This window comes from Numenius arquata, chromosome 19 (assembly GCF_964106895.1).
Source record: "Numenius arquata chromosome 19, bNumArq3.hap1.1, whole genome shotgun sequence".
In the NCBI taxonomy this organism is placed as follows: domain Eukaryota; kingdom Metazoa; phylum Chordata; class Aves; order Charadriiformes; family Scolopacidae; genus Numenius; species Numenius arquata.
The window spans coordinates 9,935,266-10,151,268 of NC_133594.1; the positions used below are offsets into that span (position 1 = coordinate 9,935,266).

Genomic DNA, 216,003 nt, shown 5'->3' on the forward strand with positions numbered 1-216,003 from the left:
AAACAATTCACGAGTGCCATTTCCATCTGGGGATTCAGCTGGTAAAACACCACACGTCTGTGCCAGTAAAAGTAGCTACAGCCAAAGTAGCTTGAGGCCCTTGACATGATTGTCTCTCTCTTGGCCAACGCTTCCCTCTGCTCTACGGGTCTCAGCCACCTTTTCTCTGAAAACACCCAACTGACCAACATGACCAAGTTAAGCTCAAAGCAACTGTGTGCGAGGTTGTGAGTTCTCTTCCTGCCCTGAAGAAGGGCTCACAAGCCTAAAAATTTGCCTGGATTTTTTCAGCTTTATTAGTCGACTCAAAAAAAATATTATCTTTCCCTACAAACCTTGTCCTTGATTATTTAGACGCTCGTAGCTACAGAAGCACTATGACTCTTTGCCAACCAAGCCATTAAACACGGAACAACCGCTCCTGACTTGGCTCACTAAAATTCTTTAATTTTTCTGCATCATTTGATTTGGTCCAGGCCAAAAAAAAACCCACTTTGGCTCTTCATTTCTGCAACAGAAATGATTTGCTGGATTAGAGAACTCTTGATATCGCTCTGATTCCAGCTTCTTTACTGGTCAAGTGTCATCCATTTCCTTATCAAGACTTTTTTGTGGCCGAAGGTCTTGGAGATGAAAATCAGGAGCCTGTTCCAGGAACACCAGAGCCGGGAGCGGAGCCCCGTGTTTGGAAAGCGCGGCGGCTCCGTGCATTCCTCATGGACGCGGTAATGCTCCAGCAGCGCCTCCTGCGCCTCCCCACGGGGGGAGTTCACTCTTGTTCAAGCCCTTTCAGAGGAAAGGGCATATTCCAACAAAGGTATGGCTGTAATTAGAATCAGTCGTTAAATCTGACATTCGGCTGTTTTATGCCAGCTGTGCCTTTAAGAGGAAGAGCATTCAGGCATTGGGTTTCGTCTCTTTTTATTGTTTATTTAGCATGAATTTAATCCATACCCATTTTTTTTTTAACTTAACTTTCTTTGCGTGCCTCTATGCAATTGCATAAGACATGAAGAGCTTGTAAGTGTTCTTACAGCTGTGCAAGCTTTATATTAATGGAGCCCTTACATAATTTTGACAGAGATATGTTATGTACACGTCTGCAGTTCCTGAGCACGGCTCAGAAAAGACATTCCCCAAAGAAAGGAGAAAGAGAGAGAGAGAGAGAGAAAGAAAGAGAGGAAGGAAGGAAGGAAGGAAGGAAGAAAGGAAGGAAGGAAGGAAGGAAGGAAAGAAGGGAGAGAAATAGAAAACCCTGTTTTGTTCCTGAGGAAAAGTGAAAAATGGAGAGTGAAGGTCAGTATTTACTGGGGGATGTTTGCACTGACCCAGCTACAAAACTGCAATAAGCAAATGGCTGTTAGTGCAACTGTAATTACCGGTGTTCAAGAAGAATTTGGGCAGTGTCTACGCAGTGCAAAGCTGTGCAGACAGGGACCCCCAGTGCCACCAGACCCCTGAGTCCAGGGCATGGCCCCACGGGCGGCTCTGGTAGCCCCTCGCTTGCCTTGGGGGATTTTGCTCCCCTTTTCCTTAGGGTGTCCCCAAGCCACACCCCAGCCTGCAGCGCAGCAACGACAGGCTCCAACTCTTCCCTTTTGCTCTCGGGGTCCCACGACGAGCCCCAGAACCAGCCCACGATGCTCCCTCAACTGCTCCTCCAGCCCACGATGCTCTATCAGGGCACCATCCCCTGTGGCTCCAGGGTGCCTGGCTGCTGTGTGAGGCCTCGAGTAATCTCAAGACTCTTCCATTAACTGCACACACACAGAGCCCACGATCAACGTGCCGCTTTCACAAGTCTCACAGCAGTCCGACTGGCCTCTGTGACCTGCTGTAAACGAGCAACGCTTCATCTACGTCCTGTCCCGGGGAGAGTTTTACACCAACGAGCTGTTGGCCCCACAAGCACAGCCAGTAATTCATGTCCTCCCTTTGCAGACATTTGCCATCCAGGCCTGAGTCATCCCAAAAGCTGGCTCCGTGCGATGCTCCCCCGGTGATTTCATACTGAAGCGTCAGAGGCACCTCCGCCCCAGCCCCGCGCTGCGGGACCATGAGCACAGCGTCCTGTGAACCTTGCAGCCCTGTGGCTTTCCTCCCGGGATCCTTTCCTTCAGGGATTTCCCAGTGGCTGGAAAGAAAATGGGAACTAAAGGACTTCCGATAAACTTTTATAATGGATTTTTACCAAGTGGGTCCCTTCTTCTGTCGTCAGCCCCGTCCTCCCAGGAGGCTCCCCCCTGCAGAAGGGAGATGCTGAGTGAGGTCTCCAGCCCATTCCATCCTGACATCCAGGGCAGGTCGGGCCCAGGCTGGTACCGCTCACACCAGGATGGAGGCAGCATCCTTTCTCCAGGGGATTTACTGGGCCAGTGTGGAGGCTTCTGATTCCTCACAGCTTGTCCTGCTTCTGCGTGATCCAACCTCCCGCCTGCAGCCACCCCGAGCTCCTGCCACCGGTGAAGTCCTGGATTTTAAGGAAATCAGTGTAATTGTTCCTGGTAGAATCACTCCAGAGAAAAGCACGTCCCCGCTGGCTGTACCTCTCACCCCGCACAGACACACACACACACACACGTTTGTGCTCCCCTCGATGCAGACACACGCCCATAAATACTCTCTCCCGCGCACACACATTCCCTTCTTCTCTCCCACACGCTTTCTCTCTTTCCCCAGCTCTCACCCACACATGGTTTCACTCATTTTCTCCCACCTTCTCTCTCTCTCTGTCTCTCACACACAAGGAAAACCCTCCTAATTATTTTGAAGAAATAACAGCTCTACGTGGAAAAGGATTTGGCACCAAAAAAAAGTAAGAGCGGAGCAAAGAGGCAGCCAAGCTGCCCCGGGAAGTCAATGCCCACTATGATAAAAGCAGCTAATTAAAAAAAACATGGAAAAGCTCCATGACCATGGAAAGCTCACACAGGCCTGGAGCAACTCCCACCCCCCTGGCACCCGGACAGAGCCCACCACTACCTTAATCTGCGGTAATTCTCTTCAAATCAGCCGCCACCTCCCACTCTCCCGCTCTGGCTGCAGTGGCCAGAAACAGCCCTAGAAAGAAGCTGGTGGTGCCAGACCGTGCCATCATCTACTGTGCTGGGGGGGTGAAGCCACAGGGGTCGGAGTTGTACCACCCTTCACTCAGTTTTCCATGTCAAACCCCCGTATATCGGGTGCTGTGTCTTCCAAACACCAACTTCCAGGGGCAATGACAGGGTGACCCTACCATTACAGCACCCACCAGAGGGATGCTGCAGGGCTCCTTCCCAAAGTTCCCGTGGATTTCCTGCGGGACACAGGCGAGGCGTCACCCCGAGCACCCCGGCTGAGCGCAGCATCGTCACCCCCTCGGGGCAGGGTGGTTGTCTGGGGGGGCAGCAGCACCCAGCACAGCCTGGCCCCACGCTGCTGAACTGCCGGCTGCTCCTACGGCAGAGATGAGCGAGTTCAGCTCAGCTGCTTCTACACCAAACCACAGGTCGCTCAATTGTCTATTTTACAGTGAAAATAACATACAAACTTTTTTTTTTTTTAAGTTAGTGAGCTTTATTTAGGAAATAAATAAAATCGTAAGATAATAGGAATGATTGTAATAAATACAGCACTTGTCAAAATTACACAGCCATGAAAAGCAGAATATTTTTAGGCATGTTACTCCAGTGTGGTTACAGGGCCTGGCACGTTACTGGAAAAATAAATTTCTGTCCCTGAAAGAACATTTTAAACATGGAAGAGAGAAAAAGAAAGAGAGAGAGAGAGAGTGTTTGTGTGTGATGGCAAAGAATATCCAGTTCTCTCCCAAGCAAGCTTGGGTAGATGTTTGTTTACGAGGTGGATTTTTCTGAAATGTGATACTTCATCACAACTAATTATTTTTAAAGGATGCTGTCAAGATAGAAAGGAGAGATTTGCAGCATCTCCTGCAGTCGGGCTGGGCGTTACTCACAGCACGTGACATTTCACCAGCTCTGCTGGACGGCGGCCGTTTCCATGGTTTGCAAAATATAAGTGGACAAACAGTTTCTCCTCTCCCTTCTCACACAGCGGGCACAATATTGTCTGTCGGCTTTCAGCTGAGCCATGGGAAATATTGCAGAGGGAAAACGAATAAAGCAATTGTGGAAAGGTCTTTAAATTGTGTAAAGGTCTTTAAATACACACCTGCCCTCTCTCTGCAAGATGAGGCCCTGGGTTTGCGCGCTGCAGCCGCGGAACAGCCCGGGACACACAGCCTGTTCTGCGGTGAGTTTGCTGGAAATTCAGAAACTGCTGCACCAAACCCCAGCTCAGCCCCAGCGATTCTGCCAAACGGCTGTTAAGCAGGGAATGAAGAGGGGAAGGCTCGCTGCTTGTTGGGGGTAAGGTGGGGCATTTGCACTTTGCACACATCCAGACATTTCTAAGCTTGACTTGTTTATAAAAAAAAAAAGATAAAATCATTCCTTACCTCTAGTAAAAAAAAAAAAAAAAAGACAAAACCATTTATAGCTGTTACATCCATTTTAGAGTGTGAAAAGACTCAAACATCAGAGCACATAACAAGAATTAAGCAAGAAAAAAAAAAGGTCAATACTTTCTAATAAGTCACTTGCCTTGAAGGTTCAGGGAGTGACTGAACACTTTAAAACAAAGGTACTGAGGGGTCCTTCCCACTCCTTGGACTGGCAGCTCCGGAATTCCCGGGGTTAACCACCCTCAGAGCTCCAGGTCTGAAATGGGAAAGTCCAGTGACTCCTTTGGAAATACAAGAGGTGATTTCCCCAAGGCACAGTGTAACGTGGTCACCGATTGCCCATGCAACAGCACATCTCTTTACAGAGCACATAAATACAGATCTAAAATAAATAGCAAGAAATAAAACATCCGGTATAAGGAATTCAAGCTACAAATGCTCCCCACAACTCACTGCTCTCAAGGTCATCAATAAGCACAAACAGAGACACCCGATCGGTGCCTCCGGGGAAGGAATCTGTCCTTGTCCCCGGCGGAGGAACAGCCAAAATCCCTGTCAGGGCTGTCAGCCAGCGTCGTCCGAGCAGGGCTCGCTCCGCACCTCCCAGGAACAGGCACTGCACACCCCGCAGCGCCGCTGGAGGCTGAGGAAAGCTGGGCTTCACTCCTTGCACCCCAAAAACCCACGAACCCAAGGGTGCTAGGGCGCTGCCAGACCCGCTGGCAGAACGGCACCGATGCCTGGGCTGGGGGTGAGGAAGAGCAGCATCTGCGGGGGGGTGACCATAACCTGCATCCAAACCAGGAATATCGTGTGTTTTCATGAAATAACCACAGTCCCCATTTGCACTAACACACTGGTGGGGCACGGGCAGAGCACGCTCGGCAGCAGGAAGATCTCAGCTGATGGGAATTGATTCAGGGAGCACAGGCTCAGGCTCCCTGCATTTTGTGTGCACATAAAAACCAATACAAGCTCTCAAACCGATGGTTTTTTCCTTGTAAACTAATGAAACTCAGTGGGTGGTTTACCAGACATTCCTATTTCAAGATGTACTAATTTGTTTCTATAATGCATTTAAGGAAAAGCGTGTCTTCCTTCACATAGGCATACTTAGGTGACTGTAGTTTGGACAAAGGGAGGAACATGGGGCAGCCGCTTGCAATATTCATATCGTTCACTGGTCTCTGAAACGAAGCAGAAGTCAAGTCTGGGCGAAACGCATCAATAATGTGTTCCCTGTTATTTTGGTCAAGCAACATAAATGTCACCTGAAAAACAGAATGTGGCAACCATGAGTTACTGAACTGAAAAATAAACCAGAAAATATCAGAGACAGAAGCGCAAATATCCTGCAGAAGCTGCTGGAGGTTCTATCGATAACTAAGTACAAACTAGAATGATTGTTTCGCAACCTGCAAGTTCAGTTCACCTGAAAAGGGAGATCGTAACAGTTCCCAGATGAAGTATTTAAAACTTTGCCACCCATAAAATAAAATGAAATGAAACAAAGTAAGGAATTATTTCATGGTAGAGAACTGTCCAAAGGCTTTTTTTCCTCTCTCTCCTGACAACTTACACAAACGCCGTGTTTGGTTACAGTCATTACATTCATTCTGTTACTGTGGTTTGGAATCAAAAGAAACAGCCCGGTTGCCTGTACGCAAATATTTAAAAGACACAACCTAAATATCAGTATAGAATCTCTCCATCTCATCACCACTTTTATTAACTCACTGTTCTTTAGCTTTAAACATGAAATTTATGTAATAATTTTTAATACAGTGAGGACTGGGGACTTTGATTTCTATTTTTTTTGGCTGTAAAATGGTAGTAAGGCTATTTATATGAAAGGCTTACGGAATTATTACCACACAGAGGCAAGTGCTAGAACGGTGATCAGAACCCTGTGCACACTTCCCCTGCTTTTCTAACCATTGTTGCCATTATCAGATTGCACTTATAAAATGAAAAAAAAATAAGATCAGGATCACATAAGGCATCTACGGCACATTTGTAAGCAGAACTCTAACCTCGCATTTCTGACACCCGTAATTCAGACAGCAAATCATAATTCCCTCATGAACTGATATTATCTATGTATAGCAAGAGCCAGGAAAAAATGTGTCTCTGGCTTTAGCCCAGGCGGACACAGGTTGGGAGGTATCAAACAGCAATATTCTGCTGCTTGAAAATCCTACCGGGCAAAGGAAGAGCAGCTTTCGCTGGGTGTAAAATCACTCCATTCAGAGACAAATTATTACCAAAGATGGCCAATAGCCAGCAGAGAGGAAAATAGGAAAACACTCCAACTTCCACTAAATTCCAGAGAAAAAGTCCCCGTGTGTTCAGTGGGAGAAGCAGGGGGTTTGTGCCGGGATCAGATACAGAAAGGTTGTCCTTCTTACCTTGTGTCTGAAAGGCCACGGGAGCAGAGCATCGTAGTCTCCTTTCATGACAACAAAGAATAGGGACACGTGGGTTCCTTTTCCTGACCCATCCCCGTTCAGATAAACCCTCAGACAGACCTTGTAGCCGTACTTCGCGGTGTAGAAAGCTGAAAATCAGAACTCTTCATTAGTAAGGCCTCCTTCGAAAAAAAAAGACATAATGAGTGTTCTGACATATGGGAAAAAGATAGTGTATGATGTGTTTTGCTACCACAGAGATGAGAACAGACAAGCCAGTACACCCTGGAGATTACAAGCAATGAAAATCCAGGGGTTGGAATATCTTTATTGCCTCACGCCTCAGTGACAATTACCTGTTATTAGCCACGCAAGCATAAATATATATATTTATAAAATACCTAATCAAATTCTTTCCCACATAGGAGACAACTGCGGCAGAAAGCCATTCAGTACCGCAGGCACCAAGGCGTGGGTTAGACGAGGCAGATCCAGCAGATGTCACTGCAAGTAGCTGAGGCGGAGGGCAAATTGCAAAAGAAAAGCCCAGAACAGAACACAACTCCGTGGAAGAGCACACCACAGCTGCCCCAAAGTACAGGCAGGAGAGCATCAGGTCTTTGCATAAGCAGCATCTTAGTTTAAGGAGCTATTTTGAAGGACCTCCCGTCCACATGAGCATTGTTCTAGATAATCAGTAGGTTTCCTAAAGGACTGGGTTTCACTAACACACGTGTATATCTTGTTTTACCTGGTGAATACAAACTGACTGTTCTTCCAGTCACAGAGTCTTGTAACTTCCTGCCAACATCTGTTATTTTCCACAGAAAGACCCCATCATAGGAAGCTTGCTCAGAGAACAGAAGGGTCTTGTGAAGACTGCTCAGGCCTGCGTCTTTCTGCGTCAGGCACCGGTGCAACTCTGCAATCTAGAAAAAACAAAGCAGTTTTCAATCAAACCCCCTCTCCAGGCTGTTGTGCTGCAGAAATAGAATCGTTCTGGAGAGCTCATGTTCTGGAGAGTCTCCTTTGATTTCTTTTTAAGTGACAGTTATGTATCAACACATAAGGCAAACAACTGGAGAGATCGTTGGTTGCTCCTCGAGGCGTAACGCTGCTTTAAGAGGATCTGTCAATTAAACAACTGTCTCTTGTTCACAGCCTGATCGTGGCAAATTCTGAACATTCAAAACTCTCAGGAATATCTAGGTACCTAAACACAGATTCAGACAACAAATATTAGAGACCCCATTTATCCAAAACAACAAAAGGATCCTGTGGATGTGTCCAGAACTTAACACTTCACAGTTCAAATTCCTGTGCCCGTCCCTGTCCTGATCTCTACACCACCTCTCTCTGATATGTGTAAATATTTATCCATAGAAACAAGCACACAGACAATGCTTATCATAACTATTTACCTTCAGTTCAAGGCCTCGTATTACATTTTGATCAAGTTCACTCTGTCTCCGAAAGGCTGTGATTTCCAGATTAGAGGTCTCCACCTCTTTATTGAGCACTGCCATGATATTCTCAAACACATGCAGCTTATTTTCTAGCTCAGAAATCACTTTCTCCCTCATAAGTTGTTGCATAACAGATTCATCTTCAGAAACAGAAGATCCAGGAAAACAGTCTACTTCCAGATCCCCATTGATTTCCAGCCCCCCAGGGATCTGCAGATCAAAGATGCTTTTTCCCGCACCATTCACGTTCAGCTCTGACCGTGGGATGAAGCCGTTTGCAGATTTGGCAGCAGCGCACACGCTAGCCTTCAGCTGCTTTATGTGCTGCAGGAGAAGCAGCATGTGGGCCCCAACTGCAGTGTTTTCATGCTCCTTGATCTTCTCTTTGCTTCCCTGGAAGAAGAAGACACTGTCAATGCACTCTCCATACAACTACATTATGGGCCTGGGGCCAAATCAGGCAACGTTCCCTTCAACTTCTTGGGAGAGACAGAGATGGAAGAGCCGTGAGATACAGGTCCAGCTCCAGCAGCCGACTCTCAGGGGAGACATGGAGAGAGGAAAACCAACAAGCCCTCCAACGATGGGTTTAAGCTGTCTATTCACATGTCTACACACGCTATATAAAACAATTGTCTACAATTTTGGTATTAAACAAGATGCCTAGCAAGATTCTCAAATAAGCCAATATTTAATACAACAGACAAAGCAACAGCTGCCAACTAAAGTGCAAAGAAGCCCCATTACTGATTTAAGAGGCATCACTCTGAAGGGAATATCCAAAACACAGCAGAACAGCACATCTGATAAACCAGCAGAGTTATAATAAACATCTATTTTTATCTGACTTGAATGCACAGTGCGAGATAAAGAGCATCACAGGCTGAACTGCACCTTACACATGCTGCGTAACCATGGCAGTTCCAACATCACCTCTGCTGATCTACTAGAAGTGGGCAGACTTTCTCTCTTTTCTTAAAGATATATTTAAATCAAGGCCCACTACCTTGCACACAAAGGCTGGCTAAACCAAGGGCACCGTGCGGAGTTGTACACCATCTGAGACCTTCCTGAAGGCAGCTGTTTTACTCACCCTAAACGAACAGCCGACTTCAGAAAAACGACATCCATCCTTGTTGATTAAGGGTGTAGAGTGGTTCTGCTGGGGAAAAAAAAAAGAAAAGAAAATAATCAAGTACCAATTGAAATGGATTCTTTTATTTATCTACAAGCAACTAGGCCACAATCCCAGCAGCTATAAATCAGGTTAATTCAAGTCAAAGCATTACCACAGCTTACAGTGTCCAACTAGCTTTGAAAATTCATTAGTAAATCAATCAAGAGTGTGGTTGATTGCAAGTTTCTTGCACCCAGCCTGGCAGTTAAGTGTCCATCTAACAGACTCCATAATGATTTAACAAACCACAGTGATCCCCAAGTAACAACCTCCCATAAAAAAGATGCCAAGAAGAAAAGTGGGCCACCGCAGTGGCTACCACCATGCACACAGCCACCCCGACCCTCTTCCTGCTCTTAGAGAGCCCACAGAAAAGCTGGGTCCTACACCACGTCCTGGGAATGACCGGATCTGACAGATCAAACGCTCTGAGTGATGTTCAGATTTAGTCCTCTTCACAACCAAAAGCAAGTCTTCAAATATACTGCTCTACAGCATCATCTTCTTTCGCTCGTGTGGGTCTCCATAATATTTGAAAGGAAAAAACATTTCCACATTTTTGTAAGATTAAATTGAGAAGATAATTTAATAAAGTTAATTGTGGGAAGAGAAGGTAGTCAGCAGAGCTATTTTTGGATGCAAAAAGCGCCCAGATACACTGCCCTATGTGAAGGTGTTCTCTGATGTTCATTTAGTCTAAACGACCAAGTGATACTTTTATGAATTGAAATAAAGCTGTATTGCATTCACTCATCTCTTACCCACCTTTTCTTTTGATGGTGTTTCTGTTTGCACATGTTTTTGTTCCTTACATAAATTGCCTTCACATGAATGTTCCTGTCATTAAAACAAGAAGAAAAGAATTCAGTACATTATTAAAATCATTGAGCATCTTTATTTAGAAGTCTTCGAAACAAAGCTCATGTTTGAGAATGCTTTTCCCATTTTACAGAAATGGGGATTTGGGAGGCTTTTCTGCAAGAAATTCTGTGTTATGGAAGAAAAAGTTTACAGTAAGTTTCCTGCTTTTGTCCTGGAAGGTGTGGATTTAAGGAAGAGATTCTCCAGATGCAATACCTGTTAAGTGAAAGTACAAAGTGTGATCTCTGGCTTATGAGGCCCAAAGCTCTTGGAAACTACTTACAGATGCTTTGTGAGGTCACCCTGGGAAATGTGATATAAGATTGGCAATGTACTAGTCTTGCCCACTTCAAACCATAGTTACGTGCACACATATGCGTTCATGCACACATATATATATGCATTGACATGCAGGTGGATTACAGAACAGAAAGCAAATATACAGGAAACCCGAATATAAACTCTTCTTGCACTGACTTCATATAGTTTCCTTAATGTGCAGACCCTTCTAGCATCCTGCTTATTAACATTTTGAAGGCTGGAATCCAAATTTTCCATGGTGATGTGCTAATGCAAAATGCATTACCGCTAACACGGGACTTCCTGCCATTTCTGGCTCCAGAAGGGTAAAGCAATCCTCCTGCCATTGGTTCACACAGCTGTAATATGTGTATTTAACACAGCAACTGTCAGCTTTCAATTCATACTGTTCAGGGGAGCCGTCTTTAACCTTTACAAACACTTTTGCATGGCAGTACATTTCCTATAGCAGTCTAGAAATTTTTTGATAAAGCCACTGCAGCAACCCTCAAGTCTCCCCTGCAAAGAGTCCGAAGGTTTCTCTTTCCACCCTCAGAAATACAGCCACACGTTTTTCTCACTCTCTGACTCATTTCTAATACTCTGTACCTTAGCTATTGCACAAAGTGTGCCTTTATTTTCTTCCTTTCTGCTATTTGACTACTTTAGATTGCTGATTTCTTGAGGGGGGAGAGGGGCCGGTAAGAAGTGTCTTTAAAATATAGAAATGCAAAAATCACATGACCAGTAACTGATTGGCTCAGAGGGAGAGAGCAAGAGCAGTGCCCCAAACTCACTATTTGCTCCCAGAGGATTGTGGATACATGGAATACACACAAATAATCAAAATTTTTATGCCACGTAACTGCAAATTTAATAAAGCAGATCATGTAACCAGCAAAACTTCAATTTTACAAATCCTAACTAAGGCAGGCAGAGAAAGATCAACATCGCAAGGCCAATCCCCTGCTTGGTTGCCAAGGTTTCCTAACCAAAAAATTAATTAGATGATAGCTAGCTGGAATGCGTGGGAGGAAAACAGTTCTTTATTGCAGGAAAATGAAGCTCGCTGAGGTGGATCTGCCTCTGAAAAGAGAAAGGTGCTCAGGGAAGGCTCCTGCAGCTCAGGTTCCTCCTCCCGGCTGCTGCTGCACTTACACAAGGCTGAGAGGGATTAAGTGTTGCCACCTTCTGGTATTTACGGTCTCTCTGAAACACACACTGGATTTAGCACTGGTAAAATGTGCCTGGGTCCAGATATTCTTCTCGCTCTCTGTGTAAGAGTCAGTAAGGTATGAAGAGCACATGCAAAAGCTTCCCAAGAAACGTGTTTTAGCAAGAGCGCTTTGTTCTTACTCCAGAGGGACTGTCACCCCCACGTTGAGTAACTCTTACAGCGCAGTATTTGGAAAGGCATAAACTTGTGACAGTTGTGACATGCAAAGCTATCCACTGCTAGCCACTCCAGGCTACGTTTTTGAGATACAACCCTCCTGCCATGTAGGTCTTATATCACTATGCCCCATTCCAGGACAAAACTCCAAGGCTGGCAATTATTCTCTTTAAATCACCTGGAATGAACAATACTCATTAGGCTACACCCCAAAAGAGTGTCGCCCCAGCAACCTTTTTTGTGATAACAGAGCCCACGGGGTCAGAAATTAGGTGGGTTTGGGATGAGAAGTTTTTCAGAGCTTTCAAATCCAAACACGCAGAGCAGCATTAGCAGATGTGGGGCAGCTCTCACTCATGCTGCTATTGCTTTGCTCCAGGAGTTTTTAATTACAAAATGACCTAAACCACAGACGATGCAGTTCCACCACGAGGCAAAGCAGTGTGCCACTGAAGCTCTATCTTTGGCGATCTCTTCATATAAGAACATAATTATCTATCACTTCTCATCTGCCCCACCACACCATTTCCTCCTTCAGCAACACAGCAGAGTTTCTACCAGCTCACTTCATGCCCTCAGACCACTCCCAGAACCTGTACCATGCTGCATCTACAGAAATGGGTAAAAATCCAGAGCACCTTTCATTTAAGTTAAATTGAATGTATAAAGGTACTTAAAATCTGCAAGTTGGTAACACATAACGTTGCCCTGCCACCGTAACTTTGAGCATCGACTGAGAGTGTCATTACTTTCAAGAAAGAATGCAATAGGTTTAGTAACACAAATTTAAAAGTTTCATGATCAACTACATTCTTGTGCTAAAAAAGTTGTTTTAAAGGGGATTTTGAGCAAATGCTGGGGACAGAGTAGTGTTAGCCTGTACAGGTACACACACAGGGTGTGTACACATATGTTTTGCAAGTCTTGTCACAACAGTGGGAAAGACAACTTAAACATAAAAAAATATAAATTAAATATGTTTAAATAGTCCCTGAGAAGTTTCTGGCAGATTCAGAGTATGTTCTTCCTGGTCTACATGAACGCTGCTGCTAATTTGGAGAGTTATACCTGATCATATCTATCTGACAAAAGCCTGCCTTACAAATCCGTGGGCAGTTTTAGTTTGAATAAAACTTCAGCCGCTTTCAAGATCTCTTCCCTGCCGCTGTCTGTGCTCTTCTGCTTCTTACCTACCTCGTACTGGGACACACACTTTGAGACAGGAGCTAGAACACGGGCTGCCCAAGGCCTGGGTGAGCACACAGGTATTTCCCTCTCTGTAACGTCACAAGCAGACTATCAAAATACAGCTCATTTTCCCCTCCAACACAAGCAAGGAAAAATTAGCAAACTCAGGAAAATTAAATACTCTCCAAGTGCACTAGCATTCCTGAAATCGGGATGAAAAACGTCACGATAGATTATTTAAGCCATTAATATAAAGCCCTCATTTGAAACAGAGAAATGTTCTTACTTGGTATTCGCTGCTGGATAAGCTCCGCTTACACTTCTGACACATTGTCACGTTATTAACACATCCATTTTCTAAATGATCTGCAAGTTTCCTTCTCATCACCATGTGTCCACAGCCAGTGTGACAGGGGATTAAAGCGTATTCACATAAACTCTGATGCTCCTGGAAGTAAAAAGTTACAAACCACCATGTAAAGTGCAGATACACATTTATCTATAAAGGTTCTCCATTCTGCCAGCCTAGATCTTCACTTTGCATTTCTTCTAAGCTCCAGTGGAGTCCCAGTCCCCAGCGTTACCGAGATTACTGGTGAAAAATTCACCAACTTTACTGGGGCTTTTTTGTTAACTCTTAACTTAAAAAAACCCCAACAACAAACAACTTTTGATAAATCTAAACATGAGGTCTCCCTTGAACTGTTTCTAATGCTTTTGTTTGAAAACAACATGATCCTGGTCCCAGCTTTTTTCCTTGTCCTACAGGATGCGTAACTTTTAGCCTGGGGGTTTTGGGGATGGGTTTTTTTTGTTTGTTTTTGTCTTTTTTTGTGGGGTTCTGGGTTGGGGTTTTTGACCCCCGGGACCATCCTGCTCTGGCTGGTAGGATGAATGTGGTTCGTCTGCTGCCACAGCATAAAAGAGTGGACATCTGACACCTCCTACGCAACAATTAGGACAGAACCCTTACTTATATGCAAAAATAACTTTAAAAATGTTTCCTTTTCATTATTTGCATCCTCTCAACAAGCAAAAATATCAGCATTACTTCTTTCGTAACTACACCTAACGGGTCTATTTTCTGATTCTTAAATACACAGTATTTCAATAAAAACTATTTACACTGACCTCTTTTACCGAAGCTTCTGTAGGCGCTGTGTCACAAGTGATTTTGTCTTTAAAGGGAGATGACTGTCGCCTACAGAACAGGCTCAGAAATGCCAATTTGAATCACATGCCTAACTCTCAAATCAATTTTGCCATGAATTCATGCTGAGAGGGGCTCCAATTCTCAAAACTACGAAGCCAAGCAAACTGGGTAGATTTTTTTCCTTAAGGAGGAATGAACTCAAATAGAAAATTTGCGCAAAATTAGCAAAGAAAAGGCAGCAGCACCTCAGATGCTTATTGGATACACAGTCACACAAGGTCCACAGCAGACTCCCTGTCATAAACGCAGAAAGACGCCGGTTTCTACACCAGGGGACCAAAGTAGAGCTGCTTTAATATCAGAATTATCTGCGTTTTTTCATTATTCTAATTTGCATGGCAGATGCACAGATCTTGCCCATTTAAACATTTGACCTGGGACACTTGACATCAGTTTGCAATTATGAGGAACACATTGAATCAACAGGAGTAACTGACGTGGGGGCAAATTATTTCTCCTATAAAAACATACTAAGGATATTGCCCATAACAAAGTCCTGGAGACTGAACTATTCTGGTCTGTCGAAACCTACTTGCATTTAAGTAATAAGTAAACCCACTGGAAAAAAAAATCATAGTTGATGTAAATTTATGCAACGAATTTCACAGTCATTCAGGATGTTCTGGATTTGCTCAAAGCCCTACTAAAGGTAATGGCATGTTTTTAGACAGTCTGTTGGTATAAATCACAACACTTTTGCTGATTCTGATGTTACATTAATTTGTGTTTGCTGAGAACCTACTTTCATTGTCTTTCTGTCCCCATTCAAGTAAGAGCGCATGTTAATTTAAATAAACTGCCTTTAAACGTACTTCAAAATTCTTCATGATACCAGACCAACTGCATCCAAGGGTCACGCAGTGTACTTTGAGTTCAGAAATCTCTTTATTAATGGCAGCATCACCAAAAGCCTGGAAAGTAAACACAGTAAGGAAAAAACACTGGTCAGAAAGTACTCCAGCATTTTTGACATAGGAATAAGGTGACTGTCAGATCTTGATAAATCCCTTAATTTTTTTAAATTTACTGTATTTCCATAAGACTCTAACCTAGCAAGTTAATCCTAGTGTAGAAGAAGCCCAAATAATTATTAAATAATTTCTTTCTTATGGTTCAAAAATAAACTATTCGATGTGACATAAATTCACTGAAAATATGCCTAGCCAACTACAGCTATTATTTTAAGTTTCTTTTCACAGAAGCCTGAAATATGTCCCATGCAATGAATGTGCTGACAGGACCCGAACTATAGGGTGCTGCCATGTGCCACTCTTAATGAATGCCTTTCATTATTGGGGTCATTAACACCTCCTAAACGTGCTGCAGAGAGGACTTGAGACTGTTCTGCAGTGAGAGTGCATTTCGCAGACTGTAGCTGTTTCCATTTAGTAGGGCACTGTGTGCTAAAGAAATGTAAACCATATGTGAGTGGGGTTTTTTTTTGCAGTACATAGATTTTTTTATTAAGTTGACCATGAAAAATTGTATAATTATTATTATAATACTGAAACACTACACACTTTTAAGATTACATCTTGCACGATCAAAATAGGTACACTGACACAAGAACAAGCCCTCCTAAAGGTAATGGCATGTTTTTAGCTACTCTGGTGGTAAGTACCCGACACAGAGGACTGCAGATTTCCCCTGTGACACCACAGAGCAAGGCAAGAGCTGGGGGGGTGGAAGCTTTACAAAGAGAGGGAAATATTTACAAATGATGCCCACATTTCAATAGAGTCACTGAGATTCTACACAACGAGCTAAAAAAAAAAAGCAAACAAAATTATCAGAATCAACATTCCTCACTGTTTTTTTTTCTAATCTAGATACAAGATGTTTGTACTTACCTACATTTGTCATATTAGATCACACAAAAGAAGCACAGTCAATTCTATGAATGGGAACAGTGAGATACATTTCTATATGCAGAGTCTCACAGAAATTCATTTCCTATTCTCAGCCTGCAAAGTCCAGAACTTTGCACACAAATTGCAAACAACTCCACAAACAAGGAATTAAAAAATAATCATGTAGGTTGTACAAAACCATGTACGGCTCCATCTGTGGATATGGTTGAGTGTATGTAATGGGAAAGTGTATGTAATGTATATGGAATATGTATATGTATGTATATGGAAGAGTGTATGTAATAAATTTGCAATCAATGTCCAATTAGTGAAAGCATACCAGCCCCATCCTCTAAAACATTCTAGTCTAATTTATGAGTAAAATCAAAGAAAAGAAATTCAAGTTATCAGGCACATGGTGGCTTTTTCCCCCTGTGTCATAAGAGAAAAACTCCAGGAATTTCCTGACATTACAAAACAGATCATTTAAAATATATTTAACTACAGGGACAGTCCCAGCAGTGCATGGGTTTCTTACTGCTGTGTGCATTCCCTGTGCTTTTTGTTTCACACTTGTAGTTGCTTAATCATTATGGACACTACTCAGTAAAAGACAAGGCAGGAAATCTTCATCTCTCCTTTTATCCACGGAGGTCACCGCTTCAAAACACTCACCTGAGCCTCTGCCCTCTTATCTGGGACCTCGAGTTTGCACAGAACTTCTTTAGGGACCTGAGTCAGACCCTCATACAGTAAATGGGGTAACTCTCACGGACATAAAAGTGCTCTGGGACAAACAGAAGGAAACAGAAAATATTTCTCTCTAATTTCGTAAATTGTAGCTGCACATCTCCCCTCTGCCATTTTAGCTATTTCAAAGGAAGATGTTGGTGGAGGGGCCGCTGCCGTTGATCACAGGTGGTTGTTGTGGCACACACACCTGCCCAGTCCTGCCTGTCCCAGAGTTGCCTGTGACACAGTGGAGGTCCCCTGCCATGTCCCATCCAAGAACCGCTGCCAGAATCCCTGACCCACACAATGTGTATCTTAACGGCCTCTCGCTAAGGGAGGACTCTGGTCTACAGCTCATGTGGTCGGGAAGACCAGCTGAGAGCAACAAGTTTAACAAACGGATCTATCTGACCAAAAGCTTTCCAGGATAAATCTAGTGGTCTGGCTAAGGTTGGCCAGCAAGGGGAGAGCCCCAAGTGATTCCTGCTCAGTTCAGAGTAGAGCACTGTCCCCTGAGCCAGCCCCATGAATGGCAGCAGATTGGGTGTGAGCAGAGGCTGGGGAGGATGCCCCCACTCCTCTGACTGATTTCAGTGACAGATGTAGATGCCCAGAAACTGATACTGATGAACAGCATCACGGTACGACTTGAGGTATATGTCGTATAGGAAGAGATCATAAATTAATAAAGTGTAATAGGGAAGGGATGGGAGTTAACACAGAAATAGATCTTGGGATAAGCTGAGGCAAATACACATCCTGATAGGGCCTCGCTTTTCCTTGTGTAGGTATCCTATTTAAAGTATAAGCACGTAAACAGACAGCATAGGAAATAAACATTAAGCAAAACCACCACAAATGTAAAGCAGAGATTATCAGGAATAGATACAAAGAATAAACCGGCTAAATAATCGTCATTATTCATGTTGTTTACAAACTCCGACGGTTTATTGTAAGTTGATCTATACAGGCAGATCCTCATGCCTTCGAGGTGACTGACTTCATCTGGACTCTCACCAGGCACAAGAACCTGCCCAGGCAGATCAGCCGGCAAAAGCGGGGCCCCGTTCACAACCACCCACCCACAGATTTTGCAGAAAGTCCCGGCAGACTTAGTGAGAATCCCACAGCAGAGAAATCCCAAAGTTAGAAGAGAACTGACAGTCAACATAGAATAAGAAGTTCATAAGGCTTTAGTTGTACCTATTTGTGGTTACATGATACATGAAATTCTGTTACTGGGAAATTGCAGAATTGAGGATTTTTTCTGAGATATTACCAAGTTCAGCATCAACTGCAGATTCATTATTTTGCTGCAGCCGCTTTCTAAACTTCACCTTTTACCTCGCTGCCTGTTGGATTTCAGTTTTCCTTAACAAATTTAGACAGAATGTGTGTCTCTTTACATTTCTGCATGTAGTCAAAAAGGAGGGAAAAAGACAAACTGGGACTGAGCCTCATGATCCAGTTTTGCATTCGGGATACAGAACTGTGCAGTGCTCTGCCTGGAAAATCACACAACAGCAAAAGAGATCTGCACTGTTAAATTACAGCTGAAACATTTGCCAGTGCGTAGTTTCTATCCACTATTATGTTCAGCTCTATCTTTTCCATTATTTCCTCCAGATAACCCTGGCTGTCAAAATACTTTGTAGGCGATTCCGCTGGCCAGCTGGCCGACACTCTTTTTTTTCGTTAAGTATTTCTTCTTAGGGATGCTCCACCTGTAAGTTTGGTAACATTTGGAAGGGTACAGAGAACCATGAGATTTGAAAATCCATTAGGATACCTACTGAGGATAGTAAGTAACAGCTAAGACAAATTATTACAAGTAGGAAAGCACCAGTTACTTTGAGACAATAAAAAGATCATTAGAAGGAAGAGTGTGAGATTTTATCTTGCAGAACCTGACAGACTTATATAATCCTAAGGCTGCCGTTATACTTTCTTAAATCAAAAACTGTGGGAAATCCAAATGACTAAAGAATAAATTGGAATGTGTAACTATCACTTGCCATCATGTTTTATATTATTCTCACCCAAACTGTAGTCCAGTGATGATTATAGAGGTGCCCAGAGAATGGTTAATGATAAATTTATGAACCGTGAACTACAACTTACCCTTTCTTCTGCCAACAGGCTTCCCTCACTTAAAGTGCTGGGATCTTCCTCTTTACATTTCTGGCAAATCGCATTTTTGTTGGTTCTGGCAAAAAGAAAGAAGAATGAAATGACAGTCAGTTGGTGTATTGTAATTTAGGATCTCTTTGTATAGACCCCGACACAAATAAAAACATGGAAATTGTAATTTTTACTCAGAATCCATAGTCCTTGTTCGTCAAAGGGCCAGTTCTTGAACACACTGACGTCAAAGAACTCCTGCTGTTCTGTTCTTCAAGACTAGGACTAGGCCCATAAATCTTACCTGTATCGCAGCAAAATAAGAGCAGCCTGGATCATAAAAAAGAATAAAGCTGGGAACCTATTTATCTCATGAATTATGCAAAAAAGAAAAAAAACCCAAACATGTAGGAAAGGTAACAGGAGAACTAAAGTCTTTTAAAACACAGAAAATGCCCATTTTCCCAAGACAGATATATAGACTTCAAATTACAAAGATCTAGTACAACCAGTGCAGAATTGCGTTCTAGAGAGCTAACATCCCACTGCACCTAAAAAAGGTTTTGATCTACTCTCAAAACAATTAGCATAGAGTTTTATATAGGAAAAGTGAAAAATAAAACTTTACTAGAGGTGTTATTTCATTCCCTGTGCTGTTTAGCATCCAGGCAAATAATGAACTAACACAGACCGAGAAGCTCATCAGAAAATCATTCATCTGACCAGAGCACAACTGATTTCAAACTGTACTAATTAGCTTGTTTGAGTCAGTTTCCCATTTGTGCTGTTAGACTCCAGTGGGAAGATGTAACAATTCCGGTTATGTTCTGCTGACAGTTTTCTGAATTTATGGTTTATGCAGCTTCATTAAGGGGCTTTTTTCTCGATTTACAGTAATGGATTTATGTGAGTTGGTCAAATACATTAATTTCAATACATTTTTACATTATTATACATCGATATTCAAATCACAAATGGTCAGTGCATTGACTCAGCTTTTTGGGTGCCCCACACTGATCAGAGCAGGGATGAACTGGCACACACAAACTAGCTTACTGACAGCACCCACGAGAAAGCACAGTAGCAGGCTTTAGACTTACTTAGCCAGTACTAAAGCCCAGTCACTGAGTCTTGACAGCTGCAGTTTTCCAAAACATCAAACCTAAGTCAGCTCATATTCATGGCACTGTACTGCAATTTCACCTCTTGACCTGCAGGCATACACTGTCTGCAGACATAACCTTTTCCAAAAGGCTCTGGATGAAGGCATAATTGTTGGAAGAAAAGGTGGGATAGAAGCAGCTAATCAATCAAAGCAAATTCCAGCCTTAGCCCTTGGTTTTCATGTTCTCCAGGACAATGGCTGTCATTAGTGACATTGTCACTAATGGCAGCAGCACCTTAACATGTAGTGACCCAGCTGAGTTATTAAAAATAGAACTCTAAGATAATGTTCATTTAAATCCTGTAACATCACTTATCGCTTCTTCCAGTGTTGTTAACATACACATAGAAAAACTGTCATCTGTCAAGCTCAGTAACAAGAAGGAAGTGGAGAGTAGCCCACAGTCCACCGCAGGTAAGTGCTACCGACGGTAAAGTGACAGTGGTCCAGTGGCAGGCAGCCACAGACCCATGTACGGAGCACAGTGGCATGATGCAGCTCTCGGGAGCGCTCGTAGCCACAGAACACACCACGGCGGTGTGACCCGCTGTAGCAAGGACCTACCGTACAATCCAGGAGAGGCAGGCGGAGCAGTACCTGTGCCCACAGAGCGTTTGCAGGGCCTTCTTCAGAATGTTATTGCAGTTGCTGCACAGGTACTTCTGATCAGGCACATCCTCACAGATGTTAGCGGGATATCCAAAAGGAAACTCGTTTTCATCAGGAGAAGAGCTGGGGCCATTCTGCGGGTCTCTGGTTGTTTTCTCAGCCATCTGAAGTAAATGACTGTCGGAGATAAAGAAAAAAAAAAAGTGTTCAAATAAGCAGGCACACGCTGACTTTAATGTGAGAGAATATATCAGGCATCAAAGGCCACAAGCAGCTCCCAACCTGAGCAGTAATCTAGTGATCTGTTTGAGTCTGTAGCTGACATGCCTGACTAAATGTCACAGTGGGGTTTGACTAGGTACCAGCAGGAAATTACTGTACAGATTTAAAATTTCCCTCAAACACAACATGAAAATGGACATTATATTATAATGAAGGGCTGGGGTTTTCTTTCCAGAGTTTTTTAGCTTGTAGAAAGATGAAGTAAATACTGCCATCATCTTACAGCTACAATCCCAGCGGTCCACACCACACAGAAGTGTTTCCTGTAGAGTAAATCCCCAACCACCTTCAATTCCCAGCAGCCAAACTTCGTGATTACGCTTCATAGACACAGAAACCGAACAACCGATACGTTTACAGTGACTTTCCTGAAGTCACAAAACCAGTGGCGAAATGAAAAAGGAAAACTCAAGTCCACAAAAAGCTTAACACTTGTGCTCTAACCAGATACCCCCTGAGCCACACACGCCAAGGTGTCGCGCACGTTCGGTATTGGGTTTGGTTAACAGGAGCTGTGCAGTTGAGTATTTTTTGGAAATACAACCCAAACTGATGCAGGTGTCTCCACAGCCGCTTGGAAAGTTCAAGAAAAGTTTTCACCCAGGGACCTGGCACAGTTTGATTGTAACAATGCCTTTATAAATGTATTTTTTTCCCAATATAAATGTATTGACACACAATAACCTATCTCAGTATTACCAAAAGAAATGCTGACTGAGAAGTCTCTCAAAAACTGAAGCCAGGCTGCCCGGGCAGGGGGACAGTGGTGTGACTGCCATGGGGGGCACGGGGCACCCCCTGCATTTCCAACACTCCTCTTTGAACAAACAGCCTGTCTGAGGCGATCCCCTTGGTTTCTCCAGGCATTTGACGGGGAGCTTAGCAACAAACGCAAGGGCCGCTCAGCCTGCCAAGAACCATAAATTAAAATCTAATGTACGCTAAAGGGGAACCCGCCGGTTAACGAAGCTGCCTCAGAGGTGTCGTGGGCCGGTACCCAGGTGAGGATGGGGCAAAGGAGAAACCACCCGGTGTCTGCCGGAGCTCTGGCCGCGCTGACAGGGCCCGTCGCTCCCGTGGGGCTGGACGCCCACCCCCGCGGGTGTTTTACCCCCATAACGCCCGGTAAAACCGCCGCCCTGGGGCAGGGAGCGGGTGCGTCGGGCCCCGGCTGGGCTGGCACCCTCCATCCCCGGCTCGGCAGGGCGGAGAGCCGGCGGGCGGGCAGGCAGTAGCGTCCCCGGGGGCGGGCACCCCCCCTGCCCTCCGGCTGCTCCCCGGGCCGCGCTGCGGAGGCCGGGCCCCTGCCCCCGGTGAGGCCGAGAGGGGCCGCGGGCGGTGTCCCCTCAGCGGGCGGAAGGCGCCCGGGCCGCGGGCGGGGCCCGCTCTCCCTCCCGCTCCTCTTACCTGAGCCCGGGGGCGGCCCAGGCCGCGCCGGGCCCCGCGGCGCGGAGCGGAGGGAGGGTGAAGGGTGAGCGGGGCGGTGCCGGGTGTCGAGGCCGCCCGTGCCGCCGGCAGAGGAAACGCGACCGGGCGGCTCGTCTGAATCTCGGCGACTGCTGCCTCGCTCAGGCCGGGAGGAGCGGGAGACCCGAAACGCGCCTCCGGGGCCGGGGGAGCGCGGCCCGGCTCCAGGCCGTCGCCCCGGGCTGTCCCCAGCTCCCGGGGAGGGGTGGCCAGCACCGCGGGGACAGGGATGGGGAACTGACTAAGGAAAGGCCCGAAAGAGCAAATTCCCCTCACTCCAGGGCAGCTGAAATGGAGAATGTGCGTGGCTGGTTCCTGAAAGCGGTGTGGTTATGGCTCTCCGAGCCGGCGACCCGGGTTTGTCACTCAGACAGAAACTCCTGTCTGTCCGGAGAAAAATGCCCTCTCCACACCTCTGCCCGCTCGGGGAAACCCACCGCCCCGGGGTGGCTGGATTCTCCTTCTGAACCCTACAGGAACCCTCCGGGGAGCCTCCGCCTCCCCCTCCGGCTGCCCTCAGCCGCAGATCATATTTACAACACAAGGCTAAAAGTTAAGTAATGTATGCAAATCCTTTTAAGATGCTCGCAGTGCAGTAAAGATTTCTACAGAGTAAAGTTTCACTATCAGAAGAAGGTCCTCTTTTCCCCTGAGAAATTCACTGTGAAATCACATGCTGCGACCCCATCTGCTAGGATTCGGTCAGAAGAGAGAAAGTTGCAGATGCAAATCTGTTTAGCTCTTCCTTGCGAAAGAAAATTGGGGAATACCACTGGGGGCGAGTCCTAGCCGAAAACTAAAAATAAAAAGCGGAGGTGGTTCCCTCGATGCTTCACTTGGCGTGTTACTCTGCTGCATTTCCAAGAGCTCACATGCAGGCACCTTGTGAGTGCATGAAAAATTTTGGTGATGAAATTGTGGAAGAGGAAAAGGATGTCACTCCTATTAAATTTATTATTTAAAAATTATTATTTTATTCACCACTAAGGGTGGTGAAACCCTGGCCCAGGTTGCCCAGGGAGGTGGCGAATGTCCCGTCCCCGGAAACATTCCAGACCAGGTTGGACGGGGCCCTGAGCAACCTGCTCTGGTTGAAGATGTCCCCGCTCATGGCAGGGGGGTTGGGGAGCTCCTTCCCACCCAAACTATTCTATGATTACTAAAGTTATTTTTAAAGCTTCCAGTTTAAATGCCAACATCTACCTGTGTGAGTGGGAAGACTTTCCCTACTAATACTTGCAGAATCACACGTAATCACTTCGTTTCCACTTCATTCTCTCTACTTCTCTGAGCCGTAAATGGTTTTGTAGATGATCTAAGTGCAGAGTCATCAGGGCCACGTATGAACTCAAGTGAAAAGTCTATGGGGAAATTGTGACACAGTCCGAGTAGTCCTGACAGCCTGAAACATTTGCTTTCAGTGTTTTGTGATCAGGGTTGTTAAAATTCATGGCAAGTTAATCTGGCACAAGCGGTTTCCGCCAAGATGTGAGTTAGATCCTGAAAAAGTTTTAAAAATATTTCTGGATATGGCTTTTTAAGCTTTTGGAATACAAAGATGTGTAAGATATAATTTCAGAAAGATGAGTGTTACACCAATGGGTTGGTTTCTGTTCTGCATTTATATGCCTCCTCCTTTCTCTGCTGCTGTCTTGCTCCTTTCCTTTTGCTTTGAGACTTCTCGAAAGTATTACACCTCTGTCTTAAAAGGTGCTGAATTACACAAAGAAACTAAAGATAAGTTTTTGGTACTTTCCAAACTAGAGATATTTCCTCTGGTAAATTTCCCCCCCCATGAGATCAGTTAACTGAAAACAGGATGTGGCTCAGAAAGAGATTAAAATTTGAAGCTTAACTTTATTGTAGAGCCATTTCCCCGGCGCTGAGCGTTGCAGTGCACTCTGTTACTATTTAAGGTGAACGATCATTTTTACATCCACGAAGAAAAAGCTTATAAGGGAATACATGTATATTTTTAAAATAATCCAAGGTCTTGAGATTTTTAATGAAACAGATTTCTTAGTACATTTAAATATGGAATTCAGGGTCAGATGCTAAGTGTTTAAAAGACTGTAGTCAAAGTGCAAGTAGTATTTCCACGGCTGAGAATCTCATTTCTGAGAGATGCTGGAGATAGGGATGTCTCATTCTATGAAAACATAATTTTCAGTTAATGTAAGTTATCTGGAAAAGTGCACATGTTCCTAGGAAACCCTGAAAAATTGGTAAAACACAGGAAGGAAAACTTGTCAGTAAAAGATCCAGTCCCCAGGAGATGCAGTACTTCTAGGAACTGGAGCCGAGTGCTCCAAGTCAAGATTCATGGCTGTTCATAGCTCTGATATTAAGTAGTTCTTTAACCTCTAGGCTATAACTTCTTTTCTGACTGAAGCTCCGCACGAAGTAGGAGTACAACAGGGTAGCTGTGACATTTCATCAGTTCATATTCAAGATTAAAAAAAAACAACATGAAGAATTGTGAAATTTGATATATTGTTATCCTCAGCAAACTGGACAGCTTTGCCTCAATTCAATCTCTCATCTACAATAAAATCTTTTAAAAGGTTTTTGTAATATCTGCCTGTGCCTACTACCCATGGTAGCTCTGCTTTGGTATGGTGATATCCTGAGGACCCAGCCCAACTCGTATTACAGGAGATGGAAAGTTTCCCGCTGAATTCCCTAAGAGTCAGACTGTAATCCTTAAAGAGACATCAGGAATCAATTTTTTTTTTTCTCCCAGCTCTGCCTCAAGATTTTTGCCAGATCATGTTTCTCTGTGACATAGCATTATCTTCAGCTTCCTAGTGATTAATTTATTTATTTTCCAAATAATAGATGTTCTGAAGCACCTCTTCAGCATTTGTCAGAAAAAAAGCATCCATAAAATGGACACTATATACCATTTATCTTATTTCAGTCACTCACTGCAGCAGTTTCCACAGTACAAGCCAAGGAATCACTCTGGAGAGAAGAGGCTACGGAAAACTGAAGTGTTTCTCTCTGTCACAGTGGCCTTGATGGTTTCCTATAAGCAATTCTACTCCAGAATAAAATATCGTTAAGAGATTACTGAGCCTGCCTGCGATTTTAGGCAGCCTAACCAGGCAGACCTTTCCATTAAGCAGCTTCTTGGTGACATACCTGTCTCTGTCCCTATGTCTCCGTGTCAGGACAAACATGGGGTACAGCCGTGTAAAGCCAACATGGACCAGTTTGTGACAGTTTCACCAGATTAAGCTCTTTCTGTTGCAGCCTGTCTCCATCAAGGGCTTATGCTGGTACTTGTGGTTATGCTTCTGTTTCTCTTAACGTACGTACGCAGAGCCTGAGCTAAACTGGAAAATTCTTCGCTGCTTATTTCCATTCTTAATGCTTTGGAGAGAACTCTGGGAACGGGAGCTGTGCCCAGCGGGAAACCTGCCAAAACTTTTCCAAAGCTCTGGATGTAACATGAAAAAACAACTTCAGATTCAACATCTTTTGACTATAAAACAGCTGGCAAAATATGGATATTCTATCGATAACTCAGGTCACTCCTACAGTCTGCTATAGAAGCCTATACAATTATCTATAGAAACCTATACGGTTATCAGAAAACTCAGCATATTTGAGTAGGACTAATTAGTGGAAACAGAAAAAGGAAACAACAGGTTTCTTTAATAGTATCTTCATTAATTCTTATGAATGACAAGAATTGAAGGGAGAGTGAAGGCTACAGTAAATTTCCACTAACCTTTCACAAGTTACTCATTTTACTAATAAAAGCAAAAAAAAAAAAAGAGATGCTTAGATATTTCTTTTATATGTGACAGAATCGGAAAGAGACTGACTCTGCACTAACTTGCATCTCTTTTCCACTGAGACCATAATTCACTTCGCTGTTGTAGAGTGATAATAGCATTGGGCTTATCTTTCCAGTAGTATTTTTCAGTATGGTTCATAAACCTGAATAATTTCCACAACGACACTCACAATGTCTATTTGTACCTGTATTTTATGGGCGACAAACTCGGGGAACGCAGAAATTCCGAGCGTTATCCAAGGTTTCACAGGAGGAAAATGATACTGTGAAGAAAACCAAAGCCCCCATCGAAACACTGCCACAGAAAGAAAACTCCTGAGTGTTCACAAACCAAGATGTTTTTAAGGAGAAATCTGAAGGAGAAAGGAAAATGTATTTTAAACATAGGAGAAGCCTGTATGAAAAGGATGTGGGAGAAAGCAGGCATAGAGAAAGCCGGGTCTATGTTCTGAACAGAGGCAAGCAGACTTCGTGTTTAAATTCCCGAGTAGAAAGTCTTCTCACGAGGCCAAGTATCTTGGCAGCTTTGCCAGTGATGGGACTCCAAAAGCCCATCATCACATACAAATTCCCAGCAGCGTCCTTGGAATTCGGCCAAGAAAACGAACCTTGCGACTCCATGTTGAACATCTGCATCACAAATTGGATGTCGAAAGCCCAAAGCAAGTGAATGGGGCACAAAGAGCTCAGGAAATGAATGCTCCCATCTGTCCAGGTTCAGTAACGATAGGTCATCCTGGAAGAAATCAAAACACAGATTGGCTTCGTAGCGCAACAGTTCAGAATTGTGGCAAGTTTTCACAAGCTAAGGTTGTATTTTCTTTGTGGAAAGAAATGCGCAGGAAGGAAATTCAGCATTTTTTAATCCGGTTATCTAAAATCACATCTAACATTTTCCCTTATCATTAATATTTTGCTTCAAAGCCCAGGACTGGCAGGTAGGGCCCTAGGAAACTTTTCTGGGCTACTGCCCTCTGCCGCGACTCGCCCCAGAGCTGTTTGGAACTGGGCATGGAGATTGGCGGGACCACTGCGGACATGAGGCCAGTGGACACAGACAGGGGATACACAGGAACGTGGCTTCCTAAGAATTTGCCTTGAACTCATGTGGGTTTAGATACATTCCCCCAACTTCTCTTATGAATCCAGGGAATCCTGTTAAATTACATCACAGATTAATTAGACTCCTCATGTTTCCATGGGAGGCTTCTCATCCTTGGTTTTGAGATTCCTGACCAAAACAGAAGCTTGGCTGATCCTGCCAGGTTCCTTCAGTGTCACGTGGGAACTGCGAAACGGTGAGGTTATTTAGCTTTGATAGGAAGCCACAAATGACACCAGGGACACAAAGAAGATTCCCCTGACAGCCTGGGCTGAGTAATTGTGCGTAACCACAAGCTGGGCAAGTTTCATGGAGCTTGAAGTTTTAGAGTGAAAATATATCTTTGACTACGTGTAGGTACTTGGTACAGAAAAAAAAAACCCATGTGCTGCCTCTTCAGTCACTGCATACATCCCAGGAACCAAAATCTCTGCCACAAATGTATCTCCAGACTTCTCTGTCAATGGGAGCACAGACTTTTACAAGAGTCCTTGTGCTCTGTTCTAAATTTCACCAAGTTAATGTTTTTTATTGCCTGCTTTGAAAGCTCTTATCCGACAGCAAACCCTGAACTCTGGGGATTGATGCTGTGAGTATCACCCAAGGTGGTTCTCCCCAAACCGTTGTTGAACATGGCAGGAAGAGGAAAGTTTAGTGAAAATCGGGACCAAAACACACCTCCTGACTTCCACTTCTGTTTTATAACTGTATCTCTGGATCACCCCCTTTGCACCAAAAGCAACTGTAAACATTATTTAAAACAATTATTCAATACATACTATTCAAACGTATCCCACCTGACTGGGCCTAGAACCAAAACACCTTTTAATATTGGGTAGACTGGTGACTCCAAATTTTTGGAATTACACTAATGGTGGAAACTAATACCTATTTGTACCTCATCATCAGAGCCTGGGGCTGAATATTCCCTAGGATCTTAGAGCAGTAGGCTTTTATGGAAAATTTTATGATTTGGGCAGTGAAAATGACATTTTTATGGCATATTGCTTTTTATAAATAATGAAGGAACACTGGCTAATCAGACTCTGGCAGAGACAGACAATGCAGGCACGTAGTGAGTGCGAGTCTGCAGTTACAGCTGCAGTTTATGCCCAGCCTGTCACCAACACTAGCATTTATGTCTATATATTGTAAATCACGTTTCACCAGGTATAAACCGGCACAGTGAGATGTGAATCTCCTTGTGCGTGGATGTGTGAGATGTTTATAAAATATTTTCTCTTTGGAAAGAAATTTCAATATTTACTTTTTGTGATTCAGTTAAAGAAATGCCATATCTACAGATCTCGATACCAAGTATAAAAAGTATCACTCCTCCACTGTAATTGCAACAATGCTGATTTGCATTAGCTGAGGATGTGCTCCGTGGCCTCCCAGTATAAACTGCAGAGAACATATAATATCACAGTGGAAAGAATGCACAGTTGAGGTTACTCTTGCAAAGCCAAATTAGACAATGCAAGTCCATGACAGGGCTCCTTGAAACCAGCTCACAGTGTACGAAACCCAGACTCGGAACCTCTTGCTGTTTCTTTTGGAGCACTTCTAACCGGCGCCACTGGGGCTGCTCTCATTAAGAAAAAAAATGATTTTCCATTGTAAACCCCAATTTTTGTGGTTTAGTATCTCAGCTGATTCAAAGTGCATCAAATACAACTTTTTGTTTGCTTTACTTGCGAAAGAAATTGCCATTTTAGTTGTCAAGTAGCAAATAAGTAAAGGAAATACAGCGTGAACCACAGCACCTTAGGAATAATCATGACTTCTAGCTATGAACATGGGTAAACATAACTATTTTATAAATAACCACCTGTGTGTAACAGATATTTCTTGGGTTAGAAAAGAAAGGGTTGAATATAGATATCTTTTGTTTTCTAAACTTGAATATTCTCTTTATGACAGTTGTGGCATTTAATTCAGTTTAGTATTTTCCAGGAAATCAGTTGCTGCTTAAATACGTATCCGAATTCCAAGTTCATTCAGAACTTGAAAAGCAAAATTTAGCACGAAGAATGGAATTTTGTAACGACCCAGCAATTGGCAAACCCAAACTCTTAGTTCCCAGGAGAATGAAAGAGCCAAACCCAGATATTTCTCCTAATTAGAGGTGAAAACATTATTACATATCTTAAAGATTGAAAGCATATGTAACTCCTATAAGGTGGTTTTTTACTGGAAAATAACTGATGGCCGTGCCAAATTTCAGTGTGTTCTGATGTAAGAATTCAGCAGGAGATTAAGAACACATTTTGCTGGGAGACATGCATAAACATTAACATTTACATAGACTGAAAATAAGTCTCTGTAGGTAGGGTCAAGTGAGACAATTCCTGATGGACGAACACCAAACTGGCAGCTCTCAGAGAGAGTGTGATTTTTTTAAATTACAAAATAATATTCACTCAAAAAAAATAATGGATTTCCTTCGTATGTTTTCACTCATCTCTCCCACAATCCTACTGCAAGTGAATCTACTGACCCCTGCCAGTAGATTCCACAACTCTTTGTTTGTGGAAATGAGAGTTTGATATTATTTACGAAAAAAAAAGATTTCTGAACTTGAAAGAAATCTTACTAAGGATTCAATTCTAGGATTTTGTGTTGCTCCACCCAGTGCAGGGTCCCACCTGCTGACTCAGAAGTGGCTGTGCCTGGATTGAACATTTTCATCACTACACAAAGATAGAAAATGATTTTGGTGTGATATTCTGGGGTTACATTCCCCAAATACACTGAACAAACAAGTCGGCGTGAAGAAGTAGATATTTCTCTGTTTCCAGATGACTTCAGATTCTGAGTGTACCATCAAAACAAAATAAAAATTGTGTGGTAACTGGGACTTGCATTTGCATCCCACTAGCTCATGTAGGCAAACCTGGTATTTAATACAATATAGTTTCAGGTCAGCCAAGATAGAATTATGACAGTGACTTAAAGGTATGGATGTATTAAAAAAGCAAGAATTTTAATCTGCTACAGGGATTTAACGTTCCTCTTCTAAAATTGTAGGGTATTCCTAATTAAAAAAAAAAAATAAAAAAAAATGACAGAGCACTTGTGTGGCTGAGGCTCCTTAGAGCTTGTGGCACATCCTGAGAGATTATATACACAAAGCATTTCTGCGCTGCCGGTAAAGCGATGGCCAGATAATGGCAGCGTTTGGCTCTCTTCCTGAAATCGTCACAGTAGTCGGACCTGGCACAGCGGCTTTCACAACCAGACCAAAGGAGCGCGGGTTTCATGTGTCACTACGCATAATAGGGTGGAATTAGGTCTATTCAAGTCCCTTACTAGCTTGGATCAATAGATCCATTTCTGGTTGCAATGAAATGAAGAGAGAAATCAGTTTTTGTGACACTTGGCTATCTAAAAATCAGTAAAATGCAAATGGAAACTTACAGAAATTAATATTTTAAAAAATAACTAAGGCTTTCATAGTGTTAACCCTTGGAATTCGTCGTTATCTCAGGAATCCAACCAATTCAAGTCTTACACACCTGCCAAGAATATTCAGGGAGAATCACATTAGTATAGCATCTGGTGAATTTTCTTATTCAAAGGCTGGAGTACTGTGTCCAGCTTTGGAGTCCTCAACACAGGAGGGACATGGAGCTGTTGGAACGGGTCTAGCGGAGGGCCACAAAAATGAGCAGAGGGCTGGAGCACCTCTGCTGTGAAGACAGGCTGAGAGACCTGGGGGTGTTCAGCCTGGAGAAAAGATGGCTCCAGGGAGACCTTATAACAGCCTTCCAGTACCTGAAGGGGGCTACAGGAGAGATGGGGAGGGACTCTTGATCAGGGAGCGTAGCGATGAGGGGTGATGGTATTAAATTGAAAGAGGTGAGATTTAGATTAGATACTAGAAATAAATTCTTCACTGTGAGGGTGGTGAGACACTGGCTCAGGTTGCCCAGGGAAGTTGTGACTGCCTCATCCCTGGAGGGGTTCAAGGCCAGGTTGGACGGGGCTTTGAGCAACCTGGTCTGGTGGGAGGTGTCCCTGCCCAGGGCAGGGGGTTGGAATGAGATGATCTTTAAGGTCCCTTCCAACTCTAACCATTCTGTGATCTGGGAAATATATTAAAAAGGAATCAAAGTATGATGACCAAACTCGGTTATTTGACTATAGCGGGTCCAGCTTTCAGAGGTTATCTGTGCATATCACTAGGAGCAGCTCTGAAGTTCACCTCGGAGACTAGTTTGATCATGATATGCTGTTATGTCAATAAATGACAATAAAAATCCTGTTCATACATGGCCCTTGGCATCTTGCCAGAACTGACAGACGAGGCCGAGTCAGCTCTGTTCTAGGAGACGCAAGAATAAATTTGGAGTAAATTACACAGCTTTCTGGGCAAGTGCAGGAATACGGAGGCAGCCCAGTGATGCCGCATAGAGGGGCTGGCTGGCCTTTGGGTAGACTGAAAAAGTGTAGCAGTCAAATACATGTTTTTCTGGAACCACTAAAGCTATTACCCTGTGATTCAGAGCCTGGAACATTTGGAGACTTGCACACCATGTATATAAACAACCAAGGAATAGAAAAACACTGTGTACAATTCAGATATAAAAGGACCTTTCTGATGTCCAGGATCCCCAGTAAGCATGGAAGTACAGAATGTGTTTTGAAATAATTACCATTTCATAACACAGATGAGTCATCTAAACTGTGATTATTCCGAGAATTTCCATTTTTGCTGGGATTAATCCTGTGAGTTGCTTAGTACCTCAGAACTCTCTGACTATAAGTCACTAAGGTCAGTATGGTAGTTGATTCTAAAATGAATCTCACATCATTGCCATCTTCTCTTCTCTTACTAAGTAGACCTGCTGGAAATCTGCCAACGTAATTTGCACGTGTGAAACAGATGCAGACATGGAGGTACCTTTCCCTCACATGGTTTTCGTATGAAAGTCGTGCCATGCCACATGAGGAAGGTAAATCTTCCTACATTGGTATATGACACACATCCATACCACACAGGGCTAAAGATCTATAAAAATATACACATATAAAATACATATATTTAAAATATTTTAATGATCTCAGTGATATATTGGATAGATAATTCTGCATAGAAACAGACACACAACAAATAAGATTAAAGACATTATTTTAACTAATGACTGCCAATTTGATACTTAAGTGCAGCATTTTTATACATAATTTTTAAGTTAGGTTCCTAGGTCTTCAGGAACAATACAGCCTTTTTGTACTTGTCTCACCAAAAATCAACAGAACAAGTTTCACAAGTCATCTGCGAAAATGAGACATGCCCCTTGGCATTTCAAGTTTTTAAAGCGTAATTTACATTTCAAAAATTACACTTCTGAATAAGCCAACAGGACCCAAGGTTTGTTTTGCACAAGCCATGAAGACCATATCTGTCTTTGTGATTTCATCTACTTTAAGACTGCTTGATAAAGTCAGCATTCTTTCAGATGTCTCTGTTTTGTCATTAGCAGTTAATAGGCAAATGTATTTGGCCCTGCTATACGTACATTGATTAGGGTTAAGGGATACGGCTGTAACAGAGTTATTTCCCTGGAGATTATTTCTTTGTAACCCATTCATATGAAATAGTATTTCCTACATTGTTCTCCTAGATGTTAACTGTGACTTACCTAATATGGATCCGATTGACTTGAATGAAGAAAATTCTTGTTCATATGCTTGGCTATAATTTTTTCAATCTCTTTGCTCTTGGTTTCATCTGGTTTTACCTAGCACATAGCGTGGATACAAAATTGGTAAACAGATTAATACAAATCTCGTAAACAGTAGTGACTACAAGCCAGAGCAAGGGTATATTAAGGATATAGACAGAGTTTAAATTAAAGCTCTTCAAAGCCACTTTAGCTACTCCATGCAATAAGAATGGGAATTATTTTAACTAACTGATATCTTAGAAGTGTGACCCGTGGTTATGACATCTGAATAGAATTAAACCTTTTTCATACAATGACATCATTGTGCTTTAAAGAAATCTTCAGGTTCCACCTTACTAGGGACAGTTGAATCAGTATCTCTGTGATTATAATTAGATGTGAAAAACAGGAGTTTATGAGAAGATATATCACCCTTGAGAGATAATTAGGTCTCATAACACAGTTACCCTCACAACAGTATTGTGCAGTTCAGAAGCAGAAATGGTTAAAGGTGGATGGCCAGACAACCTCACTAAGCATTAAATGTACTCTCTGCAGTTTGAGTTTATATCCAGCTATTGGATACAGCATTATCTTCTTATGCCTCTTAGAAAAGTTTGGAGGATTAAAAAAACCAAACAACTCATGGAGCCAAAATTAAAAATTGCATCATCTGTGACTATCTTCTTTCCACACACTAAACACACTGGATCAAGGATATTCCTAAGAGAGAAGGAAAACAGTAATTTTAAAGTTCTTGGATGTGCTGCTTTTGGGCAACCACTCAATAAAAATAAAAGTGTGTGCAACTGTACTTTCTATCAAACTCCCTTCTCAGTTTACTGGGAACCAAGCTGATTTGTGCCAGGAGCTGTGAGAAGGAAATCTGGCCCTTCATCGGCCACTTCCTGGAGGGAAGGCAGGCATTTTAACTGTCCATTTCAGTCATGAAATGCTAAAGTAACATTTGTTGTAAATCTACCTAAGTTACAGTAGACATTGATTCAGTCCACTGTTTCTTAAAATACAAATAATGAATGGCACGCATATTATTTAGGACTTTTCTTTTTTTAAACAAGAAAGCAGAGCATAAAAATAGCATACTAATAGCATACTTAAATGCAGATCAAAAATTTGAAGGACTGCAGTAAGGATTTACCTAACCAAACCAGTGAGGAAGCTGGAAAAATACTGCCTTGTTCATTCCCAAAGCATACACATTTAAATTGTGAAGACATGAACTGAATTAAGAGTAAAGATGAAAAAAAAGCAATAATTGGTATTCTCGAATAGGCATCATTCCATATGTTGCCTAAAAATAGAGCCTCTGGGGACCTGGCTCAGAAATCTTGTTCTGTAAATCCTCTGGTGCTGCAGGTTTACAGGAACAGAGACTTCAGGAGAGGAATGAGGCTGAAGGAGCGTAAGAGTGAGAAGACGGCATTGCAAACCGAAGACTACTATGGTGTCAGCTCTTCTGAATTTAGAAACAAGTTGCCCTTCTATGGTTCTAGATTTTGTTTTATTGGTTTTCACTTCCCTAATTTCTGTTCCTCATACTTATTTCATACAGGTTTTGTTAGTTTACGTGTTGTTTCTCTGGGCTGCTACTGCACATATTTTGCTACTGATACTTTTTAGCATCACAAGATTTCTTCATGCAAATGATTTACATTAAGCATCCCCACTTATGCTTCTAGATCAAAGTCTTTTACTGCGAGACTAACAATTTTGAGAAACTCGCAATGTAATTATCAGCACAACATACAGAGTGGTAAGAAGTTTTTGAAATGAGCTGACAGTACAAAATTAAACCCCCCAGTAACCTCATCTGCTGAATACCCTCCATGCTAAAATCACAAACTTCAGGAAATTCTAAAATTAAAACATCTCCTGTTTCATATAATGTTTTAACTTGTTGCTTGTCACTCTCTACACGCTACCAGGTACATGATACACTTGCTAGAAAACACACAGGTTAATTCAAGAAAAGGAGGTCTTTGTTAGGCTGAATTTCCTTATTTCTGTGGTTTTAAGCTGCATTTAGACTACATTATCTCTGTAAAAGGCAGGAAGCAGCACTGAGGTACATTTCCCATTCTGAGTTCTCAAATATTACATTTCTCCACTGGAGAAAATGGGGTAACTGTGTGATTCTTAAAAGGAGTAGTGCACGCTGACCTGTTGGTTGTACAACTGTTTGCAGCCTCTCTTGTGCCCAGGACTCCACACTCACCAGGAAAGACTTTGCATCCTCTGACTGCTCTTTATCACACAGCCCTGACACCGGCGCCATCTCTGGTAAGCCTAGTATTTGTCCAAGAATCTCAGAGGTTGTGGGGTGGTTAATCTCTCACAGGCAAATTTCTTTGACAAATAATTTGGGTGACATGAAGAAAAAAATTTTGCCAGCAGACATGAAATTAATATTATGGCACCACACATGAAAATAAATACATACTTTTTTCCATCCACTAGGAAATGACTGCATCGTTCTCAGTTGCTGAACTTTTGAAAAATGTCTTTTAAAATATTGGGGGCAGGGGAGGGCAAGCAAAGTGCTAATATTTATAGGACCTTTATGAAAATGATGTCCTTGTGCTCCCTCTGCTGTTTCTGTCACAGCGGAAAACTGGGAGTGTTTCAAGAGCTGTGTATATTCCTTCAGAGACAGTACAAAATACTTATGCCTAAATAAAAAAGGGAGTTATATTTCTTCTGGCAAAAGACTTTTCAAAAATAAAGAAGCGTGGTGTAAAAATTGAGGATAAAAAGCCATTATCTATCTGGAAAGCAAGCTTTTATGCATGATACAATGCCATGGACATACCTGGGCTTTCTTTAAACTAACATTAAAATTTGTTCCATTAAGAATAACAGCAAAATATTATTCCACGTGAGTTCTGAATATCATTGTAATTTAACTTACGCTATTGTTATTTACTATCACAATTGTTCAAACAATTTTTACCAAGACTGGAGGGTTAAGAGCCAAAATATGGTCTTCCTAAAATACAAGCAGTGAGAAACACACTGCTAGTTTTAAACTAGTCTATTTTCTGTACACAGATGGACGACACACCAACACTATCTATCAGAAGTAACACCAAATGCAAGAACATTAGATGTATTAAAAATTGGTTGAATTATCTCATATAAGAAATAATAATTAACAATGCTTGGAAAGAGGACTTACCAAACTGGTTAACAACTGAAATTCTTAGCACATCATCAATGAGCAAGGGGAAACACTAGGTTTACTCTCTCTCACAGTGGGGTTCCCCTGTATCACATGCTTGATTTTTCATCGTGGTAGCATGACTATTTTCTTTTTAATACTTAGTCTAACGCTGCCTTCTTTTAACCTTAGACTAACATTTACATTAGTGCGATGGGACTTTTCTCATATTATTTAGAGACTGAATCAGCAGCAAGAGGGTATAATTTTTACTTTTGAAATCTAAAAATCAAGAAAAGATGACATTTTCTTGATAATGTTTTTGCATAGAAAATACAACACAGGCAGCTCCACCTTTGTGAACATGCAAATTACAAAATAGTTATTGCATTCTGAATATTAACTTAAAAATACCTTTTATAAAGCAGAAGCACATTAATTTTTTTCATCACAACAGGCCTGATTTGAAGATGACATATAGGCAAAACAAAGAGCACTCCTCTCTAACATAAGCAAGGAAGACAAGGTAGCAGACCGCCCGACTTGTTTTAATATACATATAACAGATTTTGCAAAAATGAATTGAATGTTTTACTTATCTGAAGAACTTTCCATGCCAAAATGCTCTGCAAAGGAGAGTATCTTCAACACATATTAGCATCACTGAAATTTCACCAAGTATACCTAATGGTTTTTAACTTTTTTTTTTTTTGAAGGGTTATGTTTCAATAAGACATCAGATCTTAATGCTTCTAAGTGTTATTCCAGTACAAGACAGTATTTTATGTGTTTGTTTTTGCAGTCAATTCACTTCATCTGACTTCAAATCTCTTCGCAGTATTCTCCCATCCAAGCTTAAAAATCATAATTTGAACATTACTATGTTATTAGAATATGTCTATGAAATACAAGCAAAGACCATTTTTCAAGATGAACTATTAATGAAAGTTTAGTTGTGGAAAAAATTACTAAACAGGTGAGGCTTTTTTTTTTTTTTACATATATGAGATTTGTTCTATATTTTTAATTTAAAAATTCTCCAAGTAAATCAACAGCCACTGATGATGAGATCTTCAGCAAAATCTTCCATTGTATTTAAAAACTCCCGACAAAATGTACATGCTGTATTTGAAGGCCACCACTCAATCCAAGTGCTGGAGTCCAAAGGGTACTGGAATCTAAGAAGACAAAAGAAAATGATCATTTGGTGCTAAGATTTGGAGAGGAAAATGTCAAACAGAAAAAAAAAATTACAATATGAAATTGCTTGCTTTGTGTTCATAATCCTGTTTTAAATGTACGCATCTGAAGACACGTGTGTAACTATTGGTTGAACTAATACTTGAAAAATTAAATCAATTATATATTAGATAAGACTTATTACATATAAACACTTGCCACTTCACAGCACACATTAAGATTAAATCTCTGCACATTCTGATGGTAAGTTACTTACTTGAAATTGTAACCGATGCTTATCTTTAAGGCTTCTTTTCCCATGACCAAATACTGCTCTCCCGGGCTCAATTCAACATCTGTACAGGTCTTCTTTTTAACAAAGGTTATTTCATCATTTTTTTGAGCGAAAGCCTGCCCTGAAGTAGAATGTCAAGAATTGGAAAATTTCACAAAGAGAATTTCCAGTCACTCATATATGAGACAGAAAACACCAAAATGTTCTGCAGTACAGCACAGCGAAGGGATCTATTTGCCACTAGTTCTATAACAGGAAAAATTGATGATATAAAATGTACTTCTTGTAAAAGATTTTTTAAATTAAATCTGAATGGTAAATAAGCCTCATGCACATTAAACAATTTTATATTATAGTAATTATAAGGATATATTAGGTGCTTAAACTCAGAGGAAAAATGAGTGAATATCAGCTTCAGTTCCCCAGGACCTATGAGCAGTCACCTCTCCCAGCAGTAAGACAATGAGTACCCAAGAACATTCTAAAGTTCTTTCTCCCCAAAACAGAAACATGCCCAACCTTCAAAAAGCTGAGCAAAGTTAAGGCAAGGCATATCCTTGCACAGTGCCCCACTTCAGTTATTGTCTGTACAGTAAGGGAGGGCATTCTGTGGAATGAGAGATACTTAACAGCTCACAACTGTATTAACTGATTATGGAATACGTTCACCTTCTTTTGTCACATAAAAGACATTTAATGGCTTACAGTTTAGGTTTGTTAGCAGCAGCTATAACACAGAAAAGCTGTTTAAAAAACATCAAAGACCGTCCTTCTCAGGGCACAAAAGAATTCTCAAAGGCTGTATTTGAGACTACAGTTTTCTACCCTCATGAAATGACTAGGCTTGACTGCTGATTTTTGTCAGCTGCTTCAGTGGTCTCAACCAGACAGCTTTTACTCTAAATAAATGGCTGAATGGATTAAGAACAGGACACTCACCTCTTTTATAGAGGTCCAGAAGAGTCGCAGAATACTTTACAAAATAACCTTCTTCACTGCGAGATAAGATGTTCACTTTATAAACTGCAGAACAACACAAACCAAACTTTTTGTTATTCCTTGTTCCTGCAATGGGTACTAAATGACTTACAGATGCTCAGGTGGAGAATATAATGTCCCTTTACAATACTTAGTTCTGGGAAAACGATGGCTGTAGCCATACAATGTAGGGTGAAGAAACATTAACAAGTCCTACCCATGCTCTCATCTGATGCCCCACAACTTCCTCTGACCCCAAAGCCACATGATCACGTTAGAATGGTACCAAGTAAGAGAAATGCAGCGCTTATTAGCGGAACCCATCAGAGCAGGTTCATGGGGCAGCACTTACTCTTCTCTGCTCCAATATGTCACCATTATCTACTGTATGCCACTGCCAAGCCTGCTGAATTTTAATCACTAAAGATCTAACTGGAAGAAAATGTTTTGCAGCAGTAGTAAACAATTAAACATTTCAGTCAAAGTGCGTGAAACAGGTAATAACAATTCAAATATTACCATATGCAATATCTTTCTGGCATGCAGCTTCTCTCCTGGCATCTGCAGTTACAGACTGATCTAGTCTCTCCTGTGCTTTACTACACTCAGCTACATTGAGAAAGAAAAAAAATACAGTGTTAAGAAAATGTCATCACATGTCCTCAAATAAAACATCATGAACCTCGACTTGTTTGGGATAGTCTACTGTAACTAAGAAACACCGTAATTATGGGATTGCATGCTGGAACAATGAATATTTAAAATACAAAATAACACCCTCTGTCACCTGAACTTAATCCAGTCAGACATCCATGACCATATTGCATCCATTTTTTAAAATGTACCATTTTGAGAGGACAACAGCTGTGTTCTTACGAGGATTTTTTCCTTGTATTTGGTGTGGGTTTGTCCAAAGCACTACACTGCATTTTTCCACCAAGTGAAATGGCAAAACATCTTAAAAAAAGTTTACCTTCCATGCATTTGCATTCATCTCCTTCACACAATCTCACAAGCTTTTCATTTCCATAGGGGTTATAATATACAGTACACCTTTTATCTGGAAGATCCAAAAAGAAATAACAAACACACACAGAAAATCGAAATCCAAGAAGTCAGCACTGAAACTTCATGAGACAAAAGTTACTTAGCTTAAAATAACATGGATTAAAAAGCTGTTGAAGAAGGAAAAATGTACTCTTTAGGGAGGAATAAAGAGTTAAAAGACATGGAAGACATACCTGGTGCATGATATTCATATACGGTGAATGTGGCAGGATTTAGCATTCCAACCTGGAAAAGCTCACCTATTCGGAACTCGACACAGAGAAAATTATCAGCTGGCACCTATTAGAAAGACACATGAATTAAGGAGCTCTGTCGGAAACAAAATTATTCCAAAGAGTTAAAGTAGTGCTTACAGTTATGAAAAGAGTAACGTACAGAATCTATCTGCAGAATAACATGCCCATCTTTTATCTCATAATCTGCTATCAACTGATCAACTCCACTTGCAAGCTGTAGGGGAGAAAAACAGAGAAAAGTCTTTTATACAAGTTAAACATTTTTTGATGATCTTGAAGGCTTTGTAATCAGTAGCTTTAACATAATTCTGAGATGTAAAAAAGCCTTATTTCAGGGTTGCCTCTTTATAATGCTCATACTCTCACTTGGTTTTTTGGTTTTCTTTTAAGGAAATTATCCTTTTACTCATTTCATTAAGATAATAAAGAATTAAAGAGCTAATTATCTTCAAAATTATACTTGAGTCCATGTATAGCATCCTACTTAAATACTATAACTCTTAACTCTGATTGCCTTTAACTAAAAATCACATGCGTGTCAATGGGAGCTGGATGAACACAAGCACTACAGTCAAGATTCAGTTCACAAACTACAGCCAACCAATCATCAGGTGTGTACACCAACAGCATTCCTTTGTAGCTGGCAGAGACAGCATCTCCAGAGGCTGATGCGCACTCCCCTAACACAGATGACAACCACTCTCTGTCCACTCATCTTTCCAGTAACAACAGAGGGAGCCAAGATGTCAAACTTTAACTAGACACCTAGCTTTTGACGCTATCAAAATCCATACACAGACTTAAGTAGATTATTCTCATTAGTATTAGAAGTGTTTAGAAGCAATGAGGATGTAATGATATAAATCTGCACTACTGCTCTAACAGAAAAAGACGTACAGTAAATATTATAGTTCTGTCAAGAAAACTGCAGTAAAAGAAAAAAGTTCACTAAGACTTACAGTAGATAAATCTTCTGTATTTGCTTCCAATCCGCTAACCAAACCGATGTCCATCACAGCATGAGCAGACCCTGACTGCGGTTCTCTCATGCTGGGCCTGTACCTGAAATAGATTGAAAATAGTATCAGTTAAACATAACTGAAATTAAAAAGAAATCTTCAAGTGTGATCCCAGAAAAACCTAAGGAAAATTCTACCAACATTTAGACCACAGTAAACCTATAATGAAGCAAAATAGTCTAGATGAATCATTTCAGATTTATGCCAATATCATGCATAAAGAAGCTTTTCTTAATGCTTATGTTCCAGGAGAACCCACATATAAATTAAAGAAAAGCTCCCTCCCAAAAAGATCAAGACCTTTGGCTCTAAATCTGTTTACACACATATGTAAAAGGGAAGAAACTGGAAGAAAAGTAGATCAGAAGACCAGGTATAATTATTAACAAAAACATTTTAATCTCTTAAAAAAATAAAATAAACAATATAAATATGTCAGCTAATGTAATAACTAAAACAGTAACTAAAAAACCCAAAAGACCAGAAAGCCTTTGTAACATTCTTAGATTAATTTCATAATGTAGACACACAGGGCATTTGCTTTTTGCACAGCTCCAATTTCTTAACACGTCAGCTGGCAACTCCACCTTTGGAGTGTTGAATGTTAGGAAATCCAGGACATTTAGAACCAGCATTTAGTTAAATGAAACCTTTACACGCAAAACATTGGCTCGATCAGTGGAGAAAGAAAAGGAACAACCAACCAAACAAAAACCCCATCAGCTGTACTTACTTTGCACAAGCCTCTAAGCGCCCAAGTGGCTCCCCATCTCCTCTTCTGTAACCTTTTCACATCAAGTAGAGTCAAATAAGTAATTTTATAACTCTTCGGAAGCAGCAATCCAAAATTCTATAAAGACTTTTCATAACTGCAAGATAATTCTTTTAATTGTTTTGGTGGCTATTTTTTATAGGAATTCATTGTCCAGCCACAAACACTTAACATTACACTTCTTTTGTAATTTTTGTAATTCAGGTGAAATTACACCTTTAATGCTTTATGTGCTTTTTGTGTACTTGTGTTATTAAAACAACTTCATGGCAAAAGCCTAGAATGTGGTTATATACCCTGCTGTAACTGGACTAGAGCTCTCAAGTACCTTATAGAACTGACTGTAAATCACCCCATCCCCCATCATATTTCTTTCTTCTGCTAGATGTTTGCATTCTTCACTCCCTTAACTGCAAAATCTCTTCCATAAATGAGTAAAAATACACCCAACAGAAATACATTAAAAATTAATTCTATTCACAAAAAGGCAATAGTTTCAAGAAAGGCTAAGAAAGGCTTCTAGCCATTTCTTTTCCAGTTTTGTGTTCAGAAAGTAGCAGAATTTATTACAGTTTCATTCTCAGTAAGAAACACTTTGTTAAACAAAGTAAGGTTTTTTTTCCTTCTTCCCTTGCATTGACCTAAGTAGTAATATTTAAAACCATATTAACCCCTTACCGTCAACTCTCTTTGGAACAATCTTCAATTCAAAGTTACAGGACTCTTCAGAAGTACCGATTGTGTTATACACTGTCCTGACCTACACATGTACAAATGAATGAGACAAAACAGAAGCAGAAAACGATCCTCAAAACTGGGATAAAACTGTGAAAACTCATAATATGGAGAGTATAATACTAGCAAAACCAAGTCTGTACAGCATCATTAGTTCTGATGGACAAAAAGTAGAGTAAATAAATGGTCAGCACAGAAAGAAATGGGGAATTCTTGAGCAAAACCACACCACTCTTGCTGGTCGTATTTACAAGACTAAAAATATTATCATAGAATCATAGAATGGTTAGAGTTGGAAGGGACCTTAAAGATCATCCAGTTCCAACCCCCCTGCCCTGGGCAGGGACACCTCCCACTAGAGCAGGTTGCTCAAAGCCCCGTCCAGCCTGGCCTTAAACACTTCCAGGGATCGGGCAGCCACAACTTCCCTGGGCAACCTGTTCCAGTGTCTCACCCCCCTCACAGGAAAGCACAACTCCTGATATTTTGTGAATATAAATACTAGTAGACAAGAATATGTACTTTTCACACGTTACTAAGTTTGATACTAGAAGAGGTTATGAAAGATAAGAAGAAAATAAATCATGGCAACAGCTTAATATTTAGGCAGACAAAAATTATTCCTTTAAATATTGCAAGAAAACAGTTTCTCAATGGCATTGCTTAATTAACTAAGAGTAAACACCAGAATAACAGAGAATTGAGCAATTTCTCAGAAATGATCACTAAGTTGGGTTTTTTCCTGTTTGGCTGTCTAAGCAGAGACATAACAACTGATGAGCATTAGAACTAAGTTGATCATCCATTTGGATTTCTGGAACAGAAAACCTCCAATGGAAAGGAAGAAACTTCACAACTTCTCTCTCATTAGCCATAAGTCATACCTTGGCTTGTACTTAATCTAATATCTAGCCATAATGACATCCATCACCTCAGTCTAAAGGTAAGGGAAGCAAATGGAATCGTTTATGAGAAATTTCAGTTTCTTTTTCAATGTTGATGTTAACAAAACAGAGATTCCATTTAAAAAAAGCTGGTTGCACGCTTACATTTACTGTAGCTATGCCAGTGCTGCTGCCGGTGCTTACGTATATGTCATCATCCAAAGGTACCTAAAGGATTGGTGTTAAACAAAAAGTTATAAATTAGTAATAAAGACAGTGCTATTAGTAACAATTCAGGTCAGATAATCTGCTTGTCTTTCTACATTTTATATACATATTAAGGCCTGATGCCACAAACAGATTCTGCAAAAAACTTCATAGGAACAAGCAGAGATACTAAATTTAAATAAATATTCAAATGCATTAAATTTAGCAGATGAACAAAGTTCTTAAACATTTGCTATACCAAATTACTACAAGTTTACTAAAAGAAAAAGCTTTAGTAGCAATTTCAAAGTTCAAATAATTATTTAACAAGTTGCTAAGAATTCTGCTTTCACTTTTCAAAAGCAATAATATTCACTCACTGTCAGAGTTCTTCCCACAAAATTATCTTCTGTCAGTTTAAATAGATTCAGGTCTCCGTAGTTCTTGTATGCCACCTTAACACTCATGTCCAAATCAAGCCGTTTGACAAGAAGGGAATATTCAGTCAAGGCCTCAAGAGCATTAACTGTGTCCTGCCAGAAATCAATTTCAAATAATTTAATAAGAAGTGAAAATGTATTATGAAGCAATTTATTTTCTGCCACTTAAACACGATTACAAATAATGGCAACCATTACTAGCTAAACAGCTTAGCATTGTCTCAGCAGTACACTTAACATGGTGATAACATATTTAATGCTATACTCATAGACATATTTGCGCAATTTAAAGAAAATACATGCAAATACTAAAAAGGAAGCAAGCAAACAGCAATAAAAACCCCACAGCACTCATCAGTTTCTTCATGGATTTTTAATAATTTAAAAAAAGGGAGGTTGCATGAATTGGAATATTCTGTATAGTATGACTAGTTGGTAGTGTATTAGAAATCCAGGAACTTTCACTTCACTTTTGGTCTATTTGTGCATACTAACATAGTTTTCACAATGAAAACATGCGTACTGTCTATTTTTGTGGAAAACAAGAACAAAAATCATGTCATGAAATTAAATATTCTTTTTTATAACAAACTTGGGAAAACAGTTTTCCTCCTGTGATTCTTTTCATTCAGCAGATCTGAAGTCAGTGGAATCATCTTGCAAATTTCTATTTGTAAAAGGCTTTATGAAAAGAAGATGTATTACCCAAAGACAAAGAATATCATGGCAACAGGGTCATTTGATACTAATCCCATACGTAGGACACTGAAGTTGTCAATGTGGTCATCTAATGATATTACCCTCTTAAGACATCTCAGATTTTGGTACTTGAAGGATGAGAACAAAATATTTAAAAGCTCACCTGAGTTGAATAAAACCCCCCTCCATATCTTTGTTCTTCAGACAACCACTTGATGATTGGATTAGCATAGTTTTTGTCCCCTCTTAGCAAAGCAGTAAGCAAGGCATATGCTGTGGTTTCAATCATTTGTGCAGTAACAGAGCTGGGAGTGTGATGGTCTGCTGTTTTGAAAGTATCTTTCCAAAAACGATAAATAGGAGGGTCACCTTCAAAAGTATAAAAGGGAAGTTTCAGATCGAAACATAGCATTAGCTCTCTCCAGAACACAAAGTGAACTCCTGCCAACTCAGGTCAAGGAGAAAAGGAGGAAATCACTCTGCATTGAAGAGGAGATGAAGATATAATTCTCTTACAGTAGTAAATCTGATGTTTATACTAGAAACTGACAATAAACAAACGTGATGCAAAGCATCTGATGCTTATCTGAATATTGCTGGTCCCAAACAGTGATAGAGTGGCCAAAGAAATAGAATACAGATTTTAGGTATTTTTTTTTTAAGACACTTTCAGCAGACAGAACAAAGGTTTTCTATTCCAATAGAAATTGTTACTTGGCAGAGAACAGTCCGAGTCCCTTACCTGTGACAGAAATACACTAAAAAGGAACAGTGTTCACAAGAGACTACACAGTCCCTCATCGACCAGTGAGAAATTAAGAAAACCTAACACAACAAAAGTGAGGGCAGCGGCAGATATCGTGAAAAAATTCCACTTTGAGCCAAGGAAGAGAGCAGATACATCATAGGGATGAGGCAGCAGACAGAAGTAATCCATACAGACACCTGCATAAAAGGGAAGCCTATAGATAGAACAAACGTGACCCAACAGGGCATGACAGAGGCCTGGCTGACTCGCACACTGCTAATGAAATGGCACTGCTGAAAGGCTGAAAGCAGGATTCAATCTAGCGAAAATCCTAGGCCACACAAGACTAAAAACTCACTTATGCCAAAGCAAGTATCACTGAAATTCACTCTCCAAGTAGTGCCATCACGTTAGAGAATTTAAAAATATCAAAAGAACAGCCTGAGAGCCAACTACAGTACAGACTCTGACAGAATCTAATAATACCTATGACAGATGCTTCCTTCTTCAGTGCAGAGAACGCCGACCGTGCGGAGGGATGGTTCAAATCCACAAGGGCCAAAGCATACGAAGTTATCGCCATAGTAAAGGGGCTTTGAGCAGCCTGCACATTTTTCATCAAATAATCTCCTGCTTTATTTTTAGCATCATGGATTTTCTGAAAAGATGAAGAGGCTACAGCTTACATCCATTAGATTTATTTTTATGCAAACACATCTATCAAGACAATGTAGGTATATGTAGTATCTTCTACAATATATCTTATAATAAAGTGATCCAGAATTTCATTATTGTTCTTTTACTGATTTTGAAAGACAAAGACTAACAAAGTAAATAAGTCTTAAACTTTGAAATTGAAAAAGCCTCTTGACTTCCTTGAACACATGTGTTAAAGAAAATGGAAGACATTAGAATCCCATAAATAAAAATACTATTTACCTCAGTAGGACATATTTCAATTGACTTTTTAATTCCAATAACAGAAAATGCTGTGAGATACAAAGATTTTTCTTTAGCTTCTTTGGGTAATGTACCCTACAAAATCAAATACGTAAATATAATTAAATAGAAACAACAGTTAATTTAAATAAACTGAACTTTTTACACTTTAGGTAAGGAAACAAATAGAAATTCCTGTAAGAAATATCAGTTTGTTTTAACCTGAAAATATGTTGACTCTTTCGAAGGTAGTAGCATATTTGTAAAAAAGAGACAAAATTATATAAAGTTATTGGCAAGCCTGGACTATTATACTGTAAAATCAATCTACTTTTTTTTTTCTAAATATTAAGAAGTGGCAAGCAGCTACTTTTAGTGGGAAAACAGAAAGGCTTGCAAGCTTGTGCTGTTGTTTAAATGAATTTAGAAAAATACAAATTTAGCAAAATTGTCTTGAATAGGTGTTCTGGTGAAATGCAGCCTAAAACACCTGACATCCCTAAAACACGTTACCTCCCAGCAACTTCAGCTTTTACTGTAATCGCACAGAAAACATTTGGTTTTCATACCTGTAGTTTCACTGGTCGGTAATTTGCAAATTCACTGAATGACCCATCTGGCATTTGACAGTTCTCAATCAACCACAGAAGTGAATTACAAATAGAAATTTCATTAAGATTTATATATCGATTAACTTGTCCAAGAATCCTTAAAGCAAAAGCTGTCAACCTGCCAAGGAAATCAAACAAATCATATTTGTTTTGATTACCAGGTATTACCACATTACTAGATGCTGGACACAAATTTGCACTATTTATGATTTAGGTATGATACACACCCCCACAGTTCCAAGAAATACTGCAGATTAATGTTGAACTTAACAAATGGGCAATGATTACCCATTTTAAATTAGGATCAAATTCCATGTTTCAGGATATTAACTCATTGCATCCTCAAAAGATCACTTTTTCTTACGCACAAAACTTACGTAAGATGCTTTTGAAGCATCTTATTCCTTCCTTCTATAAGGAACTGCATTTGCCATTGCTAAGGGCAGGACACTGACGAAGTAATTTTCCCAATTTGCAATGGTAGATTCTGTTCTCCATAAACAGTACTATCCTCCTGTTTGATAGCCTTTAAATACCATATTTGTGCGAACAAAAGGTGTGACTATTTTGCCCTTGCTCGTGTCTACTTAGCTTTCCTTCTTCAAAGTTGGGGCACAACCTTTGCCTGAGCTTATGATTCTGCAGGGAACCAAGGTCTACATAGTCCTTTTGTAAAATTCAAAGCCCAAAGAAGAGGTTTCAGAACTAAACAAAATCCTTCAAATTATGTCAGGTATATCTGCTCTTAACCATTGGCCCAACTTGGTTGCAATGGTGTGGACTACAGACACAAATAGAAGATTTAACAAGTGAAAACTAGGAATGAAAAGATATTATACAAAATTGTAAGCACCATTTAAATCCACCATCAGGTTTACCTCTCATGCTTACTAGAAAGCATTACCCTTAAAAAAAATTGGTTAAAATATTAAAGGAGTGAAACAAGCCTTTTCCATCCATTCTAATTGAAAGACCTTTTTAACTCACCAGGTGCTCGCTTGCCCATCCTTCCACATGCTATATGAGAAGTCAGAATTTCTGAATGACAAGATGCTTACAATTCCTAAGGGATATAGTAGGGAGAAAGCAAGTTATGACATGAGATTCATATTAAAATTGCATTTGCTCACTCAGACATATTATCTTTCTCATTCAGCAAAGTTTATGCACCACTACAACTCTGAAGCAAGAGAAGCAGCTATATTTTTCTACCTTCTTTCATCTTCCTTCTCATTTGAGTTCTTGCAGTTAAGGTTTCAGGACCCAGTAAATGCCAGCTATCTGACTCTTCCAAGTAGCGAAACACATAAAATACTGGGGCAATACTCATAAACTCTGCCTCTGCACTGCCCTTCGGCAGACTAGTAAGAGCACTAATACCACTAGGACTGAGGACTGTGCCAATCGCTTCACCCATAAGATGTCCTGTGGAAAGGAAAAAAAAATTTTTTAAATAAGAGATCATGAAAGTGAAAGACCATATATACAGAAAGTACACACGCAGTAGACTAAAAGTTTCAATACAGTTTACCTTTTACACTGACACTTCTATCAACTTTTGTTTTAGGGACCAGATTTAGTGGGACTTTATATCGAAATTCTTGTCGCCTCTTGATTGAACCTGTAATTGAAAATGTATATATATCACACTGCACAATCTAAATCAACAGGTCACAACTATCTGAGAATTCAACAACAAAAACACTTACAACAATAATGAAAACTAGAAATATGCCCAAATGCACATGCAAATAACAACCTTTGAAAAAGAACAGATGCAAACACTTTAATCTTTCTTTTGCCTTTTTTTATTAAGAAAAAGATCTGATCTGGACCTAAACTTTGTAGCTTCAGAGCTCTGGTTAAATGAGAATATATTCTATTTTTATTAATAAAACACTTGCTAACTCGTTTTCAAGCTCACTGAAAAAAAACTTAGTATTATATCACAGTAAGAGATACATATAAAGCCTCATTTAAGAAACGAATCCAAGTATTTTTTTGAAAGACTGGTTATTTTGAGAAGGATTTGTTAGTCAATGAAAGGACAGGAAATCCCTGTAAGGGACATATGAAGAATATTTCAGGAAGGAGAAATGCCAATTTTTTCACAATACTGAAAACTTGATCATCATGAATCAAGAACATGAAAATATAAACAAAGTAAAGACATAGATGATCATTTCTCTTACCATAAACACCCTGTGGATCCAAAGTGAAACCTGCATGAATTTCTTTCTTAATGCCTTCTGGCTGAAATCATTAAAAGGAAAGAAGGAGAAAATGAAAACATTTTTTCTTAATCAAATATATTAGCTGAAACAACAGTTTAAAATCATAATATTTTTGCCTTCTACATCCTTCTCTGTAGTTGAGCTTGACTGAACTGTTCTACATCTATTCTACATACATTTAAGCTAGTGTTTTATCTCCCAAAATTCTTGAGAAAATATAACAAAAAAATTAAATAAAAGCTTAGGAAAATATAAAATTACAAAAAAGTGTCTTTCAATGAAGCATGCAGTTGAAAATCCAAGCCAGCTTGGAACGCAGCACTCTCCTTGCTTACTACGTTATAATCTGTCTATTGATCTAATCTTTCTGACAATCCTTACATGCAAGGTTTAAAAATGCACACTCAAATAGTCAGTCATGCATTTTTCCACTGCATACACCTCAGTGAATTCAATGATATCACATGATATTTTTGATTCTGATATTAAAATAAAGCAATATTTATATATTGATTTAAAATATTTTTATTTCTTGTGACTGAATCAATATGAAATTCAAACCCACTACAAACATTTAAAAATGTTTTTCTTACCATTACACGTAATGTTTTAACTACAGTTTCACTGTTCTTGGCTGTCAGCAACGTAAAGTTGATAGTGTGAAGACCTAATTCCAGAGGAAGTATTCTGAATGTCACTGGTGACAAAGAACTGCCACCTAGATTCTTAAAATTACAACCGTACTTCCTCGATCCAGAAGTTGCAGAATCTCCAAATGCGCAGATTCCATTTCCAGCTGCTATTTTAACACAGAACTGAAATGTTGAAAGATTTTAAATGTTTCACTTCTGTGACCGGTACAACACCAGAGAAATATTAAAGCCACTGAAATACTATAATGAGCATTCTATTATTGTAATAGTACTTTTCAGTTTACAATGAGGAAGCGTTACTACCTTTGGAATTACTATTACTTCCACTAGAGACACACCAACAAATGTTCATTAGCAACACCAGGGAACCACTCTACTCTGCTTCATACACATACTTTTGCATACTTTTCTTGAATCTTTTCAATAATAATTTTGTGCTTCTGTTTGAATGTAATTCCTTAAAAATAGTCCTTTTATATTAAATCTTTAGACAGTGTGATCTGTGAGCTCTGGAGCAGGTCATTGAAAAAAATCCCATCGGTTTTTGACACTGGGTCCAATTGGAATAGAAATTGTATTTTGACCTTCATGAGGCAAAGTTGCTGGGCAAGAGAGTGACAACATTGTCATCAGTGGGATGGCTGGAAATGAAACAATGATTGGATTTCATTGTTACATAGTTACGCAGAGCACACATAACACTAACTGAAGGACTGGAGAAACCTGATCCAAGGCTCTGTTTATACTGGATACTCCCAGGGGAAATGTTTGGGGTTTAGTTTATTATGTTAATCTTTCCGTAGAACTCACTAAGAACACAAATCACCTTTATTGCAGAAGCTCCGTAGTTATAAACTGATCCTTTTAACTCAATTTGTTCTCCTCGCACCACAGAATAAGGAACATAAACGCTCAGGAAGATATCTTTTACAACTTGCATTTCCAACGGCGCAGCAACACAGATACCTATGAAAATTAAAAACATAAAAGCAGATTATTTTATCTACCCGTCTGATAAATGCGTTTGAAAAAAGTCTTCACGTACTTGCCACCTTTAAAGATGACTTGTCATTTTTCAACATGTACTTTGAAATTGTCCAAGCTTTTTTAAGAGTGACGAGGCTCTTGCTTCCTGTTCCCAGTTGCTGTTTCCCGCTCTCCACACATACTTGCCGACATACCAGTCCTTTGGGCTTCTTCTTCTTCCCAAAGCAAGAAACACATTTTCTGTTCGGGCCACCATATCTATCGGCAAATTTGTTTCTTCCTCTTCTCAAGTCCCTGAGCTATCGATAGCAGGACACTGTAAAGCTATGCCAGGGAGGAGTCACTGACTATTTGTTCTAATGTTCCTCTTAGCCATTTATTATAGGCCTCTGTCAAACACAAGACAGGTCAGACAGACCTTTGTTTTCCTAGCCACTTACATTCATAACAAGAAATGAAGTAATTTCCTTTCCCTTTAATACATATTTTGATGGGGTTTTTTCCTGTTTATCCACCAGAAAATGAACGGTTTAGAACATGTGTCAACTGCAACGAGAGGTTCTGCAAAATCCAAACAGAAAAGCTCCCTAATTCTTTAGCTACAATCTAATTAGGATGGGGTACCTACCTTTATCAGAAATGCCAACACCTTGTACTTCCCAGGTAGTCAGCGAGTCAGGCAAGGTGATAGACAGAGTCTTTGACCTGTGTTTAGAAGTCTTAGTACATTTATGTTATCAATAGCCATCTGTTAATACCAACAGCGAATCAACACAAAGACCGTGTGTGCCCAGCGCAACTCCTCTGTCTGAGAGAGACTCAGGTAGGACAAGATAACAGAGCATATTTAGAAAACAGGACTTTTGTTTGAATAAACTAGGTTTTAGCTGACTTTACAAAAGCTGGCATCTAGCGAGGTCGAAAGTGAAAGGAAAGGTAACTCAACAATCTGGGCACCAGACAGTGTATCCTGCATGGAGGGAAACATGGCAGGAAGAGTTTGTATAGGACTGCGTTTTAGCACACATCTCAGGTACAACTAAGACCACCCAGCTTACCTCACGTTTAGTATTTAGTCATCAGCTTTATAGAAAGTAAGTCAAATGTTGGTAACTGATTTGAGAAACGTAGTACCTTGGAGAAACTTGGTGAACTTCCCATAACCAGCTTTCAGGGAAGTAGCTACGAACTTGTGCCTCATCCAGTTCCAAGAAAGCCTCAAAATCTGAGGAACATAAATAAAGCAAGTAAAAAAATAAAATCATAAACCAAACCACCTGCCAACAGCCTTCCACTGAAGGCTGCAAAATCATTATCTTTTTCTTTTGCGATACAGTATTCTACTTACTTACCTTTTGTCTTGTATCGGGACTAACCTGAGTCATCTGAATAACCTCAATCACAAGTCTGTATTAATCCCACCTCATCTACCTACACACGTGCATACCTGTCCAATGTCCAGACCGATTAACTTGTTAACAAGCAACGATAGGGAGAGAGTGGGAGACACTGGTCTTTCCTGGGATGTTACCCATTGGCTGTTTTGGGCCTGGGTAAAGGATTAAAATTTAGCATTCAAGTTCAGCATTGCCTTCACAGGCAGCGATGCTCTCTTCTTGCAGTTCTGCTTGTTCTAAGGATGGGTGAATAGAGCTCTTAACAGAATAAAGAATTGCTCCCCTACTCCTCTTTAGGGGTATACAACCAATGTCTTTGGAGACTAGTAAAGTTCTTTCTGGAATAAGCCTGACAGGTAATGGGGAAGGGTGAATAGATTAACAAAGCTGCCACCTCTATATTTACCCATATTCTCATGGAAGTGTTTCACCACACATCCACAGGAGAGTTAAAGCTCTTGTACTTACGCATTCTTGCCAATATTAGAAGTTTATTAGGCTCTTCCTCCCGCAGTCTGTTTGCAAATTCACAGCAATCTTTGAAGGCAGAAACGCAGGCCTTATCTTTCTGAATTCGCTGAGCTCTATCACTGCAAGTCTCAGTGACTGGATATGCTCTTACTCCAGCCATACAGCACTTCCGAATTTCTGGATTTGCATATCTGGATGCTGAAATAACAATAAATTTTTCCCTTCCTTAAGATGAAATTTTAGTTTCCAAACACATCTTAACTCTTTATACTGAACGTATTTTTAACATTTGCAGAATTTCAGAGAAGGCACAGATTTGAGGGTGAACACAAACTTGTCATTTTTCAAAAGCTAGTAACATGCACATAACCACTACTATTCTGAATTTAAAATATACATTAGATAAGAGTAGCTGTATTACATTTTAACATTTAACAGTTAAATGTTAAATTACAGACAGACTTGGTCCCTGGCAGGTGGTCACTGGGAGAGATTGCCATATGGGAGTACTGTGACTTTTTAGGCTACGTCTCTTCAAAAAAAGAAAATATCTTAAACATATGCTGTACTTTCAAATTGTACTTAAATCTTGCTGACTTCAAATTCAGCATATGACTAAGGGCATTTATAAATGGGGTCCTCTCTAAAGTAATTTTCCATATTTTTCAGTCTTGCTCCACTACATTAAATTAATGACAGTAATTAAAAATAGTAAGCAAACCCTCAGATTCTTGACACCTAATGGATGGGATTTTTTTTCATAATTATATACTTTAAAAGATTTATTTTTTTTTTAATACCTTCTTTGAGTATCCGCTCCTTGAAGTTGGACCGTTTGGTTCTTAAAACTTCATTGCAAGTTTCATCTGTTCAAAAACCAAATAAGCAAAAACAAAAGACGACCTTTTCTGTAATAGTGTAGCCCACTTAAAAATAATTCCATTAAATAACATTCAAAATTTGGGAGACTCTTCTGGTTACTATTTTAATTACATAAAAGTATTTTCATCTCAGTTACAATAACTGATCCACTAATCATAATGTTTTCCTCCCTCAAAACTCATTAGTATATGCATCCCTAATAACAGAGTCACAATAGAATATTTCAGAAAAGAAAACCCACAATGTCATGCTTAAAACAAAGGAATATACCTGCTTCATTTGAATCATCAGCATTTGCATTGGTTAAAAACGTAAGCCCAGCCATTCGGAATACATCAACGTTGTTCCGTCCCCCTCCAGCACCACACCCAAGGTCACTCTTTTCCAAATGTAGCATTACCTGAGGAAAAAACACATCAGCAAGTAACTAAAATGTGGAATATATCATAATGAATTAGAGAGTTAGACTTGCAGAAAGGCCACTTAAATCTGGAGATGTCCTCACAACACACTGAAGAACACCATTTAGCGATATTTGAGCTAATTCAAGCATCAGCACCAATACAGCCACATTCTTGTAGCCCACATCAGAGCTAGAATTATGCAGACAAATCAAGGTGGAATGATTCAAATGATTCAAAGCTGATGTTTTGTATCTGACTGTTTTGAAGTATTAAAAATCCACTATGTTTTTTTATAGGAATGGAATTCTTTCAGTCACAGATGATAAGTAGGTTTTACTTACATACACATGTATCTAAAATTCTACAAGGACCAAAAACCTCTGTAATCCACAGTGAGATATTTTGAACTGTCAGATTTAAACCAGCAACTTTTATCCTGAGTTGAATTCCTCTTCTGCCTGAATTCTTCTTTACTGAATGCATGACACATAATAGCTAGCTGAAAATGAACATGAAACAAATAGCAACTTGTTTTTCCTTTGTGGCTACTACTTAACTTTTTCCATCGCTCTCTTTCCTCTTCCTGCGACTCCATACACTGCCTTGTCAATAGATGACAAAGCCACAAAGGAATTGAATTGTGTTTTCATGTTAAGCGATACAACTTGTGCTGGATTCAGTATCTCTTTGCTTGATTGTAGCTTAATCTATTAATTGAAAACAAATATTGGTAATTTTAAAGGCACAATGCTCCCCCCCCAAAAAAAAAAGGCATTTGAAGGCAGACATTTTAATAAATTGAGAAAGTGTTAAAGAACTTGTGTTATTCCAAGTTAAAATCTGACCACAAAATGAATTCACACCCACAAATTTTAGTGCTTATTTTACTACTCACATCAAGACTATTCCCACATTTCTGTTCCACGTTCAGCCAAACTGAATCAGCTACTAACTCAGCAGTTTCTTCTCCCATGACTATGTAGTAAACAACAAGACGCGCTGAAGGAACCATTTCTTGGGTTATCTGAAAAGTTAGATGTTCGTATTCCAAATCCTTAATTCTCTTCTGAGTTCCAAAGCTTACTATCTTCCCTTTTGATGTGATCTATAATAGAAAATGATGGAGAATAAAATATTAACATTTTATATTTAATATATTTCTTAGGTGTAATAATTACTTGCATTTAGATATAATCCAACAGAGAAAAAAATGCAGTTGAGAGCAGTGGGTCTAGCTCAAGGGAAGGTAGCGCTCTCTGTCATCCCCTAAAAAGAAGTGCTATCTCTGTGCATCTTGCTTCCCCTCTCTATTTCAGCTCCTGACTAGCACTACTTGTTCTTAACTCCAGACTATGTCAGATGAGAATTCAAAACAATGGAAATTTAATATCGGATTGAAACATGAGGCTGTTGTTAATTTTTTACTGGAAGGCTGACAAATAGTGTACAGAAGGAGCAGTTGCCTGAGCTGCACGTATCCTGTGCTGAGGATAATTCTTGATTGTTGAGGTTTTTCATCTAGGACCATATTTTGAATCACAATTCAGTATTTTATGTGGAAACACCTGTTACTTACCAAATAGCTGTAGTGATGTATTTTATGAATATAGGGACTATGTGGATATACATTAATATTTATGAAATCCCCTACTTCTAGTATTTTGTGGTTTGAAGCCCAGTCAATATATAGATAACTCTGACTTAATGATGAATAAGCTCTTGCTTCATAGGTTTTACTTGCTTGGTTTTCATCTGAAAGACGTGGATCTGCAGTTTTCACCTGAAAAGATAATAAAATATCTGAAAAATTTCTTAGTAAAGCAGGAAACAGAACCCATGTGTTCTGACTTCTGAACAGTTTAAGTACAGAATTATACTTAATAAAAGCATTCTGCAACATATTATTCAGGGGTATCAATAAACTAAAAGCCAACTAAAAACTTTCATGTTTTCTTTCATAAAAAGATCTATAAATATCAAGTTAAATACAAAATGGTAGTGTAGAAGCACATACATAAACAGAGCAGAAAAGGTTAATGATATCCTTCCCTACATAGGGAGGGCAGCACTCTCAGAGATTTGTTTTAACACAATTCATTTAGAATTTTTGTTTAATAATTATTATGAAATAAATATGTGACAAATTAGGATATTTTGTTTCATAACAATTTAATAAAGAATTTAAAGAGAAGTAACGTTTCATGCACTGAAATTTCATAACTGATTATTCGTAATCGTCTAAGTTTTATAACCTCTTAACTTTTTAAGTGTAAAATCTTCCCATTAGTGCTGTACGTTTGCAAAAGTACAGAATTAAACGCTTGAAGAAATAAATTAATAGAATTATTTAACTCACTTGAAACTCCAACATTTTGCTATTAGATGGGATATTAACAACAAACAAAGCAGTTCCATCATTCATGCTTGTTTTTCTTCTCCCAGATTCCGAACCCTCTGATATCAACTCAGTCTCATCCATTTGCTCACTCATTGATTTCGCGGTGACAGTTACAGGGATATTTCCAACAAAGTCATCTACTGTATCTTTCACCTGCACCTGTTCATCAGAGCAGATAACATCTCTTATAGGAATGGTGACACTTTTCAAAGAGAAGACTTTCAAGCTGCTAAACAACTTCTACAACAGCAAGCTAAAAAAATGTAAGAGGTCAATGGAAATTAAAAGCATGTTAAGACCTTGAGTAATATATACAATAAAGAATAAGGCTTCTGCATCATGGGTTTTTTGTTGCAACATGTGACAGAACTGTTTATATTAACTAACCTTAATGAAGAACGGAAGTCCAGGCTTCACAAAGAGAGGAGTAGCAACCAAATTCAATTTGTAAGGAGATACAGCAAATCTGACTCCAGCAAATTCTGCTTCACTACTGAGGCCACCTAACAAAATATTATGCCTCTTTTAATAATCATATCCTAGAGCCTGTGTTTTCTCCACTTGCCTTCAAAGGGCAGCACAACCTTTCTGTTATTGTGAAGTCCTTGCATCTAAAGAGTCAACTCCTAGCACTGTTGTGAAAATAAATACCAAAAAAAAAAAGAGTTTAATCTCTACACATTTTTGCAGTGACAGATGGGCTGTTCTTCCTTATAAGTTTTTGGAAGAAGGATTTCTAAATACTAAAGAAAGTCTGATACTAGGGAAGTTATCCGTACAGTTTTATTTTCTAGTTCTGTTTACATTTGCAGATATGTTCAAAATACAAAATTGATTAAAAAGCAGCTTACCTGTAGACTCCAACACTGATGCCACAATATATAAATATGACCCATCCAGTTCTTCTAGACTTTGAAACCCTATAAAACTCACTGCTTTCTTACAGTTAAAATTGATCTCAGCAACTCCATTTTCAATCTGGAAATGAAATATAAATCATTACTTAATACTCAATAGTTTAGAAATAATGTATAGATACACTATACACAAATTCTAAATTCAACATGTTTCTGTTCATTGCCTATTTTCAGAGGAAATCAAAGGTGGAGACATTTTAATGAAGAATTCTTTATTCTCTAAAATTATTGATAATTAATGAACCAATGGCACATATCGCAAAGTCTGCATGCAGGCCCCAAATAGGTAGCAATAACATAGAGTCATCTTCACTAAATGAGGAAAGATAATGCCTTTTGTCATTTCTCAATGACTAAAAAAGGGCAGACAAAGTGAGGGAGGGATCACTGGTGGAGAACTGACTCCCCATAGCACATCAATGCAATTCTGATCTATTTGTCTCCCATCAGGATTTGGTATTACCACATCAATCCTGTATTTTATTTCTTTTTCTTTATTCTGTAATAGATAGCATAAAAGTTATTTCATAGAAATTTCAACCACACACTTTGCTCAAGTGGGTAATTGAACCAGACTGAAATTACATTGTGTCTCAGATGCTGCCTCTGAGTTTCATTTTAAAGTGCATGTCTATGACCCCAATGATAGGATTACATGGGAAAAGTTGACACAATCACTGTCAATGCAAACAAGGAGTTGGAACCTATTTTCGTCAAATTTAATGGGAAAACCTGAGTGGAATCGGATCAAACCTGAACCAAGCGTATGAAATCTACACAAACTAGATCGGCTTGCTTCTTCTTACCCTAGTTACATGCATTGCACGAGGCATCATTCTTTTTTCAGCTGCTTCAATTATTCCAAAACGAAGAAAAACATCAGCACTTGCAAGCTTTTTATTATAAAAATAGCTGAGAACAAAACAACAATACAAACTCTTTTAAGATTACCTTAATGGCTGCAACAAAGCATTTGTTTTTGAAAAAGAGTAATTTCATAGGCAAGAGATATAAAACATGTCTGTGCAGCTTTAAACACTTCTGTTGAAAAATAATCACTTTGAAAGAATTTTTAAAGAGTTCAAAATTCTCTTACAGAGCAGAAAGGATTGTGATGATAGGGTTTCTTGAGGAAGTAAAAAAGGAAACTTCTGGACACGAGAGAATCATTCTTCAGGTAAGAGAAGAGGACATGCATACATATTTGGAAATCGAAGCCAAATTTTCTTACCTAGCTTTTACGACAATCCTGAAGTTCTCAAATTTATCAGAGCTAATAAAGTTACTTTCTGGCTGTATGATGATGGAAAAGCTTGGCAATGCTGAAAATGGAGTAGAAAAGAAAGCCACTCAGATGTGCTTCTATATGTTAAGCCACAGGTACTCAGAAAGATGCCTCTGTAGCCATCAAAGAATCATGTTGGTTTCATGTGAATTGAATTACATTATAGCCATAAAATACAGCTGTCAGCTTGTCCACAGTGAAGTACAACTTACAAAGCCCTAAGTGATCTGCAGTTGCCCTGGCTCCACATTTTGCATCAGGGCACTATATCAAGATGACCCAGCACACTAAAGAAAAACTCTATTTAGAGGCCAGTTGTACCAATACAGTCTTATACCAATGTGACTGATTAGCTTGAATGGACATTGCCACTTGGCACTCCACTGCATCCCATTGCTGTGTTTAAGAAGGCCAATGTTACCTCAAGCATTTCTGCGTTTCCTACTCTGTGTTGTAAAGTTGTCCTCTATAAATTTCTCGGAAAAAACATATAAAAATGAAGGTTCACAGTTCACACCTTACCATATTCCTTAACTTCAAATTTTGCAACAGCTGAGGTTACGAAATTCTTCTTATACTTGGCTTCAATCTTCCAAATGCCATACCTACAAAACGACAATGATCATTTTTTAAGATGAAAATTAATGTCAAAGACAAAAAATAATATTACTACTTAACAATATTTAATGCAAATAGAGAGAAAAATTCTGCACCAAGTTTTTGCACTTGTTCAGTGCTTACTTTGAGAAGATTCTGCTTTGATATTTTAATAATTATATGAAACTTATTTTAAAGCATTGAAATAAATTGCAAAAGAATATGCCATTACTTATATTATGACTATTGTCAGAATTTTTTGTTTTATAGTTACAAGCAGAGACACATTTTGAAGACTGCAAATGTAATTAGGGTCATCAAGACGTCATTTTCTACCTTCTTTCACTTGCCAATTACCACCCCTGAGGTTAGACAAATGCCTGTTTGAGGCTACAAATCTGTTTCAGTGCAGTCAGCAGGATGAGTATGTACCACCACCTACCTGATTTACCAGAATTTGGATGATTTTTCTTTGCCACCAGATGTGCTCAAAAGGCATTTGCTTCATTTGAAATTGTTTTACTTAAACCCACAGAACTTGTACATACATAGCACATCTAAATGTATATATCTTCCTATCTTACCATTCGAAGAAATTTGGTCCAGTTTGCTTTAGTTTACATACTACATCCATTTCATCTTTCCCAGTTTTGTAACGTAGCTAAATCCGCTCAATATAAGTGAAAAATGCAGTCTTTTCCACTAATAATAGAAACAGGCTGGGGGTATGACCAATTATCAATTCTTTCATTAAAGGCAAACTCAATACTCTTAGCCCATTTATAGGGTTATAAAGCACAATAATAAAGAATTCAGAAAACCCACAAAAAAGCAAGTAAGTTTGTTATAAGGAAACATTTAAAGTTCAAGTTGGATCAAGGAATGAACAATAATTTTACATATACATACTATAAAAAGGGATTAAGCATGTTAGTTTACTTCTTGCACAGACAATCTAAGTTGTAGTTCTAACATGCAGTATCTTGTACTTAAAAAAGAGAGTTCTTCAGTGCGTCACCATCTTAAATGATGTCAAATAAACCAATAAAGCTCCACTAACAAATCTTTGTACTATGGCCAAAAGCAGGTGGTTCACAGTGATTGGATCTATCAGAAGGGTCATCTTGAATGAAGACCTACAAGGCAATCAGATCGTGACTGAGAATGGGTGTGTGGGTATTTACACTGAAAAATGGAGATTTTGGCCAAGAAAACGCACCTAAGGACTCATGCAGACTTCACTTAGAGTCCTTCTCTCTCTTATTAGAGCACTGAGGCATAATTCCAATTTACATAATAATTTATAGGAAATCAGTTCCTACAACCTTTTGGCTGTACTGCACCTTCTACCAGCTCAGTGAATCTTCAGCACCCTCTCAAGACTAAAAGGAGAACTGAAGAGGTATTTATTTTATATGCTGTTGTTTCTGGAAAGATGCTGATGATTTCTATGAATATATGTATGAAATATGAACGCTTGCCCTCCTTGGGGAAGGAAAAATGAATACATCTTTCAGTTTCTATCTCTACAGTAGAAAGTTTTAGATTTTTTCATGCTCAATTGAAAATGAAGATTAAGAAACCTACCACTAACTGTTTTTTAATTCCAGTTTTATCACCAGTATTTTCACTCGCTACATCTCCTCACTTTCTCTTATTACACTGATCACATCATCTATTTGAAAACACAGCGAGTAAGCTTCCTACTTGGCTTTAGGAGACAAATGTTAGTTTGGAAGTCAACTGAAAAGAATACTTGGTGATAAGTGCCTTACTTATACCATGGTTACACACTATGTGAAATGTTAGAAAACTCCAAGTTTCAAGTCACGCACACTCTGTGTGTCAAGCAAAAGACACTCTGACAGTAATTAAGAAAAGTCAGTATTATGTTAATAATTCTCAGAAAGGATTAAATAAATCTACTTAGGATTAGGAGGAATCTTGAAGTCAGGAAAAGAAACTATTCCAGTAAAATCATCTTCTTCTTCAATATCCACTTTTACTCCTTCAGGATCCTTTAAAGTATAACAGGAAAGAATAAGCAGTTACAGATCATTCTTGTCAAGAGGACAATCTTCATTCTGTGATTTCAGTGGGAACCTGGCCGTAATGTATTTTTCTGAGAGTTTTGCCATGTTCACAGCATGAAAACACAGTTTTAGAAACAACTCAGACTGAAATCCTGATAAAATATTTTACTGTGGTTCATGCAATCAAAAGCTCTTACTACACAATGCTTAAAATTACTAAAAAGTTACTGTAATAACAAGCCTATTGTTATAGGCAAAAAAAAAAATAGTATAGGAGACACTATTTTTATGTCTTAAATGAAATAAACAACAGTATGAAAACCATATAGTATTAAATTTCCCTCAAAAACCCTTTCCCCAGATATTAAAGATAATTCATATTTTTTCTTTTTTTTCCATCCTGTAACAACTTCAGAGCTGGGACTTGAAAACCTCTATCCAACTGTGCAAAGTCTTTTTTAGATCTTTTAAAGATGTCTGGCTACCTGCAAAAACATCTAACAGTTTGATTAAATATTCATTGCAATCTGATCTACCATCTAACTGTATTTATTGGTTTTGTGATCTACAGAATGGTAATATTAAATTCAATTACAACTTACCACAAATGTTAGGACAGTTTCTCGCCGAGCTGGCTGCAGTTCTTCATTCAGGGAGTAAACCCTGACTTTCACTGTAAGAATTATTCCAATAAATCTCAAAGACATACCATTATAGAGATTTATAAAATAAACAAGAAAACAAAAACCCCCTCAATTCCTTGGCAAAGCCAACAGACCTTAAAAATTAAATAAAAGCCAAGAGAAATAAGCATTATTTACCTGACTGATCAGGAGTATAAATTGGTTTGTCTGTATGAATAAAAAGAAACCCATTCTCATAGGAAACAGGAATTTTTTTTAATCTTGTAAAATGCGGAGAAACGGCTTCCAAATACACATACTTGACTGAATTATCTGTTCTTGGTAAATCCGTTGGCTGAAGCTGGGGGAGATGAAATAAAGATTTTTAAATAATATTAAAATATTTTTCAAGTATATTTTCCTACAGGTTTGGAGGTTTTGGTTGGGGTTTTTTTGTTGTTGTGGGTTTTTTGTTTTTTTGAGAAGAGTATGAGAATAGCAATTATTACCCTGTTGTGGTTGGTAGTTTGGTGAAATAGCTGTTTTGGCTGAAAAGGAAAACTGGGTGAGAAGAATCTCCTGGGATGCATTCCCCCAAGTAAAACCTTTCGGTCACCAGCTTTCAGTAAAAATCTGTTTAGCTTCCTGCCCTCTTTGCTTCATGCAAATTAGTTAAATAAAGCTTTATGGTGAAATCTGGGCCCCTTTGGAGCTTGTCACTGACAAACAAGACCAACTTTTGAACCTCGGTTCAGTCAGCATTTTGGCTTACTCTGAACACTCAGTTGACACATTTTGTCCACGTTCAACACTTCTCCATTCTCTCCCTTTTTATTTTTTAAAGGTATGGGACTATAATGTTTCTAAAATGGTTTGATTATACATTTAACTTTGGTGTCACTCCTTTACACTAATTTTATTCAATGTCATTTCAATTTCAGGCAAACTAAAATGAAATAAACTACATGTGGCAAATTCAGAAATGGAGGCAATAAACCTCCCTTCCCAGTTTAAACAACTGAAAAACTTACCATGATCTTTTTTTAACACTTATAACTAAATGTCACAATACAAACACCACAAGAAAAGTCTGAATTCCTTACTGTTAAAGTTACAGCATCTTGGAATTTGTTGGCTGGAGTTAAAGAAACATGGCCAGAAGAATAAACAGCAAGCTTATCTGGAAAGCTTCTTATGGCAATATTGACTGGAAATTCCTTCTCATAACCAAAAGCTTGCACTACAACTTTCTCAGATGCCCCAACTCGGAAGATCTTTGGTGCTGTAAGGACATAGCTGTATATGGAATACAAAACCATAAAAGGGTAATGGAACTCTTATTTCTTTCAGATTTCTTACTTCCGTTTGTAATCCACTTAAGTACACACCTTTAAAGCAAACAAGCTAATCAGGCTGTTCTTATAAGACACCAGTTAAACACAGTAGAGCCCCAGTCGGAATAATTTTTATGAAAACTGTTATGTAACATTACCAAATAACAGTTTAGGATTAAACATAAACAGCTTATGGATTTGATTGTGCAGACACACAAAAGCATATCTACTAAAACGCACTATTTACGTGGAAATAATTATTCCTTTTGCCAAATTAAACCCTGAAATACTAATCTTCCAAATAGCGTACTCATGTAGTTTTCACACCAGTAAAGTTCTTCCTGAAATAAGTGGTGCAACTTACAGTAAAGGCAAATGCAAATAAACTCTTGCAGGAATACTTTAATTTCTTCAGTGCTTTATGAACTAAAGCATGCATCATTCCACAAAAGCACAACCAGGCTTTAGTACCTGACCACATAATGTATCTAAAGTGCCATTGAAAGGAACATTTGATATGTGCATCTTCTTTTTCTGAAATGCCAAAAGCACTTAGGTTGGCTGCTTTCTACACACCATTAATAGATACAAGAATCAAAAAAACCACTAAGTACAATTGGAAAATACACAGTTAAGTAAGAACTTTCAGCAAACCTGTAATGAAGTATCTGTCTTCAGGCACTATAAAAAAAGCTAATGAACACCCGCTTTATTTCTTAACTTTTTGGCATGTTTATCTTGCAGCACATAAGATGACTCTACCTCTTTCTTTGGCAGCAAATACAGTAATTCCAGAACCATCAGTCCTTTTTCTAGCATTCTAGTCCCACATGCACCCGTGAGAATTCTGCATGTGAAAACACATCAATTTGGATAGTGCCTTTTGTACTGGCTCTACTTAAATCCTGTGTCTACTTACCTAAAATAGTGTGTAACAATCAAGTAACATTTCCTGTAAATTCTATATTTGCTTTACTTACGTTTTCTCTTGGCTAAAAGTTGTTCCAGAAAATAGCAAAACAAAAAAATATATTAAAATTGTCATAGTGTCTGTGACAACAAACGGCAAACCATAGATGCTAACGATTCTCGATTAAACTCTGTTTGGCTTCTGCTGTAGATGAACAGAAATATCAACAATTTCACTCATAGTTAATAATTAATTGCAGATGCTGTTTTACTAAAATGGTATTGCCCCCTCCCACAAAAAAGCCAGAACAGCTAAACTTAGGAATTTTTTAATTTAGGATTTCCATCTTTGAATATGCGCAGAGCAATCCTGTGTCAGTACTAACTTTCTCTCTGTTTGGTGGCTACATAAAAAAACCCACATGATTTTCCGATGTAGTAAAAAAAAACCTCTACATACAAAAAATTAGAATCAGTTTGTCCTCAAGAAAATAATTTTTATTTAAATCTGGGTGATTTTAAATTTGCATCTGAAGAAAAAAAGCATTTGAATTATATCAAACATAATGTGCTGATCGGCTTAGAACAGAAGTTTCCTTTTTTTGTTTTGTAATAGTTCTTTGCTTGCAAATTTCTTTTAATAATTTGTATTCCTGATTATGCCAAATTTCTGAGTACTTCCATTACAAATAAAACTGCAAAATGAAAAAAAATTAGGGCACAACACATCTAGAACATGTACTATTTTAAACAGCATTTGCTAAAAAAATATTAGCGACAAAACCTTTGCGTGCTCAATACCTAAGCATAGGACCTTGTTTAGGAAAAGTTAAACTAAAGTTGCGCAAGACTTCTCGAGTTTAAATAAATATCGTGGTCAACTATTACGGGAAAGACATTTACAAAACTATTTCTGATCAATAGAAAATTAAATTACAAGAAGGCCAACTTGGGCTTCTCAACAGATGTAATGAACTGCAAGGGAAGCAACAATATATAGAATAAAATCTTCCATAAATGTAAGGTGCTTAATATTATTAAAAATAACAGCCCAAATTACTTATTTACCAAACAATGAGAATTCATACAGTAAGTTTACATGGGTGGTATATAAACTTTAAGGAGCAAACAGTAAAGAACACTGGAAAACGTTTGAAAAGCCTAACAATATTCTGAAATTATATTTAAATCTAATTACGTTCCTTCCCTACATTCTTTTCCAGCTTTGGCCTAATCATTTCTCAACCCTGTATTTCACCCCCTAGTCACATAAATTCCAAAGTAACACACACAGTCCAAAACCATTACAAGAGATTTATTTCAACACTTCTGTGAAAACTGTGGGAATTTAGGCCTACCACGCTGAGTTACCATGATCAAACAGAGCAAGTATTTCCAAGGTGACATACAACGTTCCTGAGTAAAACCCATCTAAAGACCATTTTACACTGCACACACACTCACAAAAACAACAAAGAAAACCCAGAAACCCCCAAAAAACCCTATCACCAGACTAGGCTTTGCTATTTATACAGTGACTTGGGCGTTAATTAGAACAAAACCTCTCAGACTCCACCCTCCGCCTGCTGAGAGCTGGTCAAAGGCGAAGCGGCCGCCGCTGAGGCAACGCGGCCGTTGGCGCACGCGCCGGGGGCCCCCTCAGCGGCGGGAAAGCCGCGCCGGCGAGAGGCGCGGCCTCGCGAGGGCCTGCCCCACCCCCGGGCCCGTTCACCCAACGACCAGACAAAATGGCGTCGGCTCGGCTCCTTACTCTGGGCTCTTAAAGGAACCGCAGCACCTTGGGCCTGGGCTGGTAGAAACGACGAACGGTTGCCGGAGGAAGCGAGGCGGGAGAGAGGTGTGCTGAGAGCCGCTGCCTTCACGCCGGGTCGCCCGGAGGCTGCCCTGCCCGCCACTGCCCCGGCGGCGACGAGCGGGAAGCGGTGAAACAGCGTTACCATGTCAACGCAGGTAATCAAAGCGGAGGCCTGAGGGGAACCGCCCTCGGCGGGAACTGGCGTCCCCCTTCAGCGAGCACCCCCGCTCCCCGGCCGCCTCGCTGCCGTGCTGCCCCACAGCCCGGCCCCGCGGGCGGGAGCTCGGCCCGGGGCTCAGCCGGCAGCGCCGTGTCCCGCCGGGTGGTCGCCATCCTGTCAGGTTGGGCCGGCTGTGGCGGGAGGGCGGGGAGAGGCCGGGGGCTCGGCTGTGGCGGCGGTGGATGGAGCGGGTGCGCTGCCGTTAACCGGGGAGGGAAGGGGGAAGGAAGCAGCCGCACCGAGGGCCCCTCAGCTCCCCGCCGGGTCGCGGGGTTCTCCCGGGACGGACTGCCCCGGCCGGGTCAGCTCAGCGCTCCCCCCTTACCCGCCTGTTCCAATGCGTGAGTTTTGTCCTGGGTTTCATTGCAAGAGCACAACCTGTTCTCAAGAAACTGCAGTAAAACGTCTTAACTGCTCTCCTTAAAACACGAACGGACTTCCCCAAGTAGCTTTTCAGTAGCTCACCACCGCCTTTCCCCCGCTCCTGCCTCAGCTTGCTGGCCCTGAATGAGCTGTGCCTCCGAGTATTGAACAGAGCGGCTCGCTCTTTCTTCCTTTCTTTTTGAAGATTCAGGAAAAAAACCATCCATTTTAACAAAAAAAAAAAATCTTCTCAAGGTACAATGTAATCACTCGCATACCTCTAAGTTCCTTTAAAAGCGTACATTTCTATCATAAAGAACATCTTAAAATGTGCTTTTTGTTTACTGGGTCTAGATTTTAGTAAAAACCTGGCCCTTGAAGGTGGTTGCTACATGCACAGAACACGTACATGACAGCTTCTTACACTAACCCCTAGGGAAATATATTCCTCACTGGGGGAAGTTTCTGTTAACATTCTCCGGAATTTCCCAGGCAGTCACGGAATAACTTGTTTGTAGAAACGGGAATACTGAAGGAATGCCAGTGCTAGATGGATTTTAATTTTAATTTTTTTTTCTGCTGCGGTCTCTTTTTGCTTGTATTTGCTGTTCTATTTGTAAAGTGTGTGATTTCCAGCTTTGGTAAAAACAATTGGGACCTAGTCGTCTCTTTCTGTCCTCTGCCAACTATGTTAGGCTGAGTTGAGAGTATCCCCAGACCTGACAGACTTTGTGTAAGCCATACATTGCAGGACAGTTACCAAGATGAGTTGCAAAACGGAAAGCAGTTCAGCCAGTTCCTGGTGTTGTGCTGTAGAATGGTGTAAGGAAACAGGTATACCATTCCTCCCAGTACGTGTTAGCCCGTGAAAATTGGAAGCTGTCACCTATTGGAGAATTGGCTTATATATGGGTTTTTGGCACCGTATCATTGCTGGAAATAATTTCTTATGCTAAAAAGACAATTTTGTTGGCATGCAAACCATTAAGATTTAGACTTATGTACAGACTGATGTTTATTTCTGTTCTTCTAGATGCTAGTCTCATGATATTCTGTGGTTTTGGCAATGAAGAAAGGCTCAGTAAGAAAAGCATTATGTAGAAAAACACAGATGTCGGCTTCTCAGACACCTAGTCCAATGTCTCCTGTCAGTTCAAATACCAGATCACCATCTCCTCTCAGCCAACAGACATCTCCATCTCCTTGCAAAAGCACGGAACGGAGGCACCAACAACCTGATATTACAGCAGAAAATGTAGAAGCTGCTTTTGAGTATAAGTTTCATAAAGGTATTGTATAAATAACTGCTGGTATAAAAGTACTTACTAAAAGCATAAGAAGCCAATATTCTGTGGACTGTATGATTAAAGATGTATGATTTGTTGGAAAGAACTCTGAAAAATTTGCTTTCATCTTTTGGTATTCAAATGTGGAAATAATAGTAATGAAAGCTGTGTAGAATAATGAGACACTCCTTACATTCTGTGCCGGGGGGAAGAAAGGAGATGCATTCTGTGCTTTTTTCAAAAGCCTACCCGTTTACTCTGGCGTGTCATTTCCTGTAAATGCTTCTGGTGTGCTGTTTCTTCTCATCCTTGGTGGGGGGGGGATAATTTTCAATGTCTTCCCAGTATTCAGTGTGAAGTAAAAGACTTAATATAAAAAGCACCAATTGTTTCACTACTGAAGGTAGTCTCTTTGTTTAATTTCAGATGAAAATGGTGTTAGCGCAGGAGTTAGGTACATCACTGAATCCCTTATAAAAGGTCTGTCGAAACAGGAAAATTTGGCATTTATAAGCTCACTGAATCTTTCTTCCCCAAAGGATGGGGATAAGAAATTTAAGGTAAGTAATTGAAAATAACTGGTAATTAAACAAAGTTAAAAATTCATTTTGCTTTCTGTTTTAGTAAAGGTCTATTTTTAAGTGGATGTAAACAGCTAGTTGAGACTGGTCCACTGTAAATTTAAAATTTAGTTTTCCTCTTCCAACACCATAGAAGACTATACCTAAAGCAAGGTTTTAGAATGGAACAGTGAAACTGTGATGAATAAAATGTTACAATACTTTGTATTTTTGAATGAATAGGTGGTTGTTAAGAATAGAAATCTGTCTTTCTCAAAAAAAAAAAAAAGCTGAAATGCTAATGGATTAATTTTCTGTTCTATAGTACATAGAAAACTTGGAAAAGTGCTCTAAACTAGAGACACTAAATCTTAGTAACAATCAAATAGAGAAGATTGAGAAGTTGGATAAACTGATGAAGTTGCGTGAACTCAATTTGTCTTGCAACAAAATCAGGTAAGAGAAACACTGTTTGTTAAATCCAGATACAATAAAGCTGACATTCTTGCTTGAGGTCTCACAGGTGTGAACAGTTAAGGTGAATTTCCCATCAGTTGTATGTCAAGACTAACAGGCTTTAGTGAGATCTTCTTAAAAGCAGGAGCTCTTATGTATTTGAAGGATAAATAGTTTGGTGGAGGTGCTCTTAGTGTCCCATGGCTGCAGTTAAACTTGTTTCCCTGGGAAACCAAGCCAGAAATAGAGGTTTCCAGATACCATAATGAGGAGTGTATAATAACTCAATTAGATGCATTAAAAATTTAATTAAACTTTTACTGTGTATCATTATAGGTAAATAAAGGAAATTTTCTTTTAGGAGAGGAAGCCAGATAGACTTCATCAGACAGGCTGTAAACTCACTAAATTGCTTTTTCCCTTTCACTTTTTTGAGTGTCTGGTGTCTTTTCTGCGTGGTATAAAAATGTTGAAGGGCGCTGGTTCAGGCAATAGCAAAATTCCTTGTTTAATTTGTCTTTTAGTGAATTATGATCTTTACGTGAGACTGACTTTGCAGTAGAGAAGCTGTGATTTCAGTAGAGAAGGCAACAATAGGAAGTAAGAAAGACACTGGCATTTCTACACGTTGCATTCACGCAACTTCCTCTCACAACAGGAATTGAAAAGGTCAGAGTAGCTTTTAGCTACTGCTGTATCTTTTCAGACTTGAGTTATATACAGTTGGTTTCTATTCAAAAAATAGCGCAGTCACAAGAGCCCATTCTACTGTACTTTTACTGTGCTGTTATAATACTCATATTTTTAGATAAATGCCCAAGTAAACTAAAACTTACTATGTTTTCCTTATTAGCTATATAGTGTTTTAATGAAAACACTAACAAATGGAGTTTGTATGCTCTCAGTTTACAGTTGATCTTCCCTTTGTATGGAAAAGAAAAACCAACATGTCTTTATTTTGGTTCATCTGTGTCCCATAACGTTCTCTGGAGGGGAAAAAACCAAATTTTGCATATTAAAATGGAATTACTACACATTAAAATAATTTTAATGTTAAAATTAAGATATGTAAAAGTAAAGGTTTTGCCACAGTGAGCAATAAAGTCTTGCAGTGATTTTTTTTTTTTTTTTTTTTTAATGTAGTACTTGGAAGTAAACTGGTCTAATTTAATTTGAATTGTGAGTCTGTGGCAGTAAACAACTGGTTTTGCTGCTCTCTTGGATAATTATTTGAGACAGATTTTTGCTGTAGTTTATCCATAATGCCTCATTTACACTGTAAATTTGCTATGGTTCATGGTAAGTTATGATTTTCTTATTTTTTTTTTCAGTAAAATTGAAGGTATAGAACATATGCAGAATCTACAAAAGCTGAACCTTGCACGGAATGAGATTGAGCATATTCCAATGTGGGTAGGGAAGAAACTGAGATCCCTGCGCATCCTTAATTTGAAACAGAATAAAGTATCATCAGTAAGTGATTAGAGTTAGGAACAATAATTGTTCAGAATCTTTTCGTGGTTTTTCATGATTTTCATGCTACATTTACATGGATTGACTTACCCTGAGTAAGTGCTGTATGCCTTTCCACAAAGTCTGTTGTGAAACACAGTCGCTGGGAGCCTAATAAAGTTGTTTATCAGAAAATCTCTCCTGCTGTGCCAGGTATTCAAAGCATAAACCTGTATTATGTTGTTCAGGAAATCAGAAGTTGTTGAAATCTTAGGAAAAACTTGGTTATAATGCGAAGAGTTTTGCATGTGACTGGTGGTGTCCCTTACGATAAGTTAATTATATGGTTTTGGAGACCTGTAAATAAGCTACTTGCTTATATTTTGTATTTAGGACATGACTAGATTTACTTCTGTGGTCCAGGTTAATTTCCATGTTGTGCGCCTACAAAAGGGTGTCTATGAAATGAAGTCACTTAATAAAATTCCTGAAGGAGTCATGCTGCTTAGGAGGAGAGATGAACCAGCTTTGTTTGAGTATTCCTCGTGATAAAAATATCTCTTTTCTTAGGAGTAAGTCTGGGGGAATGGAAGGTTATATATATCCACAGGCCTTGATATTTTGAAAATTCCAAGGTCAAGCTTGATGAAATTTGTCCTCTTCACAGTGGTATTTTTTCATAGAAGAAACAATTTGATTTTAGGAAGTTACTTCAGTCATAGTACTGTGTGTTTTGGTAGGTTTTAAGAGATTCCACTTTAGCATAAATTTTAAAAAAGAGCCTTTGAGATGAACCAAACAAAATGTTCTATACAGTCAGAATGGGGGTTTAATTGTTTTTGGAAGGATGTCTAATCGTTGTTCCATTTGTTTTTGCTTTAGCTCCATGATATAGCTAAACTAAAGCCTCTACAGGATTTGACTTCTCTATTCCTTGCTGGGAATCCAGTTGTGAGTCTGCCTCACTATCGCTTGTACACCATATTCCACTTGCGAGCACTGGAAAACTTGGATGGACAGCCAGTGACAAACCATGACAGGCAGGAAGCTCTAGAGAGGTTTAATTTAGGTAATATATGTGTTAGAACTAAACCAATAATATGTTAGAACAAAAGTGCACGACACAACACTTAAATTTAGAAGGAGAAGCTTTTGTATTTGAATTTTTCTATTATTTTGTTTTTTCAGAAGAGATAGAAAAATTAGAGAGAGAGTTGGAAAAGACAGTAAAGGAGATGGAGAACCTTAAACTTAACCAGTCCAAAGTGCTTGAACAACTTTGCCATCAAGATGAGGTCAACAAATCATTGAAAGAAAAGACTTTGCAACAGAAACAAAGCTATGAAAACCTACAAAGGGACCTGGGCACCAAAAATGAATTGGTAAGATAATCACTTTCACTAAGTGAAAAGTGACTTGGAACAGTTTTGTCCTCAGAAACAAAGCAGTCAGTGTGAGAGTTCGAATGGCTGGAGATTTATGTTTAAAATCAAGACACTTAGGCATTTCAACTTTTAGCGATCAGTTCTTCAGTATTCTTTCTGTGGAAAAAGTAAGTATATTGAGCCAGTAATCTGTATCACTCTTGTCAGAGCTCATAGTAACTTATTTGTTTGTCTCTAGTAATTTTTGTTGTTGTTTAAAATTTTGTCAGTTGATGAAAGGTTAAGGATCCTCCAGCTGCTAAATTGCCAATGTACTGAGTCTCCTCTGTTGTTTGGACTTTAAAATGCTGCTGCAATAAGGGGAAAGATAAAATGCTTTTCCAAACCCAAGGTGGAGTGTGTCAGTAATACCCCTTGATTATTATTTTGGGTAATGTCCATTAGTTCATTTGTACTTTATTCACCTCATTCTGAGAGCTTAGGTGTGACAGGTATCTTTCATTGGTAGCTATAAAATGGAAGAAAAGTCCCATTGACTTGAGAGTGCTTGGTTGTGAATGACGTGATTGGAAATTAAAATATGGCTTTTATCATACTTGTTAGACTTGTCCTCTAAAATTCTGTCCTTCAAAATCTCTATAGCTAATACTTCTATAGCTGTTTCTTCTGTGAATACACGCTAAACCAGCAGCCTATTTCTAAGACGTAGTTTTCAGTATAGTGAGATTTAGCAGCATATATTTTGCAGTTTAACCCACTCTTATCCTTTGGATGACAAACTTTGCTTGCTTTCTTCCTTCCTTTAGCTGGTGTATTGGTTTGTCACAGTTCCCTTTCCGCAGAGCCTTTATTCCTCACTAAAGGTAGCCCCACCATGCTCCTGGGTTGCATGCTTATTTTTATTTCTAGGATTTATTTGCATGTCTACTGGAGTGGGAGCATTTGTATAGCGTGTTCCAGTGAGGTTTTATATTCACTGTGGATTTCGGATACAGCTTTCTTGGTTTGCTTTTTTTTTTTTTCTTCTTTTCTCTGAAACACAGTTAATTTTTGCTTGCCATATATCAGGTTTTAAAATCTTCCTTTAAGCCTTTCCTTTATTCCAGTCTGTTCTATTTCTTTTCCTCCATTAGTTCTGCTTTCCACTGTGTGTTGGAGTTTTGCTGCATGTTCTCCCTCAGGTATTCAGCGTGAAAAGTTGATTTAAACAGAAATCACATGATGGACTTTTATTTAAAAAAAAAAAAAAAAAACAAACACAAAAAAACCCCAAAACAAAACCTCCAAACGTAATTAGCACAAGGTTAAGCTACAGTGAAATGCATAGACTCTATAACACTTGACAACTGAGATGTTTTGTTTCTTTTACAGACAAGAAGTGTTACTAGTTCTCACTGCTCATTAGTAGCAGTAAATACATTTGTTATTTGGCGTTGATTTTGCTAAAGGATTGTACCCAAATTATTTTTTTTATCCTAAGTTGGTGTGACAAATCTATTTTCAAACCTTTGATGCCTGTAAACTTAAAAGGCCTTTCATGTGATCCTTTGTGTTATGTTAATTGTGGGGCTCTTGCCTACTCTTAGTCATCATATTGTATCTTGTAATAAAGTTGCGCTTTGTGATATTCTGATCCAAAATACACCATCTTTTTTCTGCTGTGAGCTTTGTTTCAAAGTTAATGTCCTTGCCCTGCTCTCTGCTGAGTTGAAATGTGTGTGATGGTGATGATACTTGAATGAATGCAACTTACTTTGTTTACTGGTTTATTAGTTAAAGCAGAAGACAGCAGAGCTAACCCGAGCTTGCCAGAAGCAGTATGAACTGGAGCAGGAGCTGGCATTTTATAAGATTGATGCAAAATTTGAGCCGTTAAATTATTTTCCATCAGAGGTAATAATTTTAAAAATAGTGGATCTTTTTATTGCTGTTTCTCTTGCTTTTCAACTTGGAAAACAGAAAACTTCATAGTTTTTCTGTAGTTGTAACAGATACTGCTTTATTAAATTGGTTACAGAATATAAAAGTGTAATTTTAAAATCATAAGTTACAAGATTTGAACTGAATCTGAGTGACATTTAATGTGTTGAATATTAGTATACATACCTATATGTGTATGGTTTACCTAAGTAGAGTCAATGAATGAACATCTATATTATTAAATCTAATATATTACTAGTATATACTATATTACTAGTCTAAAATATTACAAAAAATACCTCCAGTTAAATATGAACTTGCATTACCCACTTGCAACAAACTGATCATACCCTAATTGGGTTTGTTTTTAATTCCATTATAAAATAACAAGAATGTTCAAGGCCAAACAAGTCAAGTGTAGTCTGTTTTTTTTCTAATTATTCTAATTTCACGACCATATTTCTGAAATAAAGACAACTTGCTTCATACATTTCAGGATGTTGAACTTGATAACGTACCTGGTGAAAGCCCATACATTGGTAAAGCCAGGTATAAAAGAAATATGTTTATAGGAGAAGGCTACATTATGAGCAAAGCTCAGCAGATGCAGATTGGAAAAGTGCAGCTGGATGAAAATGACTCCTGTAGGAAACCCGAGATGAAATTGCGGCTCCAAAATCTAGATGAACTACTAGAGGGTAAAGAAAAAAAGATTCACGCAGGTAAAATCTTAATTTTTATCAAATAAAAGTTAAAATATATATATCAATGTAATTTATTCCACTGATTAAATTCTTGACACATACTTGACATAAGAATAGAGATAGTGTGTTAAAAGCTGTCAGCGCTGTAACTTCTAAACACTGTACTTGATGCATTTTGGGTCAAAACTGTTACAATTTCTTTTTGTTATTATTTTAACGTAACTCAGGATGAAAGGATTAAATATTATTAAAAAGACACTGCTAAGGAGGTTTCATATTTGATGCATTAATTTAATTGTGTAAGATCCATTAAAAAAAACCTTAGATGAACTTTTCGAGAAACCAGAATGTATTAGCTCTGATTATCAGTTTTAAGAAAATGCATTCTTATTAACATGTTAAAAGAAAATATGCTTATCGGTGTTATACAGAATATTATAATGTATTTTGTGGAGTTATGGGTTGGTTTTGGTTTTTTTTGTCTGCAGCACAAAGAAGATTAGAAGAACTGCAAAGTGCAATAGCAAACGCAGAGCAACAGGTTTTGAAAGTAACAGGGGAACTGCAACAACTGGAGGATGCTCTGGCTCAGAAAAAAGTATGCAAAATAAAGTAAATAGCAAGGGAAAGTGGAGCGGTGTTGATGTAGAAAATATAACTGGTTTTCTCCCCATCCTTTTTTAAAAGGGCCATTGGACATATGTAAATCCATTTGTCATGCATCAAAAAAATCTTACAGGTTTTAGACAGCTTGTTTATAAATAAGCTGTCAGAGTTGTAGTGCAATTAATTGCATCTAAATGTGTTCCATGTGCTGCTGCTGCTTGTTAATTTTCCCTAGAATGCTTTGGAAGAACATAAACACAGATTTGAGTAAGTGGACAGTTAAGGGTCACTGCTTTATGTGGAGAGAGACTTAAATTCAAATTCAAATTTATCTTCTTGCTTCCAATAACCAGAAGTTTATCGCTCCTGAGAGGCTTAGCAGACAGAGCAGAAAGTAACAGAGAATGTCACATGACAAGCAGTGCTGGTGACGTGACGCGCGCATTCATGAGAGAGGAAGTTTTACCTGAATCTCTCAATATAATTGTGTGAATTAAATATATCGCAATTTATCAGAAAAGGCGTTTCGGGAAGGACTGTAACTGTGTAGGTTTAGTTATGCAGCCAATTATAAGCAATGTAGCTACATAATTGACAGCAATAATTAAATATTTATAGGCATTAAACGGAAACTGTATCTTCAATTTCTTCAACAACTGTCATAAATTATTGCTATTTTTAGTCTTTAAACTTGCCTTAAAATCAATGACCAGGATCTTCCATATTTTACTTAAGAAGCCATAGATGTGGGAGAGGGGAAAAAAGACATTGCAGATAGACTTCTTAAAACGGCAAGAAGGAATGATACAAGAGACTTTTGAAGTCTTGTTTGAAAACAAAACCGTTTGGCTGATAGTCAAAATGAGGGTTCTGACGTTTCCCGGGGTGGTATCAAACATGACGAATTTCTAGTTGCCATAAGCAAACTGTTCTTTTTATTTTTCTAATTCCTTTTGAGAAAATGCTATGAGTTTTTGTTATAAGATTCAAAACCATGAATAGGTCATTTTTAGGCAACCTGTTAGGCTAAGCTAGCACTCCGATTTAACTTCCAAAAATGTTCTTTATCAGCTGTGTGCTGATGAAGCTGTGTGCTGATAATGCCATATCCAGATCTCACAGGCCAACCGGGAAGGTCTGGAACAGCAGTTGAGTGAAAAGATACAACTCCTGCATCGTCTCCGCCAGGAGGCTTTAGAAGTGGAAAACCAAATGGAGAAACAGAAAAGAGAAATAGGGAAAAAACAGAAAGAGCTTGAAGACTTGCAGAGTTCTCTTGCTGCTGTAAATCCCAAAGATCCAAGACATGTAAGTAAAACGGAAATCTTACTATGTTCTGTGTATGGTCATGTCCTGAAAAATGTGGTAAAGGCTATTTTAACTGCTTACCATTCAGTTGCACCTCTTTTGTGAAATACATATTCTTTAGCTATTTATAAATTTCCTCAGGTGTTGTTACCATTTGAAAAACATAGAACTCCTCATAACTTAAACAAACAAAACCCCACAAAAACTAGCTTTGGTAAAGCACTCGGGCATCTAATTTTCAATGCAGTTGCTGTGCAGCACGTAAAGAACTAGATCTTTATGCTTTGCAAAAACAGGGCTGTGCAGAGCCTCGGAGACAGCTCCTGTGTACAAAATCCTTAATGTATCTCTTTGTAGAATCTGGCCTTAAAGATTTTTCAAGGTCTGTATCAGTGCTACAGACCTGTAGCTGAAGCCCTGCTTTGCCAGAGCTCTTGCATTGGCACAAAGGTCTGTTTGCAAGAGGGCAGCCTAGAAAAGCTGTTGGGAGCAGCAGATGTGACTGATCTGGCACAACTGGTGATAATTTATATTAATATTCCAGCCTGCAGACAGCTGAAGGCAGCAGCAGCTTTGGCTTTCTCTGCTAGTCCAGCATCCTAAAACTAGAATCACTCTTCCATAAATCTTTTCAGAATTAGAACTATTTATACTGCCTTTTTGGTGGGGACTAATGCCCTTTCTCTGCTGGCACATACGGTGCTGTCATTACTGATTGATGCAATGGGGTCTCTGAGGTCCCATGTCACAGGGTTGGATGCACCAAGAGGAGCTTGAGCCTGAGAGTTTCTTTTATTTATTTATTTATTTATTTTTATCTCCAGGGAAGCAAGACCTTTGATTTTTGAGTTATTAACTGTGTTCGGGTACAGCAAACATTTATAGAAATTTAAAATTAAAATGAAATGGAGTTACTTTTTTAATGGTGTTTTAAAAAAAACTTTTGAAATGTGAGCTTTTCAGGCCAGCGTTGATGCATGCAAAGAAAGAGTTTTTCTGCTTGGTTCGGGTTTTCAGCTGAGGCCTGCAAACGCTTTTAAAAAATGCGATTTTTTAAATTTTTTTTTATATATATATATATTATTTTATTTATTTATTTCGGATCAGTTAAGTAAGAGCAGGGCTGTGCGCGTTTGGGGCAGGATCCCTGAACTCGGGGCCCGGCCCCTCGCCGGGAGCGAGCCCGGCCCTTCCCGCTTCAAATCACAACACAGGAAGCGCCGGCCGCGGCCAACGGCCCGGGGAAGGGGAACGGGAACGGCCCGGGGAACCGCCCGGGGGGCGCCGGCTGCTGCCGGGGCGGAGGCGCTCGGAGGGGATGGGAGACTCCGCTTAACTGCTGTCTAACCTGGAAATACCGGTTCTTTAGTCGAATGAATTCTAGATCGGGGGTGGGGCGTTTTGCATACGGTACCGGAGGAAGACAAGACAAAGGCAAAGCTGTAAGTGTTCGGTTTATTTAAACAGCCCCCTTGTGACATTCAGCAGCTGCAGCAAAATGACTCAGCGGCAGCGCCTCTGCCTGGGTTTGACTTGTTGAAATTTCACTTTTACAACGCCGAATGGGAGTTTGGCTTTAACAAGGTGACAAGTTGAATTGTACTAATGGGAATGTTAAAAATATCTGCAAGTTTAATACATTAAAAACACAGAAAGCTATGCTTTTACCCATTACTTTTGTTACAGAAGCAACTTCATATATTTTTCTGTGAAATTGTATTTAAAATTTCTACTGCTTGCTTGATGTGTTTTTTGAGTAGTAAGAAAAAAGATGGTGCTTATCATGACAGTGTAATTCTGTGTTTTTCTAAGTTTTCTGGCATTTGAATTATTTGTGAGTAATTTCTTAAAAGTGAGAAACAGCACTACAGTGTGTTGATAACCTAGTCTTGTATGCGGCTGAAACATTCAGATAAACTCATACTTAATGCATGAAGTCCTGACCAAAATCTGTGTGAGCTGCAGGTATGGTGTGTTTCCCATAAATATTTAAAAAAAAAAAAATAAATTTCTTTAAGTAAATCTTTGCTATAAAGTTGGCCTGACTTGCTGGCTGTTCAGAGTATTTTCCTTTGGGTGGTGACCTGACATGTTCTAAAGCATCCTCTGCTGTGAAGGCAATGCAGGATGACAGGATTAAAGCTTCTGGAGGAAATCATGTTTCTTCTTGACTGAAAGAGGAAATTGTATAACAGAAAGTAAAGGCAGAAAGAAAGGTAGTAGCCATGAGTAATAATTTATAAATGCAGGCCTTATTCATCATGCCCGGGCAAGGGGGAGACTACTAACAATGCTGCTAGTCACAGAGATTGCTTCCCTATCTGGGATTCTTTGTGGGGCAGTAACGAAGGAAAAACAAACAAACAAAAAAAAAAACCCCAAGCACCACAACAACTCAACATACTTGTGACTTCTAGCGCTGGTAGTAAGACACTGCGGAACTGAGCTAAAATACTGATTTGACTTTTTAAATCTGTATTGACACTCCCCCGCTTTACCTTTCCAACAGGCTCACATGAAAGCTCAAAAAGCAAGTAAGGAACAGCAGTTTGATGTAATGAACAAACATTACAAACAGCTTGAGAGTCGCCTGGATGAAATGCTCTCTAGGATTGCGAAGGAAACTGAGGAAATCAAGGACTTGGAGCAGCAGCTCACTGATGGTAAATTTTTCTTTTTGTCTTACGGTATTCCTTGTATTTAGGTTAATGTGACAATTGAATTAAGGACTCAGTTTTGAAACACAGAATGTATAGGAAGAGGTTGAAAAACTATTCTTAAGTGATCTAAAAGGATTTTAGATTTTTTTTTTTATTTTAATAAATATTTATTTATTATATATATCTATCTAAAAATAGATATTTTAATATTTTTTTTATGTTTTATGATGTTCCTCACTTGTACATGGTTGGGGGAAGGAATTTTGCAGAGAGGTGTGTTGGTTTCCTTATTTGTTTTTTCTCTTAAGGTGGGAGGAAGTTTTGGAAACTGACTTAATAAAGTCAATGAACTAAACTTACGTTTACATTTACTATATACCTAGTTTATGTAGCTTAACTAAATATTCCAGAAAATAATATGAATATGAAAACCGAAACAAAATTGATTTAGGTGTAAAGGTAGCAAATGCTAGCTTAGGGTTGGGGGCAGAGTGCACAGAGAACTGTAGTTTCTTTTTAACTCTTCCAGTGGCCGGGTTAATAGGGTAATGTGGGAACTCCTAGCCTTTAAAACAGCACAGGCATTTTCTGGTTGAGTTCTAGTTCCTTGTTTCTACATATTCCAATAGGTGACCATCTTAAAGAAGATTAAGAAAGGCAGGTTTTCTTGTTTTGTAAAGAAATGTGGCTTCTTAACTATCTAAATAACTAATCTAGCTAACTAAATTTGTTTTGCATTTCCGCAGGTCAAATAGCAACAAATGAAGCACTGAAAAGAGATTTAGAAAGTATTATCACTGGACTACAGGAATACCTGGAAAGCGTTAAGTGTCAGGCGAAACAGGCCAATGATGAATGTAAGGAGTTGCAGAAGGATAAAGAATCTTTGCTACAAAGATTGGCAGATATAGAAAAGGAAAGAAACAACCTGGAAATAGTTGCCATGGATGCAGAAAATATGAGACAAGTAAGGCTTAGTACTATGTTTCTTCCCAAATTCAGATAGTGAAGAATAAATGTTTAAAAAAAAAATAAAAATAAGCAAATGGCAAAATTTGGAATAGCAAAGCACAGTTTCTTGGATAAAATGATTTTTTTTATATGGTCACTTCAATTAGTTATGCCCATGCACATTTAGAACAGAATTTTCCTTTCAAACCAGTTGCAAGAGACATACAGTAAATCTGTACTTACGGGAGACGTCTCAGAAATGCAAGCTTTACCTTTCAGACATTCCTAAAAATGGATTTGCAGTCGATATCGTAGTGAATTGCATCAGTGAGAACTGGCTGGACACTCGCCGAGGATGCGTGTATCATTAGCTTGTGTCTGTCCTGTCAAGCAGTTACTCGGAGAGCTGTCTTAGCATCCTGATAAGCTTTATGTAAACCTTAATACCCAGGACAAATGTGTATCGCTTCACACTATGCCTTTCTAACTTGAGTGTAGATTTTTGTACAGTCTGTCACAGTAGCATCACTGACCTGACCTTTGAATGTAGTAGTGCCACCTAGCTTTACCTTTTAGTGTTTAGGGTTAGTTACTTTGATCTGTCTTCTGTCACGTTGATAGTGAGTTCCAGAGTAACAGAGGAAGAGAGGCAATGTCCTCTAAGAAGTCCTGGCTCTCCTGTGTACATATTTCTAAAAGGAATGTAAAAATTCCAGGAAATCAAAATGTTGGAAGGTGCGCTCCAAGAGCAGCGAGAAATAAACGAATCACTTAGAGATGCACAAGGGGATATCAGCGCCTACGAGGCTGAGCTGGAAGCCCAGCTGAGAGACAGAGACGCTGAAGCCAATCAGCAAAAACAAGAATTGGAAAGACTGAAACAACTTAGCCAGGTAAGAACAGAGCTCTTGAGCTGCCGAAGGCATAATATACCCTGGGACAAGGGACAACCAAACTTTCCTCCTTAGCACGTCTCCAGCGTTGACTTGCAAATAATTGTTGGTTTAAGTGTGTCCCCAAATGGAAGGTGGTATCAGTTTGTTAGGATTTGTAACTGCATTGAAGGTACAGATCATCTGGGGACCCTGTAGAGAGTATTCACCATATGTAAAGGGAAAACAACAATCTGCATCTTTTTGGAAAGAGAAAACTATGCACATATCAAAGAAATGTCACTAAAGCAGTCCCGTGAAAAGCAGCAGGTGAAAGACAAAGGTTGCATTGCTCTTTGTAATTGAAATTGAGGTTTATATCAATTTTTTTAAATAATTTAAAATTTATAAAGTAGTAGCTTTCTGCTGTGATGTGAAAGATGAATGTGGTGATGATGAAGATGAAGTTTTAGGAGATAAACCTGTTACCTATATATGGTGATGGGTTAATTTGACATGGTTGGGGTTGTTTTCTAGGGTTTGGTGGTGGTTTTTTTTTTTTGGTTTTAGGAGGTGTTGTCATATTGTTATAAGAAATACAGCTGTGGTGTATTTGGGTGACAGGGTGGGGTTGGGAGCAGGGATATTAATGTGAAGGGGTTTTGTGTTTGTAGATGGAACTGTCAGCCCTGCAAGCTGAACTTGAAAAAGAAAGGCAAGCCTTAGAGAATGCTCTGACCAAAGCACAACTGGCAGAAGAGAAGGAACAACAAAATTGCAAGCTCCTTTCTCAGTTCAAACAACTGCAGGTGAAGTATTTGTTGCCTTTATAAAGTTACCTGATGCACAGTATGTTTCCCTACTCCCCCAAGGGGAAAGTCGTTAGAATTTTAAATGATTCTGTATGAATCTTGTTTTGAAGTTCAGTAGTATTTATGACTTCCTGACTTCAATTTTCTTGTCCAGAAACCCTATACCATAGTCTCCATCTGTCTATTTTAGATATTTAGGTTGAGCTTTGAAATAATTTTAGAGCTGCTCAGTTACATTGCAGAGGGATTGATAAATTGTTATATAAATCTTAATTTCCCACAAGCCTCATCCAGTACATGTCAGTAAGAAAACTATTTGGATGCAGAAGAAAAAGCTGATCCAATACATGAAGCAAAGTTTATTGCCTGTATTTAAAGCTGTGATCCTGAGGAATCTTACTTAATTGCCACAAAATAGTAATGGCATCCAAGTAGGCAACAGAGCTTGCGATCCTTGAACTTGCAGGCATTTTATGAACTGCATAGGTGTACAGAGCTGCTGAAAGGCTCAGTCAACAGGATTTCTTTAGGCACCGGTAATATACTGGGTTCAAGATCTTCAAAATATGGCTGGCAAAGAAACCCCCTTTTCTCCCACTCTCACGCGCTGTATCTCACATACCTTTCAGAGGATACAGCAGAATAGAACAGCTCATTTCGAAGGGACCTACAAAGAACTGCAAGCCGCCAAAAAAACACGCCCGTAACCCCCAAAACAAATCTAGGTATTAAAAATCCTAGCTTTTATCATTTATACATTTGTTTGCTTATGGTTATGTGGGTGGGTTTGTTTTTGTTTTTTTTTTCTAGGGAGACAATAATCTCCTGAAACAACAGCTTAAAGATCTTCAGGATCAGCTAAACCATGCAGTCGGTAACTTAATTCATCCTGAGGAAGTCTTAGCTCGTATAAATGAACTCAAGCAAAAGCTTCAAATGGGAGTTGGAGAGATTAAGTGAGTAAAATAAAAGTCCAAACAGTGTTAGATCTGTGCATGTGATGTTGGTAAGTCCATGAGAGCAGCAAGGTACGTGTGCTCTATCCTCCCGAGTCCCACTCGGGGCAGTTCAAACGTGAACTTCAGCACCCAGTGGTTGTTAAGAGAACATCACGGGAGCTCAGTAGTTGTATTGCTGAAGAAAATATGCAATCCTGTTGGGTTCCACTGCAAGGGACAGGATAAACTTTTTCCCACTTTGTCCCCAGCAATAAAGAATGGTAAAAAAACAAAGACAGAATGGGATAAATAGAGCCAGGGTGGAGGTTGGTCTGTGCAGTGTAACGTGTTCAGTGCTGCACCTGGATTCATTTACATTGCATGTCTTAAACTTACACTATTTTATTAGGCTTCATTATTTCCGTATCTGGTGTCAAAATTTAAAATTGCTAATTTTCTGTCTTGGAACCTGGCTTGTTTCTCTTTCAGATATCAGAATTCAGCTGATGTTTTAGGGAAAAGCCTTGCAAATCTGCAGAAAGAATTTAATGACATCCTTGCTGATGCTCAGAGGGAAAAAGAGAAAGCATGGGCTAGACAGAGACAATTGCAGGAAGAAATGGGATCCCAGCAGGAAAAACTGGAAGAAGTACAGGAGAAATATAGACAGGCACGTATCAAAACAACAAAAGCAAGAATAAGACAATTTCAGTGTAGTATAAAAAAGGTAACGTGCAGCGAAGTGTCACTCTGGATGTAGCTTTGCTACCCTCCATCTTTCCGAGAGGTATAATTTTACTGAAGGTAAACAAATTGAATGCATTTACTTGTCAGAAACACATTGACAACTTGCATCAGAGCAGGATGCTGTTACTTGTGGTTAGAACAGGAATGCGAACCATTTTCCTATTGTGCATAAACGTACATCGTGTAGTACTTTTAGTTATAAAGAAACTGTATAAGCTGGGAAAATCTTTGAAGGGGGAAAACAAATGACCACTTCTGTACTGTGTATACTGTGAAATTCTGGTTAAAGTAGATTCTGTATTTCGCATCAGCCATTCTTGCTTTCTTTTGATAAGTGTTATATCGGATATTTGACAGGACACATGCTCTTTTGCAGCCTCTTGTTGGCTTTTATTATATAAAGCTTGCAAAAATGTTGCTTAGAGAAGGGTTTAATGTACATTAAAACTTCCACAAGCAACCTCAAAGCAAATTTTAGCTGTATGATAAGGAGAGACCTGTTTTTTGGTGTTCATGTAACAGTAGAGTCTGAATTTTATTTACTTTTATTAATAGTCTTCATGATTTTTTTTCCTGATTATTTGGTGAATTAGAATTTAGACTCAATGATATGTCTCAGAGGCAGCAAAGAGTTTAATTATAGGTACATATAATATAGCTAATAATCACCTTGAAAAATCACTATATATACCACTACCAAAATAACTCAGGCACTTTTAAAATGTAATAGTTACAGTGGCAAAGCAGTTCTTTATCTTTTCCCTTCTGGTATGCTGGTAACTGCACTTCCCCCAAAGTTGTTTCTTTAAATCATTAAAATAGGGTGGCTTTTGGTTGAAAAAAAATAAAATATTTCTGGCTACTCATTCTAATTTATTTCACTTATAGGTTAAAGCTGAAAACAGGCAGAATAAGAATAAGGTCCATCAGTTAGAGAATGAAATTCAACATTTACATGAAAAAATAAAGAGCATGGAAGAAATTCAGGGCCTTGCTGATCAACAGCTCCAGGAGGCAGATGAAGAGAAAGAAACTATTCTTGCTCAACTGGAAGATTTAGAGAAAAGGGTAGGAATGAGTAAGAAAAATTCCACAGACTCTGTTTTATTCCGAAAAGAATATTCGAAAACTTATGAATTATTGTTTTCTAAGATCAAATACAGGAAGGAATGCAGAGGTTTAATATAACGTCTTTTTTTTTCCTTAAATTTTATTGGTTGTCCTTGCTTTAGTTTTTTTTTCTATTACTTTTATGTATCCAATACAAAATGGAATATGTGTGGGCAAAAAACTCGTCATATCAACAGAAAGCCTTTCTTCTGTGCTGCTTTTTACTTAAAACTTATAAAACCTATTGTTTCCTGGTTTCAGAAAAAAATAGAAGATGCCAGGGCACAAATGCAATTTGTCAGTCTAGATAAAGAACTGAAGGAATTAAAGAGAGCAATCATCACTTCAGATAAACTGGCAGCCACGGAGCTCTCCATTGCTAAAAATCAGCTGAAGGCTCTTCATGGGACTGTTCTCAGAATTAATCAGGAGCGAGCTGAGGTAAATCAACACTGGTAATTACTTGCTTGTATATAATTAGTACTTTCTAATGCCATCATAATGGGAACAATCCTGGTGATGTCTTTTAAATTCAGATTCAAAGCTTTATTCTGAGTTGTCCTGCTGTGCAGAAGCTCTTGCTTCAGACAGTCTCGTCTTGAAATGTAGTAGATGAACACCTGAGTAAATTTGGGTATGGACAGGCCAAATTTGGCTGCCTTGCTGTGTGTTAGAAGGCGAGAGAGAGGCAAGTTTAATTTCTTACTATCTGAAAGTCAAAGAATACGTAAGATAGAAAAGCAAAAGAAGGGACTATGGAAGCTTGTTCTTTCACTTCAAGTTTTTAAAACCAGGATCCATTTTTGGCCAAATACTAACATCTCCTCTGTAGAAATACTGTAAAGTTAAACGAGAAATGCTGTTTTACATAGACTTCTGGAATTCCAGAACAGACAAGTGCTGATGCTTCTTGTTAGTCAGCTTTTTCACAAAGCCGCAGGAGACATCTGCCAGCTTGTGAAGTATTCTTGCGAACTACAGCTCAAACTAAAATTCCAATTTTAGGAGATTGAGGAAGCTGAAGAGTTCTGTGCTGAGGCAGCTCGTGCAGCTCGGGATCTTGCCAGAGCAGAAGCAGAGATAGAATTCTTACAACAGCTCCTCAGAGAGAAGGAAGAACAAGTAGGTTGCAGATCTGTTTGCTCTATATTATATGAGGAGGATAAAATACTTGGATGTATTGGCTCAATGTGTTCCTGAAAATGCCATATTTAAAGTTGTCTGCCCCACCCTTTTTCCTCAGGCTTTCCTTAATCACAGTGCTCTTCCCTCCCCTCACGTATGCTGAAGAACAGAATGAAAACCTCACTGACTAGAATAGCAGACTTGTAAGGAAAACTATCAGCTTAAATGCCTTTATGAGGCTGTGTCTGTAAGGGGCCATATGAAGGGACGGGAAGAACGATTTTGTTCCTTCAAAGTGGTACATGTGTTTGGTACATGAATGAGCATTTTTGTAGGGACGGATGGGCATGTTTGAAGAAGTTGTAGCACAGTATAAACTGAAGTGCTTTGCTTTGATTTAAACTTACATTTTAAATAGTTTCAGCATGAAATGGAGAAAGCTGGTGAGAAGGTGGTTGCATCAAGCTCTCAGAAGTTTGAAATTGATAAACTAAAAGAAATGATGGAGCAACAAAAAGCAGAAATTGACCGTTTAAGATGGTTGTTGGATAACATCGGGACAGGTAAGCTCTCTCTTCTCTCCATTTCATACAAATAAGTATGGATGCAGAAGACTTCACTTTCTTCTCCATATTTTCTCGCTGTTTGATCTGAGAAGCTGTTCAGATTCTGGAAGTTTATTTCAGGATAATAAACTGTTCAGGATACTTTCCTCTACAGCTCTATACAGGATACAGTCAGTCCTTAAATCACTGTGCTTCAGTGGATTCTCTGTACCTGTGTATATGAAGCAAACGGCAAGACAGCGCAGTTATGTGAAGTGTATGGGTCTTTCCTTCACATTAACAAGATAACAAGGAGGGAAAAGCTTTAAACTGTTACTTTAATTAAAGCTGAATGCAGTATTTATGACTATTATTTACCTTAAGCCTATAAAACTGTGATTAATTTACAGGCAACAAAGAGGAAATTGACAACTTACAAGATGAAATTGCAGCACTCAGAAACGTGCTTTCACACCAGAATGATTACATCACTAGCATAGCAGATCCACTGAGAAGAAGGGGATACTGGTATTACATGCCATCATCGCAGGTCAGAAATAAAAGTCCTGTTATGTGGAAAGCAATTTGATATGCGAAAATCCTTTATAAACTTGCTAGGCCTGGGAGGAACTTAAGAAAAAATATTGACTGGTGTATAAGAGAAATACTGAAAGAATACATGCACAAACGTTCCCCAATAAAGCTTGTTACTGTGTAGCAATAGGAATCTTGTAGGCAACTGTTCAAAATGCAGTTCTGTAAATTCATTAGGTAAAGATTTAAAACGGGGCATTACAGACAATCATTTCTTGCAAAACAGTGTTTGTCTGAATTTAAGAGAAATACTGTTAAAATATATTTAGCATTCTCTTTAAAGCAGCATTGTGCTTTGAAGTGCAAGCAGAGTATGTATAGCCTGTCCTTGGAAAATCAGTGCTTTAGAATGTCTGCAACAAAACTTATTTTACATGATTTGTTACTTCTAGATTAACACATATTCTTTTTTCTTTAGGCTTCAACTCCTGCTTCCCGTAGCACGAAGGATTCTGGAGTTTGTTTACGGTGTTCTGGCACGTTCCCCCCCAGAAAAAGTGGGGGTGAGGACAGGCAGTGCAGAAGGGAAGACTTGCCCACTCCAGGAGGACGTTGGGTTTATTCACCAGTCAGAAATAGACTGTATGAAACAAATCCTGGTAAAGGTGAGTCAGTCTCATGGTCTCAGAATGTTCAGGAGCCATCCTAAAGATGAACTTGCTTAGAGTTCATAGTGAATTTATTTTGATATGCATGAATGAATTATAAATGTTTATTACTGTTGAACTCATTACTTACTTTAAGGAGTGTTTATTGGATTTTTTTACATTACATAGAATGTGTGTTATTTTAAAATGTGCGTTTGAAGAATATTTTTCAGTAGAAGTGATGAAAATTAATTTTATTTTTCTTTTTTTATTTTGTTAAAGACAGAAGAATGAAAGAAGGCAGTGAAGGAAATGAAGAAACTCGTGTTCCAAGAGACCCTCCTTTTGTACCGCCACCCGGCACAGTTATTTACACAGTCCTTCCGGACGGTGCCCCTGTACCTCAGGGGACTGTGGTCTATGGCCCTCCTCCTGCCTCAGCGAGTGGGGACTCCGTTGCTCCTGGATCTGTCATCTATGGTCCCCCTCCTGTGGGAGCCCCGGTTGTTTACGGCCCTCTTCCTCCAAACTTCACTGTCCCGCTCGTTCCTGTTGGGGTCCTTCACTGCAATGTGCCCGAGCATCATGATTTGGTAAGATGGAGAGCTGTAACCTGTAGGTTTAACCATGACTTAGGAATGGATTAGGAGCATCTTTTAACACGCATTCTCCAAAAAAAAAAAAAAAAAATGCAAAAACCATAACCTCATTTTCACAGATTAGATCAGTCCAGGGGTTTTTTTTGTTGTTTTTTTAAATAATCTCTGTTAGGAAAGTTCTGGATCTGCGAGAGCTTGCTGATAAGAATGCTCTATCTTCAGTGCTAATAGCCAGGTCTTTGCTCTCTGTAGCTGCTCCTATGTCTCAGGAGGACTGAAACAGAAAATAGGTCTTGATTTTATTCTTGTTTCCCGTATGCAGGAGAGTGAAGTCTCAAGGCTAGAAGACACGGTGTATTATTTAAAGTCTCGGAAATACAAAGATAAATGGTCAGAGGCAGCTGAGCATAAATACAAAAAAGAGGTGGGAAAATTGCATCAAAACATTGAAGAACTTCTGCAAGAAAGAGAAGAGTTGGAGCATGAAGTAGCAGAACTACGAAAAGCAGCTCAAAACCACAACAAACGCAGGTAAGCATTTTGTACTAGAATGCATTTACAGTAAGCATATGGAAATACCTACATTTTTTTTCCAATAAAAGTAAATTTTGACTCATTTACAATTAATGTTCTTGTCTGTACAACGTGTGTAATACAGTAGAACTTCAGGATGCTCGGGGCCTCTGGCATTTTGTATTTTAATTCCATGTCTGTCTTTCTGACCTTTTAGGGACTTCATTGAGGGATATACTGACCACCTCATTGCAGAAATGCAGTTAGAAAAGTCTCTTAAACATCATGAAGATATCACAGATGAAATCGAATGTATAGAGAAGACTCTTCTGAAACGGCGAGCAGAGCTTAGAGAGGCAGATCGGCTGCTTTCAGAGGCTGAAGTGGAACTTGAGAGCACACGGGGGAAGGTAAGTAAAGCCATAACTCTTTAAGTGCAGAAGGATTTGTGTGTTAAGATTGTTTTAAGCGGAGAATTTTTGTTTGTCTGAGCAGTTTATTTTCACTTGGATAATCCACAGCCTCTTAAAATGCTTCTATTTGAAAACGAGTTGTGGGATATCCTGTGCTAAAAGAAAATATTTCAGTCCTTGCCAAAGAGGAGGCAGCTTTTGTGCTCTGGACAAGAGAAGAGAAAAGGTTCTACTTCGTGGGATACAAAGGGAGAAAGCTCAGGTGGAATATTCAGGCTAGGAGGAGGTCATCTTTAGGCAACCTACAGGTTATAGATGTGGAAAGCATAAGATGGGAATGCGTTGTCTGAATCTTCAATTTTTGCTCTAGACTAAAGACACTATTCAAAAGTACAATCATGCCAAGCAGCATTTGTCACGTACTGAAACCGAGGCAAAGGAGCTGGAGCAAAGGGCTCAGGAAATGGCTGTGAAACTTGTGAAAGCAGATCAGCAATTAAGGTACCTTGTTCTTGTGAATTCTCGTCAAATGGAGATGAGGAGCAGAACAAGATTTTTTCAAGATAGTGCTTTTGGAGAGGGAGAGCTGTTAAAATGTTAATAATTAAGGCATAAATGCTTCTTTAGGTTATTACAGGCAGACACAAGGGATTTAGAACAGCATAAGAGGGAACAAGAAAGTATTTTGAAGGAAATCAACAAAATGGTGGATGCAAGAGACTCCGAGTTCCAGTCGTTAAACCAGAAGATAGAAATGCTAACTGAAAGGTAAGTGTTTTTAATTCAGTGTAAACTGTGTTAAATAAAGATGCTTTCCTCCAATAAGTTACTGCCCAAGGTATTCTTGTTTCTTCTGAGTCCCGTTTTTATCCTCCCTGTCAGTCTTCAGAAGCTTCAAGGGGATATTAAACTTGCAGAAGGCAATGAGGAACAGCACCTCCAGGTCCTTAGAGAAGCAGAAAACCTTCTTCAAGGCAAGAAAACTGAACTGGAAAGGCTAAAAGATCAGGTAAGGCTTACCTTATTAACTCAGTTTTGATGGTTTTGAGGTAACTGAAAGCTGAGAGCAGTCTAAAGTTCTGAACTGCCTTGTCTGAAGAATTTAATTCTTAATTAATTCAAATTCTCCTTGTTTTGCCTCATAAAATGATCCCAGTCTGGCTGGTATTTCTGTATAATAAATGTTACTGCATTCCCTATCACAATTCTTCCTGCACTTCGGAATGAGATGCTTAACTCGGAGGAACAGGGCTGCCCTGTCAGATCAGAACTTAAGTCTTTAGTACCGGCTGTTTCGTACAGGTTTAACAACCAAAACTCATTGCTTTGATAGGATCCTTGTGTTACACAATTCAAGTAAATCTCTGGCAGGGAACAGGGTACTGCGCTGCTGCTTGTGCATGTGTGGAGCCACAAAAATAAAAGCCTTCAGATGCTTCTTCTGTTAAACTTCTCCGTTGTAGATGACTGCTCAGCAACAGGAGCTCTTGTTTCTGGAGCAACAGTTAAATCAAAGAAAAGAAGAGCTCCGTGTCCTTCAAGACTGTATTTCTCAAAAGAAAGGTGATCTCAAAGAAGCTCTTCGAGATGGAGAGACTGAAGCGAATGAAAAACTACGCCAAATAAGAGTAAGTTTTCCAAATAAGTTTTCAATTCATTACATCTGAAGAACAGCACAAAAACATCCCATAAAGTTTCCACAAAATCAGTTTTGCTCTTCTAGAACCTCGCAAAACCCACTGAAAAATAGAACAAGCAAGTTTACAGTTTTGTGTGGCCAAGAGCTTGGTCCAGAAGCACAAAAAGAAGTGGAACTGCCTTGTTGCGGTAATACTTACAGAATTGGTCCCTCGAGAACAAAATGATATAAATGGAAGTCTGTGAATGATTCACTGTTGCTGAGACAAGCAGCTTCTAAAGCAAATCAGTCTGATCAGTGTGTGTAAAACCCAACAGAGCTGGCATTAAGTCATGTCTATCTCCATCCCCACTGACTTAGAAAGGATTCTGGGTTGCTTTTCTTTCTGAAGTAAAAACAAAGTATCAAGGTTAATTATATGTAAGGACTTTCCATCTGACTTCCTGTTTTAAGGCCTACCTATTGTTCATGTGAGTGATGGGGTTCCCGACTTGTAGATCAAAATCTTTGCAAGATTACTACTTTAAATTGTCCACAAGCAAGAGTTTAACACACATACTCCTTATTTTTTGTTTGTTTACACCATTAACTATAACTACAAACACTGGAATTATATGAACCAGAATACTGGTGACAGACTTTTATTTTTTAAATATTTAGAACTTCTATTTAAAGGAAAACTTTATTTAAGATGGCAAATAATGGCATTCCTTGTAACACTGATACATTTCCACAGGAAATAAAAATACTTCTGGAAGAGCTTAACGTTGAGAGGAAAGAACTGGATGTCCAGATTAACGAGAAGAGAGCACAGCTTTTGATCATAAAGAAGGATATTGGGAAAGAACAAGAAAATCTTCAAGGAATACTTGGGCAAATTACCAGGCATAAGATAGGTGTGTCCCTGGCTTTGCTGGGTAGTGCTTTGTGCAGATGGGAAGGACTCTTAGCTCTTGGTTGTCCATTGCTGCAGCCTTCTGCAGAGAAAGAGTTCCCTGTAGTTCTCGTAGCTCATAGAGAGCTGACTGGACCCCCTCTGCTTGAGCTGAGGCGCTGCTTCCTGCTGCTTTCTACGTGGGACAGGAGTTTTTCATGCCAGAGAGAAATGCAAACAAATCTGCTGTTGGGACTGATGAGTTGAGCTCACACTCGAGCACTGTGTGGTTGGGAGACATGACCTACTTGTGCCACGTTCACAGCAGAAGAATTAAACAGTGGGATGTGGGAAAATGGAGGAATCTCCTTCTAAGCAGTTACATCCTGTCAGATTGTGGGAAGTATCAGCAGCAGCAGTCTGCAACTGTTTGTACTTCTGAAATATTTTCTTTCGTCGCTTATCAGTCAGATACACCATCCCAGACTCACTTGCTGGGGAGTGGGAAAAGCAGGAGACCCAGGGACAGCATCAGATGCAATACCTGGTGTGTCTGACGCAGCAGTTGGAAATGTGAAGAGTTTTTGTGGGGATGAAACCAGTATAGTATCTCTTAATTTTTCCTTGGTGCCTTTTTTTGGAAATAAAATGCATTTAACGTGCTTGTAATAACCTTTGGTTTTTTTTTTTCATCTTACCTAGAACTGAAACATGTCCTGGAAAACGTAGAGCTTGAAAATAATGAACTTCAAGGTTTGAAGCTACAGCATGACCAAAAGGTCAATGAGCTAGAAAAGATTCAGGCTGCAATTCTAGAAGTAAGTATTTCTTCTGTAGCTAATGCAGTAACTGGAAGAAGAGCTCTGCATGTTCAGTGCTTCTGTTGAGATCTGGATAACGGAGTCCCTACACTTCTAAATCAGTTTCTAGTCTGATCGCAGCTTATCACAGAAAAGTCTTAAGTCTGCTTAGGCCCTTTAAAATAATGGGATTTCAAACTATGATGGGACAAAGAATTGCGCCCCTCTCTTCCAGTACTTGTGCTCGTATTCATCATAACATTCACCATAAATACACTCAAATGAACGGGCGCTTTCAGCAGTTACCCCTGTTGGAATGCAGTGGTTGTGGAGGGCGCTCTGCCTGCGTGTGAGCTTGGGGAATGACAGGGTTTTAAACTGCTGCAGCTAAAGATGTTAACAACTTGTTCTGCTCCTTGACTGTATAAACGCGTTGTTCACGATGCCTTCTTTTGTAGGAGAAGTTAAAGTTGGAGAATATTCAGCGATTACTTCAGTGTCAGCAAGGGGAAGTAGATTGGCAGGAACAACTCCTTGAGAAAGACCGTCAGGAAAATGAACATCTGGTTTCTCAAACGCGCACTTTGCAAAACAATATTGAGTCTTTGCATAAAGAAAAGGAAAAGCTTGAAGACGACTGTCAGAGTCTTGAAAAGAAATTGTCACAAACCAGAAGGTGGGGGGAATATTTTTTTCTGCAAAGATCAGAAGTGATGGGAAGTGCCTTTAATGTCTTTATCGTAATTAAAAATGTCGCTATAACTTTGAGGTCCCCAATTATAGAGAATATGCCGTTTCTTACATCCTGTGGGGGTTTCATTTTAAGCCTGTCTATAGCAGACTTAGAGCAAATTCTCAGCGCTGTTGCTGATGAATGCAACAGCGTTTGTTATATCGTGGCAAGGCAACGAGAAAATGTTATGAAAAGCAAAATGTGAAGCCTTGGAACAGGACAGTGTCTCGCTTTCGTGGCCACTTGGGAGCATCCCCCGGAGCTGAGAAAACTTTTACTGAAATGCAGCTGGTTTTTAGAGGCTTTTCCAGGTACCTCCAACAAACCGAGAATATGTCTTCACATTTTACAGAGACTTAACTGCTGCTGAAGACAGCAGCAGAACTGCATTGGCCAATGTAGAAAAACTGGAATTGGATGTTAAAAACCTGCAGCAGGAGGTACTTCTATTGAACAAACAAAAAAAATCACTGAATGGAGATGTTATTGTTGTACAGAAAGATCTTCAAGGTAAAGATCATTTTTTGGTTTTAAACCGTAATATATTTTAAGAGAAATTTTGTTAAAAGACCCACTGTAACTTCTGTATTAAATATCCAACATGCTCAAATATCTACAGGCAGAAAGTATTTAACGTGTCGGAAAGATGGAAATTTTAGAAAATGCATTTCTATTGTTTATTCTTCATTTATGAAAAGATAATTTATAGGTATTTCAAATTGCTGATTGAAAATCTGTTGCCAAATATTTTTGTAGAAAAAAAGGAAGAACTAGAAACACTGAAAGGAGAATTAAATGACTCCAGGCAGCAGCTTCAACTGGTAGAACAGGTTAGTTTTGGTGAAATATGTCCTTATTTACATGTAGCGAGTAGGTTGTTGGGGTGTCATTTATCACGACAACGGATGGTCCGTCACCTGGATTTTGTCTGGGTACCCAAAATCAGACACTGCAGAGCTGATAAACAAGAGCTCGATTGCTGTTCTTGCTGAGTTGGGGTGGTTTGGAGTCCAGCAGGTGCCCAACCAAATGGGGTTTCTCTTCTGGGTTTTCTGTTGAAGCGGCAGCTGCGATGATTCTCCTCCTCACATTGTTATTACCACATTGGAGTGTGTGGCTTTTTGGTTTTGTTTTTGTGTCTTTTGGTTTGGGTGGGGATTTGGGTTTTTTTCTGTGGATTTGTTTGGTTTTGAGTTAAGCTTCTTTCTAGAAAACAGAGGCAGTCACCCTGGTTTATTGTTTTCTAGGAAGAAGATGCTTGTGCCTTTTTTTTTTTTTTAAGTATCTTCTAGCTTTTTATCTGGTGGTTCCTCATGTGTAACACGGTGGCTGGTTTAAAGGGAAGGTCATCCTCCGTTTCATTAGGGGTGACCAGTTAATGTTCTTTCACACGCAGGCTCTCCAGCCAGAGAGCTGTTACTCTCACCAGCCGGTTAAGTCACTTGATTTCATGTTTTATATCGCAGGATTTGAAAAATAATACGAGGCGTCAGGATGAGTTGCTTAGAGAGCAGGCAGCCCTGAAAGAGGATATCCTGCAGTATTTAAGGAAACGTAAGGATTGCCAAGAGAGACAGAAAAAGCGGGAGAACCAATTGCAGCAGCTCCAGAAAGAGATGGAAGAGAAGGAAACGGAACTGGCCAAACAAGAAGCGGTAACGAGCTCTTCTTCTTTTCTTCTACAGTATTTCTGTGCAAAGCCCATCAGCTGTTCATGAAAATTAGGGCTTAATCATATTCTCCTGTAGTAGAATTAATTTCTGTTGGCTGAGCAGTTTCAACAAAGTGTTAGCCAAAAGAAAAACTTGAGGGAGCTAGACTGAAAATGAGGGGCAAGAAAAACCAGCGAACTTTTATGTCAGTAGGGAGTAACAGACTGCAGTTCTCTCCACCTTACGCTGCTTTAACCCCTACAGTGTCCTGCAGTGATGGTGTTTGTTCCCACGGAGTTGGTTCTAGTTAAAGCTTAAAGTGATTTTTTTTTTTTTTTTTTTTTGGCAGATTCTTCGTCACCTCAAGCAAAATTCAGAGCGTGAAGGAAAAAAACTGGAAGAATGTAGTGCTAAAGTGAAAGATCAGAAAATACTATTGGAAAAGGAATTAACAGATAAACAAAAGAAACTGGAGCAGGCGATGGCAAAACTAAAGCTGGTGGAAGAAAACATCAGGAAACTGGAAAAGGAGGAGTTCCGACGTGCAGCGCTTGAAGAAACTGTCCGAAAAAGCAGTAAGATTCAATGCACAAATAAATTGTTCCCATCTGGGTTCTCAGTCTAACGAAACCAACAGATCTTTCTGTTAATCTGGCTTGGTTTCTATCGCAGCCCCTGGATTGACTCACGATCCTTAAATTGACTTGTTCAAAGAACTGAAATTCTAAACCCAACTTGGTGTTTTGTCCCCTCTCACCTTGTGTCGGTGTTTTTACAAACCACTGCTCAGCACAGAAATGTGTTTGAAAAATATCTAATGTTTGTGAAATGTGCCAAGATACTTCCATTTCTGCTAATCGGGATTGTTTTAAAAAAATGTTAATTGCAGAACATCAGGTCTCAGAATTACAACAAAAAGATAGAGAAATACAGTCTCTTCAAAAAGAACTGGAAGTCTCCAAGTCTGAGCTAAACCAGCTCCAAGATCAGATGGCGTCAGAGAGGAAAAAGGCAGAAAAACAAATCTCGAGTTTGAAAGAAGCAATGATGCAACTCGAAAGAAAACTTCAGGTAAGTCCTGGCTGAGGGGAGAATTTGGGTTATTTTTAAACAGCAAAATGATAAAACGCCCATTTTTATCGTAGGAGGAACAAAGTAATGCATGAGCTTCATGACTAGACAGAACTCGAGGCGACCAAACTCTGGTATTTCTAGATTGTGCTGCAGAGCCCCTCTGTTACACCTGTTTAATGCTGGTTCGGCCTTTTAACTCGAAGAAATTACGTTCTGGGGGTTCCCTCTTGATTCCTGTTTCTGAAGTGGATGCTGAGAGTAGGAACTAAAGCATGAAACCAGCCGTTTGCAGGGTTCTGCAGCAGCTGCTGGACACGCAGCACACGGTGACTCTGAACAGGCCAAGCGCCGTGGAAAGGTCCTTGGCCAGATCCCATAGGATCTCCAAACCCAGCTGTGTCGGAGCGGCAGATACTGGCGGCCTGAGGGAAAGCTGTGTCTTCCCAACAAGTTTCTGTTGTGTTGGGTTTGAATCCGCCCCCCCGTCGCTGCGTCACACTTAGAAACAGCCCTACTTAACGTTGCCATGTGATTTTCCCAAATCTGGGAGAAGTTAAGCTTTGGTAACAGTCAGGAGGATCGGGGCAGGTCACTAATCCCAGTTTAAAAACGAACAAACCAGCTCCAGCCGGTGGGTCACATGTGGAGCTCTGGGTGTTGGGCTCTAACGCTGCGTTTCACTCGGCAGACCCTGACCGTAACACCGGAACGTTGGCTGTCGGCTCCCTTTTGGCAATGCTCCAGTCAGGAATTAGGGCTCCAGCTCCTGCTTACACTAAGGTTTGGCAATAGGCACTTGGCATAACTGGAGTCATAATTTATGCGAATCACTAAATGTTATCAGTGTTCGAAGCTACTCAGTGGGCACTCACCAGCTTGTTTGTGCCAACCTGGGCCAGCGTTTTCTGCTCTTGATACTCATTTTAAATTAAAAGGTGATTCCGTATTGTCTGACTCCTTCTAGTCCTTCACAAAATCCTTTATAAATTGTTTCTAAGCCCTTTAAAAATAGGGTCCTCCAGAGGAGAATGTCGTTAGCAGCTGGAAAGCAGTCAGGGAAGACTGTGCAAGACCGGAGTGTGAACAGGTTTAAATTGACAAGTTGTGTCTCTGTCACCATCCGAGGGGCTTCACAGGCAAAGTTCACGTCAGGATTCGCGTCTGTTGAGAGGTTTTGTGATTTCTGGCTGCAATAGTCAAATTGTAAACATTTTGGGAATAAGCCTTGTTCAGTTACACAGGGAAATCCCTCTGGGGTGATGTGTTTGTAACGTGGCAGCGCAGCGCTGAGCCTGTTCTCTGGTGCAGGTTAAAACTCCAGACGACCTGGAAAAGAGACAAAGGGAAATGGAGAACGCAGCAACGCTGCTCAAACTGGAGGTCGAAGATGAAATTAGGATGGGGTTTAAACATTCCAGCCCATCTTCTCTGGAACCGTTGGAAGATTTGGAAGCATCTTCTGCAGCAGAGGATTGCCTGCAGTGTGAAGCTGGGCACTTAGAGGAGACGGGACCATTTGCTGCTGCTGACAAAAGACTCTTCTCACTGGAAGAAAAGTTGGATTTTTCTAAAGTCTTCTTAATGGTAAAAAGCTTCCCAAAAGCAGCTGCTGCTCGTGCTGGGGTTGGTGCCTTTAGCTCCCTTGCTGAATGTGCTTTTGTTTCCCGAAGGATGAGCAGTGGCGCGGGGAGGCTCTCCGGGAAAAACTGCAGCATCGTGAAGATCGGCTGAAGGTGGGACATCTCTTCTGCCACACGGGGATCCCCTCGGGTCCCCGTGGAAAATAACCTGGGGATCCTTCTCCATCCATCCTGACTGGCTGCAGAGCACCTTTGGGTGGGAGCGGTAGAGGGACGCCTAGCACCTGCATGCTATAGCAAGATGAATAATTTTAATTGAGTTAATTGGATTTTTGAGTTATTTACATCACGCTATTTCCGTACAAATTCCAGCTCAGGAGCACCCATGATCATTCCCTGTCCAGGTGATGCCAGGTTTAGTTAGAACATACCTGTTGCTCTCTATAGAAGCAGTTCATGATAAAGCCATAAAATAGAGCTTATTTGACTTGGGAAGGGGGGAACTGCTTAAAAATAATTGCCAGGCCCATCGCCATCCGCGTGAGACCCGTAACATCCCCTCGCCATCCGCGTGAGACCCGTAACATCCCCTCGCCATCCGCGTGAGACCCGTAACATCCCCTCGCCATCCGCGTGAGACCCGTAACATCCCCTCGCCATCCGCGTGAGACCCGTAACATCCCATCCCTTAGGGCTTGCTCATGGCACTTGTTAAATACAGTCCTGAAAATCCCACTGGCTGGACGTAAATGGAAGTGCTGGTTTGTTCAGGCTCAGCTGCGGCAGTGCCTGTCCAAGCAGGTGGAGGTGTTATTCCGCGGGAAGCAGCAGACGGAGGGCACCCTGCACAGCCTGCAGCGGCAGCTGGACGCGCTCGATGACCTCGTCAGCAGCGCTTCTTCAGATTCACTGTTTTTCACCCAAAGCTCGAGTCTGGTCTCTCTTCGTGAAACTCTGAATTTAACAAAACCGCAGGTAAATGCTCTGCTCTGCACAGGAATTCGGAGTTCCTTCTTTTTTTAATTTTTAGCTCGCTGGTAGTGTCTCGTGGCCACGTGTTCCCCCCGTAGCAGCGCCGCGGGGGGTGATCGCGCTGCGCACCCCGATGCTCTGGCAGCAGCTGACTTGTTTGAAAAGCCTAAGCTTTCCTCAAAGCGATACGGTCTGGTTGGGTTTCTCACTTTGTCTTACTGTTCATTCTTTAAAATTCAGATTTTTCTTTGTTTTTTAAAGATTAATACGGCTCTGTCAATTGAAGACATTAATTAATTACACTTACTTTTCCTGCTTTTCCCAGGCTGCTCTGAGGAGACCGACGCACCGCCCCAGCAGGGCCCTGGGGACATCGGTGGCGTCTCAGACCCCGAGCTCCTGCTCGGGAGGGATTTCGCAGAGGTGAGATGTGACCTTGGCCCAGTTCCGACCGAGTCCCGTGTGTCCCCAGGGCTGAAGGGAGCGGTGGCCTGGGGTAGGGGTGGGTTCTGGGACCATGTTGTCCCCTTCCCAGTGAAACCATTCCCGCGGCTGGTGTCCTCATACTTGATGCCGAGATCTCTACCTCACTGCTTTCCAAGCCTTTTCTCAAGAGGCATTTGTCACCGCTCGCCCAGCGCCTGCTCCACTGTGAAGTTTTTGTACGATTAAGCAACTGAGCTTTATGTATATAAGTTGTTGGTTTTTTTAAAAAAATTATTTTAAATGTGGATTTAAATGTGTCCAAACCAACTCCTTCTATTTAAGTGTTTGTTGATATTTGTCCGTTTCTACTTTTGTAACAGGGACAGTTGTCCATTTCCTGTTGAAAAATGGGTGTTTTAAATACAATTATTTTTGTGTACTTCCTTGAAATAAACTTCAGTGACTGACGCTTTCATCCAGGGCTGGTTTTTTTGCCTCTCTGTTGTTTTTGTAAAGCTGTTCTTGGGCAGGTGCAGCGCACTCACCCCTGGGCTGGGGTTTGGGGACGGCCAAGCTTGTCCAGCGCCGGACACTGGGCTGCGCTCCCTTCTCCTGCGGCCGGGCTGGATCCCTGTGTTTATGGTTAATGGTTTCATAAACAAAGTTCCAAGCACCTTGCTTTTAATTAGTAGTGGAAAAACCACTTTGTGAAGCCTTCAGGTGGCAGAACAAGGCACCGTGGCCACACAGACCTGTGTCCTACAGCGCAGCTCTCCCCGCTCCAGCAGGAACTCCAGCACCGAACGGCTCCCAGCCCTCTCTACCCTCCCTTTCCCCCTGGATGGGCTCTGATGTTGTTCTCGATCCTTCCCTTTCTCATCCACATTATTAATATCCACCTTCCCCATGCACCAAGTGTCATTTTGTCACACTCCACTGGGAATAAACACCCGGCTCCAGTGGCTTCTGGAGGCCTGGCCTGTTACACCTTCACTTTTTGGGCTGTGGAAGGCGGTGGCAGCCTCCTCTTCACACCACCTAAGGTCCATGGTTAAAGCACAAATACCATCGCTGTACCATAACCTCCTCCACCAATTCAAGGAGAGGCTTTTCCCAGGAACCCGAGCCCCGGGTGCAGGCACCAGAACCCCAGTTTGGCAGCTCTTGCCAACCGGCCACCACGGTGGATGGGAACAGCCTCTCCGGCCAGAGCAAAGCACAGGAGCCACTGCAGGTTATCTAGATACAGGTACTTTATTTACAAATATTTAGATTAATAGCATTGTTACATCAAATGAGGAGTACAGCAGCCCGAACAGATCCTTTCTGTGACAGAAACAATAAGACCAACTGTAAGTGACTCCGGGAGAACAGGCGTTGCCCCTCCGCGTGCTGCGGGTGTTACAAGGGTGACCCCGCGGCAGCAGCAGGTCCTGGTCCCTGGGCAACCCCCGTGCGGTGCAGCCTCGGTTTAAGCGGGATGCATTAGCTGTAGATCTTCAACATACCCATCTACTTAAGAATATTAGTGAAAAAAAGGACTAACCAGACAAAACAAAGGGACAGTGCACAAGTTACCCAAATCCTATTGTCTGCACATTCCAGTTTTGGCTTGTATTTAACATTGACTGTACAATACTCTGGTACCACGGGTTACTTACAAGTCTGAACATTGGATAGTTTTAGTGTCTAAAGAGGGATTTTAGGACTACTTTGTATTTTAAACATTGCGTAAGACGAAAATTGGACACTTGATCACGGTTAAGCACCTGCCCCCTTCCATTTTTACACCCCAGGTGACATTTCCAGGAGCCACACACTCCAGTGTGACACCCCAGTAAACCCCCCCCGTCACCCAGTACCACCCACACGCGCGGCCACCCTCCCAACAAGCGTTACAGGTTGCGTCACCCTGCAAGAAATGGGCTCGAAGGCTCAAAGGAAAAGCCCAAATCTTAGAAGAAACCCTCCCACGGGACAGTTAAAAATACAACAGTAGTTAAAAATCCCTAGAAAGCACAGGCCTCCTTCCGACTGTCCAGTTCAGCCTCCCACCATGGGAAAAGTTACAGGTATAAAAGCGTAAGATGTGCAGGAGAAGCAGCCTCGGGCCAGGATGCCCGGCGGGTGATGAAGCCCGATAACGCAAGAAGAGAAGCGGGTTCGCACACAGCTGATTGCACACAAGGGGATGCATTAAGGGGCACGGATACACCACGGGGCGGAGATGAGAGAGGTTCCACTAGTGTTAGTTCCTGCAGCGGGAGGAGAGCTCCCCGGGGCACTGGCGACACCACGGAGTAAAGCCTACGGGAGTGAACTGCGGATACATGGATTTGGGGACTAACGGGGCAACGTGGTGACGTGTAAGCTCATACTGTACAAACTGATAGTTTCTTATATACTGTTCTAATGCCAGTAATCATTTTCTTCATTAAAATCATATACACAGGATGTATTTAACTGTTAGCTCAGTTCCTTCAAATTTTATACATATTTACGTTCTGTTAACAAATGGAAAGGATAAAAGTGGCAACAACAACAACAAAAAAAAAAAAGTGATGTAAAGCTATGAGCACAATGGATTGTTTCCCTGTGCAAGTCGGACGCTCCCGCGCCAGCCCACCCTGACCCCCCCCCGCACACACCACAGGGAATTCCGTCAACGCAAGCACATGGTCACAGAGCCCTTTCGCTACCATCCGAAGTCATTTCACAGCAAAAACTCAGCCTGTACTAGGGGACAGCTCTACACAGTTAGAGGTGGGGGAAGAAAGGCCAAAGAACCATAAAATTAAACCGTACAAGACAAAAGCCCTGCGAAAGTGTAAAATCATGAGTCCAGCATCGGTGCTCAGTTTAAATTATGTATCGGTGACACTATCACAAGGACAATCAAGGAAAAAAAAAAAAAAAAACTTCTAGATTTACCATGCAGGAGAGGTTTTATTACTCTACTTGCCTTTGATAACCTGATTACATCTAAAGTTGTTTAGCAGTTTAGTACTGTGTTAAACTTGTCTCAGAGTTTTAATTAAACCCAGTAAGATGTACAGAAGACAGAGAAGCGGTCGAAAAGCCCCGCTTCCGGCAGACAGAGGTGAAAGGTCAGAAATGGAGCCAGGGAGCAGAGGTCACTAGCAGCCACAGCCTTCTCTCTGGGGCTGGGGTTCGCTGGTTAGTCGCCCCCCCTGCGGAGCTGAGGGTTTGTGCTGTACACCCGATTCTGCGGCGTTCAGATCCAGGCTCCCGTCTTGGATGTTCTGGTAGATTTTCTTGGCAGCCTCCAGGAAGGCATCCTCCACGTTCTCCCCGCTGCGAAGAGAGCGGCAGCAGGAGTTACTGAGGCTCCGCTGCAGCCCAGCCCCGCGGGGTGGGGAGGTGGCTGGGTGACACCCTGGCTGGGGTCAGACCAGGCAGCAGCAGCTGCTGCCCCCTCCTCTGACACACAAGAGGAACTCACGAAGTGCAACAACCTGTCCTCAGGACAGCTTCAGTAGGGCCACCCCCTCCCCGGCCACTGCATCCGTTAAGACTAGCCAGGGATAAAACCTACAGGCCAAAACACTGAGCAGCAAAAATAATCCAAGGCACCGAGTCCCAGGCACAGGGAGGTTTTGAAAGAGGTTAAAAGACAGGGGAGCTACTATTAACCAAAATCTTTTTGTTAAGAAGCTCCATGGCGCCAGCTGGACCCAAATGTACTGGTGTCACTGGACGACCGATCCACCGTGTTGGGACAGGCTGCCCAGCCCACCATCAGCACGGGGCAGAGATTGCTCTCTGTGACCAAAGGGACAGAGCTCACTCACAGCTCCAAACACCCGAGGGAAGGGAGGTCTAATTGGGAGTGACTCTTACCCCCCCACACACATTCTGTGCTCAAAGCACATCTTTAAACCAAGTCAGTTCATTTGAACTCAAGTCTTTACCTGAAATATCACGAGAAGTCTAATTTCCAAGTCAAGTCGAAGCTGACATGACTGAACCCGCTATATACACCTCATTCTCCAAGGGAAATCAAAAATAACACTTTTTGCATTTGCAAACCCCTGCTATACCTGAACCCCACAGCTATACTCAGTCATAACCAATATATTCCCCTTGAACAGATCACATCCGAGTCATTAACCCAGACAAAAGTAACTTACGTTTTTGCACTTGCTTCAAGGAACAATAAACCTGTTCGGAAACAGAGGTTCGACAGTCAATGCACAACGCACCTCAAATAGCCTTCAGTCACGTTACGACCCTGATCACACGCAAGACACTATTTTAGTACTAAAACCAGTATTTTATGACTAAGTGAAGGCACTAGTACACAAGCTAGTTGCTAGAAGTAAGCGCAGTTAGAGTTAAGCCAGGCCGAGGCGCAGTAGAAGCCTGTACATAAAACTACATTCCTTCGGAAGTGTAAGCTTGCAGCCATCAATGCTGAGCATTCACTTTAACATCACTATCCTGTAGGAAACGTAACAGCTCGAGAGAAAAAAAAAAAAAACCAACAAACACACACCATTTTCTTCAGCAAATTGTTTGGCTTCTTCATACGTAACATCCCTCTGTGCTTCCAGATCTGCTTTATTTCCTATGAGGATTATCACCTGGTTCAGAAGAGAGAAAATTAGTCTGGGAAAAGGTTTATTAGCTTTTGCGCTACCACCCTCTTTATTAAAAAGATTAAAAAGGAAGGAAATGTGCAGAAATGTTTAACTGCAAACCCCACTGATCCCCAGGAACACGCTGCTGGAGTGGCATCCCCTCTGGAAATTCAGGAACAGCATCTCCAGCCATCCCTTTGCATTGCTTCAGGCTGTTCTCAGGAGATGAGGTTCTAAAATGCAGTTGGTCCTACTCTTTATTCATGCAAGTTCTACTCGGAACCACTTCTTGTACTTGTTAAATCATCTGCTAATCCAGCCAGAATCTTTATGTTTCCTTTCATCGCAGCAAAGAGTCTATGAGGTTGGTGCTGAAGTATTTTAGGAGCATTCAGAAAAAGACTGACGGACAACGGTGTTGTAATACAGTCAGAGACACAGAACCTCCTGCCCCCATCCCTCCAGAAGACCTGCTCAGCTTTAGCTGGAGATGCAATTTATTTGCCAATCTGAGACAGCATTCACCTCATTACTACGGCAAAGCAGGAAGACATAGTAACGAGAGTTAAGGTTTGTTCAGGGTTAAATCACAATTTTGTCTCCATCTGCTGAAAACAGGCCCCTGAAAGGCGAGCAGTGCAACAAGACTGTTAGAAGAACCCACTGCCTTCCTGCACAGGAGCCTACGCTTTTCCTCCAGTGGCAGTGAGGGAAGAGTCACTGGTACATGCAAAATGGGGACATCAGGATAACTCGGAGCTCAGTAGCTAAGAAAACATGGGCAGGTTATTTAAGAGAACACTGATGCCACTGCAGGTGCTTTGGCCCAAGCCTTCCACCTCTTGCTCAGAGATATGCAATGTTTCTTTCAAGCTAAATAAATTCCAACTTACAGTATTTGGATTGGTGAGGTTCCTTGCATCTGTCAGCCAGCTGCTTAAGTGATTATACGTACTTCTTCTGCAAAGAATCAAGCGAGGACAGTATTTTTTAAAATACATAAGTGCCAACAGCACAGTCAGCATCCAAACACACCGACATCTGCCATCCCTGCTCTTCTCCCCACCCTCAGGAATGACAAAGCAGCAGCATCTTGTTGGGACTCAGACCAAGATTTCAGCCCCCAGAGCAACTCTTTACACCACAGGAGTCAGAGCAATTCCCACTTCGAGTGTGTGACAGTTTCACTGTCTTCACAAGGAGAACAGAGGTATTGGTTTGTACAGAACACATTAAAGGATTTCCTGTCAAACACCCTTACAGAGCTCTGTACGGTAGAATAGCACTTTGGTAATAAAAAGCGCATGGGATTATGTTTTACTCAATATTTAAGCAAACAGCAGATATACCTAGAAATGCAGGGAAAAAAGAAAAAAATGTGCATAAAGAATATCAAGAACAGCCCCAGAGGAAGATGGGAGACATGTGAAAGCAGAAGTATTTCATGTTGCACATCTGATTAATTATTCCTTTCACAGTATCTTTAATTTTCAGCTATAAAAGGAAGGCAGAATCACTTCTGTCTGGTCTGTTCTGTTGGAGGACCAGCCCGTGAAGAGGCCCAGAAGTCAGAACTCTCCAGTGCTCCATCTATACAGAGTCTGTTGTGCACATTTACACCGCCCATTGCGGCAGAGGTGATATTCTGTCCCCTATCTACTCTAAGAATGTTTTTGCCAGGTAAGCGGCAATATCCATTGCCTCCCAGGAAGAGAAAAATCCATGTACCAAAGAGTAAATTTTAAGGACAAAGCCAGTTCTTTAAAGAGTTTCATCACAGTTAGTCAAGGCCTGAAGTGGCAAAATCCTCAGGTCTGTCAGCAGTGATTTTCCAAGAAAATCAGCTCGCATCGTTGCCTACCTTTCATTTTCAGCTCTTTAAATACTTATAAGTATTTAGACAAAGAAGCGTGGTAAGCTTCATACAACAGGATACAGATCCATCCAGAGAGAGGGAGAGAGTCCTTTAAGTCTAAGTCAAGGGACAGACAGGCAAGTACGCGTGAGGCGGTGGCACCCAAACAGCTTGTCATGGCACAAGAAGCACCGGCCAGTGGCACCTTACCTGGTGATGTCGTAGACCATGAGAGCTCCCGCTGCTCCTCTGTAGTAGCTTCGTGTGACAGCCCTGAATCTCTCTTGTCCTGCTGTATCCCAAATCTGTAGTTTAATTTTTTGGCCACTAACTTCAATTATTCTTGTGCCAAATTCAACACCAATTGTGTGGGGACAGTCCGCCATAACTGTCATGAAAAATAAGAGCAAAGATCAGCTCTTTCTAGTACAAGGTCTCCTTCCTACCAAGATATTACTATCACCAGTTTTCAGTTATCTTTTACTAGAGTTTTCAGTCTCTAAGAAAGCACTTTTACAGCTACAGTACCCAAACCGTGCCACAACCAGACACAAAGCGAAATATTTCCTGAACTGCTGTTAGTTTTAAAAACAGTTATAAAATTCCTTGCCTTCTGATGCATGTACACTGATGCTGTTTGGCCATATCTATCAGAAGGGATCAAGTCAGTTGATTCTCAGTCTATCCTTGCAGAAATGGTTAACTATTTTAATGCAGTAGGAAAAGATAACTTTAGAGAATTACCAAGATACAGTTAGAATTCTGTAAAACAGCTTCAAAAAGCAAATATCCAAGTTGTTTCAGACAAGGTAATAGCATGACTGTCCACAGGAAAAAGCCAGTTTCACAAGTAGCTATCAACACAGCAGATCAAAACCACAAAGACACCTTTCTGGCTATAATAAACTCATCTTAATAAGCCCATCTTTAAGAGCAATCAAGAAAATAGAGAAAGGATGAGCAGTCATTCAAGCACTCTACAGTGAGTGAGTGCCTTGTAGCAGAGGTGTTTGGTACAGTAGTTTGTTCAGCTGTATTGCTTCAGCTTAATGCTGACAAACTAAGAACAAGGCACAACCACAGCAAGAATTTGACCGCATGCAAAGTAGCATCTAAACAACTGGCTGATACTAGATTTCAATTAAAAGCAACAGTTAAATCATCCTATTTCTACTAGAAGACAGAAGTATTTTAAACTGTAGCTTCCACCCACTTATTGTCACATCTTGAGTAGTGCAGGGTAAAGACTAACTTTGTACTAATAAATACCCAGGGGCTTATCCATTGAGCAAGCGCTACATGGAAAGCTGTAAGAGCCAACAGCTGCTGCAAACGGCAAGGCAACACATGTTATTAAGAACTGAAGCTAATTCTTCGTTAGTCATGACAGCATATGTGAAAAATCATTACAGTTGAGATAAGACTTAAAACACCATCGCACAGGGCAGCTCAAGTGCCACAAGTCACAGCAGCTACAGAGAATGACAGTGCAAACAAAGAGGTAAAGAAAAATGGAATCTTTTATTTTTGTTTTGAAATGCTTAAAAGCACTAAAGCACATCTCATTTGTGTTCAAGCTATACCAATACTGAAAACATGCAAGTTTCAGCCACGAAATTTCACTTCCTTCCATATCAAAATCCCCCAGAAAAGCTGTGAAACATGGTCTTCCCACTCCTCACAGGCAGGACTGGCCGAAGCAGCACTTTGGCCATTACTACAGCAGTATTTTATTTCTACATCTACAGGAGTCAAAACAAAAACGTGACCAAGTCCCACACAAACCCGTACAGCTTAAGACAGACACCACATCAAGCTCATGCAGATGGAAGCAAAGAGGCAGGAAACAGAATAAATATTGTGAACTGAAATACTCACACTTCTTTTCTGTAAATTGATGAAGCAAACAGGACTTTCCTACACCCATGTCCCCTGTTGCAGAAAGAATAGTTAAGGCTGACACCACATCATTGTTGCAACAAGCACATTTTCATCATCCCACATAACAAATGGTACAGAAACAGGCAGCCATTCCCTTCCCAGGCCCAGTGGGAAATATTCCGTACCTGGCTACGGACAGTAAATTTACCAGCTTTTGCACTGTAGTTTTGGTAACAGGTACAGGGCAAGGGTGAACTAGAAAACTCAAAAGAAATTAATCTGCATTACCAATTTTACAACTGAATTTCACAAGGTACTATGAGAAGCAAACCTGTAAGAAAGAGATGTAAAATGCCCCGTTTGAATGCCTGCCCCGCTCCTGGCTTACTTGCAGTTACTGATAAAGGCATCAAAACCACTGACGGCCAAACGGAACACACCAAGAAATTGCTTCACTTCCACTGGTACCCTTACACAATGCCAACAGCGAGAAATAGCAAGATCTTTTAAGAATCAGCTTTTCCACAGGCTGAGGCCATCACAGCAGCCTGACTTACAAGTTATTAGAGTAAGTTTGCTGATCACTTACACCTACACAAGATCATTAAGAGTTAAACAACGAACAGCAAGACCAGTTCTTCCAGGACAGTAATAAATGCAATCAAGGCCCTGACTCTAAACAGCCAAGGAAGGTGCAGCTAAAAGCAGCATTTAAACAGAAAAAATATAGCCTAACAGAAATTTATAAGCCCATCTGAAGCAATGGATTCCAATTAGTACTTGTGTCTTAAACACAGATTCTAAAACCTTTGAGACTAATGATGATGCAGGGGCAGTCAAAAGTGCTGTTGGTTCAGGTTTACTGTAGAACAGCCCAGTTGTGTTGATTCCCATTACAGTTTTCCCCCCACATTTCCAATGCATTTAGCAATTTTTCTAAATACAAACTTGACTTAGGGAGAAAAGGCCCACATGCACCTGCTTTTAGACAGGTGTGCCTTGTTTTGTAGTGCCATGCAGAGGGCTAGGCATTATAGCCCTAATGGCAAAGATATTCAAGGATACTCAAGTATAAATACAACAAAGAACGGGTATTTTTTAACAGTGACTCTGCAATAAAGTGAACTCAATACGGGCACTGGTACTTGCCCTTACTCCCAGTTCACCTGCCACCAGTCACACAGCTCTAGTTCTGGGGCACACAAAGGCATTTGCCTTGATATTGTCAGTTGCTAAAGGTTTAGAGCCAGTGTGGTGATCTGCGAGGGACTGAGGTGGGCCAGGAATCACTACTATATAGCGAGTAACACACAACAGGAGTCCTCCCCAGCACAGCCCAAGGGTTGTGGGTCACTGTCATGCACAGACAGATGGACGGGAAGGGGTACGCACCCAGCAATACTCACCAATAATGATGTACTTAAAGATGTAGGAATAGTTGTAAGGTGCGGTTGCCATTGTGGCACTAAAACAAAAAAAACAAAACACATCAGAAATGCTACTTGCTCCCCAAACTCAACCCAATTCATCCAGTTTAGTTGATAGAAGCAAACAAAACACCCTTCCTCTCCCCCTGCGCCCCCAACTACCCTTGAAAGGGTCACAGTTCAAGTTTATGCACTTCCCCACAGGCACCGAATTAGTGCCAGAGACATTTGGCAAAAGTCCCACATCATTTTCTCTGAACCCCGTCAGTAAGGCCTCAAAGTAGACACATACTCTGTGTAGCACCGATACTCATTCCATTTTATGCGGAAAGACAGACTTAAAGCCGCTGAAAAGCTCCAGTATCTTCCTGCTTTGTACAGAGTCACCCAGTGGAGCAGCACTCACTCACCAAAGAGCTGATACATGAACTGAAAATAAAATCTGACTCCAAATGAAAAATCTGAAGAGGTTTAACAAAACCAGCAATTTGGAACTATTACCTCACACTTTTGAGATTTGCAACAGGAACAAAGGAAAGAGCACAGCTTGCATCAACAGCTAAGAATTACTTAAAAGAATGCTGTAGTAGCCTTAACTGAGGTCTGGACTGCTCCATGTCAGAAAAGCAGTTCAAGCCACAAATCAGATGTTCAGGAAGTTAGTTACATCTCTGGGGCTTTGTCAGCATCGTGGCATTACAGCAAAGCTTTGCCGTTTCTCTTTTTTAAGTGACAGAATTAGATTGGGGTAAGTATTCCAATATCCCAGAGTTTTCTTAGATGTAGGAGGAACTAGAACTCGCTTCAGCTGTGTAAACCTGCAAGGAGCAATAGCTGGCTCAGCAATGAATACGACAGTTAACCAGGGTTACAAGTCTATACAGCCCAGATATTGCAGTTATTATAATAAAGGATAATATAAAGGATGCAAAATGCCTGCATACCAGGTTTTAACTTAAACTGGATATAGTGTGATCGCTTAACCAAGTGGAAAAATTTCTACTCGGAATTCACCATTTCCTTTCCTTCTCCTGCATGGCAGATAGCCAGCCATTAGAAAAACACAGTACTTTTTATAAAGAACATGCTTTAGCCTAGAAAGATTTTCATTCAGTTATGTGTCATTCACATGACAAGCGAAACCAGCACTGTAAAGAAATAACGCAGGAAAGCTTACAAGCCTGTAACTTTTTCAAAAGCAAAGTATTGTTTCCTCAACCACAATTAATCCGTAACAGTGAACTGTGGTCATCAGAAAGGTGGCGAGTGAAAACAAATCTCATTCACAGAACGCAGCCACCAGCCACCGCCTCCCACAGCGGAGGTTTAAAGCAAACGCTCTTATCTAGACCTTGGAGGGGGAACAATTCCCACAGGCGGTTGGGAAGGGTTTTCCGTGTGCCAGTCACTGATCTGCACCTCACCCTTCCTTCATGCTTGGCTCATGGAAACTGTCAAGTCCTTCCACCCCAAGCAGCGTAGCTGCTTTGCACACTAAGTCCTATATACATACACACACAGAGTTCTATTAAACCAAGTTTAATCCAAGATAGTAAACAAAACACTATTTTGGACAGTAGTTCCTGTATGTGTTGGCAAGATAGAATTCCACAAGTGTTGCAAAGGTTCGAAGAACAGTCATTTCAATCAAGAAAATTTTAGAGGAATCTCTTCTGCCACAGTAGAGGGAAATCGGATGCAGCCATCCCACAGCACCTTCATCCTCCTTGGTCTCTGGCAAACAACCACGTCGTGGACAGACCAATTCTTATTGCTGTACTGTGCAAGAATTCACATTCAAGACCAAAAAAATCACTGCTCTTCACCAAACAAGGCAGCAACTTCACTGCTTTATTTCCTGAAGTGGAAGGTTCCAGAGTTATATTACTAAACTCCAGTATGCGCACTGATTATTTTCAACATCAGCAAACTGACAAGTAACTGCTCCTCATCGAGTTCAAAACTAATGTCTCACTGTGGAAACATCCAGTACTCAACATTTTCTGAAGACCTCTTAACACATTATGTTCTTCCTCTTCTCCAGCACGTTCCAACAGCAGTAACATTCAAACCGAGCATCTTCTGATCCAATGCACTTGTTCTTACAGGATCCTTGACTTGGCACTTGGTGTCTTGGGAAAGGCAGGAGGACTACGGTCACAGCTCAATTCAGTTTGAGAGCAGACAAGGTTAAACTGGAGGATTACAAGGCATGTAAGTGGAAGTACAAAAAAAAAGCTTGAAAAGGCCAATTTGCTTGTGCAAGTACTTCAGAAGAGTAACATGAACTGTACTATTCTCCACAGAAAACAGGTGGGTGCTACAGACACAATAAAGGCAGAGACACATAGAGAGGTAATACACATCTAGTCTGAAAGATCCACAGTGCATTCTGAAGATGGCAGTATCTAGTAGCTTACACTTTTTTTAAAAAAATTCAGTATTGTAAACTCCATGATAAAGAGCCACTCATATGGCTCTGAAATGTGTCCTGCAGAAACCCAGGTGGCCCTCTCTTCCTTCACACTACCAGCTGGCAAAGGAATGGTAAGTACTTAGAAATACTCAAAGAAATTTCATGCCGACTTCAGCATCTCCCTCTACACAGCAAGCAAGGGGAAGGCATCCTACCATCCAAGCTTGTCAGCGCATCACTGGAAGGTGAGGAAGACTTTTTTTTTTTAAAGACAGGACAAACTGAGAACTCTGTGCAGGCTATATCACAAACTGAATTCAGAGTGAGTTTCTTAACTAGAATCTTTACTGTTAAATATACATCTCTTTATTTGACAGACTGTTTTTTGCTTACTAAGATATGTCAATTTTCATTATACTCTTTAAGTAAAGAAGTCTAATGATGCTATTTCAATATAAAAGGAACTGTCAGTGCTTTGCAACATATGCATCAAATTCAGTTCCCACTTCAAAGTGAGAGTTAGAAAACCAAATTCTGTGCTTGGCAACAAAGTCTGCTAAGAAATGGGTGGGAAGGGAGCACTAACCCCAAGCCACACCTCATTGCCAGAACTTCACCCTCGTTCTTAGTGACATTAGGCCCCTAAAGGAGGTGACAGATACCCCACACCCCACTGTGGGCAGCCAGACCTAACACACACGCTCCCCACAGCTTAAGGAAACAGGTTATTAATAGCAATATTGATGGAGAGATTTACACATATGATGAACCTAGACCTTCTTTCAAGTCCCAAAGAGTTGCTGGAGAAGTCATTGAGTCTGATAGAAATATATACTGGAAGCTTGTGGAAACACAGATATTAAGTTTAAAAACAATTTCTGGAGTTAAACTGAGAAATAAAGCAACACTTCAGTATTACATTGTATTCCAAGGGTCACATTACAGAAAAGATTCTGAAATACTCCAAATTATTACAAAGGTCAGGAATCTTTTCTGGAGAACAGATGACTTCTTTAAAAAAAAAAATGTAAAAAATCCCCACACCCAACCAAATAACAAACTTTTAAACACTCAAATCCAATATGGACAAGTAGGAATCCAAACTGCACTCAGATCTTGAAATAAAAGTGATATTCCAGAAGGACTCCATGGTGAAGGGGAAAAAAATAGATGCAACAAACTAAACACAGAAGCCACGGTGAGAATTCAGCCTTAGAAAACTTACAACCTCAGCATCTACTACAGATGAAAGGAGGAAGTCCAGACAAGAATAGTGCACAACAGGATTCAGTAAACACAGCAACATTAGCTACATGTTAATGCAAGGGGTTAATAAATGCTGACGGCAAGAGCCATCTGTAAGAACCAGAGTCCTACCTACACTTCACAGCCCTCTGTTCCAGCCACCTGGATCTTAATAATCCCAATATGGGGGTTTGGGGTTTTCCTCTTGGGAGAGCAAAGGTGCAAGAACTGCGGGGCTGAGAAAGCTGCGCATAAATATACACAACTTACCTCCAGCCCCTGCTGACCCTGTACAATACGACAAAGTTAACCAACCGCGAATTTAACAGAAAGTAAAAGAAGTTTAGTCTGGAAGCTTGCTATACCTGCCATCTTTCTTCCAGGAAAGCCTGCCAACTTCAAACAAGTTTTGGCTCACTTACCCAAGGTAAGGGTTCCCCAGAGTTTAGAGCATTATTTCGGGATGGCAACTAGCCAGGGGATCCTACTTCACTATACACAGACTTCTGCTAGTTTCAAAACCTGTACAATTAATTTCTGTATTACAGTTAGGACTAGAAATTTTACAGTGAACAGTGTCACCACAGTCCATTTTCCACACATCAACTTATTAAAAAAAAAAGAGGTCTCTTAAGGGATAAAGTTGCAAGATGATCTTTCTTAATGAGATACTAGTACACCTACATTTCCTCTTCTCATCAACAGCACTACACAGGTATTTTGACATCTCAGTGAAGCCTTATTTCAGGTATCAGCATACGTCTGTACAAACCAAGCCAAGGTTGTTCTAGGCACATTGCCGTAACATTCTTTATCAGAATAACATAACTGTAAATACCATATCCATACTAGCCTTTGTGAGACCCATGCAGTTCCTTCTAGCTCAAGGACATAGTCAATTTTAACTCTTCACTGGATGTCATTTCCATAGAGAAATTTCAGAGCTTTACGTTCAGCAAGAAGCAGGTATTTTATTAGAAGAGACCAGAAGAAACCTGATGCACAGTTTCATTAGGCACTGCACATAGTTAGTACCATCAATTGGCAAATCCACACAGAGGTGATACCTCTGAAAACAGCTATCAGCTGCAAGTTCAGGACTGTAATTATTGCAGATTCCCCTTAAAAACACACCACTCAGCAGCCAGAGACCCGCTCTTCAGTTAGACTGAAGCAAGAGGCATTTTCTATTTCAGCTGGCCATCCGGGCGTTCTTTAAGTCATTCCTCAAGGACATGCAACAGGAAAGGATCTCACAGTTGAAGTCCAGTTCCCTTACACAAAAGGTAATGCCATCATATCATTGCTTTCATAAATTTAAATGACTTTTAAAGAGCTGCTAGTTTGTTGTTGGTTTTTTTTTTTTTTTTTAATTTGGAAGAAAGTATTAGTTACGTACAAGGGGAACTGTATGGAACCAATGACTATTATTTAGAACAGCTTCCAAATCTACATGAAATGAACAGGTAGTTATCCTCTTTCCTAGGGCATAATCTTCCTTCTCTTCCCATATTTACTTGGATGTTAATAAACAGTGAACACAGAGATCAATAAAAAGGGAGAAACCAGGGAGAGGTAGAACTGTTTGAGTTCATAATTGCACTATTCCCCCGATGAAGACTTTCATCAAGCACACAAAACACCACAGTCTAACCGGTACCTTACTTCCGAGAGCTGCCAGAAATACAGTGTAACTGCTTTGATTGCGGCCTTCTGTAAAAATCACACTGTACTGGAATGTAGTAACAGTTCTGTTATCAATTAATACACCCAAGCAGTGAATTCCCACTAAGTCTTGTCCACAGCAAGCTATGAGGTCTATTACAATTAAATTTCATTGTGGTTCTGTGACTTCCACACACCAAGGACATTTAGGTCTTCCTAAACATATAAACATCTCTGCCCTCTTTAAGATGATGGCCCCACAGCCTCCCTGGTCTGCTATTTGTTTTTGCGGGCTTGTCTTTAAAAAGCCCTCTTCTGAGGCTGATCCCTGAGAAGTCTCAGCAGCAGTCTGTCAGCAGCCCAGTGCTTTCTCTTGCACATCTGACAACGCTACTTGTTGCTGGCTGGTTCCTTACTTGTTCTGCAGCTCTTCCAGAGTCATCTTCTCTTGCTTTCCCTGCTTGGATTTTTTTGAATGCAATTCAAGCATCTGATTAGCACAAGATGGTAAATTTGGCTGAACTCATCTTTGATCAGACAACAACCTTCTTATGATCTGCTGTTGAAGATCACTTTGTATTTCCTTATCATTTCCATGTCCGGATATTCTTCCTCCAAAGGCACACAGGGCTGCTTGCTACTGGGCTCAGATTAACAAGCTTCAGCTGTGCAGAGCCCCATTTCAAGCTGGTCTTGAAGAAATTTCTTTAATCATGTAAAATACCTTAGCTCAGCCTGAGGCCTAGTCAGTATTTCTAAAGACTTCACAGGCCTTTAATTCTCTTCCTATAGAAGAACTTTGACTTTATTTATTTTTAAGTCAAGGCTATGTATCATACTATCTTCACCTTTTTATTTCTCTCAACAGCTATGCAGTCACACACACACGGTGGTGTTTATCCTTTCGATGGTTTCACATCCTGCTCCATTAAGTTCCTCCATTTTGTTTCCAAAACTTCCTGCATTTATATGCGCACACCTCATTTCTTACTGACCACACCCTAGCACCACAGCTACCTTAAATATTGCATACCTGTCCTCAGCACTAAGAACACTTTCTCCCATGTCCATTCACTCAGCCATAGCTCTTTATCCTCTTGCATATCCTCATTTATCCTCTTTTCCTCTTCCTGTAAAACAGTCTAACCTGTAGCACAGGGCTGTGTTTCCAGCAGGAGAACCAAGTTCCAGAGATACCCGATAAGTTCAGGGGCAGTAAATACAGAAACCAGAAGAATTTTGTTGTCTGTCTAACAAATCAGAACAACATGCCTGGAGTCATCACCTTGGAAAACACAAGTCACAAACACATTTTAGAACAAAATTAAGCAAGGTTTACCTCCTTTGTTTCAGAAAGACATGGCAAAATGGGAACCAATAATGAGCAGGTTCCATTAGACGCACAGGAGTAAGTAATTTTAAAAGATCTATTTACATTTTAAGTCCTAGTACCTCCAGTATAACAGGTTTGTTTTCGAACTGCTGTCCTTCACAATAACTTTTTTGTTGTTGTCCGTAAAATGGAAAAGAGAAACATCTTCCTTCCACTCAGATTTATGACACTTTCAAATCCCTACAGGAAGCTAGGCAATTCCTTTTTAATCTATATTAAACTGTGATATTTAGTTATTAAGTCCCCCTGGGTTGAGATTTTCTTCCCATTCCCGAGTAAAGCCCAAGCACAAGAGGCCCTCAATCCAAACCATAGTAGAAGTCAATCCGCAAAACAATGCATTCCATATGATAACATCTGGCTACTAGGCTTCTTGGGGTTTGAAAGGATTTAGTATATAGACAGCCTGAGTAGATTTCATTCACAAAGGGGTACTTCTCCCTCTGTGAAAAAGTGCCATACAACAACATAGAACCACTCTGTTTCAGAAGCCCAGGAAGCAAAGTCCACATCAAGTAACCTCCAGAGGAATAGACCCCAACACAGACAGACACCTTTCCCTGGCATTACTACAAGGATAATTCAGTACAATTTAATTCAAGACAAAGCTACCCGCAGATGTTATGGAAACCTTGAGTGTACTGCAAACAGGCAATGGACAACTAGGTGAAACAACAGAACTTCACTCTTCCATTTACCCTGAATAAGCACCGACAAAAGAAAATTAGTCTAAAATACTTTTGTTGCTTTCTCAAATAGGAAGTGGCATTCCCCTCCGCCCTCATGGAAGTTATTTTTCTGTCTAAGTTCATGACAACACAGGTCAATGTAAGAATCAGAAGTGCAGATAACACTGCACATCTGCCACACAGACAGTATAGTATATACATGCAGTAAACACCCTACGCGCAACTGCAACGATTAGTAAGAGGCACATATATATACATCGCATATGCACGAGCACTTGATGGTGGCGTGACACACAGGGAGTGTGCAGCGCAGAGGAGGAACGGGAGGCGGTGGCGACAAACAGTGCAGCAGCGGCCTAGCTCCAGCCCCGGCGGCCTCGCCCTCCCCGGCCCCAGGCTGACGAGCGGCCCCCTCCCCTTCCTGCCCGCCGCCGGGACCGAGGACGGCCAGCCCCACCGAGGCCGGGGGCCAGCCCGCTCCGCCCTGGATGGTGGGCAGCGGCACACTGACGGGCGGCACGGCCCCGATTAGGCCCCAGCTCCGGGCAGCAACGGGAGGAAGTGTCACCACCCGGGCCGGGTGGCGGCGGGGAGTCTGCCCCGGCCTGCCGGCGAGGGAGCGGCGCGCCCGCCCGAGCAGAGCCCGCCGGCGGCCGGGCAGCGGCGCAGGGCCTAGCGTTCTAGGCCCGGCCGGGCGGAGGGCCGCCCCTCCCCGGCTCCTCCGTACCTGGGCTCGGGGAGCGGGTGGCTGTGCAGCGTGGCTCTGTCGGCGGCAGCCCTGTCCCCCCTACGGGCACTGTAGCGTTCTGGCTCAGGCTGGGCGACGGCCGGGCCGGGTCTCCGCCTCTCTCCGGGCTCCCTCAGGCTCGGCTCCGCTGGCTCCACTGCGCCCCCATCACCCCCCTTATCCAAGATGGCGGCGCCCCTCGTACGGGGTTTCCCCTCCCACTCTCAACGGGCGCCGGGGCCGCACAAAGGTGGGCGCGAGAGGCCGCGCCGCAGCCAATCGCGGAGGCCGCGCGCCGCAGCCGCCCCGTCGGCGCGCGGGGCGGGGCGGGGCCGGGGCGGTGCGCGGGGCGGGGCGGGGCGGGGCCGGGGCTGGCGCCAGGGGGCAGGCACCGGGGGAGCCCGGCTCCGGCTCGGAACGTCCGAGGGGCGGCAGAGAGATCCGCGTCCCCCCGGTACGATTAATTATGTCTCGGGTCTTTGACAACGTCCTGGGAAGCGCCGGAACCAGCTTGTTAATCTGGAGTTTGGTTGTTTTTTTAAATAGGCTTTTTAAGCACTTGTGGCAGGTACAAAAGGCCGAAAAACGCGCAAATTGCACAGCTCATGGGAGTTAAAAAAAAGAAATCAGTGGTTCAGGAGATGAAAAAGATGTAATAAAAGTAACGTTATGAAGGATTCTATTTATCTCCAATTCAATAAACTTACCCAGATTCTCCACTCAACACCCAAACTTGCCCTACGTGAGCACAGAAATTACAGAAGATGATGGGTTCGAAAGTTCAAAATTAATACTCTTGCTATTCCAGGTTAACGCTCGGATTTTCAGTTTTACATCACATGTAACCGAAACTCCTTCCAGATCATCTTTTTGGGAAGTTTTCGGGCCTGCAGTTCTGTCCCTGTGCAGGGAGAAGTGGGCGGGCTGCGCGTCCCGTGTCCCCGGTGGCTTTGCTTTGGAGAATTTCACTGAATTTTTCACTGAATTTTTAGAGTTGGAAGGGACCATAAAGATCATCCAGTCCAACGCCCCTGCCGAAGCAGGACTGCCCAGAGCATGTCAGAGCATGTTACTCAGGACTGCATCCAGGCGGGTTGCATCCAGAACCAACAGCTCGGGCAGGTTCGGTGCCACGGGAACACGGAGCTTCAATCAAACCGACTGCGGGGATTCTACTTATTTTAGAACTGAGAGTTGATTAGGGCATAAGTGCGGTTGAAAAGACCTTATGGTTCTTCCTGCCCAAATATGTATCAGATGTTAACTCTAAAGAATGTGATTTCTTCTCCCACCAGGCTGCTACAAGACAATAAAGATTTTATTTCAGTCCTGCACATTATGGAAAGCATCGAATTCTGCTGTGTATCAGTGTCCAAAATTCACATTGTCCTTTCCCATCAGGCAACATGCCACTGATACTAACATTCCTATGGAAATCTCTTTCCAGAACGGGCATGTCCCGTCTGCATGACTATGACATTACTAATTAGCGTGATGATGGATGGGGAATCCTCTGCTTTCCCTGAGTCACCACCCACTAATTACTCAGCCCCTGCCAGGCAGGGACGCTGCTCTCCACCTCACCTGGGCAGAAGCCTCTGACACAGGGTGAAAAACAATTATATATATGTTTCTTTAATCTACATAATAAATAAATAATTTTCCAAGTAATAAAAAACAAGGACTCAGTAGAAAGATATAAAATCCGCAGTCTACTACAGCTGGTACGACTCCTGTCGGTTATTGTCAGGGTTCTAACTTCTAAACAGATAACACCATGCAACACAACCCTTTTCAAGTTTTGCAATACCTTATATGGAGTGACTTTTACTAGAAAAATAGGTCAAAACAAGTCAGTAAGAATGATTTCCACAAGAGGGAGTCTTTAAACAGAAAATGATCTGACTATTTTGACCCAGTTACAGTCTGATTTACCATCTCTAAAAAAATGCGGTTGCTTTAAGTACTCGGTATTACCCCAAATACTATTCTATTAACACAGACTCTGTAACATTTGCTTAACATGCTTCAACAGTCAAAATTGTTAAAATATCACACCAAAATCCATTGGCTATTTTTCTATTTGTTGCTCACTGCTGGTGGAGTTAGTCAATGTTAGTTTTCCTGTTTTTACAAGGTGTGATTTGTGACAGGTAACCAGCACCGCTGCCTGCGGAGCCCCGGCCGACTGCAGCCTGCAAAGGGCAGCAGGAGCCGATCTCATTTCACTTTTCCAGTGAAAATTCCAGCAGTCCCAGCCCTTCACTCCACAGGATGAGCCGTGGGGCTGCCTTTCTTACAGGGCTCAGAACCCCATCACCCGGTCAGAGCTGCTGGCCCAGCACGGAGCATCGCACCTCTGCAGCCACGCTGCAGGCCAGCACCGCTCCCCTCTCCAGGATTACCCAACAATTCCCAAAATCACTTTAATGGTTGTGGAGAAGATATTTTAATCCCAAAGAGAAATGAAAAGCAGTTTTGGAATATAATTATTGTTATTTCTTATCTGCAACAAAGAAAACTAGAAGCCATTACCTAACTATGACTAAGATTGGTCTTTTTACTCTGAGACGGCTATTTCTGTGATTTTCTCCCAAACATATTTTACATAAGACTGTCTTAATTTTTCAGATGAGGTAAAACGCAGTACAGATTTGCTTTAAAGTCCTGATTTTGAATCGTTTTGTATGCTTTTATCAAATATTCCTACAAAGTTTAAAGTACACAAAAGATGTGAGCAAGACAGCAGATCGGGTAATGGCATCTACATTTTGTCTTTGATTCTTTTATTCTCGGGAGTGCTTGAAAGCCTGCAGCAGTTTTTCAACAACAGTTATTGAGAAAAGGCTGACTTCAGCCTATTCACTCTGAACATCTGGACAGAACCTAACAACAGTAATTAAAACCCACTAAGTTGGTAACAATACCAAATTGCTAGAGATGGAATCCCGCCTATCGTCCCACCCTTCTCTGTGGATTTGTGCTGGGTCAATCCAGCCTGCTCTTGAAAAGCCTCTTCTACGTGTCTCTTTCTGAAGTCTCTCTCAAGAAAGAACAGGATCCAAATTTTCTGGTCACGTGAGCATTGCTCTTGGATTTGTTTTACCACAAACCACAGGAAAAGTAAAGACTCAGGGTTAATACAGTTGATAGAAGGTTTGAGGATTCTGTTCTTTGCAAATAAATTACATACAATGATCTATAATATCTGCTTCCTTGTTTTAGAATGCATCCTTTTAAGATACTTTTTAAATAATGATTAAATGACACGTCAGCATTCGTGAAGAACGTGGAATTGAATTGTACAGAAAATTACAGTCATTTTTATCCCAAACACTTTCTTTTTACTGAAGGCGGCAGTACAAAGGCTGCTTTAACCACTCTGCTTGGGCAGAGACACCTCCAGGCAGGGAAGTTTTGGTCCTTTCAATCTTTTCAGACTGTTTAAACTATTTCAGTCTATTCACCCCTTGCCAGGGTCTGCTCTCACTGACCGTGGTGTGATCTTGCTGCCCCCAAAGTCACTGGGGGCAAAACACAGCTCTCTCTGTCCCTGGCCCCGGGAAATGCAGACCAGAGGGATCGCCCAGCTCATACAGGGCATGGAGACAGGAGGAAAAGAAACACCATAACCTTCCTTCAGGCTCCAACACCCCTTGTTACCGCAGCTCAGCCCAAAGACCGGTGGAGAAACACTCAGTGACCCCTTTGCCACAAACTGCTTTAAAATACTCAAAACAATCAATTTATTTTTGCAAGACTCTTCTGCTTTTCATATCCCTACTGGTAAAAACTGTCAACACTATTTCATTTTAATCCTACAATAGGTTCCTTTCCCAGTATTGTTCCAGACACTCTCTGAAAACATAATATTACTTCTAATATTTTCAAAATTCTCTACCTTCAATATAATAAAATGTATTGGATCTACCTATTACATTATAATTAATAGCTTTGCCAGTAATAGGTTTTATTATTATACAACTCCAAGTGCGTGCTTTCAAAACAAAACAGAACATAATCCTCACAACATTCCTGTGCAGGGAAGGATTCTAATCCCCGTGCCACCAATACAAACCTGAAGATCTGTGTGATTGAGGTCCTTGCCCTTGGACACAAAACCACCAAAAAGACAGAAATAGGAGCCAGGCACTCTGACTCCCTGTTCAAACCACGGCTACGCTCCCGCGGCCGTGGAACCGCTGCTTTAAACAAGTCGTTGCATCTCAGCCAATTTTTTATTTCCTTATTAAAATACACTTTCATTAAGAAAATGGCAAAAAAATGAAGAACAATAATGCAATAATCTATAACATTGTTCACACAAGAAGCTTGAGAAACCCCATGATAAAGATCTTTTAATGCCCCTGTGAAGTGGTTAATTTACTCAGTTACTTTGTGGATCTATAGACCTGTAATTCCTTCTCGGCTCAAAGTGCACATGCACAGACCTGACAGCAAGGGCTCCATTAAACTGCCGAGCATGTGTTTTTCCTTTGCAACCCAGAAATTTTCACACACTCGTCAGCATCTGAACATTTTAAGAGGTGGCAACAAGGCAGAAATGTGAGAAAACAACAGTATAGAAAAATATATTTGAAATCACAGAGGAAGCAGGCCTTCCACCGTTCTGTGTGCATGGAAAAACCAGGGAACATTGTGTGTGGCAACTTAGAATAAAAGCAAACGTCAAACAATTGGTCACTAGTTCCTTATTTGCAGCCACAACAGCTGCTGTGAAGTCATAACACAGGTTCTCAATATCACTAACACAACTTTGCTTATCCTACAGGAAATATTACTTCCTACATTGCAGCAGAAACCTTATTATAATAGAAATGATCCGTGAAGCGCAGGAATTCACAGAATTCCTACAGGAAACAACCTCTGCTGGAATTACAGGGCAATGTGGAAGGAGCAATTAGCAAGAGGTAGGAAAATCTGTTACCTAGCAGCAACAACGGCCAGATTGTCAGAATTTAAACTGTCACATCACAAACCCAGTCAGTAAAACGGGAGCTAGAGTAAGGGATGTTTGGTCAGGCTTGGTTTGTCTGTCTGTCTTCTTCCCCTCAACCCCAACTTCTTTTTCTGGCTTTGTTCAAATTTATGTAGGCAAATACAGAAAGAAGAAGCACGGGATATTTCAGGAAATATTTTGAAATATACTTCTGTGAGAGATGATCATATAACACTGGATTGGTCTGAAATGACTAATTGGTCTTCTCTTGGATTTTAATCAGAAGTTGGTAGGTTCTTCTTTCACAGCTAACCATTTCAGTCTTGTGGTGTCTGTAGAAATGTCCTTGTGGGCAACTGTTCCTTCTTTATCTTACTTTAGTTCCTTCTTTATCTTTTTTTAAGTTCCTTCATCTGTTGTAAAACAGGTAGCCCCAAATTGTGTTTTCACCAGCACTTACACAATCTCAAAGCTTCAAATTAAACTTCTTAATAATATAAGAAAAAATGGGTGTAAATAGATACAGATCAGCTGGATTCTCTCTGTTAATGCTTTGTTTCACTGAAGGCAGGGAATGGAAGTACAAAATAGAAGTACACCCCTTTTCCCCCCTGCCTTGCAACACTAACTTTCAAGCACATATAGCAGTGACTCCAGCTGACGGGGCCAGTGCTCAGCATGACTCCTTTTATCCTGACTAGAGACAAAGCTGAGCTGCATTGCCTTTATTTGACTTATTTTGGAGATCACATTTCACTCCTCCTTTAGCTTAATCCTCCATGTTGCATTCAAGCTTGTATACATCATTTAGCGAGTAGCTTAAATCTTAGCACCAAAGAAAAATTGTTACAGCAATAGAACTGCCTGCGAAACACCCGCATCAGCCGTTCAAAGCCATGTAAGTTGTGTGGTTTTCCTGGTTGATATGACAACATGCCCATAGACCAAATCTTAAAAGTGGGGAAAGAATGTATGAGTCAATCGTCTTGCACAAATCAAGATTAGACCCATGCAGAGCTTCTCATGAGCAGAAAGCAACGTTTGAAGCTAACAACAAATACCTTCAGATATTTGTGCCCAGCTTCAAGGTGTTTTCCTGCTGAATGACAATTACGTAGCAGTGCTTTGCGAGTGCAGAAGGTAAGGCTGGCACAGCACACTTTGCCTCAAAAAGTTTCTGCCCTTCTCATTTACAGTGATTCCTGAGGCTTTTCCTGACATCAATGTACAACAATGTCCTGACATCAATGTAGAATCTTGATTCTACTTCAGACACAGATATAATTCCACATCCCACTCTCTCTGTAGCAAGAGAGGAGTCTTCCTGAAAAGCAACTATCTTAACTGTTTCAGCACACCAAGCTCACTGTTTTACATGGTTGACACCACAGCTGTAGCTGCATTTCCGGTTGAATAGGTTTGTTGTGGAAACCAGGTCCTAAAATTTCCATGGATACATTACAATCTTAACAATGCATTTTTTTCAGAATAAATAAGTAAATTGAACACAGTGTTTTGAAAAGGTTGAATCATTTTACATTAATCATATGTGACTGAGTTAAAGAATTGTTGGTTTAGCTGTGTAATGATTATATTATGAATGCAATTCATATTATGCATTATAATTTGTCTCTATATTTTAATTAAAACCATAATTAAACTTTAATATTTGGAACGGAAGCACACTTTGAAAGAGCAGAATTTCCCATAATTATTAGCTCTAATGAAGAGCCTGTCCCTTTGTGGCCGTAAATAGCACCTTTGCTTGATATGAACATGATGCAGAACAACAACTAGATAATTTAAGTTATGAAAACAGAATCCGTGTGAGTGTGTGACAGTGTTAGTACCTCTTTGTAAGGTATGTTCCTGATTGAATGAAAGGCTTACTATTGCCCTGGTGATGCACAGTTCTGCCAGGCAGGAGAATCAAAATGGCAGATAGGTTTTAGCCCTTCTAAAATATTCTGCATAATAATGTTCTCATAAAACAAAAGGGTAACAGCAATCTTCTTCAGTTACAGCGATGACAGAGGAGGAATATTGACCACTGGCTTTTATAATTAACCATGTCATTGTTACATTTCCATGCTATTCCAGCAGCAACTGAAGGCATTGTTGGTGGCATAGAAACTGGTTTTGTAAAAACCCATAGCAGGGTGGCACTGTCTCAGTACAATGCTTCTCTCAGGAACACAAGACAGTTCTCTGATTACATGATCTAGAGAGAGAAAGAAAAACAACAGCCGTCTGCAGCCTGCCCGCCTGTCTCAGATTTACCACAACTCACTTGTAGCATCTAGGAAAAACTATATTAAAAATGCAAGAAGTTAGAAATTTCGGTTGTTTCTGAGTAATGTTGAAACTATGTTACCGGTCACCCATGTGTTATTGCATACAATGTTCCACACACAAAAAAAAATGGTTAAATTGCAAATTTAATGCAACAGTATATTGATTTTAAGTATCATGTTCCTTTGGAGGGCTTCTGCACAGGCACGGGAAGAATGAATCTCCTCTGTATGATACAAGAGCCAAGTACGTGAGCCATAAAGTCCATGTCTTTGTCTATTACTGTTATAACTCATCTACTGCTGACAGACTTTGGAAATTAAACATTATGTTAAATTTCTTAGGAGCTTATATGGGTTATCTAATCAATAATTATAACTTCTGTTACCTGTGTCATCACAATTTGTTTACCGGATTCATATAAACACTGTGCTCTGGGGTGCTCACTCTTGCAAAGAAAATATTCTGGGGTACACCATAGGTAGCAAGAATCAAATATTATCTTCACGTGTCCAGAAAGACATCCATGTGTATATATATATATACACACACACACATACCTCTGCATGCATGTACACCATGTCTTAGAAAACTGGCTGGAGGGAGTGGGTTTCTATGAATAGGTGACAGAAGGAAGAAGTCACTGTCCTCCAAGGCCACGGCCAGTGCTGGCCCCTGGAGTCCTGCCGCTCCCAGACCACACCACTGGTTTGTTATGACATTAAACCACCGTATCGTAGAACAATATTTGATTAATGACTGTATACTCAATATGGAGACGGTTCTACAAGTTTCTTGTATGTGTGCTTTTGTATGGACATATCAATACTTGGCTGAAAGTACATAAAAACAAACAGGAAAACTCATACAAAAAATTAAATCTTTAAAACAATATCTGGAATTGAAGAGGTGGGAAGATGTGGCAGAAGCAAACCCATTTAGAAGAACCTAGAGGATTGTATCAAGAAGTAGGGAAATATTTGCCAGTTAGCGCACAGTTTTCCACACCACAAGCAAAAACTCAGCTAGACAGAAAAAAACAATCCCTCTGACTTGGATGTACTTCACGAGACAGGGATAAAGCCAGGAAAAAACTAGTAACATCCAGAGAACAGAACAAACCTCAGCATTATCTCAACACGCTCAAGTTAAAGGTATGAAAGACACGTGGAGAAGGACGAGTTGGGGAGAGAGGCTGTGGACGTCTAGAGCTGGAGCGGGGTGAAGCGGAGTTCAGAGACAAGCTGCTTATCGCTCTGCCATATCCCTGCTGAGAGGCACTGACCTGTGTGCGCTCACAGCCCCGATACCCAGACATGGCTTCTGGCGGAGCCTCCCACAACGAGAAAGCCATGGCCTCGCAGCACTTATTTTGCCTTCATCTCCTGCGTTGTCGCCCGGCTTTGGGCAGAGAAGGAAGCCTTCCAGCACCACCGCCTCGCCGTAGGGCCACGCAGCCGCCGAGCCTCCCATGGAACCTAAATGAAGGGCTGCTTTGTTGGGCAGGTTCAACACATGCCTTGTTCCTTTGAGAGCGGAGAGGCGGCCTGAAGGGAGATGAGATTAGGGTTGTGGGAGCAGCAAGCTTCCCTCAGAGTTGCCGGCCATGGTTTCCTCAGCTACGCCCCGGGATGGCACGCCATGTTGCCCCTTCCTCATGGCGATGTGCTGACAGGGTGGCCTGATCTGTGTGAGAAAGGGAGTGAAGGAACAACCAGCCGGGCCGGCTCCGGCGGGAAGGCAGCGGGAGTTGGGGGGCTCCGTGGTGGGAAGGCCTCGGCGAGGGCCGGGGAGGCCGGGCGGTGCGGGGCCTGAGGTAACGCGCGCCCCACAAAATGGTGGCCGAGGGCGCGGGCGGGCTGAGGGGGCCCCGCCGGCCGTTACGGGCCGTTACCGGCCGCCGCGCCCCCTGGCGGCGGGTGGCGGGACGGCGGCGGGGGCGCGGCGCGGCCCGCCCCCGGGGCTGCCCGGCCCCGCCCGGCCCTGCCCGGCCCCGCTCCCGGCAGCTGCCTCCACCCGGCGAGCGCCAGCAGCAGGTAGGGCCGGGGGCGCGGGGAAAGGGCCGGCGGGACCTCGAACCGCTCGCCCCGCCATAGCGCTGAGGGGGTCGTGAAGGGGAATCTCCTCCCCGCGCCCCCGGGGTTGAGGGAAAAGCCGCGGGATCCTCGCGGGGAAGCGGGGGGGTAGGAAGGGAGGAGGAGGAGGAGGAGGCGGCGGCGGCGGCCCCCTGAGGACCTCAGCCCCTCGCAGGGGGGAGGCGGGCGGCTGGTCCCGGCTGGTGGCGTTTCGGTGTCGGTGACTTCCATCAGCAAGACTTTGCGGTGCCTCCGGTGTGACAGTGACCGTCCCTCGGCGCCTTAACCCGCCCGCTGTGTGGGTGGCATCCCCCGAGGAAGGAAGGGGCAAACCCCCCCCCCGAGCGGCCGGGCTGGGCCCGGGGAGCGGCGGAGAGGAGCGGGGCCGGGCGGGCTCCGCCGCCCCCCGGGCCCCGCTGAGGATGGTGCGGGTCCCTGAGGGGATGGGAACAGCGGGGCTTTTGTTTGTTTTGTTCTTTGCCCGGGGGAAGAATGTCTGAAAGCTCTATTTGAATAGAAATTCCAAAAATGTAGACACTTAAAACCGTATTTAAAATGTTTCCTAGGAAGAGTGTTTTAAAAAAAAAAAAAGTTATGGGGATGACTTGTTTCAAGGAGGCCTCATTAGTAAGTAGATCCTCTTTGAATGAAACTGCTTTGAATGTTATTTGCTTTTGGATGTGACAAATCCAACTTTTGCTAACAAGGATGATACTAGCAATGTTTCCCCTCAAGTCTCTTATTTTTCTTACTGATCATTACAATTTCCATTTTCCACTACCAACTTTCTGCATGACGCAAGTTTATCAGCAAAAAAAATTATGTCCTTTGCTGGGGTATGGCATGGCTCAGCTGAGGGTGTCCAGCTCCGGAGTCAAACGGGGGTGGGGGTTCCTTAAACATCTCTCGTTCTTTAGGTTTCTCAAACTGTTTTACAGAATAATGTGTAACATCTGTCTGGGCAAATGAAGCAAAATCCGAGTACCGAGGAGTGGGTCTCGCACAACCTTGGCTTTTGCAACTGCTTTCTCTCATCTTGTCCGTGAGAGAGTTTATTCCTTAGTCCCTGCTACGGAGAGGTGAGAGATGGAAGTTTAACCTGTGCTGTGAGCAGACAGAAGCAGAATTTGCCCTGTTTAACATCTGCTCTGCAGGATGGCTGCTGCTGGTGTCCCTGCTGCCTCCCTGCCCACCCCAGGCTGGGTGTGCTGGTTGTGGTTCCAGGCTCTGGGTTGAACTGGGCGGATAATGAGAATGCTGTCCTCTGCGCTTCTGCACCAGCCCCGGGTGTCAGCGCTAGTTTATCTGTGCCATCGACGGGCCCCGTTGCAGGACTGACACTCTGGAGCGGTGAGAAGTCCAGAATTCAGCAGGAAGATAGGGCAGGGGTTGTAGTTACATCTTATCGGTGACACAGGTGGATGGTAAACTTCTTAAATATTAAGTGTTTAAATGCAGGGAGGGATTTTCCAGTGTTTGGCTGAGTGTTTAGGTAACAATTTGTTTTTGTGAGAGCTGAGTACCTGCAGTGTCCCCAGGAGAACGTCTCCTGCTCTCAGGAGGGTGGAGGCTTTCTCCAGCTGGATGAAATTCCAGTGCTATGGGGAAAACACTGGGGAAATTGAACCAGCCATCAGTCTTTGGCTGCTTCTAAATGTCTAAAGGGTGACAAAGCAAAAACGCTACTGCTCGTTTCAACTTTGATTTTACAGGCACAAATCCAACCCGTTTGTGAATTTGTTCCTTTCATCAGCAGAGCAGGGATGTGAGATAGCGCTCCACAGGCGAGGTTCAGGGGTCTGATAACGTTACCAAGGGGGTAACGTTAGCCAGCTCTGGCTAAAAGACTGGCTGCCTGACATGTTCCATTACAAGGCTGGTTTTATAGATACTTTATATACTTTTGTGGGTGCTTCAGCCACTTGCTGAGGTGGCCGTGTGGTTGGCAGTGTCACCAAGGTGGGGGGGCTGCTCCTGTGGAAGAGAAAAGGCAGGAGCCTTCCTGCAGGACAAGCAGCAGCAGCTGTTTTCAAAGACCCACTTTAAGCCAGTGTTTCCCCCCATCCCAAGTTCAGATAAAATAACTTTTCATTGTAGGTTGGGTATTTTACAGAGTCCCAGGGGGAACTAAACCTTTCTTAAAATAGCAGTGACATATTTTATTACTCAGGATTTATATCTACTTTCAACTCACTTTACAAATACAAGCTTTCCATTTTAATCCCAGTCTCAGACATTAGCGTTGCTACTGAGTAACATGTGTGAGAAAGAGGATGTCAGACAGGAATATGCAGCTTCACAAACTAACCATTTCCCAGTTTTGCTTTGGAATCCTGACACCAAAAGAAATAGGTTTTATCTTCTTTTTTTTTTTTTTCCAAATATGAGCTGAAGCGATGAAGTTGAGACTGGTTGCAGCAAAGCAGAACGTGGTTAAACACAGATGTAAAGTAGCCAGGGCACAATAACTAACTGCTGTCTGGGAAGAGGCAGCTGCTCTTGGTTTTTGTTTGCTTTCGCAGCACTTAGGAATTGCCACGTGAATAATCTAGTTCTGAATATGTCTCTGCCTGATTGCTATCAAATGCTTTTCATGAAAAGGCAGACAATTCTGATATGGGCAATTTATCAGTAACAAGCTGTGTATTATTTCTGTTGATTAGTGGTTGACTCTCCAAATGAAGTATTTGGTATCCCTTCTAAAAATTTAAACTGAAACCCAAATTGTATATATTGTTATTTTATGTGTCCACTTGTAATCTCTTTTGAATCCTTTAAAACTCAAGACTCAAAAGATGTCTTGTGCTGTGTCTTTCAAAGGTCACCAAGTTTTTATATTAAGAAGAAACCCTCAGGTTATCCATTTTTTGTGCAGCTTATCACTTTGTGTACCTCTGTCATGTCATTTGTTCTGCTTCTCACAGCATTAGTTCAAGTCCTTGTCTTCTTTTCAGCCTCTTAATCATTAATTAATCACTTCAGACACTAAGACGACTGAGGGAATTGGAAAGAAATGCTCTGGATGATTAATTCTTTTCCAATAAAAGCAATGAGCTTGCCAGAGATCTCAGCTATGAGCCATGCTGGAACTATTTTTCCCAAATCAGACACAAACTCTCTAGGTGGGGATAGTGCACAGCAGTTGAGCCTGAAGCTGTGGTTTGTTGGTTTGTGAAGTATTTTTCCATAGGAGGCTCCCCAGAACAATGGCAATGTGGAAAGGCATTGCAGTCGGACACCATCCGTGGGGCATGGGAGTGGGGGAGCAGAGAAGTTGTCACACTGGTTCATTCCTATCTCATCTCGCAGCTCACAGCAGATGTTTAGGCAAAGGAAGAGAATGGAAAAATCAGGGGCAGCTTTTCTCAGGTCTGTCCTTGTGACTTCAGGCAGTCAAGAACTATCGTAACTAGGGATTTCCTGAATTGAAGATTCCATTCAGGTTGTAATGATTAATAGTTGCTAATCAACCCTTCCCTTCTGAATTTATCTCAGCTTTTTTACCCCAGTGGTAGTTTTGTCCTCCTGAGCACCCTATGAAAATGATTTCAAGTCTGTACCTGCAGAGAAGCACTTACTTTGGTTTCCTTTATCATTGCACACATAACACGGGAATCAGGTTCCATCTTTTCATATAAAATGCCACCTTAATGCAATAATTTCTGTTTTTAGCCTGCACTGCTGCCTGTGTCATTATCATGCCCAGACTGAAGTCCAGAACCGAGTTTTCTTCAGCACCCAGTCTATTTCACGTCCTTCAAGAATTTGTCTGATAGGAGCATCTGTGAGGATTTACCAAGGAAATAAGTCACTGCTGGTTCTCTCCTGCCCCTGTTTCCAAACTAAGGGCAATCGGGAGGCTGCTAAGCCATGAGACAAACAGCAAAATCTTTCCTGGCCTGTGGAGTTGAAAGGTCTTTAGCGAGATTGCCAAGTAGAAGAGTGCTTCAGTGAAGCACTTTAAAAGGGATGGAAAAGAAGTAAAAAATGGAGTGGGACCCTGAGATGGGTTTGTGACCTTGACTCGGGCTCTAGGTGTTTGCTGCTCACTCATCTGCTCAGAGCAGGCCGAGGGGAAAATGGGTGAGGAATGGTCGTGGTGGTGGAGAGCGGTGGGGGTGGTGTTTGGTGTTTCAGCTTTTGTTAAGTAAGGAGATTAAAAGTAAATGAACTGGCGTTAGGAGCGTTTGAACAAACTTTATGTGCACCAGGCCTGGATTTCAGAGGATATGCTTCTGCTTCCTAAGAAGTTATGGATGTTGGCAATTTTCCAATATTTACACTACATCCTGCAGTCTTCAGCTCCCTGATAGCTGAAGTACACTGATTGCCAGCATAGATTCATCAGCCCTCTTATTAGCTGCCTGGCACGCTGCTGGGCAACTCTTCTTTGTATACCAATATGTTCATACCCTCCAGATATGGCCACGCTGCTGGTGTTTGCCTGATCATAGGAGCCCACGCTTCTCTTGCAGTAGTACAAACCCTGTTACGTCCCTCGCTGTACAGAGACACTCAGAGCATGGAGTCTGCTGGTCTGGGTACGTATCCAGGGCAGGGGGAGAGAGCTGCCTGATCGTAGGTCACTGTTAAATCCCATCAGAGGTGAAATCAGATCAGTGTTCACAAGATGTCAACTTTCAGTACTTCACACCAGCTCAGTGAAGGAAACATGGTCACAGAAGTTAGGAAAGGAAGTAACAGCCTTTAACAATAAGCATTTGACTCTCAGCAGGATTGCCAAGTATTTATCTCTGATTATCCACTGATGATGCATTTGCAAGGTTAAATAGAGCTCTGACATTAGTGGAGTTAAATAGAGCTCCAGCGTTTTTTTCCTGGGGTGCTTTGCAGTGCTTGGCAACCTGCAAATGCCAGACTGGAATAGCCATGCCGAGGCACTGACACGCATCTGAGAGGGCCTGGCAGGGCCTGGCGATGCTGTTGATGTTGGAGTGGTTAATCTGCTTGGTATTCTGGGGATTTCTACCTCTTCACACTTCCCTCTGGAGAATAACCTTTGTTTTAGTTTATCTGTCTGTTTTCCCCCACTTTGGGGTGGACCGGGATTTTGCTAGTAACTGCATAGTCAGGATATTCAGGTTGTCAGACTTTGATCAGAATTTGGGATGTGATGGAGACTGGGTGGAAGGGTTAGATGGTATAGACTCTGAAGGTTTGTGGTTTTTTCTCCTTTTACCCATTTCAAAGTGTTCTTTTCTGACTTCAGGCTGTGGTTTTGGTCTTCTCCTTCCTCTTTTGTCTCTCATTCACCTCCCACTGAGAACCTGAAGAGCTGGATCCGCTCTCAGCTGATGTCCCAGCACAACTAGGAGAGGGAGAAACAACTGTTTGTATTAGGAGCTAGTCAGTCAGTAGGACACCATCCAAAAACAAAGTTTAAACATATGTTATTTACTGAATGTTTCCACACACAGTAAAAATACAGCTACAATTCAAAACAGCATCTTTAAAACACTGGAGGAAATGAATCATCCTGGGATCTTTCAGGATGGACGGGGGCTGCTGCGCTGAGAGCTATCACAGTAGGACTTCCCTTCTCCCAGGCTGTCGGCTTTGAGAATGCTTGTGGTTCTTCAACGCTGAAGCCTGAATCCTACTAAAAATAAAATAAAATAAAACCCCCTCTGTTAATCACAAGCAGCAGAGCTGCAAATGCTTTGCTGTGAGGAGGAAGGGAGTATTTTGGCCTGTTTATAGCGTTGCCCTCTTGTGGCTGTGACAGTGGAGATGGCAGCTGGCGCTTCTGCTGCCAAAGATGTGGTGGCAGCGGGTTTTGGAGCAGAAAACAGCCTTCCTGAGAAGGTCTGTCTCCTCAAGCCAGAGTCATTAATGCAGTGGCCACACCTGCGTGCATTAGGAGAACTGATAGCAAAATGGAAAGGGGAACTCTAATAACTCTGTGTCTCTCCACATTGATTTCCTCGGAAGTGGGTGTCTGTGGGGAAAACCGCTTCATGTGAAACGGGGGAGTCCTGTCTGCTCCCAGGGCAGAGCTGCCTGCACTGGTGTGTGCTGGCCAGGGCTGGAGGAGGCTTTGGGTCACAGCAGAAGGTCTGTCTTTTGTCTGGTAGCAGGGAAATGTGGGTACCAAAAACCTTGTAACTCTCAGTCGTGCCTCGTGTCCTGGTCGTTGTCCCTGATCTAGGAGAATGTATATAAAGTGAGCTAATTCCTGTTAATTCTGAGTTACTCCATGTCTCATGCAGAGGTTTCTGAGATGGAAAGAGAAATTCTGTGTGGAGCTGAGCTGGAAAGCAGGGGCTCAGGGAGGCAGTTCCTGTGCAGACCCCCGCATGGTGGGTTTGCTGTGGGATTTGGACGTGCTGTGCTGCATCACAGTGGCATAAGACAAAGTTTTATCTACGTGCTTTTTAGTCACAAATCTTTTGTACTCAACCCTAATATTTGCATGTACTTCTCTTGCCCTTACCAGAGGGGTAGCAATGGTTAGTGTAAGCCCTTTCACCCCGTCGCCCGTGTCTGATGCTCACTTCCCCTGCAAGGCCATGTTTCATGCTTCCCTTTTGGACTCCTTTTAGGACGTGTCTTCTGGTTTCCAGCCCTTCTTCTTGGGTAATAATGTATTACTGTGCTCTTCTCTGGGTTATGGATAATGGATTGAACAGGCTTCTGTACCAGAGAGGAATGTATTGGCTGGTTCTCAGGGGAAAAACAGTTTGCATAAAGTTGCAGCTCATTTCCCCTGTACAGTCAGGACCTGCTGACAGGAGGAAGAACATCTGTGTCATTTCCCTGGAGCTGACCACAGGCAGGGCTTCGCTGCCTCCCTTGATGTGTTCTGCCTGTCACCACCAGATCCGTCTATGGGACATGATATGGGATGGCAGTCATATTTTAATGCTCTGGATTATGTCTTCTGGGTTACATAAACGCTCCTTTAAGACATGTTTTCAGTGCTGAGCAATGATTTGTGTTTGGGTATAATTCAGTTTTGCTCACAACTCAATGACAGTAGTCCGTGGTTTCCACCGAGCCAGACTTACACACGCTGTGTGTATTTAAGTGTATGATTCAGCTCTCACGTATGCTCTTAAGGTAGGGCTTTTAAACAGCTGATTGTATCAGCAGATTTTCTCTGGGTGTGTTGCAGATGGGAGACTTATATTCTCCAAAATGTTCTCCCGTGTAAGTAACAATTTTCCCAATTTCCATCAGGGCAACTGAGAAGAAACTTGGGGTTTTGTGTCGAAGTTTTTAGCCTTGGTGCATTGGGCTGAACCTTCTGTGTTTACTAAGTGGATCATATTCAAAAGGTAGAGAGACCAGAATAGAGCTGACATGACTCATAGTGCAAACAAACAGCTGGAAAAAGTGAACAATACTCAAATCATCTGGGTGTTCTAATTTGCTAAAGTGGTTTAGTAGGAATTTTAACTTATGAATGCAAAAACCTACTTGCCAGTGGTACAGATAATGCTGTACTCGGTGTCCAGGACTGTTGATCCAAGTTCTTCTTGGAATCAGATGCAGATTTTAAAGGAAGGGGGAAGCTGCTGAAGGGACAATGCCAGTTGGAATTTTTTGGATTTGTGGCTGGCTGCATCTGTTAAAATGGAGCTGCTCGGAATAGCATTAACGATGCTCCTCATATAGAGAACTGAAATAGTTTATGTAGTCACTGTGGCTGGGGTAGGAGGAGGCTCTTCTATGCCAATTTTTTTCTTGTTCCAAACAAGCTCTGTTTACTGGCTTCTTCAAGGGATGGAAGGAAAGGGTTGTTTTTTAGTTTTATGTGTATATGAATTTAGGGCTGTCTGGAGACTAAAAACTGATCTAATCTATCATTTTAGGTATTTTTCAATGCCTATCAACTTGGCAACAAAGCTGAAGTCCCACCAGATTTATTTTCAGTGGCTTACTGAGGAGTTAGTCATAGTATATACTGTTTTGGCAAGGAGGCTATGAGGGATATACAAGTATTTTCATTTTCAGAATGCACTGTCATCAGCTGTTAATACTGTGCTGAACTGTTTTCCTTTCTTTGTTTTATGCAGCATCATGTATTGAGGTGTTTATTGTCAGCACTTGAGTGATTGTGTGGTGTTCACTCTCAAAATTTTTGTAAATTCATCAGAGTTTTCATGGGTCAGCAAAGGATCGGAGAGAAAAGCAATGGCTGTGTGGGTAGTCAGAAAGTATAGATGCTCTTCAAAGTGCAGAAATAGCTAACTAAACCTGAAGCCAGCAAATAACTTTATTTGTGGTACATTTGATCTCCTCAGTGTCATTATTTCAGAGAGTGACCTGGAGAGTCAGCTCTTACCCTAGGAGTGTTACTGTCACAAGTACAACCTGGTGATTTCCCTGGGATCGATCACACTGGGAGGATTGTACAACTTTGTTGCTTACAAAACACAGTGACTTATGGTTTTGTTGTTGTTGCAGCAGAAATACAGTGGCAATTTACTTCTGGCATTTGATATAGGAGGTCTGGAATGCTGAGAGACAAGGGAGTCTTTCTTTTCCTGAGGAGATATATTATTATTTCTTTGGAGCAGTCCATATTCTCCAGGCAATTTTTGGCAAATAAATAGAGGGAAAGAGAGAATTCACTGGGTCAAATGCAACTGTTTGCCCCCAAGGTACAATAAGGATTGGTGCACAAAAAGCATTTTTGCAGCATGAATGTTGTGTGGGTACAGACTCTACTAAGATTTACTGTTCTCTGTTAGAAATTCAGTCTGTATTTGGGAGTTATTTTGATGCTCTGTAAGTGTTATCCATTAAAATAAAAAAAATACAGCCTTTGCCATCTAGAAATGCAGAAATTGTTCCAGAAGTGAGCAGCAGGTGGTTTAGATACTCTATGGTGTAATATTATGTTGGCTGCAGACCTTCCTGTGTGGGCTTTGTTTATGCAGCAAGTTTAGACAAATTAACTGAACCTATAATGAACCAGACGCTGGAGCTGGAAGTGAGAACAACCACACGGTGATCTGGCCAACCTCCACTTATTTCAGTGTCATTTAATTCAGCCAAGCTTTCCTGAGCAGCTCTCTGCAGGTAAGTCCTGACTATATTTGTGGGTATATATATGTGTGAATTGCCACGAGACAACTGTAGCTCCAAAAAAATATTATGCTCTTTTTTGTCTTGTAAGTAGCTGGATACTGAATAAAAGCTGCAAGGGGAGTAGACTGCTCAACAGGGGGGTTTCGAACGTGAGGGAGATGCCGTAGGAAAATAAGCCCCCTCACCCCCAGAAGCACTGTTTCTTTTAAACCAGGATGCTGTTAATGTAGTGATCAGACTTCTGGGTTCTCAGTTTCATGTAAATATTCACTTAAAATGTCTCTTTCCTTTGTAAGACATAGATCCCTTTACAGCTGAGTCTATTGAAATGCACCACTGCACACACTTCTTTTCTCACCCATTATTTTTATCAGCAATTTTTCACCTCTTCTTTTCCGATTGCCTGTCCTCAGCAATTATCCAAGGGAAAAAAACACACCCAGAAGCATCAAGTGGCTTTAAAATATATGTGCTCTTTATAGTCTTATCGTAAGAGTACAAAGTGTCGTGAGGAAAGCCCTGTAAGCTAATATTTGCTGTGTTGTCCAGAGGAGCTGGCTACTAAACATTTACACCCATTCCATTGTATTTAATTTTGCTTTAATAATTATTTAATTTAAAACCTGATAAATATTGTCATTACTGTCTTGTGCATTTTGTTTTCTGAAATACTCTGGCAATACCAGAAGTCAGAGGATGTTTTGGGTGAGTGTATGCATTCCTCCAGCTTTGGTAAAGCTGCTCAGAATGTTTCAGGTTGAGTCAGGAGCAAACTGGAGCCTAACAGAATAATAAGGATTATTTTTTTCTCCTCTTTTTTTCCCCCTGTCAGTACTGGATGATATTGTCTTGTATAAAGATACTTTAGATAGCATCATTAGACACTTTAGATGGTGATAGGTGTGAAGATGTGACAGTATATTTGATGTGGAGGAACTAGGCATTAATTATTCCCTGTAATGGACTTTGTGGCGTGATGAGAGAGTAAGAGATTCCGGGCTCTGTGTCCACAGGTTTTTCTCGACTGGAACAGGCTGTTCCTTTCAGTGCAGTTGTGCTGGGCCACATGAGCAGTGCAGAACTGGGCACCTCCTTGGCAGAAACAAATTCAGAGGAGAGTAAAGACAAATGGTGAAAGTGCTGATGACATCAATTTGTGAGGGCATGGAGTGACTCCGTAAGAGACAAGTGGGAGGCACAGCCTCAGAGATTAATGTAAAGAGCATAAATGGAAGTATTTAGGGAGGGAGGCAAAGAAAACTGTTTATTACAGGTTGCAGGGTGAAATAAGAAAGGTGTTTTGGATTGGATACCAGGAGAGAAAACTCCCGAGTCCTGGGTTGGAGGTGGTGGAAGCTTCAGGTGCTGGGGCTTCCAGCAGCAGAAGGATGGCAGGAAGGATGCACCGCAGGGCAAGAACACCACGTTTGCCAAGCAGAGGGACTGCGTGGTCTCTCTGACTTCTCTGCCCTTTCCTCTGAAACAAGCAGCTTCCAGCCTCAGGAAAATCATTTAACACTTTTTTTAAGAAGCAATCTCTAAATTCTGCTGTTGTCTGAGAGCCAGACAGATGTTTGCAGTGTCAGCTTCCCCCCCACACCAAGTCTTGTGGTCTGAGTTGGGTAAATTGGGGGTATATCCCAGTCGTTGTTTCTATAGGGCAGCCCCCACGATATGGCATTCTCAGCCAGGCCAGTTGGGATTGCGTTAACTGCACATCTGGACACCATAATAACTTGTTGTCTTCCACTGTTTGCTCAAGTCATTGGACTTCTTTTCTTCAGCTCTTGTTTTTATCACTAGGCAGCCAAGTGTCATTTAGAGGATCCATCTGCACTGAAATTCTGTATTCCAAACCCTTTCCTTGTTTTCCTTAAATAACTTTCCTTTGCATAAGCTGTTGGCTCTGCCCAGCACCCTTTCTGTGACTAAGCTGCACAGCTTTATTAACATCAGCTTGAAATTTGCCTTTTCCCCATGTCTCCAGCAGGTCGTCCTTTTTGGTAAGGTCCTGGCAATCCCATCTGGCACATGCCCTGGGTAAAACATCCAGAATACACATTTCTGTGGCTTGATTTAACAATGCAACATTTGCTGACAGCATTAATAAACCATACCTCATGTTGGAGTGTGGTACACTCATTCCCTTCTGACATGGTTCAGACTAATTTTTACCAAAGAATACTATAATACACAATTTATTTATTGTAGCCCTCTTTCCCTCTTTTGCCTGTATTTACATTCTGCATCTAATTGGTGATGCAAGTTTGGAGTGAGAGCAAAACTTATAAAATGCCAAGTTAATTGGAAGACCAAATAAATCGTTTTTCCAAAATATATTATATGTTTATGAGCAGATTAGAATATATTGTAAAACGGGATGCTAACAAAGAAGATTATCCTAGGTCTTTTTGCCTTCAGTCTGTGAAGTTTGGTGAAGTGTGGCAGTGTACAGGATTTTATTAATGAAAAGTGCAAAGTATTTTTCCATTTGGAAGGGACCCATCTCTTTCTAACGTTGTGCAATGCGCCCGCCCTGGTTTGGGTGCGTTGCAGCTGCAGAAGCCTTTACAGCTGCCTTCTTCTGTGTCAGGCATCCAGCATTTTTTTTTCACTGGGTCTTAGACCTCTGACACTTTGAACTTCCTTCAGAGACATCAGAAATACCAGCCAGACTAAGACATTGTTTTTGTTATCTGTTTCAGTTTGAGAATTTCCAGTGAAATTTTCAAAGGCACATTAACTAAAGCAGTTTCCCAAGGTGCCATTTCAAAACAAAATGCATCATCTTGGACAACAGAGAAGCAGAGTGTTCTAATGAGAGAGACAGAGAGAAATCAAATATTTCATGGAGAGTGGAGAAAGCACAGACAAAGTGGGGTCTGATTTTTCCCTTGTGAAAGTTTTGTTGTGGGCTTTTGTGGGTGGAGGATTTGGCCCCTTATTTAAGCAACTTTTGAGAGATTCTGCAAGTGGGAACCTCAGACTGTCGGTAATTCATCCCTGGGTGTGTTAAGAGCAGCAGAGTAACCAGCAGCACAGCCACATGCAGGCATGGGTTACCTTCCTCCCAGCACTCTTCTCTGACCCCCCCGGACATTGGCAGCCCCCAGCAGAGCGCTCAGCCCAGGTGGGGCTCGGTGCATCCTTTGGGCAGTGTTTGGCAGATGCTGTATCACACACTTGTGCTTGCACTGCAGGAGCCGGCCCACCTTCAGGTAAAACACGGGGCTGTTCCTGGGGTGCTGCAGTGGGATACAGCTCTTTCTACACAGTTTACTTACTGCAAACACTTGGAAAATACGATATATTGGGTTGCTGAAGCGTGAGATGGTTGGAAGAACGAGCTCTTTACCGGCGGCAGACCATTGGTATGCTCTGATCAGCCATACCGGGATGTAATTTCATTGAACTGAGTATTTTGATGGTTGTTATGTTCCTGTCACAGGATCTTTCTACACCCTCAGAAGTATTTGGTTGTGAAATTATTGAATTATCTCTTGTTCTGTCACCTACCGGGCTGCTAACGCCCTTTCGCTAACGTGAGCTGAAATACATTGGTCCGTCTCAGCCCCCTCCAGAGTGCAATCCTCTGAGAGCAGCTTGTGCGGAGGTTGCATTCGGTGCAGGACACACAAAGGACGTGCTGAATTTTGCATCTTGCTCCCCTGATGAGTTCAGAGAGACGAGGGCGGTTCCCTCCATCCTCAGGTTATTCAGTTGTGTCCTTTCAGTGCTTCTCTGCTCTTCTCATCTCCAAAATCTCTTTCTCTACAGCCCTTGCCATCTGGAACAGCCTTTCTGTTCCTCTGTGTCTCATCAACTTTCCATTTATTTGCAGGAAAACTGACAAAATGTTGCCTCTGTCGCTGATGTCTCTTAATTTCTTCCTCCCTAATTGGCCTTATGACTAGATCCTTGGCTTGTTTGAACGTAATTGCTGGCTGTAATAGATAGCACATTGTCTTGAGTTATTGCCTGCTGGGATTAAGCGTCTGTAGATGGTTGAAGGAGTCTCGGAGACTTCCAGTGAGGACTGTTGCACAAACATGTTACGCCCCTATATTGCGGAGGGGGTGGGTGTGTTTGTGCCTGATAAAAGATTGGCTTCTGCGCTTCATCTTCACCAGCAGCGAGAGGAGGAGGGAGCTGGGACTCCCTGCAGCTTCTGCAGGAGAAGGGAGAAGCCCGTTTTCTCATAGAAATGGGCAAACAGGACTTCAATTATATTTTTCTCACCATTTTTTGCACGATGGCTCTGAAGCTGAACTGTGTTAGCTCCATGTCTCTCGCAGGGCTTGGATATGTTGTTACAGCAGCTGTTGTGCTTTCAGCTGTGGTAAGTGATTAACGTCACAATTAAACATTGAAAAACTTTTGGTTTTCAATTACTTGTAAGAGTCACATTCTTTAACTCTTCGTGAGGAGTTTGTCCAATTTTATAGTGGGAGTTTGGGGGAAACAAGTTCAGGCTGAGTGGAATCATGCCGATAAAGTTCATTGTTTTCCATCTTTGTTTGATACCTGATTTTGGCTCAGGAATCACTTTGGTAGCTACTCGCTATTTTGCTTTCTAGTTTGTAACATTCTTTATTTCTGCCTTGAAAGCTGAGCGTATTGTACTTTTGTCCATCAGCTACTGTGAACTATCTTCTTTGTCAAAATCCTGGATGCTTCTAAAATAACATTTTAATTTTTTCTTCTCTGTTTTCCCACTCAAAGGCATGCTGTAATATGCGGACAAACTTCCTTTGCCAACATGATATAAATGTTTTATTTCCTTTCAGTATTACCAAAGTGAATTATTTTATAATATAGTTATAGAAAGTGTTCGTTATGTTTGACAAAGGAATGGATTGCATATTGTTAATACATTGCATTAGTACGACAATAAACATATTAGACCAAAATTGCCATGTCTTTAGGACAGGATGTTGTGTGTATCAGTGTAATTCCTATCAGGGAGCAGTTACACAGAAGTACTGCGGTAATGTGGCAGAACAGAAGAGATGTAAGAAACCTCTTCATTACCTAACTCTTTGATGATATTCACAACATTCTGGATAAGATCACACAGGTTTTAGGAAAACTGTAAATAAGTTTATGCCAGATGTACAGCATGTATAGTTAAAAGGGGTTTATTTTCTACAGTCTTGAATGTCATGAACTGTTTATAGAAAAGAAAGTGAGCCCAGGGATTAGTCTTTTACTTATGTGCCATATTGAAAAGCTATAAGTTAGTAAAGAAATATGTAGAGTAAAATCAAGAGAGGTAGACAAAAACCAGAAAAGAAAGTTTAGGAGAGAGTAAGTCAGGAATAAGCCAGGAAGTAGAATTGATTGGAAATGAAAATTAACAGTGATTAATTGAAAGGGATTCCCCTCCCGCCCCCCCTTTTTTTCCTTCAAAATTCAGTGCAAGAGAAAAAAGGAAACTTTCCACTTGTTGCCTGGAACAATAGTTAAGAGATCAGAAGCAATGTAATTTAAACATGCGCTTCCTTGTGCTCTGCCTGTTGAACAACACTCTCTGTTCACCCCTAGCCTGTCAGCATGGTGGAACACGCCGAGTTTGCCAAGGCTGGGAAGGAACCTGGCCTGCAGATTTGGAGGATCGAGAAATTTGATTTGGTACCAGTGCCAAAAAATCTGTATGGAGACTTCTTCACAGGAGATTCCTATCTGGTGCTGAACACCATCCGGCAGCGGAATGGGAACCTCCAGTACGACTTGCATTTCTGGTTGGGTAAGTCCGGTGGGAGTGCCCCTGCTGAACTGGGAGCCCAAAGTGAACTCTGTTCCTCTCACATCACCAGCCTTCTCCAAGCGTTACCCAAGGAAATAAAAAGCAGAATTGGCAGGACAGTGGAATGCTGCTTCAGGTGCATATGGGGCTGCTCACCTTAAATATTTGAAATGGTTTCTGTAATAGTGAGTGCAGCCATCTCTGTACCTAGAAATAGCTTTTTCTGATCTAGATGACAGACTAAGACCCTGTTCTCCAGATGCTCACAGAGAGGACAAGATCTCAGATGAAAGGAGCGGCTGAAATCCTTTCTATTTGAAAGGATGGAGGTCGGTTGTTATCTTCCTGACTCAGTGAGCGGGGCTTTTCACCCTGAAGCTCAGAACTCCTTCTGCAGTAAATGTCACCGAGTAACAGGGCAAGGCTTTCTCTGCATCCTGCAAATCCAAGACTCTTTGACAATATCGTAGTTAAAGCTAAGATGTTTGCATGGTGGCTTGTCCTATCTGCCATCTGCCAACAGGTTTCCCACACCAAAGAGCTCCCGAGAGGCAAACTGCTGTGGAACTAGTGCCCCACTGGTATCTACAGCCTTAGTAAAGTCTGGTAACGTCTTCCTGCGGGTTCATCTGTCTGTGTTTGCTCCATAGCAAGTTTCCTCCCAGGACAGGGGGAAATGGCAAAAGAAAGCAAATGATACCTGTCAAAGAGACACTGGGAAGCAGTGGGGCTGCAGCAGTTACGATGGTATTGTAACCCTCCCAGAAAAATGTACAGTTTAGACTGTTTGGAGTCATGATTAGAAAAGTTTGGAAACGGTTATTCTGCAGACCTTCCAGGAAGCTAAACTTTCCAATAATCTGCTTTCTCCCTGGTGTTTTTGCAGTTAAATGTAGAGCGAGAAACCCTGCATTCCCTCCAAGTTGTTGCTTTTTCATTTCTTAGGAGATGAAAGCTCTCAGGATGAGCGTGGGGCAGCTGCCATATTCACTGTCCAGATGGATGACTACCTTCAAGGGAGGGCCATTCAGCATCGTGAAGTGCAAGGACATGAGTCCTCAACTTTCCTGGGGTACTTCAAATCTGGCATCAAGTACAAGGTAGGTGATGACTGGGTCTTTATCCTGCCAGGGTAAATGAGGTTTGCAAGAAATGGCATCCTGCCCGCTGCCCAATTCTCAGAAGAATAAGAATTGCCGTTTTTCCAGTTGCAACCATTCTCAACCAGATGTTTTCAATGAGTTGGAGCTGACAGGGTGGAGAACAGCAGATCCCAGCGGGAAAGCTTTGGCTGAATTCATAATACACAAGCAAAGCCCCAGGAAACTTTAGGAATCGAGGTTTTGTTTTTCTTCGAGAAGCAGAGGAAAGAACGGTCCCAAGACGTCTGGAATGAATTTGAGAAACAGCAATCTGAGTTAATGGAAACGCCTACCCAGTAGATTTAATTTCTCCCCACTTACATAACAGAGTTTGACCTTCCCAGTCTCTTTTCCATGTTCAGCCCCCACCTCCTTAGCACACGTCAGGTTTTGGGGAAGTAGAGGAATGGTAGTGGGAGTTGCTCTTTGTGCCATTGCAGCAAAGTGGAATAGAAGCGAAAACATGCAGTCAAGAACAGCTCTGTCCGTTAGGAATCCAACAGCACAAGGAAAGTGATATCAAGTCAAATGCCTGTGAAGTGCTTACATTTCCTCATGTCTAAGACTTCCCTAGTCTTTCTGCTTTGCTTATTTCCCACTCATTTGTTGTTATTTTGATTCATTTGAATTTAGTTATGCTTTTTTTGAGGGTAACTGTCGTGAGTCCTGTTGCCTGCATTGATAAGTAATTCCAAGTGTCTCTTTATCAGCAGAGAAGGTGAATCCTGAGGTTGGGATAATCTCTGGCATATAATGCGCATGGAAATACACTCTTCACCCCACCAGTCCTATTAAATCCTATTAATACCTCAGCTTATTGTGATCTTCTTCCAATTTGGAGATCTGCAACTGTGTTACATCGGTATCCCTTAGACACTATGGAAATGGATAGCTGGGATGTATCAATAGATAAATGCTTTAGGAAAGCCCAGCCTGGGCCAACTGGCTCTCTCTGCAAGCTGCTGCTGATCCTCTTTCTTGGGGGAGACAAAAACTGCTCACCGGTAGCAAATCTGTAGGATTTTCATTTTTTCTGAAGCAACAGCACAAGTGTGAATCGTTGTTCCTTCCTTTTCCCCCAGGCTGGTGGCGTGGCATCTGGCTTCAGACATGTGGTTCCCAATGAAGTAACTGTGCAGAGGCTTCTGCAGGTGAAAGGCAGGCGAGCAGTCCGGGCCACGGAGGTCCCCGTCACCTGGGAGAGCTTCAACACAGGCGACTGTTTCATCCTTGACCTTGGCAGTGTAAGTACCACATGAAAGACAGGACTTTCAGGGGCAGGAGATGTCTGATTAGCTCACGTTAAGGATTTTTTTCCCCACTCTGTTGAAGCTATCTCAAGTGTTGAGCATTCCGGAACACTGTTCAGTCAGTCTAACATCTTTCAGTCCCAGCCATGCTGCCAGCTCCTCTGGAGAGGGGGTCGTTGTGCTCTGAGAGTTGCATGATCTTTCTCTTTCCCCCCAGAACATCTTTCAGTGGTGTGGCTCCAACAGCAACCGTCAAGAACGGCTGAAGGCCACTGTGCTGGCCAAGGGGATCCGGGACAACGAGCGGAACGGTCGTGCCAAGGTTTATGTTTCGGAGGAAGGATCAGAGCGGGAGGAAATGCTTCAGGTTGTTCGCTTTGTCCATTTGTCCGTGCTGGAGTGGGAAGGGTGATATGTGGGAGAGTGGGTGGGATGGGTAGACAGGCTCGGTGGTGTGAGGTGTTAGTGGTATAAACAATTCAACGCAGACTCGGTCCTCTGCATCGCTGGGACATCAGGGTATATTTCCACTGTTGTTCTAGAAGTTTCAGTTCTGCTTGATCTTGTGGCTGGAGCATCTGGGGAGCAGAGATCCTCTTGGAATGGCTTGTAATGTCTCTTCTCTCTCAGGTCCTGGGACCAAAGCCTACTTTACCACCAGGAACTTCTGATGACGTCAAAGCTGACACTGCCAACCGGAGGCTGGCCAAGCTCTACAAGGTAACGAGAAACCCTGACAGACACCGTGTGGAGAATGGAGTCATCTTTGCACAATTAGATGGAGCAGGAATAGCAGAGAGGAGCTGAGCTGATCAGAGTCCTACTTCTGCCTCGCTCTGCTATTAGCTTTTTAGGAAGTTTCATGTATGAACTGTGGTTGCTTATCCAGCATGTCACCTGCTTTCTGCTGTTTTTATCACCGCGGGCTGTAGTGAGACAGCTGGGACTTTCCAGGAATTTTTGAGGGTGTAATGAATGGGGAAAAAAGGGAGTTTTCCTTTGTGATATCAGGCATTGTGTTAGGAGGCTGACAGGAAAGAACTAGAAATAGTGAGTGTAAGAACCAGGATCTACCCCTTTCTACATGCAGTGAGCATGATGGAGCAGTGATTCCGGAAGGCAACACTTGCCATCAGGTAGTGTAAGTGCAGAAGAATGTCCAAGGCTTTTTGGGAGGAATCTTGTCTACAGCAGTCTCTGGTATTGATGTGGTGAATATCTGCCAAGGTGGTGTGTAATGTGGACCTTTACCCACCAGTAAGTCCAGGAACTCAGACTATTGAACCCACTTGATACAGGGAGGCCCATTCACAGGTACCAAGACCGACCCCTCCAGTTCTGAAGTGCAGCTGGTTTGCTTTAGAAGATATTTCTTGGTTGCTTGTGCACCAAAGATATTTACCGTTTTGGATCAGTCTTTCTTTGGTCCCAGCAGTATCTGCTTTGGTAGAAGTTCTTGAAATCTTCAGAGTAAATGTTATGTTTTTGTCATATTGTTGCTGTGTCAAAGGTATCCTGTTTGAAAAACAATAGTCCCTGAAGCAGCCAGTGCATTCAAATTTATTTCCCTTCCACTCCCTGAGTTTTGGACTGTCGCCACGAAGCTGGAGGGTGCCTTATCTAATCTCTGTGCTGTGTTATCACAGGTCTCCAATGGGGCTGGGACCATGGCAGTCTCTCTGGTGGCAGATGAGAACCCCTTCTCCCAGGCAGCCCTGGGCACAGATGACTGCTTCATCCTGGACCATGGCACGGATGGGAAGATCTTTGTTTGGAAAGGTACCGTCGGGATGCAGGAGAAGCTGGTTCCACGTGCACAGGGGCTTCATCACAAGGGTCTCTTCCAACCTAGATGATTCTATGATTTATGTACAGGGACTTCAGCCAGTTACCAATCTGTTTCAAGCTGGGTAGGGGAAAAAATGCTTGGTGGTGTTGGTGCTTTTCAGGGCAGGTTGGGATAGCAATAACAATCTCAGAAAAGCACTGTCCTCTGAAATGTCAGGTGCTGAGGTACAGGGTCTTAGTGTAGAGAGTTAAAGGGGGAGGGTCCTGGGAAAGAGGAAGAAAAAATTAATTTAATATCATAAGTAGCAAGGCAGTTGTGCCCTCTCAGCCATCATAAAAGGTATAAAAGAGATCGAAAAATTGTCATTTGCTATTTGACATCATCTGGCTGGAAGGCTGGGCCCTTCTTCTGGTGCAAAAGGTACAAGTACCTGGGACAGTTGCTTCTCTTTTATAAAAAGTTGACCTCTTTTCTCTCTATTTTCATTAAAGGCAGGAGTGCCAACTCCGAAGAGAAGAAAGCAGCACTGAAAACAGCTTCCGAGTTCATTGATAAGATGGGTTATCCGAAACATACCCAGGTGAGGACGTGCAGCCCAGCTGTGGCCAACCCCCCAACACCACTGGGGTTACAGGCCATGGGCTCCAGACCACACTTGTGTGAGTTGTCACTACCAGGCTTTCAAATAGCTCCTGCTTTGGGTGATCTGCTCTTCTGCAGGGAGATATTGTGGTGCTGCTCCTGGGTAACACTGTCCTTAAAATACTATTTACCCCAACACAACTAGTATTTAACATTTCTTCCTCTCAGATACTTTTTTACCCTTTCCGTGACTTTCTCCAAAAAGTAAAAAAGAGAAGGCAGAGGTAAACCTGCCCTTCCTGTTCTTAGGGAGATGTTTCTAAAGGCTTCACATCCCTTCAGCCGTCCTTAGAACTCACCCAAGCCTTACTCTGCATTCTACAGCAGGTTGAGTCCCAAAGTGTTGGTTGTGACAGTAGGGGCCTTCCAGCTGTAGTTACACAGAGGCTTAAAGACTGAATCACACTGGCTGGAAAGAAACAGATTCCTTCAAACTAGTGGCCACAAGCAGCAGAAAACAGTTTGTGATGTGTCTTTTCTCTTGGGAGAGATCTGTCCCGTACGGGAACAGCTGGAGGTACTATTGACTGCTGTGTCTGATTATGGGTCAGTGAGACCTGCCGTTGCGTTTAATAACTCTTGTCACCAAGTATTTCAGTGCTGTCATTGCAGAAGAGCTGTCCCAGCAGCTCTCTGTCAGCTGGAAACCAGGGCTCACCTGAAGTAGGGAGCAGGTGGGGCTGGAGCTGTGTGGGGTGGGGGACAAGGCTCCTTCTGATGGCCTGGCACATTTCTTTCAGATCCAAGTCCTCCCGGAGAGTGGTGAGACACCTTTGTTTAAGCAATTCTTCAAGAACTGGCGGGACAGGGACCAGACGGAAGGGCTGGGACAGGCTTACGTTTCTGGTCATGTTGCCAAGATCGAGAAGGTCCCTTTCGATGCCGCCACCCTGCACACCTCCAAGGCCATGGCTGCCCAGCACGGAATGGAGGATGATGGCTCTGGCAGGAAACAGGTGAGCAGGGTCCCAATCCCTTTGGGGAGGTTTCCAGAATTTTCTTTGCTACTTGATGCCATTCCTGCAAGAGCAGGGAGACAAATGGAGGCCTGAGAGTCATCAATGCTGCAGTTTCGTAAATGCTGAGGTAATTTTTAACACCAGAAATACCAGCAGGGTCTTGAGAACCTGCTGTAGGTATAGACAAGCTCTTAATTTGACCCAAAAATGTCCCTGGGGGCAATGCTTCACCCAACAGTGTGGACCCAGACTTGTGCCTCATTCCTCTTCCTCCGTGATTCTTGCGGTTGTCATCACACGTGTGATGGGTGATTGTCTCACAGGACCCATCTCAGACACCTGGATGCGTGTGTTTGTGTGTAGAAGCAGTGGTGGAGGTGGGCTTGGAAGAGCTGAGTACTGTCCCAAAGCCGACAGAGCTCCTGGCCAACATTAGACTTTTGGAAAAGTCCCCGGTAAAGCCTAAAAGCTCTATTTCTGAGTGTCTGACCGACAGAAATTGAAATGATCGTGTCAGTTACAAAACGGGCATCGGTGCTGGTGGTGCCTGTGGGCTGACTCACGATTTTCCAGTGATTCTGAGGGTCCCGATGGCTCCGAGGAAGGTTTGGGAGCTCCGAGGAGGAGCTGATGTGCCCTGTGGCCGGGGCTGCCGCAGACCATCCCCAGCAGGTGGGGCTGCGGGACCGCAGGAACTGGGGGAGAAAATGGAACAGCTTTGTCAAGGAAGCGCTTATTCTGCTGTCTCGTCAAACCCAGGCTATTTCTGCTCCCCTCCTTTTCTAGATTTGGAGAATAGAAGGCTCAGAGAAAGTGCCGGTGAATCCTTCGACATACGGCCAGTTCTACGGTGGGGACAGCTACATTATCCTATACAATTACCAGCACGGGGGAAAACAGGGACAGATTATTTACACTTGGTAAGAAGGTTTCCCTGATGTGAGTCAAGAAACACTGGGGCCGTGTAGGGCTGAGAGTCCACCCTTCCAAAAATGGATCGCTGCTGGTTCCCACTCACAGAGGATCCTTGAGGGATAAAATGTCACCCTGGATAACCTTCCCTTGCAAACAAAACACTGCCAGAGGTCTGGAATGTTTTGTTTGAAGAAGGACAATGGGGGGAATTACTGTGCTAGTATTTTTTTTCCTTTGTTTTTTTGGATTATTTTTTTTTTTCCGAGTATAAGTTACTCCCTTCTTTGGATCAAGCTCTAGTTCTTTTTGCAGAGTTCTTACGTCTTTTGAGACCACCATAACTAACTTTTGATACTCTGCCACCTCGGCTGTGGCTTGTGACTGTTAGAGTTCCCAGCCCGTGCCCGTACGGAGGAGTTTTTCAGGAGGCAGGCTCAGGCTCAGACTCGGGGCGAGCAGAGAGGGCAGGGGCAGGTCTCTAACCAAAACCAGAGTGGGTGCTGTCTGTGCAGGGGCTGCGTGTGTAGTTGCTGGTAATAGTAACCAACGGGCACGTTTTTAAACTGGCTGCTGGAAAGGTAACGGGGGATAGGTGTGAAGTTACTCAAGAATCTGTGTTTATTACCTAGAAAATGTTCCCATCTCTCTCTGTAACCACCGAGTTACAATAAAGGATAATTAATTTCTCTTTCACATTGAGTGAAGCGCAGCAGAGGTTTGGTAACAAACGGTTTCCTTATCTCTTCTTGATCTCGGTCAGGGGTGTGTGGGTGTGTTTGGGGGGGAAGGGCTGCAAATAAAACTCAGGTTTTTGCCTCGTTTTTCAGGCAGGGGGCTGATTCCACTCAGGATGAAATTGCAACCTCTGCGTTCCTCACAGTGCAGCTGGATGAGGAGCTGGGGGGCAGCCCTGTGCAGGTAAAAACCACACACAACCAAACAAAAAAATCTCAAAACCCCAATACAGTGGGAATAAATAAGATAGATGTGTAGTTCTGTGATACCGATTGGCAGTGAGAAACCTCCTCGTGCAGCGACAGCCTCCAGCTCTGTGTAGGCGTTGGGGAGGCCGCGTGCCTGACCTACGCTTGCGTATTGTATTACTCAAGAAAGTTTTACAAATGGTCTGTAGGAGACAGGAGGGTTTTTAATTTGTTACTTCTGTGCCAGTGGATCACTCAATAATTAAAATGGAATGGGAATTGAGAGCTCTGTTTAAACACTGGTCAGTTTTTGTGTGGGAGGTAATAGCCGAGCTCCCGTGACCAGCTTGGTATTTTATGAAGATTCCAGCTGGAACGATGGTTGTAAAGGCCGTTTCTAGCACATCTTTGCTACTTTTTTTAGCAGTAGCTTAAAGCTGACAGCAAGTTTCTTTTTCTCTAGAAACGAGTCGTGCAAGGAAAAGAGCCGCCCCATCTGATGAGTATGTTTGGTGGAAAGCCCTTGATTGTTTACAAGGGTGGAACCTCCAGGGAAGGAGGTCAGACAGCACCCGCAGACACACGGCTCTTCCAGGTCCGGTCCAGCACCTCAGGAGCTACCAGAGCAGTGGAGGTAAGTGGGAGTCAGCTTTGTGTGTGCGCACAGGCCTCGAGGGGAACAGAACAAAGGCCAAACTGAGCTTTCTTCTGTAAACTGAAACACTTGGAAAACTTTACAAACTATCAAAAGATTCTAATTTTTCCATGGATAAGGAGTGATAATCTTTATTTTCTAATGAGTTCATAAATGAATACATTTAAGCCATTTTCTCCTCACTAGATGCTGTACCCCACATACAATGATACTTTTCAAACTGTTGAAAACCATTCGGATCTGAGCATTATAACCTGTTCTAAGCCTGTGTGACAACAGCACTGAAGACAGAAAACGCTGAATACCCTCTGTGCAAATAGAACTTGTGCTGGGACATGGGTTCTGAGCCCTGCTCCTTTGAAAGAAAACACACACATAAAAACCCCTGGTGCAACAACAAAAAGAGAGTAAATCCTGGTCAGTAGCTACGGGTGAGGCAAGAGAACTGTTCTATGTCTGCAGCAGGGTCCCAAGTTTCTAGCTTCAAGACGGCGTGTCTTTGTTGACACAGAGGAGATTACGTTAATGATTGCTCAGCCTCAGCAGCGGGGACGCCGCTCCACCACTGCCTCCCCAGCCAGTTCTTACGTCTCCCGTCAACCATAAAGCCTGGCAAAAGGACAGATCCAGGCATTCTTGCCGTAGATTGAATGTACACACAGAGACACACATTTATTTACTCTTCTCATATGAGTCTAACTCATCACTCAGATACAGGCAAATACACAGCGTCTTACAGCCTTGCGTGCTTGCGGGGAATACCTTGTTCGCGGTTTGTTCAACGATAGGTACTGATTTTTATTTTGAAGTAATGGGCTCTGTGTAGAGGATGATTACACCTGACACGGGCAATGTTCTTTCTTTTCAGCTGGATCCCGCTGCCAGTCAGCTGAACTCCAACGATGCCTTTGTCCTGAAAACTCCCTCTGCTGCTTACCTTTGGGTTGGCCAAGGAGCCAGCGACACTGAGAAATCGGGAGCACAAGAGCTGCTGAAGATACTGGGAGCTCGCCCAGTACAGGTTTCTGAAGGCAGAGAGCCAGGTGAGGGAGGCACGGGGGAGTCTGAGACCATTTCTGTGTAGCTGCGTGTTCCCAGTAATTATTTCATGGATATTTTCTTTTGCCTCCCAGAACGATGAAATACGGACACAGGCCACAGTAGCTTTATTCTGTTTAACAGCTCACTCGTGTTTGTAGGCCTTTGGGACTTTCTGACATAGAAGAGTGCTTCAAGTCCTACCCAAACCATGGTTTCCATGAACAGCTGAAGCACCAGCATCTATTTCTCTTTTTCAGATAATTTCTGGGCAGCTTTGGGTGGCAAAGCTCCTTACCGTACCTCTCCCCGGCTGAAGGACAAGAAGATGGATGCTCATCCTCCTCGTCTTTTTGCATGCTCCAACAAGAGCGGACGCTTCACTGTGAGTATCGAAGATGACAGTCAGTTACTTCAACATCCGTCTGACAAAGCCAGGAGAAATTGGGTCCCGTTCTGCCCCCAGCCAACCGCCAGGCTGGTACAACTCCTCTCCAGAAGGAGAGCGCGGGCACCATTCTTCTGCAGAGAGAGCAGCCAGATCCGTTGCGCTGTTGTGTCAGCCCAGCGATCTCCTGAAGCATCAAACTGACCCTCCCCTGGTTAACAACTAGAGTTCAGGCTCCTCAAATTTTAACTCATGAATCTTTCAAGAGGCAGCGTTACAAGTTTTGGGCACTAGTGAGAGTTTCTCTAGAGAGAGAGACTGATTTTGTGTTCTGTGGTGTAAGAACACTCGTGTGACACAGCCAGAGTCGCACGGTTAAATGCGGTGCCAGGATCTGGCTTAAAGCATCTCACTGACAAGAGGTGAAACCAGAACCTGCGTGAACTGGATTTCTCCTGGAAAGCCGAAATGGCCTTGAAAGCATGAGCTCATCTTAACCTTCTGTTTTCCAGATTGAAGAAGTTCCTGGAGATCTGACTCAGGATGACCTTGCCACAGATGACGTGATGCTCCTAGACACATGGGATCAGGTACGTCCCATCAGCCCCGTGACGAGAGGAGCAAAGAACAGGCACAAACCGGCTGTAGATTGAGACCCAAATCACAACAGCTGGAGGAGTTGTGGTATTAGAGAGCCCCTTCCTTCATGTGAAAGTCACTGTGCATAAATCAGCCAAAAGGCAACTTAGAGATGCATTTTTTTATGTTTTATGTAAAAATGTTCAAAAATCTGCATTTTCCCTGATGTTAAGCTACTGTATAATTGGTTCATGCAGATAAAACACAGTCAAAAAGCTGCTCGTTATTTACCAGTAGCTTTAGTCCCGTAGGTCAGCAAGCCCAGGTACGGTCTCGGTGTGTGTCACACACCGTTCACTGAGACTCTGTCTAAATTATCCTTGCTCTCATAAAGAGATTGATTGTTGCTGAAATAATTCATATGGGGTTTTTCATCTTTAGGTCTTTGTATGGATTGGGAAAGATGCCCAAGAAGAAGAAAAGACCGAGGCTTTGAAATCTGGTAACGACACATTTTCCTCTCTGAACTAACCGTTTCTTATTTCCCACTATCTGATCATGAGGCAGGCAATTTAATACACTAAGAAACATACCTTAAGCACAACATAAAATTCGGTGTTGTGACCAAAGAGATCATGTCTCAAAGGAGGATCCCTGAGGTCAGCGTGCAGGGGGTAGTGTCCATCCAGCTACACTGCGCTCAACCCCCAGCAGCGAAAAGTCCCCTCGGGTGGAGGCTCCCACTGGGTTACAGCATTTTATAATCCTAACGTCAGTTTTCTACAAACACCTGACAGGTATAGGTAAAACCAGGGAGTGAAAACTTTTACATAGAGTCACAGAGTGACATGGAGTTGGAAGGGACCTCTGGAGATCATCCAGTCCAACCCCCTGCCAAAGCAGGTCCACCCAGAGCAGGTCCCACAGGAACGTGTCCAGGCCGGGTTTGAAGGTCTCCAGAGAAGGAGACTCCACCACCTCTCTGGGCAGCCTCTTCCAGGGCTCTGCCACCCTCACAGGAAAGAAGTTCCTCCTCATGTTTAGATGGAACCTCTTATGTTCAAGTTTGTGCCCGTTTCCTCTTGTCCTGTCCCTGGGCACCACTGAAAAAAGACTGGCCCCATCCTCCTGACACCCACCCTTGAAGTATTTATAGGTGTTGATCAGATCCCCCCTCAGCCTTCTCTTCTCCAGACTAAAAAGACCCAAGTCCCTCAGCCTTTCCTCGTAAGGGAGATGCTCCAGGCCCCTCATCATCTTTGTAGCCCTTTTGTGGAGTTTTTGTTTGATTGTTTAAATGAACAACCTGCAGTCATCGCTCTAACACCCAGTTAACTACAACCGGGCTGTTTCAGCTCTTGCTCCCTGACACTTGGACTCTCTGAGATTCCCTCCTACTTGTGTGTTTCCAGCTAAACGGTACATTGAAACCGACCCCTCCAGCCGAGACAAGAGAACTCCAGTCACGGTCATCAAACAAGGCTTTGAGCCGCCCACCTTCTCCGGCTGGTTCCTGGGCTGGGACGATGACTACTGGGCTGTGGATCCCCTACAGCGAGCGATGGCAGATGTGGATGTCTAAGGAATGAGGTTTTTCTTTTTTTAAATGGAGCAAGTTTAGTGCCTTCAATGCCTTCACGAGCTACTTCCTCCTGCAGGATGCATGTTACTAAGGCAATGATGTTAATAGCCAATTAGCTGTGCAATAATTACTGAAAACAATCAATCATGACCAGTCATTGACCCTACTCCTTGCTTTGATTATATTTAATACAATAAAGCTTGTATGGAATAGGTGAAGAATAGAAATGGTGGGGTTTCTTACGAAGAAAAAAACATTAAGCTGAATCTGTAGATCCTACATTTGAACTTGTTTGAAACAAATACACCTTAGAAAAGGAAACCTTCTTTGTGCCATCTTTTGCACATGCACTTTTTACTAAATGGTGACAGAAATGATTGTGGGGGTTTTGGAATTGTTTTGCTTTCCCCTCACCAGAATTATTAGCACTCAAGACCCTGATAAATAAACCGTATTCTGCTCTTTCAGAAAGTCACTCATTACTCATTAGTAAATAGCACGGGTTTTTATTCAGGAGGAGAGCAAAATGTCTGCTCTTGGCTGTCTCCGGAGCACCATGGGAGTTACAGAGTCACTTGTCTCCCTGAGGAGTCACCTCAAGCTCTGCAGTTGCTGTTTCCCACTTCCAGTGCGTGAGCACAGTAAGGCCAATAATTACATCTTTGTTAACCATATTTCTCCCCCCTCTTCCAGCAAAAAGTCGAGCTCAGGTTCCGTTAACTGAAGTCATGTTAAAAGTTAACTGCTTTCATGATGCAGAGGGGAAAAACACTCACAGCAAAGGGGCAGAAGAGGAACAGCCAACGGGGCATCGAACAGCACCAAAGGCACAGTGCGTGTAGGTCTAGTTAAACAGACCCGTCAGGACAGAAACAACTGGAGAACAGTGATAAAAAGCACATTAGGAACTTCATCCTGGCCAGTGGGAGAAGGGCACTCATCATTGATCTCGGCTTTTCATTTCCACCTCCAGTAATTAAAGACCAGATGCCAACTCAGCGATGGTGGTAGCTGAAAGACCCTCCCCCCCACGTAGACTCTCAATTCTTCTCATTTTAATCTGTAATTACATCTACTAAATAAGTACAAGATATGAATACAGTTTCACAGACTTGCAGCTCAAGACTAGGTGAGCTAGAGATTACATGCTTTTGGTATGAAGTATAAGCCCGCAGTGTCATGACAAATACAAATCTGCTCAGAAGCAGCATCAAGAGGTAAATCACTAATTGGGTAGGACAGATAAAAGCAGTGCAGCATCTTCTGCTGAACATCACCCCTCTGCCAGTTACAGAGATCTCAAGTCCTAGAGAAGCAGGTTTTAGACCTGGATAAAATGCAGGACATCATAGTACTTTGTTTTTTTAAAAAGAGACAGATAAAGGCATCCAACAACTTTCCAGTGCTTTAAAGAACCATAAATCTATACAGGGACACTACCATCCCAAGAGAACAGCCCATGGGTGACTGCAGGCATCTTGTGTCCATGACTACGGCACGTTTATACCATTTGTGTGTGGCAGAACAGAGATGGAAAGTTCCACCAACAACTGCTTCTCATGAATGGGGGATTTTAGGGAGTCTGAGCCAGATTTTCAGAAGTGGCCAGAAGAGTATTCTCACTCCTGTATCAACTTCCATTGCTTTCCTTGTGTAAGAACCAGGCCCCATGACAATAATCTGATGACTTCCCTCACATACGGCTACACCCCAAGAGAATACAGTCAGGGCTGTTCCTCTTTCCCTGCGGGGCCACAGACCCATTTATTAAATGGCACTCTTCTCTTCCCAAACGTTGGATCATCTCATCTACACCACTGATGGTTTTAAGGGGCATTTGAAAAGGGCAGCTTATAGATTAAAGGTGCCCCAGCCAGGGCAGTATGGATATCTGTACCTGCTTATTTGACATCACAATCTGCTTGTACTCATTTTGAGAGGTTTTCAAATTTAAAATATTTTGATTGTCCATATTCACAAACATTACACATAAGTTGTATAACAAACTTGGTATAACAGAAGAGGTTCCTCAGCAAATCCACTTTGTTAACACCTCCATAAGCTATAATACACAGGGAATTCAGCCTTGCAAAGAATTGCTGTAGCTAAAAAACCCACCCCAAGCTCGCTTACCCTACTCCCCCTAGCGTTTTGCACCTACGATGCCCTGCAGCATATCGATGGGCAACGGAAAGACGATGGTGGAGTTCTTTTCCGCAGCAATAGTGGTCAAGGTCTGCAAATAACGAAGCTGAAGAGCAGCAGGGGACTCCGTAATGACCATGGATGCCTCTTTGAGGGCCCTGGAAGCATTCATTTCACCCTCAGCTGCAATCACCTGGGGAAGTAAAATGAATGAAATTGAATTAATTCTGGCAGAGTAATAAACTAGAAATCTCTAGGATGACTTCAACCTTAAGCCATAAACCAAACACACTGCTCATCACTTTGGAGTGACTTCCCTGTACCATGTTCTTTGGCTGGTTCTGCCTTTTCTCTCGCTCAGACAGAAGCAACTCCTGTTTGCTCCCAAGGCCCCGTGTGCCTGTTTTCCTCCTGTTCCGTGTCAGGAAGCCAGATCACAAAAGCTGGCACCACGTCTTGAAGGTGCAATGGCTGCACATTTTCATAAGCTTTTGTGCTTCTTTCAGTGCAGCCTCTCAAGAACAGAAGGCACTCCCCACAGAGATCTGAAAACACTTTTTACTTAAAGCTGTATTTTTTTTGTCTCTACAAAGGCTTGACAGGTAAACGGCATGTTTCTTACTGGGGAAATACCTTTTTATTCCCTCTCTTCGTGGTCATGCATTTCTTTACAAGCAGGGCCCTTCTACATTGAGAAGGCATTTCATGGCATTAGATGAACTCCAGTAAACCACCCTTTGCCAAGACAAACTTTTAGTATTTAGAATGCAGAATATGAAGAAACAAACAGAAAACAAAGGACTTGCCGAAAACCAAGGCTAGTCAGGAAAAAGCTGGAACTAAGTTTGGCTTCTAATTCCCTGCAGGCTCCGGCTAATAACCTCTGAATTGTTCTGTTTATGATTTGCTTTTGGAGTGCGGGAAAAAATTGAGATTCTGCTTTTCTGAAGGAAATCTCACCTGCATAAACCACAATGAAACAGAGCAAGCACTCGGACATAAAAATCCTGCCCTGCACTTCTATTTGCTACAACACAATCTGGCGGAGAATCTTCATCCTCTCCATCACCACATTAAATTATTCATGAAGAAAAACCCAAATGTTATTACCTTAGCTCTCGCCTCCCGGGCAGCTTCGGCTTCTGCAGCCATTGCTCTCTGCAGCTGCACAGGTAACTTCACATCCTTGATCTCCACACGTTCCACCTTAATGCCCCAATCATCTGTTGCCTCATCAAGCGTGGCCTATACAAAGCAGGGTAATTAGTTAAGCACCTGCCTGGCTGCAAACAAATCTCCAAATTTGAAGAATGACCAATAAACCAAATTAATTATCTTACAATGCTTAGACTTTGAGGGGTTTTGTATTTATATTATGATTTGATAAGGATAAAAGCATAACTATTGTAAACAAAAAAACCCCAGAGCTTAATATATTGAAGGGATTCTGTGCCATAATTTCCTTCAACAGCAGAGCATTGACATAATGATGTGGGGAAACCCTCCACTCCTGTAGCCCCCATTCCCACTTGCTAGCCCCACTGGTCCATTATTGCTTTAGTTATTAGTTTTTATTATCCAGAATGTAATGCCAACAGCTCTGATAGGGTTTTGCCTAAAGCTCCAAATCACAGCTTGGCTTATCTCTTGGAAGGCAAAATAAATCCTGATCTGGAAGTTTTCCACGGGACTACGGGATTGCTGTGTAACTGCTTGTTTGATAGACTGCTCAAGTGAAGCCGCTCATACCTGCATGCTGTGCGCGATTTCCTCACGATCGGAGAGAATCTGAGAAAGGTTTTTGGTCCCCAGAACATTCCTCAGAGTAGTCTGTGCTAAAAGACGGGTGGCTGAGTCGGCATTGGTGATATTTGCTACAGCAAGGGTGGCATTCTGAACTCTGTAATAAACCACTCCGTCCACATTAACCGTCACAGAGTCCTTGGTCAAGATCTAAAAAGCAATGGAGAAAGCATGTAATAATTAAGCATATATTTATTGAATATAATGATAATTACATATTTGTTTTACTAGACAAACTCCTAGGTTTTCCAGGGCAAAGCAACTGTCTTGAAAACAAAAGGTGTTACACACCTACGCTGCACGCAAACATGTCTATGTACAGATAAACAAACTGTCCAGTGTAGCTCTGCGAAGCCAAGACTAAATACGGGATTAGAACACTTCCCACTGAAATGCATTCCATTAGTTTGCCATAATGTTATTTCTAACTCACTTCTTCAAATTCAGACGGATCTGCAATACATACAGGTAACAGAAAAAAAAAATTTGGAAATAATTTATATTGAAGAATATATGCTCTTTACATCCAGGAAACTTTAACCTGTTAGTCTGAAACTAGCAATGTACGATAACCCGGTGGGTCCCCCGGCTGTATTTCAGCAAGGTGAAGAGTAACAGAGGTGTAAGAGGCAGAGTGAGGGCCCAGGGTGCAGGAGGTATATGCTTAAGGAAGGACCAAGGTAACAGAAAAGGCTCAAAGAACATCAGCTCTCAAAGAACATCAGCTCTCAAAGAACATCAGCTCTCAAAGAACATCAGCTCTCAAAGAACATCAGCTCTCAAAGCTGTTTTGTTTTAACACAGAGATAGCAATACGGGACCACTACGTTCAAAATCGGTTTAAACGCTCTAGTTCAGAGCACACACTGGAAACATTTATGAGAGGCTAATTTGATGTTTCTGTACAGATAAAAAAGGCTGATAATGAGTATCATTTCAAATACAGAACACATTAGATTTTCTCTTGCATCTAACTTCAGTCACAAGCCTATTGATTTAGCGAGACACAGCTCTGCAGGTGTGTCAGTTTATAACAGAAGGCAACAGGCAGCAGATTTAAAAAGCAGGTGAGGGAAAAGGGAGTGTATTGAAACATCACAATGGAGTGTTTCCCATACAGCAGGTGTGGCTGTAGCCTAAGGCAGTTCTCAGTTACTGCTTATTCCCTAACACAGGACTGGGCCATGTACAGACTCCAGCACAGCAGCAGCTCTGGAAGTTACTTTATGGAAATGCAGAAACTTTCTAAGAAAGGCTGTCAGTGTATAATGACGCTCAGAGAAAGGGAGAGCCAGACCCATGAGATATTATAGAAAAGACTGGAAGGTTTCATGGAAGTATGCCTACCTACGTACAAAATTGGTTTTGCCTGTCCCAACGGCCTGATGTATTTCAGCTGCCGGGGTGTCAGCCTTACTTCAATATTGAATGGGAAATACCTCCATTATTATCTAGCACTTCATTGTCCTTCTTGGAAGGTACTTCTGGTTGAAATGCCACCTTGTGCTACTAAATGAGCACGTGGTGGTTTCTAGACAAGTTGCAGAGGAAATCCAATTTGTGAACATCCCCAGAGCTAGATTCAAGTGATTTACTGAATTTAACACTTGTATGTTAAGCAATGGATGTACTTACAAAGATAAAGAGAGTAAGATTTAGAAAAGGGTACACCGGAAAGAAGCATTAATATTAATTGTATTTTAAAGTTAAGTTTAAAAGAGATTGAAATATTCCACACGACCATGAAAAGAGGTGTCCTAGTTCCATGTTAGGCAATTACTATCATGTTACTTGACAAGAGAGAAGGACATGGGAGTGAGTTACCTTCCACCCTTACCTGCTCTGTCCTTCCCCAAACCACCTCTTTTAGCAGGCTTTTCATAATAGCATCAGATAAGCAAAGGATGAGTAGTGGGCACAGAAATCATGTTGTACAAATACAAATGTATTTCTGCTTTTACCTACTGAAAACAAACCAACCTAAATCCATAACCATAATTAAATCAAGCTGAAAGAAAAACTGTAGAACTGATGGCTTCACTAATGGCACATCAGCAGCTGCAAGCACATTTTGCCTGCCAGTGATTAGGTTTCTACCAATTACCCTCTAGAGCGTACCATGACACTCACCATTTGTCTAAATCTACAACTAATGATGAGCAATAAACCAACTAGCAAATATGACAGAAACCAGATGCACCAGACAGGCTGCATCAAGCATCCTTGTCTTGCAAAATACACCAGATACACGAAGGATACAGTTCTATTCATCAACATACAACTGTTCACTAACTTATTCTTAGAGAGCTAGTTGGTTTTTATCCTTTGTTATCCATTGAGTCGGCGCCACCGAGTTCAGCTAGCTTAATGCTGTGGAGAGATTCTGCTAAAAAAATTAAGAAGTCCAAGGAAAAACAGACTCGAAATAAAAGTAATTTTTTTGTTCTTTAGGACCTTCAAACTGAAAGACATCAGATGACATTAGATGCAGTACACCTTCATAACGTTCCTGTGCACAGCAGGACACAGAAGCAACGTGTACACAGAACCCACATAAGACAGTGGACTGTTACCCAGCTGCTATTAATAGCATGTGACGTATATAATAACTTCATCCTGTTTGAGTTTGTTTATACATCCAGATAAATTGGCATAGGAAAGATCACTGCTGCTTCTGGAAATCTTCCAGATTGCACAGAAACAATTAGAGAATGTTGCATGAAGTCCAGCAGTCTTCATTCCAAACCCCTCCCACTCCAGCTCTTAGGCAGAATTAAGTTATTTTATTTGGTCCTTAGAGGACAGCATAATCCGTTTTCTTTCAGCCATCTTCTCTTATTTAATGATACTACTAAAGGTTATACGTATTCTTCACGATACATTGAACCTGCACAAGAAAAGAAACAACTACGTGCTACCCAATACCAAGAGGGGAAAAGGAAAAAGTGAAAAACAAGAAAAGAACCTTTAGCAGACAGAAAGGCAAGTGCAAACTCACCTCTTGGGGAGGAATATCGAAAGAGATAGTCCTCATATCAACCTTGATGAAGCTGTCAGTGCAGGGCAGGACAAAAAACAAACCTGTACAAAAAAAAAAATTCAGAAATCATTAAAACAGATGAAACTTGCTACTGAAATAAGCTTGAATCCAACCACTGTCGCTGTACAGCCCTCTCTGTAACAAGCTCAGCAGCACGTTCATTAGCGGCTTTCAATCCAGGATAAGATTTTCAACAAAGTACGCTGAGAAATTTCAGTTTATTCAGGACTACACTTTTTTAGAGATCTTTAACATTTGGAAAAAAACACCCCAGAACTGTTAACAGCTACTTTTGAAAATTTGTCCCACATGGTTACTTGTGGGGCCAAATTCTGGCCAGCAGCAACTATCAACCTCCTTTTGTTCCGGTGGACCACTGTAACTCTTCAACTTTACAACAATGTGGAAGTATTGCAAATCCTGGATGAAAATGAAGGAAGAAACTGTTGTCCCTTGCTGTCACTTTGAGCAACAGCTGAAAATAACATTCTTTCAGATCTCATCAGAATTTCTAATATACACAGGAAACTTTTCAAAACTCTCAAATATAATTGCTTCTCTCTGTTTTGAAGAACATTGAGGCTTTTGGACCATTTGGGTTTTAACTGGCATACTAAACTTCTTTTTCAAAATGGCACATTTGATACCACTATTCCTCCCTTTACATTCTGTGCTTTTGATTCTACCCAAAGACCATGCATTAACTCAGGAGATCTGGGAAAGGCTCACAGAAAATTAGTTTACTGACTTCTCCATATGAAGTAACACATCCTCTTACTGGAAGTTACAAAATTCTTGAGAAATCCATTTGCCAGTCTAATGCAATGTCTCCAGACAGCTATTACTTTGCTGATAGCTTAGTGAGAACAAATATTAAGAATTCTCTCCAGGACATACCTGGTCCCTTTGCTCCCCCTTTCAGGATGCGTCCAAGTCTGAATATGATGGCTCGCTCATATTCCTTTATAATCTGTAAGAAACAGTTGGATGTCATGCAAGAGTTTCCAGAAGCCACACGATGGATTCCAAACTACATACACACTAGTCTAAGACAGTCCTGAGTCTCAGATGTGACAAACATTTCTAGACTGTCTGCTTTTGAGAATTTTAGCCTAAACTTTACTGTGAAAAAGCAAACAGCAGAAGGAAGAAGTAAGACAACATTCCACAGAAAGATTCTTCAGACTGTGGCACCATCTATCAACAGCAGAAGCAACAGCATGTCATCGGGGAATATCCTGGCAACAACAAAACAAAGCGCAATTTATGTGACCCAGCAGAGATTTTTCCAGCTCCGATTCTGACACGGTGTATGAGCCAAAATAAAGCAGAGGTTACTTCCTCTGTCTGGAAACTGAAAAAACTAAGCTCAGAGCAGTCACAGATGACACAGTCTCTATGTATCTGTCACATACAGCCACATTTATGTGTACACTTAGATGTTCATACTTACATACTTCATATTTACACACTACATATATAGGGAGATCTCCTTCAAAAAAAATTGAAGTATCAGTCCTCCAAGAGTAATTCTGCATTCTTGCAATTATTCTGATCTTCCAAACTAGCTTATATACTAATGACAACTGGGTAGACATAGTAAAGCTGTCAACGCAAAACCACTTTTGACTAAATACTTTAATGCACTGAACTGCTGTTATATACTGTCTGCTATAGTTCAAGAAAATAGTTAGATTAGTTTGTCATTAAAACAAATAAAACAGAGAACAATAATAATCACTGGGAAGCATCTGCACTGCTTTAAATTTTAATCCAATTTAGCAGTGAATGATTTTACCTTTATGCACATCCAGATTGATATAGGAAACGTAACAACGGTGATAATAAATGAAGTGATCACCAGGATCCATCCACACACACCAAGGCCAGCATCGGAGTCATCTGCAAGAAAAGAGCAGAGATTGTCAGATTTTTAAAACCAAGAGTGCCTGTTAAAGGAAGTGCCTACAACAACATTTGTGGTCAATGTTCTATTCCTTGATATAAGCCACTGTTAGCACTGCTCCTCTGGACAAACTCATTAGGTTTAGATGAGAAGTCAAATTAAAAGCCAAATTCTGCTTTCATTTTTACTAGTCTCTAGAAGTTGCGCAAGATAGCTTAGGGCAGAATGTGGTCCAAGTAACATTTATGCAGAATTAAGTACGCTAACATTTAAGTATAGACTCTCAAACGCCTCCCTTTTCCCCAATTTTCTCTAGCAGAATGACCAATATGCAGCAGTAGAAATTCTGTTCTTTTACTGTCTGAGGAAGTGAGAGCAAGACTTGCTTAATGAGTGAAATGCAAATACCTCATAACCTATCAACTCTAGCGACAGGACATTTAGAATTTGGTTTATGTTCCAGCTGTCATAGGTGCAGATCTAAGAAAACCACAATTCTCAGAACTGTTGTATCTAGGGAGTAAGATAAGATGCGGTGCAAGATTAGCTGGATGTGAAGTAAAGTGTCTATAAACATTTCTTGGCCAAAGACTCCCTATGCTTAGAAGACAAACATGTTAGTTCTCTATCACGAAATGACACCAACTGAAGGTGCACATACCAAGAGCTAGTGGTTTCAAATGCTACACAGCTAAAAAAAGCAACACACTGACAAAATGCGGATGTGCTGGGAAGCATTCGTAAAGCTAGAGGAAGTTCCTTATCCTGCCAGCTAAGACTCCTACAGGCTGCCAGGAGCCCACTGCCAAGAGGGGATACCCCAGGGTGAAACTGAGCGCTCACAACCGTCGCATTCCTACTCTGGAGATAGATGAATTGCAGTTTCTCACTCCATCCTTTAAAAAGCCATAAGTAGGAAATGCCAAGAAGCACCCACAAAGCTTAGAAAAACAATATTCTCACATTTAGAGGAAAGAATGTTGCTTCAGGACCACACTTCCCCATTTTGCTGAACTGTGAAGACCCCCTTACAGTGCTGCAAATATGCAGATGTTATTCTAATTTGATCAATGCCACAAATACTTAAAGAACTGGAGTCTTGTTACCTAATGGACCGCATTCGGCAGCTCGCTTAGAAAGAAACTGCATTAAAGAATCTAGAAGTTTTAGTTTAGTTCTGCCTTCAATTATATAATGAATTGTTTTCTGTATTCACCAAACAACTATAGTTCAGTTTGTAAAACAAAAGTGGCCAGTTATAAGAAATAAGTCTCCAAGTCTTCACCCTAACAGTTAGTTTAAGTAGAACTCACTTTACTATGAAGGAAAATCTTGATTTTGAAAAATTTCTACTGATTTTAACAACTCTAGATACGCGAATAACTGAACTCAGCATTACCAGTGTATGCCTCGGATAAAGAGGGAAGTGAGACATTAGATACCACTGGTATTCAAAGCGAGTAATAGCAAATAATAGTATATACTTTGCAAATTTAGACCCACAATATTTGACTAAAGTCACAGAAGTCAGCAAAATAACTGGGAATCAATACTGAAGATTCCAGTCCTTGTATTCACTCATTGTGGGTCTCAGAGCTACTCCCAGCCTTTCCAGTAAGACAGAACACGGAGGTGGTGGAGAATAGCAAGTTTTTGGTCTCACACAGTAACTTGAACTTTCTGAAGTCACTGAAAGCTTCTGAAGGCAGTAGAATTTTATCCCTGTCACATGCCAGGATAATAACCTTCAAGAACACATCACAGTCATTTTAAAGGTCCTCTATAGAAAGTTACCAAAAGATATTCTCCCACAGGTTTATTACTACGTAATGGAAATACAAGATTAAAGGAGTAATTTCTAGGCCTTCTGTGAAAGTCAAGGAAATGCATCACCTACACATATTGGTATTAAGCAACCGCCAGCATTAAGCAACATCTGTAAACTCATTACTGAGGGGAACATTACCTTTAATTTAGTGACAAGGTATTAGTCAGCCTGAAACCATAAAAAGTATTCACAATCTACACTGATAAGGAGGAAAAGTCTAATTCCCTCTTGCTTTTACTCAGTAACTTTTAAAAACTGAAAGGAGCTGCGGATCCTGCTTCAGTTCTACTCTACAGTTTAACACCAAGTCTTCACCACCAACCTGCTCTTACCCGAGCTACAGCATGGAAAAAAAAAAATGATCCGTTTGTTTCCCTTTTGAACATGAAGGTAGAAGTCACAACTCAAATCGTGTAAAATTTAAAGATTAAGCACACACTTTATTTAGCAACGATGATTGTTCCATGATGTGGTGTATTTCACAATACAAAAAGCCAGAGAGATGCTGTCTTGTCAAAAACTGTATAAAATAGAGGAAACGTGCTTGGCATCTCTGGAATGAGCTCTCTTTTCACCATTTTTGAACACCTCATTCATGGGGCTTGGATAACTTCATCAATGGGCCATTCTTGCAGATTTCTCGGTCAGGTTCATTGGTACTGGACTCTAAATAGCAGCTAGTTCAACGGCACTGAAAAGAGACTGACAGAGACGGTGCAGGTGTAACACGCAGCCTCAGATGCACCTCTTGCAGACGATGCGTATCCCTGCCCACCCAACCTGCTGGAAAACAAAAGATTTTACACCACACCAAGTGCTGGCTCCAGGAGACCGTCTCCCAGCCCTCTTTCACCCATCACATATGCGCACCTTTTAACAGAGACAAAATACATTTTTGTTTTCGGCAGGCTGTCAAAGAACAGCTCGAAGAGATACTCTTTTCACTAAGTCCCCACAAAACAACTAGAGAACTATTAAAACAGTCTTTCAGTATATTTTGTGATCCAGAGGCAAAACAAGAATAAAGTTAGTCTTTTATTTCTTAGCTGCATCTGTAGCATTCAAGATTAGCTAAAGAGAACTAGAGTAAGAAATAAGGAAAAATTGGTTTTGTAGTGAGAGTTCTACCTGGGAACGATAGAGAACTGGGTTTTGCTTGTCCCTTAGCCAGACTCCCCATGTGACATTTCTGATACCATTAGATAATCAAACTCAAAAAGGGGAAATATAATTTACTCGTCTCAAAGAGAAAAAACCAAACCCTTGCTGATACAACAGATGCATGATCATGAACAATAATTGCTGGAGATACATATTTAAATATTAATATACTTTGATGTATGCAGCTGCTGAACGACCAAGAGAAAAACAACGTAATAGCTTCAAAAACCAGATACCACCAAAAAGTCAGATGATGATAAAAAATATAGACTACGTTGCGTTTGCTCCACTGCTATTGCTGCTGGGAGCTGTGCCTCATTTTAAAGGCTTGCAGAGACAAGGCCTAGAAAATGTAATCATGAAAGAAAAAGACAAATCGATGACTGTATTACCGATGAGACACCAACAGCAGAAAGTCCGTTTTTTTAACTTGCAGTAACTCCAGCTACTCATCTTCTGTTCTCTCTTACTTGATTTTCTAAAGTGCCAAACACCCTGTCACATACCCCTACGGCTTCGGTTCAAACACCTGCGATATTCTTGACCTTTTATTATCCAGACACAAAAAACCTCACTCGTGGAATTTGATCAGAGGAATCTTATTTGTGGACAGTCTGCAACAGGTTAGCTACCTCTTTAAGAAATAAACAACAAGGAGAAAGAATATTAAAAAAAAAATTAATTCAATCAGCCTTCAAGCCTTTTAATGCTGACTGGAACAGTTACCATTACTTTAGCAAGAAATTATCACTTGGATCATAAAACAGTATTAACAATTTATAATAAACACTGAGTGCTGGAGGCTGAGACGGGAGGGCGAAGTTCTCATTACTGCTTGAGGTGTGGCATGCACTTCGCTTGTGACTTCTTTTCTTCTGCAAATACCACACAAACTGAACAAGCACATCGCAGTCAAACAGCAAAAATGTACCAGACTCCAAGGTACCACGAGAGGAAGGGACCTTCCCCTCCCCGAGCTGTGCAAACAACCCACCAGACGGAGAACAAAATGTATATGGGAGATCAACTGGACTGAACACAAGGCAATACTAGACAGAGATCTCCACTTTCATGCTGCTCAGTCAAATGCAGGATTGTCTGAGAATGACTGAAGGGTGTTACTCTACAACAGTTATTCAACTGTTTGCTAATTAGCAAACAAACGGGAATAATAAGGAACGCTATTTTCAATGAAAACTAAATGTCTTTTCAGATGCTTCTCAAAGGATTTCACATGGGAAATAGCCAAAATTATTACAGCTAATAACCAAAATTATGTTTAATGCCATTTACTCCATAGATATTTTATTATGGCAGAAATAACTGGTATTCAGCTTTAGCCTCCAAACAACCCATCACACAGTAACTACAGAGAAACAACCTCTGTAGCGTGAGAAAGGAAAGGCTTTCCAAGTCCCGGAGAAGGTTAGCATCACAGTGACCACTGTCACGTATTAATAACTAACATACTTACAGAATGAAATGTAGATCCTCTCCAAGGATACAAGAGCTAGCATGTGCCATTAGGCATGGGGCCCAAATAGATCTACAGTTATTTATACAACAACTCAGATTACCCAGCCCGAGCCTTTGTATATAAAGCAATGTTATAAACACATATCCTCCTCCAGTTGCAAATGACAAAAACACAAAATCATGACTTTTCCGCAGCCTGTTTCTGAACAACACAAGTAACAGGAAAACGCTCCAGCTTCCAGGGACAGATACTGTGAGTTGTGTTATTTTAGTGCATCGTTTCCAAAACATCCTGACCCAGGTGACACTCACACCCACTAACTGAAAGGCCCAAGCCCACTAGGATAACGATACCAAGAAGTAAAAGTTAACTGCAGCTTCATTGCCCAACTTGAGGAAGTATAATTGACTTTTATCACTTCCTCCAGTCACACCTATCTAACGTTTTACTCAAGTGAAGAGCACTAGCGGTGTAAACAACCAGTTCCCAGATCCTTTTTGTTCTCATTTACCGGTACAGCGCCCCGGGGATTATTGCTGTTGACTCTGCTCTTAATGATTTGTTTCACTTTCCCCTTAGTGACACGAGTGACGGTACAGGAAAACAAAAACCACACACACACACACAAAAAATCCCCAAGTTGTGCAACCGGGGCCAGCTCTCAGCGATGCTCCCCTACCTTCCCCTCCGCTATTTCTAAAAGGATGCGAAGCGGCGACTCGCGGCCCCGTTGGGCAACCGCACCGCCGGGCTCCGTCCCGCCGCCGTTACCCGGGGGCAGCGGCGAGGGGCCGGCGGGGCCCGGCCTACGATGGGGCCCCGGGGCCGCTCCGGGGGGAGACCCGGGGAGGGGGGGCTAAGGAAAGCGGGAAGGCTGCCCGGGAGCCCAGGCGGAACCGCTCCTCGCTCTTTCCGCGGGATTAACTTTGAAGAATCTGCAAACTTTCCTCAGCGCCTAAATAAAATAATAATTAAAACCGACGCAGAAAACCAGAGAACGACATGGAGGCGCCCCGGGCTCGAAGCCCGCGGGGAGCGACCGGCTGCGGGGCCGTGACCCCGCTGCTACTTAGGGAGAACCTCGCTCCCCCCTCATCCCGCCGTTACCTTGCATCCGCCGGCCCTTAGGTGGGATCCCCGCTTCGTGGTCTGCCATGGCCGCTGCCGCCGTGCCCTCGGAGAAGCTCCCGCCGTCGCCGTCCCCTCACAGCCGAGCTCGCGCTGCCCCGAGCCTCGCGCTGCCGCCCCGCCCCGCCCTACCCTGCCCCGCGAGGGTGGGGCGGCGGCCGTTACGCGCTGCCCCCCCCCCCGCGCCACCCGGGGCGCTGAGGGGATGTGGCGGGCGGGCGGACGGATGGCCGCCCTTCAGCGACGGGGAGGCGACGGACGGGCAGCAGCTGGAGAACGGCCGCGGGAAGCAGGGAGGGAAGGGGTGGCAGACGGGCCCCGAGCGGGAAGAGGGGCGTGAGAAAGGGGGAGGAAGGCGAAGGGGTGGGAGCGGAGCGGGCCGGGCGCGCCCCGGGAGGCCTGAGGTGAGCGGGGCCTGGGCAGCCCCTTCTGAGGGGAGCGGCGAGGAAAGTTCCAGCTGCGCCCAGGGCTCACGCTTAGTTCAACGCACAGATCAAAGCTGATGGTTTTAATGGGTGAGGGACGGCCTCCCATAAAAGAATGAATAAGGAGCAGCTTTCAGACTCATAAGTTCTACCTTTTAACCGCTCAATTTGAGGAGTAATATGCTAATGCACGACATTTCTGGGATCGTGCTGAGGTATGTGTCCAAAATGGGAAGGGAATGAAAACAATCCTGAAGAAAAAAAACTTTTAAAAAATTCACCTCAAGTTTCAGGTATTACTGCTTTTCTTCCTGACCTGTTGCAGGACACTGATGGAGAGTTTGGAGCTTTCATCCCTTTTTGAAGACACCAAAGTTACGATCTCCGCTGCTTTTCTACAAGGTTCATCCCACGGAAAGGAGGTTTGTGTAGAAACACGTCATTACACGTACAGTCATGACATGCCAGGTGTCATAAAGATTGTCACGTTTGAAAAAAGTTCCAAGGTTGAGTTCTATGTTAGGCTGGATTAAGAGGGCTATAAATGATTCATGGCTGTTCTTTAACCTTTATTCATGTGTAGGATGTTGGTAACTAAAGGGCAGTGAAGGGCATGTGCAAACTCATTGTATTGCTTTGCTATACTCATAGTGTGTAATTGCTGTCGTCTTTGTAAAACGCATTGCAACCTGTGAACAAAAAATGCTATTAGACTACTAGAATACACAGAGATTTATTTCAAGCGTTGATATTACAATACTGTGGTTAGTTTCCTCCTTGGCAGTAGCTTGGATTTTGCTTTCCATTATATACCAGAGGAACAAAGTTTTTGTTAGGCAGCACAATTGATTGAGAAGAATGTGTGCGTGGGTGGAGCTCCAAATGCTGAAGTGTGGTCCTGTTTCTTCAAGTCTCCAAGTGGTGTGAACAGCATCAGTAAAAACCAACGCTTTCTCCCAGTGACACTAAGATACCTCATGAACAGTCCTCTTGTTGCTGGCATGAACTCCTACTGCCACAGTTCTGCTGGCTGATTTCAGACTGCAGACAGGTCAGAGCGCTCATTGCACAATTTTCATCGGAACATGTTTGCAGTAGAATGGAACAAAACAGCAGAACATATAGTATTGAAGCTCATAATACTATAAGGAAGTTGAGAGCATCTGCGGTTTTATCGTTCTTTTTTGCTGGCCTTAGGGTCTTCTGGCAAATAGACTGCTTAGAGTGTCTCAGCATTCATTAAGAAGGAAGGAAGGATGTGCTTGAAATGGGAGGAACAGGCTCCGTAAAAACATAGAGTAGATAAGCTATGATGAACCCTCATCACCCACAGAAAATTGGCACTAGAAAAATCTAAGCTGGTGCCAATAATAAGATAAATGCTTTTAAAATTAATATGAATTAAGCATTAAAAAATGTACCACACTGGTTTACTTTATTTCAGCAAAGAAGAGGAAACACCTGTTCATTTGCCCTGTCATTGAAAGTAAAAAATATGCAAAAAATATGTAAAAAAAGATCTTCACCCTTCACAAAGCCGGCAACCTTACTTCCTCTAAGGCTGCAGTGTTTCAGCCACACAATGTTGGCGTTTTACTCAAAGAAAAGAAAGCCTTCTATTTAATTTTATATGGGCCCTCATTCCATTTATTTCACTGCCTTTGGGTGTTTGCCAGCGAAGTTGGAAACCTCCCCCGGGCGGGGGTGGGCAGCGGTACCTCTGCTGTGGGTTATTGCTGCCATCTGCTGTCTGCTGTTGTGCGCTTCGCACGGGTCGTTTCTAGAAAGTTAAGCAGCGTGGTAAATCTCTGCTCCTCGCCTTTCAACCGTGGGAACTGAGTGATGGTATCATGTTATTTAATGCCGTTGTAGTTTTTCCTTAAATACTGAAGTTAAGAGAAGCATCAGGTTTAATAACCGGTAACTCAGAAGTCCTTTACCACACACCGGTGCGATGCCTCAAGGGGTGTGAGTTAAAGCAGATTGCTTCTGCAGACTGTGAAGGCTCCTGAAATACCAAGTAAGTATGAAAAGAATAAAATGCAAAATGTAACCTTTAGTAAAGTATAATATCTAAATGTCTTATTCTAATTTTTGGTTCAATAAATAAAGGAATTAAAGAATTTGATTTTTGTCTGGCTAGAAGACAACAGTGGACTTGAAAATTGATTTATTAATCTCTAGGCCTCATGAAGAGAAAAATTTCATTGGATTTTGCCTCTATCGCTTACGTAAGTCAGTTTGATTTCAAATATGGAAGTTCCTGTCAACACTAACTCCTCAGTATTACTCTGTAGTAAAGCCTGTATTTATTTAATCTTTCATTGAATTTCCACTAATGTGTCTGGTAGGCAGTTAATTAGAGCATTTGTGTGAGGTGTCAATCTTGGAAACACCGATTTTATTTCTTCTGTGGGCAGAGTAGCTGCAGCTTTCTGTTGTTTTGCAAAAGGGAAATAGTCTACAATCAGTATATTTATTTACCGTATGTTGTTTATCAATATGTGATTTTTTTTTCTTAAGTAGAAACACCTGAGAGCAGTATACAAAGCTGCCATTAGATGTCAGCATGATATTAACCACAGCGACTGCCAACAACAGTCTTTGAAGCACGTATTAAGTAATATTTATCTTTGTCACCTCAGTCTTTGTTTTAAAACCCTTTCTTACAGTAAAGTAAGTTGTAGTCCGTCGTGTTTATGGAATAATATCAAAGGCTGTTCCTGAAACTGTCTTTGATTCTTACCTTAAAAAGCTGCTGGATGTGGAATGTTTAGCTTCTGAATCTTGTTTGGAGCTGCTCATGCTACACTAAATTTTATGTGAGACTTCAGTTATACACGCTCTCTTTTAAGTTCATAAAGTGTGATGTGTTGTCGGCTTCCCACAGGGATTCTACGTGACAGTTTGGGAACAAGATGTGTTATTGTGCTTTATTTTATTGTGCTTTCCCCAGTTTACAATAAATTTTAGAGGAGTCTCACAAACACTGTATTCAATGCTGTTTATCATTCAGAGTTTTTAAGGGTGAACTTAACTTTTAAGTACGTTAGGAAATCTACTATATTCTTACTATATATGTGTTTAAATATTTTGTTGATTTTTAAATTGGAGCTTTGTCTCTCTCTGTTTTACTTGACATTATACGTTTGCAGTAGCTCTGTCTACATATATTTTGGTTTTATTCTGAAAAGCACTGCTTTGAGTCAGTTTCGCCTAAAACGTCTAAAAGTAATCAAAACCAGAATACTGGTTCAGGAAACATTTCCCACATTATAAAAGTCTGCATTTCATTTAGTTGCCTATTTTTATATCATGGGATTATTTGTTTTCAGTGGAAACTGAATATGTATATGTTGGAATCAATAATCCCAAAATAGGAATGTTTAAAAATCGTGTTTCTTTAAACAGAATAATTTCTCCCACATTAGAAGATACATTGTTTAAAATATCTTTGAGTCTGGGACATTCATTATTTTTATGTTGTTTACACTTAGAGACTACATACAAAAGAGCAGTCAGAGCAGAGCTTGTCCGGAGGGAAGGCTGGGTCCTTGCGATCGCTGTACATGCACTGTAACGGGAGAGAGCGGGCTCTGCAGCGGTCTCTCTCTCCTGTCATTTGCAGCTGCTGGGGACATTTGGGCTTTGAATCAAAGTAGTATGTAAGATAATACATACAATATTTTTTTTTCTGACCTAGCATGCTATCATTATTAAAAATATAAAGAAAATCTGGTTAAATTTTCAGCAAATTATTTTACTTCCAAACTACCTATTCCAAAATACATTATATGTATTTTGGAAATCCAGCAAATTCTACAAAACTAACTCCTTTAAATTCTCCCATACATCCTGATAAGAGATATTTGAGTCCACAAATACAGATCAAAGTCAAATTAAACTGTCTTTGCTGATGATACTTGCCTACAGAGAATGTATTGGAAATAATTATTTTTTTCTGAAGTACTCCTTATGGTTCAGAGAGGTAGGAGGCTGGGATTTCATGACTTGTTCGCAGTCTGAGATCTCCTGTCATGGCCTTGGAGCCAGGTTAGGGCGACCTGTTGCTCCTCACACCACACTCCTCTCATCCTTTGGCTGGATGCTGTGGGGAAAGGGCTGCAGGAACCCGCTTTCTTGTCATGGTGTTGAACTTCCCCTTCAGAAGGAACTGTCAGAAAAAAGAAGGAAAAAGAAAAAGGGATGTAACAGTTGCAAATTTCCCAGTGCTCTCAGATAAGTTTCTTGTGAAACGTTTCTCCTATTCCCTCTGCCATTTCATATGCTAGTCGTGTGCGCAAAGGTTTTACTTGTCATTCTGGTCTTACCCAGAATCCATCTGGCCAGCCGCTGCTCTTTTTGATTTTTCAATATAATGATTTCTTTGCTTCTGTAGGTTTGGCAAAAGAGAAAATTTGTGTTTAACAAAACAGAAAAAGCCTTAGGTAATAAAAAAAAAAAAGTAGACCTACTAGAACAAGTCAAAGTCATCAAGGTGCCTTAAAGCAGCAGTAGAATGTCACTTTACTATTCAAGCAACCCAGTCTCAGAAGAAATCTTCCTGTAGTATGTCACTGAAATTGCAAGCTTGTCTCACACTTACATAGCCTGGAGGTTTTAGCACTTGTAACTACTGCATCCCTAGAATTTAGGAGCAGAACTGCATTCCAAGACACTGGCATGCTTGAAAGAGTTAGTTGCAGAATAAGAGATTATATTACTGAAAAAAAATAGGTACTGAAGTCCTGCACATTTCACTCTGTGTATTTAATAGTTCTGTATTTTGGAACAAAATGACTGTGTAAGGTACTGAAAGCATTTCAGGACAAACAGTACAATGTAAATCCGATGACAAAAGTAACAAAGCCTCTGAGGACGTTTTCTGTTACAAATACTCTGGCAGCAGTGATTCAACTATATTGGATTCATAAAAGAACTAAAGGAAACTTAAAGGAAATAAAGACAAACATTTGTATTACTTCACTTGTTATCTGCAACAAGATTGACTCTGAGCCGGAGGTCTGTGGCAGTAGAGTGTATTAGTCATGTTAATAGACAGCAAAGCCGTGCACATAGTGGTGTTTATTTTCCATGCTCACACGAGCCTCACCGCTAATATAAAGGGAAAGTGCCAGGTCAACTGTAGAGAGCATAAACACTGTCGTGGACACTACTCTTTCTAAGCCTGTTGCCTATCAGAAGGTGGTCTGAAAATTGATTGTAAATTCATGGATTGTCCAAATAACTGTGGATATGCAAAATGAGAGAAATATTAAGAGCCAAAGCAAGGATTCCATAACATTTGTGTGCTTTTGTGGAAGGAAGCACCCATGGCAACAGCATGCAAAATGGAGTTTTTGAAAGGTTAGGTGGTCCTTGGGTTTAAAGTAGAGATCGGTTTCACACGTTTTATAAACACAGCATCATTCTTGATTTAAAAATATGATATTTTTATACAGAATATGCTTGTGCCAGAAGGTTCATAAAATGTCCCAGACCTGTGTTCATCATTTGCATGGCATTGCTTTTTTCCATAATCAGTGTTCATATGAGGCTTAAATATCTCTAACTACCTTTGATGGGACATTTTAAGTGCAAATGGGACTTGACTGACTTGAGATTTTACTAGGTTACCAAAAAATATTATTTTCCCTGTTGCTCCCCTGTCCCTGCAGCTTTTGTTCTTCTCTTGCCTTTTTCTTTTCTGTTATTGTTGTGTTTCATTCAGTGAGACAGATCTGTGCCTCAAATGCAGATTGCAATTACAAACAGTCGTACAGGTTTTTACAAATAAAAGCTTGTATCTCACTGGAACGATGACTACATGGTTCAGATACTGTCCTTAGACTCTGAGGAGCGTTAAGTCTGGTGTGACAGGCTGGGGAGGGGTGATTGAAGTCCCTGCCCCTTATTCCCTTTCTTTACTACTTTTCCACCTCAGAGATGCACTGTAATGACCAAGTTGAAAGGGAGACACTCCATGTATCAGTGACATGGTTCAGCTCTGTCTCTCTGTACTTCCTTCACTTAACGTGAGCACAAAAGGCTGGAAGAGCACTAAATAATGAAAGAGCTAATTGGTGTTTTTGAAAATCTAGCATTAAGTAAAGCTGAAAGTTTATGAACGTTTGATAGAGAAACCAAGAGATCCATGATGTGTTTCTATGGAAACTACAGTTTAAGGTTTTATCTGATGAGATTCTAAAAAGAGTACAATCTGCCTCTTTTTTTTTTTCTGATTTGTGTAGACAGAGGATAAATACAGCAAAATCAGTATTGCAAAGTGATCTTTGGAAAGATAGGTAATGAAGTGCTTCACAATGAAAACTGGTGTATAAATGTAAGGTGACATTTCTGTCTTAATCATTGCCTTTAATGATGAGATTTTTAGGACAGATTGCTGGTGAGAAGCTGCAGCTCAGCAGTCAGAGTATTGGTATATGTTTCCATTCAGCTGCTGCTCTTGTTGAAATATTTAATTATTTGTACTTAGTCTGAATATGAGAGCATTAACATCTTGCTTAGGTCATAGGTTGTGGAAATTTCCTGTGTGCGTCTCTGATGATTTCGAGTCCTGACTCATCACATTTCAGCTTTCCTCATTCTGCCTGGTCACCTCTGCTGGTAGATGTCCCCACTGACCTCCCGAGGTCCCAGATTGCCACCCAGCTCTGCCAGTGGCCTCCTGGCAGTGTGCAGCGCTGACCTCTGGTTGTGCGATGCTGAACCGGCCTTTGTACAAATGCTGTGATATGGACTGTAGTGCAATGATGGCGCGGCTGACACTGTACAATTTATTCATCTATCATAAGTGAAACTCACTGGTCATAGATGAAAGCTGTGATTCACTAAACCATTGTGACACTTCTGTCCATGCTTTTATTCACTTTGATTTCACTTTCTTAATCAACATAGATCAGCTCACAGCCTCAGAATTCGTTATGTTCAATCTATTCATCCCTACTTTCTACCAGATTTTTCAGTAGTTCACAACAGAGACTGATCCTCACTTAATCAAGTTTTTGTTCAGAAGTCAGTGGCACCTTGTGCTAGCTGTGATTAATTCCTTCACAATTCCACGGGCCATACAAATAGCTTCATTATGAAAGTAGCATCTGGTCATGTTTAGAATTGGCTGAAGCTGAGACATTTTCATCTTTGACTGTCTTCTAATATTGACTGTCAGAGCAAATGAAATAACATATGTATTTTTACTTTCACTCTAATGAGGAAAAATACTGAATTTAGGCTGTCTGAATAGTAATAAATGCTGTCTCTTTTTCTCTCACACAAAAGGAATCCTACCCTTCCTCATGGTGATGGTTTCTTACCAAGCAACAGATGGCCCTGGCAGCCAAGAACAATAGCTCCAGGACTTGACTCTCACCTTTTGTATGTGTTGCACCTTCTGTATGTATTGTAAAATCTCAGTACGGCTAAGGTGTTTGTAGAGATTGTAGTAGTGGAATAAATACTTTTGGAATATAGTGTATGTATGCAGAAAATAGCCTGTTCTACTGCATTTCTCCTGTATGGATGTGAGTATATTATTAAACAACCTCACCCAAAATCTAAGAGAAACCTTTTTTAAAAAAAACATCTATTAACTTACACTTTTTTTGTGGTCTCAAATTAAAAGAAGAAATAAGAACATATTGCACAAAAAAAATTACATTTGCCTGTAAGCAAATGGGAGTCCTTTTCCGTCAGGGAGTAGTGCTTTTTGCTTTGCTCATTATGCAGCATGTTCTGGGATTTCTGCTGCTGAGTGAAATCTCCTGCATCCCCAGAGAGGTCAGCTTTATTATGCCCATTTTACAGGTGGTTAAAGAAGGAATTTACATTGATTTCAGACACGTACTACAAATTACTAACAAGACTGTGTATGAAGCAGAGGGTCACCGATTTTAATGATCACCCATGCGTTGCACCTAGCAGCTCAGACTCTCTGCCTCGTGATGGAGGGTATGGTTCCTTAGCATCTAAATCTTCTGTGTTTACCTCCATATATTTTAGGAATTGTATCCACGCTATCAGTATGATTAACTACAAGTCCCGACTGAGCTGAAATTGTGACTGTAATTCCAAATATATTATGTGCAGTATTATATAGTAAAACAGGAGAGTTACAACAAAATGTTTACCCCACAGGGCCGGCAATAACATCATTTAGAAAGAAAATATAAATGGTTAAACCGTTATTGTCTATGGCTGTCTCAGTTTGTTGACAAGGTCTAGTTGGTTGGAAGGTTAGATAAATTTGATGACTATGTTTAAATTACTAGATATGATGATAAACTTTTTAAGAGAATATTGATGTGTTTACTAAATCTCTCTAATAAAGCACTGCTTCTAGGAGCTTTTACTCAAGCTTTCTTTAGAGCTGTCATGACGGCTCTTTAGTCAATGACTTTTTATTGCTTGCCTCTATGCAGTGTTTGCTGAGCAGCTGATTATCTGGTAATAGAACCGTTTCTGGTATGCTATGTGATAGAAATATTTTACTTTTATTTCTACTGCTTCAGCAGGACAATTTCGTATCGAGTACGTCTGTTCTTATTAGTCATAGCTAAAGTAACAGGAGGGAGTCCCAAGAAGCTATATAGATTTTGTTTTGAAGTTTTGTGACAGATATATTGCTTTATGACTCCCCAATGGCCTTATTTTTGCCATATATTGAAACTTGTTTAGCAAGAAGCCTTTTTTAGGATTATTACTGTTAATTATTTTATTTAAAGTAACAAGATGCTTTTTTCATTTTCAAAATGAGAGAAGTTGGGTATATACATAAAACAGAATAATCTGACTTCAATGCTATTTTAGTATCTAGTTTATTTTTAATTTTTAGTTGAACTAGATGAATTAGGAGCAATTATTTTGTATAATATGCAGTACAAATGTTCCTGAAAAGTGGCTGTTTTTCTGTGTATGGTCTCTGTCCTTACATTTAACCCACAGCAGTTTTGATATACTGGGCAGGGCCTGGTTTTAGTAAGAAATCTCTAGGGAACACCACAGGCCAGGAGGGAATGGTGCTGTGGTTTCAGTAACTGTAAGTGTTTATTGGTAGTCAATACAGAGACAGTTAAAAAGCTGACAGTGGAAGCATAAAACCATCCCTGACGTCTTATGCTCCATTCAAGATCTGGTGACATCTCCTTCTAAACCGTTGGCCTTTGTCTTGTCTGAATTCTAGTCATGAATAGTTTCACTGTCTCTCACTAAATTATCTTGCTGTGTCAAAGGATTGATCTGTCTGTGCTCTTGGTAGGAATATGACTGTCAGTCACATGCCTCTGACCATATCATGGGATATGGTATCTTGAGTTAAGAGTGAGATACAGTAAATTAATATGGCTAATAGGGGCAATAGAGCCCTTTTAATCTGTCCTGGTTTCTCTGTGTCTTATGTCCCTTGGATACAGTGATTTTACTATAGGCATTATTACTACTTGCTAAGGGGTTGCTGCAGTGCACCCCAGTGGTGGATGAAATTATTCCACTGTAGCTCATATGTCGCATTAATCCTGCAAAATACTGTTGAGTTCCCTGGCTGACAGTGTGTTATCACATTGCGTTGTAGTTTTGCTCTAATACGTATATACCTACTGGAATGGTTGGTGTAATTAGCAATATGGCATATGACCAGCTCATTGCTGCTCTCCCAGGCTGGGTCTGTGCTGTACACAGAAAACTGCATACTAGCAAAACTCCATTAGATTGCTAATTGTTTGGCCCTTCCTGATATTCCCACCTATTTTTGTTCTGTATCGAGGGAGTGGACGTTAGTATGAACATCTCTTCTTATACAGCAGCTGAAGATGCATTTCCTTCTAAGCCTGCAATCTATTTCCTAAATGACTATTTTTGTGCAATTTGCAAAAGACTTGAGGTCTTGTTCCTTATGAAGTTGTTAGTAAAGCTCCCTCTGACTTTGGTTAGAATGGAATCAACACGGACAATGGGTGAAATACCACTGCTTGCCTCTCCTTTCATCTAAAGGACTGAGTCTTAATGGGTTGCAAGCTTTCTCAGCTGAAGTCATCTTGCGTTTGGAAGGGATTTATGTTTCTATTTCTTGCTGTATGGATTTCTTTTGACTTTTTCATGTAGGTTTAAAATACACTGGAAGTGGCTGAACAGTCTGTCCACAGGGATGCCTGTTACACTGAAGTAATTAAAGTTGTGCCAGTGTTTCCACTATAAAATGCATTTCTCCAAGTTTTATTACTCAGCTGCAGCAGTTTATTCTTGTAAGCAAGATGTACGCTCAGACACAAATTGTTTTGAAACGTGTCTTAAATGTCCATTTGCAAATTTTTGAGCTATAACACAGCTGGGGAGAGACCTGAGCAGTCAGCTGACTTTTGGCTTTCATAAATCATAAATGTATTATTTTTCTTAGTGAAATGGTGCAGCTTGTACCTAATGAGCCTCACTGCTAGTGGGGATGTTAGGCTTAATATTTGTTTCTACTACGATTGCAGAGAAACACAAAAATGACATTTCACATGGACTTTCAGCCTTTGTGCCCCTCCAAGCAATACACATACAAGGATGTACTTTACAGTACCTTATGAGTTTCTTTCCCCCTAACGTGCTCAAAATCAGTGTTCGATACACGTTTTCCAATTCAGATTTTGCAGCTGATATTTTTTTGCCTTCAACTTTTTACATGATATTGATGCATGCAACTTCCCTACTGTTACGCATAGGTTAACAATTATGTCTAGGCTTAGCTATGGGGCGTGGGGCCAGCTGATAAAAAATTAGACAAATATGACATAATTTTCAATCATGTCCACATGTCATTTACACATGGAGATTTCAGGATTTCAGTAGTCATTTACACTAAACATAAAATATAAGCTTCATGTTTGCATCTGTCATTCAGCAGTTCCAATCTTCAGGTTGTCGTGACACAAGGTTTTCACCTACAGCGCTGTCATCTGCTGTTCCCCAGGGCTGTGTGACATGCTTTGACCTGAATTTCCTGCATTCTGTTCAACAGCACTGTCTTCTCAGACACTGATGCTGGTTTTAGCTGTAGCAAAAGTAAGTGGATCCCTCCTCTGATGAATGTTCCATGATCTGTAGATCAGGAAGGAAATTGAGGTAAAAGGCAAGTGCAAAACACGTTAACAGGAGGAGGAGTCAAAGCATTGAGGAGAGCTCTAAACTTTCAGTGGATGGTAGAAAAGAGGGAGAAGAGATTTCCATCTAATATATACACACATACATAGCTTTGGTGCGGTATACTAGAGTTTGCTAATTTGAAGGTTTGTAATCTCTTTTTTGTACTTGTGCTATTTCTACTGTAGTCAGTGATTTAAGAAGCGGAAAGTCAGGAATGGCTATCAATTAGAGCCTGTCAAAATGGAATAATAACTGTTTGTTTGCATAGACCAAATCACTGAAAAGATGCAGTTTAAAATATCTGTTAAAAAATTACCCTTTTCAGCTGTCATTTTGGTGTTGCAGATCCTAGCAAACCACAAGCCAAGTGCTCTGGCACAGTGGAGGAGCCAGTGACCTGCAGCATGGTGTGGGAAGAAAAGGTCCGGGAATGGAGAACTTGGAAGCAGGTGGCACCTTCAGAGTTGGTATGTTCTGCATTGTCTGGGTTTTGAAAGCTGGCACAGGTGGCAGTAAGTACTTCTGAAAGTCTCAATATTGCTGTAGAGTAAAATACATTACTTATTCTGATATGCAGGAACTATTTCCTTTACCTCCTGTAGACCACACATTAATTCTCTCTTGATATATTCTTTCTGTTGGGCTGTTGCCAATACTACCAGGAAGAGACATGAGTTACCATCTCTTTTTACAGTTATTCAGACTTCCTTTCCTTAAGGATAAATACCAACTTCATAAGAGAAGAAGAAAGCCTGATACAAGCACTTACTTAAAAATAGAACTATACAAATAATCAAATGCATGTTCAAACTAAAAAATGTCCCCAAAAAGCCAACTTCTGTTTTTTATGGAGAAACAAAAAGGTGGATTGAAAGAAACATATTGGTTGTTTCTGCTGTCTGATACCAAATTGAATGTTTCTTTTGTTTTATTAATTTTCTTCTAAAATATTTTAAAGTGTACTTAAATTTAGTCTAAAAGTGTTAATTAGTATGGAGAAAAAACAAAATGTTTCATCTGGAAATTAAATTATTTTCCCCCATGTTCCCATTCTGTGGCTAGTTTGGGCTGCCTAATATATGCTGCCATAAAAACCTATTTGTCAGGAACATTTTGTCTCTTTGACCAATTATACGAGCCATGTTTCCCTGGATGCCATTGATAAAATTATTTCATTAAAACTTAAAAGGAAAAAAAAAAAGGAAAGACATCCTGCAGTTTACTTGGGAACATATTGCTCTAAATGATGTCATATAATTCACTCTGGCAGAGTAAGGGGGAAGAGTGCAGGGATGAGGAGGAAGAGTCTTGCCCTTTGGTATAAATTATTTTATTACTTCCTTCTCCCAGTTTTATTCTGTGTCCTTTTGCTTTCTCCCTCTAGCGTGGCAAAGCCTGGCGATAAGCCTAATGTCAGTTCTCCTCTCATAGCTGGAGATGTCTAATGAGGCAGCACATCCCAGCATTAGCCGCTCTCCTCCCCTGTGCTCCAGTCAATTTTTTCAGGGTTGGCAGAGTCCAAAATCTGAACAGGTCCGTCTTTTGCTCTTGAGGAACATACTTCTCTGGGGGTTTAATTACCAGTGAAAAGCTCTGTTGATAAGGGAAGAGGACCTCAGTTTTTCACCTAAGCCACTCTTTATATGGAACTTCAGTCTTTGCAGTCTTAATTCTTCTTGCCTTAGCAGCTGCCTCTGTGCCAGCACTGCCCTGCCGGCTGCTTTAGTGCTGTGCTGAAAATTCAGAGGAGGCTCGGTTGCATGCAGCGCTCAGAACAATTTTTGCACAAAGTTTTCAAAGAAGGATTCCTTTCATCACCCTGTCTCCAGGCCCCTTCTCACACACCAGGATGTAGGTACGGTCAGAGAGGCCCCCTATTGTCAGCATGTTCGCTGCAGATTTTTCATCCTTTTATTACCTCTGCATCTATATGTAGCCAAAATATCTCAAATTGTTGCAAATGACACATTAACTCATTTTCCCTTCACAAATAGAAGCAGAAGACAAACTCTTCACCCAACAGGGCTTCTGTCCTTCTAGAAAGATGTCAATAGCCAGTTTCCAGCACTCGGCAATCTTAACAGGTGTTTGCTGTAGAGGCAGCACAGATGCTTCCGACTATACAAATTCGGTCTGTTGCTGTGAGTATATGTGTATTTCCTATGGCCAAAAAAGCAGCATCTCTTTATGCCGCTACATACTGTAAGCAGATGCTTCCTAAATGGTTTAATCCATCCACCTTGCTTGATGTGAAATAGCTGTATGTTTCAGCGTACAGTGCAGCGTGGGGTTCCTCGTGCTCACAATCTAGTGATCTTGTTCAGTCTCAGGTTTTGTCATGAACCTGGAACCAGCCAAAAGTAATTAACTCTGAAAACCACCACCAACAAACCCTTGTAAGACTTTATGACACTAGAGAAGTTCAAAAGACTTGAAGGAGAAATATAATTTCAGTAGGTTAGATGTTGTCAAAAGTGGCCTTAATGGCTGAAAGCAAGAACAGATGATATTAAAAATAGGATATAAGGTCCTTTCCTATGAGAAAGAATGTAAGTGCCAAGAAGTGCACATTATTTGCACTGGAGCTGGATTAGGTGAGTAAATTGCCATAGAAGGTTTGACAATGTGAATGCAGTTGAACAGAAGGTAAGGGCATAATCTAGAAACTCTGTGGAGAGGAGCAAGGTGAGGAAGCTGCAAAATCTAGGTCTGCCAAGAGGAAACACTCAACACAATTACCATTCCACATTATATTAAATAACTTTAGACGATGAGGTCAAAATTTAATTTATGAATGGATACAGTCTAGAAGGATTTGGATGTCTTCTGTTCTTCTTTTATTTGTTCACGTTGCAGAATTTGTAAGCGTGTGCTCATAGTGCCCTTTGCCCACAGTTGAAATGAAAAGCTGGGTTGTTAAAAAAATAAATTCAAGGACAAGCAGTTGACTCCAGTTAAAAATGTATGCAATGAAGGGGTATAGCTGTACTGGGATAGCATTTTGACTACCATGGCCTTGATATCTTGTTTATGGTGCTGTAAAGCTTTATTGTAAGAAATGACTCAAATGCTCTTTTTATTTCTTGAGTTTATTCTTATATATAGGCTTTGAATGTGAACATTTCCTGAGTGGTAAATTCTGTTTTGCCTTTGTATCTTCTGTACCCATCTCTGCCATCTCATAAAATGTTCATTATGTTGCACCCAAAGCAACTGGGCTGAACTTTCATTAGATGATTTGAGCTCAACAACAAAGCACAAGATCCAATGCACTTGCCTGATCTCATATCTCTGAGCGAACAGTTGTAACCTCCACAGATCTGTCAGGCTCCTCTGACTTTGTAAAGTGCTTTTGAGACTTGTGGATGTAAAACATTATGTAGATGTATTGTTTTATTTATTTTTAGAAAGTAAATATTGATGCTCGGAACTACACTAGTATTTTAAGAATTAGGCTGTGGTGAATCAAAATCGTACTTTAGTGTGCGTATGACTGAGTTCACAGTTTGTGGTTACTTTGGGGTACAGATATAAGAAAAGGCTCTTGAAATAATACTTCAGATGCTGCTGTCGGTGTGTTTCAGCCCTATCCTGTATATTTGTTTGTAATTCTGTTTCATTCTTGGCCTCTCTTCATCTGTCTTGGGAATTAGGACAGTGAAGTACATTTCCGTGTTTTCTATAGTAATTTGCCTAAAATCTTCAACAGCAGATGATGACGTCAACTACATTTGGAATGAATAAAATGGAGAGTAGTATGAAGTTCTTAATATGCTCCCATACTTCTTTTTTTTTTTTCTTCTGTTGGGGTTTTAGAGTATGCTTCCTCCTTTTTGTGTGTATAGGATCATGAGAATATAGGATATAATACAGGTTGGAGGGGACCTCAAGAGGTCTCTAAGCCAACATCCTGTTCAAAGCAGGGTCAGCTCTAAGGTGAAATTAGGTTGCTCAGGGCTCTGTCTTGTCTGGTATTGAAAACCTCCAAGGATGGAGACAGTACAACCTGTTTCGGAATGGTCAGGAGACACAGTATAGGAAAAATTGAAGATTTAAAAGAGAGAGATTGATTTCTTGCAAACTCTGCTATTGTCTTTCTGTTACAAAACAGATTTTCTCAAATTACCCACAAGAGGGAGTTTAAGCCTTTTCTATAGGGAAACAAAAGGTAGTACCAAAATGTGCCATCAAGCATTGGTACTGAAACTGGTTTCTTCAGATGATCCCAGTTAAAAAGGCTTAATGCTTCGATATCCATTACCCCAAATCCCAGGCTGAGGGAGTAGTAGGTGTTCACATCGTTGCTGGGCTTTGACCACAGAGTCTTTAGGAAAAGCTGTTTTCTTTGGTGTGTCTCCATGGCATGTATTTAGGTGCTCTCTTGACACTTAATTGTGCTTGTTGTTGGTAAACTGTGCATTAACAACGATGAGTCTTCCTGCTGTGCAGGCAAGGAGCCGCTGGAACATGAGTTCACCTCTTAGCCCCAGGTTTGCTGTAGCCTTTGTTGTATGGTAGGTGGGTAACTAGTGCCAGGCATCTGCTGGGTGTCAACTCAGCACTTCTTTTGTCATATGGCTGATGAAAAGGGTGTTGACATCCTCATCCTCTTCTCTGAAGGGAAACCATATTAACTTCTTCACTGCTGGTCTACCTCTGCAACCGCTCTGCTGTTCCTGTGCCACTGAGGCCAGCTTAGTTCTACGTTCTCTTGTAAAGACGCAAATTAATCCCATCAGCAGTTACCTGAAATGGCTCCTTTCAGGAGTTCTGTGTCTCCACAGAAAAGCAGTAGGATAGAATTCTTTTTATTTTTAAGGATTCAATCCAAGTTAGTAGTAACTGAGTTTTGTTCGTAATGTACCTGCTCAGAAAATACTGAAAAAATTATAAACCTCATGCCAGTCTTCAAAAAAAGGTGGCCATTTCAGAAGGTAAATCATCGTCATAAGCACTAATATGCCTCAGCAAGTTCCTCAGAGAGACCCTAGCCCAGGTGGAGTCTGGGATTTGTGTCGTAGCTTCAGAGTATTTTTTCTCTGTGTGGAACTGCACTTGGTTACACTGAAGAGCTGTGAAAAACTGTTTCTTCTGACTGTCCTGATGAAATCTTTTTTCCTTGACATTTTAACTAGAAATGAAATGAAGAGTTTCAAAGTGCCTGCAGCCATTCCATAGTCTCTGTGCCCTCTCCTGCATTTTTACATTTTTTGATACACGAATGCAAAATGGTCTCAGTTAAATCAGTCTTGATAAATCTTGTTGTGTGTAGCTCTACAGTCATTCTTTTAGGAAATGCAGTATAAGAGGAAGGTCTTTTGGTGAGAGTGTTGGCCTGCAAATGCGAAGGAGCCTCACCAAACGTTGGTCACTTCTGAACTTTTACATTGGAGGCAGATGCAAACACCATCTGTTGTTCAGGTGTGTTTTTCATCCTCTGACTAGAAGGAATTAGTCCAAAGGCTTAGCTTAGTCAGAGGGAAATACAAGGATGAATATCAGATGGGTTTGTGGCCTCGAACTGACAAGCCGAGTAAATGATGTTGATTGATACTGAAAGGCTCAGCTGTGAGGAAGCCAGGAATGGTCTTGCTCTTCACCCTTTAACTGCAACTGTTCCCCACTTCTGGGTGCTTCCAGAGCTCAATGTGCTCGGGAAGGTGAAAAATGTAAGGGCAGACTTTGAAAGTTATTCTGAGCAATTGATTATGATAATAGGGATGTTACTCTCCTTGCTAAAATTATTTGTACAGAGAAGAGACAGAGCGCGGTTGTATCATGCCAGCCAGCTTCTCTAGTTCTGAGTTGCAAATTGTTAAAAATAATGTAAAAAAATTAAAGAGCCTCGAATTTTAGTGAATTTGAAAAACCTGTCCTCAGGATGAAAGTAAGGAATAAAGGAAGAAGTCTATCTCTACTGAACTTCTCTGAAGCACTAGATCCAAAAAGGGCTTGCATTAGTAAAAGCTAACTGCTTTCAATCTATTGTAAGACTGCACTGTTATGAAAAACCTTCTGGCTGAATTATACATTCACTTATGTTTAACCAGAAAATCCATTAGAGGAACAGAGGCCACAGAATAGATCTTAATTTCAGATCAGATAAAAGAAAGCCAAGGCTGAAACACCAAGAATATGTGGCAGAAGCTTAAAAAACTAAGTTAAGGGAATCAAATTAAGAAATTCAAAGAAATATGAAACGATTCAAAGGCCAAAGGAAGACTGTCATGAAAACATTTTATTTCTGATGCCAATGAAGAGAGATGACCCATACACTGTTCTGCACTCACTATTTTAAATTATCAAATGTATTCTTTTCAGGTAACAAGTATGATTTTGGGAACACCGTCCAGTGATTAGTTTTGACCTGTGTAAACTTTCCTGCTTTCTTTTCCAGAGAGGAAATGCTGTGTTCTTGGACACGTTAACACATAGGGAATAGCTCTTTATGGGCCTTTTCCCAGTGCAGTCTCTCTGGAACTCCCGCATCATGAAGGGAGATTTATGTCCTTAACACTGTGTATAGTCTGCACAGTGTGATACAACTGGTAGCTGTATGCTCAGGAAGGTCTCCACAGCAAACACTTCTCTTTTCATATGGAGAAAAACACAATTACTTTCAGCCAAGTGCTCTCCCTGCTTAAACAACTCACTTAATGTTGATTTAGGGGAATGGTTATTATATATCAAATGCATACTCATTGAGATCAAAGCAATATTCCCCTTGGCTGAAGACGAGTGAGGCTTAATACAGAGTAAATCTCCCCATTGGTACTCTTCTATTTATGTGTGGTTCTGCTCTGTGGGAAGGAATTGGGTCCTTCTCTAAAGAAATCCATACTCCATGTGTTTATGCAGTGGGGTTTGTTGGCGTGTTGGAAGGGTATGGCCTGCCTGAAGCTTTAGCTTCTGGTATATGGTTTCTTTTAACAGCACAGCATCTTTTATTTTGTCCATCTTCATGTTTTTAATAAAGGCCAATAACTTCCCATGTTTATTGGTCATACGTATACCAACAAAAATAGGTGTTCTAAACAAATTTTAGGAATTCTTATTTTAAAATACAAGGTATCACTGCCTGTGAGTTGAGAGAAAAGCCAGCACAGATTCTGTGGTAAATCAGTTTATGAGATTCGTCCAGAGATTCTGTAACCCTGCAGTCAGTGTAACTCAACATCTTTTCTCTTTGTTAAAGAGAATGCTCAAATCCATTAGTTAATTCAAGCTGAATAAACTCTGTGGTGTTTTCCTGCCAAATACTATAAAAGGGAATATTGAATTGTTCCTTGGAAAGGCCCCTAGGATCTGTCACGTCTATTCAGTATTTTTTTTACTAAGATGCGGATACACTCCTGTGTCTTTACAAACCATTATAATCTGAGGTTTGTTCCATATGCCAAAGTAAGAACATGAGCCTGATGCTTTTTCAAATTACAAAGCTTCGAGCGCGGTGAATGCAACGGTAGTGCTTATAGACTGCGAAGGACTGGAGTTTAGATTCAATCTGATGGGGATATATTTCCTGTGTACACATTTATTTTGGTGTATTTTCTCTTTGGGTTGCCAGCATCTCCTTCAGGGTCCTGGTAGCAGCTACCGTGCCAAGAAGGGAGTGGTGATGATGAAGAAGACTTCATTGAATGATATTGGTAGATGATCCATGATACAGTTGTGCTCATTTCCTCATAGTCGTGCTACAAGAAAATGCTTGCCCTCCTTCAGCAGTGGTCTCTGGCAAGAGTAGCATAACATGCACTGACATCTTTTGGAGAAACCTATTGCGGCAGTTCAGAGGAATTCATTACCATTGGAGTTATTAATGACACTATCAAGCTAGCTCATTTGCATGCCATTTCAAAATTACTCAATGCCCTTACCAGTGAAAGGTGAACATAGGAGAAAGTAGGCAGGAGGAAAGAGAGTATCACCGGAAATGCTGAAGTTTGTGTGTTGCAGCACTATGCAACGTAGCAGCGCTCTTGTATGCTTCAATACACAGGTCTTGGCATCTGCTATGAAGGTCAGGAAACAGATTACCCAAGCTGTTTTCTCTAGCTAGTTAAAATATGGTGAATGGCTGGAAGATGGGCCAAAGAAACATTACAGGGCATGCATGAAGGCAGATCTTGGCAGAGGCTGCTATAGTGGGGCTGTCAAAAGCAATCAGGCGAGAGCAGATTGACACTTTCTATGCAAAAGGCAGCAGAGAAAAAGCAAGTGCAGTGAATACAGGAGGGTGTGCCTGTGACACCTGTAACCCCTGGTGTACTGTGAAGCCCGAAAGGTGAACATTCACCTTTTTCTAACTGATAAGAGACCCTATCCTGTAATCTATTAATAGAAATCTGTCTTTGCTTAGTGCTCCTCCTTTTGTCCGTATCATGCTCAGCCTGAGTAACCGGTCCTTCAGAGCATGGAACTTTTCCTCCAAAGCAAAACATAGGAACAATAAACAAGAGGTCTTTATATGGTAGTAATGTAGTGGCATTGGCACATCTATGGACTCAGAGCTATTCCACTGTTAGAGAGTAGTTGCTCTACAATACTGTGTATCATTTGTGAGCATAGCTGTAATGAGATTTTACAGATAGGATTTCTCCATGTGTAATTTATGCTGTGTGTATTCAGATAGTGAGAGATCATCCAGGGAGACCTTTTTGCCATCGGAATAGCAATGCCTTTTCTTTACAGCCTTCTTCCTCTTTGTCCTGTTTGAAACTTTATGCTATTTTTCTATAACTGTGTGCTATCTTTATATAACCCAGGTAATATTTCACAAGCATTTCAATGGACAATAGTGCTGTCAAGGACTGTGGTGCTGCTTCCCACATTACATTGCTAAGCAACATACAATATAACAGCATGATATCCTCCTGCAGTTGGTAAGAAGTCAAGCTCCAATATTCAGTAAAATTATTCTGAGCTACTTTTCCATCACACAAGAATCTACTTGTTTCAGTACATGAAGATTTGTATTAATAGTAACAAACTCATACAAAAGTTGGTCGTTTTTTTTAAATTCCCAAGTGCTAAATACGTATACATTCATATTTTTTCCAAATTTACCCTGGAAAAGTTGGTCCTTGCCTTTTTGCCGGTTGTGTAGATTTCACTGACTTTGACAAGACTTTCTTTTATCAAAGCGTCAGTTAAGTAAAATGCTCCAACTTTGAGGGAAGTTTGTTTGCTTACCTACTTAAAATTACACGTGGGCTCGAATACCTTGAGAGCAGAGACAGGATGTCAAATCTGTTCAGAAGCAAACCAGTACATTTTCGTAACATCTGCCTGAAATGCAAACTACAATATTTGATGAGGTGAAATCTCAGTTATTTCGTTTATTCCAAACTCCTCTATTTAGAGCCAAGTTAATTATGAATTTGAAAAAATCTGCTATGTAATCCAATTTGTAAATTCACATATGACATATAGTGGAGATCACTTTCACCAGCTGATCTCATCACTATAGAAACAGATGCATATTTCAGTTCAATTTTTGTTTATATATATATTTTAAATAATTCAATAGGATCATCACTCAAGATGTTAGCCCCCTTTCTAAAGAATAATAGAATGAATCATAGAATCATAGAAAGGTTAGAGTTGGAAGGGACCTTAAAGATCATCGAGTTCCAACCCCCCTGCCATGGGCAGGGACACCTCCACTAGAGCAGGTTGCTCAAAGCCCCATCCAGCTTGGCCTTAAACATTTCCAGGGATGGGGCAGCCCCAACTTCCCTGGGCAACCTGTTCCAGTGCCTCACCACCCTCACAGGAAAGAATTTCCTCCTAATATCTAGTCTAAATCTCCCCTCTTCCAATTTAAAACCACTACCCCTTGTCCTGTCACTACATTTTCTGACAGAGAGTCCCTCTCCAGCTCTCCTGTAGGCTCCCTTCAGATATTGGAAGGCTGCTGTGAGGTCTAAAGGGTAATGTGTTTCTCAAATATTTCAGTAGATCATGAGAAGAGAATTCTGGCACTTGCAGATTTAATAAAGCCTTTCCTATTGGTTGTTTTGCACTGGCTTTGTAAAAAACATTAATACCAGTTACGCTTACTGTGGCTGACTGTGCAAAACTTTCACGTTGTTGCTATCAAGAACTGTTTCAGCATTTGAGTATTAGCATTAGCCACTCTGATAGGGAGCAAAGGAGACTTTGTATTATTCATCTTGTATCTTAAAGGGTTGGAGCATGAGGTCAAAATCAGTGTTATTTTCAGTAATGAAGTCATGAACTGTGTAATATTGAGCAAGTCAGTATTGGCAAAACCAGCACTGGGCAACAGTCATGACTTGGGGTGCTTCAAGGAGTTACTGCTAAGAATGGCCGGGCTGATCTGGTGGAGATGAGGGATTCTGGTCCACCCAGAAGCTGGTTCTCAAGAGAAAGCTTGTTCCGCACAGAGGTGCTCTCCCCTGCCTGGGTCTGGAACCTGTGGGTTTCAATGCTGCTCCGAGAGCCAGAGCGGTGTCAAGACCTCCTCTTTCTTTGTCATTTGCGCCAGCATTCCTGCTGCTTCATCACTGCTTGGGAGTGAGAGAAAGCCTAGATCTGGACCTTTCTCTTCTTTCCCATAGATCGATGTCTTACTTTTTAAAAGACAAAATTTTTGGAAGATCTGTTTCTCTGGAAGGGTGGTTAGCTCTCTAGGTGGCAAACGGAAGAAAATGTGGGCTTTGAGGATAATAATAGTGTGTATGGGAGTGAGACAGAGCAGCTCAGTGTGTGAGAAATGGTCTTCATTTGAACAAGAGCAGAGTAAACAGATTGGCTGATAATGCTGAATACCATGCAATTTCCTTTTAAATTAGCAGATGGGGAGGGAAAGGAATATAAAAGGAAGTGAGAGAAAAAAAGAAGCTAATGATGAATGCTGAACGGGAACAAAATGTTGCCAAGACATCATGAGAGAATGAAGAATTGATGAAGAAAGGGAAATTAAATTGTTGCTTCACATGGGAACTCAAAGAGCTTCGAACCCCTGGCTCCAGCGTCTAAGGTGCACTTTGTATAATCCTGTGAGAGACTGGTTTTACTGACGTGCCCACTGTGGTCAGAGAATCAGCCACGGGGAGGATTTTGTTTGATGATGGCAGAGACCTGCAGCAGAAGAGAAGCCCAGCAGAGGATATCATTGCCTGTGCAGGCCGCAGGGCATTTCCTAGAATCAGGCGAAGCTAGTTTCATCTGACACTAAAATTATTCTATCAAGTGATGGGAACTGATTATAGAAATCTGCTGTATCTCCCAGTCAGAATAAGAAGGCAAACCAGGACACCGCTAAATCAGATAAAAGTAGGCTGCCAAAAAGGAGGAAAAAAAAGTACTTTAAATTCTTCCAACCGTTCTAATAATTTCAGTTACTCTAATTTAGCTAGAAAAGAAGACTGGAGAGTCTGAAGATGATACCAGTGCCCAGGCAGAGGAGTACACATATGTCTGCAGACGATGCTGAACAGTTAATAGCATCAGCAACTGAATCTTAATGCAGTTACAGACTGCAGTGAGTCAACTTGGTAATTCCAGTGATATATCCCCCAGTTACAGCACACGCAGCGTTCGCGAGGTCATGTGTTTGTGGAAGTAGAGCAGAAAAGCTCAGTGGAAGGGGTTTGGTTTTGAGTCTGCTTGAAAACATGCACAGATATCACAGGTATTTTCTTAAAGCTAAGCCACCTGGGGCAGAGTTTCCTGACCTGTGTGGTCTGTGGACTGCTCGTGGTCTGGAAATTAGCAGATGGCGTGTGAAATAGTAATATTAAAAAAAAAAATTATATATATTGAATATAATATTAAAAAAAAATAGCAAAAGACAAAGTTATGGGAAAAGTGATGTGTACTGTCTCCTGTATGTGAGTTTGGAAGCACACAATGGAGAGGGAAAATAAAATAATAAATAAACATTGAAAGTTTAGATGAAGTTTTTCTTGTTTGTACATGAAAACCATGGTGGTTAGATGACAGAATACAGTCTATAGCTTTTTCCAGAAAGGTTCCATGTTCCTTAAATTTCAAACAGATTGTGAAACAGTGACCTGGGGATTGCTTATGTAATTAGACATTGAAATTGGTTTTTTTTGGCTGAAATGTTAGCAATCGGTGTTTTCAGTGTCTCCGGTAACTCATAAGATAGGTATGTATGTGTCTATAAATATATATATGTATAAGACCATTCTGTATGGCCAGCTCTGTCCCATGGGTAGGTTCAGCTTGTTTCTGGCAGAGCAGAAATGCAGGCGCAGGTAAATCAGGGTGCAGGTTTCAGCTCCACCCCGAGCATCTCAGGCCTTGGGGTGGATGGGGAGGTGGCAGTCACAAAGTTGGGGCGCCACGTCCTCCCCATCTGCTTTATAACCACAACTGGCCTTTGCAGAGGCCTGAGTGACTGGTTTGCATGTTCACAGGAGGTCCTTTATAGAGGGAGATTTGACATAAAATTATAGCAAAATGAATGGTGAAAATTAACTGGAATTAATTGAGTGGAAATTTTTATTTTTAATTTTTTTTAAGAAAATGAGGCAATTTTCAAAATAAAAAAGCAGATGGGGATGATACACTCTATTATCACTGAAATAAAATTAAATTGTCAAAACAACAATTGAAGCTTCTGCAGTTTACCAGGAACCATATGGGAAAAAAACAAAGGGAAACCACAGATAGGCAAATTATTAAATAAAGGTGAATACAACTTAAAGCTAATGAGAAAAAATAAATTTAAAGTGAGCAATAAGCAAAGCCAAAGTTACTGGATGAGTGTTACGTTTTAAAGGGTTGTTCAGATTCTTCAAGAATCGCAGGAGTGTTGCATCTCTGTAAGTTAGATTGGAAGGCCTAAAATCCATATAGCTTCATTAAGAAATTTCTGATTTTACTGCCTCCTGTTATAACCCATCGGTTTAAATGATAGTTGTGTTTATTAAGAAGGTAGCAGTTTTACAGAGCAAAATAGCCAGAAGGCTGCAGGACAGAAAAACCAAAGGCTAACCCTTACAGTAGCAGCAGGGACTAATCAGGGAAATATTGTAGGGGTCAGAAAAGTAAGAGCGTGACAGATGATTGATTATTCAGGATTTTTTATTCATCAGGGTAATGAATAGCTGGTTTGAACCTTGCAGTCTCTTGTCACATGCCAAGATGAGTGTTTATTTTCTGTCTTTTCACCTTACCCTTCCTCTTCCTGTTAGTTTCAGTGAAGTTTCTCATTTTCTATCCAAGACTGAAATGAGATTTGCTGTATATACTTCATACCCACATCAATATCTCAACAATTCTATGGAAACATTGGGTTAAAAAATGGTTTATCTGTGTCAGATGGTTAGATCTATTTCTGACGTCTTGGCTCAGGCAAAACTAATTGAGTAGGAACAGAGACTGTATTCTCATACTTTTGTTTTGCCTAAAGCAAGAAAGAGTATTGAAAAAGTGCATGTGAAATCAGAAGTTACTGGACAACAAAAAGGAGGAATGACAGTAATATTCCAAAGAAGAGACATTATAAGCCTTTTTTTATCGGAAGCAGATTAGAAACATGAGGAAAGAATAAGACATCATTTATCTTGTGTTTCACTTTTCAGGTGACAGCAACAAACAAAAGTTAGTTCAAAATCTTTCTTATTTGTTGTGTGAATTTCACATAAAGCGAGAGACCATATGGAGTAATTCAGCCCCAAAAAAAAAAGCTATTAAAATGAAGAGACTGCTTGATCTGCCAGGACAGCAATTGGCTGAATCTCTAAACGAAAAAAAAAGGAGAGAGTAAGGGAAAGACAGGCAACAATAAATGAAGGAAAGAAAAGAAGATCGAGCAGGCTCAGAGCGAGCAGACTGACAGCCTTTGAGGGTTCGGAATATGTCTCTCTCCCAGTGCAGTAGCTTTGTTCATGTGCCTCAACATTGGCTGGGATTTTTTCTTCTAAGTTGCTTGTATTTCTGTAGAGAACTTTCAAATGGAGAGAAATACATATTTTGATACAGCACTTCTGTGCTGTAAGTCTAGATGTATGGGAATAATCTACTGATTTGTGGTAACCAGGATTTCAGATGAAGAGATCTGGATGACAGTTTTCTCTCCCGTTTATGCTCAGTGTGACACAAGCTTTCATCTGGACAGCTCTGGTTCCATACAGAGTGCAAGGCCTTATCCCTTCCTTCTGTCCGTTTGGAATCACATAAATTAAATAATCTCAGACACATCTGAACCTTGTATTTGCTTTTTCTAACCTTTCTTATTTTTCTAAAATTTTACAAATGTAGAAGGATGTACCAAAAGCCCTGGGAGCCCTGATCCAGCCTGGAGAGACAAATACAGTTAGTCCTGGGCCCGTCATGCTCAATCAGCAGCATGCAGAAATAGGAGCAGAATAGCCTGTATCTGGAAAAGGGAAGAAAAGATTATTTTCAATGTACAAGAAGATATTTATATCCTACAAATTCTCCACCAGGGCTTGTTTTTTTCCAGCAGATGTTTTTAAGGATATATTAGTTGATTGGGATAGTACATTATTTTAGCCTGAACCTTCACAGAAACCTCCGATGGAAGGTTTCAAGAGTCCACGTTTCAAGAAACTGCACTTCATGTTCCCTGTTTTGCTGTTCAGTGAGATACTCTTCAGAAGCTCTATTCACTATGCGTTTAGCTTGATGCAAGAAGGAAGTAAGTGTAACTGTTCAGCATCTAGTCTGCTCTTGTAAGATTTTTAATCCAATGTTTGAATAACCTCAGGAATCTGGTTAGGTATCCAAATATTTGTGTGGGTATTTCTTTGAATTGGACTTTCCATTGCTACTTTTTGTCCAAGTTTTTATTAATGATACATCGTTACGCCAGTTGCTATTTTATGACATTTACATAACATGGTATCAAAGAACAACCCATTCTTTAAGGCTGTCTATTGATTACGGAAATACACATTGATTACTGGTGCATCCTGAATGTGAAGAAAGCTGTTGCAGAGGTTTTCAAAAGAGCTGAGAAAACAGCAAATGCTTCTTGTTCCTGTTTCTAGGAGACAACTGCAGAAACATAGTTAGGAATCTGTAAAGTCAGCTAGGGTGGAATCTCAACAGACAGCTCAGTAAATTGTGCACAGAACTCTGCGTGTTGCAGACCTTTTGTTATTTTTGCCCAAGAGTCAGTTTAGTTTTATTTTCCTCCATTAAACTGCCAGTAGGATTTTACTAAAGAAGTTCAAAGACACTTTCCTCAGTCTGAAGTGTACAGTAGCAAGAGGTAATGTTATATTCTAGTTACCCTGAAACAATGTCCTGACAGTGTTATTAATTTTGGGGGTCTTAAACATATTTACTGCATTAAATAGATTGTTGGCATTTTTCATGGTAGAATATTTGATGTGTACTCCTTTCATAGTCATAGTTGTATTTTCTGATCATGATTACTATAGAGTCTGTAACTCTGAAACATTTTGTTTGGTTTATTCTTTAGAATTTTGTTTGCTAATGATTACAGGATTTAGTAGTTTGTGGCAGAGGTTTGAATAGAGACAGAAGGCTCCGTCTTTTGAGAAACAGAAGAACTGGTCTATTTTAAAGTTTCTGAAGTTAAAGGTGGTTCATTAAGTTACACGTTTTGGGCACATATCAGATACTGAAATGCTCTTACACCAGAAAGTGGTTTTATAAACCCAAACTCCTAATGGTTCACAAAAGCAGAGAGCACTGAAGGGAGGGATGTGACAGATGCCAGTGCTTGCATTGATGTCCTTGGGAATGTCTTTCGCATAAACTCTTTCTCCAACACAGGTCTTCCAGCTTTTCACACTGCATTTAATTGTTACACCTTTTTTTTTGCATATACTTTTTCTCTATGGTGGAGCTTTGCCGAGTTGTGGATGAAAAGCTGCCACCTCAGATGTGTGATTAGACCATCACCCTCTTCAGAAAATTATGATAAAAGTCTGCTCATTTGATAGTATAAATTTCCACCTCCCCAAACAAAGGATCCTTAGCGGATGTCTGTCCCATTGCTGCAGTTTATATGATGCATATTCCAAAAGGGGACCCAGTTGGGAATAGAGGCTTCCGTGTGGCACTGGACAACTCAGCAGACAGATCATCTGTTTGAAAGTTCTTGAGTAAGAAGCTTAAAATAGGTTATAGTCTTCTCTTGATCAGACTTGTGCTTGCTGGCGGGATCGTGCACAGGTAGAGTCTTAGTAACTGGGGCTGCTCTGCAGCTGGGGCTTCCTGAAGATCCCAGTTATATTTGAATTTATTAAATAAAGTGGTTAAATTGCTATCGGTTTCTATCAAGGCGGGGGATTCTTCCTACCAATATGAAGTAACCAAGGATGTGTCATTTTTCATTTGTGCTTGTGTCATATTGAAGCACATTTATGATAGATGTAGTTCAGTTCAAGCAGAAAACCAGCACAATGGGGCTTTGGCATGAACTTTTGGAGTCGGATGATCTCTGCGCTTGCTGTCCAGGGCAAGATAAGCTGCATCTCAATGGGAACAGACCCAGCCATGAGCAGGGACTTTGAAAACTTGCCAGGTAAAGCCAAAGAAACTGTGAAGCGGGTTACTTGGTATGAATTGTTATTCAGCCCTCACAAAAGAGGAGGCTTTGACAACACCCCCAGTAACCTTGGCAAACTGTTTTGTTAAGCAGGTCTGTGCTTCACTGGCTTTTCAACTTGCAGGCATTCATTGCTTCCTCCTACATATGAATTTATGTTTGAAAGAAGGACTTTGTGGTGGCAGGCAGCTGTGGCATCATGCTGATCTTTTACACTGGCTAACAACGACCGCATCAAACAGCAGGCAAAATAATGTACCACTCTTCCGTTTCTCAAGGGGAAAAGCAGCTGAACCTCTTCTCACTCATTTCTGTAGATACGCAGCCTAAAGTCTTTTCTTCTTATTTTAAGTAACGGAGATCTTGGAGATCCAACTTGGTCTTCTCATGTAGTGTGATGTTACTGAGGGGGCATGCTGAGAATGGATCCTCAGGAATCATTTTGGCACAGATATTAGCAACTAAAATGTAACTGCTGGGTTTTTTTACCTGCTTATACTGGAAAAAACTTATTTTAGGGCTATTAGAACTTTAAGTAGTTAAAGCTCTTCAAGTTTTTATAACTTTAAACTATGTCACATTCATGACGGTAAAGAAGGTGTCCTGTGCTCTGTGTCTCGTTACAATATGGAATGGCAATGTTTTCCTGGTGTGAGCAAGGCCTGATTAATGCTTGTGAGGTACTTTGGCCTTGTTCTTAGGCTGTTAGAGATCGGCCTTATGATAGCAAAATGGTGTGTTACAAGGAACAACAACGAGGAACATTGACTTTTCATAGTCTCCATTGGCCATAATCCATTGCCACTGTACATAAAATAGCAAAACCTGGTTCAGACAGACCTGAGAATCAAATCCTATCCCTGGAAATAAATCCAAGACCAGTTATATCACCACATTTCTGCTACTTCAAACCTAGACTGTATCATTTAATCTGGAAATATTAAATTACTTTATGAAGAATAACAAACAGGTTCAATGCAGATCCGTGTAGCTGATAAAAAGAGATGAGGTGATTTGCCCGTAGTTTTACAGCAATCTAAAAGCAAGTGCCGTCTCTCTTGTTTACAGTTTCACATTACAGTGTGAATTAAAGGCCAATGTGAGCTACGATTCCCGTCTTTTGTGAAAAGAAAAAGGAGTTAAGAAGTAGTAGCTACCAGTTCCTCCAAAGTGAAGTCTTACTCTTACTGACAACTGGAATCTGGTATATTTATGCAATTAGATATAACTTCTTTTTTGTCTCAAAACTAGCCATCTAGGGGAATGCGGAGATGCTCTGATTAGACAGAAACAGAGTACGTTTAATTTCCACTTCCTTCCAACCATTTCAAAATTCCTTCCTTGAGGAGTCAGCTTTCCAAAACTCTAAATGTTGTGTTCTACTTAACCTCATAGGTATTCCAGAGACTACGCTAGCGAGACTTCTCTTTCCACACTCATTAGTTCAGTGTGTTTGGCTCATTTCCTAGGATTTGGTCTAGCACAGCCTCTGACCGTTCAGGCCATTTGTCTGAAAATCATTTCCCTTTTCACTTCTGCAATTTTCCATTCAGCGCCTGAGCAATTAAAATCCCCGGCGATCAAAGCCCTGGTCTTCCAACTGTCCCTTTCTTTTCAAAATCATTGCATGAGCTACTTTTCCTAACTGCACGAGCTGTGCTCTCACAAAGAACGTATGACAATTGCTCAATTGTTAGAAATTGTGAATAGCGTCTTAGCCAAAATATTGACATCATTCTGACTTGCACATTAAGGATTAATTTTGACTAGGGCTGTAACTACAAATGAGCAAATCATTCGGATGACATTAAAATCAAATCAGTTGTCATATAAAGTCATTGAGGTCTAATAACTATGATTTTTCACTTCCCTAATTTGATTTCTTGATTTTAGCTATTCTGTAGCATCCCTGGATTATTCCTGACTCTCCACAAGGAAGGATTTCACAGATGTTTACTCTTTTCTGGCACTAAATGATCTGTGGAAAGTATATTATGTATATGCAGCATCTGTTTCATGGAAGAATAGAAATTGTTTCTCTTTATGTAATTTGTCTTGACTCAGGTGTTCATTCCAGAACTATGTAATCCTTTACATTGACAGTTGTGATTCTCCTGGCATTTCTAGTCCTCCGTGGTCGGGGTGGGCTGTGCTAACGAGTCACACTGTGTGTCTCTGTGTGTGTATGTTTATCTTCACATCCTGAGATTGAGAATAGACAGATGATATCCGTTCAGGACTCCCCACCCCCAAAACTTCTCTAAATCCCTTCTATACCTATTATTGTTCGTTCAGACAGGGATGCAATATGTGTCAGTCAAGAGTTAACACACTTTTTTCTATTGTATACCAACTCCTAGACTGTACACATGACCCAAACCAGGTGGAGGACTGTTGACAGGCAGAGTGCCGTGTTCCTGTAGTCACAGAGTAGGTGGTTTTGTGGGGAAGGTGCAAAGGGGGAGGTTTTTTGTTTTGTCAGTGAGTGGGAGAGGTAGTGAAGTTGTAAAGAACATAGGGAGCGTAGGGTGCGAGGGGAGAGAATACAGGGTTTGCAGCACTGTAATTTAGACCAAGGCAGAGATCTCAGCACGTTATTTAATCGGGGCTGTGTATTGTGCAATACTTAAAACAAATAGATGGAAACGAGTTGTTCTTCTATTAATATGGCATAATCCTCAGGAACAGTGCTGAAGTGTTTTTGCAAGGTACAATTACAGCAGAGTCATATCAACTGCTAGGTTAATTTCTCCGTACAGAACTGCATGTTTTTCTCCCTTCAGCCAGCCATTCATTTGTCCGCCTCCAGCTTGTAGCACCAGGCGTGAACAGGCGGCTCCAAAGCGCTCGTTAGATGACTCTGTAAAGAGTGAGCTCCTACGGCAGAAGCATTACCCTGGAGCCCCAAAATAGAAACCCCTGCCTGCTTCAGAATCCTGTGTCATCAGACGTGACAAACCCAAAATGCACTAAATCTGTTGTAGATGTTTAGACTCATCCTTGCCTTAGGTTTAAACAAAAGCGTTCTTTTTTAACAGGATACATTTTAACGCTTTAGCTGGAGTATTAAAGAAAGAGTTTGAATCGTAGGTTCAAAGTAAAATTGATCCGGAAAGTCTGGATTTGGAGAATTGTTTCAGGATTGTTGTCACAGCAATATGAATTTACCTTTCAGAGACATATCGTGGTTTATAGTTGCATGCTGATATCTTTTTCTGTTATTTTGTGGAGATGTCTTCAGAGAAAAGAAAATTTTGTATTCCTCAGCCAGGTGACAGGTCTTACTCATCCTTGTACCATATCATTTATCCAAGAAGTTCAAAGCACGCAAAGCTGGGAGGTTTCAGGTGTATTCCTGTAAGATAAGACATATTTCAATGTCACTATCACAGAAAATTGAGGCACAAAGAAGAGTTATGAATGATGTGAGGTCTCAGGGAGTTAGTGGCAGAGCCAGCAGCAGAATGAAGGTGACCTGACTTCTACTACTACGATCCAACACTCAGCTAATAGTGTCTCTGTTGAGAGAGTCTGCAGTTGCAGGCTGATATAATTTGCCATATGATTTTAGCAAAGCTTGCCCCCCCTCCCCAGCTCATTTGCAGAAGGTTTTTGAAACGCTGGCTTAGCAGCAGCTCCTGGCTTGGCAGAGGAGGGAAATGTGGGACGAGGTCTCCAGCCAAAGGCTGTTGCTGCAGCAAGTTCCAGCTGCCCAGCGCGGAGCCGCGGAGTTGCCTCCCTGTCAGGCAGCGGCTGCTCTATTCATTCTGCAAACAGCCTCTTTCCTTTCCAAGCCAGCCCCAGGGACACGAGGGAATGGCAGAGTTTATTATAAACTGAGTAAAGGAACAGACTATTGCTGGAGGAGATCCAGGGTTATAAAAGATTGTAGCGGGGGGCGGGGGGGGGAGGAGGAGGGAAAAGGACATAATTCGTGTTTGTATGTGAGGGTGTGCGTCCTGGTGGCTTCAACGAGGCATTCCCCAAACCCTCAAGACCTTTGCTGGTTTTGGTGCGATTTTCTGCAGTGCATAGTGTACTGTGTCAAACCCCACTTAGTTTTTATTGTATCAATCATTCTCTTTATGCAGCAACACGGATCGGAGAACGCTTTCAGGTCCTGTTCTGAATGAGCTCCGCTCTCTGCCAGCTCAGCCTAGTTACTGCTGTAACTTAGTCTGGGGGATGGGAGAAAAAGGTTGCTGCTACTTTAAATATAATGCATTAAGAGGATGCTGGAAAAAGGCCTGCATGCTGTAATACCCAGCCATCTAGTTGGAAAAGGAGCCAGATGTAATACAAAAGAAGAAACACAGCCTCTTATGGATGCAGCACTAATTCATAAATCAGGTGAATCAGCTTAGGCAACTGCTGTGTTTTTATGCCTCTGCTGCATGGAGAACTGCATGTTGGATGCTTTTATTTGAAGTAATGGAACCAGATAATCCTTTGGACCAGGACAACTCCAATGGTAAGAAGTCGAAAACATAGAAAAGAGAGGAAAAAAAAAAAGGATAGTGAAAGAGTGTGTGAGTTGCACATCCTGCTAAAGGCGCAGGGTCAGGCATGTGTTTTTACTGTCTTCTGCATGGATAAGTAGAAATGACTGTGGTAATGTGCTTCACATTATCTTAGAAATCACCCTGTTTACAGGGTTTAGAGATAAACATGTAGTAGACTGATAGATACAGTGGATTGCAAGGATCAGTGATCAGGCAGAATTAACCTGTCTCCTGGACAGTTTGCAGAGGGGAGAGGAACCTGTGCATTCTACATGATTCAGTTTGGGGGTCTTTTTTGCCAGTGAGAAAAGAATGTAACTTTATGCCGTATGTGCTGTCAAACGTAGCATTTGGAAGCAGTTTCTTTATCTGCAGAAAGCTTTCCTACAGGCAGTTGCATGAGTAATTTACTTAGAAGGATATATTTAGCTAGGGACCACATAAATTCACCCTGGAATTAAAGTCCATGGTTAAAACTGCAGCTATTCCCTGGATTTATAGCATTCCACGTGCTGATGTTCGGGTATCTAGTCTGTTGGAAGGCATACAAAAAGCATTAATTGCGTTAAAAAGTTGTTTGCAATTGCAAGTCTTATTTCTCTATTAGTAGAGTGGGTTGGCTGCATTGAGGGCAACAAATTGTTTACATTTTTGAAAACAATGTAAGATGGTGATTTTTAGAATAAATTGAATCTTGGCTCTTTAATATGTATTTGGTACTATTCTGGATACAGTTTGAAATCTGCAAAGTATTCCATATCCTACATATATATTGTTCAAGAACTACTTATGTATTTCCACAGCATATTCTCTGCTGATAACCTAGACCTTCAAGTACCACATAACTGCAGTGCTAATATCACAGCAGACCTAAAACTGTGTGGAAGGAATGTGGTTAAGGGAATGAAGTAACATTTAAACTATGTGAACAGTTGACTGGGCAGATATAAGTGGGCAGCACTGCTTTACTTTGGGCTCTGTGCCACGCTGAAGTTGAATTGTATAAAATAATCAAGGACAGATTTCAGTGTTGTTTCAAATGATAATTTTTACATTAAAAGATCAAGAGGGGAGAATCACACTTTTTATCTCAGTTTTCTGTTCTCTTTCACATGTAGTTGTATTAATTTCTCTGTAGAAAAACAGCATCTACCTCTCATGTCTTACACCTCCTCTTAGACCACTAGGACATAGAATTAAATCTTGTTTTCTTCTTTACAGCAGGAAGCTTTAGGATTAGCAGAGAAGTGCATGCATATTTTGGGCTGAAGTTAACAAACAAATAAGCAGGTATTCTTGCCTGTCCCGACATCAGAATCTGGGCTTTAGGGGTCATAGAGAGAATGTCTTGATTCTGTGGGGAATATAAGTTTACCTTTGGTTTCTCAAATATGTTAAAGCGGCTCACTAAATTTAGAATGCATGTTTTAAGATACACAGGTTTCTCATTCTTTTCCTTATAGACACATAAATTATATTCTGTCACATTGTGTAGAAATTTGTTTTCCTACAAAATATTTGAATAAGTAGGCAGAAACTGGAAGTGTTTGTAAACCGGGAAATAAGAGACAAATAAGCACCCATGGTACCAAGTATCCTAGAAGAACCTTCACTGCTTCCCCTTCCTAACTATGTAAATCCCCATCTTCTTTTTATAGTTCTTTTAATTACTTTGGTTTAAACTATCCCATTGTGAAACAAATGGGTTGAGAAGGTCAGTTGCTTAAGTGTTACGCTGCTGGAGCTGAAGGAGCAATACCCAGGACTGAGGGATTAGTCTACTTTTATGATATACCATGCCTTATTTTGCATGCATTCAGTGAATAGAAAGTTCCCAAAAATATTCTGGCAGAGTGCTGTTACGAAAGATTTTCTCCTTTGAGAATGTGTTCTTGTAGTTGTCATTCTTGAAGCAGCCCCTTTGTCCCTTTTATTGTCAAACAGCTGGTGAAGTGCTCTGAACGCACTGATAACTCTTGTGCTTATCTTACTGTACTGCTCATGTGACAAATATTGATGCCTTGGGAAGTGACCATAACTTGAAACTTCTGTGCTTACTGTAGAAGTGCCTTTTTTACATTCAGGAATGTTCAATCAAATTCCTTTTCCTGCCAGCAGAGTGAAAAGTGTTATTTAATTTTTCACCTACCTGATAGTCGACATTGGTTAACCATCTACCTTAAAATTCAGCGTCAGTTCGTTCTTAGTTGCTTATTGCCAGCCCAATCAATAGATCACTAATGACAGTAAAAGCTGTTCTGAAGAATATGTAGCAATAATATACTTTAAAGTTGCTCTTTTTGCCTCCTGCAGCCCTTTCATTTGCTTACGGAGCTGTATGAAATCAGGTAGAAGGACGTTAGTGGAATATTCAGGACTGAGAAGCCGTGTGTCTCATTTCTCAGCACAGGTTTTTTCCCTAACTGAATTAGGTTGCCAGCTTTTCATGGAGATGCCTCATAGATTTATTATTGCTTGTAACTGGAACAGAGAAGGGGCCACTCATTTATTTGGGGGCCTGAATTGAGATTTAAGCTGTGTTAGTTGCCTTGACGTAATAGACCCTGGAATAAAATCATAACCTGTGGGTGAAATGGTTATTGGATTTTTTCTCTCTGATCCTTCACTGAGCTGTAGGGATTGTGCTGCTCGGAACACAGGCTTGGGAGGTTGATAGCCATTTTGATGTTTGTCAAAATAGACGGAAGTTCTGTAACTTCTCTCCAAGTGTACCCAGGATAAAGGCTTACATAAAGGTACAGGTTCTTGTAAGGATTTTAAACATCATTAAAGCACCCCCTTACACCCTCCCCACCCCCAATATTTTCTTTCCATTCTCTGAAATGCAGGAATATAAAGAAAGGTTATTGTCATTTTTTGATGGGTCACAGTGCTGACTTTTTGATGTGTTCTTTTTAATGTACTGGCATGGTTTTACTTGATTCTTTTCACAAAGAAAAATTTCTTGGAAGAAAAGTGCTGAAGAATGTGCTGATTCTAAAACCATAACCCTAAATTAGCCATTTCAGAGGGATGACATATCAGAGCTACAGATTTCTTTTGTGCTGTATCCACTTGCAGCTACAAGAATAAAAGACAACTCAGCAGCTTTTTACAAGCCAGTGAAGATTTATTAGATGTTGTATTTGTGTACAAACTCTTGAATACAAAATATCTATGACTTTTGCATTCATTGTGTCTTCTAATTGGTTAGATCACAGTTTATATAGCTCTAGTGAACGCTGGTACCAACTCTGAGTTTATTCTCGTGTGTCCTGATGGTATTTCTTTATGAATTAGTTGTTAATCTTTTAAGGGCACAGTATTTTTAGTGGCCTTTTGAACAACCTTGTAGACCAAATCCCAAGTGCTCATTTTAGTGGAATCGTATTCCCTACACAGTAAGTGTGAATCACAGATGCAGATTCTGTACCACAAAGAAATGAAATTAAACCATTGTGCTTTAATAACGCAATAATTATGGCGTATTTTTTCAGTCTCTGACACACACATTCAACCAGGCAAATTACATGGACGCCAGCCAGGCTTGAACTTTGTCTGCTGTTGGTAATTTAGATTCTTCAAGCAATGTTCTAGGGCAGTAATGAAATCCCAGCCTCGGTGACACCTTGTTGTGCATTAAAAATCGCTCTTAGAGAGGAAAACAGAAGCAAGGACTGGAAAAACAGAATTTTTTGTAGATGATATATGAAGTTTCTTAGTAGAGTTGTGTGGGAAACCAAGGCCAACAAATTATGGCTGCTGCAGGTGAAGACGGAGGTGTTTTATTCAGAGAGATAGGGTAGATCTGCCTTAGAACAGGAAAAGGCCATGAATGTTTCTAGCGAGCTGGATTTGGCAGATGATGTAGTTTGGGGCACCTCATCCAGAATCTCAGCAGACAGATCCGAGGGCTCATCAGCTTTCCAGGCTCTTTACTTTCCGGGATTTGAAATTTATTTTCACTGTGTGGACAATATATATGTATTCTTAACCTTATATGATCTTCTTTTAAAGATGATCTGATGAACTTAGAGAGAACAATGATTAGATTAAAAATAAGATGAAAAATAGTGAAATCTTTTGAAGCATCTTTGAAATTTCCACAGAAAAGGCTGTGAATCAGGAATTCCTCATGCAAGAGGAAATTCTGTGGCATTTTAGGCATCTAGTAATGAGAAAAAGAAAGAAAATAGGATGGCAACGCTAATTTTCAGTGCAGTACTCTGAAGCCCCTGCCTTCTAAATAGAGGTAGTACTGAAGATGCCATGCAGTTATGTTTTGAAAAGTTAACTCCCCCTCATCTACCAACAACTGAGAGTTTAAAGTATAAGTTATTTACGTTTTACCATTCTAATTAAGTTAATTTGTTCTGGAGCAAATGAGTCACTGTATCGGGGTTGTTTTGGTAGGCTTGCACAAATTGCAGAGAGTTTCCTCGGATCTTTGAAAGGCAGAGTACTGATCTTTTTCCTTGTGTGAGAGGAAAGGAGTTTGGCCTGGGAGCAGCCATCTTGCAAAAAACTGTACAAAACCAGAGGTGAACTTTGGCATTTCTTATCTGTGGTACTGTCCTGCCCTACTGAGTCTCAACACTTGGTTTATATAGAGAGTGAATGTTGGAAAGTAATGAGTTTTGGTGGTAGCGGTTTTTAAAAGGTAATTTCCCATTATTGTCCACAGGACTGAAGTAAAATAGTAATGAGTAGGTTGGCAATTAAACATATTAAACTATCATTAGGTGATTAAACAGTGCTGTGCTGTGGCCTGTGACATAGATCCTTAAAAAATTATTTGTTACTTCTCTGCTTACTGCAGCCAACATTTACGTTGATTGCAAAGAACTCTTTGAGTTAAATACATTAAAGAAACAAAACGTGTATTATTACTAGAAGTATTTGTCCTAGACATCTGTGACTAGCCAGATGATTTAACAAAGTGTGTTATTTCATGATATTCTGTTAGAAAAGTGAGGTCTCTCTTTTGAGCAGTTTTTAAAAATCATACTTTTTCTTAGTGAAGGTCAGTTTTCAAGGCTGAGCCAGCAGAGGACTATAGAGCATTGAGACAGTTATGCGCCTTTCTTTTCTTCTTTGTAATAGTTCCTACAGCATGTCTGTCTTATGGCTTCAGACAAAAGAGAGGGAAAGAAACATGTGCTTGATGGTTGGAAAAATCGAAAAAGACAAACGGCAGTGTAATACCTAGAGAAGATAAATGCAGACTGAATTCCTGATGAATTGTGCATAAAAGTGGTAGGAATATTTTGTGTGGCAACCCTTTTCTTTATATTTTTCTGTAGTTTTCTTCATTTTACCTACACTGTATGCAGGTACTAACTATAATTTGTAGGAAAGATGTATTGTACTGAAAGGTAAGTGTGAAGCAGCTAATAAATTTTTCTGGGAAAGAAGTTCTAAATCTTGGTGGGCAATAACAAAGTGAGGCATCTGCACATAAGAAATATTGGTGACAAAATCAAATGAAATATCCTACCTGAGGGCAGTATTTGTTGGTGAACATCTGAAGTAGTGACAGATTCGCTCTCCAAGTTCCATTAGGCCACTGTTTCACATCATTTCCTGAGGTTCCTACAAGTTATATGATCAGTATTGGACTTGCTCCAAAGAAATGATCCTGGTAGGTGTAGTGAGCATTGTTGGAAAAGGATCATAAATAATCTGAACTGTCAGTGACCATGTGGCAAGTAGAGCAAGCGTCTCAGAGTTTAGGGTAGGTGGGCAGCTGTTAACGGAGTTTCTCTGTTGTCACCAAAACTTTTTGGCAACAAAGAGAAAGATTTAAAAAGAGATACAAGTATTATCTTGTAACTTCACTACAGTTTACACTAAGCAGTGAAACAGAAAGATCCAATATAGCTTTAATAAATTGTCCAGCAGTATCCAAACAGCAGAATGCTCCAGGGGAATACGAGACCAAGGATTAAGAAGATTACTATGTAATGATTTGTAGAATGCATTCTACAGTTTCCAAGTTTGTAGTTGAATTATGAACAACCGTTGCACGCAGTCTCTTCCTTTCTCTCCCTGCTGACATCTGTAGAAGAGGGAAGAGCCAATCGATAACCAGCACCCCACCAGATCATGAGCATGCAATGAGGGAGAACCATCTCTCTGAAATCGTGGAGGAACATTAGATGAATAGACCATCCATCCTCGGAGGTACTTGCAACAGTCAGGGTAGCGTCTTCATTCTTTGGTAAGAAAAGGGTCCTTTCATAGTCAAGCATGTTCAAGGCTTCTTTTCTTTTGCTTCTAAAAGAGCAACTTCAAAGCAGAGCATTGTGGGGAAACCTCCCACTTCTGTCTCTAAAATACAGCACTGCTACAAGTCTCTCTCAGAACTTTCTCCAGCAGCAGCCTGCTATTGGAGAGGTGAATCCAGTATCATTAAATGGAAGGGAAGAGTGTACTCTGTTAATCTGTTCTTTCTTCGGTGGTTACTGAAATCTGTCCAGTCAGAACCTGGTATCTAAAAGTGGTCGTTAATATTAGTGAGGTGTGTCAACAAGTTCTGGTAGTAGATAACAGAAACTGGAGAGTCACAGAAGAAATTGTCAGTCCTTACTGAGGGCCAAGACCCACATTTTGACAAAGGGTGAGCCAAGTGGATTTTTCTGAGACCTTTAATCACGGGTTATTGTTATCACGTACATGTAACTACCAAGATGTTGGCCAGCAGCCTCCTCTTCTGGTGATGCCCAGAAAGATTGACAACCGCTGGTGCTTCACATCTGTGTCTAACAAACACTGTACACGAGGGATATAACGAATAAATAGCTGCTTACCTTTAGCCACTTCACTATAGTATTCTTTATTATGGCTGATTAGGATGTTTGCCAAGGAGGTTTCTCAGTGCATACATGTGGTTACCGTGTCAGTTAGAGCATTATGGTAATAAATAGATGTGCTTCCCCTCAGAGCATCTCCAAGGAATCAGCACACGTAAAAGATTTAATTGCAAAGCATTGCTGCTGCTGCTGCTTTGGGCTCGGAGGCCCACCAGCTGCCTTGCTGCGTGAGTCAGTAGTCAGTGATTTTGGCTGCTATAGAGCTTAATGCACTGATCAGAAAATGTCTGCCAAAATGAAGTTTCAAGAAATGTTTGTTTTCTTACTAGATCTAGATATGCTTCTAGTTTTGTTTTACACCTTCAAATACTTCTCTAGATGTGGTTGGGAAGTTGGTAGGCAGCCGTGGCAGATGTAATAACAGAAGCCCTTGTTCTTTGTCCCGGAGCTGTATGTGTGGGTTTGTTTGCTTAACCATTGGGTGGGCACGGCATGGCTTGTGTCACAAATCAGTGCCTCTGCATCTAGGTCCTGCTGTTAATCCAAGCGGGAGAAATCCTGATGAAAGTGGGAAAATAAGGTGCTAATAGAGTCTTCTTATTTGTTTCAAAATAAAGGGAAAAAAAAAGACTTAAAACAATAATAGTAAAGGTTAGACCAGAGTTCATGATATTTTATTGTCTCTGCAACTGGTCTTCTATTTTGCAGAAGTGCTATTAGAGCATTACTCATGGCAGAGAGAATATCCCTGAAGAGTTTTTCACAGTCCATGTGTCAGACAGGAATGCAAAGGATCAATTTACAGCCACAGACAAAGATCTGAAAGTGTCCAGGGGGACCTGGGAGAATGCTTCTCACCCCAAATAGTTTTACTGATTTAACTGATTCCACTTGTCTGACTGCAGCGTGTTTTCAGCTCACCCGGAGTTCATTCCTGAGTGGCAGCATTACAAACATCGGATGTAGGCTGCAGCGAGAGCTGGTACAGGAACGTTAAACACAGTGTGACCTCCTTGTAGTCTTTTCTGTTGTAAAACTAAAGAGAATTTCAGTATGTTTTGGAAAGCTCGCGGGTGCAGTACTGTATTCCAGGGAGAAACCTGCTGGTGCTGTGGAACTCGGTTTCCCTGAGTACCTTGCTTTGTGTAGCAGATCCTCCTTTAGGATGCAGTCACAGCTCTCAGAAAAAGCCAGGCGTCGGGTCAAGGAGTCGTATTTTAAAGTTCTCTCTGGATGAGTTGCTGGCAGTGGGCTATGAGCAAAGCACAGCGGTTGGCAATAGTTCACTGGTTCTGGTTGCCCTGCTTTTGGGTAATGGTTGTGCTTCACCTAAAAGTTAGTAGTTGTTAATTCATTTGCTTCTTAGATGTATTTGGTTTATGGTCATTTAAAGTTTCCTGGTAAACTTTAGAAAAAAACAGAGGATGTATTAATCTGTTTAGGAGAGACAGTTTTGAAATTAACCTTTCTTCTTTTCATATCATTTGCAACAGGATCTGTAAAGTTAGGCCTTAATCTTAGAAATATTTGTGTGTGTATTCAGCAAGAGATGGCATGAGGAGTTTCCCTGAGTTATCTGGGCGTTTTTTGTCTGGAAGAGCACACAAGCAGTTCATCACTTTTTTGAATCTTAACAAATGTTTGTTGTTTTTAAGACTGAAGAAAAACAAGCAAAGATTGAATTCTTGTTGTGACTTCTAACCCAAGATGAAGTTGAGCACACAAATTAAAGATAGGGAAAATGTAATCAGCATTTCGGATTTAGGGAAAAAAAGCAGGTGCATTCAGCTTGAAACCAATGCTGCGTACACTGGGGGCTGCTGCTCTGGCTGCGGTGCCTCTCACTAGGAGAGAGGCGTGTTTTATTTTCCCTGCTTATTCATTTTCTGAGTCATTCATCTTGTGCTATAGCTATTGAAAACTGTAACAGAGTCTGGGAAGCGCTTGGCTTTTGAGTGCTGCCTCCTGATTGGACTGGGGAATGCTGCTGTTCGGGAATAATGTGTGAATACCATCTGCTCCGAGGAGCTGGGAGTCTCCCTGAATTTTGCTCGGAGAGGCACCTTTAGCCAGGACTACAGGCAAGGGGAGCGAGCTTGCTTCTCTTTCTTATCCAAACTTTTAGTTGTCGCTGGATTTCCTTTCTGTTTCCCTGTTGAACTTTTTTGTGCTTTGCTCGAGGGCTGAAGTGCTCCTCCTGTGGGTCTTGGGCTTGTTTTTCCTTTATTTTTTTTTCTGCATGGGATTTCTTCTGGGGTCCAGCATGCACACCAAATGGGGAAATAAATCAGCAAGTTTTGCAGCTGTTTATTGCAGCACAACAGTTAACATGGAATGTCTGAGTTGCTTTGAGAAACTACTTCCAAAAATTTGACCTGCTCATAAAAAGGTAAGCAGTTAAGGAGTTCTGAATTGCAGGGACTGACTTTTTACTTGCACAGAGGTTTTGTTTCATTGGGAATAACATGTCTCATTTGAAATGTACAGTTGCCTTGTAGCAATGCCTGAGATCAAAGACTGTTTTGTCTCAGGATTTCTTTAATGAGCCTGAAGAAATGAGCAGAGTTGGAACAATGATTGTCTTTTGCTCTTTTGTGTAGAAATTGTCTTAATACAAACTTTCTGCAGTGCAAGTGTAATTGTAATTCAAGACAGCTTATATTTTTCAGTTTGCATCTTTATGAAGAGAACTCTCTCAACTCTTGTTTTCCTGATTATGGGATCTCTTTTTCAGACTGTTATCTCAGATGAAACACAGCTATTTTTCAGCAGTCCGGATTTGCAGTCAAATGGTGCATTCCACTTCAAGAAGACAAGATGTAGTCTGTGAGCCCATTAAATCCTGCTCACTAATGACCTGCTGGTGTAGACTCAGTCACTAGAGAGAAAACCGTAGCCATTCGTTTAACCTCAGAACAACAGGCCTGACACTGCCACGATTGATAGCCACCACTCTTGCCCATTGCCTTTAGCACATACTTAACTTTTTGATGGTACTGTTTTAAAACATAGTTATAATTTATTTTTTTTTCCTGAAGGTTACATTTCAATCAGACACTTTTATCTACAGGAGGGAAAGTCAGCTGAGGCAGGACAGGAACTATTGATGTTTTACAAAACCTTAGCCTTTCTTCCACTGAGTCAGATTATTCAATTTACTGTTGTCTGTTCCAAGGAGAAATCTGCAAAGCATATTCCTAAGACTTTGTTTGCTGAAGGCTTCACTGCAATTAACTTTTGATGTATTTGTTTCTAAGCTTTCTCTTCTGTGTTGGTATGTTAATTGTAACTGTATAGTATGTGTGTAAGTTGCGTGTACTTATATGTATTCTAAGAGAAGTGTTTAGTACTTGTAAATAAGGGAACAGTGGATTTATGTAACTGATACTTCATCTAACCTAAACTCTTCATATTGAATCAATTCTAAATAAAGAAGAAAAGGTCTTAAATCTAGTACGCTTTCTTACACTCAGGCCTTTTGAGCTAATGTTCTAGTAATACAGAAAAGAGCTGTTGCTGTCTGCAGTTTCACTGAAAATAAAAAAAAGGAAAAGATTAACAATTAGGCATCCTTTCACTTAGTCATTTCTATGGCAAAATGCCAGATCATCAAAAGCGACTCTTTTAATGAGAAAAAAACTTTGCTGAAGCCTGAATCAGGATAATTGTTGCAAGCCAAAGAAGGAACGCCTGAATCACACAGAGGTGCAACCCCAGTACAGTCCATTGGCTGGCGGGCACTCTACTTGCCTGGAATATGGGATGTGTGGATTAAGGTCTCGCTGTGCCTGATGCAAGCCAAGTGTGTGTCTCTCATTTTATGTATGTTATAAAACCTTGACGGGTCATGCATGTACCAGTACAAATGGGGTTTTCCAGTAATCATCACTTTTCTGGGGCTAGAAAAACTATTTCTCATTCACTGCTGCTGCTAAGAATAATAAATGCTCACTTCGGTCTTTTTCGGTGGAATTATATTGTCAATCGTAGATTTCCCAGGTGCCCTTTTTTAATCTGTCATTGGGCCAGACCTGATGATTATTATGAAGTAGCATGAGGAATGAAAATCCGACCTTTGAACTCCAGAGGTGAAGATCACTTCCGGACGTAGCAGAAGGTTTTTTGACCGTTGGCAGTAGTGACTGAGCATCAGCAATAACTGACAGTATATGGGACAGTGGAATCGGAGCTTTTAAACTCAGTGGTATGTACATGTATACACTCAAACATCAGCTGTTTGTAAAGTGCGTTTTATTTTTTGCTCAGAGCGGACAGGATTTTTGTACTTTCCCTTCATCAAACACAGGAGTTATTGGGTTCAGTGGTCTAACTGTGACATATGTCTTTGCATGGGTAGAGTTTATTTTTTAGGGACTTGACACAACCCTTCTGTAGTGGGTTACTGCTAGATCCCTCAACAAAGCTCTCCACAACTTAGTAGTGCTTAGTATTTCCTTTTAATAGGATCCTGTGTGGCTGCAAAGCACTTTTTGTTTGCCTGGCTCTTGCTAATATGTAGCACGATCATCAATGGTGCAATGTTTTTCACTCTCTAACCCAGATACCTTCATGCTAGCTCAAATCTGTTGCAATTATCTTGTTCTTATAAAGGGCAGCTGAATTAGAAGTGACTTGCCCGGAGTCAGGCACAGGAAGCTTTTATCATTGTATTGTAGTTGTAATGGATCTTCTACGTTCCTGGTTAGCTCTTCAGCCACTCCTCTTCCTCCATGGTCTTCCTCCTTCCCCATTTCCCTTTCTTCACTCTTCTCTTCTTCACTCCCTGTCCCTGGAGGACATTTGGCATTTTGCTGAGAGCATTATCCACCTGATACGTCTATGAGAGTTTGGAAAATTACAGCACTGTTTCTTTTCAGCAGACCAGAGTATTTATTTCCTTGAAGATGAAGAATTATCATTTTTCTGTAGGAAGGAGTTCTTTCTTGCTAAAGTTGTGACTGATACTATTGTGCATTTACAGCTTAATTTCAAGAATCCAAATAGATTTCTTTTCTCCTCCACCTCCTCTCTTGCCTGACTTAGTTGCCAGACTTTCACTGGAAGTTCAGTCTCACTTAATTCATGAAGAATGTGGCTCCCTCTGCCATACTTGGTGCCTGGAGTCTAAATCAGTACATTTTTAGTGAGCTTCAGCTTAAGGCAAATCTGACCTACCTAGAATATAGGTCTCCAGATTGCAGATGTGAGCCAGTGATGAGGCACTACCATTAACATTAAAGTACTTTGCATGTATCTGCACTAGCTAGTTCTATTGCCTTTTATATAATCTAACATTCCTTTGCCAAGGAGTAAGATGTAATAGGAACTATTTTTGTGTTCTTGGGAGCATGTTTGCTGGCTCTGAGCTCCTCTGAATAGATGCCGCCTCCTGCAATGATGTCATCGCTTCTGGTGTTTGCCAGTAGACTATGAAAATGTTAAAAATCAAGATAATATCAAGATAAGACAAAAAATCAAGATAAAAAAATGGCTTGCCTCCATTTAGGTCAGATGAAGCATAGAAGCCAGTGTTTTAAACAGAAGAGAACATTAATGGAAAGGGAAGGACTTCAGAGAAACTGGGACAGTCTAGTGGCCAGGACAGTAGACCAGAGAATTCTTGGTTTCTGTTTCAGACTATGTGAAACCATTTTGCAGAGCAGCTGTGGAAGTGAAAATCAGCAAAAGTAGGTTTGACTTTTAATTTCCTCATGGAAATTCCTCCTTTCTCTCAAGGTATTTAAGCCCACATCTGCTCCTTTCTCCCAGGAGACTGTGCTGTGGGGTGGGTTGTCTTTAGTTCCCCTGATCCAGGGTCCCCAACTTCTTCTGCTGTGAACAGAATGTGGTGACTGGAACTTGGACTCTGTCCTTCAGTCTTGGGAATTTAGTCTTGAAAAAATGTAGCCAGAGCTGTATGACAATTATGTGAAGGGCTTTTGAATGATCAAAATCAGATTTTCTACAGAATAAATTCAAAGAAAATTCAGCTAATTTCATCTTTCTATGTCTTTTTCCTCCCAACCTGTCTTTTTAGATAGTATTTCTTTGCAAAATTACAATGTCTTACTCATTGACTTTTATAGTGTATAAAGCAACACTATTCCTACTACCAGGGACAAAAAATAAAACATCTTTTCTACTGCTAAAAGAATATCAGACAATGGTGATATTTCTTTGAATTCATTAGTTTAGCATTTAATTCCTTAGATTTAATGCTTTTAAAAGAGTTAACCGCGACATTTAAATCACACTTGGTCAAAACTTGAGTGTCTTAAGTCAGTTTTTCTTGGTAGTTTGCAGAAGTATCCATTGTACTTCAGGCGGAAAACGGATTGCAAACCTGTTCTATTCCAATTCTGTGCTACCTGCTGGCCTCTGTACCTGCCTAGTGGTGCCTCGTCCTACCTCATCCTACCTCGTCCTACCTGCCTCGTCCCTGTGAGACAAGGAGGCTGCTGTATGAATTCCAAACGCCGGGTGGGTGTTGTGCCAAAAGTAACTGTAGAAGAATAACCACAAAACTCCATCAGTGATCCTTTCAGCCCTGAGCTGAAGATTTACACCTCCTTTAGAAGGATTAGTTGAGGCTTCAGGACTCTTCTTCCTGGGGTTCTCATTACTGGGGACTGTCACTTGGCAACCTGCTGTGACGAGTTTGTGTCATCTGCCTCCAGCAGGCTGAGGGGGAGGCTGGAAGAGCCATGGGGACTTCCATAGAGGCTGTAGGTTAGCCCTAAAGTGCACGCTAGAATATAGAGCTGTTACATTTTAAAAGTCTTGTTTAAGGATGAGATTCCTTAATATTTCAAATAATAAATATTTGTAGATATTATGTGTATAATATACACTATATCAGACACATAACCTATATAACAAATCTAAAAGGGACGGCATGCCATAGTATTTAAAAACGTATATTTCCAGTCTTTCTTGCTGAAGTCCCATACAGCGTCCTTAGCTTCTGATCCTGACCTCAGCAGCTTCAAGGCAGGACAAGAACCTCCCTTGTTTTGAGTTTGTAATTTGTAATTAAGTAGCACAAAATTGAAGGCAAAGAGTATTGTCAGTTGAAATGAGTCTTGTACTTAACTTCATTGGGCGCTGACATGGAGAATCTTAGAGAAGTAAGATTAAATGGTTTATGGACAGTGTAGAAGAACTGAATCTCTGGAATAAAGTCAACGTTTGAAAACAGGTGTCTTGAGAAAGACAAGTGTTTGAAGAGGGTAATGTTTTATATGTATGTAATACCTTTCCCTGAAAAAAGAGGATGTGGTTTAGATTAGGAGAGTATGTTTTTCAAACTGCAGGATGTGAAATGGCTGCTGGGTATGTCTGTAGTTTATAGATTTTCACAGAAGAATTCCCTGATAGTATTAATTGGAGAAATGGTGATAATTATTAATAGGATTAAAAAGAAATGGAGAACACTGATAATATATGCAAGCCTGTGCTTTTAATACAGTTTGTGTGGGTGAATTCAGGGGGGGAGTAAGAGAGAACAAGTCTATTCTTAAAAAAGAAATTCTTACAGAAAGATTCATATCTTAGTACGTATGGTTTCCTCAATTTTCTTATAATTTTATCCACATGGTTTTATCTCTAAAAGCAAAGCACACCCCCCCACTCCACCTCCTACCCCCAGTCAGAAGAACTGCCGGTATCAGGAGATGATGCTAACTTTCCTTTTGAGAGCACTAAGTAACGTTGTAGCTGGGGAAAATGTGGAATAAGAGGATGTTCCAACAGCCCGGTTTTCAGGGTTTATCTTGGTTTCTTGTGGGCCTGTTGCGATTGCTGTCGGACTTCCTGATCTCGGGCATTTGGTGCATCTAAAAGCGAAATGGAGATTTTGCTTAAGCCCCCCCCCCCAGCATTTTGTGGAGAGCTGGTCAGATTCCTGTCCGTTGTGTCGGCTCTCCTTCACACCCCGCTTCTGTCTGCGGTGGAGTAGAACTGATTTTGTGGTAGGGCAAGCGGGAGGAGAATCGAGGCCTCTGTGTTCTTTATTTCATTGCGGTCCCATCTGCCCAGTAACTGCTCCAAGGTGTTGACCTCAAATATAACAATAAGGATAAATAAACTCATAGAACACTAGTGATCAAAACTGTCTCTATGAAATACCGCTCCTCAGTTGCAAGGACCGAGGGATCACCCGAAGCTCATTAGAAAAGGTGGGCGATTTCAGCTCCTCCCTTTGCTGTTGCTTCATTGCCGCTGGGGAACAGTCAGATGGGAATGGCTCTTGCACACACGTGTAAATGCTGATGCCTGTCCCAGCGGTTACACCTCTGAGGAACCATCGTACAGCTGGTTTGTGTGAGGTTTTGGGGTTTTGTTCTCTTCTCTCCTTGTGTTCGAAATACAAAAGGCAAAGAGTGGAGGAGGAATAAAGGAGCGCTGAGCTTTACTCAGTATTCAATCCTGAGCGTAACTGTCTTATAAATCGTCCACCTGGACAGTACTTTAAAAAAGGCACTCTGTGTTGTTCAGGAAGAGCCATGTAGAGTCACCGGGCTTAGAAGTAGTTGTAAATCTGCAGGATTTAAGTGTTTAAATTCTGGTGTGTATGTACTGCGTATTTGGGAAATAAGCCAGTTAAGCTCAATGGATTTACTTTTGGTTTTCATTTGACTTTAATCTTACCTCTTGGACCTGCACCCTTCCCTCTTCTTGTGTGTGTTCAGTGCAGGTACTGAATCATTTGCCATAACAGGTTTTGAAATCCTTGCTTTGTGTGCATTTCCTTAACCTCCTCTTGGGTAACAGGAGTCATGATCTTGACAAGAATTAATTACTGTGTTGACTGACCCTTGACACTGATTAAACAGCTGAACACAACACTGTCTAGAAAAACAAAATTTGTCAAACTCATACCAATGTCTACAAAGTGCATTGTTAGTCGGGGTTTTTATGTGCAGTACTATCTGTATTGTCTTAAAACCTGGAACATTCTTTCTCTGATGAAGGGAACCAATGTCCCATCAACTGCCTGGAAAGGTGTCACCGTTTCATGTAGAATTACAAGAAAGGCATCTGAGTCTCTTTAATTTACTCTCCAGGATGACCGGGAGAGGGGTCACTAACAAGGGGAAGCAGAATTGTTTTGTCCTCTATGAAGTAGATATTCATAGAAATTAAGTTCCTTGGTGAGACAGCAATTTATGCTTTTCTCTAGTAGTTTTTTTTCTTATGGTGCTGTTTAACTAAATTAAGAAATTATCTCAGCTAATAATGTGCTCTGATTTCTTCAAAGGGAAAGAGTTTATGCACAAAGTCTTGTCATGTTCGTGGAAGTGCAGCACATGATTTTACTTGACATATTTCAGGGTGAAGACCTTACGTGTTGTAAACTTGCCAATGTTATAGAAATTTGTAAGTTATCAAATTCCATACTCTCTACAGCATAAATGTTTTTGAAAATATTGATGCTTTGTTAGTAAATAATTGCGGTTCAGTCTTAGTGCTCGGTATCGTGTTCCTTACAAATGGATCCCACATCAAGAAATGTTCTTAAATATTTTAA

General features: G+C 41.2%; 6 protein-coding genes across 8 annotated transcripts; 2 read left to right on the forward strand and 4 right to left on the reverse strand.

Moving 5' to 3' along the window:
* Positions 1-3,542: 3,542 nt before the first annotated feature.
* On the reverse strand, positions 3,543-21,109 carry TRAF1 (TNF receptor associated factor 1). The gene is made up of 10 exons (XM_074161244.1): positions 20,901-21,109; positions 19,172-19,256; positions 15,281-15,379; positions 13,542-13,703; positions 10,279-10,350; positions 9,430-9,495; positions 8,292-8,729; positions 7,622-7,799; positions 6,871-7,019; positions 3,543-5,733 (listed from the first exon to the last, which is right to left on the reverse strand). Exons 1-10 carry the CDS (start codon positions 21,107-21,109, stop codon positions 5,518-5,520), a joined length of 1,674 nt encoding a protein of 557 aa, XP_074017345.1. The 3' UTR covers positions 3,543-5,517.
* A 16,051-nt stretch (positions 21,110-37,160) lies between these two features.
* Positions 37,161-64,518, reverse strand: C5 (complement C5). 2 transcript variants are annotated; one of them, XM_074161054.1, is made up of 41 exons: positions 64,454-64,518; positions 63,243-63,435; positions 62,338-62,500; positions 62,119-62,189; positions 61,410-61,501; positions 59,409-59,491; positions 58,833-58,923; positions 58,408-58,513; positions 57,536-57,662; positions 57,072-57,187; positions 56,643-56,843; positions 55,863-56,066; positions 55,182-55,391; positions 54,844-54,993; positions 54,153-54,282; positions 53,801-53,866; positions 52,998-53,198; positions 52,267-52,357; positions 51,761-51,837; positions 50,972-51,111; positions 50,086-50,307; positions 49,451-49,511; positions 48,790-48,879; positions 48,471-48,683; positions 48,246-48,321; positions 47,217-47,376; positions 46,648-46,743; positions 46,195-46,366; positions 45,124-45,329; positions 44,202-44,354; positions 43,780-43,842; positions 42,674-42,755; positions 41,957-42,008; positions 41,164-41,266; positions 40,344-40,418; positions 40,142-40,247; positions 39,874-39,960; positions 39,420-39,509; positions 38,862-38,945; positions 37,905-38,043; positions 37,161-37,626 (listed from the first exon to the last, which is right to left on the reverse strand). In XM_074161054.1, the coding sequence occupies exons 1-41, from the start codon at positions 64,516-64,518 to the stop codon at positions 37,497-37,499; spliced, it is 5,037 nt and encodes a 1,678-aa protein (XP_074017155.1). In that variant the 3' UTR covers positions 37,161-37,496. The 2 variants fall into 2 exon arrangements, with proteins under 2 accessions (XP_074017155.1, XP_074017156.1); XM_074161055.1 differs by having other exon boundaries at positions 41,957-42,001; positions 42,667-42,755.
* Positions 64,519-66,123: 1,605 nt separating this feature from the next.
* Positions 66,124-99,148, forward strand: CNTRL (centriolin). Its single transcript, XM_074161005.1, has 42 exons — positions 66,124-66,353; positions 67,815-68,070; positions 68,494-68,627; positions 68,953-69,083; positions 70,415-70,556; positions 71,418-71,604; positions 71,724-71,917; positions 73,694-73,813; positions 74,337-74,562; positions 75,033-75,142; positions 76,264-76,458; positions 78,968-79,121; positions 79,865-80,085; positions 80,786-80,962; positions 81,616-81,750; positions 82,564-82,709; positions 83,181-83,361; positions 84,327-84,506; positions 84,810-84,989; positions 85,554-85,670; positions 86,092-86,236; positions 86,629-86,768; positions 87,231-87,417; positions 87,682-87,992; positions 88,321-88,529; positions 88,729-88,921; positions 89,295-89,425; positions 89,552-89,692; positions 89,807-89,933; positions 90,388-90,552; positions 91,300-91,459; positions 92,140-92,255; positions 92,696-92,913; positions 93,323-93,480; positions 93,727-93,800; positions 94,437-94,625; positions 94,972-95,197; positions 95,512-95,693; positions 97,005-97,280; positions 97,367-97,429; positions 98,048-98,251; positions 98,574-99,148. Exons 2-42 carry the CDS (start codon positions 67,848-67,850, stop codon positions 98,673-98,675), a joined length of 6,870 nt encoding a protein of 2,289 aa, XP_074017106.1. The 5' UTR covers positions 66,124-66,353; positions 67,815-67,847; the 3' UTR covers positions 98,676-99,148.
* A 769-nt stretch (positions 99,149-99,917) lies between these two features.
* On the reverse strand, positions 99,918-116,787 carry RAB14 (RAB14, member RAS oncogene family). The gene is made up of 8 exons (XM_074161076.1): positions 116,574-116,787; positions 108,418-108,476; positions 107,009-107,062; positions 105,341-105,518; positions 104,169-104,235; positions 103,191-103,278; positions 102,826-102,856; positions 99,918-101,989 (listed from the first exon to the last, which is right to left on the reverse strand). Exons 2-8 carry the CDS (start codon positions 108,467-108,469, stop codon positions 101,812-101,814), a joined length of 648 nt encoding a protein of 215 aa, XP_074017177.1. The 5' UTR covers positions 108,470-108,476; positions 116,574-116,787; the 3' UTR covers positions 99,918-101,811.
* Positions 116,788-125,820: 9,033 nt separating this feature from the next.
* On the forward strand, positions 125,821-153,039 carry GSN (gelsolin). Of its 2 annotated transcripts, XM_074161017.1 has the most exons (18): positions 125,821-125,861; positions 126,467-126,527; positions 140,502-140,703; positions 141,649-141,803; positions 142,928-143,089; positions 143,313-143,462; positions 143,726-143,815; positions 144,742-144,874; positions 145,376-145,464; positions 146,267-146,482; positions 147,272-147,405; positions 148,228-148,318; positions 148,787-148,957; positions 149,847-150,021; positions 150,277-150,401; positions 150,917-150,994; positions 151,425-151,485; positions 152,396-153,039. In XM_074161017.1, exons 2-18 carry the CDS (start codon positions 126,495-126,497, stop codon positions 152,563-152,565), a joined length of 2,235 nt encoding a protein of 744 aa, XP_074017118.1. In that variant the 5' UTR covers positions 125,821-125,861; positions 126,467-126,494; the 3' UTR covers positions 152,566-153,039. The 2 variants fall into 2 exon arrangements, with proteins under 2 accessions (XP_074017118.1, XP_074017117.1); XM_074161016.1 differs by lacking the exons at positions 125,821-125,861; positions 126,467-126,527 and adding an exon at positions 139,088-139,296.
* Positions 153,040-153,056: 17 nt separating this feature from the next.
* On the reverse strand, positions 153,057-167,178 carry STOM (stomatin). The gene is made up of 7 exons (XM_074161018.1): positions 167,033-167,178; positions 161,352-161,455; positions 160,451-160,523; positions 159,512-159,594; positions 156,460-156,663; positions 155,821-155,955; positions 153,057-154,903 (listed from the first exon to the last, which is right to left on the reverse strand). The coding sequence occupies exons 1-7, from the start codon at positions 167,079-167,081 to the stop codon at positions 154,709-154,711; spliced, it is 843 nt and encodes a 280-aa protein (XP_074017119.1). The 5' UTR covers positions 167,082-167,178; the 3' UTR covers positions 153,057-154,708.
* Positions 167,179-216,003: the final 48,825 nt, after the last annotated feature.

Coding starts and splice junctions, on each gene's coding strand:
- TRAF1 (XM_074161244.1), bottom strand. CDS start 21,109: ATGGCTGAGAAAACAACCAGAGACCCGCAGAATGGCCCCAGCTCTTCT. Junction 13,704..15,280: donor GTATCATGAAGAATTTTGAA/GTACGTTTAAAG, acceptor TTTTACTTCCAG/GAGCATCAGAGTTTATGTGA. Junction 7,020..7,621: donor AGTCAGTTTGTATTCACCAG/GTAAAACAAGAT, acceptor TCTGATTTTCAG/CTTTCTACACCGCGAAGTAC.
- CNTRL (XM_074161005.1), top strand. CDS start 67,848: ATGAAGAAAGGCTCAGTAAGAAAAGCATTATGTAGAAAAACACAGATG. Junction 85,671..86,091: donor TCAGAGAGAAGGAAGAACAA/GTAGGTTGCAGA, acceptor CATTTTAAATAG/TTTCAGCATGAAATGGAGAA. Junction 94,626..94,971: donor AACTGGCCAAACAAGAAGCG/GTAACGAGCTCT, acceptor TTTTTTTGGCAG/ATTCTTCGTCACCTCAAGCA.
- C5 (XM_074161054.1), bottom strand. CDS start 64,518: ATGACAATTTTAATATATTTTTTTGTTTTGCTATTTTCTGGAACAACT. Junction 61,502..62,118: donor AAACTGTCCTAACATTTGTG/GTAAGTTGTAAT, acceptor TATACTTTAAAG/GATCCTGAAGGAGTAAAAGT. Junction 51,112..51,760: donor TGTTGGCATTTCTGATAAAG/GTAGGTACCCCA, acceptor TAATTTTCATAG/GTATCTGTGTTGCTGCGCCG.
- STOM (XM_074161018.1), bottom strand. CDS start 167,081: ATGGCAGACCACGAAGCGGGGATCCCACCTAAGGGCCGGCGGATGCAA. Junction 160,524..161,351: donor CAATCTGGATGTGCATAAAG/GTAAAATCATTC, acceptor TGTTTCTTACAG/ATTATAAAGGAATATGAGCG. Junction 155,956..156,459: donor AAATCGCGCACAGCATGCAG/GTATGAGCGGCT, acceptor TGCTTTGTATAG/GCCACGCTTGATGAGGCAAC.
- RAB14 (XM_074161076.1), bottom strand. CDS start 108,469: ATGGCAACCGCACCTTACAACTATTCCTACATCTTTAAGTACATCATT. Junction 105,519..107,008: donor TCAATTTACAGAAAAGAAGT/GTGAGTATTTCA, acceptor TTTTCATGACAG/TTATGGCGGACTGTCCCCAC. Junction 101,990..102,825: donor CTTGAAGCAAGTGCAAAAAC/GTAAGTTACTTT, acceptor CTCTCTTCGCAG/CGGGGAGAACGTGGAGGATG.
- GSN (XM_074161016.1), top strand. CDS start 139,162: ATGGGCAAACAGGACTTCAATTATATTTTTCTCACCATTTTTTGCACG. Junction 148,319..148,786: donor TGGGGGGCAGCCCTGTGCAG/GTAAAAACCACA, acceptor CTTTTTCTCTAG/AAACGAGTCGTGCAAGGAAA. Junction 150,402..150,916: donor ACAAGAGCGGACGCTTCACT/GTGAGTATCGAA, acceptor TCTGTTTTCCAG/ATTGAAGAAGTTCCTGGAGA.